The sequence below is a fragment of the Amborella trichopoda genome, chromosome 4, assembly GCF_054954075.1.
Source record: "Amborella trichopoda isolate Santa Cruz 75 chromosome 4, AtrichopodaSantaCruz75HAP2 v2.0, whole genome shotgun sequence".
In the NCBI taxonomy this organism is placed as follows: Eukaryota; Viridiplantae; Streptophyta; class Magnoliopsida; order Amborellales; family Amborellaceae; genus Amborella; species Amborella trichopoda.
In genome coordinates, this window is record NC_142339.1 from 24,408,039 (window position 1) to 24,696,396 (window position 288,358).

At 38.5% G+C, this 288,358-nt stretch overlaps 5 protein-coding genes and 2 long non-coding RNA genes across 32 annotated transcripts; 2 read left to right on the top strand and 5 right to left on the bottom strand.

Moving 5' to 3' along the window:
- Positions 1-27,998: 27,998 nt before the first annotated feature.
- LOC110006459 (uncharacterized) lies at positions 27,999-33,435 on the bottom strand. Of its 2 annotated transcripts, none has more exons than XR_016053407.1 (2): positions 32,310-32,752; positions 27,999-31,333 (listed from the first exon to the last, which is right to left on the bottom strand). XR_016053407.1 is itself a non-coding variant. In XM_020661976.2 (2 exons), the coding sequence occupies exons 1-2, from the start codon at positions 32,791-32,793 to the stop codon at positions 31,002-31,004; spliced, it is 363 nt and encodes a 120-aa protein (XP_020517635.1). In that variant the 5' UTR covers positions 32,794-33,435; the 3' UTR covers positions 27,999-31,001. The 2 variants fall into 2 exon arrangements, 1 of the variants encoding a protein (XP_020517635.1); XM_020661976.2 differs by lacking the exon at positions 32,310-32,752 and adding an exon at positions 32,763-33,435.
- A 56,491-nt stretch (positions 33,436-89,926) lies between these two features.
- Positions 89,927-90,496, bottom strand: LOC148782360 (uncharacterized). Its single transcript, XM_088864626.1, has one exon. The coding sequence runs from the start codon at positions 90,494-90,496 to the stop codon at positions 89,927-89,929; it is 570 nt and encodes a 189-aa protein (XP_088720752.1).
- Positions 90,497-91,305: 809 nt separating this feature from the next.
- Positions 91,306-92,115, bottom strand: LOC148782361 (uncharacterized). The gene has a single exon (XM_088864627.1). It carries the CDS (start codon positions 92,113-92,115, stop codon positions 91,306-91,308), a length of 810 nt encoding a protein of 269 aa, XP_088720753.1.
- A 13,976-nt stretch (positions 92,116-106,091) lies between these two features.
- LOC18425309 (Phosphoglycerate mutase family protein) lies at positions 106,092-184,218 on the top strand. 6 transcript variants are annotated; one of them, XM_011631009.3, is made up of 7 exons: positions 106,092-106,373; positions 115,380-115,497; positions 116,807-116,857; positions 116,946-117,056; positions 126,479-126,610; positions 139,336-139,411; positions 183,683-184,218. In XM_011631009.3, the coding sequence occupies exons 1-7, from the start codon at positions 106,108-106,110 to the stop codon at positions 183,919-183,921; spliced, it is 993 nt and encodes a 330-aa protein (XP_011629311.1). In that variant the 5' UTR covers positions 106,092-106,107; the 3' UTR covers positions 183,922-184,218. The 6 variants fall into 6 exon arrangements, with proteins under 6 accessions (XP_011629311.1, XP_006829936.1, XP_088720023.1 ...); XM_006829873.4 differs by having other exon boundaries at positions 183,695-184,218; XM_088863897.1 differs by lacking the exon at positions 183,683-184,218 and adding an exon at positions 165,941-166,295.
- A 125-nt stretch (positions 184,219-184,343) lies between these two features.
- On the top strand, positions 184,344-184,834 carry LOC148782362 (uncharacterized). The gene is made up of 2 exons (XR_016053408.1): positions 184,344-184,433; positions 184,679-184,834. It is a non-coding gene; the product is annotated as an uncharacterized LOC148782362 (long non-coding RNA).
- A 6,179-nt stretch (positions 184,835-191,013) lies between these two features.
- On the bottom strand, positions 191,014-233,794 carry LOC18425311 (zinc finger CCCH domain-containing protein 62). Of its 20 annotated transcripts, none has more exons than XR_016053417.1 (11): positions 233,273-233,794; positions 232,957-233,075; positions 230,862-230,979; positions 228,147-228,208; positions 227,025-227,076; positions 226,834-226,945; positions 226,654-226,745; positions 226,449-226,557; positions 218,496-218,676; positions 199,778-200,258; positions 199,334-199,683 (listed from the first exon to the last, which is right to left on the bottom strand). XR_016053417.1 is itself a non-coding variant. In XM_088863901.1 (10 exons), the coding sequence occupies exons 4-10, from the start codon at positions 230,885-230,887 to the stop codon at positions 204,559-204,561; spliced, it is 1,209 nt and encodes a 402-aa protein (XP_088720027.1). In that variant the 5' UTR covers positions 230,888-230,979; positions 232,580-232,750; positions 232,957-233,075; positions 233,273-233,518; the 3' UTR covers positions 204,234-204,558. The 20 variants fall into 20 exon arrangements, 6 of the variants coding, with proteins under 6 accessions (XP_088720028.1, XP_088720027.1, XP_006829938.1 ...); XR_016053415.1 differs by having other exon boundaries at positions 199,778-200,264; XR_002279461.2 differs by having other exon boundaries at positions 226,654-226,752.
- A 23,569-nt stretch (positions 233,795-257,363) lies between these two features.
- LOC148782363 (uncharacterized) lies at positions 257,364-258,145 on the bottom strand. Its single transcript, XR_016053420.1, has 2 exons — positions 258,029-258,145; positions 257,364-257,853 (listed from the first exon to the last, which is right to left on the bottom strand). It is a non-coding gene; the product is annotated as an uncharacterized LOC148782363 (long non-coding RNA).
- Between the last annotated feature and the right edge of the window lie 30,213 nt (positions 258,146-288,358).

The following is a 288,358-nucleotide window of genomic DNA, read 5'->3' on the forward strand; positions in this document are numbered from 1 at the left end:
GTGCATCGTGACTAACATTTGATGATAAGAGGCAATAAAAACATTCCAATTTGATACAAAACTCTAGGATACATATACTCTCATGGCCCATATTGAAAGAAAGACTTATGTGAACTTTTGTCCGGAAATACAAATTTTTTTTTTAATAATAATAATCCTTATGTTTTTGGCAAAAAGATCACTCACATATGGTCTTATTACAAAAAATAGATATTCCAAAATAAACAGCACATCAATAAAATAAATCTCAACTACTTGATGCCATTCATACAACCTAATACTGTGCTTGAGAATACAAAATAAAAGAATAAGCAAATAAACGAAAAAATGTTGGAGATTACCTCAACCGGGCTTTTTACACCCCACACCGAGTCACCACATTCAATGGCGCGGGATCTGTGGTCTAGTTTGAATTTCGAACCGAAAAAACTGATTTCGGCCAAACTAGGTAACCACCTTTAAAATCTCTACTACACCCTAACCCCCAAAATTAACTTAGACTTCCCTCTAATTTTTCAAACCCTTAGTTTCTTCTTATGTTTAGAGAGGAGAGAAAGAGTACTACCTAGGGTTGGGTATGCCCCTATGGGAGTTTTGGAGAGATAAGCTTAAAGAGAGAAATATAGAGGAGAGAGAGTGGAGCGTGCCCCTCTAAGAGAGAGAGAGATGAGAGAGAGTGATTATGGGAGAGAGAGAGGTTGTGTAGAGATGGGGAAGAGCACCCCTATTTATAGTGAAATTTAGGTTTAGGGTTTCTTAAGGTTTTTCCATAGTTTGTCTCTTTCATGAGATTGAATCTAGACCGTTGATCAAAGTGACTTATAGGGTGAGAGATTTGAGCCATCCATTCCATAGATGGGCCATCAACATTATGGAATGTGTTTGGACCATTATCCTTCTTTCCTTAAACCATTTTCCCATCAATATATTTAAATAAAATAAATATCATGCATTCCATAAAATTACATGATCCATCTCACATGTTCCATAAGGATATGTCAAATATTATCAAGCAAATAAATACTGCCAAATATAAATAAGATAAGGTCAATATTTACTATCTATTCAAATTGATCGTATCCCTTTAAAGCAAACTTGCAATAAAACAAAATAAGTCATGGTCAATATTTCCATTCCAAGATTTGACGGCATGCCACAAATCAAAGTTACCATAACTGAAAGACTTGAACACAAAGCAAATAACAAGAATCCAAAGGGTGGGGCGTGCCACCCCTATGTGGTACATGTGGGCCCATGTGCACTTTGGGCCTCCCATAGAATTTTGTTAATAGTTTTTAAAATTAAATAAAACAAATTAATATATATTTGGATTTTTACAATTTTGTAAAATCAATAACTGTATTTTCATAAGTCCAAAAAGCATAAATAAAATATTGAGAGATTCATAAAAATTCAAATAATAAAACTAAAATCATTTCAATAATAAAATGAATACAATTAAATTAATATGATGGGAAAAGGATCCATATAGTTTTTGGAATTCAATATGTAATTATGGGGTACTCCACCTTCAGCTATGGTCTACAGACCACACTAGCTTCATCGAACCGACCCAGTGTTTTTCATGAACCACAATCGAAGCAGGGGCTCATTAGCGAGTCACCAAAGCTAGGCCGATGAATCAAGGGGTTGCAATCCCAGTCTGTGGATTACAGGTCATTCCCCAGAGACGAGTCAAAGTCACCACGACCTGATGCGACCACAACTCTATGGCCCATAGGGGTATCTCTCGCACATGCATACGCTTCACCTAAAGGTGGATATCTGGCTTTCTTGAACGATCTATCGATATGCATGTTGTGTGATGGAACAGGGATGAGGTTTTGGCCCCTGTCTCAATAGGCTAACCATCATACACAAGGGTCACACAGTCCCTCAGCTCACTCATCTAGGCATAAGCTCCGACCTCATCAAGGGTTAACCCAAAACCCTCATCGGTTAATTATCTATGACCAGGTACCTTGGGTTTTTCAACCGACTGGCCTAGATCGATAAGCACAGTCCGGTATAAGCAAACATCAATCGCTTAGTATGGTCCTCAAGGGACCACACTCCCACTGAGTTTACGTTTCATTATAATAAAAGTATTTCAATACACACTCATAAGCCCTTTAAAGGCCACATAAACCCAACACATATATGCCTCTCCAAATGATACTGGAGGACTTTTGATGAGATGTGATATGTCTCTTCTAATCCGTCGTTGGTTAAGGATATAAGGCTTAACAGATGAGGCATAAGGGAACATCGCCATGTGATATCATAATGAAGTGAATCCTTGAAGATATAAACCATGAGGCCTTATATGCCTATAGGTTCAGGAAATATACAATTTGGGCAATATTCGGAGTTGCCTTAAACCCAATGTTCATATACATGGTGAGTCAAGACATGCTTTGATTGACACCCCAAAACTTTAATTTTTGGGATTGAGTTGAGACTCTTATGAAATTTTATTTAAGGCATGATATCCCTCACCCTAACATTTCGTATCATTCATGCTTGGCTTAACCCATCATCTGTATTCCCTGGCTTTTAAATCCTTAAAATCTTATGTGTTATCTGTATAGCTAGGATGACCCTCCGTCACCAAAATTGAGGTTTCTCTCTAAATATTAGGAATTTTCTCATGGAACCAGTTTTGTTGGATTCTTGATTCAAGCCCCTATCACCCTTAAAAGGTGTGACATTGTGTTAATCCTTGTGGAGTGAGAGATTTCATACGATATGTACTAGTTTTGTTGACGCAATTTTCAACAGAAACTGGTTAATTTGGATGGACGAGATCTCTCATATCTATGATTTACTTGAAGGAAGACTTGAACCATTGTGTTCGTCTTTGAGTCTTCTTTCATCTCTCCAAATTTTATGTTCAAATAATATACCATCAGGGAGTGGTTGATGAATTATGAAGATATATCAAAACGTGTTGCAAAAGTTCAACTGATGGTCAATAAAGAGCAGCATAATCCCTATTTTCTCTCGCATGATGTCCTTGCTGGATCTTGGATCTGCAAATTCGAAATTGAATATTGTGAAGATGAGCATTAACTGAAATATGTGATTATCACTAAAAGACACCTGTGCATGCAAACAAATCCATTTAAATCATGTAATTATCCAGTTAAAATAGGTGATTGTCGACGTTAAGATTAGCGTGAATATGAGGATGGATATTGATGTAAGGATTAGGGCATGAAGATGAAGATGCCAACTTTGTGGTTATCAATTGAATATTTCATGATTATCAGTTAGTGTAGATACCCCCCTCGAAATTTTGGTTAAGGGAACTCCTGAAAACCTCGATTATGAGCTCAAAAGACTTTAAAAAATTTAGTAAACCTGTCACGACCCCACCCCCGACCACCTTATCCTTGATGACGGAGGGCGACCGGGCGCGGGTTCGTGATCTCAACGTAGCGTTTGTTACTCGGGTAGGAGCAGACTCAACGCTTTATTCTCGGTAATCAAGCAAACCAAGAAAAGTCGACGCTTACAAGCCTAAAAGTTTAAAACTTAGCAAATTCATTCATAAGAAAAGATGTGTCATTACATTGCATTACACCCCAAAAGTAGTACAATAGAGTTCAGGGCTCCAAGGCCCAAAGTTACATAGTTAAAAGAAAGCAGTACAATTAGGGCATAGAGCCTAGCTACCTACAAGATCTAAAAATCCTTCTCCGAATGACCGCTTTGATCTTTAGCTGCAACCCACACTCCGAACTCTGAACCTCTCACTTTTAGTCTACAAGGAGGAAAAATAATGGAATGATCTTTGAAGCTCAGAAACCAGATCTAGTGTTATACGTTGGTAACAAGTCTACCCATGTACAATAAACAATTTGCTAGATCATAATCCGTGGCAGCGTAATAGTCACATATATTGATCATTGGATCAGTACATCAACTATAAACAGGATATCCAAGCAACAATGCATCAATTATAGACAATATCATGCAGTCATTACAACTACAGGAAATCACAGTCACAAGCCATTTGTTACACACTCACTCTCTAGTTCCCTACTCCTGTTAGTAGAAGCTCTATCCATCAGGTCAAGCCAAACTCGTTGCTTAGGACTTCTACTATCCCACAGGAGGGAGGGCAATGACAAGTGGGGTAATCCGCTTCATAATATCCTCAACTCAGACACATAGTCTCCTGCGTGCGTTATGGATTCGATAGGCCTTTGCCTTGCAAGGCATGAATCAATCATATATCTCATCTCATGAATCACAGGGAGCAACCCTCTTTTCTACCCTAACCAGTGCCTATCATTGTATAGGTTAGGGAACATGTTGGCATTACGGTCTCAGTACGTCAGTCTCCACTACCGATGGGTGACCCATCACGTAGTGGTCAGTATCCATAAACAATGGCCATTCTCACATTGATATAACATAACAGTGTTCATTACCAATGGGTGCCCCATTGGGTAGTGGTCATCATTATGGCCTCAGCTATTGTTCGAGCATTCTATTCATTCATGCCAATTCAACGCTTCATAACAGATAAATCACATTCTCATCATAGCAGTATGGCAATTAACACGAAACATTCATTACTTGAATCCTAGCATAACATTTACACATGGATATCTTCAATGGCATTTTGGCACTTACCATGAAACTTTCATCACGAAATAATCACATCAATATGGCGCTTATCACTTTCCACATAGCACATTATTGTGGAGCTTCAATCACATAACCTTGTGGCATATGCATGGCAATTATCATATAGCATTCATCCTTGCCACTTACCGAGGAAATTTTAATGCTTCAGTTAATAGCTAGATGAGAGAATTTCAATGTTTCACTTATTACAGAAATCAGACCTCATTAGTGTGGTCGAAAGTTAGTTCTAAACGAATAATAGTTGTTGAAAAACAGTGGGTAGTAACACCCTCACGCATTTTGGGGTATCACTCAAAATTTATGGGAAATTTCGAAAATCTCAAAACATGTAATTGTGTCTATTCACAGGGCTTTCCAACGGTGGCAATTTGAGGATGTTTGGATGTCGTTTTCCAGGCCAAAAGTGCGACCCAAAAAGAGTCACAGTTGCTGGAATTTACAGCGACTGTGAGCAATGACATGTCTCACGCTTTAGGCCATATCTTTTGGTCCATGTGACATTTTATCATGATACAAAAAACAAACTTTAACTAGACATGTATATCTTTCATTTAAAACCAATTTGGGCCCATTTAGGCACTGTTTGGTCATTGAAAAGCACAGGCCAGAAGCTTGCACAGTTGCTGGAAAAATCTCCTTCCCTCAAGCATTAACATGCCACCACCATATCATACACCATCTTATAGTTTGACTTAAGTCATAATTTAGTCTTAATCATATCAAGAAAACTTGTGAGTTTGGCAAGGAAATAACTCTATAGTTTTTTCTAAAATTCATTAGCCATGTTCAAGGATTATTCCACTTCATTTTTCGTCCACTCTACATTCGTTCATTCTATCGATCCTATCCCATTTAAGTGAATCTAGGGGAGGTATAACACTACATCCACTTACATAAAGGTCACAACGCCCCCTAAACTTCCTTGCGTAGGTCGCCTCATGCTGCAGTAGGTAGCCTCTCAACGGCAGCAGCACAAGGCCCTCTAGAAAGAGAGTTTGAGGGAAGGAGAGAGATACGTCGCTAAGGGTGAGGAGGGGTGCGATTTATAGGCGTGTGGGTAGGTGAGGTCAACTGTGGCTGACATCGCGGGGTAGTTGAGAAAAGAGCTGTGGCTGGCGTCACTCGCGCGACGCTGACAGGTACATCGTGGCGCTGACACCCCTCATGACTGCACACTTGACCAACCGTGCATGGCGTTACTTAAGGGGGCGACGCTTCTGACGGTAACACACTTGTGGAGATGCTCTAGACGACGATACGCTCGTGGTGATGCTCCAGACGGTGACACACTTGTGGTGATGCTCTAGACAACGATACACGCTCGCGGCGATGCTCTAGATGGTGGCACACGCTCGCAACGATGCTCCAGACGGTGATGTGGCGATGCTCCAAACAGCAATACACGCTCGTTGCGATGCTCCAGACGACGATACAGGCTCGTGACGATTGTCCAGACGGCGATGCATGCTTGCGGCGATGCTCGAGACGACGGTACATGCTTACGGCGATGCTTCAGACGATGATGCACGCTCGTGGCGATGCTCCAGACGGTGATGCATGCTTGAGGCAATGCCTCCATGTTACATGGACAACACTAGGCCAAATCACAAGGACGACGCTAGGCCAAATCACACTGATGATGCTATCCTTCGCCCTTAACGTCGGGCGTGCGCTCCTGCCTCTTTCGACTTCCTTCTATCTGCTACCGCGAGTTATCAGACTCAATTGAATTGTGGCCCTTGCATCATTTCCCCCTTAAAAAGGATTTCGTCCCCAAAATCATTAATCAAAGAGGTGGGGGTATTTTTCCCTAATTTCATCCTCCCATTCCCACGTTGATTCTTCCCTTGTGTGATATTGCCATTGCACCCGTACTAAGGGAATTTCTTTATTGCACAACACCTGTGCTCTTCAGTCCAATATCATAATTGGTCGTTCAGCGTAGGTTGGGTCTTCCTTGAGTGGGATTGGTTTGTATTCTAAAACATGGGATGGGTCAGGTCGATATTTCCTTAGCAGGCATACATGGAAGACATTGATATTGGCCAAATCAAGTGGCAGGGCAAGTCGGTATGCCACACTCCCAATTCTTTCCAAAATTTCAAAAGGCCTAATGAACCATGGGTTTAATTTTCCTTTCTTACCAAACCTCGTAACGCCCGTGGTCGGTGATACCTTAAGGAAGACCCGATCTCCTACCTCAAACTCGAGGTCTCTTTTGCGATTATCGGCATAACTCTTTTGCTGACTTTGGGCTATCCTGAGCTGTTCTTTAATTAAGGCAATCTTCTCAAAATTTATCTGGACAGTTTCGAGCCCCAGTAATTTCCTCTCACCTCATCCCAACAGATGGGTGATCTACACTTCCTTCCATATAGGGCCTCATACGGTGCCATTTGGATGCTGGTTTGGAAGCTAATGTTTACGAAAACTCTATCAGGGGCAGATGGTCCTCCCAGCTTCCTTTAAAATCAGTGATACACGCCCTTAGCATGTCTTCTAGTATTTGCGTGGTTCTTTTTGATTGGCCATCTGTATGGGGATGAAAGGCAGTGTTGAAGGTAAGTTCGTCCTCAAAGCTGATTGTAGGCTTGACCAAAATATAGAAGTGAACCTGGGGTCCCTGTCCGACACAATGCTAATAGGAATCCCATGAAGTCTCACAATTTCTCTAATGTACAGCAGGGCAGACTTGTCCAACGTATAGTTCGTGCTAACTGGTAAGAAGTGAGCAACCTTAGTTAGTCGGTTCACTATGACCTAGATACCATCATGCCCTGCCCTAAACCTGGGTAACCCAGAGATAAAGTCCATTGCGAGGTGTTCCTATTCCAACTCTGGTATAGGCAGGGGTTGTAATAGTCCAGCAGGTTTCTGATGTTCTGTTTTCACTTGTTGGCACATTAGACATTTAGCCACAAACTATGCCATGTCTCGCTTCATGTTGTTCCACCAGAAGGATCCTTTCAAATCCTGATACATCTTTGTACCCCTAGGGTGTATCGTGTAGTGAGAGTGGTGTGCTTCTTCCAGAATGGCCCTTTTGCACTTTCGTCATTGGGAACACATATGTGGCCCTTAAACCTTAACAGTCCATCATTGCCTATGGAGAAATGCTCTTTTCCCTCCATCTTCAATTCTTCAAGGATTTTCATCAGTTGGGGATCTTCTCTCTGAGCTGCTCCAACTTGTTGGAAAAGTTGGGGCTCCACCCTTAGACATGACAATACTTCAATCTCTTCACCAAGAGGTTGAGATGGGTGCCATTCCACTACATCCTCCAAAAAATTCATTTCTCGCACCATCAATCGTGCCATGGAGACCACAGTTTTTCGACTTAAGGCGTCGGCAACAATATTAGTCTTGCCTGGATGGTATTCGATTGTGCCGTCATAGTCGTTCAATAGGTCCATCCATCTCCTTTGCCTCATATTTAACTCTTTTTGGGAAACAAGTACTTGAGGCTCTTGTGGTCCGTGAACACCTTAAATTGGGCCCCATAGAGGTAGTGCCTCCAGATTTTTAATGCAAATACTATTGCCTCGAGTTTCCAATCATGAGTGGGTTAGTTATGCTCGTATGACCTTAATTGCCTAGAGGCATAAGCAATAACCTTACCTCTCTGTATTAGTAAAATCCCGAGCCCCTGATGGGATGCATCCGTATAAATCACGAAATCTTCATTTCCCTCGGGAAATTCCTGGATCGGCGCGGTGGTTAGTCTCTTCTTAAGTTCTTGGAAACTTCTTTCACAATCTTCTGACCACATAAATTTTACAGGGTCAGTCGAGTTAGGGAAAGCGTTATCTTTGAGAATCCCTTCACAAAGCGCCCATAGTACCCGGCTAGCCCCAAGAAACTACAAACTTCGGTCACATTTGCTGGTCTCTCCCATTTAAGTACGGCTTCAACCTTGGAGAGGTCGACCGTGATCCCATCCTTGGAAATAATGTGGCCTAGGAAGGTTACGCTGGGAAGCCAAAACTCACTCTTATTTAATTTGGCATACAACCTTTCTGACTTTAAAGTTTGCAAAACAGATCTTAGATGCTGCTCATGTAAGTCCCAGCTTTTCGAGTATACCAGAATATCATCAATAAAGACCACCACAAAGTTATCTAAAAAAGGTCGGAACACCCTATTCATTAGATCCATGAATGCAGCAGGGACATTGGTTAATCCGAACGGCATCACAAGGAACTTGTAATGATCATATCGAGTTCTCAAGGCTGTCTTCGGGCTGCTCCCTTCCTTCACTCTTAGATGGTGATACCCTGATCGGAGATCTATCTTTGAGAACACCTGGGCCCCTTGAAGTTGATCAAAGAGGTCATCGATTCTAGGTAGAGGATACTTATTGTTTACCGTTACTTGGTTCAACTGCCTATAGTCTATGCATAGCATCAGGGACTCATCTTTCTTCTTCACAAACAGGATGGGTGTACCCCAGGGTGACGCACTGGGTCGGATAAACCCCTTATCTAACAATTCTTTCAACTGCTCTTTCAATTCCTTCAACTCTGTTGGGGCCATCCTATATAGTGCTTTAGAGATGGGCACAGTGCCCGAGACTATATCTATTTTAAGTTCAATTTCCCTTACCAGAGGTAGGGATGACAGTTCTGGTAGAGAATATCTCAGGGTACTCCTTTACCACATGTATCACTTCTAGTTGGGACTAAACACCCCGATTTTCCACCACATAAGCCAGATACCCTTCACATTTCTTGGTCAAAAGGTGAGAGGCCTGGAGGGCAGAGACAAAGTGTAGTGGGGCAGCATCTTTAATACCCTCGAAGTGCAACTCCACTTGGTTAGGACGCCTAAAAGTCACGGTCTTTTCATGGTAGTTGACAATAGCATGGTGTGTATACATCCAGTCCATGCCCAGAATGACATCAAATTCTTGAATGTCTAGATAAATCAAGTCCACTGGCAGGTCATGCCCATCAATTGAAACCTTACACTTCATATACACTCTATCTGTTTCCATAGTGCCTCCCATTGGTGTGCATACTACCAGGGTGTAGTTAAGGTGTGCAGGTGCAACATTCAAATAGAAAGAAAATTGAGAGCGTACCTTGGATCCAGGGTCAATTAAGGCTCTAACGTTAGCATCACAACTTGAGAGCGTACCTTGGATCACTGAGGTGGACGCCTTGGCCTCTTGTTTCGTGAGGGCAAACAATCGTTCTTGAGTCTTCGGGCTGTCCTCGATCTTCATCATAGGGCAGTCCCTAGCCCAGTGAACAGGCTTGCCTCACCTTAGGTATACATTCTTCTTTCGGTAATAATCTTCGGCAGGGTGGTTGTCCTTCCCATAGTGAGTATAAGCTGGGCATCGATCATTGCTCGTGCTGCCCGAGAGATTCCTCTGGTTCTTGGGTTCACCTGGTATGGCCTCCTCCTCACATCTCTTCTTGGAACTTGCCAGGGTGTCTTCCCGAGCCTCCCCGATGACGTAGCCTTCATCCTTCCTTCCTTCCTCGATTGGTGGTCCTCGCAATCTCTCTCAATCTTTAGGGCGAGGTCTTCCAACAAAGCGTATGACTTTAGGTTGGTCGACACTCTACCCCTTATATCTGACCGTAGGCCCCTTTCAAATTTGGTTGCCTTTCGTGCCTCAGTGTTTATAATATGGGGCGCATGCCTAGAGAGTTTTGTGAACTTGGCGGCATATTGCTCCACAATCATGTTTCGCTGCTGGAGCTCAATAAAATCTACTTCTTTCCTTTCCTTGACCGAGACTTGGAAGTATTTCTCATCAAAGGCTGCCAAAAAGTTCTCCCAGGTGGGTTCGGTTCCTAACTTCCTTTAGGTTTTCTTTATTAAGTCCCACAAGTGCTAGCTTCTCCTTTTAGCATGAATGTCCCGAGTCCAAATTTTTGCTCATCTGAGCAATGCAATACTTCTAGAATCTTCTCTATCTGTCTCTTCCATCTTTCAGCCTTCTCTACCCCTCCTTGGCCAAAAAAGGTTAGGGGCGCCGACCTTCTAAACCTCTCTAAAAGGCTATTATCATTCTGTTCCTGGGTAGGGGTAGACTGGGTGAGCATCAACTCCTTCATCATCTGGGTCATAGCCCCCAGAGTCCTATGGAATTCACCGAGTGTCTCGATGTTCCGTTGCTGGAACTAGCATTTCGGGTATGAGCTCTCGGCATCTTCGACTTAACCACAAGAGCACCCAGTCACTTGTCTACCCCACAGTTATTCTAAAGACTCCTATCCTAACTCCTTAGGCTAAAGACCCTATCCTGGCTGCTCTGATACCATAACTGTCATAACCCCGCCCCGACCACCTTATCCTTGATGATGGAGAGTGACCAGCCGAGGGTTCATGAACCCAATATAGCGTTTGTTACTCGGGAAGGAGCAGACTCAACGATTTATTCTTGGTAATCAAGCAAACCAAGGAAAGTCGATGCTCACAAGCCTAAAAGTTTAAAACTTAGCAAATTCATTCATAAGAAAAGATGTTTCATGACATTACATTACACCCCAAAAGTAGTACAATACAGTTCAGGGCTCCAGGGTCCCAAATTACATAGTTCAAAGAAAGCAGTACAATTAGGGCTTAGAGCCCAGCTACCTACAGGATCTAAAAATCCTTCTCTGAATGGCCGCTTTGATCTTTAGCTGCAACCCGCACTCCCAACTCTAAACCTGTCACTTTCAGCCTACAAGGAGGAAAAATAATGGAATGAGTTTTGAAGCTCAGTAAGCAGATCTAGTGTTATACTTTGGGAACAAGTCTACCCATGTGCAATAAACAATTTATTAGATCATAATCTGTGGCAGTGCAGTAGTCACGTATATTGGTCATCAGATCAGTACATCAACTATAAACCGGATATCCGAGCAACAGTGCATCAATTATAGACAATATCATGCAGTGATTACAACTACAGGAAATCATAGTCACAATTCATTTGTTACACACTCACTCTCTAGTTCCCTACTCCTGTTGGTAGAAGTCCTATCCATCAGGCCAAGCTAAACCCGTTGCTTAGGACTTCTACCATCCCACAGGAGGGTGGGAAATGACAAGTGGGGTAATCCGCTTCGTAATACCCTCAACTCCCACACAGTCCCCCACGCACATTGGGGGTTCGACAGGTCTTTACCTTGCAAGGCATCAATCAATCACATATCTCATCTCATGAATCATAGAGAGTGACCCTCTTTTATCCCCTAACCAGTTCCTGTCATTGTACAGGTTAGGGAACATGCCAGCATTACTGTCTCAATGCATCAGTCTCCACTACGCGATGGGTGACCCATCGCGTAGTGGCCAGTATCCATTAACCATGGCCATTCTCACATTGATATAACAAAGCAGTTTTCACTACCAATGGGTCCCCCATTGCGTAGTGGTCATCATTAGGGCCTCATCTCTTGCTAGAGAATTCTATTCATTCATGCCATATCAATGCTTCATAACAGATAAATCACATTCTCATCATAACAATATGGCAATTAACACGAAACATTCATTACATGAATCGTAGCATAACATTTACACATGGATACCGTCAACGGAATTTTGGCACTTATTGTGAAACTTTCGTCATAAAATAATCACATCAATATGGGACTTATCAGTTTTCACATAGCACAATGTTGTGGAGCATCATACACATAACCTTGTGGCATATGCATGGCAATTATCATATAGCATTCACGCCCTCCACTTATCGAGGAAATTTTAATGCTTCAATTAATAGCTAGCTGAGAGAATTTCAATGTTTCACTTATCACGGAAATTGGACCTCATTAGTGTGGTCAAAAAGTTAGTTTTAAACGAATAATAGTTGTTGAAAAAAAGTGAGTAGTGACACCCTCACGCATTTAGGGGTATAACTCAAAATTTATGGAAAGTTTTTAAAATCTCAAAACATGTAACTGTAAGTCTATTCACAGGGCTTTCCAATGGTGGTAATTTGAGGACGTTTGGACGTCGTTTGCTAGGCCAAAAGTGCGGCCTAAAAAGAGTCACAATTGCTGGAATTTACAGCAACTGTGGGCAATGACATGTCTCACGCTTTAGGCCATATCTTTTGGTCCAGGTGACATTTTATCATGATACAAAAAGAAAACTTTAACTAGACATGTATACCTTTCATTTAAAACCTATTTGGACCCATTTAGGAGTCGTTTGGTCAGCGAAAAGCACAGGGCAAAAGCTCACACAGTTTCTGTAAAAATCTCCTTCACTCAAGCATTAACATTCCATCACCATATCATACACCCTCTTATAGTTTGACTTAAGTCATAATTTAGTCTTAATCATATCAAGAAACTTGTGAGTTTGGTAAGGAAATAACTCTATAATTTTTTCTAAAATTCATTGTCCATGTTCAAGCATTATTCCACTTCATTTTTCGTCCACTCTACATTTGTTCATTCTATAGGTCCTATCCCATTTAAATGAACCTAGGGAAGGTATAACACTAAATTCACTTACATAAAGGTCACGACGCCCCCTAAACTTCCTTACGTAGGTCGCCCCTTGCTCCCCTACTACAGCCTCACTCCTGGGCCTTCACGTACAGGTCACCCCGTGCTCCAGTAGGTAGCCTCCTAACGGCAGCAGCACAAGGCCCTCTAGAAAGAGAATGTTTGAGGGAAAGAGAGAGAAACAACGCTGTGGCTGGCATCACTCGCGCGACACTGACAGGCACGGCGTGGTGCTGACACCGCTCACGACTTCACACTTGACCAACCATGCATGGTGTTACTTCAGGCAGCGACGCTCTTGATGGAAACACTCTTGCGGCGATGTGCCAGACGACGATACACGCTCATGGCAATGCTGCAAATGGCGATACACTTGCAGCGATGCTCCAGCTGGCGACAAACACTCGCGGCGATGCTCCAGACGGCGATACATGCTCGTGATGATGCTCCAGACGGCGATACACGCTTGCTGCGATGCTCCAGACGGCGATACACACTCGTGGCGATGCTTCAAACAGCGATGCTCCAGAAGGTGATACATGCTCGCGGCGATGCTTCAAATGGCGTTACACGCTCGCAGCGATGCTCCAGATGGCGATGCACGCTCGCGGCGATGCCTCCATGTTACATGGATGACACTAGGCCAAATCACACGGACGACGCTATCCTTTGACCTTAGCACCGGTCATGCGCTCTTGCCTCCTTCGATTTCCTTCTTTCTACTGCCGCGAGTGATCAGACTTAATTGAATTGTGGCCCTTACAAGACCATATGCAACCTAGACCCTATATAAGTGTCCAAAACTACCTAAAGCCTGTCCTAAGTTTAAGGTCACTGTATTGTTCCAAGATTCGCTTGAATTAGACGTACAGATAAAAAGATATAAAAAATAACAATTTGGTCCCTGTAAGACCCAAGTGTCGGGCCTCGGGCCAGGCCGTAATACAGCCAGGAAGGCCCAGATGTGGCCTAATGATGCAGTAAAAATGTGTTTTCTTTATTGGATAAGCCAAATTGAATCTTATAAATACCCCCTCCGTCACCCAAAAATAGACGAAAAAAGAGATCAAGAAATACTTAGAAAATCCTAGAATTACAAAAATAGCAAAAACATTACCCGAAAATAGGAAAACCCTTTAGAAAATTCCTAAAAAAATCCAAGAAAAACCCCAAAATCCTAGTAAATCTGAAAATTCAGATTTAAGCTTAGGAGCCTCCAAAACCGAAAAACCCTCCTAAACTCTTAGAAAAGCCTAGGTAGACACTACAAAAAATTCCCTAGCTTTTCGCCCTACTTAGAAACCCTAGATTTAGGTAAAAAGACCTTGGATCTACTGATTTTCGACAAAAATAATCATCCAAAGGGAGATGATAACGCAGATCAAAAGAGCGGCCTGATCCAAGCCTAAAACTTTGTGTTCCGGGTCCCAGAAGGTAAGTTGCTTTTCAATCTTCAATTTTAGTTAATTTTTCCCATCTAATTTAGTTTTATTTTCTATATTTTTTGTTATTTATTAGTTTATAAAGTTTTTTTTCCCATTGTTAATGCAAAATACACAGATCTGGAAGCTTTCGCTGTCAGTGGACCTAAGAAAGGATAAGATCTGAATAGATCTGTATCATTCTTGTGCCCAAAATTTGAACGACCCCACTCTCTCTATCTTTAACAAATTTAACTCAAATTTTTGCTAAGATTTGCGTAGATCTCGTACTAGAGACCGACACATATTAGAGAGTAAACAGTTTCGCGCCCACCGTGGGGCATCTTAAGCTTCCCTATTTTTGTATTCTCTCACTAAAAAAAGTTTTTGAAAATTTTACAATCCCTGTTTTTGAAAAAACAGAGAAAACAAAGTCTAAAAATGATCACAAAAACACCAGAAAACATCATGAGACTTAGGAATTTCGATTCGGGGTACACTGCTTTTGTCTGACACACCTCGTGTCGTGCAACAAATGTACAGACTGCTCAAGACAATTTCCCCACTACTTTCGGTGATTTTGGCATGCTTAGTCTCCCTATTTGTGCCTTCTATAAAATCCAAAAAAAAATAATTAAGAAAATTCAAAAATATAAAAAATAGATTTCAAAAAGAGTTCTTTTCAAGGCTAGATTTTATCATCTCTATCTTTTTTAGATTTATTTTTATCTCTTTAGATTCATCTCTATATCTTTAGAGCATATTTATCTCTTTAGATTCATTTCAATTTCTCTTTAGAGCATACTATCTCTTTAGATTAATCTCCATATCTTTAGAGCATATTTACCTCTTTAGAGTCATTATCATCTTTTAGAACATGTTTTATCTCTTTAGATTGATCCGTATCTTTTTAGATTCATATTTATCTATTTAGATTATCATCATCTCCTTATAATCATATTTATTTATTTTTATACATCTCTCTCTAGATTTATCTTTATCATTTTTTTTAGATTCATCTTTATCTCTTGAGAGCCATCGTTTAAAAAAAAAAAATCATCGTTAGCTCTTTAATTTTCTTTATCTTCTCTTCTCAAATAGATAAAAAATTTTGAAAAACTTCTCTTTCTTTATCTTGGTAAATTAGAGTTTTTCTTCTTTGCTTTAATCTTGCTTGACTTTATCTACTAGTTTAGATTTCTTTTGATCATATCTTGATTTAAAACTAGATCTTTTTCATACTTTTCTTGCATTAGATTTTAGGTTGTCTTTTACATGTGTCTCTTTGATCACTCACATTGTTGCTTTTACACACGAATCACACACGCATCAAACATACCAAAATCTTCAAAGTTTCGAAAAACCCTACACCGATCAGGAGTCGTGTGGGAACCTAGCTTTGTATGTACGGCATTGGGGTGATCTAGCAATAAAGCAATGCACCTCTCTGGGGAAATCCGACCATGAATGCAAACCCACTTTTAAGTAAGGACAGCCCTCTCATAGTTACTGAAGCTGAACCTTGTGTGGGCAATCGTATAAGCCTAACTCATTGTAGCATTTTCTTTAGCTAGGAACACAAACTTTGCTTAACCTACCCATAGTAGATATTAGGTCAAAAAGACTCTTTCAAATCTATTTTGATTGCTTCTTATGTTGCATAGTCATGTCTGTAGTCCGTAGTGACTCGGATATCGAGTCCACCACCGTGTCTAGACCCCCTAGGATGACTTGACCCGAGGGACCTTATGGCTTAGTTCCCTGGGCCTACCTTGCTCTAGATCACTCTAGATCGAGTTCTATTGGGTCTATTGTCCCACACCCAGGGTTAAGCATAGCTAACCCAATCGTGAGTCAACCGAGCCGTGTAGTCCAGTAGGTCTGCATGGCTCTAGGCACCCTCAATAGCTAAGGTATTCGACCTGGGTCTAAAGAACAAGGGTTGAACCCACATTCATCTTCTAGGTCTACGTCTAGGGGAGATGATGCCCAATCAGTAGCTCAAACCCCTTTAGCTTCCAATTCTAAGGGAGATGCCACCCATCTAGGGTCGCATCACCCACAAATGATTGAGTCTAAGGGAAGTGCCACTAAACCGACGGGTCACCCCACACTTTCATCGAAATCTGAGTGATGATGTTCAAATAGGGCCACACCACCCATATATGTCTAGCTCTAAAGTTGATGCTGCCCAACTAGGGGTGCGCCCTCCACCTTTACAAAGTCCAAGTCTAAGGGAGGTGTTGCTGAAATTTACACTATCGGCAACACCCCAGCTCCCCCTAACCCACAAGGTCAAGTACACCTCAGTATACCTCCCCAAGGTGAGGGTCTTGTCCAATCAGGTCGGGATCCTCGAAAGACCCATTCTAGGGGCTCTAATAGTCAGAATTCGAGCCGTCATAGTTTACTCAATAGGGGCACTTACCCTGAGTTCCCTGATTTTGATCAAGAACTCCTCGAGTTCTATGACAACTTTTCATTTGAGAGGCTCGACAACTTGCTTTCAGTCAATACCTTCTTGAGGCGTGCTGGTCTTGTCAAGCTGTATGCCCCACCTAGGGCATCGAGTCGTCAGTCAAGTCAGATTCAAGGACCTCTTTAGCTTATGACCAACAAAGTCCTATGAGTTCTACCACGTTGGCAAGCCGGCACTGCTAATCGTCTCGTCCTCCAACTCCTATAAATTTGACTCGATCATGGGACCGTCCATCCCATAGCCAATCCAAACCTAACTCTCTATAGGTCATGTATAGTCATCCACCGGTGCAGCCTCTTTAGGCCTCCCCAGTTCCATACCATCAGTCACAGATGGTCTATTCTGCCCCTGTTCCAACTCAATATCCCACAAGTCAACCATACCAGTCATCTCCATACCCTTTTTTCGCAGTCTCTGCCTCTAGTCATCCTTACTCGGGATATCCATTGTAGCAGGCCCCGATTATCCATTTATAGGCCCCGACACCGGCTTATCAGCCTCTGGCTCCTCCAGTCCAGGTCCCTCCTCAAACCTACCTATACTGTCCTCTAGTTTAGGTCACTCCTCAGACCTACCCACACCATCCTCCAGCCTAGGCACCTCCACCAGTGCTAATCCAATATCAAGCTTCGGCCGCCCCGGCCCTAACACCTCTGCTAATGCCGGTCTCATGTTAGGTTCCGACCATATAGTCCGTTGGAGACTATAAACTGCTACCTATTCTTACATGTCTCCATGGAGTTACCGCATGACACCCTCCTACATATCCCCTACTACATCCTTCTTCACCACCACGTGTGTTCCCCCTTCACCGCCGCCGGTGTTTTCACTGACGCGAGTGTTCACTACCACGGGTGTTTTCACTACCGTGGGTTTTTCACTACCGCAAGTGTTCACCACCGCGGGTGTTTTCACTACCGTTAGTGTTTTTCGCAGCGAGTGTTTGCCGCCGCAAGTGTTCACTGCCACGATTGTTCACTTCCGCGAGTGTTTTCCATCGCCGCTAGTGTTTTTCATCGCCGCACGTGTTCCTTCTTCACTGCCGTGTGTGTTCCTTCATCGTCGAGCATGCTACCACCATGCGTGCTTCATCACCAAGCATGCTATTGCCGTGCGCATTCTCAAGACATGCTCTCCTACTGTCAAGCATTTCATCGTCGTGCACGTCCCATCATTATCCCCAGTAGGAATTACACTTGTGCCGCAACCCTTCATCCCTAGTGGAGCTAGGTGTATGTCAAGAAAAAAAGTCATGCTTACCTCTTCAATCCCTAGTGGGTCTAATCTGCACTAAGCTACCTTATCCCTAGGAAGTTAGGTCACCTTTCGTAAACCTACTCTCCATGGAGTCTCATCTTTCACCCCCAAAGATTCACACTTGCCCCCCTAATCCCCAATGAAGTATGCTTCCGTTTGCCACCCCTCCTTAGGCCACCATCTCCATCTGAGCCCTCTGCTTGTGTATAGCCTTAACTAGTTTATCCCCAGGGAGTCGACTGTCATCCATGCTTCTATTACCCATGGTGCTTCACTTACATGGCGACCCAAACCATGGTTCGTGCTGCATGACCTTAAACTGCATACCCATGGTCCGTGCTGCATGACCCTAAATTGTATAGCCATGGTCCGTGCTGCAAGACCTTAAACTACACAGCCATGGTCCGTACTGCATGACATTAAACTATACAGCCATGGTCCATGTTGCATGACCCTAAACTGCACAGCTATGGTCTGTGCTGCATGATCCTAAAGTACTCTGCTATGGTCCGTGTCGCATGACCCTAAAGTGCACAACTATGGTCTATGCTGCATGACCCTAAACTCCACAGCTATGGTCCGTGCTGCATGACCCTAAATTGCACAGTTATGGTCCGTGCTGCCGTGACCTCAAACTGCACAGCCATGGTCTGTGATGCATGACAATAAACTGCACAGCCATGATCTGTGCTGCATGACCTTAAACTGTACAGCTTTGGTCTAAGTGCATGACCCTAAATTGTATGGTCCAAACTATATGACCTTAGACTTTTGCGGAGAACTAGTTTCACAACCTTAAACTGCATGGCCTTAGATGCATGACCTTTAAATTTCGTAGCCACGGTCTAAGCTATGTGACCCTAAACCATAGTGCACATCCTGGCTGCATGACGTTAAAAGGCTTAGCACCCAGGGTCCAAACTATATGACCTTAAACTGTAGCGGAGATCTAGTTGTACAACCTTAAACTGCATGGTCCTAGTTGCATGACTCTAAAACCGCATAACCACGGTCCAAGCTATATGACCTTAAACCATAGGGCATGTCCTGGCCTCATGACGTTAAACTGCTTTGCACAGGTCGCAGAGGCATGACCTTAAATTCACCCCCATATACATGCACACACCCTTTACATGCATCTTCACGCAGGTCTTTCTTAACCGACCCATCCATGTGCGCACATCACCTTCCTCACCTCCCCAGTAAATCCATCTTCCTTCATTACCATTCATCATTCCTCAGTGAGTCTCACCTGTGCTCACAAAACGGTGAGCTATCCCACCACCCATACTCGTCGTCAGCTAGTGGGTGACCACTTTTCACCCTCCATTCGTACATGATCCATCTTTCATAGGTAGCCTCGTGCCATCTCCTCAAAGTGAGTCAAAACCACCCCATACTCACTCCATGGCCTCAACAGATTGCTACCCATCTCAACTACGGTCTATTTGTATGACCTTAAACTGTAGTGCATGTCCTGGCTACATGATGTTAAAAGGTTTTGCACAAGTCTCGAAGGCATGACCTTAAACTCGCCTTCACAAATAAAAATAAAAAAAATAACGGGCATGGTGTATACCTAAACACGAGAACGTCATGAGTAAAAATGACGGACGGGCATGGTCACAAAACCATGAGTAAAAGAGTTCCATGAAAATGCATTAGACGGGCCTGATTCTGACCAACGACGTCCGTACAAAATCCTTAACTGTCAGAATTACAAATAGCCCCTTGAGGGTGAAGACTTCGACAGGATCCCTCAAAAAAGTCTCTTCTCTTGCTAATGTCTCCACGGATGGACCTGTGCATTGCATCTAACCGTTTGAGCATCCTAGTTACAACATTGCATGGTTCTCCTCAGCGTTCACATGGTCCAGTGGATAGGAAGAAAAAAGTAATAAAGGCGAAGGAAATTTTCTGAATGTTGTCCTTCTCATTTCTCTCGAAGCACAACATTCGGTGGGGCAAACTATTTGAAGATATTTTTCAGCACCTTGAGCCCTCGATGCAGAATAAAAAGAGAAGCCGGTCAATAAACCTTGAATTACAGTGGAATTATGGTCAGTCTCATAATTTCCCCGAAACAAGTGGAAATGTTCATAAAGACTTTAAAATGCCACCTATCAAGTTTTTTCGTGATCCGACATGTCTAAGGCAATGCAGAAAAAGAGACAATTTCGAAAAAATCAGCCTCTAGCATCTTGAAATAGACCTCGTAACTAGAACTCTATCTTCGGTGCGTCAAATTGTTGTGGGACCACAGCCATTTGATCCAGCACGGTCAAAAACCTCTACAAGTCCAGCTTCGGTTTAATCGGGTACTCCAAGATAAATTTATGGGTAAAAGACTAAAAAGGGATAGGCTACACACTATTCCCATGTGCCCTCCCTGCACCGAATCACCATTAAAGGTAAATGTTTTTACAGCCACGAGCAGCGACTCTCGGGAGAAATATCTCACTCGTCTCAAATCGGATCACACTCAAATCTTGTAAGCGTGATCGTCTCGTCAAGACAAGCGTTTTGATATGTGGCACACCTCGTGATGACGCCTGAGCAGGGAGAAAAGCTAGAGATAGTCGATGATTTGTGAAGGAAGTTACAGGAAATTTAGAAGCGATACGCCTCGCTCGAGTTGCCAAATCAAGGTGCTCACATAGCGGATCGACGCAAAACTAGTTCCATTATGTGTGTAAGGCTCGAGGATACATCTGGTCCAAACCCCGCACGTGATGAACGGTTGGATTTTACAAGGGAAGCCGATGAAGTTGCTATAATTTTTGGCCGCCAAATTTCAAGATCTGGCTAAAAACCCGAGACGATGAAATCTTCGTCCGGGAACGGAATCGAGCTGCTTTTATTGCCACGCGATTGTGACGGCATGTTCAGTGCAATACGACAAAGAAATCATGAAAAAACATCAAGAAATGAGTACACTATCGATCGAAAGTTTTCATGATTTGCACGAATTTCAAGTCTCATGATCGTGGCTTAAAAACATTATTCGTGGCTCGAAATTGGAATCAAATCAATCTCCATGAGGAGCCCTACAAGAAAACAAATCTATCTTTTCAGCAAACGGGCACTGGAGCAACCCTAGATCATCCATGGAAGATCATACACATTCTAAAGCAGTAGCAGGGACTGTTTTGAAGTTCTATGTATTGTTAGGCAGGAGCAAAACAATTATTTTGCAGCCATTTTCAGAATTTCTTTTAGTTTAAAATCTTAATTTTCAGCAATTAAGGTTAATTTTGATCAATCCACCCATATTTGGGCAAAAGTCTATTTATATCACGTGATATCATTATACAAGGGACCCCACTTTGCTCAATAAAAATTTGGATCTTTCCTCATTGTTGGGTCACAATTTGGAAGGAGAGAGAGATGTTTGGGTCGGTACCCTTGGGCTTAACGTAAATCTCTTTCTCTCTCCTTGCTCTTTCTCTCTCTTCTCTTTCTCTCTCTTCTCTTTTTCTCTCTCTTCTCTCTCTTTCTCTCTCCTCTTTCACTAATGGTGAAACCCCATCGCCGTCCGTGTTTGACTTTTTCTCCCTCTCTTCTCTCTTTGCGGTCCCTCATGACCACCCTTCGCTTCTATCTCCTGGTGGTCCCTCAAGTCCACCTGCTCCCTGTGCACCCTCGAGTTTGCTTCCTCTTTCTTTTTCTGATAGTCCCTCATGTTCACCTCTCTTTTATCTTCTTTTTCTGTGTACCTTCACATCACCCCTTTTTGTGTACCCTCGTGTTCCATTTTTCCCTCTCACGAGCTGTGTTCCCGCATGACCACCATTCCAAAACCTTTCTTTCCTATTGCCATTTGCAACCATACTTCTTATCGCCGAGCGTGAAACATACCACAATGCCACCTGTGCTAACATACCTTACTGCCGCCTGTGTATCATACCCTATTGCCGTTCATGACAACAACCCAACCGCCACTCATGACTCAACCTCTACCCATTGCCGTCAGCCCCAACCTCACGTGAGCTACCTCTTGTACCCCTTAACCTCACACAGCAATAGTCGTCCCTCTCTCTGCCAATCTCGTTCCTCTCTCTCACCTCCATTCCTTCCAACCTTGCTATGCCACCTCTACCTCTTTCTCAGACTGCTACACCCTCTCCATCTCTGTGAGGACCCAAAAGAGAGCGCACGGCGAGGGAGCACGCGGTGATAGAGCACGCGGCGATAGAGCACGCGACAATAGAGCATGCGGAGACAGAGCGCACAAGAGAGCGCGCGGCATTAGGGTGTGAGGCGACGGCTCTGGTCTGGCGCGCAAGAGGGATGTCCGCCACCTGTTGTGTTCTAGATGCCACTTGTCCAGCCCTAGAATCAAGTGGACAACTACCCAACTTCTTGAGTATTTAAGCCTCTCCCTTACCCACGCCACTTATTCTTCCTTCATCTCTCTCTCTCTCTCTCTCTCTCTCTCTCTCTCTCTCTCTCTCTCTCTCTCTCTCTAAGGCAAAGGTTTGGGGAAGACTAGGTGGGCAGCCATTGTGGGAGTGGGCATGAGCTGTGAAAGAAGAGTTTTTGAGAAGGCACCACTACTGTTTATGTAAGTGGATCTATCACCGTTGTATTGTGGTCATAAGGATGCATAAAATATATATTTATTAGATGAGTAATAAAAGTGCATGTAGTGTGGCATTCTCTTATTCCTTGTTCATTGAAATTTGGGGTTTTTATTTTATGATAAATGTGGATGCTAAAAATGAATGTATAGCTCACAAATTTTGTAGGAAATGCATGTTTGTGTGTGTATGCTATGTAAGAACAGTTATTAGGATGTTTTCTCTAAAAAAAAACTGAAGGTTATGGATCATGTTTATAAAATATGTTATACTACTGTGAAATTCCAAGTGCATGTATGTTCTTGAAAGAGGCTTTGGAACAGTCAAATGAGGTCCGATTGACCTCAAATCACTGCCATTAGAGATATATGTAAGTCTCGTAAAGTGTTCGTGTTTGCCCTTTGCTGAAATTCTTTACAAAAAAATCAAGTTATATTCCAAAATGTATGAGCATGTCACTGTTGACTGTTTTCCTGGATTTTTTGCTGCCACTGCCGTTGCCATTGGTTTTAACTAATCAAATGAAGTCAATTTACTGTCAAACCACCACCATTTGAAATATCTTTGAGTGAGATAAAACTTGCATGAGAAAGTATTTTGAAATTCCTCTTAGATTGGAAGTTATGTATCCTTTTATGAAGCGATGTCACTGTGGACAGTTTTGATAAAGACCAGAACTATCATTTTTGTTGATACGGACTTTTGAACAACCAAATGGAGTCCAAATGCTTTCAAATTGGCATTGGTAGAAAGAGATATGTTTTGGCTTGAACTTTGATTTTTGGAAGTATCTCAAATTCTTCACGATTTAAGAGTTATAGCGATGCGAAGCAGGGTATCTCGTTGTTCCGTGTGCAAAGTAGGGTACCGTGATTAATCCTCATCCTCTTGAACTTTGAAGAGGGTCAATGAGGTCCAATTGTCTTCAAACCACCTTCATGCGAAGGATAGGTGTGTTTTGTTTTGGAACCATATTAAATTTTAATGGATGAGCACACGTCATTGCCAACAATTGTAGGAAATTGAACTGTAAAGCTTAAACTGGAATATCGTTAGTGCCACTATGATACTGTCCTTATGACACTGTTAAGATGTGATATTGCTATTGTCAGGTTGAGATACTGATACTGTCATAATGAAACATTGATACTACAATTCTGACACCTGCGCAATGGGGCATCCACTTGTAGCGGACACAGTTATATTGTTGCGATATGTGAATGGGCATCTACTGTGTTAATGATGGTGCCATTAATATGCTATTTATGTGATATGTGAAAGGATACCTAGTTTGTGAATGATGGTGCTGTTAATATACTATTTATGTGATATGTGAATGGGCACCTATTATGTGAATGATGGTGTCATTAATATGTTATTTATGTGATATGTGAATGGGCACCTACTGTGTGAATGATGGTGCCATTAATATGCTATTTATGTGATATGTGAATGGCCACCTACTGTGTAAATGATGGTGTCGGCAGCTGTCAACTTTCCCTAACTCCCCATGATAGGACGGGAGTTAGGATATGAATGTGAACATTTGGGTGGGTCGCCCCCCCACGCCCCCCCAAGTCCTTATGGGAACTACGCATTGGGTCACCCAATGGTAGTGTAACACTCTCTCATTAGAAGGGTAGAAGGAGAGGTCGTGTCTTACAAGGCCACTGCCTATTGAAAACCCCAAAGCACGTTGGGTGTGTGTGTGTGTGTGAGGACATTACGAAGTGACGCACCCACTTGTCATTGTCCTAACTCCTAAATGAGGGTAGAGGTTCCCAGCTACAAGATTGGCTTAGCCTGAGCGTTGGAACTTCTATTTCAAGAATAGGCCTCTCTAGCTCCTGCAACTGTGATTTGTTGTCCTTAATGTTCTGCTTAAAGGGAAGTGACTTCTAATTTATGCACTATGTATTAAACTGCTTCTCTTAGTATAGTGTTAGAATACTGAAAAACTTTCTAGAAGACTTTCTCTTGATGCTCTGTGAATTAGTGTCCACTGCGTACTGTATCACTATTTATATTGTTGGGATGCAATGGTGTAGATCTGCTTACTGAGCTTTCAGCTCACTCCTTATTTACATGATTGTAGAGTAAAGTGTGTTAGTATCCGTGTTGCAGGCAAGTAAGTCATCGTTGGGTAGCTGAAGCTCGAAGTCTGAGGAGGTGAACAACCATCATTTAAAGATTTTCATAGTATGTTTTGGGTGGACTTACCACTGTGATGTGAACTTTATTTTGTGTATTTTGAGTCAGTAGTGTATTGAAAAAAATGTAAGAACTTTTGGATATCAATGTGAATGGTTTGATCGTATTTTTGAATGTACTATTTGTCTTTATGTATAGATTTTAGTTTTTTTTCACGGTTTGCTCTTGATTCCACGTTTTCAAGAGATTGAATTACTCCCACTTGAGTGACGTTCGCCACCTCACTAACGTTGTAATCCCGTTGAGTGACGTTCGCCACCTCACTCACGTTGTAATCCCGCTCCCTGGTGTCACCGGATAGTACGGTTTAGGGCCTAGGGACGGGGTCGTAACAATCTTTCCCCATCGACAACTCTCTTAGCCCGTCTTCAACCTCTCTGTTAGCCCCTATCTTCCACCTCTCTCTTTGCTCCTCAGCCATCTCCAAGTCCCTAGCTACCTATGCCTTTTTCTTCCTCAGTCATCACCGCCAGTCTCTGTGTTCTTTCTAATTCCCTGCAATCAGCTACAACTCATTGTTCCACGACTCCTCTTCTCCTGTCGAACCACCATCTCAGCCCCTCTCTTCCTGCCAGCAACCTCCTGCTGCCCTCTCCATGACCTTGCTCTCCCTTCCTCTGCCAATTCTGTTCGTCTCCATCACTACGCCATCTTTGCTGCAGCCTACCTTGTTGCCCTCTCTCTCAGCTTGTTTTGCTCACTTTTCCCTGTTCCTGTCCTCTCCATCTCTCTACGACCCTCCTTTCCATCTTCACTCGCTGTCCTCTGCTCTCTGCAAATTCTCCCATCTTCCCTCCCTGTTTTCTCTCTCTAAAAACCCACAGGTAACCTATTCTCCTTTCCTCTCTTCTCGTTTCGTTCTTTTTCGTTTCGTTTTCTTGCGTCAGAGTTTCGTCCACTTCTTTTCACTCCGTCCAAGGTCAAGTCCCCTTTTCTCTCTTAAACAACTTTACCCTTTTTTTTCATTAGCTAACTTTATACCCACTTGTTCAAATAAAAAAAAACAATATCCTACCTCACTTTCTTTCTCTCACTTCAAGAATAATATGATAAACCAACAACCGCTTTCCTCTCTCTCTTAATTACGTTACTTCTTTTTCCTTAATCTTACTTTGTCTCATTACACTCAACCATAATCCATTACATTATCTTCAACACTTTTTTTTTTTTCCTCTTATTTTATTTTATTTATTTTACATTATCTCTTCCTTCCAGCTAAACCCAACAACCTCTCTCGCAATTAATTTTTTTAAAGTTACTTCATTTTACTCCTTCTACCTCCTCCCTTTCATTGTCATCCTCTTCTCTTCATTTTTTTTTTTTTTCCCCTTATTCTATCTTGTTACATATATTTCACTCATTTTCACCTATCTATTTTATTTTATTTGCTTCATTGATTTTATTCTATCTTCTTTTATCTCATCTTTTTTTATTTTCTTCCATCCCTTTTATTTCATTCCACTTCATTTTATTATCTCAGTTCACTTCATTCTATTTTAATTTATTTAATTCTAATTCTATTTTATTTTAATTCACCTCTTTCATTTTCCTTTCATCTCATTTTCCATCACTTTTATTTTCACTTTCGTCTCTCTCTTTCTCTCCATCGCTTATTTGACCAGAGGGTAGGCTGAGCCTTGTACTCTCGTGCTAGTCTTGTCGTCAAGCAATATTGCCGCCGTGTCGGTGTGAGTTACGCTGCCCGTCTTACTGCCACGACATACTAGCCATCATGTCAGGTTGGTCAGTGTTGGTTCTGTCGTCGAGTAGTATGGCCGCCGTGCCGGTCTGAGTTACCATGCCCATCTTGCTACCACGTCAAATCAATCACTGTACTGGTCTAGCCACTGTGCCAGCCTAGCCCGGTCAAACTTCTTCTCCACCCTGTAACAAGGTGGGGACCTATGCCCCACTCGTCTGTACTTCTAATGTGTATGTGTGTATTTGCAAGAAAGGAGAAACATGTCAAAGGAGGTGATTCCAAACCGGCCATAGTCCAGGGGGCATTCCAACGTGATCTAAGAGGGCACCCACGTGAGCCAGCCCGAGCGTGTCGCAGACCCACGTGAGGTAAATCCCACCTCACGACCTTAATTCCTCTCTTACAGGTTGGTTCTCTTACCCACGTCTTATTTACCTGGTTCCCGAGAGAGCGATCTCAGGTCCCGGGTCCATCTCGAACCCGAAACCACGCCACTAGGTCTACCCGACCCGGAGGGCGAGATCAAGGCACCTAACCAACTCGGTCTTGGTGGATGACCTTAAAACACACCAACTCTACGGTCCCGAAGGTGTGACCTTAAAAATTCCGTCACTCGGTCTTGGTGGATGACCTTAAAACACACCACTCTACGGTCTTGAAGGCGTGACCTTAAAAATTACTTCATTCGGTTTTAGTGGAAGATCTTTAATTACACCAAATCGACGGTCAAGATGGCATGGCCGTAAACTTACCTCCCCAGGGTCACAGTGGCGTGACCTTAAAAATTACCCCCTCAAAAGGACCGACATGGCGAAACCCGCAAGGGCATCATGGGCAAAAATATCAAAGAAAATAAAAGAAAAGATAAATGATGCACGATAAAAACCCGCAAGGGAAATTTTGAGTAAAAATATAAAACTGGCAGACATGGTGTAAAAATTATGGGCAAAAGCACCACAAAAAAAAAATACATACGGGGTCCTTGTGAATACCAAAAAAGGCACATATCCCAAGGATTTGGACAAAAACCCTAGAGGGCGTTCAAGTCATGCATGGAGGAGTTCAAATTCACTCCCAGGTTTCGAGGCTCATCCCTTATCACCTTTCTTGAGGAGATGAAACTCGGGTACAAAGAAGTAGAGAAGAGATGCAAACCATGGAAAAGAAGAAAGGTGCAAAAACATAATAGGGAGAAGCAAACCATCAAGCAAAGAGAGCATACAAGGCAAATAAGAAAAAGAATTATTCCATATATATGTCAAAGAATTACCACATTTATGATTACATTTCTTGCAAATGGAATAACAATGATAAAACAAGAAAAAGGGAGTCTATGAGCCCCAAGAACTTGCCAAGGGCTTCATGGATTTTTGCGTTCAGCTCCTCCACGTGCTCCAATGCAGTTTGCTTCTTCTCCCTGAGACGCGAAATCGTCTGAGTAATTTCACTCTGCAATACACCGACTGTAGCCATGTTAGATTCCAACCTCTCTGACTCTTAATGCTTCCTCAGGCCTTCTTCTTGTTGCTGACTCCTACGAGTCCTCAGTTGCACAATATGAGCTTGGAGGTTTGCTACTTCATCTTCAGCAACCCTTATCTCTTCTAAGAGCAGCAGGTCATCCTTCTTGAAATTGTTCTGATGAGAAACAAGATATGCCTTCCTCTTCTCATACTTCTTCATGAGAACCTGATGCTTGGCCAAAGTCTCCTCAAAAGAAGCCAGGCACACCTCATAGGACGCATGTTCTTCATACTCGCATTGAAGAGCTTCAACTCCCCAGCCCTCAAGGTTTTGCAACAGCCCCTCGAACTGGTCAAAGCTTTCCTTGTCATAATGCATGGCCCTTAAACCTGCTGCACAAACCTTAACAACTTCTATCTCCATGTTAAGATTAGAGAGGGCACACTCCTTTATCCCTTGGAGGCCTGATTGTAGAATTCTCCTCACTAGGAGTGTCTTAATATCTGGTGTGGATGGAGGAGGAACTGAGGGACCAGCTACAATGAGAGGAGGAGCTTCAATAGCTGGCTACCTGACAATAAGAGCCAGAGGAGCAGGAGGCTTGGATGAGGGCTCCTCAGCATGCACTTCTGAAGCTGGCACCTCTAGGACCAATTCTACCACCAATTCCAAGGAAGGAACGTCCAAGAGAGGCTCCACTTCTGACTCCACTTCTGAAGTAGCTGGAGCAGGCACTTCTGGAGCTATCTCCTCTACAGCTAAGGCTTCACTGATAGCCTCAATAATCCCCTCTTCGGTAATGGTACATAGGAAGTCTCCTATGCTCAGTGATGGGCAAACAAGAGACCCAACAAGTCTTGCAGTAGGAGGTGTCACTGCCTCCACTATTGGAGAAGGAGCCCTTATTGGCTCATGACTCAAACTGAAGGTGGTCAGGCTTGGCATTTCGAGCTGAGCCACATTAGTTTTTGGCTCCACTCTTAGAGCCGAAGTTGAAATCATGGGAGGTGCATTCATGACCATAGAAGCCTCTGCTCTTGCACGCTTGGCAGGTGGACGTGGTGGTGACGTGCCCGGAACTGATAAACTCTTCTTGCTCACATGAGCACCTCTTTTGAGGGCCATGGGGATGGGCTCAGGACTCTTTGTCCCCTTCCTTTTTCTTCCCCCTTTCTTCTCTTCCCTCTTTTCAGGGGTTCACTTCTCGGCTCTTCTCTGACAGAAGCCTTCTTGCCCCAGGCAGCAAGAGTAGAATGAAGCCCCCTCCCTATTAAAGCATTCAGGTCTTGAACAAGGTGACCTTCATGGCCTAGAACTACACGCCCTTTGGCCCACTCAAAGATGGAACAAAAATCATCGAGTCGATACGTAGTCTCACCTTTCAGAGCAAGATACTCAATACCCGTAAGGTATTTCTTCAAGAATTGGGGTTTGGCATGCTCTCTCTAGTCTAAAGGGTATCCAGCTTGCAAACTCTTGGGAAGGATGGAGGAGCAAAGTGTCTCTTAGCCCTGCTGTCTCGTTTGGCATTGTTGACAGCTTTCCATAGATGGTTTGATCGCCAATAGGAGCGATTGGTGATATTCCACCATCATCAGTAACCCTCTGTTGCATGGCCCACACAACAATAGTGGGGGACTAAACATTTTCTTAGACCTGTGAGGCCAAGACAGGTCTCTTAGGCCATCCTCATATTAACATCGATCCATGCTTCGCGACTGACACCTGGAGCCTCATGATCATGCTGTGCTCCCTTTTTCCCATACTTCTTCTAAAAAATTAGTGGGGCCACCTATAGGAAAAGGGCTCCAACTAGTGAAGAAGGAGATATCGGCCAACAACTGGCGAGCTTCTTCGGGTGTATCCTACAATTTTCAGCATATGAGGGCAGGCGCACCCTGCAAGGCTCCCATTGATCTCGTATGCTCCAGGAGTACATGGGTCAGTTCATCTCTCAGGAAAATATGCAGAGAGCCACCCGAAGACATAGTGGACTGGGAAGCTGGTCGTAAAGTGGCCATGGAAGGCCTCACCAAGAAGATTCTCTCTCTTGTTGTCTCTTAAATAGGCCTTACCGCATGCAATAGCCCCCAGCCTGTGGTAATGCTGCACAGGACTGGATGAGCCAAGACATACTCACACCCTTGAGCCAGTCTATAAGCCACAAATAAGCAGCTCGGCCAAATGATGTTGCTCCTTGATCCCAATAAGGCAAACTTGCATAAAAAGAGGACCATGTAGGCAGCTAAGTACACATGGTCCTTCTCCCCTCTTCTAGAAGGAGTAACTTGTCTCTTGGAAGCCTTGACTACTTATACTCTCTGTGCTTCATCCTCCCATATGGCACTAGAACTGGCATCCCCGCTGTCTTGGCGGTCCCTGTGGAAATAATCCCTCCAAGCATCAAAATGCACCCCTTTAGATGCAAGCTTAGAATATGAGTGTAGGATTTGGTAAATCTCAAACAACTCACGAAGACCAGGAGGGACTGGCTCGCCATTAATAGGCGGATTTCCAAAAATGACTTCGTTGCTTGGCACGAATTCTTCGTACATGTCCCCTAGCATGGGCAACCCACCAACGAAGTACGTATCAAGGAGGGTGATTTCCGCGTCACCTCCATCAAAATGCCAGTTATTGGTCTTATAGTACCATGTCTCCAACAGGGCTTTGATAGTGTTGGGACATCGATCGTAATAGCTAGCTGAGCACTGGTATGCTACAGCTAATTGACATGCCTTCAAAGCCTTTGAATGCAGGTTAAGGATGTCAAAAGTCCAAGTGCTGTACCTGATGCTCCCCCTCAAAACGGAGTCCATCAGGGGCCCAATGAAGACCAGGCTTCTCAAACATGCTCTTCCCCAGTATAGGAAGATTCTCACTGGAATCAATGTTCCTATGGAGTGCATCATAAAAGGGGACACCATCCCCTTGAACTATGGGTTCACCATTATCATCCTCATATTGGCAAAGCCGAGCTTCCTCTCCCATGTAAGTGATGCTCATGGGCCATTCTAGTGCCTGGATGGGTTCGAGGATACTAAGTGTGGTCCCCCTGACAAAAGAAGCACATGCATAGGAATCGGTTCCCAATTCCTCAACTGGTTCACGTCAAGAATTTTGACGATAAGCACAAAGAAAAAAAAGTATCAGCATATAGTTCATGGTTCCCAAATCATGGGTAAATGAACACACCAAATATGGTGATAATGTGCCAAATTGATGCGCAGGAGTTCAAGGCTTCAGGCCAAAGGGTAGAGCAATCATGGTGCATGCACGCACAAACTCAGGAACACACAAGATTCAAGAGTGGTCACAGTGCTCATAGCACGTGCACGGACAAGATTCAAGCTTGATCATAGTGCTCATAGCACGTGCACGCACAAGATTCAAGCGTGGTCACAGTGCTCATAGCGCGTGAACACATAAGATTCAAGCATGGTCACAGTGCTCATAGCGCGTGCACACACAAGATTCAAGTGTGGTCGTAGCATAGCGCGTGCACACACAAGATTCAAGTGTGGTCGTAGCGCTCATAGCGTTTGCATGCACAAGATTCAAGCGTGGTCACAGTGCTCATAGTGCATGCACACACAAGATTCAAGCGTGGTCACGGTGCTCATAGTGCGTGCATGCAACAGATTCAAGCATGATCACAGTACTCATGACGCATGCACGCACAGGATTCAAGCGTGGTCAAGGTGGTCATAGCGCATGCACGCACAAGATACAAGCATGGTCACAGTGCTCATAGCACGTGCACGCACAAGATTCAAGCATGGTCACAGTGCTCATAGCACGTGCACGCGCAATGGTCAAGCGTGGTCACAGCGCTCATAGCTCGTGCACGCACATGATTCAAGCATGGTCACAACGTACATAGCGTGTGCACACACAAGTTCAAGTTTGGCCATGGCGCACATAGCGCGTACACACGTAAGTTCAAGTTTGACCATGGCTCACATAGCGCGTACATGCGCAAAGCTCATAGGTTTTCTGATTTGTGCAAGCATAAACTCTGGAATGGCTAAACTCAGCAAGGCACATATGGTGCGTACGTGAACCCAAATGCCTCACCTAGGCATTCGCAGCTATGTACACCCAAGTTCATGCCAAATAAGACACCGTGCAAACGCACGAGCAAAGTTTTGATTGAATGCACATGACACTTGAGCATGTACAAGCTCACTCAAGCTCGACTAGCCTCACCGAGAGGCACAGGTGCATTCGCGCAGATAACACTGTGCCTAAATATTCATGACGCATGAGCATCATGCTTATGACCAAGTCAAGAGATCAAAGAAAAATGCATCAAGAGCTTGTGAAATGGTTCATAAAGCAGCAAGAACCATCAAACAAGACAAGTTCGTTTGAAAGACCTCCAAGTGCAACACAAATTGCGCAAAAATACTCGTTTGGACGTTAAATCAAAACACTTTGGTGTGCAGTAAAACGGTGAAATAAGAAAGTGAGGTAAGAAATGGTGAAAAAATGACATGGACGGTGAACAAAAAGAAAAGGGGGCTATACCTTGAGGAACAGCAGAACTCGTGCTAGCCATGGCTCTGAAAGACGTTCTTCTGTAATGATGAGATCTGCGGTTTTCACTATCTCTCGGAAAACAAATGGAGAAGGTGAGTTGAAGTGGTAAAAAGCCCAAATTACCCTAGGTTAAACTCTCTCTCCTTCTTGTACGTGCGTCTCTTTGTTCAGCAGTTACCCGCAGCTCCGTCACATGTCATTCGAGCTTCCTTCACTAAAATCCTACATCCGCCCAATCGAGCAGCCCCGTTACACAAGAAAAGCTCGAGCACACACTTTTTGCGTGGCCCCGTCAATATGCCTTCTTCTATAAATTCCAGGCACACACTTCTCGTGTAGCCCCGTCAAGATATCTTTTCTCTATGTCCTTTCATACAAACCTGGGCACACGGATGTCGTGTGGCCCCACCAAAGTGTCTTCCCGACCCTTCGTGCAAACCTGGGCACGCACCTTACGCACGGCCCCGTCCAAGTATCTTCTCCTCCCCTCTTTTCTCGGGCACACGGATGTTGCGCGGCTCCGTCAAAGAAACTCTTCTTTTCGCTCTTCACGCGTACGAGCATGTCTTTCTGCACAAACCGGCAGCTTCGTCATGCCTCCATCTTCATTATGCCCAGTTTCACGTCTAAACTCATAGGCATGCGAGCTCGCGCGGTCCCGTTGAATTGACTTCATGACCCCTCACCCTCACACAAATTTGGGCACGTGCATTTCATGCAACCCTGACAACACCTACTCCTCTTCCAAATTTTCATACAAATGTGGGCACGCATATATATGCAGCCCCATCTGGTTCATTCTTGTACCCCTGTCTCTTGAGTTTATTCAAACATTTGCAGACCCACACAAATGCCCGGCTTAGATAGGGGCTTAGCACGCACATGTGCACAATTACACTTAGTAGACAAATGGGCTATGCTCTTTGAACTACCTACACACGCTAGCCCCTCAGTGGGTAATCTTTGGTCCGAATGAAGCCCAAAACCTTGAGCGCATTAGCCCCCATTCTATACCCTTTTATTTTAAGCCATGGGCTCACTAATCGAGTACAACCCTGGATCAACCCAATCAATCTTCAGAGATCTTAAAAACAATTATTACATGCAAAACCATTATCCTCCTTAGGGAGGTAACTATTTCCTTACCTTCCAAACACATTTTCATCCCCTGTGGAGTTTTTTGCGTCAGCTAGCCACTGGACCATCTCAAACCCCATACCCAACAAACATGAACCATACACTACAGTGAAAAGGACTCAAAAATACCCAGTGCAGTTGACTTCCCTAAATAAAATCCTCACCTATGATGTTTATCACCCCATTGAGCCTTATCCAAACGTGACCCCTCTGTCATATGCCTTGTTAAGGAAAAAGGATCTCTGTAAAAAGAAAAAAAGTCGGGCATGATGAACATCTGATGAGAATTATCATGAGTAAAAATGAGAGCTTCAGGCGAACATAACCATGAAGCTGTAGGTAAAATAGCCAAAAATGAAAAGAATCAGACCAGGTGAAAACCACAAGGATGCCATGAGTAAAAATGAAAGGCAGGCATGGCCACAAGGCCATGAGTAAGAGCATATTGAAAATAAAAAAACAGGGCATGGTGAAAACTCGAAAGGGCACCATGAATAAAAATGGAAATAGAATGTGGACGTGTCCTCAAAGTCACGGGTAAAAGAGCCTCGATAGAAAGAAGAATTCGGTGAAAATCATTTTTATGATGCCACTTCTATCTAGTTCAGGTGAAGACTCAAAAGGGCGCATCGACTAATAAACAGGTTGATGCGGCTCTTGATCAAAGACAACTTCAACCAGCTACAGCAAAATATTGGGCCCTCAGTTCCCACACCACTAAGATCAAGTCCAACAAGGACCCTCAGTTATTGCAAATTCAGCCTTTGATGTGGGAGCAAGCCCTTAAGCAAGGCACTCAGTCAAAGCCGAGAAGATTGGAAGATGCTAACTAAAACCCAGATGAGCCCTTCCCCACCAAATAGATTGGGAGGAAAGCCTACCAAGGGCACCCACTAGCCGGCCTCAGATCCAAAATGAAGTTTTTGCTCCACTAGGATCAAGTCCACCAAGGACCCTCAGTTGTTATAAATTCAGCCTTTGATGTGGGAGCAAGCCCTTAAGCAAGGCACTCACTCAAAGCCGATAAGATTGGAAGATGCTAACATAAACTCAAATCAGCCCTTCCCCACCAACTAGATTTGGAAGTAAAGCCTACCGAGGGTACCCACTAGCCGGCCTCAGAGCCAAAATGAAGTTTCTGCGCCACAGGGATCACGTCCACCAAGGACCCTCAGTTTTTGCAAATTCATCCTTTGATGCGAGAGAAATCCCTTAAGAAAGGCACTCACTCAAAGCGAAGAATACTACAAGATGCTGACAAAAACCCAGATCAGCCCTTCCCCACCAACTAGATTGGGAGTAAAGCCTACCAAGGGCACCCACTAGACGGCCTCAGAGCCAAAATGAAGCTCCTGCACCACTGGGATCAAGTCCACCGAGGACCCTCAATTGGTGAAAGTATTTTCCCCTAAAACCAAAAAAAGAAAAAAGAAATTACCTATATGTTATAAGTGTGGAAAAGTTGGACATTATAAAAGAAATTACAAAGTGAAACGAAAAATAGATGCTATAATATTAGATGAAATTATTAGAAATAAAATCTATGATGTAATACAAATCTATGATTCAAATAGTAATTCTACTGAAGACACAAATGAAAGTGATAGCTCATTAATAGGTCATATTGAAGATGAAAATCTAGTATGGAGTAGTTCTGAAAATCAATCAGATAATGAAAAAATGGAAGAATGTTCTTGCAATACTCTAACTAATGAAGAAAACTTCATATTAGATCTAATAGAAAAGATTGCAAACCCTAATGAAAAACGAGAAGTAATAACTCAATATTTAAAAATAGCTAAATTAAAAAATAAATCACCACCACTAATAAAATCAGCAGATGGATATAGTTTTTCAAAAATCATAAAAAGAATAAATAAAAGGGATATAATGAATAAAGAATCTACAATATCTAATTTAAAAAAGAGAAGTAAATGAGGTCAAAGAAGAAGTACAACAACTAAAAAATAAAATTAAAATATTAGAACTTCATAATGAAGTATCAGGAGAATTATCTGACACAGATGAATTAGAATTTAATCAACTAGTAGATATTCATAATAAATCCATAATAGAAACTCCTGAACCTTCTGAGACCAATATTGAAAACAATTTGAATCTAATAAATAGAATAATTATACAAAAATAGTTTACTCTGATAAGATTTATAGTAAAAAATGATTATAGTTTTCAATCTTTAGCATTAATAGACTCTGGAGCTGATCTAAACTGTATCAATGAAGGTCTTGTCCCTACCAAATATTTTGATAAAACAAAACAAGCTCTGAATACTGCAGATGAAAGCAGATTAATAATTAAATATAAGTTGTCTAATACAGTTGTTTGTAATAATAGTAATTGTATAACAACACCTTTTATCATGGTTAAAGGTTTAAGTCAGGCTGTAATATTAGGAACACCTTTTTTAAGCCTACTTTATCCTTTAACTATAGATACTACTGGTATAGAAACAACAATAGATGGTCATAAAATCAAATTGGAATTCATAGATAAGCCAAAAATTAAAGAGATTAATAATGTAAAACATCATATAGAAAATAAAGAAAAATTCCTCTGCTATTTTAAAACATAAATAAAATATAAACAAGTAGAAGAAGATCTATCTCTTCCTGAAACCCAGGAAAAAATTATTTTAAGAAAGACCCAAATTGAAAAAGAAATATGTAGTGATTTACCTAATGCTTTTTGAGAAAGAAAGAAGCATATGGTTAGCCTACCATATGAACCAGATTTTACTGAAAATAAAATAACTACTAAAGCAAGGCCAATACAAATGGATGCAAAATTACTAGAATTTTGTAAAAAAGAAATAGATGACTTAATTAATAAAGGTCTGATTAGAAAAAGTGTATCCCCTTGGAGTTGTGCTGCATTTTATGTGAATAAGAATGCAGAAAAAGAAAGAGGAGTTCCAAGATTAGTAATAAATTATAAACCATTATATAAAGCACTCCAATGGATAAGGTATCCTATACCAAATAAAAAGGATCTATTAGATAGACTAATAAATACTTGTATTTTTTGAAAATTTGATTTAAAATTAGGATATTGGCAAATTCAAATAAAAGAAGAAGATAGATATAAAACTGTATTTAATGTACCCTTTAGACAATTTGAGTGGAATGTTATGCCATTTGATCTAAAAAATGCTCCATCAGAATTTCAGAAAATAATGAATGATGTATTTAATCCTTATTTAAAATTTATGATCGTATATATAGATGATGTTTTAATTTTCTCAGAAATATACCTCAACATATTAAACATATAAATGTTTTTATTAATGCTGTAAAGCATGCAGAATTGGTTGCCTCTGCAAAAAAGAAAAGTTTATTTCAAACTAAAATAAGATATTTAGGACATAATATTTATCAAGGTACAATTGTACCTATAGATAGAGCAATCCAATTTGCTGATAAATTTCCTCATATAATATTAGATAAAAAAGAATTACAAAGATCCTTAGGATGTCTAAATTATATATCTAATTTTTATGAAAATCTTACTATAGAAGCAAAACCATTATATGATAGATTATGAAAAAACCCTCTTAAATAGACAGAAGAACATACCATAGCAGTCAAAAGATTAAAACTTAAAGCAAAAGAGTTACCATGTTTAGCTTTACCAGATCCACATGCATATAAGATTATAGAATGTGATGCCTCTGAATTAGGCTTAGGAGGAATATTAAAACAACAAAAAAGAAGTGTTGAACAATTAGTTCGATTTACTTCTAAATAGTGGAAGCCCATTGAAAAGAATTATTCCACTATTAAAAAGGAAATATTAGCTATAGTACATTGTGTTACTAAATTTCAGAGTGACGTCCTTAATACTACTTTTCTCATCAGAACTGATTGCAAAGCAGCCAAAGATATTTTACTTAAAGATGTGCAAAATTTAATTTCTAAACAGATCTTTGCTAGGTGGCAAGCTATCCTTTCTTCCTTAGATTTTACTATTGAACTTCTAAAAGGTACTGCTAATCATCTTCCTGGTTTTCTAACACGAGAATTTTTGCAAGGGGGGCAGATTGACCCACAAGACCAATCATTAGCTCTAATACTCTTTATTGAAAATAAACATATGGATAGCCCGAAAGGCAAAGGTAAAATACCAATGGATATAGTTCCAGCCTCTTTCGAATCACCCATAGCAAGACTTTCACCTTATTCACCCAGCAGCCCAAATAGTCCAACGAATCTTTACCTTGAAACTTCCCTAAATCAAACTCCAGTGTTTCTGCAATCACCTATCCCAAATAAGAAATCTTCTACTGGAAAATCTCAATATGAAGACACTATTTTTATTGTTGATTCTGTAATAGAAGACAAACATCTGATGGACAACCCAAATACAATTGCGGCCATGTATTTGCTCAATAATCTTAATCCATCCAATGGGATTAAGACCAGAGAATGGTATGAGGCCATTCTCCTAGAAACCAATTCAGCTTCGATTACTCATTATTATCAGAAGAATACAAAAATAATACAATATTCAAAATTGCAGATTTGGAAAATATTATCTTTCAATGAATGGGATGCAAATCCATCCAAGTCAAAACTATTGAAATCTCCAGACTTCCCAAATAAATATTATAGACATTCAGAATATGTTGATGCATGGCATAAGGTTTTATACCTCCAAAATCCTTATAATTCCCATACTTGGTTTCTACAGTTCAAAATGCCAGTTAATGAACCTTTTCCAAATTGGTTCCGAAATTGGTTTTCAATATGGGGATCGGGATCCCAAATATTACCTGAGTCATTGCAATTATCTCAAGCCAGATTCATTGAATATAATGGTAAAGACCTAATATAGATTACCATCTATATTTTATGCCTCTTTATCAAATTCCTTGGATATTAAAGTGGAAATTTGCAATATCGGAGAATATAATAATTATGAATATATTCTATGCATTGAAAAACAAGTTGCAATCAAATGGTGGGATATCTTTGCATATCATAACCTAGAACCTACCTATATAAAAATGAAGCCAATACCCACTAATTTAGGATCATATTCTTATGAGGACCCAAATAAACTTTCTGAATACATACGAATGATGAGAAAGAAAACTCCAATAACCACAAAAGAAGAACTGGAGAAACAATTGTTAAAAATAATCGAAGAAGAAGTAGAATTAGCAATAGATGAAGAAGGAAATCTCATGATCGAACCAGAAGAAGACCAATCTGCCCATGGTTGCTCCAAAAAACATACCCTATATTAAGCCTGACCCGGCCCATACTTTACAAGCATCTTAAGTCATTATCAGCAATAGTTACTGAATAGACAGCAATAGTAGAAAGATTCCTTACCCATAAAAGAAGACAAAGCTGCCGACAGAAATGACAAAGTTGTCGACAGATTCCTCCTCCATTATCCAATAAACGACAAAACTGCCGACAGATTCCTTCCCCATTATCCAATAAAGACAAAAGCTGCCACCCACTACCTGCTACAGAAAGATTCCATAGCCCTAATCTTTTTCCATCTGGAAGATTGTAGTCCACCTGTTCTCTAAATCAACCGTCCACCTGTAAAGACCAGAAGAGATCTGCAAAAACAAATAAGCTGATTAGAAGAAGCATTTGAAATCCGCCTCTATATAAGAACGAAGCATTGAATGAAGGAAGCAGGCTTCAAATAGACTTGAAATCAGAAGCCCAGAATTTTAGAGTTCATCTTTCTTCCTCCCCTCTTTCTCTATTTTCTCCTCTTCTTTAGAGAGTGAATGTGTGATTGTAATCAAGACAGTTTACCTAGTTATTGTCCGTCTGAGTGGAGAGCTTTTTGCAGTTACTGTATATGTAAGTTGTAAGAATCTTTTCCTTTTTTATTGTTTCCTTTTATGAAGTAGTCAGGTGTATTGTAAGGAAGTTTGAGTAATTTGTAATTTTAAGTTTGAGTGATCTGTAATTTGTATGTTTGAAGCTTGAGTGATCCGTAATCTGTATCTGTAATTTTAAGTTATCTATAATCTGTCTCTGTGAAATCTTAATATGCAATTGAAAGCTGTTTTTAGCATCAAGTTTCTTCAGTCTACTTACACCACTTGGATTGTGCTCCATTTTCTATTCTTGTAATATTAGTTCTGTTAATTTACCTAGGATATGTTAGAATGATAGTATAGAATTCATTAGAAAGAATTTATAGATCTTGGTATATATATATATATATATATATATACACATAATCCTTTTACTCCTAGACTTCAATCTTGGACTTCAGGAACTCCACCGTCCATGGTAGTTCAATGCAACTCTTTTCTCAAAAACTTTCATTGCAAGTCCATTTCTTTAAGGTGGACCATTTGGTCCACCATCTTCTACGTCACGTTTTTACATGACATGTCATTTATTAACACTTTCGTGACAACTTTCCATCCCACTTTATTGTTTTTAAGGCACCCTGCAATGAGGTGTACTCTTTTTGAGACTCTCTCTCTCTTCTATTTAATCTTCTTTCTCTGTAATAGTAATATACTCAACCTTCTCTCTTTTTTTGCATGCATTTTGAAACCATCCCACTGAGAATCTACAGCCCGTGTATTTGGAAGATTGGCTAAGAAACTGCCTCTCTCTCTCTCTCTCATCCCCCATTACATCATCAGATATATTGGTCACACATGGTCTCACTGTTTGAAGACATTTTTCAGCACCTTGGTCCCTAATGCAAAATAAAAGAGGAAGTCAGTCAATAAAGCCTTGACATATAGTGAAATTCCCAACAGTCTTAGAATTATCCTAGAACGGGTCATAATCTTCCTAAGCACTCCAAAAGGCCACTTGCTAAGTTTCATCGCAATCCAACATATTTAAGGCAGTGCAGACAAAGAAACAATTTCGAAAAAATTAGCCTCTAGCACCCTAAAATGGACCCCGTAATTAGAACTATATTCTCGACATGTCAAACAGCTGTGGACTACCTCCATTAGATCCGACATGGTCAGAAACCCCTATGGGTCAAGTTTTGGCTTAATCTGACATCCCAGTACAAAGTTATCGGTAAAATATTAAAAAGGGGTAGTCCACATGCTATTCCCGTGCGGCCTCCCTACACCAATCTCCAATAAAGGAGGTTGGTGTGTACAGTCCCAAGCAGTAACTTCAAAGATCTACATCTCACTCGTTCTGAGTCGGATTGCTCTCAAAATTTGTGAGCGTGTTCGTCTTATCAAGACGAGTGTTTTGATATATGGCACACCCCGTGACGATACTCGAGCAGGGAGAAAAACTATAGACAAGTTGATGATTTGTGAAGAAAAACCAATTGCATTATGTGCGTAAGGTCTGAGGCTATCTCTAGTTCGAACCCCGCATACGATGAACAGTTGGATTTCACACACGGAAGCATCGAAGCGGCTGTAAATTTCGACCGCCGAATATCTAGATTCTGACCAAAAACTCAAGACCACGAAATCTTCGTCTTGACACGAAATCGAGCTGCGTTTGTTGCAATATGATCGTGACGGCATGCTCAGTTTGATTCAGCGAAGAAACCAAAGAAAAACATCAAGAAAGAAGCACACTATTGATCCGAAGTTTTCGAGATCTATGCAAATTTTGAGTCGCATGATCGTGGCCCAAAAATGCGATCCGTGGCTCGAAGTTGGTATCAAATCGATCTTCATGTCGACCCCAACAAGAAAGCAATCATCTTTCAACCAAACGTACGTTGGAGCAACCCCGAATAATCCATGGAAGATCACGTAAGTTCTAGGGCAGTGGTAGGGATTGTTTTGAAATTTCTTGTAATGTCGGGCAGGGGCAAAATAGTCCTTTTGTACCCAATTTTAGAATTTCTTTTATTTCAATTAACTTGTAATTATTATCAATTTAGGTAGTTTTTACGCGTACACCCATTTTTGGGCCCAATTCTATAAGTACATGTTAAACACAATTGTCAAAGGACCCTTGATTCTTTTAGACTCTTCAATCAAATTTGAGAGTTTTTTCACGTTCAAATTGTGGGTACATCTTGGAGAGAGAGAGAGGAGAGAGAAGAAAAGAGTTGGTACCCTTCAATAAGGTAATTTTTGCTCTCCTCCTCTCATCTCTCTGTTTCTCTCTCCTCTTCTCATCTCTCTCTCTCCTCTTCTCATCTCTCTCTTTCTCTCTCCTCCTCTCATCTCTCTCTTTCTCTCTCCGCTCATCTATATCTTTCTTTCTTATTTCTTCTCTGAGATTCTTTATCTACTTTCCTTCTTTTTCTTTATCTTTCCTTTCTCTTTCTTCTCTTTCCTACTCTCTCTGTTCTCTTCCTTCCTCTCTGTTCATGCATGACAGAGTCAATCGCCTAACACTATGCCTTATTGCTTCAGGGACACGAACAGTGAGCCGGGCCTTAACCCGAGTGGCGGGATGGGTATCTGTCAAAGTCTCCTTGTCTTCCCTTCTGTCATGGATGGTGGAAGCACATCGCCGTCGATATTCTCTCTCTTTTCTGTATTCTATAGCATGGACGGTGGAAGCACATCACCGCCCATGTTTTCTCTCTCCTCCTAATCTTCTATCATGGACAGTAGAAGCACATCACCGCCAATATTTTCTTTCTCCTTTTAATCTTATGTCCTATACGACGGAAGCACATCGCCGTCCATGTTTTCTTTCTCCTCTTTATCGTTTGTCATGGACGGCAGAAGCACATCATCGCCATATTTTCTCTCTCCTTTTAATCTTTTATCATGGATGGTGGAAGCACATCGCCGCCAATGTTTTCTCTCTCCTCTCATTCTTGCGTCATGGACGGCAGAAGCTCATCGTCATCCATGTCTTCTCTCTTCTCTCATTCTTCTGTCATGGATGGCGATGCTCATCGTCGTCCCCGTTCTCTCTTTCTCATTAATCATCTGTCATGGACAGCGGAAGATCCTCACTGTCCACGTCTTTTCTCTCTTTTCTCATTCCTCTGTCATGGATGGCAGAAGCTCATTGATGTCCATATTTTCTCTCTTTTTACCCTTCTGTCATGGACGGCAGGAGCTCATCGCCATCTGTGTTCTTTCCTATCTTTTCTCTCATCGCCACCCATATTTCCTTGCTCTCTTCTCTCTCTTTCTTCTTCATTATTTTCCTTCTCTTTCCTCTCTCCCTTTTTCCTTTTCTCCCTCATTGCTCTTCTCATCTTCTTCTCACATGTGCAACATTGGTAGTACTGTGCATGTCTCTCTTTCTCTCTCTTCATTCTTCTCTCTCTCTTGATTGACCAAGAGAGGCTGAGACAACATTGCCATGGTTGTCTTATCGTCTTACAATATTGTTGCTGAGCCGGTCTTAATTATCGTGCCTGCCTTACTGCCACGATAGGTTAACGATTGTGTCAGGCTGGCTGATGATCGTTTTGGTGTTTAGTAGTCTTTTTGTTGTGCCAGTCTAGTTACCGTGCCTATCTTACTACCACCTCTGGTCAATCACTAGCTGATTTAACTTCTATGTTAGTCTTGCCACCTAGTCAAAATTCCTTTGGTCTACCCCTTTCTTCTTCTCTGACTTATCATCTTACCCTCTCTCCTTTTGGATGTGCACTTCCGTGTACATTCGCTCAAAGACAAGGTGGGGTCTCTTTCGACCCACTTGTCTCGTAAAATTAACCATGTGTATATCATTGCAGAAAAGGAGAATACAGGCTAAGGGAGGCGATTCCGAACCAGTGCTACGACTGGAGGGCTTTCTTCATGATCTAAGAAAGCGCTTATGCGAGTCAGTCCCAGTAAGTCCCAAATCCACCTTAAATTCTTCTCTCATCGGTTAGTATACTTGCCCTCGCTCCGGAGCGAGGTTCTCGAGAGAGCGATCTCAAAGTCCTGTATTCCTCTGAAACCTGAGATACGTGCCGCCCAATCATCTAGATCCTGAGGGCGAGATCGAGGCACCTAACTAGCTTGGCGACTCCACTAGGAACTTATTACCCCTTTGTCGGGTCGTTCTTGTTTGTCTAGTTTTCTTTCCTTCGTTTTTATGTTTTCACACATCACATGGCTGCTGGGTTTCTTAACATGTTTATTCGAATCAAGGATTTTCTGATCCCCATATTCGCAAGCGTTCCCCAGGAACAAGTTCCTCAAACTTCATTCCCAACCTTCATTTTGAGAAAGAACCCAGTGTCTAGCTCCCACGTCTTGACCTGGATTGGCATGAGAAGGGACTTAAAGGTCCCTAACTCCCCATCGCCATGCCCTGGTGAAACTTCCACCAAGGCGCCTTGCACTGATAGCACATCTGCTGCCACTCATAACATGCACCCTGTCACCGGCAAGTCAATTGTCGATCGCATTGCCGAGGTAAGCCGGAAGGCTGCCCAATCCCTTTCTGCAAAAGGCAAGCAAGTTATCGTTGCTTCAGTGGGTCGCCGCATGGTTACTCCCCACATTCTTGCACCACCATGAGTCTCTACCCTTAGAGCCCCGACACATCAAGGCAGAGACCCTGGGGCCTCCACCTCTCGCATACACCCTAAGGCTCGTAGGTCATCCACTCGAGCCACACCGCGAGGCAACCCTTACATTACCTCGAGTCAACGTCCAGGATCAGTCATCTCAAGGCTAGGTCTTGCACACGTTGTGCATATTCATCCCACCACTCGAGGCAACGCCATTGCTGCATCAACCCGAGTACACGGAAGACAACCCCCTCGTCCTCGTACTCAGCACACACTAGCACAGCTGTAAGGGACAAGCTTCCACTTATTCTCTTACAAACACCTGCTCCAGGTCCTCGACTCCTTTAAGGCCAGACCACTTGTTCGAGCTCAGGTTGACCCCCAAGTCACCCGTGATCCTTCTTCAAGGAGTGCACATGCGTCGTCGTCACATACAGCCCCTAACTCCTGACTCGAGCGTTTTCATGAGTCAACCCTTCTCCTGCCTGCCCCTCCTCCTTTGAGCAAGCACCTTCAGCTTTGGTACTCGAAGACCTTCCCCAAGTGTACCATCTTGAACCAGCTCCATCATCTTGGTCATGCCTCTAGAGTTCACGAGAGAGTTCGAGGCAAAGACTCGATGAAAGATCAAGTCCTTCATCCTCCGCGACCCCGGATGGCCCCAGTTCTTGGCCCACATCCGTTGCTTCACCTAATGAAAATAACTCTTTCTTGCACAAGAAGGGCCGACCAGCCGCAGTCTCAATCGCAGTTCTGGCATGAGGTCCATCAAAACCTCAGAGCTAAACGTGATAGGGGTCTGAAAAATTCTGACTAAGAAAGCAACCAAGATGGTCAGAGCAACCGGCTCTGATGACCCTCTTCATCTGAACCCCTTCTACCCTCTTCAAATGACAAGGCCTGAAGAAGTAGTCCATGAACCCTGCACTGTGGTTAGTGTTGTAGAAGATGACCCAACCACTCAACAGTCACGTTCCCAAGACTGTTAAGAATTGGTCCTCATGCGATCATCATACAAGACTCAAGTCCAGTTGAGGCATGCTGACCCCGTGCTGACCGATCTACCACGTGCGACCCATCAAGCTCGGAAGCCCCCAACTGCAGTTAACACTGACCTCCCTGGAGAAACAGTCAGCATAATGGTTGTAAATGAGCCTGGCGACTCTCTAGAAGAGCGCATGAATAATTTCGAGGACATGGTGAGCGCAATGATGGAGAAGATTGATCGCATAGATGCCGCAAGACAATCGACCAACCATGCGGTCAATTCCCATCATTTAGTTGATGCTCCTTCAAGGCAACCTCTTCCCTCTGCCTCACAGGTCAATTCTTTCCCTCACCCCATCTCACAGGCAGACATCGATGCTATGGTGACCCATAGCTTAAAGAACAGACAAATTCTGAGAATATAGGGTGCAACGCCTTATCAAAAGCCGTATCCTTCATACATTGACCAAGTGTCATTTCCCTCAAATTACAAGAAAGGAAAGTTTCCCCTATTCAATGGAACCACATCCCCGATCCAACATATCGCCCACTTCCAAGTAGCATGTCGAGAGACAGCGGCTGATAGTAAACTCCTTCTCCGTCAGTTTGTTGAAACCCTTGATGGCCCGGCATCCCAGTGGTACGCTCAGCTTCCCCCAAACGCAGTACATACTTGGGGGAAAATGGAGAAACTGTTCCCCCAATGTTTCTATGAGGTCAAGAGAGAGGTTCAAACCATCGAGCTTCTCACCTTGACCCAAGATCCCGATGAGCTTGTGGATCAATTCATGTCAAGGTGGAGAGACTTGGCTGCTCACCATCCCAATCCCATGCCTGAGAAGGAAACGGTTCAAACCTTGTCTGAAACATGCAACCTAAAATTGCTCTACATGTTGAGGCCTCCAATCCAACCTCCATGTCAGAGTTGATCTCCAAGTCAAATTGCATAGAAAGTCTGTCACGCCACCACAGCGGGTCACGACAACAATCTGCAAGCTCAAGGAACAATCGGGGCAATGGTAGCTCTCAGACTAATACCCATGGCAACCAACGAAAAGGAGTGATCAATGCAGCCATCACGGTTAGCGATCCAAAGAAGGCTTCCGCTCCCAAACTTTGGACCTCTGCAAAGGGGTAAATACAACGAAAGCGCCTCAGGCAGGCAAGTAACAACAGTCGTACAACCGAGCACCCCCACCAGCGAACCTTAATCGAGATGATTATTGGACTAGCCATAGGAACAAGGTCTACCCCTTTGAAAAGGAATGGGTCCCTACACTACTCCGACTACTACTGGAACAGAACGTGATCGAGCTCCCAGAAACCATGTTCCCTGACTAAGCCGGACTCGATACAAATGCAAATCATTATACTTATCATCGGAGGATAAACCACCCCACAGAGGACTACTACAAGTTAAAATAATTTATCGAAGCCCTAGTCCATAAGGGTCAGATAAAACTTAAAGAGCTGAAGGAGGCATTCGGGGCAATAGAGGCCTCCCACGCAATGACAGTCCAAGAGGAAGATGAAGCCCCTGATCTCCTTCGTGCCCTGTTCGTTATGATGCTTCAAGAAGGTCTCATCAAACCAAAACCAGCACGGCATCCTCAATGCCTTGCTCAGGGAACTGAGAACCATTGGTTTCTGTACCATTAGATATGGGGCCACGACCTGAGAGAATGCTCCAATTTCCATGATATAGTCGCAAAGGAAATACAGGGATGTCAAGAGTCTTACAACATTCTAGAAAGAGATCCCCAAACCACTGCTCCATCGATACGAGAGGACCTCCCAACACAAGTCCTGAGTAATGATGATTCAGATCCTGCTGAACCCTCGACCTCCTAGCCATGGATAGTTCATCACGGCAACGCAGACTCAAGTCCTTAAAGCGAGAAGTAGTTTGCTAAGCTAAGGCTGTTCATAAGCCTAGCGACACGAATCAAGTACTTCCAATAAAAACCAGGAGAAGGCGGGCTCCAAGGGATGCTTGCAGGAGAAACAAGATGGCTCAACCATCAGTTGAGCAGGAATTTCTCAGGCCTCTTCCCCTACTGCCAACTTTACTAGACTTTATCCCTAGTGTGATCATCCTTCCTTCCTCATCCCATCAAGAAGATGTCCCTCGTGCCATCCTCTCCTCATAACACGTCCAATGAGAGTGACGACGTTAAAAGCACTCCCCCACAATCTGAGCAAGGGAAAGACCTAAAAGACTTCCTACATACGTCCAACTCTGATGATGATATAAAAAGCTACCCAAATCGATCCGATGAGGGGAACGACCTTAAAATTCCCTCACCTACTGACCTTTATCCTCCCCCTGCTTCTTCTTCTTCTTCTTCTTCTTAATAGTTGTTGATGCTCTGACAGCTAGAGCCAAGGCAAAGCCATCTTCTTCAAAGAAACACAAGATGTCAAAACCAAAGAAACCCCAGTGGCCCCCTTAGCCTAACTTTGAGCAGAGATAGAGAGAATCAAGAGGTTAGAACTTCTATTCTGAAGTTCATCCACATGGTAGAAGTCTATGAAGTATCATCCAACTTGGGTAAACACTGCAGATACCCATGCAACGACTGTGTGATTCATACGAGGGTGTTTCTCGTCCCACAATCACTAAATCTCAACTTCCCTGTAACCTTCAAATTAAACTCCCACAGTTGGATACGACGTCCATATTCAAAGCCGATCCTTTTGTGCCTCAGTTCGAGAAAGATGCAAAAATCATGACCTACCATGGGGCTCTATTAGAGGCGGAGATGCCAGGATCATGGGTCTCTGCACTTGAGATTAATGAGAAGACCTCTGGAGCCAATGATGAGGAGTTGTAGGAGGCCCTAGAGGAATGGGAAGAAGGGGGACAAGCCACAGCTGACAAGCTTGAGGAGATAAATCTAAAAGATGAAGCTAACCCCATTCCACTTTCATCTCTGCAAATATGTCCTCAGAAGAGAAGGAGAACTTTACTGCCTTCTTGCAAGCAAACCGAGATGTCTTCACCTGACATTACTATGAAATGCCTGGTTTAGACCCTCAAGTCGTTGTTCACTGTCTCGGCATCGATCCGACTATCAAACCTGTTAAGTAGAAATCAAGGAGGTTTAGGCCTGACCTCGAAATGTAGATAGATGCTGAGGTGACCAAACTATGACAAGTAACTTCATTCCCGAAGTCAAATACCCAAAGTGCTAGCGAATGTTGTTCCAGTTAAGAAGAAGAATGACCAATTCAAGGTTTGCATCGACTTCCATGACCTGAATACTGCTTGTCCCAAGGATGACTTCCCATTATTTCTATTCACCGAGATGCTCATTGATTCTACGGCTCACTACCAAATATTTTCCTTCATGGATGAATACTTCGGGTATAATCAGATACGGATGGTAGCTAAAGATGAGGAAGCCACCGCGTTCTTAACTCCATAAGGGATCTTCTGCTACACAATGATGCCTTTTGGATTGAAGAATGTTGATGCCACATATCAGAGAGCAATGACGACCATTTTCAAAGACATGATGCACAAAGAGGTGGAATGTTACATGGATGACTTGGTGGTAAAATCCGAAGAGAAAGACGCTCACATGAGGAACCTTGAAAAGGTGTTCGAGCAATTATGCGTTCATCAACTCAAAATGAATCCGTTAAAGTGTGCTTTTGGTGTGCGTTCAGGAAAGTTCTTGGGGTTCATTGTTAGACACCGAGGATTGGAACTTGAGCCGGTCAAGATCAAGGCGATTCAGGAAATGCTGCCACCAACTACAATTGCGAGAGCTGCGATCCCTTTAAGGACAGCTAGCTTATATCGGCAGGTTTATCTCAAACCTCTCAGGTCGCTGTAAACCCTTTACGCACCTGTTAAAGAAGGAAGCATGTCATGTAGCCCTTGATGACATCAAGAATTATTTACTCAATCCTCCAGTGCTCTCAACATTAGTGTTAGGAAAACCCTTCATCTTGTATGCGACCGCCCTCGACAAATCGCTTGGGGCATTGTTGGCGTAGAACAATGACAAAGGGAAAGAAACCGCACTATACTATCTCAGCCGCAGGATGCAAGGGGCCGAGAAGAATTATCCCCCTGTAGAGAAGATGTGCTTGGCCCTAATCTTCACAGTACAAAAGCTCCGCCACTACTTGCTCGATCATGAAGTAAAACTTTTATCGAAGGCAGATCCCATAAAGTTTCTCATGACACGCCCATGCCTATCAGGACAACTTGCTAAGTGGGCATTATTGTTGATGGAATTTGACTTCACATATGTCCCACAAAAGGCCATCAAGGGCTAAGCCTCTGCTGATTTTCTTGCAACAAACCCTGGACCGACGGAATCCCCTTTATCAAGTGACCTCCCCAATGAATAAGTATTATGTGCAAAGCTTGCTTATGCATGGGAGATGTATTTCGACGGAGCCTTCCATTTTGATCGTGGAGGCACCGGAGTGGTATTCCTAACTCTGAAAGGAGGAGTATTGCCACTTTCTTTCTCTCTCGTCATGGCCGGTTCTCATAACGAGGCAGAGTATCAGGCCCTTATAATTGGATTAGAGATAGCTTTTGATCTAGACTTGGAGCAGCTCAAGATCTATGGCGACTCTGAGTTGGTCATTCGCTAGCTTACAAGGATCTATGATGTAAGAAAGGACACTCTAAAGCCCCATCACGATACTGCAAAATCGTATATGGCCCAGCTTGAGGATGTATCCTTGAGCCACATCCCTATGAGGCTAAACTTTCAGGCTGATGCACTCGCAAAGCTTGGAGCTACAATTCAATTATACTCGTCAGGGCCCACGCCTGTCTGGGTGGTAGAGTGGAGACATATTGAACTAAAAACCGAGGTAGATGTGGATGATGAGAGAAATCTCTTCCCCGAGTGCCCTCCTTATCCATTCAGAGCACTTCTATCAGCTAAAGAAGTTATCAAGACTGAATGCGAAATGGCACGAGGTTAGGGAGCTAAGTTTCAAGACCAAGAACCAGAGTTCTTCGACCCAATATGCGCAGAAGTCAAGCAGGTAGAAGATTGGAAAGAGCTCATCACTAATTTTCTAAGACATGGTAGACTCTCGAAGGATCGTGCCTAGCACAACAGTGTACGTCGAATGTCTACCAAGTATACCCTCCTTGAAGGAGATGCTCTCTTCAAACGATCATTTGACGGTATTATTCTTAGATGTGTGGACGTGCAAGAAGCATATAAGGCCCTGGAAGAAGTACACTCAGGCATATGTGGATTACATCAGTCCGGTCCCAAGCTTTATGAACGGATACGCAGATTGGGGTACTAATGGCCTTCGATGATTGTTGATTCCTTAAACTATGCTAAGAAGTGTCAGGTGTGTCAAATACATTCAAGCCTTGTTCATCAGCCTTTAGAGCCTTTACACCCAACAGTGGCATCATGGCCCTTCTCACAATGGGGTATGGATATTGTAGGATTGACCTCCTTCGGCAATGGATCATGTCTTTATTCTAGCTACAACAGATTACTTCTCCTAGTGGGCTGAAGCGGTCCCCTTTAAGCAAGTGGCTGGGACCATAATGGCTAATTTCGTTCGACATCATATCATATACTGGTTTGGAGTTCCTAACCGAATTATATTTGACAACGACTCTCAGTTCAGAATCACTACATCAATCACTTGGTTAACCAATTTGGTTTCGAGTGGAAGTATTTGACTATGTACCACCCTCGAACCAACGGATTAGCTGAAGCTTTCAATAAGACCCTGTACAACGTTTTAAGGAAATCGGTATCGAAAATGAAGAAGAACTAGCATGAGAAGCTTCATGAAGCCTTGTTGGTCTATCGCACTACCACACAAAATGCCATCGATTCCACTCCTTATTCCCTAGTCTATGGGAGTGAAGCAGTTTTACCTCTTGAAATTCATATCCCTTCATTACACGTAGTTGTTCACCAAGGACTAACCGAAGATGACAGGGTCAAACTTCGATATCAAGAGTTGGATGCGCTTGATGAAAAGAGGTTGGAAGCTCAACAGAACCTCAAACTCAAACATGGGAGAATGAAGAGAGTCTTTGAAAAATCAATCAAAGTCCACTCATTCGCCCGTGGGGATCTGGTTCTAGCTGTCAAGAGGCCGATTGTTATGCATGGTCGAGGCAAAGGGAAGTTTTAACCCAAGTGGGAGGGTCCCTTTATAGTAAAAAAAGTCTCATCAAATGGAGCTTACATACTTGCACATCTTGATGGAGAGGAGGAATGCCCCCTATCAATGGGCGATACTTAAAGAAATACTACCCATGATGCATAGTCAAAGTGACACAATGCGCACCAACAAAGAGTTAAAACGATATTAAAAACAAAACAAAAAACACAAGCAAGACAATTCAAACAAGGTTTACTTCTTTTATTTCATTAGAAAGAGTTACAAGCCAAAAAAACCCATTATTAGGGAGGTTACAAATCTCTTACATCTGAGGAAAAGAGGACAATTGATACCAAAGCGTTGCTCTTGCATCTGAGGATAAAGAGGACGATTTCGAGCCAAAACCCGCAATGCTGCTCTTGCATCTAAGGATAAGAGGATGGTTACAAGCCAAAAAGAGACGCCCTCATCATGAAGAAGAAGCAAAACCACTTGCAAGTCAACTTCAATTCATCTACCGGGTGTTTCAACCATTTTTGAGTCAGCCTCAATTCATCTGACGAGTATATCAAACATACAAAGCAAACTTCTCTGGCAAGAAACTGGCCTATGACGGAGAGCATACCCTGCTCATGGTGAGTGCCCTTCCACAAAACAACATGGACTTCACTATTGTGTTGGAAGACTTGGCTTCCAACAGGCTGCATAGGTCCCACCTTACCATTGGTCACCGCCCTTTGCTAACCCCAGTCATCGTCGTGCATGATCATACCAGAACACGATTCATCACCGTTCATTAAAGGGTCGAGAAAGCAATAGCCACGCATGACTAACTCCCAGCACATCATGCCCCTAGCCACGTGCGACCAAGGCACTAGCGTCGCGCAAGATTAGCACCGACTGTGTTTCAGAGACCCGGCATCGATTGCGTATCCTAAAGCTAGCGCTTGCTATGTTTCTAAGACCCAGCGCCGATTTTGTATCCTCAACCTAGCGTCGACTATGTTTCTGAGGCCCAACGCCAGCTGCGTATCCTAAGGCTAGTGCCGGTTATGTTTTCAAGGCCCCTCGTCACTGCGACTGTTCACCTCCAGTTGACCATTCGTTTCTCTGCGCTTCCTCTGCTCCCATGACCCTTCGATTGCCCAAGACTCTTCGTCTCCCCGATGACTGTTCGTATCCCAAGACCCCTCATTTTCCTGCAGTGACCCTTCATCTCCAGGTTATTGTTCGTATCCCGCAACCCCTTTGTTCTCGACCAAAAATTCCCCTCTTCCTCTAGAACTCTTAGAAAACCACTGTAAGGCCTTTCCCCTTCCGGTACACTGCCGAAAAACTACCAGAAACACGACAGAAGTCCTCAAAAGAACCAACGCCTGCTGTGTTCTCCAATGTACCCAGCGCCGGCTGTGTTCTCAAGTTTGCCGCCACATGTGTTGACGCCGCTTGTGTTGCCTCCGCCCATGCTAAACATCGTGTACGTGTCAACGCTTCTACTTCTCAAACCTACTGCCGTGTGTGTTACACGCCTCATGCTAGCGTTATGCATGTTCTAGCACCGCGCGCGCCAGAACTTGGTCATCACTGTGTGTGTCCTACCACTATCCCTATTGGAGTTGCATCCAAGCTGTTCCATCTAAGCTACGACTGGTCATCCCTAATAGAAGGCCACTGTCCCTCATCCCCAGTAGGAATTATACCCATAGTGCAGCCCATTGATACCAGCGGAGTTAGGGCCATGCTTACCCATTTAATCCCCTATGGGTCAGTCTCACACCAAGCTATCCTACCCCTAGAAGTTGGGTTACCTTTCATGAGCCTATTCTCCATGGAGTTCCATTCTCCACCTTAGGGAGTCATACTTGTCCCCTAATCCTCAGTGAAGTATGCTTCCCATCTCAAACCCCTACTATCAATTTATACCCAGGGAGTCAAATTACTATCCACAGAGCTATTCTTTATGGCGCTTCGCCTACATGGCGACCTACACCATGGTCCATGCTTCAAGACCTTAAACTGCACAGCCTTGGTCAAGGTACACGATCCTAAACTGCATGGTCCAAACTATATGACCTTAAACTATAGAGGAGGTCTAGTTGCACAACCTTAAACTGCATGGTCTTAGCTGCAGGACTTTAAACTACGCAGCCCTAGTCCAAACCTAAACTATAGTCTACATTCTAGTTGCATGACATTAAAAGGATTAGTACCATGATCCAAACTATATGACCTTAAAACTGTAGCAGAGGTCTAGTTTAACGACCTTTAACTGCATGGTCCTAGTTGCATGACTCTAAACTGTATAACCACGGTCCAAGCTATATGACCTTAAACCATAGTGCACGTCCTAGCCACATGACGTTAAACTGCTTTGCACAGGTCCTAGAGGCACGACCTTAAACTTACCCCCACAATATGTGTACACGCCCTTTACCTGCATCTTCATGCACACCATCCCCAATCGACCCATTTGTGTGCGCACCATCTTCATTACCTCCCCAGTAAATCCTTTCAGTACCATTTATCACTCCCCAGTGAGTTTCACTCTTGCTCACAAAATGGTGAGTCATCCCTCCATCCATATTCACCGTCAGTTAGTGGGTCACCACTTTTCCACCCACTATTCATACATTATCCATCTTTCATAGGTAACCTCGTGCCATCTCCCCAAAGTGAGCTAAAACCACCACCACACTCACTCAAAGGCCTCCACAGACTGCCATCCATTACCGTCATGGTCCAGCTGTATGACCTTAAACTAAAGTGCACATCCTAGCCTCATGACCTTAAAAGGTTTCACACATGTCCCTAAAGCATGACCTTAAACACATCTTCACAAAAAAATAAAATAATAAAAAATAAAAAATTACGGGCATGGTGTATACCTGAACAAAGGAACACCATGAGTAAAAATGACGGACGAGCATGGTCATGAAACCATGAATAAGAGAATTTCATGAAAATAAAACCCGGGCTCGGTGAAAATTTGAAAGGGCACCGTGAGTGAAAATGGAAAAATAAGGGTGGACATGGCCAAAAGGTCATGGGTAAAAGAACTCCAAATAAAAGAAAGATGATGAAAACCATCTCCACGACGCCGCTTCCCAAGTTCAAGTGAAAATTCGCAAAGGACGCTTGAACCAATAAACAGGTTGATGCATCGTTCACCTCAACAAGCAGCTTTAGCCCAAACTCAAAGAGATTATCCCCTGGTGTCACAATACAAGGACCAAAAAATATGAGCTTCAAGGAAAAGATTCCGACAGCCTAAGTCCATTCGCAAAAAGGACTCAAAGGACAGAAAAATCGCCAAAAAGGCAAAGACAAGTCTCATGAAAAAGAGCACTATTCCCACAAGGTCGCTAACACACTCCAATGATGTTGAAGAAGCCCCAAGAAAGCCATGACTTTGGACCTGTTATGCAGCAAGTAGGATTGAATCCTCAAGGGTCACCTCAGACAAAGAAGAGAGGTATCTTAATTATTGAAACTGCTAGCAGTGGGCAGGGGTTATACCCAAAGACGGTCACCTCGATAAACTGAGGTACCCTGCCTGTTAAGGAATATCTGGTGCACAATGCAGACAAACGCTAACCAAAGGCCCTCCAACATACCATCCAGAACAAACAAAACAAAATCCTTGAAACGTAGCTCAACACTAAAGGAATACAGAATCCCAGACCAAATGGGAAAAATTCCCTTCAGCATGGCACTCGACTGCTAGACAGGCCTAACTCTAACCAACAAGGTCCGTACAAAATCCTTAGCTGCCAGAATCATAAACAGTCCACACGAGGGTGAGGACTTTGATAGAATCCTTCAAAATAGTCTCTTCTCCCCCTAAAGTTTCCACGGATGGACCAGTACATTGCATCCAACGTCTGAGCATCTATGTTACAGCATTGCGTGGATCTCCTCGGCGTTCACGTGGTTCTGCGGCTAGGAAGAAAAAAGTAATAAAGATAAAGGAAATTTTTTGAATGTTGTCCTTTTCGCTTCTCTTTAAGCACAACATTCGATGGGGCAAGCTGTTTGAAGATATTTTTCACACCTTAGTCCCTGATGCGGAATAAAAGAGGAAGTCAGTCAATAAAGCCATGACGTACAGTGAAATTCCCAATAAACCTAGAATTTCCTCAGAACGGGTCATAACCTTCATTAGCACTCCAAAAGGACACTTGCTAAGTTTCGTCGCCATCTGATATGTCTAAGGCAGTGCAAACAAAGAAATAATTTCAAAAAAATCAGCCTTTAACACCCTGAAACGGATCCCGTAATTAGAACTATATTCTCGATATGTCAAACAGCTGTGGGACTACAGCCATTGGATCCGGCACTGTCGGAAACCCCTATGGGTCAAGTTTCGGCTTAATCAGATATCCCAATCCAAAGTTATGGGTCAAACATTAAAAAAGGGTAGGTCGCATACTATTCCCGTCCGGCCTGCCTGCACCAATCTACATTAAACGAGGCTAGTGTGCACAGTCCCAAGCAGCAACTTCAAATATCCATATCTCACTCGTTCTAAGTCGGATCGCTCTCAAAATTTGTGAATTTACTCATCTTATCAAAACGAGCGTTTTGATATATGGCACACTCCATGACGATACTCGAACAGGGAGAAAACCTAGAGAGAAGTTAATGATTCATGAAGATAGTTGCAAAAATTCAACAGTAGCATGCCTCACTTGAGCGGCCAAATCATGGCGCTCGCGTACCTGATCGACGCAAAACCAATTGTATTATGTCTGTAAGGTCTGAGGCTATCTCTGGTCCAAACCCCGCATACGATGAATGGTTAGATTTCACACACAAAGGTGTCATAGCTGCTATAAATTCTGGTTGCTGGATTACCAGATTCTGGTCAAAAACTCCTAACGACGAAATCTTCATCCGGATACAAAATCGAGCTACGTTTGTTGCAATGTGATCGTGACGGCATGCTCAGTGTGATTCAGCAAAGAAATCAAGGAAAAAATTAAGAAACAAAGACACGATTGATCTGAAGTTTTCGAAATCTATGCAAATTTTGAGTCGCATGATCATGGCACAAAAATGCGATCCATGGCTCAAAGTTGGTATCAAATCGATCATCATGCCGAGCCCGACACGAAATTTATCATCTTTCGGCCAAACATAAGCCGGAGCAACCCCGAATCATCCATGGAAGATCACGCAAATCCTAGGGTAGCAGTAGTGACTGTTTTGGAATTTCATGTATTGTTGGGCAGGGGTAAAATAGTCCTTTTACACCCAATTTTAGAATTTCTTTCAATTCAATTAAATTGTAATTATCATCAATTTAGGAAGTTTTTTAGCATACACCCATGTTTGGGCCCAAATTTATAAGTACATGTTAAACACAATTGTCAAAAGACCCTTGATTCTTTTAGCTCATCAAAAAAATTTGAGAGTTTTTTCATCTTCAAATTGTGGGTACGTCTTGCAGAGAGAGAGAGAGGAGAGAGAAAAAAAGGTCTAGAACCTTTCAATAAGGTAATTCTCTATCTTCTCCTCTCATCTCTCTCTTTCTCTCCTCTTCTCATCTCTCTCTTTCTCTCCTCTTCTCATCTCTCTCTTTCTCTTTCCTTTTCTCATCTCTCTCTTTCTATCTCCTCTCGTCTATATCTTTCTTTCCTATTTCTTCTTTGAGCTTCTTTATCCACTTTCCTTCTTTTTCTTTATCTTTCCTTTCTCTTTCATCTCTTTCCTACTCTCTCTCTGTTCTCTCTCCTTCCTCTCTGTTCATGTATGGCGGAGTCCATCGCCTACCATGATGCCTTCTTGCTTCAGGGACACAAACAGTGCGTCGGGCCTTAACTCGAGTGGCAGGCCTGGCATCTGTCAAAGTCTCATTGTCTTCCCTTTTGTCATGGATGGTGAAAGCACATCACTGTCCATATTCTCTCTTTTTTCTTTATTCTCTTTCATGGACGATGGAAGCACATCACCCCCCATATTTTCTCTCTCCTCTTAATCATCTGTGATGGACGGCGAAAGCACATCGCTGTCCATATTTTCTCTCTCCTCTTAATCCTTTATCATAGACAGCGGAAGCACATCGCCTCTCATATTTTCCCTCTCCTATTAATCTTCTGTGATCGAAGGTGAAATCACATTGTCGCCCATATTTTCTCTCTCCTCTTAATCTTCTATCATAGACGGTGGAAGCACATCGCCGCCCATATTTTCTCTCTCCTCTCATTCTTATGTCATGGACGGTGGATGCTCATCGCCATCCATGTCTTTTCTCTCTTCTCTCATTCTTCTTTCATGGATGGCCATCCATGTTCTCTCTTTCTCATTAATCATCTGTGATGGACGACGGAAGCTCAACGCCATCCACGTTTTCTCTCATTCCTCTTTCATGGTCGGCGGAGGCTCATTGCCGCCCATGTTAATTAACTCACACATGGGTCATGCATGGCATGTGTGAAGTTAAATTAATTTATTTATTTCAAATTTGAGTTGAAAAATATCTTCACACACATGTGTGAAGGGGACATTATATTTAAATTGATTGGTTTGAAATTTTAGATCTACGAAGTAATTGGCTTTGATAAAGAAGAATATCTCCACATGTGTGAGCTTTTCCAATTACTTCTTGCCCTTTAGCCTTTGTGGTTATCTACTCTAATACATTATTAAAAACAACTAAAGGTATTTTTGTAAAGCCATATTGGATACAATTGGAACAAAAACATGGGTCAAGGACAAAATGGTAAAGTCGCATAACTTAGGGTTAGGGTAAGTGATAATGGTATGAAATCACTTCCCTTCATCATAGTGGTTGGATGGAGATGTGTGGCTAGGTACATTAGCCTCTCATGTGCCTTTGGATTAGTGCATCAAGGGTGTTGATTGAATCCAAAGTTATACTCATGTTATAAAAGTACATCATGAAATCTCAAACCCTAACTATCTCAACTCTTGAACCATTTAGAAAAATTGTTGCTCCCCTCCTCCTTCTAAATTTTTGTGAGAGAAAATTGAAGAGAGAGAGGTTTTAGAGTTCCATTAATGGTGATCTTGATGGTGGTCCTCATTTCTCATGCTTAAGTCCATAGTGTGCATTTATCAAGGTAAACTCCATTGAATTTTCTTTTCTCATAAGATTATATCCTTGTCATCTATAGTTGCTGGAGTTTTAAATTTAGAAAAGTTTTATTGATCTTAAAATCCCCATTTGATCATCTTTTTCATCATGCTTATTCACAGTATGGTCCTTCATGAGTTATAGCCCTTATGCATGAGAATCCATGATCATGCATAGTATCTATTTATTACTTTGCTTCAAACTCATCAAATAATTTAGTCTCAGAGTGTTACTCTATTTTTCTAACTTTTTCATCACGTTTTTACCTATGGGGATTCATAATCTTTCCATACAAGACTGTTTTGGTGGTCCGAGGGACCACCGTGTGTAGTTTGACCATAACTCTCTTGTTCTTTATCTGATTCGATTCAAACCTTTTGCATTATATTTTGGATGACAATGCCAGTGTGTTGAGATCTTAATAAGTGATTTTAAGGTGTGTAATTTCTTCCTATTTGGATTAGACACTCTTGTGAGATTGAACCACTTTTGTACAATCCGAACGGACGAAATTAAGTCCTTATAAGGCCCGATTGCGTGGCCCCGGCACAAGGGGTTCGAAACATGGCTTCTCTATTTTAATTCGACATTCTAATTCCCTATTTAGTTGATTTTATTATTTATAATTTTGTTTATATTAGTTGCATGATGTATTTAAGCTTTGGGACATAGTTTATGTAATTTGTGTTATGAAAGTGTAATTCATAAGCTAGTCATGCTTTATATGTAATTGCCCCATAAGAGGTTGGTATTTGAGTTTATTTACAGTAGTTATACAATGCTAGAAATGATTGTAATTGGTATATAAAAGGATTGTAACTTATTCACTTAGCTTAGTTTTTAGTAAGTGGCTTGTTAAAGGTGTCCATTTTGCCTTATTTTCGGCTTGGAAATTTGCTCTAGTCTTTTGTCACACCCCGAGATGTGACAGACAAAACATATATACATCTATTGATAGGAAAAATTTACAGTGGCGAGGCCTTACAAAGTAACAAAAAAAAAGTTTAAGCAAAACTACAATATCTTCCCAAAGTTGATCTTGACGAGGACACAAATGAAACCGCAGTTATCCTGAAAAATGTTTACCATAGTTTGATGAGTTTGGCTACTCAGTAAGTGATCATCATAATCCTAAAAATAATCATGGTTGAAAGATATCAATATTTTCAAAAAGAAGATCTATTAACAGAAATGCATCAACAGTTTCACTTTCAATAAATGCATAATTAAGTATAATCCGAATAATTGAAATGCACATAACACTTTAACGCATCAATGCATAATTCAAAAGATTTCACAAAATACCCTACTGGCGTCCCAAGTAGGTCACCTATATACCCCATCAGCGTCCTGATAGGTCCACTTAATCCCTATCGGCGTCCCAGATAGGTCCACTTAATCCCTGCAGGTCCACTTATACCTCACCGGCGTACCGGATGAGTCCACTTAATCCCTACCGGCGTCCCGGATAGGTCCACTTATACCTCACCGGCGAACCAGATGAGTCCACTTGCATACTTAAATTATTTCTAAATCTCTTTAAACATTCGAAAGCAGCAATATCATGTACTCAACATATCACTGAAACCATTAATATGAATTTCACTTGAACCATTAATAACAGTCACTCTCTATAATATTTCAAAAATAACCAATCAAATATTTTGGGCTCAAATTTAGAAAGGTAGCAGTTTGTAAAGGCATTCTAGCATAATTGCCAATTTAATATGTATAGAAAAACTCTTATAAAAATTCAAGAATACGGAATTATCACAATTTATGGGATGTTAATTTGCAAATAAACATTTCACAACAATACTATAATCAATTGCAAAAATGTCAATTTTTAAATAATAAGGCAGTCATTTGCACAGGAATTTTACAATGTCTAAATATTCAAAACAGTAGAAAGAAATATCACAATTTTACTATAAGCAAAAATATCACATTTATTTCTAACAATAGACAAGAAAAATAAATAAATTTATTTTTCTAATTTACAGCATTCAAAATTTCTAACATAGATAAAATATCACAATTTTTATTAAAAAGATTATTTTTCAAGATAATGAGGTCACGTGCGCATAAAATTTATCGCGCCTAAAATTCATGATAATAAGCAGAAATAATTATTTCATTTTATTTTTAAAAAGAATGGATTATTTTTCGAGACAATGAGGTCACTTACACACAAAACTGATAAAATAAAGATCCTAGACGGAAATATCACTATTTATTAAAAATAGACTATTTTTCAGAAAGACGATGTCACTTACCCACAATTATTTGAGAGGGAGCTTCCGATAAAAATTTTCAGTTCGAGAGAGAAGTTCACTGTGTTTCGACCAGAGAGAGATCTCAAAGTTTTGTTTTAGGGTGGGAGTGCTCACATCCCCTATTTAAATTCTTATAACGTATTATTATATTATTTTCTTACGCTCTACCTCATACCTGAGGTGTCGCGTTAAAAGCAAACGTTTATCGTACGAAAACCACGTCCGCTAAAGGACGCTGCCAACTGCAAGCAGCAGGAGGCAAAAGCGGAGAAAGGAAAAAAAGTAAAGGCAAAGCAAAAGTTAATTCAAAGCAAAAGTTTTTTAATACAGTGATGGCCCTCAAGGACCATCATATTCAAACAGAACATCACCTATTTAAAAGCATATTTTCTCCTTTTTTTTTTTTTTTTTTTTTTTTTTGAAACTTTAGGATTGTTACATCTTTGCATCCACTTTCAGTTGTAACGTGATTGTGATGGCATGCTTAGTATGTTTCAATGAAGAAACAAAAGAAAAGCATCGAAGATCGAGCACACTATCGATGCAAAGTTTTTAAGATTCATCCAAAATTTAAGTCACATGATCATGGCTCAAAAGCATGATTCAGGCTCGAACTTTGTATTAAATCGATCGCCATGCCGAGCCCTACAAGAAAAAAATTTTATTTTGATCAAATGGGCATCAAAGAAACCCTGGATCAATCATGGAAGATCACACAAGTTCTCGGGCTGTAGTAAGGATTGTTCTAAACTTCCACACATTGTTAGGTAGGGGCAAAACAGTCATTTTACACCCATTTTGGAATTTCTTTTAATTCAATTAAATTATAATTATCTTCAATTTTAGGTAGTTTTTGGGTGTCCACCCATGTTTGGGCCCAATTTTATATAAACATGCAAAGATTCATTGTAAAACTGGCTTCGGTTCATTCTTCAATATTCAATAAAGACTTCAATTTTGGCTTGAGTTTGTGGGGGCGTCTTGGAGAGTAAGAGAGAAGAGAGAAGAAAAGGGTTGATATCCCTTGGTAAGGTAACTTTCTCTCTCCTCTTTCTCTTTGCCTCTCCGCTTTCTCTTTCTCTCCTTCCCCTCTTTCTCTCTCTTCATTCTCTTTCTATCTCCTCCCCTCTTTTTCTCTCCTCCCCACATTTTTTCTCTTCTTCTCATCTCTATCTCTTTTTCTCTCTCTTCTTCTCATCTATATCTCTCTCTCCTTCTCATCTCTATCTCTCTCTTCTCATCTTTATCTATCTTTCTCTCTCCTCTCTCCCTAACGTAGTCAGGATGCTCGATGCCACCTGTATCCTTCTCTCTCCTCTCTTCCTAATGCAGCCAGTGCAGCTTAGCATCACCTATGTCCTCTCTCTCCTCTTCTTAACATAGTCGGTGATGCTTAGCGCCGTCTGTGTCCTCTCTTCTTTGTTTAACATAGTCGGCGATGCTTAGCGTTGTCTGTGTCTTCTCTCTCTTATTTGTCTAACACAACCGGTGATGCGCAGCACCACCTATATCCTTCTCCCTCCTCTCTTCTTAACGCAGCCAGCGAAGCTCAGTGCCGCATGTGTCCTCTCTCTCTCTCTCTTCTTAACACAGCCGACGATGCTTAGCTCCGTCTGTGTTCTCTCTCTCTTCTTTGTCTAACATAGACGGTGACGCTTAGCGCTGCCTCTGTCTTATATCTCCTCTTCTTCTAACACAGCCGATGATGATTAGCGTCGTCTGTGTCATCTTTTTCTTCTTTGTTTGACACAGCCGGTGAAGCTCAGCACTGTCTGCATCTTATCATGCCTCTTCCCCCGCCACAACCGGTGAAGGTCAAGCGTCGTTTGTGTTTCCTTCTTTCTCTCTCTTTTGTCACATTGGCAGGAGAAAATTGTTGCATGTGCCTTCACCTTCTTCTCCATACTCGTCATAGTCGGCAAAGACATATCGCAGACTAAGATTTCTTTCTCCTCCTCTTGTTGCCGTCTGTATCTTTACTCCTTCCTTCTCTCTTCTATCATGCTTTTCCCCTTCTATCTTTCTCTTTCTCTCCTTTTTTTTTTTTTTTTCTGTTCTCTTATTCTTCTCTTACCCTATTCCTTATTCTTTCTCTATGATCTTCATTCTTTCTGTTATTCTTTCGTTTGATTAAGAGGGGTTGAGATTAGCCTTCCATGATAGTCTTGTTGTCTAGCCATAATATTAATGTGCCAGAATTACTGGGCCCACTTTGCCACGACAGATTAACCATCATGTCTAGTTAGTCAGTATCGGTATTGACATCTAGTAGCCAGTCTGAGTTACCGAGCCCGTTTTACTACCACGTCAGGCCAATTATCTACTAGCCTAGTCATTGTGTTGATCCCCCTACCTGAACAAATTCTTCTCTCCCCCATCTTCCTTCTCTCATTATTCTCTTCTTCTTATTGAATATACACGCTTGTGTACGTTCACTCGAAGGCAAGGTGAGGTCTGTTGACCCATCTGTCTTATAATATTTGCCATATATGTTTGATTGCAAAAAAACATGAGAATACAAGCTAAGGGAGGCAATTTCGAACCAGTTTTACAACTGGGGGCTTCTTCGTGATCTAAGAGGGCACCCACGCAAGCCAGCCTGAGTACGTCCCGAACCCACCTTAAATTCCTCTCTCATCGGTTGATAATACTTGCCTTAATCTCGAACGACGTTTCTGAGAGAGCAATCTCAAAGTATCGGGTCTCCCTGAAACCCGAGACGCATGCAGCCCGATCATTCTGATCTGGAGGGCGAGATCGAGACACCTACCCAGCTTGACGACTCCACTGGGGACATACTACCCCTTAGTCAGATCGTACTTGTTTGGCTAAGTTTCTCTTTTTATTTTCTATGTCTACACTTATTGCTGCTAGGTTCTGTAACCCATTCATCTTAATCGGAGATTTTCTTATCCCCACATTCATGAGTGTCCCTAGGGAACAAGTTCCTCTAACTTCATTCCCAACCCTTTTTTTGAGCAAAGACCTCAGGTTTAGCTCCTTGGTCTTAACCTGGATTAGAGTGAGGAGCCTCTACCAAGGCGCATTGCATTGGCAACACATTTATTGCCACACACAGCATCCACCTTGCCACCAGCAAGCCACTTGTCATTCATATTGCTGAGGTACGCTGGAAGGCTGCCCCGTCCCTCTCTGCAAAAGACAAATAAGTTGTCATTGCTCCTGTGGGTCACCACAAGGCTACCCCCCACATTCTTGCACCACCACGAGTCTATATCCCTAGAGGCTCAACACATCAACGCGGAGACCCTACGGCCTCCACCCCTCGCACACAACATAAGGCTCGCGAGTCACCCACTCGAGTCACACCTCGGGGCAACCCTTACATTACCTCGAGTCAGTGGCCAGGATCAGACCTCCCAAGGCCAAGTCCTGCATATGCTGCTCATATGCATCCCACTGCTCGGGGCAACGCCATCAGTGCGTCAACCCGAGTACGCAGGAGACGATCTTCTCATCCTCCTACTCAGCACACACAAGCACACCCTGTAAGGGGCAGGCCTCCACCTGTTCTCTTACAGCCACTTGCTCATAGTTCTCGGCCTCCTAAGGCAAGACCATTTGCTCGAGCCCGGGCTGACCCCCAGGTCACTCGTGAGTCTTCTTCAAGGTGCACACATGCGTTGCCGTTTCAAATAGCCCCTCGCCCTCGACTCAGGCGTTCTCATGGGTCAACCATGCTCTTGCCTTCTCCTCCTTCTTCGAGCAAGCACCTTTTGCCATAGTACTTGAAGACCTTCCCCAAGAGCACTATCCTAAACCAACCTCGTCACTTCAGTCGCGTCTCCAGAGCTCACAAGAGAGCTCGGGGCAAAGACCTTATAGAAGATCAAGTCCTTCATCCTCCCAGGCCCAACATGACTCCAGTCCCTAGCCCTCATCCTTTGTCGCACTTGATGGAGACAGTTCTCTCTTGTGCAAGAAGAGCTGACCAACCGCAGGCCTGATCACAATTTTGGCGTGAGGCCCATCAAAACCTCAAAGCTAAATGCGATAGGGGTTTGCGAATTCTCACCAAGCAAGTGACCAAGGCGGTCGGGGTAACTAGCTCTGAGGACCCTCTTTGCCTGAACCCCTTCTACCCTCTTCAGATGACGAAGCTTGAAGAAAAGCTCCATGAGCCCTGCACTGTGGTTAGCGTCATAGAAGACGACCCAGCCCCTTAGCAGCCACGGTCCCAAGACCATCGAGAACCGTTCCTCACGCGATCGTCATACAAAAGTTGAGTTCAGTCAGGGCATGTTGGCCCCCTACTGACCTATCTATCACATGCGACCTGTCAAGTTCGCAAGCCCTCAACCGTAACTAAGGCTGACCTCCCTGGAGAAATAGTCAGTGTGATGGTTATAGACGAACCTGACTTGCAAGAAGATGGCATGAACAATTTTAAAGATATGGTGCGTGCAAGGACGGAGAAGATTGATCTCATAGAGGCCGCGTGGCAATTAGCTAACCATGAGGTCAATTCCCACTACTCAGATGGTGCACCTCCAAGGCAGTCCCTTCCCTCTGCCTCACATGATAATTTTGTTCCTCACCCCGTCTCGCAAGCAGACATTGATGCTATGGTAACCCATAGCTTAAAGAACAGACAAATTTTGGGGATACAGGGTACAACACCTTATCAAAGGTCGTACCCTTCATACATTGACAATGTCTCGTTTCCCTTAGAGGACAAGAAAGGGAAGTTTCCCCTATTCAATGGAACCACATCCCCAAATCAGCATATCGTCCACTTCCAAGCAGCATGTCGAGAAACAATGACCGTTTGGAGACTCCTTCTCTGTCAGTTGTTGAAACCCTTAACGGGCCAATTTTTTAGTGGTATGCTCGACGTCCCCCAAAATTTGTTCATACTTGGGAGGAAATGGAGAAGTTGTTCCACCAGTGTTTCTATGAGGTCAAGAGAGAAGTTCAAACCATCGAGCTTCTCACCCTGACTCAAGACCTCGATGAGCCCGTGGGCCAGTTCATATCAAGATGGAGAAATTTAGCTGCTCGTCGTCCCAATCCCATGCTTGAGAAGGAAGCAGTCCAAACTTATGTGCGGAACATGCGATCTGAAATTGCTCTACATGTCGAGGCCTCTAATCCGACTTCCATGTCAATGTTGATTTCTAAATCAGTCCGCATAGAAAGTCTATCAGGCCACCATGGTGGGTCACGACAACTGCCTGCAAGCTCGGGGAACAACTGGGGCAATGGCAGCACTCGGACTAACACCCAGGGTAGCCAACAAATAGGAGTGATCAGTGCAGTCGTCCCGGTCACTGACCCAAAGAAGGCTCTCTCCCAAACTTTGGACCTCTCCAAAGGGGTGAGCACAATAAAGATAACTCCTCAGACATGCAAGCAACAACAAGCGTACAACGAAGTACCCCCGCTGGCAAATCTTAATCGGGATGATTATTTCACCAAGCATAGGAACAAGGTCTACCCCTTAGAGAAGGAATGGGTCCCTTTACTGTTCCGGTTATTATTGGAACAGAATATGATCGAGCTTCCAGAATCCATGTTCCCTGAGCAAGCTGGACTCAATTCTCTGGCAAATTATTGTGCTTATCATCGAAGGATCAATCATCCTACAGATGACTGCTTCACGCTAAAAGATATCATTGAGGCCCTAATTCAGAAGGGTCAGATAAAGCTTGAGAACTTAAAAAAGGCATTTGGGGCTGCAGAAGCCTCCCATGCAGTAACCATCCAAAAGGAAGATAAAGCCCCTGGTATCCTTCACGCTTTCTTTGTTATAATGCTTCAGGAAGGTCTAATCCCACCGAAACAGGCAAGCCAACCATGACGCCTTGCTCAGAGGACTGAGGACCGTTGGTGCCCGTATCACCAAGTATGGGGCCACCTGTGGGAATGCACAATTTTCCGTGATATATTCACAAAGAAAATACGAGAATGCCAAGAGTTTTACAATTTGCAGTAAGTGATCCCGAAACCACTACTCCACCGGTGCAAGAGGATCTCCCAACACAATACCTTCCTAATAATGATTCAGACTCTGCTGAACCCTCAACTTCTCAACCATGGATAGTCCACCATGGGCGAAATAAACTCAAGTCCTTAAGATGAGAATTAGTCCGTCAAGATAGGGTTGTTCACAAGCCCAGTGAGACAAATTAAACACCACCTCAGAAAACCAGAAGGAGACGAGCACCAAGAGCTACTCGCCGAAGAAACAAGACTACTCAACCTCCAGTAGAGCAGGAATTTCTCAGACCACTTCCCCTATTGCCAACCTTACTGGACTTCATCCTTGGCAGGATCCTTCTTCCTTCTCCATCCCATCAAGAAGACATCCCTGAGTCATCTTCTCCTCAGAGCACGTCTAATGAGGGCGACAACGTTAAAAGCACTCTCCAATGGTTTAAGCAAGGGAAAGACCTAAAAGACCAGCTACACACGTCCAACTCCGGAGATGGCATAAAAAGCTGCCCAGATCGATCTGATGAGGGGAACGACCTTAAAATTCCCTCACTTTCTAACCCTTCTCCTTCTTCTTCTTCTTCTGCTTCTCATCCTTCCTCTTTTATGTCTCATGCAGGTACAACCTTGAAATGTCCAGACTTCGAAGCTCTTAACAAAGAATTTGAAGGAATCAACATAAGCAGAACGCAATGGAAGCGATTGAAAAAGACCCTGGCTCAGGCAGCCGGATTCTTAACAGTTGCTGATGCCTTGATAGCTAAAGCCAAAGCAGAGCCATCTTCTTCAAATAAGCATAAAAAGACAAAGTCGAAAAAAAACCTCAGTGGCCCCCCAAACCTGACTTCGAGCAAAGACTAAGAGAATCAAGAGGGCAAAGCTTCTACTCTCAGGAAGCTTACCACATGGTACAAGTTTATGAAGTACCATCCAGCATGGGGAAAATGCTGCAGTTACCCTTACAACCGTGTGATTCGTACGAGGACACTTGTCGCCCTATAATCGTTGAATCTCAAATGCCCTGCAAACTCCAAGTCGAACTCCTGCAGCCTGAGATGCAGTCCATGTTTACGGAAGATCCTGATGTTCCTCAATTTGGTAAAGGTACAGAAACTATGTTCTACCCTGGAGCTCTATCGGAGGAGGAGATGTTAGGGTCATGGGCCTTTGCACTTGAGGTCGATCAAAAGACCTCTGAAAACAACAATGAAGAGTTACAAGAGGCTCTAAAAGAATGGGAAGAAGGCAATCAACCTACTGCTGACAAACTCAAAAAAATAAATCTCGGGGATGAAGCCGACCCTAGGCCTACTTTCATCTTAAAAAATGTCTCCAAAAGAAAAAGAAAATTTCACTACTTTCTTACGAGAAAACTGATATGTCTTTGCTTGGCATTACCATGAGATGCATGGTTTAGACCCTCAAGTCGTCGTTCACCATCTCGACATCAATTTGATTGTCAAAATTGTTAAGAAGAAGTCAAGGATGTTCAGGTCTGACCTTGAAATGCAGATAGGCGTCAAAGTTACCAAACTCAGACAAGCAGGCTTCATTCATGAAGTCAAGTACCCGAAATGGCTAGTAAATGTTGTTCCAGTCAATAAGAAGGATGGCCAAATCAAGATTTGCATTGATTTATGCAGCCTCAATACTGCCTGTCCCAAAGATGACTTCCCGTTACCATTCACTGAGATGCTCATCTACTCTACGGCCCACTGCCGGATCTTCTCCTTCATTGATGGATAATCCGATTATAATCAGATACGAATGATGCCTGAAGATGAGGAAGCCACTATGTTCTTGACTCCAAAAGGGGTCTTCTGTTAAACAATAATGCCTTTTGGATTAAAGAATACTGGTGCCACATACCAGAGAGCAATGATGACCATCTTCAAAGATATGATGCACAAGGAGGTGGAGTGTTATGTAGATGACTTGGTGGTAAAATATGAGGAGAAAGACGCTCACATGAGAGACCTTGAAAAGGTATTCGAGCGACTACGTCTTCATCAACTTAAAATGAACCCATTGAAATGCGCTTTTGGTGTGTGTACGTGAAAGTTTTTGGGGTTCATTGTCAGACAACGAGGGCTTGAAGTTGAGCCAATCAAGATTAAGGCGATCCAAGAAATGTTGTCACCAACTACACTGCGAGAACTGCCTTCTCTTCAAGGACAGCTAGCATACATCCGCAGGTTCATCTCAAATCTCTCAGGTCACTGGAAACCCTTTACACACCTGTTAAAGGAGGATACTCCATTCATTTGGGATGAAGCATGTCAAGCAGCCCTTGATGACATCAAGTAGTATTTGTTCAATCCTCCAGTACTTTCTACACTAGTGTTGGAAAAACCTCTCATCCTATACGTGACTGCTCTAGATGAGTCACTCGGAGCTTTGTTAGCACAAAACAATGACTAGGGAAAAAAAACGACTCTTTATTATCTCAACCACAGGATGCAAGTGGCCGAGAAGAATTATCCCCCAATAGAGAAGATGTGCTTGGCCCTAATCTTCACAGTACAAAAACTCTGCCATTACTTGCTTGGTCATGAAGTGAAACTCATATCAAAAGCAGATTTTGTAAAGTTTCTCATGACACGCCCCTGCTTGTCAGGGTGCCTTTCTAAATGGGCATTACTGATGATGGAATTCAATATCACGTATGTCGTACAAAAGGGCATCAAGGGCCAGGCCTTGGCTGATTTTCTTGCAGTGCACCCCATACCAGTAGAATCTCCATTGTTGAGCGACCTCCCTGACAAAGAAGTGTTCTGTGCTGACCTTGCTCATGCGTGGGAATTGTACTTTGACAGAGCCTTCCAATCAGATCGAGGTTGCACCGGAGTATTCTTGACTCCGAAAGGAGGAATGTTGCCACTTTCTTGCTCTCTCGCTCAGGCTAGTTCTCATAATGAGGCAGAATCTCAAGCCCTTATAATCGGGTTGGAGATAGCTTTCGACATCGACTTGGAGCAGCTCAAGATCTATAGTGACTCTGAGCTGGTTATCCGATAGCTCAAAGGGATCTATGACGTGAGGAAAGACACTATCAAGCCGTATCTATATGGCCCAGTTTGAGGACGTATCCTTGAGTCACATCCCCAGGAGGCTAAACTCGCAGGCTGATGCACTTGCAAAACTCGGGGCTACAATTCAATTATCGTCATCAAGACCCACGCTTGTCTGAGTAGCAGAATGGAGACAAATTGAACTAAGAACCAAGGTAGATGCAGATGATGAGAGAAATATCTTCCTCGAGTGGCGTCCTCATCCATTCAGAGCACTTGTATGAACTAAAGAAGTAATCAAGACTGAACATGAAATGGCACGGAGTCAAGGAGCTAAGGTTCAAAACCAGCAACCGGAGTTCTTCGACCCAATATGCACGAAAATTGAATAGGTAGAAGATTGGAGAGAGCCCATCACTAGTTTTCTAAAACATGGTAGACTCTCAAAAGATAGTGCCGAGCACAACAGTGTACATCGAATGTCTATCAAGTATACTCTCCTTGAAGGAGATGCTCTCTTCAGACGGTCTTTTGATGGTATTATTCTTAGATGTGTGGACGTGCAAGAAGCAAATAAGGTGTTAGAAGAGGTACACTCAAGCATTTGGGGACTACATCAGTACAGTCCTAAGCTCTATGAACAGATACGCAGATTGGCGTATTATTGGCCTTCCATGATCGCTGATTCCTTAAACTATGCTAAAACGTTCCAGGTATGCGAAATGCATTCAAGCCTTGTTCATCAACCTCTAGAGCCCTTACACCCTACAGTGGCGTAATGGACCTTCTCACAATGGGGTATGGACATTGTAGGGCCTATTAACCCTCCTTCGACGATGGGTCATGTCTTTATTCTAGCTGCAACAGATTATTTCTCTAAGTGATATGAGGCGGTCCCCCTTAAGCAAGTTTATGGGACAATAGTGGCCAACTTCGTCCAACATCACATTATATATCGGTTTTGGGTACCTGACCGAATTATCTAGAACAATGGCCCCCAATTTCGAAGTCATCATATTGATCGTCTGGTTAACCAGTTTGGTTTTGAATGGAGATACTCAACTATGTACCACCCTCAAGCGAATGGCCTGGTTGAGGCCTTCAATAAGACTCTGTGCAACGTTTTACGAAAATCGGTATTAAAGACGAAGAAGAACTGGCACGAGAAGCTTCCCGAAGCACTATGGGCTTATCATACTATTACATGAAATGCTATTGATTCCACTCCTTACTCTTTGGTCCATGGGGGTGAAGTAGTTTTACCTCTCAAAATTCAAATCCCTTCATTACGTGTCGTTGTACATCAAGGACTAACCGAAGATGAGAGAGTCAAACTTTGATATCAAGAATTGGATGCACTCGATGGAAAGAGGTTAGATGCTTAACAGAACCTCGAACTCAACCAAGGGAGAATGAAGAGGGCTTTTGACAAGTCAATCAAAGTCTGCTCGTTCGCCCTTAGGGATCTAGTTCTAGCCGTTAAGAGGCCAATAGTTATGCATGGCCGGCGTAAAAGAAAGTGTGAACCCAACTAGGAACGTCCCTTTATAGTAAAAAAGGTCACGCCAAATGGAGCTTACATACTATCACATCCTGATGAAGAGGAGGCAATACCCCCTATCAATGGGCGATACCTAAAGAAATACTATCCATGATGCATATTCAAGAAAAGCAATGCAAAGCAATCAAGACAGTCCAAACAAAGTTTAAACTATTTTTATTGCATTAAAAAGGAGTTACAAGTTATAAGCCAAAAAAAGCCCATTATTTGGGAGGTTACAAGTCTCTTGCATCTGAGGATAAGAGGATGGTCACAAATCCAAACCCATAGTGTTGCTCTTGCACCTGAGGATAAGAGGACAATTACAAGACTAAAAGAATTACTCTCCTAGAAGAAGCAAACCCACGAAAGAATTGCTCTCCTAGAAGAAGCAACCCAAAGAATCACCCTCATCATGAAGAAGAAGCAAAACCACTTGGAGAGTCAGCTTCAGTTCATCTGACGAATATATCAAACATACAAAGCGAACTTCTCTGGCAAGGAACTAGGCTATAATGGAGAGCATACCCTATTCACAGTGGATGACCTTCCACAGAACAACATGGACTTCACTGTTGTGCTGGAGGACTTGGTTTCCAACAGGCATCATAAGCCAAGCCCTACCGCCCGTCAGCACCCTTTCCCTTCCCAAGTCAGTGCCATGCTTGATAATCACCGCACATGGCTCACTGTTGTGCACGACAGTTCCCACATGCGACTCATTGCCACACGTGAACAACACCATGTGCACCATGACGCTGACCATGCACTGATAAGTGTCGTTTGAGGTCAGCGCCGGCTGTGTCTCCAAAGGCTAGCACCAGTTGTGCTGCTAACTCCCAGTGTCGGTTGCCTTTCTCGAGGACCAGCGCCTACTGTGTTTTTAAGAGGTCAGCGCCGGGTGTGTTTTTAATGCCCATCGCCAGTCACGTACTTAAAGGCTAGAGTTGGCTATCTTCCTTGGGCCCTGCGCCGGCTTCATCTCCAGAGTCAGCGTCAGTCGTGTTTTAAGGCCTCCTGCAGCCATGCCTATTCACCTCCTGGTCGCTTTTTGTTTTCCATGCGTCTCCTCGATTTCTGAGACCCCTCGTTTTCTGGCCAAAGTCCCTTCACCTCCCTAACAGTCGCACGATTTCTAAGGGCAACCGTCCACCTCCTCATTGGACACACGTCCTCACATGTGTGGATGACAACCGTTAGCCTCCCTGATGGTTGCACACCTTCCAAATGAAACCGTCTAGCTTCAGCAACGGTTCGTCTGCCCCTGCCCTTCGGTTTCTCATCGAAACTCCCCTTCCACTGTCAGAAAACTTCTGCAACTTTCCCAAATTTACCGAGAAACCACGTGCACCTGTCAAAAAACTGCCAAGCAGCAGAAAAGCTTGGCCAACACTCTGCTCTAGCCTCCCGCCCTTTTCCTTGTCCCTGGAATTCCTGAAAGTTGACTGTAAGAATTTTGGTAGACTCCAGCAAACCCCTTCTTTTTCCCCCTACCTTTGCCGATAAAGTACCCTTCCCTTGCGAAAGGCCCTGTGCTCCCTGCCGATGCCCTCTTCTCGTAGCACGAACCTCCTCCCTGTGTGCTTTTGGCCAACTTTGCCGAAATCTCCTGTGTGAGCAACGAAGCCCACACTGGAGAAATCCCCTTCTCACTGTTTAAACTTTTTACCTTAAGTTTATTTACCTTCGGTGAGAAGCGGTGAAATGGGGTTTTACCCCTTTATAAAGCCAACATTTTCCCCAAATGCCCCTAGTAAAATTGGGAATCCCAGCTGTGTCCTAGAAAGCCAAACGACGATGAGCCGGGTCAGGCTTTGACCTAGGGCCCGAGGCAAGTCTCATCGCCGCTTATAAAATCCTATCCCAATAGAGGCTAGGACCTGGTCAGGGCTCGAATACTAATCTACTCCCAGCACCGTTCGTGTTGTTAAAACTACCCAGCGTCGCCTATATCCCCAGTAATTTCAACGCCACCTACATTCTCAATGACTCAACGTTGATTGTGCTCAAGAGATAGCACGGGTTGTCCTCAGCGTCGGCTATGATCAAAAGATAGCAGGGGTTGTCCCCAGTGAAATCGGCCTTCTCATTTGAGTCCTATCATAGGCAGCAACTAAGATGTTTAAAGCCACAATGTTTATTTGTGATAACCCTACACTTAGAATAGTTTTCAAGGGACAGATGTTCGAAGATGCCCCATTGTCAACCATCACTCTCATGATTTCGTAATCGCTCATGAAAATGATGATATAAATTGGATGGGTGCGAAAATGATCGAACCCACCCCAAAGGTATATCATCATCAATAAATGTAATGGGGGTCGATGTCGTTAAAAGGTTGATCATATTGCTCAGCTCTTTGGGTCTAGTATGGGTTAGGACATGAGTCCTTTCCAATGCTTCCTCAATTTGGACCTGATAAATGGGCAAGTTCTTCATTAGATCCATGATAGAAATGGATCTTGGAAATTTACTAAGATGAGCTAGCAAGTTGTACTGTGTGATAAGCTCAATAGTGCTTGTTTCTTGTTCCCTTAATGTTTCATTGGGCATGCTGGGATTTTGATCAACTTTGGAAAGATTCCCGAGGCCTTCTTTCATAGTGTATCTTTGTGATTGTGCACTTTAAAGTCTCCCATGAATGACTTATCTTCAATCATCATAATGACAACTGAATCGGCCTCATTGGGGTTTCAATTTCAACTTTCTTACCATTATTCAGGAGTGGATTAGCAAATATTCCCATCTTCTAATTAGAGGCCTCCACCGGTGCATCGGTGGTAGTGTGGTTAATAACACCATTATCTAGGAGTTCCCAGATATTGCGGTTTAAGTTATAATAGCCTTCAGTGGTATGGGTATGATTTCTATGGTATCTACACCATTTGGATTTGTCTTTAACCTCAAAATTTGATTGAACAGGTTCTGGAAGAATAATGAGCCCCGCTTGCAGGATTTACTTAATATCGCAGAGAAAGGTTCCTGCAGTGGTGGAAGTTTAACTTCTGAAAAGGGCTTCCTATATCCAGTGTTTGCGTTATTATTGAAGTTGAAGTTATTGATCCTACCGGTGCCCTTGAGCTGATTATTTATCTTTTGAGCTTGGGGTGGAACCGGTGCCACAACAATCTAGCTTACCTGGGTAGTAGTATTGTTCTTTTTGTGTTGTCGTTATAATTGTCCTTTACTTTAGCTTGTGATGGTACGACCACTGTTAGGTTATCAAACTTTGCATTAGCGGCGGCGACCTTTAGCCTTTCATAAAAAGTAAATTGATCTATCATCTATTGAAATGAGAAAGGTTGCAACCCGTGACCAAAGATATTCATGTATTCTGGTAGGGAATTCTCTAAGCACATGCTCATCTAAGGGGTCTCGAGAAGTGCAATCAATGACCTTTGATGAGAATTCCTTAAATCGATTGCAAATTCAGGGAACGACTCACCAACATTTTGTTTGGTCGCAACCATCTCCCCGAAGGTCATTGGTTGTTGCTTGGTCCCTTGGTGTTGTTATTTGCCTTTTATACAATGTAGTCATAATTATGGACAACCATCCGATGTGAAATTTAATAGTTTGGGTGTGTCACAAAGTTCAAAAAAATTTCCTCTGAAGTTTGAGCTTAGTCAATGGAATAAATGCAGGTATCTAATTTTATATCAAATTGTCAAGATTAATTGTGACCATCTTGTACCAAAGATAAATGGTCTCACTACATATTTTTCAATAAATAAATAAATATATATATATATATATATGGAAAATTCTTCCCAACGCCTATAGGTGAAAGTCTTCCCAATGCCTATAGGCGAAAATGAACAGTAATTTTGCCTGCCTCAACACTGTCCAAAGTTCATCGCATGATCACGATTGTCTGGTAGTGTTTCATTTTTCATTTTTTTTCTACAAATTGAAATGGTCTAAAATTTGGAGCATGTGTACATCTTAGTGAGGCACACTAATAAAAATATAAACAACAAATTCATAAAAAAAAAATTAATAAAAATACCCCTGAAGCGTATCAGGGGTATTTTGGTCAATTATTTTATGTAAAATATTTTTTTGATATTTTTGTAGATTCACCTATTTTTTAGCACATGCTCTAAATTTTAGGTCATTCTTATTTGTAGAAAAAAATTAAAAATGAAACACTACAGGACAATTGTGACCGTGCGATGAACTTTAGATAATAATAAGGATAGGCCTATTCATTTTTGCCTATAGGCATTTTGTAGTATCTTCATATATATATATCTATATATATATATATGAGTAGCGATCTAATGCAAGGGTTGTATCATAGTATAATGCAACCACACTTCTAGAAAACCATGTTTGTGGTATTTGTATGACCCAAAATTTTGCATACACACTCTTTTCATCTCAATATTCAGTCCCAAAAAAAAAAAGTTGGATTTCAATGCTAGATATGATCAAAATGAGGCCCCTCCAACAATGAATCTAAACCATTCAATTTGTGAATTTCAAGTTCTTAGTCTTTACAAACTCAAAATCATTTTTTTCTTTTTTAACATTATTCATCTAATGATAATAAAGTCATCTAAAAAAATTGGACAAGAAAAATCCTCCTAAGGCCTAGATCTAAGCTTCTTATCAAAATGAATAGTCTATGTTAATTGGGCTAAAAAACTACTTTCGAGGTTGCGTTTTCAATTTTTTATTGTTTGCTATTGTTCATTAGAATGAAAAGAGTGTATATATTCTAGAATTTGGATCAAACAAATGACCCTAACATGGTTTTTGAAAATGGTTGCATTATATTACAATACAATTATTACATTATATATATATATATACTAGGTCAGCCCACCAGCTGATGGAATAGTATATATATATACTAGGGTAAACCTACCAACTGATGGAATAGTATTTTAAAAAACTATATATATATATATATATATATATATATATACTAGGGTCAGCCCACCAACTGATGAAATAGTATATATATATATATACTAGGGTAAACCTACCAACTGACGGAATAGTGTTTTAAAAAATAACGAGTCAGGAACGGACTCGTTCGAGTCGACAAACGAATCGAAACGGACAAGGGCATTGATACCCCGTGTTGATTCTACTTAAATACACAATGTAGCCCAGTTTTAAAGAACTACCGAAGTTGCTACAGTGAACCATCGAGTCGTTTTGGGGCTTAACATCAGCGCGCCCACTTTCATACGCATTTTCTTACATCAGCATGTACAACCTATGTACGCGTGGCCATACAACAACAACATCGAAATGGAAGGGCAGGTTTGATTCTTTTATAGTACTCGGTCTTCCACATGGCTTCCATGTGGGATATATGAGGCAAAAAATCAGCCCGATGGTGTACGTGGTTGGGACCAGTGGTTTTAAAGAAACAATCAAAACCAGCCCAACAAATTGGAATGCATGGTGTATGCGCGACGGTGTATGCCCATCAAGAGTAAGAAAGATGCACGCCCGATGGTACAAATTAAATTAGACGATAAAAAAAGGAAAAAAGTTATTAAAATAATAAATGGGTGCCCATCACCCTTATCTTTCACCAAAAAAAACTTTAAAATTTAGTTACTAAAAATAAATAAAAAACTCTATAAGGCTATTATCTCATGGAATTATTTCATTATATGATTAATAATTAATTAATTAATTAGGATTAAAAAATTTGTACTAGCTCATAGGATATTAAAAAAAGAAAAAAAATAATACTAATTCTAGTTTAGTGAATATTAAAAAAAAATCGTTTGGAGGATATTTTAAGAGAGAAAAATAACACTAACTCATACCACTTTAGAATTTATTTCAAGTTATTTTATCAATTATCCAACATTGAAAATATGAATATTTTTAATTTATTAATAACCAAATATTATTTATTATTTATTAATTTGTTTATATTATAAATTTTGTAATGTATTATTTTTTTTTATAATTGTAAACAAGAGTTTTTAAATTAGATGATATTATAAGGCATTTTATATTTTTATTAGTATAGTAAAATAATTATAAAATATAAAGTTATAGACCAACAGCTTCAATTTTAATATATATTTTGTAATAATTTTGGAAGAGTAAAGCGAATTAATAAATGTTTGATAATTTGATATGATACTAATTTATGTGAGAAATTATTTATTTTAATCTTATAATATAGAAGGGTTTATAACTAGTTACGTCACGTTGCATGTATGAATTTATTTATTTATTTTTTAATTTTATTAAAAATATTATTGTAAATTTATATTTCTAAATTCTATATTTCTATCCACACTAATTATTATATATTAGATTTATTTATTTGTGAGTGTCATACCCTTGTTTTTTTAATCACATTTATTATATTATTGTAATTAATAATTATACTAATTACAATGATGACCAAGTCTCATATTTTATTTGTTAATTTATTTATTTTAATTATACAGACATCCAGATAGAAAAACAACATCTCGGTAATCAACTATTTTTACAAAGTAATGAAAATACGTAATGCACCACTCCTAAATTCTTTTAGAAATGAAAATAACGCTATTTTTAGAGATTTTGAGTGGTTTTTTAAAGATGTTTTGGGACAAAAATTGCCGATTCCTCCCGATTCCGGATCCGAAACGCCGATTCACAGTTCCGGATGGGTTTTCGGGGTGCCTGATCCGGGGCACCGATCCGTTGTTTAAACCACTTGTATAAGCCCAACGATATAGATTGAATCTAGGCCGATTTGACAATCAAGACTGTATTTTGGTAACATAATTTTAATATTTTTTATATAAATTTAAATAATATGAAATTTAGATAATCAACTCTTCTCATCAAGGTGCACCTAATAAAAATATAAAAAAAAAAAAAATTGCATAAAATAAATTGACAAAAATAACCCTGAAACATTTTAGGGGTATTTTGTTTAATGTATTTTATACAAATTATTTTTTTGATATTTTTATTAGATTTCAATATTGTTGAAGAATAGATGTTTTAAATTTCAATTGATTTGAATTTTAAGAAAAAAAAATTTAAAATTCAACTACAAAATACAACCGTGATCATTGGATCGACTCAGATTCAATCTGAGACGTTGAGCTTATACTGTTCAGTCTATGGGCTGACAGGAACTTTTATATATGTGTGTATGTGTATGTGTGTGTGTGCAAGCGTGTCTTATGAATGAAGAAAGGGACTTAAGAAATGTGATGCATTTTAACATAAGTTGTCCACAACATAATAAGAAATAAAAGAAAAATATCACAACTTAATTAACCGATATCTGAAAATAATTTATTCTCGATAAGCGTTGGCAGACAAATTCAATAGAAATTAAGATGGGTGAAATCACCATCACAAAAGAAGAATTAAAAAAAAAAAATTGCCCATCACCGATGAACAATAATAAGAACAAAGGGAAATTTTGTTGGTTCTCAAAGCAAAGAAGAAATTTTTTTTTATGAAAAATCCTACCCAAATATTGACAATAAATATAAGAAGCCTAGATTAAACAAATTTCACTCAAGAAGACCAAAGAAAATGGAAAAAAAAAATTGCAGCATAAGAGAGAGATACATGCGCACCAAAAATGCAATGAGGGCGATGGTCTCCATAAGAAATAGAGAGTGAAACAGATTTTCTAGGTATTAAAGAAAAAAGAAAAAAGTCAGATTCGAGGACATAAGAAATTACAAATCCATAGAACCAAAATTATAGCCTATGAGATTTGGGGATTTCTGTACAGTTAGGAAATCTTCAATGAATTTTGTTGCTTCTCAAACCAAAAATAAAGTTTCATTTAAAAAAGGCATACATGAAATTCTACATAAATATACACAACATACGTGGAAACCGTAGGATAAATATCGCAAAAAAATGATTAGAAAAAAGGAAGAAAGACATTGTGCATCACTCGTAAGCAATAACAACAACATAGAGAAATTTTGTTTGTTCTGAAAGCAAATGACAAATTCTTTTTTATAAGGAAATCTTACACAAAACTCTACAAAGATATAGACCATAAACATGACTGAGAGATGCATACCAAAAATGCGATGAGGGCGATGGTATCATTGACAGATAGAAAGCGAATAAGATGGTCTACATATTAAAAAAGCAAAGAATATATCAAATTGGTGCACATCAAAAATTATATTCATGCAACTAGAATTCCAGCCTGTGAGATTTGGGGATTTCTGTAAGATTAGGAAATCTTTGTTACAAATTTTTACCTGTCAAAGCGAACAAAGAAATATAATTTTTTTAATAAAACCTTACATAAGACTCTACATAAATATACACAACACATGAAAACGTTAAGACTAAAGATTCTTCGTTGACAATGACAGAAAAATTTTGGAAACGAAATTTTCAGATTGCAGCATAAGAGAGAAAGAAAGATGCTTACCAAGAATGCGATGAGAGCGATACTGTCGTTGAGAGAGAACTCAATAGAAGCTGTAAATAGAGCGGTTTGTGCTAACAAAATCTTACACAAGACAGTACAAAAATATATACAACAAACATAGGAACTGTAGAAAAAGAAATTTTCATTTACAATAAACTAAAAAAAAAAAAAGGAAAAATTCAGATGGGAGTAGATAAAGATATTCAGGTTACTATTAACTCTGTTTTTATCCAAAGAAAAGTTAGTAACAAAATGTTAGGCGTTTATTACTTGCTAGATAGAGAGGGAAAAACCATAGGTTTACAAAATTTCATTCACAATGACTAAATAAAGGACGAAAAAAAGAATTCCAGATTATACCATAAGAGAACGATAAATGCGCACTGAGGTTATAATGAAGCTGATATAGGAAGCCAAACATATTCTACAGATGCCAAAAAAAAAAAAAAAGATTCAGATTGGAGAACATAAAGAAATTATATCTTCTGAGATTTCTAGAAGGTTATCAAATCTTTGTTAAATTCTGGTGGTTTTCAAAACAAAAGGCCAAATTATTTTTTACAAGGAAACCTTACACACATTTTTACATAAATATACACAACATAGATAAAAATCTTAAACCAAAGAAATTTCATCCTCAATGACAAAAATAAAAAGAAAAAAAGAAAAAAAACCAAGATGAACAACAAAATCTTAGAGGCCTATTACTAGTTATTAGAGGACAAAAATTAGGGTTTTATCATAAATTGCATGAAAGAAGATGAAATTTTATAAAATATATAATTTCATAGAGATATTTTAGAAATTTTAGAAATTTTAGAATTATTTGATTCTCCCTGAGAAACACTATCAGAAAGATTGTAAAACAAAATCTTAGAAAAACCCTAAATCGATTATATAACCTACACCGAATATAAGTTGCACCTTATATAAACTACACCATTTTCATTAAATAACTTCAAATGTAAATTGAATAGGTTATATTTGATGACAGTACGATACAACTTCCAATTTCGATTAAATTTATATCACAATTTTTGTTGCATTTTGTTTTGAAGAAATCTTACAACAAATTCTACACAAATATATAAAACAAACATAGAAACCCTAGATCCAGAAATTTTCATTAACAATGACCAAAAAATATTATTTCAGATTACAACATAAGAAAGAGATCGGTTCCCACCGAGATTGTGATGAGGCTAATGGTCTCCTTGAGAGATAGAGGGCGAAACAGATTTTATATATACCAAAACAAAATCAGATTGGAGCACATAAAGAAATAATATATCCATAGAACCAAAATTACAGCTCTGAGGTTTGTTTTTATCAAATACCACTTTAGTAAAAAAAATCTTGAAGGCTTATTACTAATTATGAGAGAACAACAATTAGAGTTTTAACATAAATTTCAAAAAAAAAAAGAGGAAGAAGTGTCTTTGTATGATTTCAAAGGAAAATCCGATATTTTTTAGAGCTATTATGTTTTCCTTAAGAAACCCTATTAGAAAAATAGTAAAACCAAATCTCAGAGGGAGAACCTAATTCGAATTCAAATAAATACCTCAAATACTATAAGATAGGTTATTTCTTAATAGAAACGGTATAAATTTATGCTGAAAATTCTACAATAGTAAGTCAAAGTGAACCCTAAGACTGACATAAATAATGAGAGCTTCCTTTTGTGGAATCCTAATTTCGAAAGAAACCATAATTTATATAGAGAATATAAAAATAGTACTGGCCTGGAAATAATGCACTAAGAGTCAGTTAACAGTTTAAAAGATATATATGCAATCTTATGATACCACTAATAGAATTTCAATAACGCTAAAGCTTCACATGACTCATGCCCATAAGATGACGTCACATAAGATACACTCACATGCCATAAATCATATGTGTATAATAATTTTTAAATCAAATTAATTCTCAAAAATCCATGACTTCACACATGCCAAAAAATTGGCACATGTGAGCAAAATAGAATTGTGACTTACATCAAACTTAAGTCATAACAATATATAACACTTTAAATAACAAGATAACATGTTATAACATAATACCAACAAAAGAACCAATGACAAATAGGCCCCACATGGATGACATCAAGAGGATGTCATCCATGAGTGGGGAGGTGAGATGTCACGTGGCATCCCTATAGGATGTCTTTGTTTGGTATTTATATCAAACAAATTTGAAAAATACATTTTTTATGATTTTAACTTTTCAAAAAGTTCTATAAAAATAAAAAATTTCTCTAAATTATTTTTAAACATTATTACACATTTTTTCATCAATATAAAATATTTTTTCATCAATTTTAAATTAATTTGGGCTAAAGGTAAATGAGATCTCTAGACTTATAACACTAGTCAGAGTCTTTCATTGGGTTGATCTGAATGATGTTCCACCGGTGTTTCAAATCGATCCAAATGACCTTTTCTCCATAGTTTATGGAATGGACACATAATTAGTCACATCAAATCGTTGAGCCAGAACTTCCCATCATCAATTTTCACAATGGATTACTGGTGCATCCTGGTTAGGTGCCTCGATCTCGCCTCCCCAACTCTATGTGATCGGGTGACAATGTCTCGGATTCGGAAGACCCAAGACTTGAGATCGCTCTCTCGGGAACTTTGTTCAAGAACAAGGCAGGTATTCAACTAGTGAGAGAGGAATTTTGGATGTGAGTTGGGGACCAACCTCACCTGGGTCTGTGACTTATTCGGGCTGATTGGTGTAGGCGCCCTCTTAGATCACGTCAGAAAGCCCCCCAGCGGCTTAGCTGGTTTGGAATCGCCACCCTTGACCTGCAATCTCCTTGTTTTCTGCACAACATTACTACGGTTAATTTGCAAGACAAGTAAACTGAGGGGCCCACCCTTGTCTTTAGGCAATGCACATTCGTGTAGCTAAGAATGTTAAAAGTTAGGGGGATGAAGTGGAAGGTTCGAACAAAGGTCAAAAAGAGGAGAATGCTTGACGAAGGGACAAGACTAGCATGATAGTTGGGCAGTGACCGACTCGGAGTGGTAGCAAGATAGGTATGGCACTCAGGACCAGCATGACGACATTACTACTCGAAACAGAGGCCGATTGACACTAGGTGAACCCTCAATCAAGTAAGAAGAGGAGAGAATGAAGAGAAGGCACGAGATGGCAAAGAGATAGGCGCTAGACGTTGCCACCCATGACCGTGGAGTAGCAGTATCGTGGCCCTTGGACGACGCTAGACACTACTACTCACGGCTTGCGAGAGAACAGGGAACTATGAACGGCGCTAGGTATCGTCGTTGGCACATGAAGGCAGCGCGCCCCTGCGCGGGCGGCGATAGCCTCTCATGAAGCATGCAACGATAGTCCTTTGCGAAGCACGTGATGATAATTCTCATGAGGCGCACGACGATAGGCGTAGGAAGCGGGAGGAACGAGGACTAGCACCAAATGCATGAAGGAGACTCATGGATGGCGATGGGCATTGAGCACGCAAAGGAAGCTTGCGGTCGGCGATAGGTACTGCGAGCGTGAAAAAAGCTCGCAGACGACGATAGGTGTTGCCAAGACCTCTCGCGGGCAGTGATAGGCATCACCATCTGCGATAGGCGCACGACAGGAGGAGACCCCTGCGGGCAGCAACAAGTTTCACCATTTGTGTTCTTCACTGAGACGTCGAGGCTATGCCTACGGAAGGTGATGAGCAGCGCCATTTGCAAGCCTCAATGGGAGATAGAGATAGACGAATATAAGAAGAAAGAAACTCGTGCATGGCACTGCCATTGCCATGCGCGACCTGTGAGACCACATGAGAGGCATGCATGGCACCACCACTGTCATGCATGGCCTTTGATACGAACTCAGACAGAGAAGAGGAAGAGGAAAGAGAGGAAGAGTGAGAGGAAGAAAAGAAGAAGGAAGAGAGAGAAGATTTACTTGGAGCTTAGGGGTATTGGTTAAAAAAATCCTCTCACCTCACTCTCTCTCAAAACGTGATAACAATGAGAAGAAAGAGAAACTCTATTTAGTAAAAACTGTCTCTTTTACAAAGGGTTGAGTCCTCCTGCATACAATGATGGTACATGGTATATATAGAATTTGCCCCAAATATGGGTGGATGATCAAAAGTAACCCTAATTGCTGGAAATTTGGATTAAAATGAATAAAAGAAATTAGAAGAAGGATGCAAAATGACAGATTTACCCCTTCCTAACAATCTGTGGAATTCCAAGACAGTCCATGTGTTGCCCTAGAGCGTGTGTGATTTTCATGGATGATCAGTGGTTGTTCTGATGCCCGGTTGATCGAAAGATGATTGTTTTTTGTAGGGTTAGGCATGACGATCGATTTGATACCAACTTTGAGCCATGGATCATGTTTTTAGGGCATGATCATGTGACTTGAAATTTGAATGAATCTTGAAACTTTTGATCGATGGTGTGCTCGTTCCTTGATGTTTTTCTGTGATTTCTTCGATGGATCACACTAAGCATGCCATCACGATTGCAGGGCAATAAACGTAACTCGATTCTGTGCTAGAATAAAGATTTTGCAACTTTGGAATTTTTGCCAGAATCTAGAATTCCAGCGACGAAATTTGCAGTCACTTCATCGGCTTCGTATGCGGAATCCAACTGTTCATCATGTGCGAGGTTCGGGTCAGAGATAGCTCGAGACCTTATGCAGGCGGTGGAATTAGTTTCACGTCGATCGGGTTCACGAGCGGCGTGATTTGGCTGCTTGTACGAGGTACGATTTTGTTGAATTTTTTGTACTTTCTTCACAAATCAACAACTTCTCTCTAGATTTTCTTCGCGCTCGAGATCGTCGTGGGGCATGCCTCATGTCGAAACGCTCGTCTCGATGAGACGAACAGGCTCACCAATTTGAGCACGATCCGATGTCGAACAAGGGAGATATAAGCGTTGAAAGTTATTGTTCATAAATGCCCCTTCAATGGAGTCGAGTTGCAGGGTGGCCGCACGGAAATAGCGTGCGGCTTATCTTGTTTTGCTCTTTCGCCTATAACTCTTTCTTGGAGTGCCCGTTTAAGCTGTTTGACCCTTGGGGGTTTTCAATTGTTTTGGATCCAGTGGAAATGGTCCCACAGTAAATTGAGACACCAAAAATATAACTCTAGTTATAGGGGTCCGATTTAGGGTGCTAGAGGCTGATTCTGTCGGAACTGTTTCTCAGTCTACACTACCTTAGACATGTCGAAATGTGACGAAACTTGGCAAGAGACTTTTGATAATCTTTATTAAGATCTTGACCAGTTCTTGGGCTATTATGAGACTATTGAAATTTCCACTGTTTTGCTAGGCTTTATTGAGCAGGGCCCCATGATGATGAAAAATATCTTCCAACAGCATGCCCCGCCAAATGTTGTGCTTCAAGAGAATCAAGAAGTGCAATCATTTGGGACATTTCTCCTGGCTGTCCAAGGATTACGCGAACGTTGAGGAGGTCCATGCAACGTCGTGACTAGCATGCTCGGACGTTTGGACGCAATGTACGGGTCCATCCGTGGAGGCTTTGGGGAGAGGAGACTTTTGAGGGATCCTGTCGAAGTCCTCACCCTCGAGGGACTATTTGTGATTCCAACAACTTGAGGATTTTATAGGGACCTCATTGGTCAGAATCTGGCCTATTTTGCAGAGTGCTATGAACCTTTGGTCGGCATTGTTCGCTGCTACACCAAGTTTTCTTTTGATGATCAGGGTATCTCTGTAGGTCATGTCTAGTGGAGTCCAGTCGGGGGCTTCTGACCTATCCCGAAAGTCTGGGCCTGTCGGCTAGGGAATTTTAGCTAAGCGGCCTCATGGGTTCCTTCTTGTGGGACCTAGTTGGGGGCATGTCTCGATGCTCTGGACCTGTCGGCTTAGGAAGGTTTTAGGCGAGGCGATCGCATGGCGATGAATAACCCTGAAGTATCTGGCAGGTTAGGCCTTGGCTTCATCAGTTTCTTGCCTTTTAGCATTTTAGAGGGATCTTTTGGTCATCTTCATCACCCTCAAGGACTCTTGTTGTTTGTTGGTGTTGAAGTGTGGGAGATCTTATGCGGCTCTCACTCCTAGGTGAGCCATTTTGTGTTGTGGTAGAGAAGTGTTTAGGAGGTCTTATAGAGCTCTTACTCCCTGATGAGCCATCTTGTATTATGATTGGACGCTGGCAGTTGAGGACTTTGTGTAGACCTCATTAGCCAGGGTTATGATTGTTTGGCAATTGGATGTTGGCTAAGGCTATGATGCCGTCCACCTATTTTGTGGGTTCAAGCGCCCTTTTGTGGGTTTTCACTTGAACTGGGGAAGTGGCACCGTAAAGACGGTTTCACCAACTTCTTTTGTTTTTTGGGCTCTTTTACCCATGACTTGGTGGTCATGTCTACCCTTTTCGTCCATTTTTGCTCACGGTGCCCTTTTGGGGTTTTCCCCATGCCTAGGCTTTTATTTTCACGAAACTCTTTTACTCATGGTTTGGTGACTATGTCCGTCAGTCATTTTTACTCATGGCATTCCCTTGTCTAAGTGTACACCATGCCCGTTTTTTTTTGTGCAAAGGCATGTTTAGAGTCATGCCTTCGAGACCTGTGCAAAGCCTTTTAACGTCATGCAGCCAGGATGTACACTATACTTTAGGGTCATACAGCTGGACTGTGGTGGTGATGAATGGCAGTATGTGGAGGCCATGGAGTGAGCATGGTGGTAGTTTGACTCACTTGGGGAAAGTGGCATGAGGCTACTTATGAAGGGTGGATGATGCATGAATGGTAGATGAGAAGTGGCAACCCACTAGCTGGCGACGAGTATGCATTGTGGAATGGCTCGTCGTTTTGTGAGCATGGGTAAGACTCATAGGGAATGGTAGAAAATGAAGTAAATGAATTCACTGGGGAATGATAAATGATGGTAATGAAGGTGGTGCACGCACACGAACGAGTCGGTTAGGGAAGGTGTGTGTGAAGATGCATGTAATGCGCGTGTATGGGGGCATCTTTAAGGTCGTACCTCCTGGACCTGAGCAAAGCAGTTTAATGTCATGCGACCAAGACAAGCACTATGGTTTAAGGTCGTATAGCTTGGACCGTGGTTACGCAGTTTAAAGTCATGAAACTAGAACCATGCAGTTTAAGGTCGTGCAACTTAACCTTCGCTATAGTTTAAGATCATATAGTTTGGACCATGGATGTGCAGTTTAAGGTCATGCAGCACGGACCAGGGCTGTGTAGTCTAAGGTCATATAGCACAGACTAGGGTTGTGCAATTTAAGGTCATGCAGTACAAACCAGGGCTGCGTAGTTTAAGGTCATGCTGCACAGACCGGGGCTGTGCAGTTTTAAGGTCATGCAGAACGGACCGAGCTGTGGGTCGCCATGTAGGTGAAGCGGCATGAGGGAACATGTTTGTGGGTAGCAATTTGACTCCCAGGGGATAAAGATAGTTAAGGATGTACACAAGCAGAGAGCTTTTAGATGAATATGGTGGCCCTACGATGAATGACAAGCAGAAACAGACTTCACTGGGGATTATGAGGGCCAGTGTGACTCCACGGGGATAATAAATAATGGTATGCATGCAACTCCATTGAGGATGACAGGCTGGAGCACAGGTGTAACCCCACTGGGGTTGAGAAGATGAAAATGACCCTAACTCCCTAAGGATAGTGGGTCACAATAAGATGTGTCTCTCACTGGGATGTTGGTGCGAAACAGATGCATCGAGGATTGACGAGGTAGGCACGATCGCCTTCATCTAATTCCAATGGGGATGTTGGTGAAATACACATGGTGAAGAGGTGGTCCATCTCACAGTTAAGGTTATGTGTTTGGCCTATTTGTCGCGCCGTGCGTTATAGTTTTAATGTCTTGTAACACGGACCATGGCTATGTGGTTTAAAGTCCAACAGCTAGGACAATGCAGTTTAAGGTCACCTCCACTACAGTTTAAGGTCATGTAGTTTGGACCATGCAGTTTAGGGTGTGCACCTGGACCGTGGTTGTGCAGTTTAAGGTCATGCAGAATGGACCGTTGTGTAGTGGAGGAACGCGACTCCATGGGGAACAGAGCCATCACTGGAGACTGAACCCTCTAAGGAGTGAGACTGTGGTGCAGGGAATGAACTTCTTGAGGAGGCAGGACAATGGTTCGAATGGGAGGTCGTGGCATATGCACGAGACTAGAGGTTGGATGGCGCACACGACATTAGGCCTATATGCAGCTCACACGGCGTTATGCCCCTTGGTGAGGCACACAACGATAGCCCTTTGACTAAGAGCTCGGAAATAGCCTTTGAAAGAAGCATGCGGCGGTAGCTCCCTAACTATTCACGTGGCGATAGCTCCCTTTCGAAGCACACGACAATAGCTCCCTGACGAAGCATGCGTCGATAGCCCTATTGAAGCACGCGATGATAGCCTTTTCGGGTCTCGAGCTTGACTCGCCCTGGCCTATACTTATTACCGTCAGGAGCTGGGGCCTGGAGCATCATTTCAAACTTGTGAGGGGCAGTTTTTGGCACTGCTGAGTCTAAAAGGGGAAAAACCCCATTTTACCGTTTTACCGAAGGGTAAAGTAACTAAAGAGTTTCTAGAGAGAGAGAGAGACTGAGCTTTTGAGAAGGGACTTCCGGCGAGAGTTTCCCAGCTGAAGTTTGCAGCGGACAAGCCTTTAGACGCTTTTCAAGAGAGCTTGAACAGGTTGTGGGGATCCGTACTGTGATTGCGGATAGTTTTGGAAAGCATCAAGGCTTTCTGAGCAAGGAACGAGGTTTCTCGGGGCCTTAGCAAGCTTTGTAGAGGTGCTCCATCGGAGTTTGAGCGTTCTTCTGATAGCCCCGTGACTAAAGGGAAGTTGCAGAGAGGTTAGAGGGTTCTGATGGTCTTCTGGTTGTCGGAAGAGAGGAAGGAGGAGCAGCAGTGGGCTCACTAGAAACTCAGTGGAATTTCGGTGAGTTTGTGGCGAACTGTTGAGGCATGAAAACAGGGAGAAGGGAGACCCGCAGAGTCGCAGGGGAACTTTCTTGGGACTTTCGATGGTTTTCCACTAACTCTGGTTACAAGTGGAGGGTGAGGAAGGGCTTTCTAGTAATCATGTGGTCACTGGCAAGTTGCAGAGGCCTTCGAGGGGGACAAAGACTGCTGGTATTCACCCAGAGTTTTCCAATTATCTCCCGATATCTCAGCGATTACTGTGAGGGAGAAGGGGGCCCGAATGGTGGTTCAGCTAGAAGCTCTACAATTCCCCAGCGAGTGGAGGAATGCGAGAAGGGAGAAGGAAGCCCACAGTGTCATAGGAGAGCTTCTATAGGGACTACGGTGATTTCTTGATGTCCCCGACCATTGGGAAGGGGACAGAACAGGGTCAGACAGGGATTCTCGGTGGTCAGAGGAGCATTCACGGCGAAACCCGAAGGGCTGCAAGGGAGGTGAAAGGTTGTGGGAAGGTGGCCCATCAACAAGGAGCGACGGTTGGGGATATCGAAGAGGCATGAGGGTTAATGCCCTCTGGGAACTGAGGATGATGGGAGCCGGAGCATGATGAGGGCATGCATCGCTACCTTCGCTCGACATTAAGCTTCATGTGACAATTACTATGCTTGGTAGCATGCCCCTCGTGACGATAGTCGTGCGTGGCGTTGGCCTGGTCATGGTGATGGTGGGACGCAGCATTGAGTTGCGTGCGACGATGGTTGCACATGACATCAGGTTTCACACGGCAATAACCGTGGAAGACGATGTCTCCTGGGGGCCAAGAGTGATGGCAAAGAGAAAGTCTGCTGCATGTTGTCTCGTGGGAAGCTAAGTTCTCTAACACAATATTTTGGAGGAAGGGAATCCATCAAGTGTCAGCTCCTTGAAGCCGACTCCCAAGTAGTTTGGCTTCTTCTTCATGAGGAAGGCGTTTCTTTGGTGGTTTTGCTTCTTCTTCATGAGGAGAGCATTTCTTTTTGTCCTGTGACCGTCCTGCAAGAGTAATACTTTATTAGGAAAGTACTCATCGGCTGACTCGAGAGTGGTTGATCTTGCTCTTAAGCAAGAACAACAGTTTAAGATTATAGTTGTAACCTCCCTGATAATGGGCTTTTGATGATTTACTTGTAACCTTTTCTAATGCAATAAAAGAGATGAATTTCTTTTGAGTTGACTTGCCATTTTTTCTTTTCCATTTCTTTCTTTTTTACTGCATGCACCACATTTCGAGAGCACATCAGGGATAGTACTTTTTCAGGTACCGCCCTTTGATAGGGGGCATTGCCTCTTCTCCATCAGCGTTTGCATATATGCCCCATTTGTTGTGTCCTTTTTTACTAGGAAGGGACCTTCCCACTTTGGCTCGAATTTTCCTCTACGACACCCATGCATGACAATTGGCCTCTTGATTGCTAGAACTAGGTCCCCGCGAGCGAATAAGCGAACCTTGACAGAATTGTCGAAGGCTCTTTTCATTCTTCCCTGGTTGACCTCAAGGTTTTGCTGAGCCTCTAATCTTTTCTCATCGAGGGCATCCACCTCTTGATAACGGTGCTTAACCCACTCATCTTCAGTCAATCCGTGATGTACAGCGACACGGAGTGAAGGTAGTTGAACTTCAAGGGGTAAGACAACCTCACCTCCATAGACCAGGGAATAAAGAGTAGAGCATGTAGCATTCCGAGTGGTGGTGTGGTAAGCCCATAGTGCTTCAGGCAGCTTTTCATGCCAGTTCTTCCTTGACTTTGAGACTGACTTCCGGAGCACTCCGCATAGGGTCTTATTGAATGCCTCAGCTAACCCATTGGCTCGAGGGTGGTACATGGTTGCGTACTTCCACTCAAAACCAAACTAGTTCACTAGGCGATTAATGTGATGGCTTCTTAATTGAGGTCCATTATCAGAGATGATCCGATCTGGGATTTCGAACCGATATAATATGATGATGCACAAAATTGCCCATTGTGGCTCCTAGAACCTGCTTGAGAGAGACCGCTTCAACCCATTTGGAGAAGTAATCTGTCACTCCTAAGATGAAGGCATGACCCAGGGCAGAAGAAGGGTGTCCAAACCCCACTAGGAAAAGGGCCATGATGCCATTGTAGGATAGAGAGGCTCTGAAGGCTAATGATGAGGCTTGAGTGCATTTGACACACCTGGCATCTTTTAGCATAGTTTTGGGCGTCAGCAACCATTGAAGGCCAATAGTACCTGAGCCTGCATACACGTTCATAGAGTTTGAGGCCGGATTGATGCAGCCCGTAGATACCTAAATGCATTTCTTCCAGTACTTTATTTGCTTCTTATGTGCCGACACATATGAGGAGAATTTTGTCAAATGACAAGCAAAAGATGACATCCTTTTCAAGAAGGGTATACTTGGTAGACATTTGTCGTATACCGTTGCGTTTCGCCTGATCTTCAGGTAGCCTTCCATGCTTTATGAAGTCCATGATAGGTTCCCTCCAGTCTTCCACTTGTTCAACTTCTGTGCACATCGGGTCCAAGAACTCAGGCTCCCGCCTCTCAGCCTTGGATTCTTTTCCTCGGGACATTTCCTGCTCTGCCTTAATGACATCATTGGCTGCAAGGAGTGCTCCAAATGGGTAAGGCGGGTATTCAGAGAAGATATCTCACTCTTCATCTGCATCAATTTCGGTTCGCAAATCAATATGTCTCCATTCTGTCACCCAGACATGCATGGGCCCAGGTGAAGATAATTGAATGGTGGCCCTGAGCTTTACGAGCGCATCAGCTTGGGAGTTTAATCTTCTAAGAACATGACTTAGGGAGAATTCGTCGAGTTGGGCCATATAGGATTTGGCCGTGTCATGATAACGCTTGAGAGTGTCCTTCCTTAGGTCATAAATTCCCTTAACCTGTTGGATGACGAGTTCAAAGTCACCAAAGATATTCAGCTGCTCTAGGTCTAACTCTTGGGCGATCTCCAATTCGATTATGAGGGATTGATATTCAGCTTCATTACGAGAAAATGCATCTGCGAGTGAGAAGGATACAGGAATTACTCCACCATTAGGAGTCAGGAATACATTTCCAGCACCTCCTCTATTAGACTGGAATGCTCTGCCGAAATACATCTCCCACGGCTGAGTTAGCACCGTACAAAAAACTTCTTCATCTGTGAGGTCACTCGATAGGGGGGATTCTGCAGGGACTGGGTGAGTCGCGAGAAAGTCTGCTAGGGCCTGACCTTTGACGGCCTTTTGTGGCATATACGTAATGTCAAACTCCATCAGTAATAATGCCAACTTGGCCAGGCATCCTGATAGGCATGGCCTGGTCATAAGGAACTTGACCGGGTCTGCTTTTGAGATTAGCTTGACCTCATGACCAAGCAGGTAGTGGCGGAGCTTCTGTACCGCGAAAATCAAGGCTAGGCACATATTCTCGATGGGAGGATAATTCTTCTCAGCCCCCTGCATCCTACAGCTGAGATAGTAGAGTGTTGTTTCTTTTTCGCCATCGTTGTTTTGTGCTAGGAGCGCCTCAAGTGACTCATCCAAAGCGGTTACATATAGAATGAGGGGCCTACCTAACACCGGTGTAGAGAGTACCGAAGGGTTCAGCAAGTACTACTTGATATCATCAAGTGCAGCTTGGCACGCCTCGTCCCATATGAAGGGGGTGCCCTTCTTCAGGAGGTGTGAAAAGGGCATGCATCGTCCTGAGAGGTCTGAGATAAACCTTCAAATGTAGGTCAGTTGTCCTTGGAGGGACTGAAGCTCGCGCAGTGTCATATGCGATGGCATATTTTAGATTGCCTTGATTTTGACTGGCTCAATTTCCAACCCCCGATACCTCATGATGAACCCTAAGAACTTTCCTAAGCGTACGCCAAAGGCGCATTTCAAGGGGTTCATCTTGAGTTGGTGACACTGCAGCCACTCGCCTTTCAAAGTCCTTCATATGAGTGTCTTTCGCTTCAGACTTCACCACCAAGTCGTTCACATAACATTCGACCTCCTTGTGCATCATGTCCCTGAAGATGGTCGTCATAGCTCACTGATACGTGGCACCGGCGTTCTTTAATTCAAAGGGCATCACAGTGTAGCAAAAGACACTTTTTGGGGTCAAGAACGCAGTGGCCTCTTCATCTTCAGGGCCATCCTGATTTGGTTGTAACCAAAATACCCGTCCATGAAAGAGAAGATTTGGTAGTAAGTAGTAAAGTCAATGAGCAACTCGATGAACGGCAAAGGAAAGTCATCCTTTAGGGCGGTGTTTAGATCACGAAAGTCAATACAGACCCTGATTTGGCTGTTCTTCTTCTGGACTGGGACGATGTTCGGCAGCCACTTTGGGTATTTGACTTCACGTATGAATCTGGCTTGCCTTAGCTTATTCACCTTGGCGTCGATCTGCTTCTCGAGGTCAGGCCTAATCCTTTTAGGATGTTTCGCATGCTTGATGGATGGATCAATGCTGAGACAATGGACAGTGATTTGAGGGTCTAGACCGGGCATCTCATGGTAATGTCAGGCGAAGACATCTCTGTTGGCTTGGAGGAAGGCGGTATAATTTTCGTTCTCTTCTGGGGACATTTTTGCTAAGATGAAAGTTGATGTTGGATCAGCCTTGTCTCCTAAGTTTATCTCTTCGAGCTCGTCGACTGTAACCTGACCACCTTCTTCTCACTCTTCCGGAGCTTCTTGCAACTCCTCATCAGGGGACTCACAAGCCTTTTCATTAATCTCAAGTGCAGAGACCCGTGATCCTGACACTTCGGCCTCCAGGAGGACCCCAGTGTGGAGGATGATTTCAGGTCCCTGGCCGGACCAATCAAGGAAAGGGTCTACCTCTAACATGGTGTCCATGGCATCGCACTTTAGGTCTCTCAATACTTGCCCTGAGCTGGGAGACACCTCATGAATCTGAATCATGTGCCAGGCCTCATGGGAAGGAGAGCATGAGGAGGGGTTGGTTTTGGCTTGGTCTGCCAGGGCGTCGGTGACTGTTGGGAAGCCAACTGCCTGAGCAAGCATCTCTCTTAGGTGCATTTGTTGTGCCTTGTTAAGGCTAGTGCCTTTGAATTTTTTATTCAGGGCGTCGAAATCTAGGCACTGTCGGGCTGCACCTGTGAAAAAAATGGAAGAGGAGGGAGGATAGGAAGAAGAAGTGGAGTTAGGTTTTGGGAATCTTTTTACATCGTCACTAGAATTGGACGTGTGCAGGGGGGATTTTAGGTCTTGCCCAGGCTTTGACCGTTGGGGGATGCTTTTAATGTTATCACCCGTATTGGATATGCCCCGAGCAGTTGAAGACTCAGGGACATCCTCTTGATTGGACGGAGAGATAAGGCAAGCTGCGCTTGGGATAAAGTCCTGCAACGTTGAGAGTGGAGGAAGGGGTCTGTGGAATTCTTCCTCAACTGGCGGTTGAGAGACGTGATTCCTTTGGTGAACGGACCTGGGCACTCGTCTCCTTCTGGATCCTTGAGGAGGGTCCGGTCTGTCCTATCGAGCCAGTGAGTGGTCCTAGCTTGGTGGACTGCCTCACGTTTCATGGACTTGAGCCTGCTTCGTCCATGATAGACCTCCTAGGGCTGAGAAGTCAAGGGCTTTGAAGGGTCCAGTGCATGCTCATAGGGAGCCTGTAATGGGGTCTATTCTTGGACAGGAGAGGTGGCTTGGAAGCGTTATGAGAGACCGGCACAAACAATGTGGCCTTCCTGCACCTTCTGAGTGACCGTGGCTTTTAACCCATAGCATTCTTTTAGTTCATGACCCCATACTTGGTGATATGGGCACTAGAGATTTTTCGTACCCTGGGCAAGACACCGAGGCTGTCTGACGGGCTTGGGGGTGATGAGACCCTATTGGAGCATTTCCTCTAAGAGGGCCTACAGAGGGTCTAGGTCAGCGCTTCTCGGGGCTTGTGCTAGGAGTTCTTCTTGCACTGGTGGAAGAGGGACTTGAGGATGTCCTTCTAGGTTATCATGAGCTTCTTGACATTGCTGCATCTTTTTTGCCAAGAGCTCATGAAAGCCCGTGCATTCGCTCAAGTCATGGCCTCATATCAAGTGATACAAGCACTAGAGGTTTCAGTTCCTGGAAGTAGGAACTTGGGCTGCCTTGTTGGCTTTTACGTGATGTGTCCCTCTTCGAGCATTGTGGAGAATAGTGCATGGAGGATGGCGGGTGCTCCATGCTCCTCTTTGATAGTCACTATGTGAGAAGCCTCCGTTGCCCCGAACGATTTCTTTAACTCTTCGAGCTTTATCTGACCCTTGTTAATAAGGGCTTCGATAGTGTCTTTGAGTTTATAGCAGTTGTCAGTGGGGTGGCCTACTTTCCTGTGATAAGCGTAATACCTCTCACGTGTCTCCTGTCCAGCTTGTTTTTGAGTGCTGACCTCTGGCAACTGGATCATATTTTGCTCCAATAGTAGTCGAAGCAAGGCAGGAACCCACTCCTTGTCGAAGGGGTAAACCTTATTCTGGTGCTAAATCCAAAAGTCGCTTCGATTAATGTTTTTAGTGAGCAGGACCCTCTTGTAGGACTGCTGCTTGCCTCTGGCATGAGGCGTTTGTGCCTTGGAGAGATCGAGGGTTTGAGGGGCGGCTTTGTTAGTGTCAGTCAATGTGACTGCCGCACTAATCATTACCTTTTGCTGGTTGCCCCGATTGTTGGAGCGAGAATTCGAACCAGAGGATTGCTGACGAGATCCGCCATGGTGCTTAAACTGACCCTCAATACGAACTGCTTTAGAGATGAGCTCTGACATGGAGGGTGGATTAGAGGCCTCGACATGCAAGGCGATCTCGAGAAGCATGTTCCATATGCAGGTCTAGACAGCTTCTTTTTTAGTCATGGGAGTGGCATGGAAGGTTGCCAGCTCTCTCCATGGGGCTATAAACTTGTCAACTAGCTCGCCAAGGTCTTGAATCAGCGTGAGGAGCTCGATGGTTTCCACATTCCTTTAGACCTCATTGAAGCGTTGATAAAACAACTGCTCCATTTCCTGCCAGGTGTATACTGAGTTTGGAGGCAGCCCAGCATACCACTGGAAGGCTGGCCCTTTGAGAGTTTCGACCAATTGACGGAGGAGAAGACGTCTGTCAGTTGCTGTCTCTCGACAGGCCGCTTGGAAGTGAGCAGTATGCTGGTGCAGAGACGCAGTACCATTGAATAGGGGAAGCTTCCCCTTTTGATAATTTGGGGGAAACGACACCTAGTCAATGTACGAAGGGTACGGCTTCTGATAGAGCGGGGCCTCTTGCATGCCTTGGACCTTGTTTTTGAGGTTATGGGCTACCATGGCATCTATGTCGGTTTAGGAGATGCTGCGGGAGGTAGAGCTATCTTGGGAAGCCGGTAGGGGAGTTTGCCTAGGAACTTTGTCCTCACCGGTCAAGGAATCGGTCTCATGGTGAGAAGAAGGGGACTTGGAGGTTTCTAGGCATTTCATCTTTTCAAGGATGGATTGCATCATTACCTCGAACCCGTTCATCCGCTCTTCTTGGGCGTCATCTGGATCATTGATCATCATGACACTGACCGTTTCTTCTGGAAGGTTGAAACCAGGTGGCGCAGTGGACTACCGAGGTTGGTGAGTCATGCGTGGTAAGTCAGTCTACAGGGGTTCAACTTGCCCCAACTGGACTTGAGTCTTGTATGCCGATCTGGTGAGGAGAGGTTCTCATCGGTCTTGGGACCGCAGCTTCTGGGCAGTAATCGCCAAGCAATATTCTTGGACCTACTCAAGTTCTGGAGTTTGGAGAGAGAAAAGAGGATTACGAGGCAGAAGGTCACCAATGGTAGTGACCTCGCCTGCCTTGGAGGCTCCTTTGGTCAGGATTTGAAGGCCTCTTTTCTTGTTAATCATGAGGCTGCTATGGACTTCATTCCAGAACCTGGACTGCCCCGCCTTCTTTGAACATGCAAAAGCCATGTCTATGAGCTGGAGTAGGGAGTGAGGTCCATGAACAGAAGGCAGCATGGGTTTCTGTCTTGGGGGCTGGAGGGCTCTGTCTAACATTAGGTCGCTGCCCCGAATCCCTTTGTGAGGCCCGGGTGCACAGCTGACCTGAGGCTAGCTCAAGATGGTACTCTTAGGGAAGACCTTTGAGTACCAGATCTAGAGGTGCTTGACCGGTGGATGGAGAGTAACAGAAGAAGGAGCTGTTTCATGACTCTGACTGAGTCAGGAGCGAGGAGAAACCTACAAACCTGGTGCATGTGCACCTTTGGGGTTAGCCGTCATGGTGACTTGGGGGTGGGCTCGGTTAGCTGGTTTGACCTCAGGAAGCCGAGACATGTGAGCTTGTGTCAGTGAGGGACCGGGTGGGACCCTACCTCTCACAGGGTGAATCTGTGTGTGATGAGATGGAGGATGAGGTGGCCGACCCTCATGTACTCGAGCTGGTAGAACTAGTGGTGCATGGCGCACATGGGGTTCAGCTCGAGAAGGCCTAGCCTTGAACGAGCGTGGGGTTCGGCTCGAGAAGACCACGAGCCTTTGGGTGTGTGCGAGGGGTGGAGACCATAGGGTCTCTACCTCTATGTGTCGAGCCTCCAGGTGTAGGGGTTCGAGGTAGTGAAAGAATATAGGGGTTGCTTTACGGCGAACCTCAAGAGCGATGACAATCTGCTTGGCTTTCGCAAGAATGGAAGGGCAACCTTTTGGCTTACCCCAATAGTATGACTGACAAGGGTCTTGCCAATAGCAGGATGCATGCTGTGCACGCTAACATATGTGCTACCAATGTGAGAAGCCTTGTTGGAGGGTCCACAAGGGCGAGGAAGCTGGGAGGTGGGAACCTTTAAGTCCTCTCTTGCACCAACCCAGGAAAGAACCTGGGAACTGGACTATGAGTCACGACTCAAAAGGAGAGTAGGGAAAGAAGCTTGAGCAGTTTGCTTCCTTGGGACAGTCTCGAGTGCAGAGATAAGGAAGTCCCCAACTCGGATAAATGGGTTGAATACCCCAGATGCCATATAAAGTAATGCAGAAAGTAAAAGAAGATATTGATCAAACAAGAGCGAATCAACGAAAGGGTAATAAGTCCCCAGTAGAGTCGCCAAGCTAGTTAGGTGCCTCGATCTCGCCTCCCCGGCTCTAGGTGATCGGGTGACAATGTCTCAGGTTCGGAAGACCCAGGACTTGAGATCACTCTCCCAGGAACCTTGTTCAAGAATAAGGGCAGGTATTCAATTAGTGAGAGAGGAATTTTGGGTGTCAGGTAGAGATCAACCTCACCTGAGTCCGTAACTTATTCGGGCTGACTCACGTGGTTGCCCTCTTAGATCATGTCGGAAAGCCCCCAGCTATTTAGCTGGTTCGAAATCGCTTCCCTTGACCTACAATCTCCTTGTTTTCTGCACAAGATTACCACGGTTAATTTGCAAGACAAGTGGACCGAGGGGCCCACCCTTGTCTTAGAGCAATGCACATTCGTGTGGCAAAGAATGTGAGAAGTTAGGGGGATGAAGTGGAAAGTTCGAACAAAAGTCGAAAAGAGGAGAATGCTTGACGAAGGGACGAGACTAGCATAATTGCCTGGCATTGACCGACTCGGAGTGGTAGCAAGATAGGCATGGTACTCATGACTAGCACGATGGCAATACTACTCGAAACCGAGGCCGATATGGCGATACTAGGCTAGGTCAACCCTCAATCAAGTGAGAAGAGGAGAGAATGAAGAGAACGTACGAGATGACTGAGAAATGGGGTCCCGATGACACTAGATGTTGCCACCCATGACTGTGGAGTAGCAGTGTTGCGGCCCTTGAACGGTGCTAGACACTACTGCTCACGGCTTGCGGGAGAATAAGGAACTACGGATGGCGCTAGGCTTCACCATTGGAAACACAAGAAGGCAGCGTGCCCCTGCACGGGTGGCGATAGCTTCTCGTGAAATGCTCAACGATAGTCCTTCGCGAAGCGCACGACAATAATTCTCATGAGGCTCACGACGATAGGCATGGGACACGGGAGGAACGGGGACTAGCACCAAATGCACGAAGGAGATGCACGGACGACAATGGGCACAGAGCACGTGAAGGAAGCTCGCGGTCAATGATAGGCACCGCGCGTAAGAAGGAAGCTCGCGGACGACGATAGGTGTTGTCGAGACCTCTCGCGGGCGGCGATATGCGCACTACAGGAGGAGACCCCTGCGGGCGGCAACGAGTTTCACCATCTGTGTTCTTCACTGAGACGTTGAGGCTATGCCTGTGGACGGTGATGAGCAGCGCAGTTTGCAAGCCTCGCTGGGAGATAGAGATAAACGAACATAAGAAGAAAGAAACTCGCGCATGGTGCTGCCATTGCCATGCGTGACCTGTGAGACCACAGAAGAGGCATGCATGGCACCGCCACTGCCGTACATGGCCTCTAGGATGAACTCAGACAGAGAAGAGGAAGCAGAAAGAGAGGAAGAGAGAGACGAAAAAAAGAAGAAGGAAGAGAGAGATGAAGAAAAGAAGGAAGAGAGAGAAGATTTACCTAGAGCCTAGGGATACCGGACCAAAATGTTCTCTCACCTTACTCTCTCTCTCCAAACGTGATAACAATGAGAAGAAAGAGAAACTTTATTCAGTAAAAACTCTCTCTTTTACAAAGGGTTGAGTCCTCTTATGTACAATGATGGTACGTGGTATATAAAGAATTTGCCCCAAACATGGGTGAATGATCAAAAGTAACTCTAATTGCTAGAAATTAAGATTAAAATGAATTAAAAGAAATTAGAAAATAGGGTGCAAAATGACAGATATGCCCCTTCCTAACAATCTGTGGAATTTCAAGACAGTCTCTGTGTTGCCCTAAAACGTACGTGATTTTTCATGAATGATCCGGGGTTGTTCTGATGCCCGGTTCATCGAAAGATGATTGTTTTCTTGTAGGGCTCGGCATGGCGATCGATTTGATATAAACTTTGAGCCATGGATTGTGTTTTTAGGGCACGATCATGTGACTTGAAATTTGAGTGAATCTTGAAACTTCGGATCGATGGTGTGTTCGTTCCTTGATGTTTTTCTGTGATTTCTTTACTGGATCACACTAAGCATGCCGCCATGATCGTGGGGCAACAAACGTAGCTCGATTCCGTGCCTGAATGAAGAATTTGTAACTTTAGAATTTTGGCCGGAATTTGGAATTTCGGCGACGAAATTTGCAGTCACTTCATCGGCTCCGTGTACGGAATCCGACCGTTCATCATGTGCGAGGTTCGGGTCAAAGATAGCCCGAGACCTTATGCAAGCAGTGGAGTTTGTTTCACATCGATCGGGTTCGCGAGCGACGTTATTTGGCTGCTCGAGTGAGGTACGATGTTGCTGAATTTCCTGCACTTTCTTTACGGATCAGCAACTTCTCTCTAGCTTTTCTTCGCGCTCGGGCATCGTCGCGTGGCCTGCCTCATATCAAAACGCTCGTCTCGACGAGACGAACAGGCTCACCATGCTTGAACATGATCCGATCTCAGACAAGGGAGATATAAGCGTCGAAACTCACTGTTCGTGGCTACCCCTTCAATGGAGTTGAGTTGCAAGGTGGCCGCACGAAAATAGCGTGCGAGACCTCCTATTTTTCTCTTTGACCTATAACTCTTTCCTAGAGTGTCCGTTTAATCTGAAATTTGACCCCTAAGGCACCATGATGGATCTAATGGTAGTCGTTCCATAACAAATTGAGACACTGAAAATATATATCTAGTTATAGGGGTCCATTTCAAGGTGATAGAGGCTGATTCTGCCAGAACTATTTCTCAGTTTGCACTGCCTTAGACATGTTAGAATGTGACTAAACTTCGTAGGAGACTTTTGAGAATATTCATGAGATCTTGACCAATTTTGGGGCTATTATGAGACTGTCGAAATTTCCACTGTTTGCTAGGCTTTATTGAGCGAGGGCCCCATAATCATGAAAAATATCTTCCAAAACACCCCTATGGGACATATTGCTACTCTAATATAAGATTTATCTCAAATCATATGTGCACTTGCTCTTCTAAGTTAGATAATATTATAGAAGAGTAGCTTCCCCATACGACATATGTGCACAGGTCATGAAACGATCTTGTGTTAGGATACAGGCTCATGTCCCCTAAGCCATGACCATTCTATACGTAGAAAATTCTATATTAAACACTTGGGTTTTATTACACTTGATTGAAATTTCCAAGCCCTAGCTTATCGTATTAACTATGATGCATTCCAATTAATATAGTCCTGACTCGGAGGTGATCCTCAAACCTCCCCGAGAAATCACTCTCTCGAAATGCATGCTCTCAATGCCTCATAAAACTTGGGCTATATGAATCTGGGCCTCAGTGAGCCAAGCACCCAAATTTAGTCACTATCTAACTCCCACTGAGCGAATAACTCTTGGCTTTAAGGCATTAAAAAGAACACATAGTCAACAAGTTTTGTGGGTCATCCCTTGATGAGGTCGGAGTTGCCCAAGGGTGTGAGCCGAGGGATTGTGTGACCCTTATGTGTGATGGTTGACCTTTAGAGATGAAGGCCAAAGCCTCTTCACTGAACCATCACAGGACATGTACATATGATAGCCGTATTGGGAAAACGAATCACCTTTGAGGGTGAAGCTTGTATATGTGCTAGAGATTACTCATATGCAGGGTTTAAAAAAATGCCGAGTCGAGCCGGACTCGCCCGGTTTGACTCGGAAATCGCCACAGAACGAGCCGGTTCCACACATAAAACGGGAACCGCCTGTGTTTAAAGAGAACCGGGCGATTTTAAACAGTAAACCGCCCGATGACATCATCAACCGTCGGTTCTGACATCACCACTCCGACACGGACATGCGAACATGTGTAACAATCGGACACGTGTGACAAGCGGACACGTGTGACAAAAGCACGTGCCACATATCACGTGTGAAGTTGCCCAATGTTTCAACACGTATACCTTACTTCATATTACATAAGTATTTGTATAGCAAAGTTGAATACTCATCCTTTGATGTGGGATAATTCCCAAACATCATAAAATGAAAAAGCAATGTAAATATATTCTATTAATCAGCAACTAATAATCACATTCAGTGAGACGACGTGATGGTTATGACTTCTATTTTTGGCTTTGATATCCCAAGGTCGAATCCCCTTGTGCGTTACAGTTTGTAGTTTTTGGCTTTGATATCCCAAGGTCGAATCCCCTTGTGCGTTACAGTTTGTAGTTTTTGTTGTATAGTAGTTTTTGTTGTATATATGTTGTATAGTAGCTTTTTGTTGTATATAGTGGTATAAATATTTTTGTAAATAATATAAAAGGCATAAAAAAATGAAAAAAAAAGGGTTAATTTTTTGTATAACGGTTAATTTTTGTTGTATATAGTGGTATAATTATTTTTGTAAATAATATGAAAGGCATAAAAAAATAAAAAATAAAAAGTTTATTCTATTTGAAATCTCCCTCTTTCTACTAACAATCTCTTTCACTAAATTTATTAAAAAAACCTAAAAAAGTAAATTTTTGAAAAATTGAAGTGTTATTTCCAAAATTTGTACGTATTTTATTAATTTTTACATTGATAACCAAATCTTTTATTTTATTTATTAATTTTTCTATTATATATTATGTAATGTACTGTTTTTCTTACAGTTGTCGATAATACATTTTAAATTAGATAATATTATAAAATACTTTTAATTTGTTATTATTTGTCTAATAAAATCATTATAAAATGTAAACTAATAATTATAATTTCATTATATAATATTATAATTAGTTAAGTTGTAATAATTATGGATTATAGTTAGTTTGGCTGTAATAATTTGGGTGTTTTTAGCTGATTAAGGTTTTTCGTCAAAACGAGATTTTAATGGCCATTCTTTCATTGATTTAGTCTACTCTTTATTATAATCTATGTATAATTATATATTTTATTCATGATAATTCTATGATTTATCTTTTATGTGATGCAAATTTAATACTTAAGTTTATATAGGGAAAGAGCATCTTAATATTCACAAATCGATGAAAAAAATGAAAGTTAATAATGTAGTACCCTCATTTCTTATTGGATTCTTAAAAAACAACATTTATAATGAATTTTAATAAATTTTTCGGATTTTTTTGAAGCTTTAATCAAACAGATTCAGTCGATTCCCGATCCAGATCGCCGATTCGCCGATTCGGATCAGTTTTGGAGGTGCTCGATCTGGGTCACCGATCCACTTTTTAAACCATTGCTCATATGCGTCATAGAGCTGTGGTTGCATCTGATCAAGATGACATTGGGTTTGTCTCTAGGGAAGAACTTGTAGTCCATAGATTGGGATTGTGTTCCCATATCTATTGGCTGACTTTAATAGCTTAATCATGAACACTTGCAATGGTCAGTGGGTCATAAGAACTACTGAGTCAATTGAGAAAACAAGTGTGGATTATAGTCCACAATAGAAGATGGAGTGCTTCAATGATTATAATTCATTGATCTAGACAAATTCGATTCCTATCAAAATTATTTAGTTTTAATTATTTTGATGTTATATGATTTTTAAATTGATTATTTGAATTTTTATGAGTCTCTTGATATTTTATTTTGGTAAAATGAATTTATAAATGGATAGATATGCAATTTCAGTATTTAAATATTTAGAGAGAAAATTTCTTTGTTTGTAATATTCTAAAAATCTTTTTAATAATTTTATAATTCATAAATATTTGAGAGGGCCCATGGGGGCCTATCAAGTCCACCATTGTGATGTTCGTGGGGCCCACATAAGGGCCCTATGTGTGGAATACCCCACTTCATTGGGGTACTTTCTTATTTTCTAGCCTTGTGAATCAAGGCAATCAATCAAGTTGAAAATTTATGGAAAATGTTTTGTAAAGATTTTCATGGAAACATGAATGAGCAAATAACTTTTGACTATTCAATTTTGATATGATTTGAAATTTAAGACAGATTGATTTTAATCAAAATATTATATAAAAATATTATAAAAAAATACACTATGATTGATAATATTTTCTATATTACAATATTTGATGTGATAAGGTTTAGGAAGCTAGTAGATAAGGTTCTAGCACCTTCATTTGAATCATGATGGTTGATATAAGGAATTGATGACTCAAATCGTTCAATCCACAGGTGTCTTATGGTCAATGGTTTGAATCTAATCTCCATAAAGATGACTAACGTTAAGGAAACCCTAACCCCTGGAAACTCTGTAAATGGGAGCGATCTCTCCCATAAATCTCTACACCTCTCATCTCTCCTTTCTCTCTAAGATCTCTCTCTCCTTTAGAAAAATATTTATTGAGATAGAAATAAGGGGCAAGCCCCACACATACAAGGTATTGAGGCCTTGTGGTTTATGTGATGTTTCATGTTGCTCTCATACTAATTAAGGGTTGTAGCCAATGTTTTTCCATGCTTTAAAGATCTGAGATAGACTATTGATCCTGTACGTCATTGGAGGAAGAGACTCGGTGTTGGGTGTACTAAGTCCGGTTGAGGTAATATTCAAGTATCTTGCTTTATAATTTGTAGTATTTTATTGTTTTCTTATTCTTATAAGCGTTGTGTTGTTTTCATTAATTGAATAAAAGAAATTGTAAGAGTAGTAGTACGTGATAACCACTTTTGATTATTTAATTGTTTATCTTGAGTTGAATTTAGGAAAAATTACAAAAAAACTCCAAGACTACACTATGTATGCAACTTACCCCCAACCTAACTTTTTCCCTCACTTTTTCCCCCAAAAGACACTTTCTATGCAAATACCCCCCAACCAAAAAATAAATAAAAAAATGCCTAAACTACCATCCCTTACTTTTACCTTACTTACGACTCTCTCATCTATCCCACCAAAATACGGGCTTCGGCACTGTGTAAATGTGGTTCTAGTGCTTTGGTACTGTATAAAGTGTGGTCCGACAGTAGAGCTCCGACATTGTGTAAAGTGCTTGGGCTTTGACATTCTATAAAGTGCAGTTTGATAATTGAAAAGGGCGGTCCAGTAGTTGCAAGGGGCGGTCCGGCAGTAGATGTTAGTGGATTCGAGGGGTCCGACGCTATGTAAAGGGCAGTTCCCTAGTACTCAGTTTCGGTCCGGTAGTTGTCTTAGGGCGGTCCGGCACTTGCACTCCGGCAATGTGATAGTGTGCTTCGGCAATATGCTTCTGGGGTCCAAAAGTCAACGTCAAATCTGGCCAAAATGATTTTTGTATACATGAAGGGTAGTTCCGTCTAAAAATATTGAACTTTTTCCATTGGGGGTATTTGAACAGAAATTTTGTTTTGGGAAAAAAAATGAGAGAAAAAAATTTGGTTGGAGGTAAGTTGTATAGAAAGTGTGGTCTTTGTGGTTTTTTATAGTTTTCTATTGATATTATTATACTTGGACATTTATAAGTGTTCTAATCAGTGAGAAAAAAAAATTAAAAACTATTTACACTGTATTAGATCACCTTGTACAACTTTCAATAAGACCTTAAATAATTCAATCATAATTGTAATCTCAGATTACTTCTAGTGAGTAATGTATCTAATTTCCCAATCAACAAGGGAATGTCCAAGAACGACGTAAAATTTGGAGAGAGAGTGATGGTCTGGACTTCTTTTGGAGAGGGCGATAACATCAGCATCCCCTGGGAGACTCGATCCACACTGACCATTCTCGAGATGCGTCATGAAACTGAACGACGTTAAGTTTTCCTGCTTCATCGTGCTACTGCTTTTCTTCAATGTGCACCACCTCGAAAACAAATGGTTGATGGTCTTATGTATATAGATGGTAGCAACTTTTAACTTCTGTTTTGATATTTCATTCGTAGAAGTCACTTTTTGTGTATTAAACGTCCATTATGATGGCTCGTGACATACCATGGATGTCGAGAAATATTTTTTGGACTTTGAGCTCAGTCACTTACACACTCTTAGCCACATGATTTTTACATCGAAGGGCCAAAGATTGTTGTGGTTTCCTTATGCTAAAAATAAAAGAAAAAACTAATATAAATTCGCAACCTTAAAGTGTAGAATTAAAGATGCACTTCAAAAGTCTATGATAAAAGATTGTTTATAGGTTGGAAAACCTTCTAATCGGTCATCTTGATATCAAGATGTATAAATATGCAAAATAAATTTTTTTTTTGAATCCACAAAATGGTGTACCTTACAACACATTATTTGGTTTGTTCTTTTCAAGATTTTCATGTGGTTATATATCCACTTGATTTGAACTATTTTTAGAATTTAAAATTTTATAATTAGAAAAAATAGATTATCAAGCCACCTTAATAATTTTTGATATCAAAATTACATTTATAATAAAATTTTTGAAATCAAAATTATAAAATTTAGAGGAGCGCCCTCAATTGCATAGTTTAAGGTGCAACCTTATGCAAACCACACCCAAATAAAATGGTCTTACAGATGCGTTCCCGAGGATAAAACCATTTCCTTGGTTTCCGTTTCTCTTGGAAGAGGAAGGGGGAATGATCGGTCTCTCGACTTCTTTCAAATCCCATCCATTATTGTTATTCAATATAACCTCTTCTCCTTCCAAGTCCAATGTTACTGTCATTAATAACGATTTCCTTGCCCCTAAATCCAATAATCCCGGTCTCCTCATCTCATTTCCCAGGTTAGGAATTGGAAGAAGAAAAAGCAGCAGCTGTCGAGAATTCCTCCCCCTCCTCACTCCAGGAAGCAGAGGCAGAATAATGACCGATTCGATCAACCAAACCTCTGCTTCTTCCACGTAAGTACACATCCGTGTTCCTTTCTTCTTCTCTCTCTGCATTTGGGCTTAACATCTTACTGTTTTGGCGACTAGGGGTTTTCAATTTTCATGGTTAAATTGTGTTCCTTGTATCCATTACAGAAGAAAGGGAAATAAGAGGTAATTAGTGTCTTAGGTTAATGAGTTGAAGTTGATATATGCCACTGTCGTCTATTTGTTCATGTTTTTCTTAATACTGAATGTTAAGAATAAATGCTATGAATTTTGACAATCTAGATTTGGCATGAAAAGGTGTACTGTGTCTTCTGATCTCTGGATTCTGATGTAGGAAACCCAGATTCCATTTTGCTTGTAAGCTTATCTTCTAAGCTGCCATTCCTAGCCTTTCTTTTGATATTATTGAGATAGATCTCCCTATTGAAAACTAAGTTATTGGGTTTTATCTGTGAGAAAATCTCTCTTTTTTCTGTATTAAACCTGTGGGAGGAATCCCATATATGTATACTGGTTACATTGTACAACCTGTGTGATACACAGAAAAGGAAAGAATACGTCCTGAATGATCATGGAAAGATCATCCTATCTAGTAAAAAGAATAAAGTAAATATACACAATTTCATACTCCCCCTCAAAGTCGTGATGGTTGGAAGCGAACCATTGAGAGTTTGGAAGCAAGGCTTGAGAAATGAGGAGCATTAGGGATTTCATAAAGAAGTCAGTAAGTTGTGTAGAAGATGAGATATATATGGAAGAGAGATTGTCCCCGCTAGATTTTCCTGTCGAACAAAATAACAATCTACTTCAATATGCTTGGTGCGCTCATGGAACTCTGGGGTCTTTGGAATATAAATTGTACTTTTGTTATCACAATATATTTAAGAAAACTCCACACTTAAGTCAATTACTAACCAACAAAGCCTGACAATCTCAGCCATTGTTTGGGCCATTGCTTGATACTTAGCTTCAACTGTTGACTGAAAATATGTTTCTGCTTTTTGCTCTTCCAAAAAAGAAAGGAGTCACAAAAAAAAATTACAAAAACCTATAGTAGAGTTTTGATCAGTAGTATTGCCTGCAAAATCATAGTAGAGTTCTGATCAGTAGTATCCCCTGCAAAATCAGAGTCAATGTAGGCACGAAGCTCAAGAGTGGAAGAAGAAAGCAATTGAGCATGATCAAAATTGTCTCGAATCTAACAAATGATACGTAAAACAACTGCCACGTGAGCAAAACGAGGGGCAGTCATGAATTAACTGACAAGATGAACAACATAAGCAATGACTGACCGAGAGATAATCAAATAAATCAAACTTCCAAAAAAAGTGCCTATAAAGTGTAGGATCAGAAAGAGGTTCACCATCTATAGAGCGAAGTTTGACATTAAGGTCAGTAGGTGTGGCAATGTGCTTTGTTTCATCCGTTAGATGAGCTTGAGAAATAACATATGTGGCATACTTGAATTGTGAGAGCAAATACCCATGAGGAGAATAAGCAACTTCTAGGCCCAAAAAAATATTTTAAGAATCCCAAATCTTTATCTTGAAAAGCTGACTAAGTTTATACTTGATTAGACGTATAGTAGCCTCATCATCACCAGAAATGATCATATCAGCAACATAGAGTAGGAGAATTGCATGACCTCTGAGTGTGATTGAGACAAACTTAGCCAGGTCATGATGGCTTTGTTGAAAACCCTTGTATAGACAACTGTAGAACTGAAATTTTCAAACCAAGCAGAAGGATCTTGTTTGAACCCATAGAGTGCGTGTCGTAGTCGACAAACTCTATTGGCAGAATCAGAAACCCCAGGAGGTACCTGCATAGATACTTCTTCTGCAAGTTCGCCATTAAGAAATGCATTGTTTACATCAAGCTGATATAGAGGCCATTGGTGAATAACAACTACATAAATCAAGGTGCAAACTATAGTCATGTGGGCAACAGGAGCAAAGGTTTCAGCAAAATCAATCCCAAATTGTTGATTATAACCTTTAACCGCAAGTTGTGCCTTATAGCTCTCGATACTGCCATCAACTTTAGTTTTGATTTTGTACACCCACCGGCACCCGATGTTTATTTTATCTTTGGGAAGAGGAACAAGATCCCAAGCATGCATTTTGTCGAGGGCAGTCAACTCTTTTGCCATGGAATGTTGCCACTCAGCCTGTTTGACAGTTTCTTCATAAGTCTGCAACTCAAAGTAAGAATGAACAAAGGCAAGAAATGCTCGGTACTTAGTTAAAAAGGTTTCATAATCAACAAAAGGTGCATGCAAAACCAAAACGTATAGGTAAAACAGGGACACGAGCACCACAACAGGTGTCTGTACAGGAGCAGTAGGTGCAGGTGCCTGAAGTGGTGCATCAGCAATAGTTGAGTGCTCTACGATTGGATCATCCATAGGAGGCATGTGCGAGGTTGCAGACACAATAGAAATATCATCAGAGAAAGGAGCAAGCAAAGAAGTGTAAGAAGAGTCAGCAGGTGGATAGGAATGAAAAGGAATATGTTCAGAAAATACTACATGTCGGGACATTAGAAGTTTCCTAGTCATAGGGTCATAACATCAATAACCCTTTTAGTGGTTAGGATAACCTAGGAAACAACATTTAATTATTTGGTAGACAGTTTGTCTTGTTCAGATACTGGCAACAGGACAAAGCATGTGTAATAAAAAATACGAAGAATTGAATAGTCTAGGGGTTGAGTAAACAATCATTCAAAAGGGGAACATCCAGACAAGACAATATAAGGTATAATATTAATCAAATAAAAACGGCTGTGCGAACAACTTCTGCCCAGATGCCTTTGCAACTGAGGTTGCTGAGAGTGGCTCATGCCGTTTCTAAAATGTGGAGATTTTTGCGTTCAACCATACCATTTTTTTCAGGAGTATAAGGACAAGATTTTTAGTGTTGAATTATTTTGTCAGAAATAAAATTTTGAAACATCCCACTAATATACTTCCCTCCAGAATCTGATCGTAAGACATTTTTTTGGTAGAAATTGAGTTTCACTGTATAAATAAAACCAGACAAAGATGTCATATATTTCAATGCGGTTATTCACAAAGAAAACCCAAGTATATTTGGTGTGATCATCAATAAAAATGACATAATACCGTGACCCCCTCTTTGATGCAAAAGGAGCTGGTCCTTAGAAATCAGTATGCACTAGATTAAACATAGAAGCAAAAATTGAATTGCTGCGAATGAATGGTAATTCATGCATTTTTTAAAGTTTGCGCGACTTGCAATCTTTAACGGTAGAGAGACTTTTTGAAGAAATAGAATAAATAATATTCAAGGCACTTATCCAAGAAGCCAATGCTAAAATCGATTGGGAAAAGGCTTATGATCATGTCGATTGGTCTCTTTTAGACGAACGTTGGCCAGGATGGGATTTGGTAACCGCTGGAGAAAATGGATGCAAGGCTGCATCACCAAGCCCCATTTCTCCATCCTCATAAATGGGAGCCCGAAAGGTTTCTTTCCTTCCTCGAGGGGCCTTCGCCAAGGGGACCCTCTGTCCCCCTTTCTCTTTGTTGTAGTCGCAGAGGTCTTCAGTAGGTCCATCTCTCGCCTCTACCAGGACGGCCTCCTTTCAGCCTTCCATTGTAGCACACGAGGTCCCTCGGTGTCTCATCTGCAATATGTAGATGATACACTTGTCTTCCTTGACGCCTCCCCACAGGAGATCGATAACCTGAGGCTGTTTCTCATTTGCTTCGAGACTGGCACAGGATTCAAAGTTAATTATGGACAAATCTAAGATGATGGGGGTGGGTCTCACGAGTCAAGAAATCAGAGCCCTTATTCCTTCTTGGGATTGCAAAGTAGAGGACCTTCCCACCACCTACTTGGGCATTCCTTTGGGCTTGGGGAAGCCCAAAAAAAGACAATGGGCTCAAATTATTGACAGGGTGGATAGGCGTCTGACCGGCTGGAAAGGGAGGTTTCTTTCCCTGGCAGGCCGATCCACGCTCGTCAAAGCCACTTTGGCCAATGCCCCGATCTACCTAATGTCCATTTTCCACATGCTAGCCTCGGTAGCTAAAAGGCTGGACCAGCTTATGAGAAACTTCCTCTGGTCTGGCCAAGGGGAAAAAACCAGACACCAGCTAATCTCTTGGGATACTGTCCGACTACCCAAATCCCAAGGAGGGCTCGGTATCAAGGATCTTAGGAAACATAACCTGGCTCTGCTAGGTAAATGGTGGTGGAGATTGGTAACTCAACCTATCTCCCTCTGGGCACAGGTCATTCGCTACAAATACAGAATCCCCACTCACAAGTGGGTGCCTGACAGGACTTCTCGCAGAAGGACCTCTGGTGCCTGGAAGTCCCTTGCTTCTTCTCTTGCTCTTTTCAACCATTCCATCTGTTTCCACCCCAAAGAAGGCTCGAGAGTACCTTTTTTGTCCGACCTTTGGATAGGACATACCCCTCTTAGGGATCTTTTCCCCTCTCTCTTTCATCTCTCTGTCAACAAAGAATCAACCATTACTGAAGAGATGGTCCTTTTAGGTGGCAGAAGGTCTTGGAACCGCTCCTTTAGAGGGAACCTAACCGAGGAAGAGGCTACACTGTTCATCTCTTTGTCCGCAACCTTATACCCCATCTTCTAATCTCCCTCTGGAATTGATTCACTGGTTTGGACTCTCTCTCCCTCAGGGAACTTCTCAGTAGCATCTTTCTACAACAAACTTATCCAACCCTCTACATACCCCCCACTGCTGTCCAATCCAAAGTCTGGTCAACCATTGCTCCTCCAAAAGTCTAAACCTTCAATTGGATAGCTTGCTGCCAACGGGCTCTCACCGTCGACCACCTTCAGCGAAGAGGACTTTCACTTCCAAATAGATGCACTTGGTGCCTACACGAGGAAGAGACTAACCCTCACCTTTTCCTACATTGCATCCTGGCTTTTGAACTCTGGATCTGTGTCCTTCAGCTGTTTAACTTTCAATGGGTTCTCCCATCCTCAGTCAAGGCTCTCATCTCTTCCTACTCCGGCCACCATTGGCCTAAGGCTGCCAGAACTTTGTGGAAGGCAGCTATCGCTGCAACCATTTGGGTAATTTGGATAGAGAGGAATGAGAGGATTTTCCAAGGCCACAAAAGAGATGTCCTTGCGTTGTTCCAGAAAGTTACATCCTTGGTAATTTTTTGGGCCTTTATTCACAAGGACTTTGTAGGGATTCCTCCTAACACGTTTCTCAGCCAGTGGGAGAATATTTTGAACCTTCAACCTCACAAGAAGCAAAGACCTCACAACTGGTTGGCCCCTCCAGTCAATGCCATCAAACTCAACTTTGATGGTTGTTCACTGGGAAACTCAGGGCCATTAGGGGTAGGAGGGGTTTTCCGTGATCACATCTGCAATATTCTTCTCACCTACTCGGAAAACGTGGGACATGGAGATTCCCAGTTTGCCGAAGCAATGGCTCTCTTGCTGGGTCTCAAAAGATTCAACTCCTCTTGGGGTCAACATTTGGTGGTGGAAAGAGACGCCCAAAACATCATCTCTTGGGCAGCAGGCACCTCCCCTTCTCCTTGGTACCTCTCCACGATTTTTGATGAAATCAACTATATATGCAGGGATATGCACGTCTTATGGTGGCATACTTGGCGGACGTCAAACGAGCTCGCTGATCTTCTTACTAAAGAAGGGGCACAGGCAAGTGTTGAAGACCCTGACCGGTCCATCTCCTTTTTTGCTCTGGACCATAGAGGCTTCCCTAGACTATAATTACCTTTTATTTTTACTGTACTTGTGCGTCTCTTATAAGCCCCTATTTTTCCTACTCTCTAACTTTTGTAGTTAGGCAGGACAGGGCCAATTTTTTGTATAGGGTCTACAAACCTATTTTTAGACCAAGGTACCCGCCTCGGGGGTACTCGAGGTCCTCTCTTCCCCTTTTCACTTGTACTCTCTCTCACAGATATACAAAGTTAACTTTATCAAAAAAAAAAAAAACTCCGAGAAAGCAAAAATTCTAATCAAGAAGTAGAAATATGACCCAAACGTTGATGCCACAGAGATCTTTTGTCAAGTATTTCAGCTCTGGCAGAAGTTTCAGAAGGAGTTTCCAAATGAAGATGATCCAGAAAGTAGAGGCCACCATCTTTATGCCCAGTCCCAATTAGTTTCCCTGACTGTGGTGACTGCTGATCGTACACATGACATCCAGAGGGAGTGAAAACAACATTACAATTGGAACGGGTAATCTGACCAACAGAAAGCAAGTTCAGAGCAATGGAGGGCACATGATAAACACTAGAAACATTCAATTTGCCAGAAGGATTAGGGGATGTAATAATTGAGCCCACCTTAAAAACTTTCATAGTGGTACCATTAGCAATACAAATGGTTTCAAAACAGGTTTGCAATCAACAAGAATAGACTCATATGATGAGAAGCGCCAGAGTCTATTAACCAAGAAGCTGAAGCAGTTTTACTTGAAAAAGTAGATGTAGTCCCTTTGGACGAACGAGATTGTGAGAGCAATGATTGCAATTGCTCTAGTGTGTGTCTCACTATTGTTGAGCCAATGCTAGCAAAAGATTCTAATTGCTCCATTGCAACAGGTAAAAAACTATCACAAAATTACCTTATGCATCCGGATCAGGCTTTGGTTGGACTGGAAACAACATGAACTACCTATTAAACAATAGGGACAAGGAACCCTTTTTTTGGGAGAAAAATTGGTCCGTCACAATTTACAAATGTAGTCCGCCACATATAAATGTGGTGCAACGCCAACGTTCCAAAGAAATAGTTGTCACTTATTCAAAAGGGTCGTGCAAAACAGCCCGTCAATGTTCAAAAGAAATAGTTGTCACTTATTCAATAGGGCTGTCACATGTACACAGAGGTACACTGTCACTTTTGTAAAGAGGTTCATGAAAAATGCTTGCAACAAAATGGTTCCAAAATTGGACTATTCAAAGAGTATTCAACCAATTAAAAAAATGCAAGGGAACCTATTGACTAGTGAACTGATTGAAAAAGGAAAGCAAGGGAATGAGCAAAGAACAATTTTTAGAGAGAAAAACAAAGAACGAATGAGCAAGAACAGGATGAGGTGCTACACAATATGCAATAGAAGCTTGATGAGCTATGTGGAAGGAAGAAAGTAACAATTTTACACTATCCAATTAGATTGTCTATAGAATTTTGAAAGTAACTGGTTGTTGGGCTGTCTGTTTCATATGTACTTTTACTACCGAGGATTGTAAAGTCCAATTGAAAGATTGAGCCATATGATTTATCCAAAAAAAAACAAGTATGATAAAATTATATAAGAAAGAAAAATCGAAGATCAAAGTGAGTCATTGGAGTTTCTCTCGAGGGCTTTGTAGTGAGATTAGTTAAATAATTGAATGAGAACAAAACATGTTCAGAGGCAAAAAAAATAAAATAAAAAAGGGAGGATATTCTATCTCGATTTGTGATGGCCATGTATCATGTATTGCATGTCCAAGAAACATGCATTTAACTTAGTTTGCTTAATGACTCTCTCTTTCAATGGAAGGGAGAAAAACGAAATATGCTCCGTAAAAAGCCGTAAGTGGGGCTGATAGGGATTCCTTTGATATAATTTTTTAAAATTGAAACTTGTTTTTCAAATCAGGTGTAGCCATGTCGATAATCGATTGATTAGGTAATTGATATCATGGGTTTCTTGCTCTGCCCTTGGAGGCTGGCCCACTTTTTTGGTGAGATATTTGACATTATGAGCCATGTTTGCGTATTGTGGACCCACATTTGGCGAGAAGCTAATTCTTTGGCTGATACCCTCGCATAAGAGGGAGCGGCATTGCCTTCTGGGAGTGGATCCCATTGGCTTTTTTGTACACAGTGGTTTCCTCGATCATAATATCACTACGAGGATGTATAGGATTTTTTGTATCTAACTCACCATCTTGGTGATATACGGCCCCATTAAAGGGTTATTTTTGTATACTTATTATTATCTGTTAATACAAGTTAATGCTTCTCAAATAAAAACTTCAGCCCAAAGTGATTTTAGAGAATGAGATCCTAGGAGTAATGACTAAGTATTTTATGTTACATGTCCGTTCAGTGATGAAAAAGTCGGCTACCTGGCTGCCTAAATGGCCTCACAGACAAACCGCCTAGGTCTGGGTGCCCACGTAGTGACACCCCTTTAATAAAATAAATAAATAAATAAATCAAATCCACCTAGACAAAAATTCAGTTATGTGTAATCTCTCTCTCTCTCTCTCTCTCTCTCTGTCTTTCTCTCTTTCTCTCTATCTCATCCAAAAGGAAAAAAAAAAAGAGAATGATCTTTAAGAATTTCATGCGAGGCCTTACGCACACGCATATGTGCGCATGCACACATACAGACACATACATTCACAGAATAAATACACGAAACACCGTATGCCCCCCACCCCAAGCCCTGCCCTTAGGGCTGCCTAAGTGTCTAGATGTGGCCGCCTGGGCGGTCAAGGCCACTAGTTGCCTAGAGGGCCACCTTTGACTTTTTGAACGTTGTATCCGTTCTTTGTGCTATACATTTGTTTCAAATCCAAGGACAAGGATGGGATGAATCTCGTCACAATTTGGATTTCATTTCATTGTCACCCAGATACTTTTGAAATTTTGTTTAATAACTATTCCTGCACAAGTGTTACCTCGCCAGACACCCTTGGAGGGGATCCTATGTAAGCCTTGCATATTTGTTTCCTTCTTAGATCAAGGATTCCTTTGAATCTCAAAATCCTATTTTTTGATTTTGATATCTTGATTATTGTGCACTTATTTTCCATGCTGCTTTTTGCATCTTCCCACCATCAAACGTGGTTTGCCCTAGCGAAAGCACTGGTTGTTGCTAATGAACTGATAACATGTAGGGGAGCCATAATTTTCTGTTTGTTGATCATGTTTGTAATTATAAGAGTATCAAGCACCAAGATTGTCTGGTATGCATAATTCTTTTAAGATATTGGAATCTTCAATACCTAATGATAGTATTTTTGTCTAATGGTGCAGATGCTTATGCACAAATACCAATTCTAGTTCTGAAATAGGAACACTACCACCTGATGTAACAGAGATTGTTGTAGTGCGCCATGGAGAGACGACATGGAATGCATCTGGAAGAATTCAGGTGGCCATTTATTCTTGATGGACAAAACAGAAAGTGTTGTATAAATTCTTGTGTGATTGGGATTGGGCCTGATGTTCTGTTTGTATGCATCAACGATGAATTTTATTTGAAGTGTGTTGCTGCTAGAGTTAAATATCTGATTTATGGGGGATCTGAGTAGGATAGTAATCAATGGGGAATCTGATTAGGATAGTAATCAATACCTAATGTATTGACTGAAAATAAATTTGGAAACTAGCAACATGAGCTTGATTGGGCTTGATGTTCTGCTTGTATGTAACTTTATTTGAAGTTTGTTGAACTGCTAGAGTTAAATATCTGATTTATGGGGAATCTGATTAGGATAGTAATCAATACCTAATATATCGACTTAAAATAAATTTGGAAAATAGCAACATAAGCTTTAGTGGCTCTCATGAATTCTTCTCAAATTCCTTAGATAGTCAATTCTAAATAATAGTCAACTCTACTTCTAAATCCTTTACACGAAGTTCTATTTATAATAAAAGACCTACTTAGAACTTAAGAAATCCTAATTCTTATTTGCAATTAAAAATCAAGGGTTTGACATACAATGTGAAAAGAAGAAAAACCCCAGTTTTGTGTACATGCTCTCTGAGACTGAGTAGAGGGTTTCACATTGCTTCCCACTTGCTGAGATTCAAGAAAAACTTAGACCCCGTGCTCCAGCAGTGGAGGTGACCCTGTGTGGGGTCTATGAAGTTCTTGGGGATAACCTGAGGCATGGGTATTTGGTAATTCTTATGGCTCCCTGTTTCTTGATTCTTCATGCATTGTATTTTTGTTTTTATTGCAAAGAATTGTAATGGCTTGTAAGAGAAGATCTTAGATTGCATTAAGTTTATTTCTATAAATTAAAGTTGTATTTTTGGACATATGTAAGTGATCTAGCCGGTATTGCAATAGAAAGAATGCAAAATTTGAAACTATACAAACTGTGCTTGATCACATTGCCCTTCTTTCAAGATGGTCCAGGCTATAATTGATGCTGGTCTACATGACCTCTAAGCGTCCTGCTTGATGAAGATTGAATGCTAGTCTTAAAGTTGAATAATGTCTTTTCTTGGATGTAGAGTAATTTACTACAGAACTTCATTAGCTGTTGTCATTATGTTTGTGTTCTTGGATTAAATATCAATGGAAATGTTAGAAAATGATGTTTGCAACTTTGCATGCTTATAAATACATCATCAAAGCATGTTCTGGACTATGATCCCCTTTCATAGAAAGTTCTGTTACACGGCTATGTTCGATGCCCTCCCTGACTTTTAAGCAATTTGTTTATAAGGGTCATTTGGATGTAGAGCTTAATGAGGTTGGACTACAACAAGCAATTGCAGTAAGTAGCAAATCATAAACATTATGGCTAGTGTAATAATTCAATTGTTTTTCATTTTTATGATGAAATTTGATTGGATATCTTCAAGGTTGCTGAACGCCTATCAAAGGAATCTGAAATTGCAGCTGTATACTCATCTGACTTGAAGCGAGCGTTCGACACTGCAAAGATAATTGCAGAAAAATGCAAATTAGCAGAGGTATTATGAATATGATTATACTTTCCACAGTTTGTACTTCTTATGTCACTTATTTAAGGAATTTCGGAGTAACATGGGAGGTAAGTGCTTGATTTACTTTTTGGATCCAAGGCTTCATGTAAACATGCTTGTTGAATCCTTCATTTACTTTTTGAATGCTTTATTTCCTCCACATGGAGAGCTTTGCGTGTGTTACCTTTTGAGTATCGTATTGAGGTCACCTGTATATAGCAAGCTCTTGAGAGTTCCTTAAATTTCAGTCCTTGTATCACACAAACTTATTTAACATAATAATACAATGGCCGCGCAAACTCCTTGCTGAATTAATGAAGATAAATAAATTGTATGTATATCTCGTTGACTTCATGAAGGCGTTGCAATGCCATGTCTTAAGTATTCATTTTCTTTGTCTCTAAGTAATCTCGTGGTTCGCGGTTCACCTAATATTTGTGACCGCAAAATTAGCCTTTTCAATTATTCTGAGCATCATACCTATAGAAAGTTTCTGACGCAAACCTAGTAGCTTGGAGCTAGGGTTTGGCAAAGAAGAAGCTAGGGAGATCCAAAATTAAAGAAAGATTGCAAAAATCAGAGATAGAAGAAGGAGCACTAACTGCTCTAGGGTTTTGAATAAAGTCCATAACAAGATGTTTCATTATGCTTGAGTACATCCCTTATATAAGAAAACCTTAAACAAAACCTAATCTTGGCCATCCATTGAATCTAATCATAGTCACTCATTATAAAAGACTTTAAGTGAATATAAGTAAATAAGAGACTGTTGAAATACTTCTTATGCCCCCTGAGTAAATAAAATAACTCAATAAATAAATAAAAGACATAAAAGGACAGTTTCGATGACTTTTTTTTCCCTTCTGTGATTGCTCTTGTAAACTTTAAGCTTGTCTGTCTTATCTAGATACTTGAGAGCAATATTCTGGACTGCATCAGTTTCATTGTTAGTTTTCTACCATTTTTATTATCCAAATTTGATAAATTTCTTTTTTTGGGCATCAAAACCTGTTGTTATCCATCACTGTGTACTTATCATATCTGTGACTGGGGAATGCTAGAAATTTAATTTCTCTCATAACCTGGGTAGATGGTTATATGGAGAAGATGTGGTCATCATCATCTAAGCCTTACCTCAATTATTTGGGGTTTGCTACATAAATCTTGTTCCTCCATTTTTCTCTATGAAGGAAGCATGGAGAGGATGGGATCATGAAGGAAATATTCTTTTTCTATAGTCCTTAAAATTCTCATTGATATGCCCTCGTAATTTGGAATGAAAGTTTTTTTGCAGATAAAAGAGCTAGGCCTTGTTGGACTGCATTGGAGATTTATCTAATCAGAACCATTAGAAAACATTGTCCAAATGATTACTTTATATAGCATGAAATAAAAATGGGAGAAGGATAAGGTTGGTGCCAGTGTTCTCCACATTTACTAAATAGAAGGCTACGGAACAAAAATGGGAAAGATAAATCCTAGAAGGGTTGCATGAACCAACAGACTATGGAAACCGTAAATGTCAGCCCAAAGACCTCATAAATCTTTTGAAAAATGGATTTATGTTGAAGGCGGAATAATATAAGTTGTTATGATCTAGCAATGGGTGAGATTTATGCAAATATAGGTTGTGCTAGACAGTTCACTTCTCAACAGGAACACGAAAACATATGGAACTTGATGCTTGAAATTGAAGTTGAGCAGTTCAAGAAATGGAAGTGAAACTTCCTAGGAAGAAAATTCCTCAAAGGAAAGCCCTTTCTAAAATCCAACTCTTAAGAAACTTTTAAATAAGGTGTACTGACTAACATAGAAGAAAAGAAAAGGAAAAATAATTCTTTGAGCAGAAGCTGGTCGAAATGCTATAAAATAGCCCATGTATGGGGGAAATATTATTTTGGATTCATACCCGCCAAGAAAAACAATGTCTTTGCTTGAGATTCCGCTTCCTATCTTTGTCAAACCAATAAGTTTGCACTTTGCTATTTTGTGATATCAATTGCTGGCTCTCAAATCATGTTAGAAAAACCTTCATGTATTGGTAATTGAAGGGCAATGAACAGATTGCGGAAAGCCCTTAAAAATTTGAGTGGCCCAAGCGAATGGCTCCTACTTGGAGAATAACTTCACTAATCAGATTGAATGTGGCACTTGTGAACTTTATATGCAGCAAATTATTGGAAGAATGACCTCAGCCAATAACATGATGACTTATGAGGCTACATGCGTTATAATGTCCGACAATGCAACAATATAAATAACACGGGAGAAGCATGTGAAAAAATGAATTACATGTGGATGCGCCATTTTTTTCATTGTTTATAATCTTTATATTTATTTTTTCCTGTCCTAAATTTCAGCTTCTGTGTCTTATAATATTTTTAAATAATATAATATTTTTGAATTTTTTCATGTCGTGGCCACTTTTCTTAAGGAATTCTCATTCCTAACCAAATTGAAATTGGTGCTGAAGTGAATTTCAATAGTTTATGCCATGCACACATTTCAAACGATTATGTGGGACACATCTACTACAGCTGAAATTGAAATGAAGACATGTTCCAAAGCGTGACTGAATTTCTCATTCCCCTTTAATTGACTAGAATTGCCCTTTAAAGAGTTGCCATTCTAACAGAAGTATTTCAACCTCCAGCTGCAAGGTTTTGGCACCAAAATATCTTTGAAAGCAAGAAATTCCTTACATCATTACTATACGTGAAGAATCTTATCTCCGACTATCTATACACTTCTAACTTGCATCAACTTTAGATCTATAGTGTTCCGGAACAAAAATAGTAATTTTTCTCTTTTGTCAAGGTCCGTCATTTCCTGATGCCTCCATGGTTTTCCTCCCTCCGTTTTTCTCCTTTTTGTTATTTTTCCTCGTTTACCTTGTGGAGATGTCATTATTTTCAATATTATTTTGCCTCATTGTTTTCCTTGTCTGGTCCCCACATTCCCTCCTCAATTCTTTGAATATTATTAATTTTGACCTTCCTCTTTTAAGTTTCCCTATTCATACCTTTTGTTTGGAAAATCACCAGAGACCCCACATGTCTAAGTCCAACCTTGTTTCAACCTTTGGGCCAAACCTTGATGTAGAAACCTCAACTCAGGACCGCAATGAGACCATGCCAAGGATCCTGTGCAGCCTTATTTGATTAACAGATTGATTCATGCACCCTAGTGTAAGATTGACACGAACTGATTGGTGCAAACAACAAAAGAAATTACGAGGGCCAGGCTTTAGAGGAGCCTCAAAGAACCTAAAGTTGCAACTTGTTTGCTAACAAAACAAGCCGAAATTTCTGCTGTAGTAAATGAGAAAGTACTATATAATGTAGTTAAAGAATATTTCTCAATCATCACTAGTAGCACCTTGATGCACTGAACAATCCTTCAATCGGTCAAGACAATTCTCTGCATTTTGACCCAATCAAACCACCTGTTGACGACCGCCTTTATGATGATCCACATCCCAAGGTCGCGATAAGATCTGGGAGGGGAAGGCAGATTTTTTGAGGTAGTTTATTTTTAGTTTGTTGCTGTTTTTACATTTTATTGATTTCCAGTGTTTTATTTGAAGTTAGGGACCTTTTATGTTTTATTTTAAGTGAAGCGATTTATAGGGTATTTTTATAATGTTTTAACTTAGGTGTGGGTAGTTTTGGTCTTCGTTATTAATAAATAATAAAAGGGCCTGGGCTGGTTGCTGAAACTTTTAGGGTTTGAACGGTAAAAATGGGTGTGAACACTAAAACCAGGCCCTATCTAGGGTTTCGGGTCTCTTCTTTGTGCAAGGAAAGCTAGGTCCACTGAAATTTGGCTTGTTATGATGGTTTATTGAATTTATTTTGCTGCTTTTTTTTTTCTTGCATCAATTGGTAAGGTTTTCTTTAATAACAAAGTTGGGTACCTACAACGGAGTTTAGGATTTGCTGATTTTAGGCTTAATTTTGCCAAATCAGTCTAGTACTTGCTGATTTCAACTAGGGTTTGTCGGTTCTCTTCCTAGGTTTTGTGATTTTGGTGAACTTATGGCACCAAGAAGAAATCAAGGTAGAGATATTCATATGGATCCACCTCGTGATGAGCGAGATCGGTAGATAGAGGATCCAAGTTGACAAGTTCAGGAACTTACAAGGTGGCTTGCAGGCATCGATCGTGGGCAAGATGAAGTTTTGCTTAGGGTTGGCAATGGACCTGGGGCCCGATGAGTCAGATCTGGATATGGGGCGGGTCAGGTCCGGGTCCAAATATTAGATCCAAACATTATTTGGGTCCGGGTTTGGGTCCATGGGACCCGACCCAAATAGTGTTATTATATAAATAATAACTTTTTTTGAGAGAATATAACTTGTATTAAGAGTAAGGAAAGAGTATACAAAGAGGACCATAATTACAGGGTCAGTCGGTCAGATGTGTACATGAAAGAAAATTAGATACAAAATTCTGTGCGAGATAATTTGCATCCTCAATCTGAGAAATCGAGAATGTAACAGTGTACAAAAAAGGTTTTCGATTCCAATCTCAGTGGGAGTTGCTGCTTCATCTTTGGCGAGGGAATCAACCAGTGACTTTGCTTCACGACATATATGAGTCCAAAAAACTTCAATTGAGCTGATAGTGTCGTGGAATTCATCGAAGATATGAGCTAGTCTCCAAGGAGGATCAGCTGAGCCCGAGGCCCAAGCAATGATGGATTTGGAGTCACCTTCAATGGCAATGTGATTATCCCTCTCAGGTCTAAACAACCTTATGCATTCAAGCAATGCAGTAGCCTCTGCTGTTGTGTTGTCATTGAAACCAATGTTTTTGGAGAGGGAGCAGAAGGTGTGACCGGAGTGGTCCTTGAATAGGCCTCCAACCCCGACAAGTCCTGGATTTCCTAGGGAACATTCATCGAAATTAAGTTTGATCCAACCTGGTTGGGGGGGTCTCCATAGTGAGGTTAGATGGCACAACTGGAGCCAATTAAGCCAGAAATCTGAGGTCGAAAAAGCTCTAAAGTGCTTGAGGTTCTTGGTCCAGAAAATGACCAAGGCTAACACTTTCTCCTTAAGGCTGGCTGCTGAGATACTTTCATCTCTAAAGATTCTATGGTTTCTTTCGATCCAAATGGACCATAAAGTGGCGGAGACCATGGCCTTCCATAAAATGGTTCCAGCTTTGGGCCATGGGAGAGATTGAGAGAGGATGAAGAGGCCAGGGATAGACTGAGGGGTGACTCAAACCCAGCCAAAGAGTGGAAGAATTTGCCCCCAAATAATATTTAATATATATTAATTATAATATTTGAAAAATACATGTATGCATTCGGCATACATTTAAATATATTTAAATATATATTCTTTTTATTTTTAGGTCCAATTAGGTCGGGTCCGGGTCTGGGTCCGGCCGGACCCCGACATGTTGCCACCCCTAGTTTTTCCCGTCCAAGATGATATTGAGTACAACCCTCTTCAGGATTGTGCTTCGCGAGATGAGTCGAGTGAAGGGAAATATGATCGGAGGAATAGGCAGGTCTCGAAATCCATAGATCTAAAGTAAATATTCTTGATTTTGAAGGAAAGTCTTAGGTAGATGACTTTATAGACTGATTAAAAAAAGTAGAGATGGTCTTTGATTATAAGGATGCAACAAAGAATGAAAAAGTCAAAATTATTGCCATTAAATTGAAGGAAAGTACTTCGGCATGGTGGGAACTGCTGAGAGCAAGGCGAGAAAAAAAGGGAAAAACATAAAATTGTGTCATGGGAGAAGATGAGGCAAACAATGAAGGAAAAATAACTTCTTGAAAATTATTTACAGTCTTTATATTTAAAGATACATGTGTTGTGTTAAGGATCTAGGTCGGCGGATAAATACACATATGAGTTTCACCTTTTGACTGCCCGTAGCGATGTGATCGAGCAGAGGAGTAGTCCATTTCCAGGTATGTGAATAGACCGTGCCAATTAATTCAAGATGTCATAGTTTTGCAGCAGTATTGGACCCTTGATGAGATTTATAACCTTGCAAAGAGGGTTGAAACTTAGAAGTAACGACCCTCAAACAGGTCGTGTGCGGGTCCGAGTGATAGGAAAAATAGGATAGAAACCATGGTGGTGCTTTCGGAAGAGAAGGCAGTGTGACGGGTGCTGGTTTGACAGCTCACACTATTGGAACAACCACCAGCAAGGCGCCCTAGACCAAAAAGTGGTTGTTTAGGGATTCAAGCAACCAGAAAGGGGCATCAAGTGCTACAAGTGTTCGTGCATCGGGCATGTCTCATCACAGTGCTTAATCGGAAGTTTGTTAACCTTTATGCAGAGTTTTATGATGAGGAAAATAAGCACTCTTTTGAAGGTAATCCAATCTACGATGACTGTTTGTTGAAGGGGACCCTAAAGTGACCTATAGTGATCATGGAAGGCATTGGTGTTCAGGAATAACATGATTACGCCATGGATTGTGGAGGAAACTGACTAGTTGCTCAAAAAATATTTCATACACATTGTACTGCATATGGGAAAGTGGGTAATCTAATCATTGATGAGGAAGTTCAATGATGCCATACTGGATGAGTTTCCAGGGGATTTCCAATATCACATCGACCTCATCGTTGGTTTGAGTCTCCCAAATAAAGTGACCTATAGAATGAGCCCTAAGGAGCATTAGGAGTTACAGAGGCAAGTTTCAAAGTTGCTGCAGAAAGGATTTATTAGCGAGGGTATGTGCCAATGTGCAGCGCCAGCATTGTTGTTGCTCAAGAACGATGGTTCCTGGCATATGTGTGTGGACAACAGGGTGATTAATAAAATTACCATAGAACACCACTTCCCGATACCACGCTTAGATGATATGTTGGACAATTGGTAGGAGGTATAATTTTTTCTTTTTCTTTAAAATAGACTTGAGAAGTGGTTACTATCAAATCAGAATTAGGCTGGGTGATGAATGGAGGACAGCATTTAAGACACGAGGGGGATTGTATGAGTGACTGTTTATGCCATTCGGGTTATCAAATGCACCTAGCACCTTTATGAGGCTCATGAGTCAAGTCTTTAACCAGGTGTAGGAAAGTTTGTGGTGGTATTCTTTGATGATATCCTCATATCATCAAACAACACTAGTGAAGGGCAACATCTGGACCATCTAAGGCTTGTGTTGGAGCTGTTACGAGGGGAGAAGCTGTATACAAATTTGAAGAAGTGTGAATTCATGACTAGAATTTGATTTTCTTGGGTTTCATGGTTTCCACTAAGGGAATCTAATTTGACGAGGGGAAGGTGGCAGCATTAAGAGAATGGCTCACCCCTACAATAGTCCATGATGTGTGCAGTTTCCATGGGCCGGCCACTTTTTATCAACGGTTCATTAGAGGATTCAACACCATCATAGCAACATTCGCTGGCTGTTTGGGCTGATTTTGGGCGAAAACCATCAATTGTTGGAGTCTTAAGTATTATTGGCCAAACTTAGGCGAGATGTGTTGAGACATGTGGAGGGGTGTAGAGTGTGGCAAATTGCAATGTCAAAACACAGGTTTAGATACTGCACACTTCCCATTCCCAATGCACAACAACATTATATTTGTTATGGTTGACATGTTATTAAAGATGTCCCACTTCATTGCTGGTGAGAAAACTCTAGATGTAACTCATGTGGCGAACTTATATTTCTGTGAGGTGATGAAACTTCATGGGATTCCCAAAACGATTACATCGGATAGGGATACCAAGTTTCTTAGCTACTTTTGGAGAACTTTATGGCACAAGATTGGTACCAAGCTACAGTTCAGTGGTGCTTATCATCCACAGATTGATGGTCAAACTGAGGTGGTTAAGCGAATCCTTGGTAACCTACTTTGGAGTATAGTAGATGATGGGAAGAGACAGTGGGACATGGCTTTGCCATAAGCTGAGTTTGCTTACAATAGTTCCCACATAGGTCAACCAGTAAGAGCCCATTCGAGGTCGTGTTGGGCATATGATGTACTAGACTCCTTTACAAGCTAATGGAGGAGAACACTTAGATGCTGACAGTATGATCATGCACATGAAGGATGTCCACAACCGAGTTAGAGCTAATTTGGAGATTGCCACTATCAAGTACAAGAAAGCTGTAGATAAACATAGGCTATTTTGGTGATGGTTAATCTACACAAAGATAAGCTTCCTGTGGGCAAACACAACAAGCTGAATAACAGGAAGATCGGACCATTTCGGGTGTTGAGGAATATGAAAATAATGCCCATAAGATTGACCTTCTAGTTGAGATTGAGACCTCTAATGTATTACAATGTTGTTGATCTTTTTGAGTACCAAGGACCCGATGTAGCAAAGATAAAGAGCTGAACTCGTGTTTGAGTTCTTCCCAACCAGCAGATATGATGCATCAGACAGTCCTTTGACCGATCAAAATAGTTCTCATTGGCCTTTGGACTTAATCAATCCATCCTTTGACGACCCCATTTATGATGATTCACATCCCAAGGTCACAAGGAGATCTAGGAAGGGAAGGCTGATTTTTTGGAGGAGTTTATTTTTTAGTTTTGTTGCTATTTTTACAGTCTCTTAGTGTTTTGCACTGTTCTAATTAAAGTTAGAGGCAATTGAGGGATCTTTTATGTTTCAATTCAAGTGAAGGGACTTATGGGGTTATTTTATAATAATTTAAATTAAGTGGGTGTAATTTTGTTTTTTTTTAGTAATGTAATAGAAGGGCTTGGGGTGTTAGGGTTGTTGACATTTTTGGGGTGTAAGCAATAAAAACAGGGCATGAAAGTAAAACCATACCCTATCTAGGTTTTTGGGTTTTCTTCTTTGTGCAAGAAAAGCCAGGTCCACTCAAATCTGGCCTGTTTTGATGTGTTATTGAATTGTTTTTTCCCCTCTTCTCTATTTTCCTACATCACTCCTGTCAGAAACCTTGGTTTTGGATGTTGGTTTGTGGTCCCTAGTGTTCTAACTGCCAAGCCTTAGCTTAAACCCATCAAGTGGCAGTTTTGATATTGGCAATTAAATGGTACACGGTGTTTTACATGCTGGTATATCATTCTTACAATACCTTGAATAGTTTTAGCAGGAGAGAAACTGTTTAAGAATCTGCGGCTTGGTTATAATTACTCAATGAAATCGTATATTGGATGCGAAATTTATCAAAATATGTCTTACTCTTCAACTATTTTATATTATCATATTGCCCATTTTCAACTATTCCTTATGATCATCTGTATTTTGAAGTGGCTTTTGAAATTAAATCAAAAGATATGAGTAAAATGTTAAATAATTCATTCTTATGTGTATTTTGTTAAATCTCTATATGATAAATAATTAGATCTTCATATGTATTTTGTGTTTTTCCAAGCCTTGGGCTTGCTTTTGCGCACATTTGCATGGGCTAATCTATAAGAATTTCTTTCTTAGGTAATTTTGGACCCAATGTTTAGGGAACGGCATCTTGGAGATCTTCAAGGCGTGGTATGGCGTGAAGCTGCAAAAATTAACCCCAAGGCTTATCAGGCATTGGTGTCTTCTAAAACTGACCAAGAAATACCTGTGAGTTCACTGTCAGCACTAATATGAGGCTGCCCTTTCTACAGAATCTCTTTTAACTTCTTGCATTAGATTGTGCATCAAATGCATAGGAAAAGAATTTTGCACTTAATTGACATTGACTAAACTTTTAAGCTAGTTGAACATTAGGTTATTAGAGTATGTGTGGGAGTGCGGAGTAATAATATTTAGTGGAAATATCTCATGAGGAGCTTTATATCCAAAGCAGAACTGGGCTTCTTGTTTTTGAAGATAATGAGTAAATGTTGATGTATGGGTTAGGCAATGGGTGTTTTATGGAGAAAGTCCTATATCGTTCTCATATATGTGATTTGCATTTCGGTCTTCCTTCCCCACACAGAACTACAGAAGATCCATTTTTGGTAAATGTGAATTTCTTGTGGCTCCCTAATTTTCCCATGCTAACCTTATTTGCGTTGGCACTCCTTTTTCTGCAAATCCCAATGACTTCAAGCTTCACCCATTTTACTTGGAGTGGAAGAGTAACTGGTTATGAAGAGATTGCACCTTAAATGCCTAATTTGAGGATCCCACCACCCTTCTTTCTTGTCTTTTAGCCCATTTGCTTTCCTCCTATTCCTTTCTTTCAATCATTTTTATGCACTTCCACCTATTTCAACCCACTTTTCTTCCTTGATCTAGTTTCTCTATATGCATCTGTATGTGTTTTCAATTGTTGCCACTTGATATGTGCCTCTCATTAATGAATTTCTGTGATCCATAAAAAATAGTCCTAATAAACTATAGTTTAAAAAGAAATATGGACTCCTTTCTGAAAGGTGGCAATTTAGATCACGCATGGTATATGTTTTTAAAAATTGTTAGCAACTATACTGGCAAGTCTACTTGCATAAGCCACTTATAGTTGCAATAACAATAAAATAAGGCTACTATAATTTAAGGACCTCATTTGTTGCCACTTAACAAACATCTTTCATTCATAAAAATTTAAAAAATTACTATAACAAAGTGAATTAAGAACAATGAGAAGCGTTTTTTATTGGAAGAAGTTGCCTCGGATCACCTCTAAGGACTTTTATATACCCCACTCTAGATCACCTAGCTCGACAACGCACTGATCTAAATCGCTGTTGAATCTCCTTTAGATGGGAAAGCTTGATGGCAACCTTAAAATTCTGGATGGGGTAGTAGAGAGCATAACCAAGAAAGTCACTCTATATCAAAGTAGAAAGGCTTATGTGTTGTCTAGGCTAGGCTTAGGTGCGGCGCTCCATCTTAGGCTTTCTTAGGTGGACCATGCCGCCCAGAGGGCTAGAGAGAGAGAGAGAGAGAGAGAGAGAGAGAGAGGCTTCTCTGATTTGCACAAATCATGGGGTAGGAACCCCTATTTATAGTCATGTCATGCCTAGGGTTATGCCATCTTATTTGAGATTCAATCCAGATTGTTGATCCCTTGTAATATGTGGGGTGAAAAGAGGCTTTTAGTCATAGCCCTCTGTTGCCTAAATCTTACATCATGATGTAGGAAGGATCTAGAACTCTTATCCCTTAGTTTCCTTGACCTATTCTCTAAGATACTTATCCAAAATGTTTTTTGTTTCATCCTTATCACAAATCATCTAGAAGCTTTCAAATCTTCTAGAACACTTATCCAAGCTTTCCTAACTTTCTCAAACTTTCTCCAAAATAATTATTAAATTAATCTAGTCAAAAGAAATTAGGAAAGAGAGGGGCGTGTGGGCCTGGAGCCCTAGTGGGCCCCTTGTCCACCCCTAATGGGCGCTCCCAAGTGTGGGCCCTTGACCACTAGGCCCCACGTGGGTCATAGATATTTTTGTTAGCCCAAAACAAAATTTTAAATCGTTATTAGTAGTTTTAATAATAATCATTATCATCATAGTCTTTTCCAAATTAATTAGGGTCGGCTACACGAATCTTGGTCGGCCATTCTTCTCTATTTAAGGCCCATACCCTCAGTGAGGCCATAATTCTCTATATCTTTTTGGACTACTTCCAACCACGTCCTTTTGGGTCTACCCTTGCCCTTTTCAATCCTTCCATTTGAACTAACTCGTACCTCTTAATAGGTGTTGTACTGGGTCGATGTTACACATGGCCGGCCCACCTAAGTCTACTCTCTCTTATCTTATCGCCTAGTGGTGCAATACCTAAGCTTTCTTGAATAGATTCATTTCAAATTCTATCCCTTCTCGTCTTGCCACTCTTTCATCTCAACATCCTCATACCGCTACACTCATTTTATGGGTATATTGTTTTTTGTCTGCCCAATATTTTGCCCTATAAAGTAAAGTTGGTCTCACAACTGTCTTATATAACTTACCCTTCAACTTCATTGGTATGCGGCGATCATATAAAATTCTAGTTGCACATCTCCACTTCCCCCACCCAGCTCAAATTCTATGTGCGACATCTTTTTCAATCTCTCCATTTTCTTGGATAATCGACCCAAGGTATCGAAAGTGTGGTCTTTTTTAGACTTCCTCGTCTCTACTCCTATTACTATTTAACTTGCAGTCCATATACTCTGTCTTAGTCTGACTAATTTTAAAACATTTGGATTCTAAGCATCCCTCCAAAGTTCTAACTTTGTGTTGACTCCGTTTTAGGTCCCGTTGATCAAAACTGTCATCTGCGAACAACATGCTCCACAGTATCTCATCTTACTGGTGCCTAGTTAAGTAGTTTGTAACTAAGACAAAAAGGTACAGGCTCAATGCTGACTCTTGATGTAGACCTATTGTCATTGAAAACACACTCGTCTCTCCATCAATTTTTTGTACGTTAGTTAGCTCTCCATCGTATATATCTCTCATCAGGTTGATGTAGTGTTTGGAGACTCCTTTCTTTTCCAGCACCTTCCAAATCAAATCTCAAGGTACTCTATCATAAGTTTTCTGTAGGTCAATAAAGACTATGTGGAAGTTTTTTTTCGTTCGCCCTAAACTTCTCAATCAGTTACCTAAGTCGGAAAATAGCCTCGTTTGTTGACCTTCTTGGCATAAAACGAAAATGGTTTTCAGATACACTCGTTTCATGCCTTATTCGATGCTCAATCACTCTCTCCCAGAGCTTCATAGAATGGCTCATAAGCTTGATCCCTCGATAGTTCGCACAATTCTGTATGTCTTATTTATTCTTGTAAATAGGTACAACAATACTTTTTCTCCATTTGTCTGACATTTTCTTTGTTATCAACACCTTGTTGAATAGCTTCGTCAGCTAGTCAATGCCAATCTCTTCCATGCACTTCCAAACCTCTATCGGGATATCATCTGGTCCTAAAGCCTTTCCTATCTTCATTCTTTTCAAAGCTTCTTTCACTTCTTACATCCTAATCCTACAAATGTATCTATGACCTCCGCCTTCATTTATACCAACAGTTATTATTATCGCTATGTTCCCACTATGCTCGTCATTTTATAATTTTTTTAAAATAAACTTTCCACCTTTCGTTGACCTCGTCATCCTTCACTAAGACCCTTTGATCTTCATTCTTAATGCATTTAATATGGTTTAGATCCCTACACTTTTTCTCTTTTATTTTTGCTAATTTGAAGACATCTTTTTCACCTTATCTTGTTTCCAGTTTATGTTATAGATTATAATATGCTTTAATTTTCGCTTTACTTACTATTTGTTTAGCGTTTTTCTTAGCATTTTTATTTTCTTCTAAGTTTTGTTTCTATTACACTGCCAAGTTTTATAACATGATCGTTTTTCGTTAATGGCCTTCTGGACCTCATCACTCAACCTCCAAGTTTCCTTGTCGGGATTTCTTTTTGCTCTAGATTATGCCTAAAACTTATGTTGCCACTTTCTTGATACGGTCAGCCATCTCATTCCAAATTACATTGACATCATGTTTAGAGTTCCATTTTCCTTCGTCAACTAATTTATTTTTAAATAAGTCTATTTTCTCATTTTTTAAATTCCACCACCTAGTTCTTGGACACCTATTACTTTCAACCCATCTCTTCCGTAGATGTCCATAACCATGAGCTTATGTTGGGTAGTCAAACTCTTTCTTGGGATAACCATTCAGTCTCTACATGATGGTCAATTTACCTTCTTAACTAGGATAAGTCTATTTGGTTATTATGTGATCCACTTTTATAGATTATTAGATGTTCATCTCGCTTTTTAAAGTAAGTGTTTGCTATTGTTAGGTCGTAGGCAATAGCAAAGTCTAGAATAGTCTAACCCATCTCATTAGTAGTTTTAACGTGTTTGAATGTTTTGATGCTAAAAAATACATTTATTTTGGATTAAAAATTCATGATGCAAAAAATATAATGCACTTTAAAAATTCATTGGTGTAATTTACAAATTTTCTAAAATATAAACAAACATGATTAGAAAGGCATTGGATCCATCTAGTCATCAATATGCAAAAGTACTAAGGCCCTATTTTATTACTTTTTCCTACTTTCTCTTAGAAATCCTGAGAATCCTGGAAATTTGGGAAGATATGAAAAATTGGGGGAACCACTTTCTTTTGTTTGATAATCTGACTGGACAATTGGTGCAGTGAGTTTCCCACCTTTAATAGCCTATTTGAAAAATTTTAGTCAATTTCCCACCTATGGAAACTGTGTTTTAACCATCCATTACGCAGTTTTACCTTTTTGAATGAGATATTTGGCTCTAACTCATCCATGGCCTTTCTTAAAATATAGTTGCTTCACATCACAGTTTCTTACAAAATTATAACACACTCTCTCATTGGTGGTTTTCTATGGATAGGTCTTCTTTTGTATAAACCATACTGCAAAAGTTACCATAAGTTGATAATGTCAGATATAAGAGTTTCTTTTTCTGATTTTCTCCTAGTCATGAGATAGCATTCCTAAATTCATACTGTCTCATCCAAAATGAGGACTACCTGACCTAGCTCTTTTGATCATTGAATTCCATTTTGAACCATTTCTCATTCATTCTAATTTATTAGAAAACAAAAGAGCCCATTTCTTAGCCAATTTGGCACACATAGACTTAAAAATCCTAGGTCAATCAGCAAATCAATTTGTTGATGGATAGTTGGATGACATTCTTATGTCATTATTTGTATGTAGACCAATAAAGAGGAAAATTAAAAATCACAAAAACAAAGAAAAGCTTAACCTGGATACAAGACAAATGCCCAAAGACTTGGACCAATTAAGGTAAGACCAAATTGTTCTAGCCCACTAAAATATCAATCAATTCAAAGTAGATATCTTTTCCATATATTTTCTAAAGCATTACACTTTCATTCACTAGCACTTAAAAAGGCCTTCTCATTCACCAACACTCAGTTCAGAAAAAACCCTAATCCTTCGCTTTTTTATTTTTATTTTTATTGTTATCCTTCTCTTTCTTTATTGGTAAAGAAACCCCATACATGGTCCCATATCAAAGCAGCCCACCAGCTTAGGACCCTGCATAGGCATATCCTGCAGAGGAAAAAATTGTAGATCATTTCCAAATTATCCATTTCCACATTGGATAACCAATCGTTCAAATCTATTAATCAATGAACAAAAGAAACCCCAAAATTTCAGAGGCTTATTCCTGCCTGCTATTGAAGAGAGAGAAAGGCTTTGGTGGCTTCATAAGAAAATGGAGAGATTTCTTTGGGGTAGAGAGAAAGATAAATGCTTAGGGTTTTGTCGGGAGAGACCAAGATTGGATAGAGAGAGAGGATGAATAAGAGATAGAGATAGCTAGGGTTTCAGTGCAAAAAGGGAGCTCCCTTGGGTAGAGTGAGAGAGTACTTGTTGTCGGTGATACAAACAAATGCTGGTGTAAGGCTCTCTTGGGTAGATAGAGACATGCTTGTTGTTGGTGCCGCGAGAGATGTAAGGCTCTCTTGGGTAGAGAGAGATATGCTTCTTGTTGTTGGTGAGAGAGAGAGAGAGAGAGAGAGAGAGAGAGAGAGAGCTATGCTTGCTGTTGCACGAGAGACGGTTGAGTGAGTTTATATTTTTTATATTTAGGGCAAAGAAGTGAAAAGGAAACATTCCTTGACTTCCTGGAAAGCCGCATACCACCCTTTAGAGCGATCTGTGGCTTTCCGTGTCTTTCTTGATGACGGGGAAAGATGGGGAAATTTTAAAGCATGATTTCACTCAAACAAAGGGGTGAAAGCTGTATAAACAGTGAAAAGTGGGGGAAATTCATAGTTTTCCTCGTTTTTGCAGTCATCAAATGCGGCCTAAGGCACTCCACCTATGCTAGTTCCTATGGTCCATAATCTATCTTTTCAAACCAACCCAATAGAACCCACAATTAATCACAGAGACTCATTCTTAGCCTATCAAAGTTAGCCAATAAATAGAGTGAGTGTAGGTTGAATATATAGTTTACAGCTTCCCCTTTAAGGACAAGTCATGTCTCACATTGACATGTGTACATTATCACAATGGTACATAGGGCCTTTTTCTAGCATATGTACACGTATTACCCTAACAGGTGGCTTCCCATAGATGTGACTATTATATGTATATGCTATGTGGCGGAGATGTTGAGGATTTTGATTTTTGACCTCACCAGCCACCGACCACACACAAGAGATTGGCCACTTCCTGGCTAATCCACTTGTGTATAAATATTACTGCAATCATAAGTTTTTACATGCTCTCAAGGCCTTTGAATGCCACATACAGGGGAATGTGGGCCCACATGGGTGGCACCCTCTTGTGGGGTTGGATCCTTGGTCCCCAAATGTGCTAATCAAGTTCTGAAAATTTCAGAAATTATCCTTTTAATGTAATTTATGGCAGAAATAATATTTTAAAATTTTGAAAAATTTTTAAAAATCAAAGAAACATTTATAATACTAAACTAAAATATACTAGGAGTGGACTGGTACCAATGGGTCAATATTAACGATATTAAGGGCATTTTACTGACCTTAGAAACCATGATCAGTACTGTTTTCACTCCTTCACCTTTCGACCCCTATCCACCTTTCTAAGATCTTTCTGCCCCCGCCCCTCAGAGTTCACTTAATATCTGAGCTCCGCTCTCTCCCTCTTCTCCAAGCCTCACCTCCTTCCCTTTTGCCCCCTCTGTCGACTCTACTTTTGTCGATGCCATGGATCGGGTCCAAGGAGACCATGACCAGGTGATGCGAGTGATCGGGTTCATGTTCAATGGCTCAAAAGAAGACATCAAAGCCTTCTTCAAATCCGATGCACAAACTAGGTTTAAAGTAAGTTCGAAGATTCATTCCCCATGAAATAGCAAACCTTGCATGTGGCATTAATTACGATTGGGGGTCTGCCCGCTCGCATTCTAATCCCCCCTCCCCCAATCGGCCTAGTTCTTGTCCTCTTCTAGACACTATTCTAGGAGATCCCACTCTCTTCCCTTACTATGAAGATTCTCATCTGGAATATCAGGGGCCTCGGCTCATCTCAGAAATCGCAAGCTGCGGACGATAATTGTTCCAAACACTCCCCTTCTTTTTTGTCTCCCACTGAAACCAAGCTACCTTCACCCACTCTCTTGCAAGTCCACAAGATTTAAGACCGTAGACCTTGCCAATGGTTGGCCCTTGAGGCTATAAGGGCATCAAGTGGGATTTGGGTCTTCTGGGATCCCTCCACTTCGCCTTGAGCAACTCATAGTGTGGCATTTACTCCGTTATGCTCTCAGTTACCAGAGTATCAGATGGCCTACTCCTCAAATTCTCAGCGGTTTATAGATCTAACTTCGACCTAGCTAGACATGTGCTTTGGCAAGAGCTCGACGATGGAGCTTCATGCTCTCCGTCGTGCTAGTGCATTGGAGGCAACTTCAATGTAAAAAGATGGTCTCACAAGCGAAATTCTTCTGCCTGGGTCACCTCGGCCAATCTAGATTTCGCCGACTTCATGAGTCGCAACGAGTTGGTGGACATCCCTATCCTTGGTACTAGGTTCACCTAGTCTAATCACTTCTCCCCCCTCCTTTCCAAGTTGGACTGCTTCCTCTGCTCCAACAACTGGGATGCCGCTTTCCTTGGTACCTTTTCTCTGGCCCTGCCCAAAACTACCTTGGACCACAAACCCATCTTACTCGATCCAATTACATCCCTAGGGCCCAAACCCTTCCGATTCAAACTCTCTTGGGTCGAAGAAGCTAGCCTCCTTGATAACTTGCCGCACTGCTGGAGATCCTATTTTTCCTCGGCTCTCGGATGGGCAAGTTTCAAATTCCATAAAAAGCTGTCTCTTCTCAAGCTCTCTTAAAACCTGGAGCGAACAACTCCCTCGGAACGTCTCTAACCAAAAAACCGCCTTTCTCAACTCCATTTTGGCCCTGGACCTTATTGAGGACTCTCACCCTCTATCCTTCATTGAATCCAGCCGTCGCTTCGAGCTCAAAAATGATTATCAAGTTCTACTCAGGAAGGAGGATACATTCTGAGCTCAAAGGTCCCAGGTTAAATGGTTTACCCATGGAGACCTCAACACTAGTTTTTTCCATAGGATAGCCAATTGTCGGAGAAGGGACAACTCTATCTCCTCTATTTCTCATTAGGTTACCCTTATTGACAACCCTTTGTCTAGTGAAAGCACTATCATTGATCATTTCCAGAATCTGTTCACGACCCCTTTGAGACCTTGGCCTGTCATGGGCGACCTCTCTTCATCACTCTTTCCCCTGACCAAGTTGAGAATCTCGACAGACCTTTGATGAGACTGAAATCCTTCTAGACATTCCTCTCTTGGTCAGGACCGTGCCTCTGGCCTTGAGGGATTCCTTGTAGCCATTCTCTCACTTTTGGGACATTATGCACCTAGACATCTTTGCTTTTTCCTCTGAATTCCACGAGCGTGATATCATCCATAAGGGTATGAAAGCGACTTTTATAGCCCTCATTCCCAAAATAGGAGGAGTTGTTGAACGTAAAGATTTCAGACCTATTAGTCTCATAAACAGCTCATACAAAATACTAGTCAAGGTTCTTGCCTTTAGACTCAAGACCATTCTCACCTTCGTCATCTCACCTAATCAAAGTGCGTTTGTCAAAAATAGTGTTCGCAAAACCGAGCGATCTAACCGCTAGCCGCCCGGTTAGATTGGAATCGGCACTGGCCGGTTCCGGTTTTGGCCGATTTTGGTGATCAACCGGTATTTAAAAAAAAATTAAAAATAATGTATATAAATTCTCAAAAATAATGAATTTTCTTTGAAATGCATTTATTAATATTCTTTACATTATGGTAAAGATTAAAATTTGGTTTGATCATTAATACTCACTTTTATATTTTCCCATCTTTTTTAAAAAAACTTTAAAAATACCCCTAGGCACAAATCGATTCGTTAAAATCCTTTTTTTTAATTAATTTTCAACTTCATTTGAATGTGTTTTGTTTTAATCATGATTTATATGTTGTTCATATTTTAGTAGATTTTTTTTGTATATTTTTTTTTTTCAACACCTTTTTGACCGCCTTGGACTTGACCGGTTAGAGCCGTTGAATTGGCCGTTTTATCAGTTAGGCCGGTTAAACCGCTTCTTGGCCCATGTCTAGTTAACCGTTCCGGTTCGATTTTGGGAACATTTATCAAAGATCGCGAAATCTTGGATGGAGCACTTGTAGCCCATGAGTGTATCCATTCAAGGAAAGCCTCGAAGTCCGTAAAGGTTGACTGGGAAAAACCTTACGATCATGTCAACTGGGACGTGCTTTAGGAAACCAAAGTAAGAATGAGATTTGGAACCCGCTGGAGAAAATGGATAAAGGGCTGCATCCAAGGCCCATTTTTCTATATCTTGATTAATGGAAGACCCAAAGGTTTCTTTCATCATCCCGAGGCAACCCCCTGTTCCCCTTCCTCTTTGCCATTGCAACAGAGGTTTTCAGTAGAGCCATTTTCAGATTATACTAAGCGGGCCTCGTAAAGGGTTTTACTTTGGGGACCCAGGGCCCCACTGTCTCACACCTCCAATATGCGGACGACACATTACTTTCTGTCTGAAGTTCAGATAACAAACGTTCTTCTATTCCGTATCTGTTGCAACTTTGCCACAGGTTTCAAGGTCAACCTAGAAAAGTCCAAAATGATTGGGATTGGCATGGATCCCATAACCCTCCAACAACTGGCAGATAGTTGGGGATGTAGACCATCTGCCCTCCACTTACCTTGGTTTACTCCTCTGTCATGGGAAACCCAACAAAGCTCAGTGGGGTCATCTCATTGACAAATTCAAAAGGAAGCTGGCTACCTGGAAAGGAAGATTTCTCTCCCCCGCAGGTAGACTAACCCTCATCAACATGGCTCTCTCTGGGATTCCCATATTCCAAATGTCACTATTTCACCTGCCTTCCTCGGTTGCCTCCCGCCTAGAGAAACTCATGGGCAATTTGCTCAGGTGACGATACCTCTAAAAAATACCACCTAATAGCTTGGACGTCGGCCTGCCAACCCAAAGCAGTCGAGGGACTAGGCATTCAAAATCTTCGCAAGAACAATCTTGCCCTCTTGTGCAAATGGTGGTGGAGGCTAGCAACTTGGGACGGCCATCTTTGGCACGATATTTTATCTCACAAGTACTGCCTATCCCCCTCATAGTGGTTCATGCCCAGCTCATCTATGCAAATCTTTTTCAGGCTTTTGGATGTCCAACTCCCACTCCCTCCATATGTTCAAGGACTCCATTCGGTTCCACCCTTTGTGTGGTGTCGGGGTAGGTTTTTGGCTTCATTGGTGGCCGGGTTCCATAACCCTTGCTTCTCGCTTCCCTCTCCTGTTTCAGCTGGCTAGACAATACGAGGAACCCGGATCTTTGCAGATCCTTGCGGAAAAATGAATTCTTGGTCTTCCTTGACCTCTCCACCCTTCCCTCCTCTTGCCACTTTCCCTCTCTTGGTGCTCACCAGATCATCTGGGAACCTTGTCCCTCCGGTTTCTCCTCGGTGGCCTCCCTCTTTTCTAAACTTTCCTCTCCCCCCTTTGGGAATGTGTTGTCCCATCCCGTGGTCCCCAAAGCCTGTAACCCATTCTAACCACTGAGAATCCATGTATTCTCTTGGATTGTGTTGTGGGGTAGAATCCTAACGGTAGACAAACTTTAGATTAGAGGTGTCCAAATTCTAATTGATGTGTTATGTGTCTCTCCCATGAAGAGACCAATGCTCACCTATTCTTATACTGCCCATTGGCAGCCAACGTCTGGCAAGATAACCCGCAACTCTTCGGGTGGGGTCACACAACTCTTCTAGCTCTCGGCCATCTTGAAAGAGCGCAACAACCGCATTTTTCAAGGGACTTATGCCCCTATTTCCAAAATTCTTGAATCCATTAGGGCTATGGTTATCTTTTGAGCTACTAACCATAGAAGGTTCAGTCATTTCACCACATCGGACTTCATTCTCAATTGGGATTCTATCCTCCATCACTGGCCTACTGAGATCCCTTGCTCTGCTTTATGGAGACCATCTGACGAGGGTTGGAATATCGATGGATCCTCTTTGGGCAATCCGGGGCCTGCCGGAGTTGGAGGACTTTTTAAAGACCAGGAGGGGATCACATTCTTATCATACTCCCCCTCCATCGGTGTCTCGGACTCCACAGAGGCCGAAGCAAGAGCCCTTTTACCTGGCCTCAGGCTTTTCGACCAATCTTGAGGCCACCTCCTTTCCTTAGAAGGTGATTCCAAGAATGTCATCAGCTGGGCTTCCCAGACACTTTGGCAAATCTTTGACAACATTCACAATCTTTGCAGGCATATGCAGGTCCCTTGGATGCATATCTAGAGGGGAGGCCAGCACGTGGCGGACACCCTTGCTAAACAAGGAGCCACCTTGCAATAGCTTTTACCTGTTTTCCTAGCATCATTATACCCTTTTCCTTTTTTCACACTTGGTTGCCACAGTTGTACTAAATTTGGTAATCATTTGTTAGGTTTCCAAGTTTTTTGGTCACCCCTCTCGGTGATTTTGCCCCTCGGGGAACTATGTAATTTTCTTACCGTCAATACAATGTTAACAGTATTAAAAAAGACCCATGACCCACAATCTCTAAATAGAGGCTCATGATTGACTTGTCAAAGTTGAACGATTAACAGTGGGACCATGATCCTAGAATGTGTAGTTTAGTTCTCCTTTTTAAGAGCAAGTTTAGCATTTGTCACCACAGTGCAAAGGGGACTCTCTCTATCCACATGTACACGTGTCCTTTTATAAGGCTGCTTCCTAGTAATGTGGTTATTATGTGTACATGTCGTGCAGAAGTTTGTTGAGGCTTTGGCCTTTGCTTTCACAGGCCTACAATTCAACACATGAGACCACACAGTTCTCTTGGTTTACAAACATAATCCCTAGACATCTCTCCGACCTCAATAAGGGATGACCCACTGCAAACCCTTATCGGTAGTGCCACATACCCAAGGCCAAGGGTTTTGGACACGACTAGGGCCATAAACCGCTCAACCCTTAGTCAGTCGACACACACACTCCCACTGAAGTACATATTCTATTATAAGATATCATTTTTTACAAGCTTTCTAGGCTTTTAAAGGCCGCAAAACCCAACACTTAATCATGTCATATATTTGCTTTATTGTTTTACTATTTTGGGCAACCTGATTTATGACACTCAGATATTTATTCATTTTATGTGGTCAACATGTACCTAGTGTTTTATTTGCTGGATACTTAAATTGGCTATTCATGTATTGACTTGTTGTTGAAATATACAGTTGTTTGCAGAATTATTGTTCCCTCACATTAGTTTCTATTGTGTGAGATTAGGGCGGTGGCGAAAGTCTTGATCAACTGTTCAAACGATGTACATCTTGTTTAGAAAGACTTTCCAACGAGCATAAAGGTATCAAAAGCACTATGCAATGGAGATTAACTTTGGCATTTCTACCTTCATTTCACATTCAAAATGAAATATTCTGTTATTGCTAAATAGCGCTTGCTAGTTTTTAATTATTTTTAGTTACAATATTGATTTTTGTCCAATGGATGTATATATATACATGATCTAAGAAGGGTGAGGACTTTAAACTATACCTTAACCCGTCCCAAGCCTGGGTAAAGGAGGTGGTTGTGTAACTTGTGTTAGATAGGCAGCCAACGCAAAACTTTGCCAAAACTTTCCATGAATCCTTAATCTCTATGTTATTGGCTTCACTGAGGATATGACCCTTGATAGAGCATAATGGTGAACTAAGATTTGTATAGCCAACCCCAAATAGTTGGAAAAAGGCACTGATTTGATGGATGTATAAATAGGATTCTTGTGCTCAAAACTTACAATAAGTGCTAAAGAATAAAAACAATTGATGTCATCATATGATATATATATATATATATATATAGGTATAATCTAAACTTCACAACCCTTCAAATTACAAAGGTTAAAGACAGAGATAGTTGTGAAGGGTGGATTTACTAATTTTATAGTTTATTTTTTTAAAGGTTACTTTTTGTGATATCTTCATTATTAAGTAAGGGCAATTTTGTAAATATTACTACAAGACAAAAGGTATTTTTGTCATCTTCATAAAGGGTAAAGTTGAAATTTTTACTAAAAGACAAGGGCATTCTACAAATAAAATTTCAAGACATTAACTTCCAAAATTCCATTGTACTTTTGTAAAAATTTCAAATTTTTCATTACTTAATGGTTAAGTTACCTATTAAAATAATTTTTTCAACAAAAAGTAATGACCTTTTTGATAAATACACCTATCACAACCCCTTCGAACTTTAACCTTTGTATTTTGAGGGGTTGTTAACTCTAGACAAACCCATAAATATATATAGGAAAAGTCTTCCTAACGCGTATAGGCGAAAATGAACAGTGATTTTGCCTACCCTCATCACCGTCCTAAGTTCATCGCACGGTCACAATTGTCCGGTAGTGTTTCATTTTTCATGTTTTTTCTACAAATCGGAATGATCTGAAATTTGGAGCATATGTACATCATAATGAGGCGCACTTAATAAAAATATAAAAAAACTAATTTGAAAATTTTTTTTGACAAAAATACCCCTGAAACTTTTCGGGGGTAATTTAGTCTTTTTTTCACGTAAAATATGTTTTTGATATTTTTTGTGGATTCGCCTATTTTTGATGAACACACGCTCTAAATTTCAGATTATTCCGATTTGTAGAAAAAAAATGAAAATTGAAACACCACCGGACAACTATGATTGTATGATGAAGTTTGTACGGTGATGAGGGTAGGTGAAATCACTGTTCATTTTCGCTGATAAGCGTTTTGTTTTCGCTTATAAGCGTTTTGTGGTATCATATATATATATATATATATATATATATATATATATATATATATATATATCGGTCAATGATTTCATGCAACGGTTGTATAGTAATATGACGCAACAACCTTCAAAAATCATGTTATGGCCATTTGTTTTTCCAAATTTTGAAATATACACTCTTTTCATTCTAATAAACAATCACAAAAAAGAAAAATTTGAAAACACAACCTAGAAAATATTATTTTAGCTCAATTAACATGGGCCGTTCATTTTGGTGAGGTGTTTAGATCTAGGTCATTGAAGGATTGTTTCATTTTCAATTTTTTTGGATGGATTTATTATCATTAGATGAGCAATGTTAAAAAAGAAAAAGATGATTTTGAGATTATAAAGGCTAAGATCTTGAAATTCACCAATTGAATGGTCTATATTCGTTTTTAGGAGGGACTCATTTTGACCATATCAAAGGTTCAAATTGAATCTTTTTTTTTTTTTTGGGATTGATTATTGAGATGCAGAGAGTGTGTGCACAAAATATTGGGTCATACAAATACCACAAACATGGTGTTTTAGAAGTGTCGTTGCATTATACTATGATACAACTGTTGCATGCAATCACTGCCCATATATATATATACAAAGACTAGATTCAATTATTCCTAGAAGGGCTTCTGAAAATTTATTATGGCGGCTATCTCTCAGGCATAATAATATAGAATTACTTAAACCTAGTCAGGTTAAAGGTTTTATTGCTATTTGTATATCCTATATGTAAATATTTATATTCTTTAGATTTATGGTTCTGAATCATTCGTTCAGATAAAAGTTGGAAACTTTCCTGTTCGTTTGTAATAGATATACTTTGTTCTACAGTTTTAATAACATAACTAGACTTGAACTCAAATGTTCCTCTTTTATAGATATCAGTTATAGGAACTTTTGGTATATTCCAATTTTGTATTTGCTTTTCAATATTATCTATAATTATCTCTTCTTTATTTTTTACTCGTAATGTACTGTTAGATGACGAGGATGTTCTATTGGATAAACTCCTAATAAAATTTGCCATTTCAAGATAACCGTTGAATACTTGAGTCAGTCGGAAACAGTCCTTGTGCCTTTTCAGCGGCTCTTCTTGGCCTTTTTCGGCAGTACGGGTCACGAAGACTTTTAGTTTCAATTCTCGGACTTATCTTGAATGATAAATTGTATTAAGCTTTTAGCCTTTAGAATAGTATTTTCAGCTACAGTTCACCACTGTAAAATCTATTGGCTCTGATACCAAAAAGACGCCAAGATTAATTTTAAACTATGACCGACTATTATGAGTAAAATATCATGAATAACTATTAATCTACCTATCAATAATCAGTACACAAATTTTATGAGTACAAAAATAACTAAACAAATAAGAAATAAAAAGGGAGATATGTCAATGATAAACCAATTAACATAAGTAGTAGTCCTAGTCCTTAAACAAAATATTACCTTTGCTTGCATAAGATCAATTGAAAATACTTACATAACACACTTGTAATAAGTTGAAAATAATTTCCACTCCTCTGGGCAGTAACTTGGCAGAGTGCTTAAATTACAATCATACATATATTTTTTCTCACACGTACAGTCTCGGTGTGGCTAGATACACCACCCGATATACAGTGTAGAAAGAAAGAGAGAAAAGGTAACAGTAATTATAAACAGGAGAGAGAGAGTGAGAAAGGAATAGTACGAGTAGTAGACAGAGAGTGAGAAAGGAATAGTAAGAGTAGTTAACAGAGTACGGAGTGTAGCAGTATAGGTTTTGCAGAGTGACGGCATGGTTATAGAAGGAGTAATGATAGTTAAACAAGGAGATGGCTTGAGGTTACTGAGAGTAGCTAAGAGCACAGAGTGGCTAAGAGATGGATGAGAGTGTGGCTGAGAAACAGATTAGAGTGTGACTGAGAAGTAGATGAGAGTGTGACTGAGAACACAGCGAGTGGCTAGGTGGCTAAGAGCGCAAAGAGTGGCACAAAATGTTTTAAGAACAAAGAAGTAGAAGGAGTAGGGCTTCGAGGAGAGTGAAGAGAGAATAGAAGAGAGCTCTGATGAGCAGAGCAGAGAGAGAAGAGAGCTCTGAGGAGCAGAGAGTCCTAAGAGAAAGTAGAGTGGAGAAGAGAAAGCTTAGAAGAATAGAGAAAGAAAGTAGAGAGCTTTGAGAGAGAGTAGAGTGGAGAGGAGAGAGAAAGGCTACTGGGGGAGAGCACTCTGATGCTTTGCTTCTATCCATCCTCCTCCTTTTATTAGCCGCGGACTTGAAGGCTTATTCATTCTTCTTCATAATCACGGACGACAGCACAAAAGGTGAACAACGACTTGAGGTGACGAAAAGCAACAGCACAGTAACTTGAGGTGACGAAAAACAACAGCACAGTAACTTGAGGTGACGAAAAGCAGCAGCATAGTGACTTGAGGTGACGAAAGGCAGCATTATATTGTTGATGGCATAGTGAAAGGTGTGTCGGTAGCATTATTTTGTCGGTGGCATAGTGAAAGGTGTGTCGGCAGCCGATCCTGGCCCGTCTCTGTATTGGCCCGGTTTAGGGTTGAGGTTGGCTGAGCCCACCGTCTTCATTTTCTTGAGCATAATCTTCTTCATTCTGTGTAGACGTGGACATGGCTTCTTCTTCTTCATCAAATAATTGTAACAGTTTTTTCTTCAGTTCTTCCCTGGTGGCCATTGGATTTTGTTGTCTCATTCTATTTATATAGTCAGTCATATCATTAACTTCTGCCCCTGGTGTTGGGATTGGAATTTTCTTCATTTTTATATTATCTGGTTCAAGGTCCTTATTCTCGTATACATCCCACAACTTTATGTATACTTGTTTTCCTAGTTTAGGTATATATTCCCAATTATTTGTATAATTATCTGATACCAAGAAGACACCAAGATCTAATTTTGAACTATGAGCGACTATTATGAGTAAAATATCATGAATAACTATTAATCTATCTATCAATAATCAGTACACAAATTTTATGAGTACAAAAATAACTAAACAAATAAGAAATAAAAAGGGAGATATATCAATGATAAACATAAGTAGTAGTCCTAGTCTTTAAACAAAATATTACTTTTGCTTGCATAAGATCAATTGAAAATACTTACATAACACACTTGCAATAACTTGAAAATAATTTCCACTCCTCTGGGCAGTAACTCGGCAGAGTGCTTAAATTACAATCACACATATTTTTTCTCACAAGTACAGACTCGGTGTGGCTAGATACACCACCCGATATACAATGTTGAAAGAAAGAGAGAAAAGGTAACAGTAATAATAAACAGTAGCGAGATAGTGAGAAACAGTAACAATAAACAGTAGAGAGAGAGTGAGAAAGGCATAGGAAGAGTAAGTAACAGAGTACGGAGTGCAGCAGTATAGGTTTTGCAGAGTGACGGCAGGGTTATAGAAGGAGTAATGATAGTTAAACAAGGAGATGCCTCGAGGTTACTGAGAGTAGCTACGAGCACAGAGTGGCTAAGAGATGGATGAGAAACAGATTAGAGTGTGACTGAGAAGTAGATGAGAGTGTGACTGAGAACATAGCGAATGGCTAGGTGGCTAAGAGTGCAAAGAGTGGCACAAAATGTTTTAAGAACAGAGAAGTAGAAGGAGTAGGGCTTCGAGGAGAGTGAAGAGAGAATAAAGAGCTTCAGAGAGTGAAGAGAGAATAGAAGAGAGCTCTGATGAGCAGAGCAGAGAGAGAAGAGAGCTCTGAGGAGCAGAGAGTTCTAAGAGAAAGTAGAGTGGAGAAGAGAAAGCTTAGAAGAATAGAGAAAGAAAGCAGAGAGCATTGAGAGAGAGTAGAGAGGAGAGGAGAGAGAAAGGCTAGTGGGGGAGAGCACTCAGATGCTTTGCTTCTATCCATCCTCCTCCTTTTATAAGTCGCGGACTTGAAGGCTTATTCATTCTTCTTCATAATCACGGACGCCAGCGCAAAAGGTGAACAGCGGCTTGAGGTGACGAAAAGCAGCAGCACAGTAACTTGAGGTGACGAAAAGCAGCAGCAAAGTAACTTGAGGTGATGAAAAGCAGCAGCACAGTGAAAAGCAGCAGCATAGTGACTTGAGGTGACGAAAAGCAGCATTATATTGTCGGTGGCATAGTGAAATTTGTCGGTGGCATAGTGAAAGGTGTGTCAGCAGCAGATCTCCTAGCCTGTCTCTGTATTGGCTCGGTTTAGGGTAGAGGTTGGCTGAGCCCACCGTCTTCATTTTCTTGAATATAATCCGCTTCCTTCTGTGTAGATGTGGACATGGCTTCTTCTTCATCAAATAATTGTAACAGTTTTTTCTTCAGTTCTTCCCTGGTGGCCATTGGATTTTGTTGTCTCATTCTATTTATATAGTCAGTCATATCATTAACTTTTGCCCCTGGTGTTGGGATTGGAATTTTCTTGATTTTTATATTATCTGGTTCAAGGGCCTTATTCTCGTATACGTCCCACCACTTTATGTATACCTGTTTTCTTAGTTTAGGTATATATTCCCAATTATTTGTGTAATTATCTGATATGTCATAGGACCATTTCATGATCCACGGTATTTGTTACAATGCCATGAAATAAATATGAAGGTCTCTTTTTGTATTATTATTGTTGTATTCAGCAAACTTCCTCTGAGAGGTTTGTATTATTGGTGGAAGAATCTCGGTTCCAGATCCCCATATTTGGAACCAATTTTTAAACCAATTGGGGAATTCTTCTATTACTGGAATCTTTATTTGTAGGAACCAAGTATGAGAACTATTGATATTTTGGAAGGCAAATATTTTGTGCCTTGCATCAACATATTCTGCATATCGAAAGTACTTATTATTAAATCCTTATGTTTGTAATTTCCTTGTTTTCACTGGATCCATACCCCAATCCTTATATGATATTATTTTTCAGATCCGAAATTTGGAGTATGCAATCATATCTGTTTTGACACAAGATTTTTGACATCTTTATTCAGAATATTCTTTGCGACTTTGCAATCAGTTCGAATGAGAAATTTCTTGTTTAAAAGATCACTTTGGAACTTGGTAACACAATGTACAATTGCTTAAACTTCCTTTTTAACCGTAGAATAATTTTGTTGTGTTTGGTTCCAAGCTCGTGAGGTAAAACGAACTAATTGTTCTTTTTCTGAAATCTTTTGTTTTAAAATTCTATCTCAGAAGCTTCACATTGAATTATCTTAAATGCATTAGGATTAGAGAGTGTAAGGCAAGGTAACTCCTTAGGCTTAACTTTTATTTTTTTCACAGCCAAGGTATGCTCATTCGTCCACTTTGGTGGATTCTTTTTCAACCTTTGAAATAAAGGTTTAGCATCAATGGCCAGATTTTTATAAAAATCAGCAATATAATTAAGGCATCCCAAAAATCTTTGTAGTTCAGTTTTGTCTAAAATAATATCTGTGAATATATCGGTAAATTCAATTGCCCCATCAATGGGGACTATACTGCCTTGGAAGATATTATGTCCTAAAAATCTTATCTTTGTTTGGCAGAGGTTAATTTTTCTAGCCGATACCACCAGTCCTGCAGCTTTTATAGAACATTTATATGTTTGAAATGTTGTTCAATGTTTTCAGAGAATATTAGGACATCATCTATATAAACAATCATAAACTTCATATAAGGATTAAAAATATCGTTCATAATATTTTGAAATTCCGAAGGAGCATTTTTTAGTCCAAAAGGCATAACATTCCATTCATATTGTCCAAAAGGAACATTAAATGCAGTTTTATATCTATCTTGTTCAGCAATCTGGATCTGCCAGTATCCTGATTTTAAATCGAATTTGAAAAAACTACAAGCATTGACAAGCCTGTCTAGCAAATCCTTTTTATTGGGGATAGGATATCTTATCCATTTAAGAACCTTATTGAGGGGTTTATAATTTATTACCAATCGAGGAGCCCCTCTTTCTTTTTCAGAGGCCTTTTCGACGTAGAATGCTAAGCAGCTCCATGGAGAAGAACTTTTTCGGATAAGCTGTTTTTGTAACAAATCATCAATTTCTTTTTTGCATATCTCTAGCAGTCGAGGATTCATTTGTATTAGTCTTGCTTTTGTAGGTTTTTTATTTTCATGGAAACCTTCTTCATATGGTAATCTTACAATATGTCTTTTTCTATTCCAAAAGGCACTTGGTAAATCCTCACAAATTTCGCTTTCTATTTTTCTTCTAATTTCTTCAATAATCTTTTTATCCTCAGGTATAGAAAGCTTTTCTTCGATTGTTTTTTATTTTAATTCTTCTTTTAAATAACACAAAAATTTTTCTTTATTGGATATGGTTTGTTTCATACTATTCACTTCTAGGATTCTTGGTTTATCCACAAATTCAAATTTTACATTGTGGCCTTCTATATTGGCTTCAATCCCTGAACTAACTTTTTTTCAGAAATGGAGTTCGAAGGATTACAGACTGACTTTATCCTTTTACCATAATGAATGGCATTTCAAAACAATTCTCATTATTACAAACTGCAGTATTGGATAATTTATAATTTATAATTAATCTACTTCCATCTGCTGTGTTTAATATTTGCGTTGTTTTACTAAAATATTTTGTAAGGACTAATCCCTCATTTATGCAATTTAGGTATGCTCTTGAATCTATTAATGCTAAGGTTTGAAAACTGTATTCTTTATGAACTATTATTCTTACTAATGTAAACCATTTCTGTGTGATTATTTTATCGAGTAGGTTTATATGATTATCAGACTGTATAATACTAGAGGATTCCGGTATTTCATTTACAGGGGATAGAGGCCTTTTATAATTATTTATAATATTATCAAATTCTAATTCTTCGTCCGTATTTTCAGGAGTATTTTGCAGGTTAGATGCTAATTCTAAAACATGTATCCTGTTTTTTAGGGTTGTTAATTCATTTTGGATTTCATTTATTTCATGTTTTAAGTCAGCGATAGATGGTTCCTTTTGATTATTATTTTTGCTATCGATTCTCTTCAAAATTTTCGCAAAACTATAATCCTCTTTAGTTCTAACAAGAGGAGGGGTTTTTTTATTTGTCTTAGTTATCTGAATGTATTGGATTAAGGCTTCCTTCTTTGCTTCTGGACCTGTTATTTTGTCGATTATTTCTATGATCAAATTCTCTTCTTTAGAGAGTGTATTGCAGAAGCAGTCATTGTTTTCTTCTTCAAAATCAAAACTACTGAATATTAGGTTTTCATTTTCTATTTCACCAACAAGTGGTTCTGTATTAGAACTAGAAGAACTTTCATCAGATTCTTCTTCTATTTGTAATATTTGATGTAGTTGATTTCTGATGTTCTCTTCTATTTGCAAGGCATGAATTTTCTTTTTTATTTGGCACTTATTTTTATAATGCCGTATTTTACCACAGTTATAACAAACAGGTATCTTTCTTTTTCCTTTGGATTTTTTAAAATTTTTTTTAGGAACAAATTTTCTAGTAAACTTTTCTTTGGTACTCCTTGTATGGCTAGATTTATATTTCTTATTTTTATACTTCTTTTTATCAGTTTTGTTGGACATTGACAGAGTGTTATATCCAAACTGTTCACAGAAGTCACTTAATTCTTTCTTGCCTGTCATTCTTTGTTTGTCCAATTGTTTCTTTAATTTCAGATCTGTGCATAGACTAAGTCCTTCAGCACATATTTCAGCAGATAGTTCCCCTAATGTATAAAGGGAATATTGGATTATTCTTCCATTTTTATTTTTCAATCTTGTTTTTGCCTTCTCGACAAAGAGATGAGGCAATCCAGCAATAAATTTTTCTTTCCAATGGTCAGATTTACTATCTTCTCTGGAAAAGAGCCGAAAAAAGAATACGTATTTATACCATTTATAATGGGACAGTGTTGGACACCTTAGGTTGGATAAAAGATCTTCTGATCTTGCATCAAGCAAAGAAGTACTTCTTACGAAATGGAGAGTTATTGTATATATTAGGGTATTTACTGCATCACTTTCACTATTAGGCACATCTTGTCCAAATTTATTTTTAATGTCCATTGTCTCGAAGCAGTTAATATTTCTTTTTTGGTGATTTCAGCTATATGGAAGTCCCACCATCCTCTTAGCCATCCAGTAAAACCACATATAATGGCTTTAGCTATTTGTTGATCATGATTCCCACTTATCTTGCATGCTGTCGCGTACATAGTCATATGTTTCATCGTATCTAGTATTTGGTGATCAGACATTCCATCTATATTCCAATTAACTATTGTTCTACCTGAGTAGGATACGGTACTCGAAATTAAGTCTTCTTCAAACTGGCTGTCTACAGGGGTTGGTCTTGAGTGATACATCTTGGTTTGAGAAGTTGGCCTAAATTTTCTCCCATAATCTATTCTATTAATTTCAAGGCTTTCTTCTTTGAAGGCTTCCTCCATCTCTTGGATTTCATTATTGGTTAGATCCTCTTCTTGTAAAACCATCGCTTCTTGTTCTATGACAACTCCTTTTCCTTTTATACTTAGCTTGGCTAGCTTTTTTACTAACTCGTCAATTAAATCTTTATTTTCTTCTTTCTTTTTTATTCCATCCAAGCTAAACTGATCCTTGTTGAGTTTTGGAGGAGGTTTAAATAAGACAGCCTTCTTCTTATCAGTATCAGTTGCCTTGTCTCTAGGTATATTGTGGGATTTATTTACTATATTTTCCATCCTACTAGTTTGTTTTCCTGTAGTTTGAAGTTAGAGATTAGTATAATTATTTTGTTCAATTATGTGTGGTATAACATCTATTTTATGAGTATGATGATCATTTTCTTTAGGGATTATTTTATATGGAGAGGCTTCGGTCTCGGGTTTTTCTTTTAATGTACCTTTTAACTGCAGACTTCTCTCTGGAGGGTGGATACTATGTATTTCTTCTCCCTCAGTAGTATGGAAGGTTTGATATTGATTTTCGATGGCATTAAGACCGAAATTGAGAACCGGGATATCTTTTTCTCTTAAAGTAGGTCTCAGCCAATCAAAAAATCCTATATTTTGTTTATTTTTCTTTATAAACTTATTAAATCTTTTGTGGAGAGCATCTAGCAATTCTTGAGGGAATTCTGCTAGACACCAATCACGTATTTCTTTATTTTTATCAGATAGATAATCATTCTCAAGTGCTTTTATATCGATTTTAAATCTTTCTTTCTGAAGGGTGAAAATATTAAAATCCAAATCTGAAGGTGTAGGTTCATTATCGGATGAACTGGGTTCATATATTTTATGAATTGGTTTATGAATATTACTATTTGTTCTAGTCAATCCATCTAATATGGGTCTTTGAGGTATAGATGAGGTAGAGTGCCTAGAAGGCATAGAAATTCTAGATGGGGTATGTATAGAGTCTTCTGAAAGGTTTATTCTGGTTCGCCTGTTGGAATTAAATTGTATCTCTATGTCTCCGTCAGGATATTCAATGATTTGATCTGGCTCTCTATTGATTGGATTTTTGGATTGTTGGTTTTCACCATATAAGTACCAGTTTTCAAGAAGACTTATTTGGGACCAACTGATGGATTTGGGTATGACTGTATTAGATTTTTCCATATTGGTTTGGAAAAATATTGTTTGTCCTTTTGTATCCATTTGAAGGGCATTTGGACATAAGGTATTCATGACCTTATAAGTATTGCAAGTGTGTTATGTAAGTATTTTCAATTGATCTTATGCAAGCAAAAGTAATATTTTGTTTAAAGACTAGGACTACTACTTATGTTAATTGGTTTATCATTGATATATCTCCCTTTCTATTTCTTATATATATATATATATATATATATATAGATATATATATATAAATTCATCTATGTTTTGGATTGTTAATATTTCGAAATCAAAATCAAATTCAGATAGGGTTGGTTCTTCAAGTTCAGTTTGGGAAGAACCGGGAGTGTCAATCTTATATATTGGATGTTGGACTTGATTTAGAGCCTTTTTAAGTCCTTCAAGAACTATTCTCTCATTATGGGCCTTTTCATAATCAGATTGAGGAATAGAGGAGGTTGAGGTTCTAGGTGTATTTCTAGGAAGTGTATTTGAAATACTGAGCCTAGTCCTTTTAGAGGATGGGAATTGTATTTCTATCTCTCCATCCGGATAGTCAATTATTTGTTCAGGTTCTCTATTTTCAAGGATCTTGGTCTAAGTCTCAGACTGGAGAGACCATTTTATGGTAATTTAACCTGTTTCCAAGATACAGATTTTGGTATTACTAAATTAGATTTATCCCTATTAGTCTGAAAGAAAATAATCTGACCCTTCGTATCCATTTGCCTAGCATTAGGGCACAAAGTGTTCATTACTTTATAACAGATCCTATAAACAAAAGCTAAGTTTTGAGATCCAGGGTCCATATCAAAACCTTGAGTTTTTAGGTTTAAAGTTATAAGTTTTAATAGATTAGGATCTGATAAGGCTACAGAAAAATTTGGAAAGCATTTAAAATAAATAGGTCCATTGCGAAGGTTGACTCGACAATTCCTAATAAAGAATCGGTAAATCTTCTATGTCTGTTATCCCTTAAGCAAAGCAAAACAGAGTTTTTTAACACTGTCTTTGTTAGGGATTTAATGGCTATTTGGACAAGACCAATATGTAGGTAGTTGAAGTCTTTCTTTTTATGTTCTTCAACCATCCTTGATGATAGGAGTTGGACACTATCCTGAGTTTCCATGATAGAAATAGTTTTCTCAATAGTTTTTATTGAAAAACTACTTCTAAAATCAAAAGTCCCTTTTTTATAAACATATGTTGTAGGTATTTTTGGGATGTTCCAATTTTGGATTTGTTTTTCAATATTATCAATAATAATTTCTTCTTTATTATTAACACGTAGTGTATTGGTAGAAGTAGTTCTATTCGATAATGTTCTGAATAAATTTGCTATTTTGATTTTTGTCTTAATTTGAGTCAACTGGAAACAGTCCCTACACCTTTTCTGCCCTTCTGGCTTGACGGTGATCTTTGGGTTACTGCAAATTTAGATTTTTTGACAAAAATCTAAATATGCAAAGTTTTTCAGTTCACAACTGAATATAACTTGGCTTTGATTCCATAACAGTGAAATGATAGCGGAATTAAGATGATCAGATATATAACAATGAGACTAAAGATCAATAATAACATAACACCTTCAATTAAATAACAATAGCAACAAATATCTTAACTAATAATAGAACACCTTCAATTAAATAACAATAGCAACAAATATCTTAAACTAAACAATAGGAAGCTTACATGGTAGGCTTGATACAGATCGGGTAAGCTTGATGCACCAACGGGGTATGGTTTACTTCTGCTCAAACCATGCGCTCAGACAGACTCAAAGCAAGCACTCAGACATACTCTTACAAACAAACACTCAAACAAACATTCAAGCAAACGAAGCACTCAAGAAAACTCTCTGCCTGTTTTCGGATGCCTTCGTCTTCTTTTCTGCTTCTCTTATATAGGGGAAGGAGTCGGGCTTCAAACTATTTTAAGTCTGCACCGACATCTTTTTGGGAAAAAGCAAGATTCCCTACAGTGAACCTGACACCTTTTGGGAAAAGCAAGATTCCCTACAGTAAATAGTTTTGTCGGTAGCAATAATGCTCTTCTTTTTGCTGGAAATTCATCAGTAGTACTAATGCTCTTATCTTTCGCTGCTAGCTTTAGGGACACGTGTCTTTGGTGAATTTGGAGTCGTACTATCTCTATTAATTTTTCTTTTAATTCATCGGGGAAAAATTTATCCCTGCACAGTCATCACCATTGAGTGGACTGTAATCTTCGGTTTCTTCTTCTTTTGTTGGTGTGGCTTGTATATCCACATCTTCTTCCAGTGCTAAAAACAGCTTTCCTTTAAGCTCGGCTTTTGATAATTTGGGATTCTTATGTTGCATTATTGTGACTATTCTGTTATATCGATGTTTGAACTTGGCAAGGAGGATGATATTATCTTCATATAAATTTTTTCTGGGTCCAGGGAGTTATTTTTGTAACTATCCCACCATTTTATTGATATTTGTCAGCGTAATTCCGGGATAGAATCCCACCGGTCCATATCATCTTCGCAGAGTTGATATGTCCATTTTAGTATCCAAGCGACCTGATATAAGGTCATGAAGTATAAATGATATTCTCTTTTTAGACAATGTTTATTATAATTAGAGAATTTTCTGTGATAACTGCATTTTTTGAGGAAGTATTTGGCTGCATGATCTCCATAACAGGAACCAACTTTTTAACCAGTTAGGGAATTTCATGAGTTCAGTTATTTCAAACTGTACATACCAACTATGCAAAATTTTGGTATTTTGGTAGGCAAAGACTTCATCCCAAGCCTTGATATATTCAAAATAATGGTAGGATTTAATTTAAATCCTCCAGTGTTTAACATCCTTGGTTTTAAAGGATCTAATCCCCAATCTCTATAGGATATGATTTTATGAATTTGAAATTGAGTATGCAGTCTCTGTGTCATTATTTGGTGTACTATTGTCACAGATCCTGTTTCCATGAGTATGGCTTCATACCATTCTCTATATTTTTCTCTCATATTGGGATGAAGGTGATTTCGTAAATATATTGCTACTATTTCGGTAGGGTCTTTTCTGCTGTGATCATTCTCAACAATTATGAGTGGTATATATGTTGTTTCCAGAAACAGAGTTTTATTAGCACTCGGGTTATTAGTGCTTAAAAGGGATTGTTGGGGAGATATATCAATCTCTTGCTTTCTTATTAAATCTCTTGGAGTTGATGGTGAAGCCAAGCCTTTTCCTGAGCTGAGAACTATATTCGTTGGATAACTATGCGAAGCCAGGCTTTGACCCGGGCTGAGAACTATATTCGTCGGATGATTTTTTCTTTTCTTGTCCTCCCTGTAAAAATTCTTGGGTCAAAAAGTCAGGGAGATGGTTATTTTTACCATTAATGTGTTCAATTGTAAATTTAAACGATGAATGGATACCTTGCCATTGGGCAAAAATTTGTTTTGAGACGAGATTTTTTACGTCTTTTTCAAGAATATCTTTGGCTGCCTTACAATCAGTACGAATAAGAAAATTTTGGTTTAGTAAGTCACTCTAGAATTTAGTCACACAATGAAGATAGCCAATATTTCTTTTTTAACCGTGGAATAGTTCTGTTGGGCAAGATTCCAGGTTTTGGAAGTAGAACGCGCCAATTGTTCTTGCCCCTGAAATTTTTGTTCGAGTATGCCACCTAGTCCTTGTTCTGAAGCGTCAGTTTCAACAATTTTAAACGCTGTAGGATTAGATAATGCTAAGCAAGGCAGTTCTTTGGTTTTCAATTTGAATTTTTTGACTGCTATGGTATGCTCGTTAGTCCAATCAGGAGGGTTCTTTTTTAACCTTTGAAATAAAGCCTTAGCGTCTAAAGCAAGGTTTTTATAAAAAATCAGCGATATAATTCAAGCAACTAAGAAATCGTTGAAGTTCGGTTTTATCTTTAATAATATTTGGGAATTTTGATGCAAATTCAATCGCCCTATCAATAGGAATTATTCCCCCTTGATAAATATTATGTCCAAGAAACCTTATTTTTATTTTAAAAAGATTTATCTTTTTTGCTGATACAACTAACCCAACATTTTTAACAGCTTTAAAAAATGTGTTTAGATGTTTCTAGTGTTGATCTATAGTTTCGGAATAAATAAGAATATCATCAATGTATACAATCATAAATTTGGTATAAGAATTAAATGTCATTCATGATGTTTTGAAATTCAGAAGGAGCATTTTTTAAACCAAAAGGCATAACATTCCATTCATAATGTTCGAAGGGAACATTGAAGGCGGTTTTATATATGTCCGTTTCTATTATTTGTATTTGCCAATATCCAGATTTTAAATCAAATTTTGAGAATATGCATGCATTAAGCAATCTATCTAAGAGGTCTCTTTTGTTTGGAATGGGATATCGAATCCATCTTAAAACCTTATTTAAAGGTTTGTGGTTTAATTTCAAGGAGCCTACTATTCATTTGAATAGTCCTAGCTTTTGTAGGAATTTTTTGCTCATCAAACCCTGGTTCGTAAGGAAGTTCAACAATATGTTGTTTCCTATTCCAGAAGGCGTTAGGGACATCAGAGCATATTTCTTTTTCGAGAATAGTTTTGGAACTATTAATTTTACTTTGTATTTGAGGAGATAGTATTTTTTCCCCAATGGTTTTAAATTTGATTTCTTCTTTAAGATGAAAAAGGAATTTTTCCTTGGTAGAGATTTTATCTTTGATATTATTTATTTCATGAACTCTGGGTTTATCTATGAAGGTAAACTTTACCTCATGTCCCTCTATGTTAGCATCAATACCAGTATTATCAATTTTTATAGGGTAAAGCATATTTAGGAAAGGAGTTCCAAGAATAACCGGTTGACTTAATCCTTTAACCATGATAAAAGGAAATTTGAAGCGAGTGTCGTTATTGCAAACAGCCGCATCAGAAAGCTTGTAGTTTATTATCATCTTACTTCCATCAGCGTTATTTAGAACCTGTGTAGTTTTATTAAAATATTTTGTTGAGACTAAGCCTTCATTTATACAGTTCAAATCAGCTCCTAAATTAATGAGGTCGTGGTTTCGAAAGTATATTTTTTTTTGACAACGATTTTGACGATAGTAAACCATCTTTGAATTATGACTTTGTCCAACAGATTAATATATTCACAGTTTTAGATTTTCTCTAACATATTACATTTGGTTGAGTTTTCAGGGTCATTATTTTCTAAAACCCTTGGCATGGTGTCTTCAATTTCAGGAGGTAGAAGATTATGGCTATAATCTTTTATCAAGTTACTGAATTCTTCTTCAGTATTTTCATCATTGTTTCCTTCTTTTTTGAAAGTAGTATCAACCATTTCTAGGATTTGTACTCTATTTTTTAAATTTATTAGTTCATTGCGAACTTCATAATTTCACCTTTTAGCTCAGGAATCGAAGGTTCCCTATTAGTTTGAGTTTTGTTTTGAACTCTTTTAAGAATGTCGTGAAAACTATAATCTTTTCTTGAAGGTATGAGAGAAGGTTTAGGAGTAGTGGGTCTAGAAGGCTCTTTAGCCATGTTGATGATATATTGCATTAAGGCTTTTTTTTTAGCCTCAGGGTCACTAATTTTATCAATCAGTTCTATGATAAGATTTCCTTCTTTTGTCAAAGTATTTATATTTAAACCATTGATATCATTGATGGCCATTAAAAAATTACATTGGCAGTTATCTTCAGGAGCATTCTCGGAGTCTGAGTCAGAGTCCGAGCTAGTGAAGATCAAATCCTCGTCATTAGTTTCTCCAATTAATATTTCATTATCAGAGTTAGAAGATTCGTCTGAGTCATTTCTTTTTATTAATAGAATATCAAGTAATTGTTTCTTGATATCTAGGTCTATTTCGAGTGCATTTTAACTCTGCATTTATTTTTGTAATGACCCACCTTTCTGTAGTTGTAGCAAACTGGTATCTTTCTTTTTCCCCTTTGTTTGAAAGACTGATCTTGTAAAAAAATTTTGGAAAAAGTATTTTCCTTTTCATGTGAATGTTTAGATTTTGATTTCCGCAATTTTTTGTATTTTTCTAGTTGTCTTTGCAGTTTTAGGTCTGTGCATAAGGCAAGTCTTTCAACTCAGATTTCCGCTGATAGTTCACAATGGGCATAAAGGAATAGGGAATAATTCCACCATCTTTATTTTTAAGTCTTGTTTTGACTTTTTCAGCAAAAAGATGGAGAAGTCCAGCTATAAATTTTTCTTTCCAGTGATCATCCGAACTATCTTCTCTAGATAATAATCTGGAATAAAAAACATCTTTATACCATTTAAAGTGAGTGAGAGTTGGACAACATAAATTTGAAAGCAGGTCCTCAGATCTAGCTGATAAGAGAGTCATACTTACGTCCCGCGAAGTGGAGTGTGATTGTATAGATTAGTGTATTATATGTATATACATGTTTGAGTTCTCTATTGCAATTGTCATTTTTTTGTGCTTGTGGAAGTAGATATCAAAATAGTGTGCATTTGGAAGTGTAATGCCAACCACAATGGTTCTAACTATAAACACCATCTTCCATGGGAGAGGTTCTTCCATCTTGTATATATGAATCAACCTAATTTCTGCCTGCTTAAGATGTCACACCCCAAGTTTTATGACACTAACATTCCAGAGGTGTGACAGTCTATTCCTAAAGTATAAATAGCACAAATTTAGGAATTTCTACTATATATTGCACAAAACTGAAATTTCTTGCATATATTGCACAAGACTGTTTGATTTTCCATTAAAATTTTTTCAAATTTGTACGAGTCTACTCAGAACTTCTATTAACATGAAGCTCTCTATATATACAATTTTGATAGAGCAAAAGTTACAAATGCGAATTTAAACATGACTACAGACTCCTTTCAAGCTACTCCTGTTGTACATACGAACAATAAAGCTGCAATTATTTTGAAAAGAATTCAAAATAGTTTGATGGGTTTGGCTACTCAGTAAGTGACCATCATAATCCTTAAAAATAATCATGATTGGCAAATGTAAATATTTTCTAAAAGAATGCATATTGGAATAATATGAGGAAGAGCATACATGGAGAACTGTTTCAAATTCTTTAACAGAAATAAACAATTTAACATAATCCAAAAGATTTGAAGGCATATTGAAACAATATAAGGAAGTGCATATATAAATCATGTAACAGAAATGCATAGTTTAATATAATTCAAAAGATTTCACAAAGTACGCTACTGGACCCCACTAGCGTCTTGGATGGGTCACCTATATACCCTACTAGAGTCTTGAATGGGTCCACTTAATCCCTATCGGCGTACCAGGTACGTCCACTCATACCTCATCGGCATACTGGATGAGTCCATTTAATCCCTACCGGCGTGCCGGATAGGTCCGCTTATACCTCACCAGTGTTTTGGATAAGTCCACTTAATCCTTGCCGTCATATCGGATAGGTCCACTTATACCTTACTGGCATACCGGATGAGTCCACTTTATCCCTACCGGATAGGTCCATTTATATACTTCAAGTATCTCTGAAACTTTTTGAACATCAGGAACAAACAATATTGTATATTCACAATATACTTGAAATTATTAGCATGAATTCACATGAAGCAATCTATAACAATCATTTCCACTGATATTTCTATAAATAACCAGTCAAATATTTTGGCCTCAATTTTTTAAATATAGTTTAAAAAAGGTAACAGTTTGAGAGACATTCGTAAAAATTAAAATTTTACATGATAAGCAGTCTATTGACAATAGAAGAATTCTTTTGGAAATCCTGAATTAAATTCAAAATTTTCAACTATAAATTTTTTTTAATGATAGATGAAAATATTACAATTTGATTAAATGCAGAAATACCAGCTTTCATAATGTCACATATAAAATTTTTAGTGTCAAAAATTTATAACAATAGACAAAACTATTACAATTTTATTTTACAAGGACATAAGGTCACTTACACATAAAACTTACGGTATCTAAAATTCATAACAATAGACGGAAATATCACAATTTTATTAAAAGCGGAAGTATCAGTTTTCAAATAACTATTTTACAGAAAAATGAGGTCACTTATACATACGTCACTTTGAGATGGATGTTTTGCTACCGCTGCCCGAGTAAGACCGGGATTACTGACGTTCAGCTAAAGGTATGGGAAGATAGAGACCAAATGAGTTTATGTATGGGGAGAGGGAGTATAAAAAAAAATGTTCCTATTACAGGGAAGAGAAAAATATTATATTCTTATGAGAGAGAGACAATATATTATTATTTTATGAGAACCTTATGAGAGAAAATCATTTGTTATTATGAGAACATCATTCTGAGAATAATACTATTTTTATGAAAACATTATGAATATAATATTATCTTTATGAGAATTTTATGCGACAAAAATCATTTGTTATGATAGAACCATCATGAGACATCATTATGAGAATAATACTATTTTTATGAAAATATTATAAGGATAATCTTATCTTTATGAGAGTACTAAAGAAAAATCATTTGTTATGAGAGAAACATCATGAGAATATCATTATGAGAATAATACTTTTTTATGAAAACATTATGAGAATAGAATCATCATGAGAACATCATTATGAGAATAATACTATTTTTATGAAAACATTATGAGAATAATATTATCCTTATTAGAATATTATGAGAGAAAAAAATCAGTTTTTATGAGAGAAAAACTATTTATTATGAGAGGACATTAGAGAGAGAGCATGAAGAGAGAAAAATTTTCATTATGAGAGATAAAGGACTTACAAGAAGGGAGAGAGAAGACCAACATGATTGGGTATGATAAGCCTATGAAAGGTAGAAAGGGTATTTGAAGTGGAGAGAGCACTTTTGTGATGATCCTAAATTTTTGGAACTGAATAATAATAATAATAATAATACTAAATACCTATATAAATGAATAATTTTGAATGATTGTCCATTGTGTTATGAAAAACACCATAGGGCCATCTTTTTTAAAAAACTTTCATTTACACATTTTTTTACACCAAAAAGATTAATAAATTAAAGATAATTATAAGTATGAGGTGATGTGTCAATCATGATGTATTCATTTTGATGAGGTGTCATCAGGTGGCACATACAATTAAGGAATTAACAAAAATAAAAAGACACGTAATCAAACATGTGCCACATAGAGAAAGACTCTCTCTCACTTTAAATACCCCTCATAAGCTCATCATACCCAATCATGTGGGTCTTCTTTCTTCGTGTAAGTTCTTTCTCTCTCATATCGAATTTTTATTCTCTCTCTTTGTGCTCTCTCCCTCTCCCTCTCATAATGTTCCCATAATGAAAAGTTTTTCTCTAATATTATTTTCTCATAACATTGTTCGTATAATATTCTCATGAAGATAGTATTATTTTCATAAAGATAGTATTGTTCTCATAATGATAGTAAAATAATATTGATAATATCATTATTCTCATAATGATAGTATCATTATTCTCATAATGATAATGTTTTCATAAAAATAGTATTTTTCCGTCTCTAACAATATTATCATGAAGATAGTATTATTATCCTAGTGATAGTAAAATAATATTCTCGTTATGATAGGATCATTACTCTCATATTGATAATGTTCTCATAAAAATAGTATTTTTCGCTCTCTCATAATATTCTCATGAAGATAGTATTATTCTCATAATGATAGTAAAATAATAATCACATAATGATAATGTTCTCATAAAAATAATATTTTTCTCTTTCATAATATTCTCATGAGGATAGTATTATTCTCATAATGATTGTATTATTCTCATAATGATAATGTTCTTATAAAAATACTATTTTCTCTATCTCATTCTCATAAAAATAATAATATTGTTCTCATAATAATGTATTCTCATAATGTTCCTTTCTCTTTCATAATATATTCTCTCTTTCTCATAATGTTCTCATTAAAACAATTATATAAAATTTTTCTCTCATAACGGTTCTTCTCTCTCTCATAGGTATATAATATTTCTCTCTCTCTCTCTCTCTCTCTCTCTCTCTCTCTCCCTCTCTTATATGAACATATTTTTATATAAACTCATTTGGTCTCTCTTCCCATACTTATAGCTGAGCGCCATTAATCCCAGTCTTACTTTGACGACAGTAGCAACATACCCTTCTCGTGACATATAAAATTAAGTGATCTCATTTTCCTGTAAAATAATTATATAAAAAAACTGCGATTTCTAAATTTAATTGTAATATTTCCATCTATCAGTATGAATTTTAGATATTGTAAGTGTTATGTGCAAGTGGCTTTATTTTTCTGTAAAACAGTTATTTAAAAATTTGTATTTCTGCGTTTAATTTAATTGCAATATTTTCATCTGTAAATTTAGGCGCTATAAGTTTTGCGAGTTCTTGTAACATTATTATTTGAAAATTTCCGTATCTAATAAATTTGTGATATTTTCGTCTATTGTTAAGGATTTTAAATAGTTGAAAATTCAGTATTTAACTCTGGATTTCCATAAGAGTTCTTCTATTGTCAATAGACTGCTTATGATGTTAAATTTCAAGAATGTCTCTCAGAACTACTACTTGTATGAAACTGTAGCCTAAAATATTTGACTAGTTGTTTATGGAAATATCAGTTAAAGTTATTGATATAAATTGCTTCATGTGAATTCATGTTAATGATTTCAAGGATATTTTGAATATACGAAAGTATTGTTTCCTGATATTTAGTGATAATGAGTTTCAAAGATATTTTAAGTATAGAAGTGGACTGGTACACCGGTAGGGATCAAGTGGACACGTCCAGTAGGTGAGTTGTAAGTGGACATATCCGGTATGTCGGTAGAGATTAAGTGGACTCATCTAGTACGTCGATGTGATAGTGGACCTATACGGTACGACGGTAGGGATTAAGTGGACCCATCTAGGACGTTAGTGTGGTATATAGGTGATCTACTTGAGACGCGGGTAGGATATTTTTGACATCTTCTGAATCATGTTAAATTGTGTATTTCTGCCTTTCCTCATATGGTTTAAAATGCATTCAAAGCTTTTGAATTATGTTAAACTGTATGAGAATTTTGAATAGTTATCCATGTATGCTCTTCCTCATACTGTTTCAATATGCATTCTTTTGAAAAATATTTACATTTTCCAACTATGATTTTTAAGGATTATGACGATCACTTACTGAGTAGTCAAACTCATCAACTATTGTGAATTTTTTTCATTGTAATTGTAATGTTATTGTTCGTATGTACAGCAGGAGTGGCTTGGACGAAGTTTGTAGTCATGATTAAAATTCGCCTTTGTAACTTTTGTTTTATCAAAATTGTATATACATATAGACCTTCATGTTTATACAAGATGTAAGTAAACTTTGTACAAATTTGAAAAATTTTTAATGGAAAAATCGGTTTTGGTACAGTATAAGTGGAAATTCTGAATTTGTTCTATCTATAGTTTAAGTATAGGCTGTCTCAAGAATGTTAGTGTTATAAAACTTTGGGTGTGACAACTTCTCTATTTGACACATGTTTACTTATGTGTTTTTTATTATTGTTAAGTCCTTTGTGTGAAACATCACTGTAAATCTCGAATCCCCCACTTCCCGCAGGAATAGTTAAAATAGGTGCCGAAGTCAATCGAGCTTTTAATTCTTAAAAACTCTCCTCACATTCCTTTGTCCATTCAAATTTGACATTTTTCAATGTCAATCGTGTCAATGGAATCACAATTCGAGAGAATCCTTCTACAAATCTTATGTAGTATCCTGCCAGTCCCAAAAAGCTTTGGACTTTAGTCACATTACTTGGTTGCTTCCAATTAATCACAGTTTTAACCTTTGAAGGATCAACAGATAAACCTTCCTTTGATATGACATGACTTAAAAATGTCACTTGTTCTAACCAAAATTCACATTTACTTAGTTTGGCATACGACTCCTTTTCTCTTAATATTTGCAAAACCATTCTTACATGTTGCTCATGCTCTTGCCGATTCTTGGAATAAATTAGAATGTCATCAATGAATACTATAATAAACTTATCCAAAAAGGGCTTAAAGACTCAATTCATTAAATCTATAAATGTAGCTGGCGCATTGGTAAATCCGAAAGGCATAACTAAGAATTCATAATTTTAAGCTGATGGTACCCAGATCTGAGATTAATTTTTAAAAATACTTGTGATCCTTGTAATTGATAAAATAAATCATCGATTATAGGTAGTGGATACTTGTTCTTCACAGTCATCTGGTTTAATTGTCTATAGTCAATACACAATCTCATGGACCTATCTTTCTTTTTAACGAATAATAGGAGCACCCCAAGGTGACACACTAGGTTGGATGAAACCTTTATCTAATAATTCTTGCAATTGCTGTTTATGTTCCTTAAGGTCCACAGGTGCCATTCGGTAAGGGGCTTTAGAGATTGGGGCTGTCTCGGGGAGCAACTCAATGGAGAATTTAATTTCCTTGTCAGGTGGTAAACCTGGCAATTCTTCAGGAAACACATCAGGAAATTGTCGAACAACCGAAATGTTGTCCAAGTTCATCTTTTGTTTCTATCCTCTTTATCATAGGCAAGAAAGCCTTGACACCCTCTTTGAAGGAGTCAGTTAACCCGGATGGAAGAGATTAAATATGGTGGGGAGGCTTCCTTGACACCCTCTAATAAAATATCGGTTGATTCAGAATGCAATAGGTAACTATTTTCTTGTAGCAATAAATACTTGTATGGTAGGAAAAGAGCCAATCCATGCTTGAGATTACGTCAAAATCTTGAATTTCTAAAAGTATTAAATCCACCAACTATTCCTCTTCTTCTATCACTATTACACAAGATATGTATACTAGATTGGTAATAACTGAATTTCCGATAGGTTTGGCTACCTCTTAAATGTATTCCAATTGTTCCGTTTCTACTTTTAAGTGGAATGTAAAGTGTGGTGACATAAATGAATGAGTAGATCCAGGATCAATTAAAACTTGAGCTATATCTTGAAAGATAGTAAGAGTACCTTGAATCACTGATTTTGAAGCTTGGGCATCTTACGGGGTGATTGCAAATACTCTTCCTTTCATTTGGTGTTTTTGAGCTGCCTCACCATGCTTTGAATGCTGTTGCATTTGCATAATAGGACAATCTTTGATCTTGTGCCCCAGCTTCCCACATTTGAAAACAGACTCCAGTCTCCCAATAACAGGGCGTTACTCGATGCTTCTTCTTACATTTCTTACAAGGCTCTGGCGAGGTTGGAAATGATGCAAGCCTTGGCCTTTTGTTCGCCCTTTCTGATTGTTGCCAATTAGATTGTATGGGTCTAACCTGACTTTTCTGATTTTTCGTCTTTTGGTAATCTTCGCGGTCTTTTTCAACAATTTTGGCTCGATCCACAATCTCGGCATAAGTTCTTAATTTTAGGGCTAATATTCAGCCTCTGATGGCTAGTTTGAGGCCTCTTTCAAATTTTTTTCACCTTTCTTGTCTCATCGGTGACCATATGTGAGGCAAACCTGGCCAATTCGGTAAACTTGACCTCATACTGTGCTACCGTCCTGTTCCCTTGGACTAATTCCAGAAATTTCATTTCTTTATGATCTCAAATAAAATCTGGGAAGTACTTTTCATTGAATGTTTCTCGAAATGCTTCCCAAGTCAAATGTTTGTTTTCTAGGATCAGTACTCTTTTTGCGATGTGTCACCAATCTTGTGCTTCACCTTCCAATATCAAAATTGCCAAGGTGACCTTCTTATCATCAGGACATTCCATTACTTCAAATATTTTCTCTAATTGCATAATCCATCCATCGGCTTCTAGTGGATCTGTAGCCTGTAGCACCCTTAAAGGCAAGTGGATTTAATTTCTTAAATTGTTTGATATTACACCCATTATTTTTCGTAATTGACTGCCTAGGTGGATTGTTTTTCTCTATTTGATGCTGCATAATAGCAACCATATTCTCTAAGGCTTTTTGAATTCCCTCCATGCTAGCTCCAGTCATACGGGATCTTGACATCGCATTTGTCGGCTTATACAATAAGTATGAGTTAGAGTATATTCCTATTCAGATTTCCTAAGAATCCTAAACCTATTGCACTGATACCAAAAATTATCACACCCCAAGTTTTATGACACCAACATTTCTGACGTGTGATAGTCTATTCTTAAAGTATAAATAGAACAAATTCGGAATTTCTACTATATACTGCACAAAACTAAAATTTCTTCTTATATATTGCACAAGAGTATCAGATTTTCCATTTTGAAATTTTCAAATTTATATAAGTCTACTCACGACTTATATTAACATGAAGGCCTATATATATGCAATTTTGATTGAACAAAAGTTACAAAAAAAAATTTAACCATGACTACAGACTTCTTCTACTCTTGCTGTACATACGAACAATAAGGCTGCAATTATTTTGAAAAGAATTCACAGTAGTTTGATGAGTTTGGCTACTCAGTAAGTGACCATCATAATCATTAAAAATAATGATGGTTGGCAAATGTAAATATTTTCTAAAAGAATGCATATTGGAACAATATGAGGAAGAACATACATGGAGAACTGTTTCAAATTCTTTAATAGAAATACATAATTTAACATAATCCAAAAGATTTGATTGCATATTGAAACAATATGAGGAAGTGCATATATAAATCATTTAACAGGAATATATAGTTTAACATAATTTAAAGGATTTCACAAAGTACCCTACTGTGTCCCAAGTAGGTCACCTATATACCCCACCAGCGTCTTGGATGGGTCTACTTAAGCCCTACTGGCATACCAGATAGGTCCACTCATACCACACCGGTGTACTGGATGAGTCCACTTAATCCCTACTGGCGTACCGGATAGGTCCTCTTATACTTCACCAATATCCTGGATGAGTCTATTTAATCCCGACCAGCATACCGGATAGGTATATTTATACCTCACCGGGGTATTGGATGAGTCCATTTAATCCCTACTGGTGTACCGGATAGGTCCACTTATATACTTAAAGTATCTCTGAAACTTTTTAAACAGTAGGAAACAACAATGTCGCATGTTCACAATATCCTTAAAATTATTAACATGAATTCACATGAAGCAATCTATAGCAATCACTTTCACTGATATTTCTATAAATAACCAGTCAAATATTTTGGGCTCAATTTCTTAAATATAGTTTCAGAAAGGTAGTAGTTCTGAGAGACATTATTAAAAATTGAAATTTAACATGATAAGTAGTCTATTGACAATAGAAGAATTCTTATGGAAATCCAGAGTTAAATACTAAATATTCAACTATAAAAAATTCTTAATGATAGATAGAATTATTACAATTTGATTAAATGCAGAAATACCAGTTTTCATAATGTTACTTGTATGTAAAATTTATAGTGTCTAAAATTCATAACAATAAACATAACTATTACAATTTTATTTTACAGGGAAATAAGGTCACTTACACATAAAACTTACGGTATCTAAAATTCATAACAATAGACGAAAATATCACAATTTTATTAAAAGCGGAAATACCAATTTTCAAATAATGATTTTACAGGAAAATGAGATCACTTACACGTACGTCACTTTGAGAGGGATGTGTTGCTACTGTTGCCAGAGTAAGACCAAGATTACTGATGTTCAGCTAAAGGTATGGGAAGAGAGAGACCAAATGAGTTTATGTATGAGAAGAGGGAGCATAAAAAAAATGTTCATATTACAGGAAAGAGAAAAATATTATATTCTTATGAGAGAGAAATAATATATAATTATTTTATGACAACCATATGAGAGTGAGAGTCATTTGTTATTATGAGAACATCATTATGAGAATAATACTATTTTTATTAAAACATTATGAGAATAATATTCTCTTTATGAGAATTTTATGAGAGAAAAATCATTTGTTATGATAGAATCATCATGAGACATCATTATGAGAATAATACTATTTTTATGAAAACATTATGAGAATAATATTTTCTTTATGAGAATATTAAAGAAAAACCATTTATTATGAGAGAATCATCATGAGAACATCATTATGAGAATAGTACTATTTTTATGAAAACATTATGAGAATAATATTATCTTTATGAGAATATTAAAGAAAAATCATTTGTTATGAAAGAATTATGATGAGAACATCATTATGAGAATAATATTATCTTTATGAGAATATTATGAGAGAAAGAAAAATCATTTGTTATGAGAGATGAGAACATCATTATGAGAATAATATTATCTTTATGATGAGAAAGAAAAAAAAATCATTTGTTATGAGAGAGAAAAACTATTTATTATCAGAGGACAGTATGAGAGAGAGAGAACATAAAGAGAGAAAAAATTTTGTTGAGAGAGAGAGATAGGACTTACAAGAGAGAGAGAAGACCAACATGATTGGGTATGATGAGCTTATGAGGGGGAGAAAAGGTATTTGAAGTGAGAGAGAGCACTTCTCTAGTTGACACATGTTTACCTATGTGTCTTTTATTTTTGTTAATTCTTTAATTATATATGCCACCTCATGACACATCATCAAAATGATCGCTTCAAGATTGACACATTACTTCTTGCTTATAATTATCTTAATTAATTAATCTCTTTGGTTTAAAGATGTGGAAATGAAAAGTTTTTTAAAAGGATGGTCCCATGGTGTATTCATAACACAATGGACTTCCATTCAAAATTATTCCTTTATATAGGTATTTTGTATTAATTTTATTTTATTATTATTATTATCATTATCATTATGATTATTATTATTATTATTATTTTTCAGTTCTAAAAATTTAGGGTCATCACAGAAGATATCAACATTAACTCATTTGGGGGGCAGACAATACATATTTTAATGCCAAAATATTTATCTCTTAGAATATGTTCACTGTATTATATATTCATAATAAGGATTTACAATTGTTTTAAACCCCAGTTAACAAGATGCTGGGCAGTTGCTGTTTTGTACGAAATTCTGGTGCCTAATGTAATAAATGGCAAAAAGCCTAACGCAGGAGAGTGATTAGTTATAAAATTGATTCGTAGTGCAATCGTTAGCCAGGGAATGCGCCACTGCATTAAGACTCTCTCCAAGGGTGTCTAAAGGTGACTTCTAGGGAGCTGCAAATGTTGGCTATATGAGTCTACATTCCAAGGAAATGCCTCTAGTTTAGAAACCAAACACCTTCACTGATAAGTGAGGATCCCCATCTTATATCAGATGGTTTGAGCCCTTCTGGAAGGGATTTTTCCTCTATTGCTGTGGAGGAGGCAAACCCTATAGGCTTAGGGAAGGCTAGCAGTGAAGTGGCTAAGGGATCTCTGAATTTGCCTCATGTGCTGGTTCCCAGTTGCCATTAAATTCAATTTACTGGAGCTGCATCTGGGGTTAATCATTGGTCGAAGCAAGGTAATGTCACAGTGGTGGCTTGAGAGAGCTTTCCTATAAAGTGCACAACAGATATAGGTCAATGACTTCAGCTCTTAGCGATGACTAGCCTTCTGATATGTGACATTCTAATCTTTGCATTCCAAACATATGGTCCATAGCAAGGCCATCATGGAAGCCTGCAAAAGGAAGATGGGGTGATGCAAGCAAGGGAGTCGAGAAATGGGCCACAATCAGTTGGATCAACTCAGGTGTCACCCGACACTTGTCAAACAAGTTGAGGATGCGTAATTAACCTTCTCTCAAAACAAAAAAAAACAAAAGCAAGTTGAGGAATCATGATCGCACTTGCCTGGCAAAGGGCCTGTGTCGTTAAATATGCTCTATTGACTATGCATTCTCTTTGCACACGACGCCAGTTCATTAGGAGGATGCCTCTGAATGTTTTTGACAATGAACACCTTTTTGCTAATGTTGAACCTGGTAATAGCCTGAATATTTGAGGGAACCAGGACTGACCATGCCTTATTGGACATTGGTTGTGGCTCATTGCTAAACTGCAACTGGTTGTAAAAAGATGTCACTAAAGGGGATGGTTCTCGACCTTGTTGGGGTATGGATTGGCATACTTCCAACACTGATGTCTTTACTTCCTTCAGGCTCCTAAATCTCGCTTAGCATACCAGATGACCAGCAATGATTTGCTTAGATTGGCAAACAATGACCCTTGATCTGTTAATAGTGAAAGGAGGTTCCGAATCGAGCATCTGGTGAGCAGTCACCCCACCATCTATTCTTCCACATTCTAGCCTGAGATCCTGATTTATCCAAGAATCTGAGTCAGCTGAGAAAGCTTAGTTAGGTTGACCAGATTCCTTTCCACGCCCTTGATCATCGAGATATTAGCGACCCCTTGGGCAGCAAACTTGAGTCGTCGAGTCCCATATTTTTGTCCTATGACTTCCTTAACATGTTCACCTAAATGCCAAATCGCCCACCCCATTTTGCTAATGGTGCTGAGTTCATATCTTTTTTTCTCGTAATGCCCATGTCTCCCTATTTTTTGCCCTTGCAAGTTGTCTGCCAATTAACACAATGGAATTTGTGAGACGCACGCATCCTAGCCCATATGAAGTTCCTCATGAGACATTGGATTCTTTTTACAATGGTCATGGGCATTCTAAAAGAGACATATAATAGACAACGTTATTTGATAGGGTTGCTTTAGGGTTAGCCTGCCTCCGATGGATAATGTCCCTCTTTTCTAAGTTATCTCCTTTCTACCTATACAAAACACTATCCCATTGGGACGTGTAGACTTCTTGGCAAAGACAAAGACCAAGGTACTTATGGGGCTTGAGTCCACATGAAACCCCATTCTTTTTGCGAGGTAAGTATGGCACGATCCACACCCATTCTCATAAGTTTGGTCTTGCGAATATTTATTTTCATACTCCTATACTATTCAATCTTAAGAATAGCCACAGTTTGTCTGCATGCTAAGGAATTGGACATGGGAGATGTTTGGGCTTCTTTCAGAGCTTTGAAACCCTTGGACTTGGTTAGGGCTATCTGACGCAGTATAAAATTTACCAACAAACAACACTGATAAAAATAACCGTGTTTAAGAGAAAAAAAAAAATCGTGAAGGAAATCACAAAGGAAGAAAGAACAAAACATCTGAATACGAGTATTCCGGCACGGGCTGCCCATAAGCAAAGAAGGCAAAAAACACTCACAAAGGGCTCTCTCTCTCACTTTACACGATCTCAAAGATCACTTTTTTTCATTCATAAAATTCATCTCCTCAGTACATCATATGATCTTTCTTTTATAACTGCCACACCTTACAAAATACGTCCCTAGGAAAAAGCGAACTCCATAATCTTCAAGTGCAAAGGTGCAAAAGATAAGCACTATCCTAAAAGACTCATATCTAATATCCTATGAACTTCAACTCTATCAACTAGTCACGCACCAACGATTACCATTGTACTTGCAACTAATAACTTATCCAATCCATAAAAGAAAACTCCTATTTAAAACCCATAAGGATAACTAAAGATGACCTTCCTTTCCTACACGTCCAAACCCACAAGATAACTTTCCTAGAACTTTTCTAAAGAGAACCATCTAACCATCATATTCTTATTTCTAAAAAAAGAATAAATCTAATAGAAAATAAAAAGTCTACCCACATCTCGAGAATTAAAATTAATTAAAATATAAAAAAAAATTGTAGCAACCAGATTTTGAACTGCATTATTATCCTGGTTCACGATGGACCTGTTAAAAACCTCAGCTACTCTCTTGCAAACAAAAAAGGGAGCAGTGGGCCCCCTTGATGTAAGCCACTTGTGGTTTGGAAGAAACCTTGGGCGCTCGCTTAACCAGCAGCAAGAACTTCTGTTGAAATGCAGCCTTTGATCCAGGTTTGCCATTTCAAACTGAATCCCATGAGGTGTTGGACTTGACCCAAAATGTCCCAATCCACATGGTCATTTATTTAGGTTAAATACCGGGCTTTTTTAGGATGCTTGGTGGATATGCATTTATTTGCATTGAGTGTCCATCTGGAATTTGTCCATCTTTTGAGGAAATCCTACTATTGTGGACAAGCCTGAGCAGAGCGGCATGCACCTTTGAGAGGATTTCATAGGAGATATTCAACAAGTTGATGGACCTGAAGGCTCTCAGCTCTACTGCTGCTTCCGCTTTCAGAACTAAGGCAGTGATTGTTGAATTTATTCCCTATGAATGGTCCCTTCATGATAGAACTTTGAGAATATGGCTAGTATATCTGGGCTAGGATGTCCCAGAACCTATTGAATAGGACAACCATGAACCTTGTTGAGTTGTGGCCTCTCAAGGCCTTGACCTTAGCATTTTATAGCTCTTATTCATAGTGGAAGTGAGCGAAGAGCGATGTGATTCTATGATCTTGGTAATTGGGGACCAAGAGTGAGAAACCCCGTGTCATGAGGCTTGAGAATGAGAAGCGAGAGGGTTGAGGGTTACTTCTAATCAAGGTCTGATTGTTTTATGCGTCATAACAATGTCATGACCAGAGCCATAAGAAATCTGTGGATTTTATGATAAGAGCTTGAGTAATTATGAGAAATGACTATGTATAAGAAGGTTAGGCTTGTAGAGGACATAAGCCCAAATTCCTGATCTCGAACCTTCTCATGGCATGTGCCTACATAGTTGCAAATGGGAAGCCACTTTTTTATAGTTGATCCACTTAGAAGAGAAATACACATGTTCTGAGAGAGGACCCCTTCATCCACTAGAGTAGATTTTTTCTTAGGTGCACCTGTAATCCATTGGACCCTGAGAGTCCAGACCATGTATTGGGTAGACTTTGATAAGCCAAGCATGGGCTCCATAGACTGTGGGTGGGTCATTATGAGAAAGTGACTTTGGATTCCCGGTCTAGCCAAGTGGAGTGGTCTGTTACCTAATACATCTCATCCTAATTTCCCTTATTAATATTCTTATATGATGCCAAACTGAGTAAAAACGATGAGTAAGATTTGGGGCATTTTGAAGAATTTTTCTGGAGTAAAAATTAAGATTTGGAATTTGTTTTCGAGAAATGACACATGCGGACACACCCCTTATGGCCCATACGTGGCACCGAAGTGGCTAATGGGTTCCATGTGGCTACATGGTCCCACATCACCACTCTATAGGCATGACGTGGAGGTGACGTCAATGCCCTATGGTGGCCTATTTTGTCATTTGTGATTGTTCTTTAAAATGAGCTTTTAATATAAAACAATTTTGAGTAAATGGAGAGTTGAATTTCAGCACATGTTAAATGTGGGCACATGGTGTGATCCTCTAGAAGGGGTATAGGTTTTGATTGATATTATCGTTGAAACTCTAAGCCCTTTTGGAATAAGCTCATAATCAACTATCCTATGTAGCATCATGCGATTGGTTGCACATGCACACCTTGATGACTTGGATTTGGAGGGAAATTTCAAATTCAAATTGTTTCTACAAGGAAATCCTAATTCCATGAGGGGCAGGCCTCTACCTAGATTTCTCATGCTATTTAGTTGAGTTAGCATGGGTAATTATGGAAAACAAGTTGAATTTGATGTGAATTTGTGTTTCAAGTTTAGTGATGGAAATTTTGGAGTGACTTTAGGATTTATTGGGAGGATTAATCCCATCTACCCATCAAGATGGCATGATGAGCGATGAGTGGCTAGAATCAAGTCTTCTCTCATGCCATGGATGACTTGTGTCAAAGGCCTAGATTAACTCATCTAGAATCATCTACTAGACAAGCCTATAAATACTCTCCTTGATCACCCATTTGAGCACCTATTAATCCATAGTGTGGCATGCCCCCCTTAGGCCTCTCTCTCTCTCTCTCTCTCTCTCTCTCTCTCTCTCTCTCTCTCTCTCTTCATGTGAGTGAGTTTTTAGAGTAAAATAAGGAGTAGAGTATGATAATCAAGTAAGCGAAAGTGAGATTGCAGATCCATTAAAGCTTCATCTCAATCGTGGAGGTGAAACCCTTGCCCTATAGTGACTCAATTTTGGAGAATTCTTCTTTAAGTCATGCACCTATGGAGTCTTTCATTGCTGTAACTCCTCATTTGTAGCAAGGTATCATAGCCTATTACTTTCATATTTCATGAGAATTTGAGTTCAAATTGATACTACAGTATGAGTCTTTGATTCCTAGTTCTTTGATCACATTTTGGACATAATTTGACTGAGTTTTCTTATGTCTATCTGTGCACGGAAGGAATGAGGGGCTCCACTTAGAGTTTGAGGGGACCTCCATTCCGAAGCCAGTTTTGCCACGGTGTGCCCAACAACATCTAGCGGTCTCCCCTCTTGACTATACCCGCCAACAAAGGGATTGATTTCTCCGCAACTTTTGGATCCAAATCGGTCAATTAATTCACCTCCTAGATGTTTTAATTAGGTGAAATTCTAATGGGAAATTATGCGAAAATTTTCCTACACCTATACTACATATTTCATCACCAAATTTATGAGTAATTGGATACATTTCTCCCATGTTTTTCATTAGTATCTCTTGAGACTCTCCCTTGATGACAAGCGGCAAAAAATGTAGATAGCTTCGCATAGGATGATATTAAACTTGGCCAAGATCTTGGTGTTATTTGCCTAGTCATTCCATGGAATGCAACTATGTCCTTGTAAACCTGGCTCGAACTGTGACTTCCCATGATTACGATCTATTAAGCACTTGAGTATCATTGTGTTTGTATGTGAGATTGAGTTTTATGGAGTATATGTAATTTGGAATTGATGTACAATTTTGCGTTGTTTATATAGTGCTGAATTTTATAGCACTTGAGTTTTATGTGGATTGCACTCAATCTCTCTGTAGTTTTGTCTTTGTTAAGGGACCTAAATGAAGTTGTAATCCTTGGATAAAGTGTACGGATGTCCATAAGTGGCTGTAATTCTTGTGTCTATATGTTGTAATTGAGTTGTAACTTGAGTTTTTGAAGTTCATTCTAAGTGAAAATTTTAAGTCTTGTAACTTGGACTTGATTCCATACACTGTCAAATGCATCCGACCCAGGCTGGCTCAAGTCCACCACAACATTTTGAGTTTTCCGTTTTGGTAAAGGGTTTCTTTGCCATAGAGTTTGTTTGCTAGAGAGAAAACTAAAGATCACTCCAAGTTCTGCTCCAGGAAGGCTACTACAGAGGTGAACTTCCTTCGCAGATTATCCAAAAGTCTGCCGAAGCCTAGTGTAACTGGGTAAACCGTTATGGTAGGACAATTTGGCTAGGATTCTATGCCAAGTTCTCCCCTTGGCAAGACCTATTTCCCTGAACACTGCAAATTATGCATGCCTGGTTTCTAAGAGTGACCAAATTTCTGGCTAATGGCTCTGGTTATAGCTTAGAATTGCAATTTCTCTGGTCTCCTAGACAACTTGAGTTCCAACATACCCTCATGGGGGAGAGTTTTAAGGGGGAGGATGGGAGCACCTTCGGGAGTTTCTTTTGAGCTGTAAGACCTCAAGTTGGAAGCTGGCTTGAGAAGAGTGTTCTGGGTTCTCACATGTTGTGTTTGTCGAGATCCTCTTACTCTACCCTCTCGAGAGATTGGGTTATGAATTTGACGTTCAAGATATGATAAGTGTCCTTGAGAAAGTGGGGTTCATGCTTAACTCCAACATTTTAAAAATTGTGTTTTCCTGTTTCTAGAATTTCGTCTATTAGCGAATTACGTGTTGAGAGTTAATGTCCTCGTCTTCCCCTCTATTGCGTCTATGAATCATTGACACAATGCAAACTCCCTAACTCAATATGGAGTTGTTGACTCAATGTCGCTTCAGGAGACGTTCATTACGCACTTATGCTGCTTTGAGGCATGCTATATATGCAATTGAGATTATTTTGATAACGATGGTTCAAAGAATGCTAGCGATCAATACTGGGCATAAGCCATATTGGGTATACGCCACTTAAAACATGAGCTATTTGTGAAAGCATGAGTCATAGAAGGCATTAGCCACATAAGACAAGTACATAATATTGACCCTTCACCCTTGCAATCTTGAACTTCAGTTTAGTATCATTCCTTTAATAACATTGGACAAACATTTCACTCAGTGGTTTTTGGTGAAATAGACAGTATAGGTTTCATCGATGTTCATGAGCTATGTGATGATTAAACCCCCTTTTGGTCAGCTATACAGAGTTAACTACCCATAAGAATCTCACAGATGCTTCTACGGCACATAGTCGAGCAATTAGGCTAAGACGACCATGGTATCGGATGCCACATTAGTGACTTAGTTATTATGTATTAAGGACTAATTAGTCATTTCTCATTATACGCTACGATGGTGATGGAATATGCAAGCTAACTTGCATTAAGCCCAATTGATGCATGTCACCCCTCAAGGTGGCATTTCCAGTGCTACAATAAATTGTTTCCACAACAGAAAATTGCCGTGTATGGCATATTTGAGCATACAATCAAGACATATCTGTTGATGTTAAAGCATAATTTTTTGGGATCTCCAATCCCACCTGGCGATCCCCGCTCCTAAATCTCGCTCCAGCCCACAGGGATAGGGATCTTGAGATTTTAGAATTTTTGGATCAGAATCCCCACTATTAAGGATTTTGATCCCCGTGTTAAAGACCATACAACTAAACTGATGATTCTCTGTATTTATAGCCCACTAGCAATGTATTGTACTTTTAATGTAGTTGCATTGCTAGCTGCCCACAAATACAAAGTTGTTATTACTTTAAAGAATATATATGGTCCCGGAAAATATACTCTTAAGGTTGGGAGCAAGATCTCTAAATGGCTGGGATCTCAATCCCTGACATGCATTATACAGATGATGCTTCCTACCAAAGGGATCTCCTAGCCTTACAAGATCCTCTGCCTCCAATCCCTATCTTGCTCCTAATCTCATTCCGATCCTGCCAAACTATGGAAAGTGATACAAAAACCTCCCAGACACCCTTCAAATTTTCTCTAGGACCAACTACTCTCCAATTTACTTTGGTGAAACCACCACAGAGATCGCCTATTTCTTTGAATACTTCCATATTGCAGCCTTGAAGAGGGGTGGCTGAAGCTGTAATAACATGTTTTGTGAGAGTTTAGAGATCCTGAGGATCGCTGCCATTGATTCATGTGCACAGTAGCTTTGAAGAAAGTGGGGCTAGGGGAGTTCAGAGCACAGGCTAAATCTTCTCTGGATGTGATGGAGAAAAGATGGCTGTCTTTATGGGCCAAATGAGTGTGCAGACTTCCTTGAGACCGTATTTCTTAGCCCATTCATTGATTCTGTAAATGCCCTTTTGTGGAGGATGAAAGATACCCACAAGAGTCATCTTTCACAATGACTCTCTCTCTCCCCTATCATTTCCTCCTTTTGAAGGAGCAAGTCCGTGGTTTCATAGTACAGTAATCTGGATCTACTAGGGTTGGGGGTGCTGTATCTGTGATGGAGTTCCATACTATGTGATTTGCTAAGGAAAGAAGGGGGTATCAATGTTGGATAGAAAACATTGTCCTGGGAGGTTGTAATGGTCGGTGGTTTTTCGCCAACAGATGGTTTAGGTTGGATGAATTTGCCATATGGGTAAAGGTGGGAAGATTGGGTTGATGTCGGTTAGGGAAGATTTGGAACTTTGGAGAGGGGGCCTGGAATTTAGGAAGGGGGTTGAAGGTGTGGATGATGGAGCGTAGATGGGAGGGTTGAAGGTGTGGATGATGGAGCGTAGATGGGATGTCCATCCTGAGCTTTCTTCCTCATAAAGGGGGGGCGGAGAGGAGGGGGGGCAGAGAGGGGGGGAGGGCGGGGTGGGAGTTGATGGGTTTCTAGCCCGCAATTCACTTTTCTGTTGGCATCCTCTGACAAACACCACCTCTCTATGAAAATCATGCTTTTTCTTTTTAACTGGAATGATGAAAGTACCTATGTCCTCTTGAAAGATTACTTCTCCAAGATTTTAATATAGGATGAGTGGTTCATTAATAAGTTGTCACCATCCTTGATGTCTTTATTGTCCACCATGCTTTATTGTCCACCATGTGATCTTTCACATTGATATGGTGAGTGTCATCCACGTAAATTCATTAATCCTCAGATACTGTCAGCATTTGTGACTCCTCTCCACAAAGAATACATATCTGTTACGTCGACTCTCTGATGACTTTGTTTTTGGTATTTTGCACATTTGGCCAATATTACCATGCTGGCACTTTTTTTCTTTGATGATAGTTTGAATTGCTTTTATCTTCCTAGGGTTGAAATCAGTTACTTTTGGAGTAATTTTAATATAAAATCTTATTCTTTAAAATGCAATCAATTTCCAAAAACCTATATTCAGCTGTAAATTAGTCATGATGTTACATTTATACCATGAAAAATACTAGTTTGCAATGAGTCATTCGTTTAATTCAGAATTTCCAAATTTATTTCATTTAGCTATACAAAGATTAATTTTCCTTTGCATGTTATGAATCTTTTGCATATTCAAATGTCTCAGATATGACTTGCACCTTATCTAAAAGAATAACTATTCCTTTACAGCTCTCCATATGAAAGCATGATTAATCCATTAAGTATATGCTCTTGTTACAAGGGTGTTATTGGTAGGATAATCAAGCCTTTCTTCTTGAACCAGAAAAGAACGAATATTTATTTCATATAGAGAAGCTAAATTTACTTAATTTGTTGGTTTTAATAATTTTCCCATAATTATTTTCTGTTTGCGCCTATGGTTTTTAAAATAGTTATTTCCTTGAACCAGCTTTGACACCCCCCGTAGTAATTGAAAAGGATGTAAATACAAATGTATCCTATGTTATAATTAACCTTCATCTGACAATGCCGTATCTAGATTTTGTCCAAAAGTGTCGACATTCTTCTCGCAAAATGTTGAAACTTAATGTTATTCAAATTCATCATGGGATGAGCTCGCCGCAAGCCATATAGTTAACTCATCACATAGATCATTGAACTAGTTCTTCACTGCCTTCATTGTTTTCGCATTTCATCTCTTAGAATTTTCAGTTCACATGAAGTGCTTATGACACCGATCTTTCTTTAATTGGTACTGGTCCTAGGGTGACCCTTTGGAAGTATTTAATTATTATTTGTATGTGGAGCGGTTTATTTACTTTAATGTAGGATTTTACTTTCAGAAGGCACTCATAGGGCCACTTTAGATGCTTCCTTTATTCATGAATAAGAGAAAAATAGGTTTTTGTTTTGAGTGGAGGAGAGAGATTCTCCGTTTTTCCAAATAATTGGGGTAGAGAAACAAGACTTACACATGAAACGTGGACAGTATCAAAACCTATTTTTTTTACTGTTCATGAAAGATGGGACTAAAGAACGAGATTACTCAACATAACCGCTACAAAAGTACAAAACTACCACATAGGTTTGTGTAAATGGGGATTAGTGATGATAGATCTCAACCCAATAGGTCGTCCATTTTGGGTAAACCTTCTGTTTTTGGTTTTCTGGGTTTTCTGGTTGGTTGAGAAGTTAAGACTTTCGTATTTGACCATCTGAAATGAAGAACTTTTTTGCATCCAGTATTTTTGAATTTCAGAAGTGCACCAATAACTGGTTTGTATTTACAGCACAATTCATGAATTCCTATCCACTAGACAAATATTATTATATTTTTGACTGATTTTCCAAAGTCTGGGATTGATGTCACATGGGAATGAGGTCACAATGTGGTTGTATTAAGTAATCTGGCATGGTTTGTACCATTGTTCAAAAAAGCGGACCGCTCAGCGCCTAGGTGGTCCAAAAAGCCTGGGTGAGCCTAGGCGGTTCAAAAGGCTTGGGTGAGCCTGGGCGGCCAAACTAGGCGGCAGTCCCTAGGCGGTACAGAACCCGCCTAAGAGGACTCCTAGGCCGCCTAGGGCCTATGCCCCACCTAGGGCGGAAATAAGCGTTTTTTTTTTTTTGTTCTATCGAGTTTTTTTGAAACATAAAGGTGTTTAAGGATGTGTTTTAGGTTCATTTGAAACCTAAACCCACAAGAACCCATTTTAGAGAGAGAAACTTCAAAGAAACTAAATTTTGTGATTTTCATTGGATCGCAGTGTTTCTCAAAGATGCGGAAAATGGATCCAAGCATCACCCAGGTAGATTAGTTTTAGTTTTTTAGTTTTTTAATCCTATTAGAGGGTGTTTTTTTATTATTTTAGCACCAGAAAACATCTCAGAGGTGGGCGTTTGGAGTTCGAGCAATCAAAATAAGTGCAAAACTTTATTTTTTAGATTGCTTGTTTTATTTTGAGATGTCTTCTTCAAGATCTAGTCAAAGTGGAGATCCGGGTTGGAAATATGGATATAACCCGAATCCAAATGACAAATTGTATTAGATGTAATTTTTGTGAAAAAGATACTAAAGGGGCATAAACCGGTTTAAGAAACATCTTTTCAGTATTAAGGGGGATGTTGCCCTTTGTAAAAATATTTTTGAAGCTATCAGAGAGGAGATTAAGGAATATATGAGTTATGTGAAACAAAAGCATGAACAAAATCCTTGTCATTTAAATAGATCTATTTCTGGTTCTTCTGGAAGAAGTGATCCGGGTTGGAAGTATGGTTATAACTCAAAACTAAAAGATAAAAATTGTACAAGGTGTAATTTTTGTGAAAAATATACCAATAGGGGTATTAATCAATTCAAGAAACATCTTGCCTTTATTAAAAGGAATGTTGCTTCTTGTAAAAAGGTTCTTGAAGCTATTTGGCATGAGATTAGACAATTTCTGAATTTAAAAGAATCAGAAAGGATGAAAATGAGCCTTGTTCTATGGAAATATCTTCTCTAGGTTCTTTTAGAAGTGGTGATTCGGGTTGGAATTACGGTTATAACCCGAATCCAAATGACAAAATTGTATTAAATGTTATTATTGTGGAAAGGATACTAATGGGGGCATTTACCGGTTTAAAAACACCTTGTCGATATTAAGGGGGATGTTGCCCCGTGTAAAAATATTCCTGAGGCTACCAAGGAGGAGGTTATGCAATATTTGAGTTCAAGGAAGCACAAAAAGATAAAAAACGTTAGAGAAGCCAAGACTCCTAGAGCCTCATCTGCACATACTAGTAAGAGGGAGGTAGAAGAAGAGGAGTAAGAAGATGCAGATTCAGAAGAAACAAAGGAGGACGAACGTCATATTGAAGAGGAAGATGACTTTGATGATGATGGCCTCGAATCTGATGCATATGATGAGGCTAACCCTATTCCTTTTGATGATGATGAGGATGACTAAAGAATGAAGAGTTGAAGAGCTTGACTCTTGGTGTTGACTGTTAACTGTTGACTGTTAAGTATTGAGTATTGTGTCCTAGACTGTATATTTTCTGAATTTCTGTATATATATATATATATATATATATATTTATATATTTAGTTTCTACTTTGTAGTTTCTACTATCCAACTTTTGTGTGTACAGTCTATAGTGTATCTAACTATCAGTGTATGCTTATATGATTTTACTGTTTTAGCATTGTATGAGAATATGGATTATTATCTTATGGATTATTAAAATTCTCTTCTCGATTTCTATCTTCTTTTTCCCAACTGGGCCGCCTAGGTTTTGGGCGCTCGGCTAGGCGCTAGGCGGCCTGGACCCCTACGGCCGCCTAGGTGCCGCCTAGCACTTTATAACCCGAATCCAAATGACAAAAATCGTATTAAATGTAATTATTGTGGAAAGGATACTAATGGGGGCATTTACCGGTTTAAAAACACCTTGTCGATATTAAGGGGGATGTTTCCCCGTGTAAAAATATTCCTGAGGCTACCAAGGAGGAGATTATGCAATATTTGAGTTCAGGGAAGCACAAAAAGATAAAAAAGGTTAGAGAAGCCAAGACTTCTAGGGCCTCATCTGCACATACTAGTAAGAGGGAGGTAGAAGAAGAGGAGTAAGAAGATGCAGATTCAGAAGAAACAAAGGAGGACGAGCGTTATATTGAAGAGGAAGATGACTTTGATGATGATGGCCTCGAATCTGATGCATATGATGAGGCTCACCCTATTCCTTCTGATGATGATGAGGATGACTAAAGAATGAAGAGTTGAAGAGCTTGACTCTTGGTATTGACTGTTAAGTGTTGACTGTTAAGTATTGACTATTGTGTCCTAGACTGTATATTTTCTAAATTTCTATATATATATATATATATATATTTAGTTTCTACTTTGTAGTTTCTACTATCCAACTTTTGTGTGTACAGTCTATAGTGTATCTGACTATCAGTGTATGCTTATATGATTTTACTGTTTTAGCATTGTATGAGAATATGGATTATTGCCTTATGGATTATCAAAATTCTCTTCTCGATTTCTATCTTCTTTTTCCCAGCTGGGCCGCTTAGGTTTTGGGCGCCCGCCTAGGTGCTAGGCGGCCTGGATCCCTACGGCCGCCTAAGTGCCGCCTAGCACTTTATAACCCGAATCCAAATGACAAAAATCGTATTAAATGTAATTATTGTGGAAAGGATACTAATGGGGGCATTTACCGGTTTAAAAACACCTTGTCGATATTAAGGGGGATGTTGTCCCGTGTAAAAATATTCCTGAGGCTACCAAGGAGGAGATTATGCAATATTTGAGTTCAGGGAAGCACAAAAAGATAAAAAAGGTTAGAGAAGCCAAGACTCCTAGAGCCTCATCTGCACATACTAGTAAGAGGGAGGTAGAAGAAGAGGAGTAAGAAGATGCAGATTCAGAAGAAACAAAGGAGGACGAACGTCATATTGAAGAGGAAGATGACTTTGATGATGATGGCCTCGAATCTGATGCATATGATGAGGCTAACCCTATTCCTTTTGATGATGATGAGGATGACTAAAGAATGAAGAGTTGAAGAGCTTGACTCTTGGTGTTGACTGTTAACTGTTGACTGTTAAGTATTGAGTATTTTGTCCTAGACTGTATATTTTCTGAATTTCTGTATATATATATATATATATATATATATTTATATATTTAGTTTCTACTTTGTAGTTTCTACTATCCAACTTTTGTGTGTACAGTCTATAGTGTATCTAACTATCAGTGTATGCTTATATGATTTTACTGTTTTAGCATTGTATGAGAATATGGATTATTATCTTATGGATTATTAAAATTCTCTTCTCGATTTCTATCTTCTTTTTCCCAACTGGGCCGCCTAGGTTTTGGGCACTCGGCTAGGCGCTAGGCGGCCTGGACCCCTACGGCCGCCTAGGTGCCGCCTAGCACTTTATAACCCGAATCCAAATGACAAAAATCGTATTAAATGCAATTATTGTGGAAAGGATACTAATGGGGGCATTTACCGGTTTAAAAACACCTTGTCGATATTAAGGGGGATGTTTCCCCGTGTAAAAATATTCCTGAGGCTACCAAGGAGGAGATTATGCAATATTTGAGTTCAGGGAAGCACAAAAAGATAAAAAAGGTTAGAGAAGCCAAGACTTCTAGGGCCTCATCTGCACATACTAGTAAGAGGGAGGTAGAAGAAGAGGAGTAAGAAGATGCAGATTCAGAAGAAACAAAGGAGGACGAGCGTTATATTGAAGAGGAAGATGACTTTGATGATGATGGCCTCGAATCTGATGCATATGATGAGGCTAACCCTATTCCTTCTGATGATGATGAGGATGACTAAAGAATGAAGAGTTGAAGAGCTTGACTCTTGGTGTTGACTGTTAAGTGTTGACTGTTAAGTATTGACTATTGTGTCCTAGACTGTATATTTTCTAAATTTCTGTATATATATATATATATATATATATATATATATATATATTTAGTTTCTACTTTGTAGTTTCTACTATCCAACTTTTGTGTGTACAGTCTATAGTGTATCTGACTATCAGTGTATGCTTATATGATTTTACTATTTTAGCATTGTATGAGAATATGGATTATTGCCTTATGGATTATCAAAATTCTCTTCTCGATTTCTATCTTCTTTTTCCCAGCTGGGCCGCTTAGGTTTTGGGCGCCCGCCTAGGTGCTAGGCGGCCTGGATCCCTACGGCCGCCTAAGTGCCGCCTAGCACTTTATAACCCGAATCCAAATGACAAAAATCGTATTAAATGTAATTATTGTGGAAAGGATACTAATGGGGGCATTTACCGGTTTAAAAACACCTTGTCGATATTAAGGGGGATGTTGTCCCGTGTAAAAATATTCCTGAGGCTACCAAGGAGGAGATTATGCAATATTTGAGTTCAGGGAAGCACAAAAAGATAAAAAAGGTTAGAGAAGCCAAGACTCCTAGGGCCTCATCTGCACATACTAGTAAGAGGGAGGTAGAAGAAGAGGAGTAAGAAGATGCAGATTCAGAAGAAACAAAGGAGGACGAGCGTTATATTGAAGAGGAAGATGACTTTGATGATGATGGCCTCGAATCTGATGCATATGATGAGGCTAACCCTATTCTTTCTGATGATGATGAGGATGACTAAAGAATGAATAGTTGAAGAGATTGACTCTTGGTGTTGACTGTTAAGTATTGACTATTGTGTCCTAGACTGTATATTTTCTGAATTCTGTATATATATATATATATATATATATATATATATATATATATATATATATATTTAGTTTCTACTTTGTAGTTTCTACTATCCAACTTTTGTGTGTACAGTCTATAGTGTATCTGACTATCAGTGTATGCTTATATGATTTTACTGTTTTAGCATTGTATGAGAATATGGATAATTGTCTTATGGATTATCAAAATTCTCTTCTCGATTTCTATCTTCTTTTTCCCAATTGGGCCGCCTAGGTTTTGGGCGCCTGCCTAGGCGTTAGGCGGCTTGGACCCCTACGGCCGCCTAGGTGCCGCCTAGCACTTTTTGAAACACTGGTTTGTACAAATGCACAAGGAATGGCTTTTGTGTCTTTTGCTGGTCAACTTGCATATGAGTTAGTGTCTGGTAGTTCACTTTTATGAACAAACAAGAAGCAGTGAGTCTCAATCACTGTCATTGATAATCAGAAGCTGTTGTTGTTATTTGGTGTATGTGGAGGAATAAATCGCATCCAAGCTTTTTTCTTCGAGGTCTCGAGAAACATTGTCATAAAAATTGTGATTTAAAACTTATGTTAATCTAGTGATTGTGACCTAAAATCTTGGAGTCAGAAGCAATCTGATGTAACTTGACGAAACAAACTGCATGGTAGTTCATTCATGTAAAATTGGACCAAACATGAGACACAATTTCTATTACTATGAATTAATTATCAAATTGAACTCATGTTTGAGTAATACTTATTTGTTGATAGTAAGTGATTGGTTTCTCCATTTTACTTGGAAAAAATAATGATTGACTTATAATTCATCCATTTTACTTGGAAAAGATAATGATTGACTTATCATTCATCAGTGCCTGCTGCAGGAAAGCGGGTGGTGGTTGTCACTCATGGTGGTGTCATCCGAGCTCTGCACAAGCGCGCAGGCCCATCTCGAGTACCTCAACCGGGGAAGATCATGAATGCATCCATAAACATATTTCATCTGTCCTGTGACTATGAGTGGATCATCAAATCTTGGGGTGATGTGAGTCACCTCCGGGGAACTGGTTTCCTAACCAGTGCCTTTGGTGGTGATAAAAATTCCGGTTAACAAATTCTTCAATGGGAACTATTATGCAGCCTGTGGTCTCTTCCTGAGTTTGTAGGAGCCCATATTCTAGTATTTGAATCTTTTGGGCTCGCATTCATTATTGATGTGCAATTTCTATATAGAGTATTTTCATGCTCGGCTCAGCTGTGAATTTTCTTACCATAGTTCTATTCTCCAACTCTCACCTTGCTGCGTCTTATGACCTTATATGGTGGTCATCATGTGACTTGCTCATTATGTATTGTATGTTACTGTTCCACCACATAAAAATATGGCGATTTCTTGTTGAGCTCCCAATGGGTCTTAGTGCCGTCAAGTCACGTTTACAGTCTCGCCGCATCCCTCTTTATGGCCGCTCTCTCTCAACATAGCATGAATTTTCTAGTGTAAGTGATTCAAACTTCAATGAGATGATGTCCTTGATATAATTCGTACCAGCATGATGAGCAGTTGGGATCCCCATGGCAATTCACAGTCAAACAAAACGTAGGCTGCCAGTTTTCCCATTTCAGGTAGGCATAATAACATAAGCTTGTTGCTTTGCACACCATAAAATTCAGAACAAAGCTCTTAAGTGATGGTGTATGGTGCTGCTTGGAAAGATGCTTCTTTGTGTGAAAGGATTGCAGGATCATCTTTATAGTAGTTTCTTTTGAGTTTTACCAGTAGGAAAAGCAAAAATAGGGAGTGATTGGTGCCCTAGCAAAGTATACTGTTACCATTTGTGAGAGATTTAACAAATGTTGTTGGATTTCAGGCGTGTCAAATGTATCCGAGGGAGTAATGAACATTCTAGTCCTGCAGGAGTAGAGTATCTTTTGGCATTTGATGAGCTTGTATAGTATGCTCCCTCAGGACCATAGTTTACCTGTATTCCTTTGGTCAGAAGATCAACTTGGGAGGATTTTTTCAATCTGAAAGTTTGGAAACTACTTTGAGAATTACCAGATGAATATTTCCCAAAAAAATGAAAATGAAATTTGAGTTTTTTAATACTTAGATCTCATTGTTAAAAAATTGAATGGTCTCAATTCAATCTTGAGACATTAAGTTTTTCAAGTGATGTGCTGCTTGATTATGTTGGGATTATGTCAGTTGTGCAAGCAAGCACAGTTCACGACGAGATCTTTTTGGGGGATCAGAATGCATCCCAACAAACTGATGTGTCTTTGCTGAATTCCACTAGGTTTTATAAACTTTGGTTTCGAAAATAGTCATGCCAATGTGTTCAACTAGTCTTTTCCCTGTCTTCATTTTAAATGTGCCGCTCTTATGGGTTATGTGGGTCCCTAGATACGTAAATAAGTCTGGTTATGCAAATACCAGTCTATGTAAAACTTGATTGTTTGGCAAAATGTTGTTTGGGTAGCTGTTGGAAGAACCCAATATATAACAAATCCCTTGTTTGGCTCCATTAAGTTGAAAACTAGATTTTGGTTGGTTGCTATTAAATCAGTTTAACCAATCATTTCATTAGTGTGATTCCATGATATTATATTATCAATAATGCGAAACAAGATATCGATAATGTGGCAAACAAATTTGATGGTTCAGATCATTTTTTTTTTATCATTTTAAGGTGGGATTTTGATTCAATCTCTCTCTCTATATGTTGTCGACGATTTTCAAAAGAACGAACCATAAAATTGCATTCACAAATTTTCAAAAGAAGAACCATAAAATTGCATTCACAATTTACAAAGGATGAAACACTTAGCTTCTCTCTCTCTCACTCTCAACAGTTTTTTTTTTTTTGTTTGTTTTGGGTAAGTCAATGAAGGAAAAGGCTCCTTACCCGATTTTCATTAATAATGGTGGAATTACATATCATAATTTTATAGCCTTAAAATAAGGAAGTTGTACAACATCATCAAGTAATGCAAGAGAAAGAAAATCCAGCGATCTAGATCGCCAAATAGTGATATCTAAGAAAGTGGTGGCTTTCTTAGCAAATAAATCGGCTATCATTTTAGCCTCACGATAAATTTAGGTAACGGACTAAACATGACCAAAGAGTTTATATCAACAGTTAGTAATAACAACATGCAACGCCCATGGAGTTGCATCGATCACATATTGCATTAACTGATAATAAAGAGTCGCTCTCGATTTGTTGAGAGAAACATTTGAGTTGGATGGTCAAGTCAATGCCAGCTTACAAGGCTAGAAACTTTGCATGGTTATTTGATACTATATCAAGGAAATTGTCAAATGCTGCAATAAAAGATCCATCATCACTTCTAATTATGTCTCCTCTACCTGCCAGCCCAAGGTTTTGAAGTGAAGTACCATTAACATTTAATTTGAAATTATTAGGACTAAGACAGGACTGTGCAATAGGTATGTGCTGCTTGATTTGATGTTGTCTCTTGTGATTTGGAAGTTATCAACGATTTCTTTTTTTGATAATCATCCGCCAAATCGCTAACATGAGAGGCAATCCTCCTAAGCAAGTGCTCCCGTCGAGAAACCTTCTCCTAAGAAAGTTGATAATTTTGTACCTCCCACAACATGGGAAAAAATAGGGATAGTCAGACATTCAAAAGACCTTCTCACTTGAATTTGAAAGCAATCCAAGTCCTGGGCAAGTTTGGAACAGATGTGTTTGAGATAATTATTTTACCGCACCTCTATGCAACAAATCTCCAAATACCCTACGAGAAAACACACATGGAAAAGCAAATAGCAAATATTATCATCATTAGAACAGCAAAAGGGGCACATGGAATCTGTAGATATCTCTCTTTGCTATAAAAGAGAGAAGGTGGGGGAAGTCGATGATGAATAGCTAGCCAAGAAAACCATTTGGTCCTGTGATTGTACTTCGAAGGCCACAAAGCTTTGAAAATTGGTTCAATAGAGCCTATATTCCGAATAAACTTCCAATAAAAGTCCATGCCTCCTTAATAGAGAATGATCTATTAGAAGAATGGTTCCATATTAAGAAATCTCGTTGTGGTTGTAACGGAATCACAAAGTCTTCGATCTCCTTCCAAATTAATCAAAGGACCAAAAGTAGGAGAAGGGAGCGACCATGTCTGAGTGGAACTGTATAAAGAATCAACTACTTTAGGTTCAACAACAACTTCAAGATCTTCATGAACCTTGGCACCATAAGATTACTTCTCTGATAACCACGGATCCGCCTTAAGTCCACTATCTAGCCGTCCCCAATAATCCACCAGACATTCTGTCTGAGAAAAGATAATACCATTTGAATCCCTTTCCTGATGTAAGAGCAATATTTATTTTTGGAATCCCATATAGATGAACATCTAAAATACCCATGCTTGAAAAAACAAAAAATAAGAGTAGTGGGATTTGCAACCATTCTCCAATCCAGTTTGATCGTACATGCAATATTGAATTCTAAGATATTCTGAATACCCAATCCACCCTCTTATGTGGGTTGATATACTGTCTTCCACTTCACCAAGTGAATTTCTTTTTTTTTCAGCAGTACTTGCCTATGGGAAATTTCGTTGTAGCCTTTCTACCATATGACATTTGCGCTTAGGAAGAACAAAAGGTAATAGCTTCTTGGTCAAAGAAAAAACAAAAGATAATAGCCAAAAGATTGCCGAACAGAGCAGAACATACTTCAATAATTGAAGACGACCTGCATATGATAAAGATATTGTCTGCCAAGTCCCAATCTACTAATCATTTTACCCACCAAGGAATGACAGTAACGATCTTCCAACCTCCATGAAAAAGAGGCTGCCCCAAATAGCATACCGGAAGGGATCCTTCACCAAACCCCAGTTCCGTTAGAATCAAATGCTTAAAACCTCGTAATGTCCCATAAAAGAAAACTTTGTTTTTCCTCACATTAAGTTTTTGAGAATTATTAGATGGGCACGTTTTCTATACTTCTCCTACAACATAAAAGTTATATACTTTCCCTTATCCAACTGTCCATTTTGAATAGACGGTTATGATTGCCCCAATCTCAATGTCACGTCTTTGCACTATTTTATTTTTTATTTTTTCTATAAATTATTTTGACACTAAATTTTGGACATCCAATCCTCTATTAAACTTTCACTAGTGAAAAATATAAAAAACATATTTTCAATAAAATAAAATGACCAAAATACCCCTAAAAGTTTCAAGGGGTATTTTGGTCATTATATTATAGGTGTGCCTCAATGAGAAGATGACACGTACAAAATTTCATATTCATACAATTTGTATAACAAAAACTAAAAATAAAATACTTTGAAATGTCAAATCTAAGATTAAATGGTGAGTAGCTTTCTTGATCAAAATTGGACAGCTGGATGATAGGGGAAGCATAAATCTTCGTGAGGAAAGTATAGCAACCTTTCCCTAGCATACCATAGATACATATTCAGAAATTACAGAACATGAGACACTTCAGTTGAAAGTCCACCGTCTATCCGTATTGGGAACCCATGCTCTAAGTTATTCCTAAATTACATTATAACCACAATATAATACATTTCATTAGAGAGAGTAAAATTGACACGATCCAAAAGTACATTTCGTATAGGTTCATTGCCAGCCTTGCTATCATAATAAAATTAAACCTATTGCAAGGTTATGCTATTCTATGTGATCCAAGGTTTACAAAAATAGATTGGTAATCCGGATCGGCCACCTTAAAAATCGTGTTGGATCGGTGGATCGGCATTCTAGATCAGAGAATCGGCCGGATCGGTTGTTTTGGCTACAAAAAAATACTAAAAATCTCTAGAAATACTTTTTTTTAGTTTTAAAAAATGGGGATGTACATTATGTAGTTTCATTATTTGCAAATATACGTGAATATGGATACACTATTTCCCAATTTAGATGTTTGTATAATTATTAATTATAATATAATATTATAATATTACATTAAAATGATTAAAAAATATTAAAAAAAACTTCCATATTATAAGATTAAAAAAAATAATACCCCATATAAAGTGAAATTGGTATCACATCAAAATTTTATTAATTCTCTTTACTCATCCAAAATTATCACAACTTTCCTAACTATAATATTATACATTGAAATTGTAATTATTTAAAATTTATCTTATAATATCATCTAATTTAAAAATATAATTTACAACTATAACAAAAAAATAATACCTTATATAATTTATAATGTAAATAAATTAATATAAATATAAGATTTGATTATTAATGTATATTTATTAATTAAAATATTAAAGATGATTAAAAAATATTAGAAAATACATCCATCTCATATAATTAAAAATAAAAATAAAACTCCATATAATTTTCAATGTAATGACATTAAAAAACTATTTTCCCTAAAAAATAGAAAATAATGATATCCAAATTCAAAAAAAAATAAAAAATTGAACCACATATCATAGGCATCGTATAGTTTATATTGCAAAGTGATAATGTATTTTCATCCTACTGAGTTAGTATTTGCTAACAGTAAGATTTTCTTTTTTTAACATGTTACATGTAGTTCATTAGGCCAATTCTTTTTTTTTTTTATTTCACCAGGCTAAGGAGTTGTATATTTAAATATACGCTCTATATTTGACCTTATGTGCTGTAAACTAATGTCTATACTCTTCACGGATGATAGATGATATTTCTCTCCATGCCTTGTTTGACAACCTCGTAGCACTCACTTCCACCGTGCCCTCAAACATAGTTTTGTCCTGTTCGGTAACCCATTGGTGGTACCTCTTCATGCACAAAACACAAAATACAAGCAAGGGAAAAAAATCGTATGTAGTGAGAGAAGAGCTCCTCTGAGGCACGCCTACAGTTAGATTACAAAAGCATACAAAAAAATAAATAACATAATGTTCATTTTAAGAACTCTATGTTATTCATATTCTATCTGCATTTTAAGAACCCATGGATTCAAAATTAACAACCACATAAAAAAATCAGCCAATAAACCCAGTAGCCTATCTGCATTCCAACCGACTAAACAGGTGGGACAGGTACAAAAGGAGGCTAAAAATCATATTGGCAAAATTGCTTAAAATCCCAAAATGGATTTTCTAATCAATTTACCCTCAACCTAACTTTTTTTAGCAACATTTCCCCTAAAAACCATGTTTTGTAGCAAATACTCCCCCAATACAAAAAATTCATGTTTTTTTTTACGAAAATACCCTCTTTTTATATAACAAATCATTTTCGCTGGAGAGGGGTTTAGAAGAGGCGGTCCGGCGTTTCATTGTGGCAGTCCGGGATTATGCTATTGGAGAAATGGGCAGTGGCGTTTTGAAAGAGCAGTTTGGCATTTTGAAGGGGCAGTCCGATGTTTTGAAGTGGCAGCACGGCATTTTTAAGGGGGCAGTCCGGCATTTTAAAGTGGCGGTCCATTGTTTTGAAGGAGCAGTCCGGCGTTTTAAAGTGGCGGTCCAATGTTTTGAAATGAGCAGTCTGGCGTTGTAGTGCGGTTCGACATTTCCTTTTATTGGGATCCGAAAATGATTTGTTATGTATGGGAAAGGTATTTTTGTAAAAACAAAACAAAACTTTTTGTACTTGGAGTATTTTCTAGGAAACATAGTTTTTAGGGAGGAAGTTGCCCAAAAAAATTAGGTGGGGTACATTGATTAGAAAGTCCGTTTCGGAGGGTTTTATGCAATTTCCCCAATCATATAAATGTTTTTCATCACTGCCCATAAAAAGAGAAAAACTTGGGAATAAATTAAAGGGACAAAAGAGACCTCCAAACTCGACAAAGAATGGAATGACATTGAACGAGCATCATCTAAAAAAATTCACAATACAATTATATTCTCAAGGATTGATGATGAAAATCTGTATAAAAAAAGAAATATAACAAAATACAAAGTTCCATTTTTAACATAAAACTGCAACAAAACACAATTAAGTAAATGTACCTAGAAAAATAAAACCCCAATAAAGCACAATTAAGTAATCAACAACCAGATTGCAACAAAGAAAAAAAAGTAATAATCTTCAAATTGTTTTGTGCATAAAAACAATCACTACATGATAATGAACCATCATCATTATTATCATCAAGGTCTTTTCCCAAGTACTTAGATCAATTACGCGAAGTATGGTACACACTTATGATTTATCAGGGGCCTTACTCTCAATGAGGCCATAATTGTTTTTTTTTTTTTTTTTTAACATTACCAAAAAATTTCCATTAAAAGAAAAAAAATTACATGATATAAACGAAGTCATTGGAAGGAAGTAATTACCAACGAAAATTGGTGTCCTCCTTCTTCAGCAAGATAATCTGCTTCAGCATTAACCTCCCGGTAGTCATGGCGGATTTTAGTAGTTATAGTTTTAAAAATATCTCACATCTCATGAAAAATTATAGTCAGCCTCTATGGAACATTAGCTTCGCCTTTATGCAAAGCTACAATGTTTGTTGAATCTCCTTCTATAATCTTCGCTCCCCCAAATCTCGACAAGAGTTTAATGCCTTCCAAAAGCCCCCCAGCTTCAGTGTCATTAACTGTAGTAACACCACAAAGGCCAGAACAAATAGCATGTCCCATATGGTCTCTTATCAATCCACCAGAACCAGTTGTGCCTGGGTTTCCAAAAAAACTTCAATAAACAATCAGTTTGTATGCATTAGCAATTGGTGGTGTCCAAACAACCTCCATTCGATTTGATCTAGGAGAAGATAAAGTAGCCACAACCCTAGGATTTACAATGATTTGACTTTTTGGGATGAATTTAGCATCTTTATGTATAGAAAACCAATCTGCTGCCAATGCCAAGACATTGGATTTCAACATCGAAGTATCAATGCTCAAACCTTTAAATACCCTTTTGTTTCTTTCTTTCCATGTACCCCAAAGAATTCTAACCCAGATTGATCTCTACAATATTACGCTCATCTTTGAAATACCCGGAGTAAGCGATTGGTGCATAAGCTTACTAGTATTTTCTGGTATATATTCTAACAGGTTTAGGCACTGACGAACCCAATCCTATATATTCATCACAAAAGGGCAATCAAGGAAAATGTGTTGGGTCGTCTCATCATCAGCTTTACAAAAAATACAAACATTGGTTATAATGAAACCCTTTTCGTAAGTTATCAATGGTTTATCTTCGCACCAAATCTACAAGAATAATGGAACTTTTAAAGGCACATGAAGCTTTTTAATCTTGAAGAGACCAGCATTTAACTGTCTAATACGATCACAAAAGAGGAGATCATAGGCTGAGTTAATTGAAAAGACCCCCGAGTAATTAAGATCCCAAATAATTTTATCTTCTTTGTTAGGTGAGATATAAATGATTTGAAGCATTTCCAAAAAGGTTTGGTATCTATACTACATTATTAAGCAAGAGTTAAAGAGTGAACACATGTCGCAAGAATAAGAAGGGACCCTAATGCTATATAGATTATAGGATAAGTGACCATATTGTATAAGTCACATTCCCTATATTTAGGGAAAGAGAGAGATTGTGTACTCATCTTTTAGAGAGAGAGAGATAAGTACGTAGACTCCTTTATGGAATTGGATTGTCTTGACATTTTTTAAGCAAAGAAATCACACAAAAGGGTAGACAATTGAGATATTTTAAGAGAAAGATGAGAGGGAGACTCACATATGGAATAGTAAGAGAGACTCATAAAAATATCTAACATTATCCTAGAGAAAAATTAAGGGGATTTGACCGTTGATAGAAATTGAGAAATTTTAGAAATAAATTTGATTTATCTTTCTTATAAACTCCTCTCTCTCTTCTTGCCCTCAATCCCATGACATCCTCTCTGTTTCTATATCTTCTCTACGACCTCTCTCTCTGTCACGACCTCCTCTCTCTCCATGACTTCATCTCTCACTCCACCTTTTTTTTTTATCTCTCTTTTTCTTTTTAACTTATTTATTTGTTTATTCCTATAGGATTTTATATTTTTGATTTATGATTTTTGGTTGATGAGTGGTGTTCAACTTATTATAGATATTTGAACATATGAGGTAAATTGAGCAAGAAGCCAACAAGTTATATTTGTAACTACCCAAGAACAAGAGAAAGAAACAAGGTATATTCCAACTCCATGAGCATGCTTTATGTTAATGTTCGTTATTTTTCTTTTTTAGTTTTCAATTTCAAGGTTCTAGCAATATTAATAATAATAATAAGTATGATTATAGAATTATTATCATAATATTTTGTTCCTTGTGAGGGTATCATGGATTCTTTGGAGATGGTGGGGCAAAATTAAAAGACAATGGTACTTGATGCACAATTAAAAAAAAAATTTGTTAAAGGATATCAATGGCAGTTATTAAGTTCTATTTTGTAAGGTCTTGAAGATTTTCATAATTATGCGATTCAAAAATATAGGAAATCAGATAATGGGTGACAAATTATGAGAAGAATAAACAATGACTATATATGCCCCTCTAATTTATTTTATATATAACACTTAATTATATTTAAAAAATACATAATAATAAAAATATAATATCTATAAGATTATTACAAAAATTATAATATAATTCATAATATTATTGTATATATTATTACAATATTGTATTAATAATATATATGCCACTTTGTTTTAATTTATATAATACTTATTGTGTTTAATGAATAAAGAATAATATATAATAAATATTTATAATATTATTAAAAACATTTATATTATTATATTGTAGTACTTATAATAATAAAATACTACATAATTAATATTTCTATAGTTATATCATATGGTTATTGTTATTAATTTATATTTGTAATATTATTATTTTATAATATATATATATATATATATATATATATATATATATATATATATATATATATATATATATATATATATATATATATATGCCCCTCTAATTTCTTTTATATATAACACTTAATTATATTTTAAAATATAGAATAATAAAATATAATATCTATAAGATTATTACAAAAATTATAATATAATTTATAATAATATTATATGAGTAATCATACTATGAGAGCCTCCCACACCATGTGAGTAGGACCCTAAAGGATCACCATTAAATTTTGATACATATCTCTACAAAAGTTATCAATAAACCCATTCACTCAAATCCCACACCCATGTCATAACTTTTCTAGAGATCTGTGTCAAAATTTAATGGTGATCCTTTGAGGTCCTACTCACATGTGTGTGGGAGGGTCTCATAGTGTCATTACTCATATTATATATTATTACAATATTGTATTAATAATATATATGCCCTTTTGTTTTATTTTATATAATACTTATTTTGTTTAATGAATAAAGAATAGTAATATAATAAATAATTTAAAAAATTATTAAAAAAGTTATAGCATAATTTATAATAATGTTATATTATAATACTCATAATAATAATAATAATATACTACATAATTAATTTTACTATAATATTAATTACATTATATTATATGGTTATTGTTATTAATACAATATTTCTAATATTATTATGTTATAATATATATTATATATAATATATTGATATAAATTATTATGGTTACATATTATTTTAATAATATAATATATTATAATGTTAATATATTTCAATATTATTTTATATTATGCTTTATTTTTTATATTATTATTATGTAGTAATATCATAGTTTTATAATTATATATTATCAGTGGTTTTAATTACTTTTATAGTGGTTTATATCATTATCATAGATAAGGTTTTTTCGTGGTGAAGTTTGTTTAGGGTTTGTATAAAAATAAAATATCGGTTTGACTATTTTGTAGATCAAAATGATTGTTTTTTTTTCTTTTTATTTTATCAATAACAATTCATAATTCTACTAAAAATGTCATGAGTAATTATGTTGTCACTTTGTTTTTTAATAGCTTCTCAACTATTGAAAATCAAGGAGCCCCAGCATTTCCTCTCCACACCTCTCGCTCCATAATTTCTCGATTACAGAAGCAAAAAACAATCATTATTTGCTCTCTACAGGTATGAGGCAGTAGTAGTAGTAATAAATTAATAAATTACAATTTTTATTTTTATTTTGTCATTGTTTGCCATAATATTCAATAAAATTGTTGATAAAACCATTGAACAATTACTTATTTATGATCGTCTATGTATGCACCCATAAAAACTACCACTAAATCAATGGAATTTTCCGCATGCATGTATACTATACTTTTCTTTTTCATCACGCATGCTATACCTTCGTGAAATCAAATAACGTATGTTCATTTTTATGTAGTGCATGCATATTATGTTCTTTTTTTTAATCATCATGTGTGCTATATTTCTATGAAATCAAATAAGATACGTTCACTATTATGTAGTGCAATATTTATCTAGGACAATATGTTTTTTCTGTATTTGAAGAAATGTTAAAAGTTTTCATCTTAGTGTAGACAATTATTATTCTAAGAGTTATATCTGTATTCATGTAAATACCTGTCAAAATATACTAAGCCTCGAGAGATATTGTATTTGTCGCATACATTACCCAAATAATTTTCAGCATGTGTTTAACATTTTGTAGTGATATTACGTAATAACATGAGATAGATCATAATCTGGAAACCACTGATATATTACTTGTTGTATGATTTAATTAGTGTTCAATGTATATTCAAAATTTGTAGTAATACTATGCAATAATAGGAAATGGGTCTTAGCCCTAGAAACCACTCAATTTGTACGTGACCAACCACAATCCATCGCCGTGCACCACTTCCAGCTGCCTCACTGTCCCATTTCAGGCACCCTGCTCTTTGCCTGTTATCGTCCCACACCTCCACCAATCTCATTCCTCTCTCCTCATCTGCAACTACTCCAACTATCTACACTGCTCGCCAACAACCAGCAGTCATGGCCACCATCTCTATCCTCTGCAACATCTGCCTCCGCCAATCCCACCTTTGCTGCCATCCACCTACAAACCAGGCACCACCACCAACCTGCAATATCCGCCACCTCTGCTGCCATCTCTTATGCAGTCATATCCACCATCCACTCTGCTGCTTTCCCTCTCTAAAGTCCCTGCTACCACTACAATCGCAGCCACAACCACCCCCTACGCAGCAATCTCCGCCTTCCTCTTCCACCACTACCGTCTCAGCCTGCAACCATCACCACTCTGCCACTGCCTCTTCCATGCTGTCGTAACCCATTTTCTCTCTTTAAAATCCCCAATCTGTCACTCTGCTGCCCCTCTCTCAATCTCTGCCATTGTTCTCAGTCTCTCCAAAACCAGTCGCGGCCCAGTCTCCATTCCCGCCATCTCCGTCTCTTTCACTCCCATCTCAACCTTCAATTCACCCGCCTGAACCAGGCGACAGCATATCTGCCATTGTTGTCCTCTTTCTCCACCTCCTTCCTCTCAGCCTGCTGTTTCAGGCAGCAGCGGAATCACTATCTCCGCCACTTGCAGCCAAAGCTTTCCCCTCCCCTTCTCCTCCACTTGCAGCCAAAGCTCTTCCATCTTCTTCTCCGCCATCTGCAACCAAATTGCAAGCCCCTCTATCCCCTCTCATCCACTCGCGAGCTTCTCGCTACAACCTCTCGCTCTCTGAAGACCAAAAGAAGACTTCCTTCATCACATAATGGGGGACATACTGTTATAGAGTCATGCATTTCGGTCTCAAAAATGCTGGGGTAACCTATCAGAAGGCCACGACTGCTATGTTCCATGACTTGATGTAAGACAACATGAAACACTATGCGAACGACATCTTAAGTCAAATCCAAAACTAGGGATGCCCACCTCACCAATTTTATATTTGACCAACTCCGAGAGCACCAGCTAAAACTGAATCTTCCAAAGTGTGCCTTTAGTGTTGAGTCTGGAAAGCTGCTTGGCTTTATTGTGAAGCAAAGAGGCAAAGAAGTAGACCCAATGAAAATCCGATCTATCTCATAAATGCCAACTCCAAAAAATATACAAGAAATTCATGTGTTGCAAGGTAAGATTCAAGCTATCTGGAGATTCATCTCCTAGATAGCTGAGAAATGTGCACTATTCAATCGCCTGCTAAAGAATGACACCCCATTTATCTAGGAAGATGCATGTCAACAAGCTTTTGATCATATAAGGGAGTACATCTCTAACCCACCAATCTAGAGTCCATTTGATCCCAAAAAACCCATGGTCATTTACCTTCTTGTTACTGACAAGACAATAGGGGCGATGCTAGGGCATTACGACAATCAAGAAAAAGAGAAGACCATCTATTATATATGTAAAAACAGTACTCTGATATGGAAAAACAGTGTCTAACCTTGGTGTGGACAACTCAAAAGCTAAAGCATTACGTGATCTCTCATACCATCAAGCTCATATCCAAGATGAATCCACTCAAGTACTTGCTAGAGAGACATGTTCTCTATGGGAAGCTAGCCGTGGAGGATGCTCCTAAATGAATTTGACATTGAATATGTCACTCAAAAATCAATCAAGGGGCAAGCAATTGTTGATTACTTAGTCGAGCATGCCTGACCTGATTGCATGCCCATCAAAACATATCTCCCTGATGAGGACCTCTTTATCATTGAGGATCCTACTTGGGAGCTATACTTTGATAGGGCTAGGAATGAATATGGCACTGCTGTCGAAGTCATCCTATGCTCTCCAGAGAAAATAATAATTTCAACCGCTAAAAAGCTTAATTTTCTCTACACCAACAACATTGCAAAATATGAAATCTTAATTGCTGGTCTCAAAAACGCCCATGAACTCCGAATTGAACAATTACGGGTCATAGGCGATTATCTTCTTGTAACAAATCAAACCAATGGAGAATAGAAGGTTAGAGACAAAAAGCTCCAACTCTACTAGGACTAAGTTAAAAAGCTATCAAAATGCTTTACAGGAGTAACCTTTCAGCATGTGACTAGAGAAAACAATTGGTTCGTCGAATCATTCTACATCAGACACAAAAGTGATCTTTCTCTTCCCAAGACAGAGCCAGAACATGAAGATCAAGAACTAGGAAGGGAAGAAGAAGTATTCACCTTTAGGTCCAACCAGATAGTCAAAGCCAAGCCCTGATATCATGATGTATCAATCCTCGTAAAAGATGGAACTTGTCCTGAAAGTGCCTCAAAGAGAGATAGGGATGCCCTAAGAAGATTCTCAATCAACTTCTTGATCAAATACGACATCCTCTACAAGAAGTCCTTCGAAGGAATCTGCTTACCAGATATCGATATTGTGCTCAAAGAACTACACGATGAAGGAGGGCATGCAAGGGCAGCACTCCTAGCTCAAAAGTTTAGAAGATACGGATAATATTGGACTACCATGGCCAAAGATTGCTGGAAATATGTAAAGCGATGTCCTAAATGCCAAGTTTATGAAGACTTCATACACGCTCCTTCCATGCTGCTCAACTCAACACCTCCAGTCTGGGCATTCTCCATGTGGGCCCTAGACATAATTGGAATGACAGTGCCAAGAGATTTTAATGGACGCAGGTTTATTCTCACTGCTACTGAATATTTCACAAAATTGGTTGAAGCTAGCTCATTCACAAAAATAGAAGGGCAACATGTGGTAAGATTCATTACCAACAACATCGTCTATAGCTTCGGAATCCCCAAAATGATCATCATTGAGATTGGGACCAACTTCAAAAATGAAAAAGTAGCAAGGATGTGCAAAAGATTTGGGATATAAAAAAAATTCACTTCACCGTATTAACCCCAAGGAAATGTTCAAGCAAAAGCGACTAACAAGACTTTTTTGAAGATTATCGATCGAACTATAAAAGGTGGAAGGATTGGCACGAAAAGCTACAAGTTGCATTGTGGTCCAATTGAACCACTGAGAAAACAGCCTTAAGGATGACTTACTACTCATTGATCTATGACATGAAGGCAGTACATCCAATTGAGGTTGAGATACCTTCTCTTTAGATATTTGCTCACAAGGAATCTAATTACAAGCAACAGGCAGAAGCCCTATTAGCCACCCTTGAAACACTGAATGTGAGACGACTCCAACCAATTGAGAAAATGATATTCTACCATCATAGAATTGACCGAGCATACCAAAAGAAGGTGATATCAAGAGAACTCAGAATTGGGGATCTAGTCCTAAAGAAAATCTTTCATTCGATAGTGAATCCTCACCCATTAGGAAAATTCAAACCTAAATGGGAATGACCACATGTCGTGATCCAAACTCATCCAGGTAATGCCTACAAACTCAGAAACCTTGAAGGACAGGAACTGAACGATCCAATTAATGCTACGTACCTCAAGAAATACTACTCTTGAGAAAAGAAAAAAAAATAAATATGAGTTGATCCCATGTCAAAAAAAAAAGGGAATACATACATATATATATATATATATATATATATATATATATATATATATATATATAAGGGATCCGGGGATCCGGCCCCAAGTGTGCTTAGGGCCCTAAAATAAAATTCTCAAAAAAAAGAAAAAAAAATGAAGAAAAGAGATCTTGATCCCAGGAATGCTTAGTGGTAGAAACCAAGAAAATTTTATATTTCTAAAGGTTTTTTGTGCATCATAAACAAAAAAAAAAAAAGTATGTATGAAAGATATAAAGAAGAGACTCAATCCCCATCTCTCGAATGGACTGAAAGTCACTCGAGGCCTCCTACTCGCTCGCTCTAGAGCATACTCTACGCTCATTGCTGCCTCTCGAAGCCATAGGAGAAGTAGGAACCGGTGGCCTCTGAACTTTCCTCTGGCCTCGAGTTACCCGTGCCGGGTCATCACCAGCCTGCTCCAATGCCAAAGTCATCAATGCAAGCTAGCGAGTCATCACGATCTACTCCAATTGAAACTTCTCTAGCTGCCGCTTATATGCATCCTGGTAAAGAAGAAAAGAGACAAAATCCAAATTCACTGGAAAGAATGTGACGATTAGAAAGTAAAGAAATCAAGCAAAACAGAAGAGTACATACCCGCTCGCCTCTCACCCGCATGAGACTCACATGCAATGGGTCCATCTCTTGCCTTGCAGCATGGGAAGGTCCCACGCCTGAAGAATAGGTCTGGCTCTGGGTAATCCACAGTAGCTCTAGCTCAAGCTGAGCCCAATCTTTCTCATAGTTCAGTAAGAAACGCTCCTCTCTCTCTCCACCTCTACTCTATGAAGTGTAGTTGCCATGGCCTCAAGCTGAGCCCGCACCTATGCACACTGCCTCATAGCTTGGTCCTTAGAGCGTGTCATCTCCTGCAATCGACCTCTCAGATGCACTGCCTCATGGCTGATTGGCTCGCCTGCGCCACCCATTCCCAGCGTCTCCATGATTTCCAGAGCATGCGTAGACATGTACATGATCTCCTTCATAGAAGCCCGGTATCTCTCTCCATACATCACAAGAGGCACCAGGGAGTCCTCCTCACTCAGCTCATATATGAGAGCATGCATGTCCTCCCATTCTGCTTCTGACAAATACACCACCTCAGAATAAACTTTGATCACAAGAGGCACCCATCTGGGAGTGAAAAGGTAAGGACCAATAACAGGTCGAAATTGTCACAATACGCGATAGGGGTTGTAAGCCTCTACCACATCCATACAAATCAAATAAGCGTGCGTAAGGAAAACATGTGTTGAGTCCTCGTAGACATTAGCCCTATCCTCTATATGCACAATCCAAGTATTTGAAAGAACAGAAACATGTGGTAAAGGGATCAGGAGAATTTCTCAAAGAAAAAAAGAAAAGGAAAATCAAAAGAAATTTAACTAACCTCACTTGGAAAGAGTGTCTAAGAGTAGGAAGAAGAAGGACCGGAGTAAATGGAGTTGGTCTGTCATAAATCCAAAAACCATATGTGGACGTGTGGGAACCGCTCAATGAACTCGCCCAGATAAGGACGAGGGACAACCATAGGCTCCAGAGAGAGATCTAAGGAAAAAAGAAAAAGAAGAAGAGAAGAAAAAAATAGAGAAAAAAGAAATAAAAAAGAAAAGAAAATAAAAGACTCAGAAAAACAAGAGCAGAGGCAAATTTGTCCATGGACCCAGAAATGAGAAAAAAATCATGAAAAAGAAGAAGTCAAAGATCTGACATTCAAAAGAGAGTGAAATATGTCTGGAGCAATCAGAGCAAGTCCTCCACTGCGACCGATACATCAAAGGTTCTCATACATCTTTTTAATCACCTTTGAAGTCATAAAACTCCAAAGTGACATGAGTTGAAATGGCTCACCAAATCCAGTTGAAAACGTCTATCTTGTGAGACATAAAACAATCGAGAACCCAATCACAACTCAGTCAACAGACATCCAACCTGTACGACGTGAAACAGTCATGAAATCTAAAAAACAAAAACAAAATGTTAAACTCGTGCAACATAAAAGAGCCATGACATTCAAAAAGTCAAACCCGTGGGACGTAAAAGAGTAGAGGCAGTCAAAATGTCAAACTCGTACGACGTAAAAGAGTCGAGACAGTCAAAGCATCAAACTTGTGCGATGGAAAAGAGCCAAGTTAGGAAGATGTCTAAACCGTATGACGATAAAAAGACCGGGTACCCAATCTCAAGCAATGTCAAATCCATCCGACATAAAAGAGTTGGAGCAGGTACAAAAACGTCCATCACTGCATGATCTAAGACCACTCAGAGGGCTCCATGGTAGCAAGAGCCCAAACTTCTTACCAAACTTGTTTTTAAAAATTTTGTATCCATCTTCAAAAATTTTCTTGTGTTTAAAGTTTCATATCCATCTTCAAAAATTTTCCGGTGTTTCATGAGTTTTTCAAAAACCTTAATTTATTTGGTTAAAAAAGTAGCTCAGAACTCTATTCTATTTCAAAATTCTATCTATCTTCGAAATTTCTAAAATGTTTTTTAAAAAACAGAGTTTCATGAAGGATTGGATATGATGTGTCTACTACCACCAAATCCTGGATTGTCATGCTTACAAACCCTTAGGAAAATAGAGACCAACCAATAGGTTCCCAAACCAAAAGGCCTGAACTTGTGGACCCCAAGAATTAAAATCGAAGGCGAACCAAAATTCAATTAATCAGGAATTAATCATTCAATCATTTTTTCTAACCAAACTCTCATTCAATTAGAGAACCAGACCCCAAAAAAAAAGTCTAAAGATGACTACGTTAGCAGCACCCCGGTAGCATTGGGGTGACTACGACAAGGAGTGTCACCGGCTCAAAGATAGCACGGTTCTTGTTGACTGTCACTTTGGATCCCACTTGTCGAAGACCTCTCAACTGCATTGATTCTAAAATAGTAGTGTCAGTTTGATGTCTTACATATCAAAAGCATCTATCGGCATATCGCCTATCCACAGGGTATTGGTCACTCAAAAGAATGATCCCTAGGAAAAATTTTCCTCCCCATTGTGTCTTAGGTGTCTACGTCTTTGCCATTCACTTGGTGCCCCAGGTGAATGTCAAAGAGGGGTGACTGTAGATACCCCTTTTGAAATTCTAGCAAAGGGAACTCCAAAAACATCGATTATGAGCCCAAAGGGCCACAAAAGCCCTAGTAGACCATAGGCAACCTAGACTCAATATATTTGTCCCAAAACTACCCAAATCTATCCCAAAATCAAAGTAAACCTCAAGGGCTTTCCAATGGTTCAAGAATCACCCAATCGGACCTACGGTTAAAAATATACAAAAATGACATTTTAGACCCTACTTAATGGGCTTAGGGTAACCCGCCCAACATGCTGCATATCGCACGGGTTGCCAAAGCCCGTGACAGGCCCAATCTGGCCTAATGATGAAATAAAACGCGTTTTTAAATTAGATAAAGCCAAAAATTCAAGATAAATTTGAAACAAAAAAAAAAATCTGACAAAAAATTCAAACAAATCAAGAAAAACTGCCAATTGAATTCTATAAATGCCCTTCTCCATAACCCAAAAAAGGAGAGGAGAAGTGATAAAAAAAATCCCTTAGAAATTCCTGAAATTAGGAAAGCAGCCCAAAAATAGTCCAAAAATACCCAAAAATAAGAAAGATCTCTAGAAAATTCCTAAAAAATTAGCAAAACTCCCAATAAATCCAAAAATTCGGATTTAATCTTAAGAGTCCCCAAAACCTTAAAAAACTAAGGAAAATCTATCTTAAACATTCAAAAAAGCCAAGATAAACACTACTTAAATAATTTCTTTTTTTCCCCCTACCTTTGGAGCCCTAAATCTAGGTAAAAGTACATTAGATCTACTGATTTTAGCAAGCATAGGCATCCAAAAGGAGACAGTGACGCAAATCAGAAAAACAACCTAATCGAAACCCAAAACTCCAATTTTTGAGTTCCCAGCGGTAAATACCCTTCCTTATTTAATTTTAGCTAATTTTAATCTTTAATTTAGTTTTGTTTTCTGTATTTTGTCGTTATTTCTTAGTTTATAATGTTTTAAAATATGTTTTAATGCAAAACACACAGAACTTGGAGCTGGTGCTGCCCGTAGACCCAATAAAAGATCAAATCTGAATAGATGTGTCATTCTTAGGCTCATAATTCGACGACCTTACTTTCTCTGTTTTCCACAAATTTAACGAAGTTTTACTAAGATTTGAGCAGATCTCATCCCAAAGATCGGTAAGGATCGGAATGTAAACAATTGTTTCTTTACTACCCAACATTCTGCCAATAAAGCAAAGTTGGTCTCACAATTGTCTTCTAAAAATTCCCCTTCAGCTTCATAGGTACATGGCAAGTACATAAAACTCCAATTGCACATCTCCACTTTGCTCACCCAACTCTAATTCTATACACATCTTCCTCAATCTCTATATTTTTATGAATGATCAATCCAAAATTTCAAAAGTGCTCTCTTTTTTGTATGTCTTGGCCATCAATCTTAACTATTTCCTCATCTTTACTCCTATTATTACTAAAATTGCATTCCATATACTCTGCCTTAGCCCGGTTGCTTTTAAAATCATTAGATTCTAGAGTATGCCCCCGAAGTTCTGACTTAATGTTGATGTCGCTTCGGGTCTCATCAATCAAAACTATGTCAAACAACATACACCACAATACCTCATCTTGAATGTGTTTAGTTAAGTCATCCATAACTAAAACAGTGGTATGGAAATAATAATGAACCATAAGATCCCCAAAACCCTAATATCATAATCAACATCCTAAATGTCCCAACATCGCTTCTAGTAATTCTTCCTCTTAACATATTTCCATTAAAAAAAAAAAAAATACCAGGCCCTTAGCAAGAATAGAAAATGCAAAAAAGAACAGATGCCTACCGAAATCCATGATGAATCAAGAACTCTCTGCTGATATGGAGATCACAAGCCTCAAACCGCAATGATCGATAATGGAGGGGTTTCTCTGTAGAGGACATAGTCAATACGGTGTACTAATTAAATCTCAAAAAAAAAAATCCATAGCACGTAGGAGTCACAATTCCTTTCTGTTTTTCTTTAAGCAAAAAGAGATCCATCCTAGAAATTATCAAATCATCGGAGTCCACATTCACAGCGTAGTGTGCAGTTTACAGTTGAGATCAATTCCAGACATCCAGATTATCCAACTCAGATTCTTAATATCCAAATTATTCAAATCAGATTCCCATATCAACAGCACAGAACCAAAGCAATGGTCGTTTCCCAAATCTAAAAATCACAACATGTTGACATGGGAGGTCCCATAGGCAATCTACAAAGAGCTAACACAACAAAAGGAAAGACAATGTATACAATGCAAACTAAAGGAGTGAGAACACTTGGAGGAAGTAATCTCTAAGGCCCCTGGTGCACCCCGCATTTTCTTCCCACACTCCCGCAGCATTCAGCACATCCAAAGATAACACAGGTTTCCACCGCCACACCTCGACACCCGGGGGTTGAGCAAGAAAAGACACCCATAACTGGATCACGCATTCTTCTGTTTTTTGGCCTTTTGCCAGCGTTTAGGTAACAGCCTGCATTGTAGCTTCTTGGATCATTGTAGCTTCGAAACCTTTGAAGAAAATCAGGCTGTCCCTTTGGGGTCCAATTTGAAGTCGAACCTTCATAATGATTATTGCTGATTGGTGCATAAAGCGCAAACTTCCCATGCACCCTGTAATTATCATAGCTTGGAAAACCAGATAAGCATCTGGTTCTCAGAGGATGATTATTTACATAAGTGGTAGGTGATTGTGCTGTTGGTCTTGATTTTCGCAAAGTTTGAGCAGCACTCATCTTCCTTTTGTGGGCTGATTCTACAGTATATGTTTTTCCTCCTCTGTTATTTACAATTGCTGGTACAGGAGCCTTTCCCCGAGGATTATTATTTACATAAGTGGTAGGTGCTTGTGCTGTTGGTCTTGATTTTCCCAAAGTTTGAGCAGCACTCATCTTCCTTTTGTGGGCTGATTCTACGGTATCTGTTTTCCCTACAATTACTGATACAGGAGCCTCTCCCGGATTGATAGGCCGCCGAGTGGCTTCATTCTCTCTCAAAGGAGGTGGCTTCCGTAGCTGGGGTTTTCTAGGTTGTCGGAAACCTGAAAAGCAAGGCCATAAGCAAGAGAGATGGGTAAATGATCTGCAATTCTCTAGAGGGGCATTGGAAAATTGACATTCACTCGTAGGACCATTGCTGAAGAAAGGGAGCATTCTTCAATTAATCATGCATTTATCAGACCATGCACATGAATGTATACATAAAGGTATGCATGTGTTGGTAGTAAGATGCATGGTATATAAAAATGCAGTATCTCCAATTATGGTTGCACCATTCAATGACAGTTAGTGAATTACAGAGCCAGCAGGGAATGACAGCAACAGCATACACTCCAAGATGCATTTCATCTAGCATGGCTGAAGGTCAAGGACAACAAGAAAAACAATTTAAATTTCTGGGAAATTGAACCAATGCCCCTCCCCCTTGGTTAAAAACTTTCCACCCATATCTGAACCAACTTTATAACCGGAATTCCTTCTCCCCAATTTGTTTTTTTTCACTCACAAACATCACCCTTGAGCAGTGCTTGTGCACCCTTCAACGGTCAAGACAAAATCTAGGTCTATCCAAGGGCCACAAATTTTTTATTTTCTAATTTTGTTTTACAAATTCTTTTTACATGAAAATTGGGGCATTAATACATCGTAGAGGGCGCATGCAATAAAAAAAAAATTCAAATAAAAAAATAAACAAAAAAACCCTCAATGTTTCAGGGGTAGTTTGGTCTTTTTTATTCCATAAATATGCACGTATGCACAAATTTTCATGTGAAATGAATTTACAATAAAATAAAAAATAAAAAAAATAATTTGTGGTCATATTGGCCCAGACTCAATCTGGACCGTTGGAAGTGTGCTTATGCCACCTTTCAAGGGTCCAGATGATATGGACTTTGTACTTTCCAAAATGCAGAACTCTTCAATTTTTCTTTTGGGTTCTTCTCCACTTCCCTAAGGATCATTTATTTACGGTTTATGGTTAATTTGGCGATTTAGAGGAATTTCAGGCAAATAAGGGTGGTTCTAGAAAAATCTAGCAGAATACTTATCCTCAATCTCAGTTTTCTGACTTTCAACAAGATCTTCTGGCCAAAACTGGGGTTTTCCAGCAAACCACAAAACTGGTCTTTAAGATTGTGGATCAACGAGTTTACCTCTATGAAACCACAAAACATGTTTTCATTTTCAAAACATGGAGCTACTAAAATCTAGAATATTTTTTAAGTTAACTTGACATGTCTCAACCCCAGCCCCTGAGCGGGAATGACATCTACAACCTATATCCTTTACCCGTCCTCCCGTTAAGCCCTCTCGCTCTGGGCTTTCCCTCCCATCTATCCTTCTCCTTCTTCTCTTACAATCCATCCCCTTCTTCTTCCTCTGTAACCCAGTCGACTCCAGCTGGGGTTCATCCCTTCGTTTCTTCCCTCTTTCTCTCGTTCGTCGTTCAATCCATCCCGGAGGAAGTCACGGCGAACAGGAGGAAGCTTTAGGCGTCGCTGGTTGGGAAGTTCCATCCTGCTAGGGATGACATACGCGAAATCGAAAAATGGGCTAAAAGTACCTTCAAGAAGGACAACGTGACCTGCAGATGTCTGCTGAGAGGAGAAATCCTTTTCACTTTCCTTCTCCAAAGGCAGCCCAGTTCGCCTTACAAGCAGGAGCCAACCTATCTTTCAAAGGGGCGGCATGCTCTCTCCGATTGTGGTCGTCGAAGGAGGGGTCATTCAAGAAACAAAGAGTCTGGCGAACGTCCCCCTCCATGCTTGGTCTCCTGAGACTTTCAGGAAAATCGCTGCTGCCTGTGGCTCTATGATTTCCATTCATTGGATCTCACTTGAGACTCTTCCTCTGGGTTCAATTCGAAAGCGGTTGGAAATCCTTGACACTAGCCAGATCCCTCAAACCATCTGGTTAGAGGTCGAGGGCTTGTTCTATCCTGTCAATACATCGTGGGAGCAGGCCTCTCCCCACCCTCTGCTCATTTCTTGTCCGTCCTGGCCCGTGATCCTTCACCGGAAAACCCATCCCAACATGGGACTGAGGTAATTAGGAAAAATCGACATCGCAAGAGGCGTCGCCGATGTCCGCCCGACCCGGCCCATCCCATGGTCATCCAGGCACTAGTTTGAGGTGGTACCCTTGGGCCACTCCTCTTTCTCCTTCTAAGCCTTGTTCTACTAGCCGACCTGCTGACCCGATTTTAGCTGATCAACCCCTTCCCTACATCGGCCCGGTAAGGAGGTCTACGTTGACGTATCACCCTCCCCTTCTTTCTCGGGCTGCATTGTCGGTTCCGGCCCATCATCATCGTCCTTCCCTCAACCTGCGCCCAGCTCTTCCTTTCCCGCCACGGGTCCTGCCAGTTCTCCCCTCGGGCAAGGAGCGCATCCCACCCTTCAACACGTGTCTTCGTCCCCCAGTACAGCGTCCCCTCGAGCCTACGCCTCCCTTAAATGCAACGTATCTGTCGCCCTCTCCTGCCGTCCACCTGTCGAGCGATCCCACCCTCGGTATCAAGTCAAGGCCACCTATCTCCCCGTCGCCGTCGCTGCCTCTGCCGTCCTCCCAGTTGTCCCTACCTAATCCCCATCAGTCGCAATCAGCCTCGACTGTTCCTGCCCGGCCGCCTTCCCCCTCTAATGGACAAGTCTTCCAGCCACCTGAGGCGGGGTCTTCCCTCTCGACCTTCCGCTGCTTTCACCCCCCTTTGCAGTCGGCGCCTCCTCTTCCTCTGCAGATCCTCTCTCTGTGCACTTTTTTCCTTTTTCCCTGGGTTCTGCCTCCTCTCACAGCCCAACCACCCCCCCCCCTTGCCTCGGACTGTCCTTCCTCTCCTCTTGGCTTTGTCGTTGTCCACTCCATGGACCAACCACCTCCCAACCTTCATCCTTAGCCCACCTTCTTACCCCCACCTGGTTCAGATCGACAGCGTGCACAACTTTCAAGTGGCCGGGCCCCCTTTTTCTCCTGTCCTGCGGTATTCCCACTCCTCCATCCAGACCTATCATTATTTCGCCTATTTACCCTCTGGATTTTACGAGACATCTGCCTTCAATCTCCCCGCTCCCGGGACTTCTTTGGTCCCTTATGTCTCTCCCCTCAATCGACTACCCCCTCTTTCTTTTACCCTACTTTGAGGCCTTCAGCACCCTCGCACGTGGCCCCTCCCTCTCTCACCCTAGACCTCCATCCTACGTTCTCCCCTCCCCCCTCTATATTTGGATGACGAAACGCCCCCCAATTCTTGATATCCCAATCTCCCCCCCTCAGGACCTCGAGGCAGCAGAGGTGGTCGACGGGGATGGGACTGACAGTGAAGCTATTGCAACCCTCATCTCTCCCCCTTTGCCTTTTGAGGGCCCCTTTAAGCCCGCAACTCCCATCTCTCCCCATCTGGATCTAGTGGCAACAGAAGCGGTCGACGGGGATGGGACAAATAGTGGAGCTCTAGCACCTCTCATCTCTCCCCCTCCGGCTCTTCAGGTGACAGAGGGCGTCGACGAGGATGAGACGAACCGTGTAGACACTGCAACTCCCATTTCTCCCCCTCTGCTTTCCGAAGAAACAGAGGAGGTCGACGGGGATGGAACAAATAGGGTTGACGCCAGAATGCTCGAGATGTACAGAGTCATGGGTTTTGCCTATGATGGACCCGAAGGACCAACCCATAGATTCCTTACAGCGAACGCTCAAAGCAGGATGCAAGTGAATTTTAGAGGACAGAGAGAACTCTGTAATCTCTTTTCTTCTATTCCTTTTGAGGGTCAGCCCGCTGTTAGTCTTTTACTAAACTCCAACCCTACTACCGTGAGGAGGTTCCCTAGATTGGCCCCCTCTCCTCCATCCAATGTCAATAGATGAAGTTGTTAGTTTGGAATGTAAGAGGCCTTGGAAGTCGTTCCAAGAAGGATGCGGTCAAGGATCTCACTTCTAAACACTCACCTTCCATTCTTGCTCTTGCTGAAACCAAACAACCACATCTTGATCTTCAACTTATTCGCCAGGTTTGGGGTAGGAGACCAAGCCAGTGGGTTTCCTTAGCGGCAAATGGGGAGTCAGGAGGCATTTGGGTAGTTTGGAACCCTTCTGACCACACCCTCAGCTCCTCTTATATCGGGGAATTCTCTGTCACCGTCCTCTTAACTAGCACGTCCGATGGAATACCATGAAAATTCTCTACTATATATGGTCCTAATTCCTCTTCTTTCAGAGATACGTTCTGAAAAGAATTGGACCTGGTAGCTTCTCTGCCGCATCCTATCTGGTGCTTAGGCGGTAACTTCAACGACACCAGATGGGCCCATGAGAGAAACTCCTCCTCTTCTAGATCCCAGGGTATGAGGGATTTCTCTGATTTTATTAGTCGGAATGAGCTCTTGGACATTCCCCTCCAAGGCAGTAAGTTTACGTGGTCCAACCACGTTTCTAATCATAACCTCTCTAAACTCGATAGGTTTATTTTTTTCTCCACATTGGGAAGAACGTTTTCCGAGATCCTTAGCCCAGGCTCAACCCAAACCTACCTCGGATCACTGTCCGATCCTTCTTGACACCATGGCTGTTAAGAGGGGCCCAAGACCTTTCAGATTTGAACTCCTCCGGCTGCAAGAGGAGTCGCTTCATTCCCTCATTCCAACCTGGTGGTCTTCACTCCTCGCTCGTCTCTGGAAGAGCAAGATTCATCCTGCAGTCAAAACTTCAACTTCTCAAAGTCTCGCTCAAGTCTTGGAGCAAGTCTATCCCTAATAACTTCTCTCAAATCAAAACATCTCAGCTGGCTACAATTCAATCTTTTGACCGTCTAGAGGAGGAAAGACCACTGACTGATACAGAACTTGAACTCAAGAAAAAGACCAAACTGGAATATCTCTCTTCCCTCCACAAAGAAGAGATATATTGGTTCCAAAGATCAAGAATCAAATGGCTAAAAGCAGGGGATCTCAACACTGCTTTCTTCCACCGGATAGACAACTGTCATAGGAAAGATAACTCTATCTCAATGATCAAGAATCACAACTGCACCTATACCCAACCAGATGAGATAGAATCTGCAATTGTAGACTTTTTTAAGTCTCTTTACACGGCTCCCCATGGGCCTAGACCCAGAATGTCCTCTCTTGATTTTTTGAGCCTCTCTGACGAGAGGGCATAGTGGTTAGAAAGACCTTTCACAAAAGAAGAGACCCTGCTAGGAAATGATGCTCTAGCTAAGGATAAAGCCCTCGACCCAGACGGGTTTCCAATAGCACCAGTTAAGGCGTTTTGGGACATTTTTAGTCCTGACTTTAAATTCTTCTTTGATGAGTTCTTCCTTCGGGGTATACTGCACAAAGCAATTAACGCTACATTCATTGCTTTAGTTCCCAAAGTGGAAGGAGCAGAGGAAATTAAGGATTTCCGCGCCATCAGCCTGTTGAATTCATCCTACAAAATACTTGCCAAAGTCCTTGCAACTAGACTCCAACAGGTCCTCCCGTCCATCATCTCCTCATTCCAAACTGCTTTTATAAAAGACATACAGATTCTGGATGCCTTAGTGGCTTACAAGTGCATTCACTCAAGACACCTCGACAAGATTCCCGGTCTGATCTTCAAAATCGACTGGGAAAAAGCTTACGACCACGTCGACTGGTCCATCTTGGAAGAGACGATGTTCAGATTGGGTTTCCGAAACCGTAGGAGGAAGTGGATGCGAGGTTGCTAGTCGCACCCACATTTTTCTATCCTTATCAACGGGTCCCCAAGAGGGTTCTTCTCTTCTACAAGAGGTCTCTGCCAAGGAGACCCCCTCTCACCCTTTCTGTTTACTATAGCTGCCGAAGTCTTCAGTCGCTCCTTATCCGGGGTGTTTCAGGCTGGACAATTCTCCGGCTTCAGAAGGAGTAGACATGGCCCAAAGTGACTCATCTGCAATACCTAGATGATACTCTGGTGTTCCTAGAAGCCTCCCCTAGGAAAGTGGATATCCTGTATCTGTTCCTCAATTGCTTCCAAAAAGCAACTGCCTTCAAAGTTAATTTCGAAAAATAAAAAATGATGGTGGTAGGCAGGTAAGACTACCCTTATTAAAGCTACGTTATCTAACTCTCATGTCTACCTTATGTCTCTCTTCTATATGCCTGCTCTCGTGGCTAATCGATTGGACCAGCTAATGCGAAGCTTCCTTTGGTCGGGGCAAGCTCAGAAGACTAAATTCCATCTTGTTGGTTGGGATAATATCTGCCTTTCGAAAAACCACAGTGGTCTAAGTATCAGGATTCTCAGAAAAAATAACCTTGCTCTTTTAGGCAAGCGGTGGTGGCGTCTTGCTACCCAGCTTGACTCCCTTTGGGCTCAAGTTCTCAGACACAAGTATAGGATACCTGAAGGAGCCTGGGTGCCAGATAATTCCCATAGGCATAACTTGGAAGTCCTTCTCCTCGACCCTCTCTCTCTTCAAAAACAATTAAGGTTTCATCCAAGAGAGGGATCCCGTGTGAGATTCTGGTCAGATCTATGGCTGGGCTTCCCACCACTGAGGGAGGCATTCCCAGCTCTCTATTCGTTGGCGGTCAACCAAGAAGCAACAATGGAGGACGAAGTGGGCCTTACAGGTGCAAGGAGAACCTGGAACCCCTCCTTTAGGAGGAACCTTACCGAAGAGGAGTTCACCCAATTCCAACTTCTTCTGTCAGGCCTTCACTCTCACTTTATTCCAACCTAGGGAGAGATCTTATAGTTTGGACGCCAACTCCCTCAGGTGAGTTTTCTGTGGCTTCTTTCTATAAAATATTTTCTCAACCCCCTACCTTTCCGGCCAACCCCACCTTTATTGCCTCGAAAGTGCAGGCTACTCTTGCGCAACTAAGGTCAAAACGTTCAACTGGCTAACCTGCTCTCATAAAGCCCTTACTATTGATCATCTTCAGAAACAAGGGATTCCTAGTCCCAACAGATGCGCCTTATGCGAAGATGATGAGAAGTCTAACCCTCACCTTTTCCTACACTATGACTTCTCTTTTGAACTTTGGGGAAAGATCTTGTAATTCTTTGACATCGAATGGGTCACACCACCTACGGTTAAGTCTCTCATCTTTTATGAGCTGCATACCCCTTGGCCAAAGGCTGGCAAAGCCCTTTGGAAGGCCACCTTAGCGGCTACCATGTGGATTATTTGGCTGGAAAGAAATAATCGTATTTTTCGAAGCTTGAAATTACAAACTTCAGCTCTCATGCACAAGACAATATCCTTGGTAACTTTCTAGGCCGCGAACCGCAAACTGAACTCGGGGATTCCAAGGACCCAGTTATTTCCCCAATGGCAAAATATTATCTTCCACCACCGAAGACAACCACAAAGATCCAGCTTTTGGCAGTCACCCCCAAAAGGAACCATCAAGTTAATTTTGATGGGTGCTCCTTTGGGAACCCCAGTCAGGTAGGGGCTGGGGGGTCCTTTAGAGACTACCAAGGCAACGTATCCTTTCTTTCTCAAAGCACCTTGGTTCCATGGAAGCTCAAATTGCAAAAGCCTTGGCCCTCCTTCTAGGCATGAAAAAGTTTAACCATTCTTGGGGTCTACACCTCATTGTAGAAGGAGACTCAAACAATGTTATCTCATGGGCTAGTAAGACGTCTCCCCCGCCTTGGTACCTCATCACTACATTTGAGGAAATTGAACATCTTTGCAGGGATATGGACGTCTCATGGCGGCATTCGTGGAGGACATCCAACGAATTCGTGGATCATCTAGCAAAAGAGGGTGCTAATAGGCAACTTCACGACCACGCTGGGGTCGTCTCCTTTTTTGCACAAGACCTCCGGCTCGGCTCAGCACGCCTCCATAGCCCCTCACATGCTTTATATAGCCCCCCTCTCCCATTTTTTGGATTTTTTGTAAGCTTCATGTAAACTTTACTTTGGGCGGTCTTCTAAACCTTTTTTGTACATGATACATTCCAGTCCCACCCCTAGGGGGTGAACTTGGCCCTCTCTCTCATGTACACTTCTTACTCAGAAATACAATGTTAACCTTCTTCAAAAAAAACCACAAAACTTGTTTTCCGTCAAAAAAATCTAACCACCCCATCATCTGGTTATGCCGGCAAATTCTAGTCGTAAGTTTTTCAGACCCATTTTCAGCAAAAGAAAATCAGTTTTGCATACTGCTTTCTGGTTTCTTTGTTCTTAAGATGCCCCACCAAGAAACTACCGATTCTCAGGCCAAAAAGGTATTTCCCATTGTTTAGGTTATTACTGAGTAATTTGGGGAAAACCAAGCTTCATCTCGAATTGAGAGTTCAACCTTCAATTGCAGAGAGTTATGTGTTTTAGAGAGTGGTGAGGTTTGTATAAGGTGTCAACCTTGTCCTATTGAAGTAAAGTGCGCCTCAAAACTATGCCAAAAATGCAATTTCGCTACCACAAAGCCTTGCAATGATATGAAATTCCAATGTTGGCCCCAATTATGAAATTTAAAATTCCATAAATGGTGACAATCAAGCAGATCTATAAACGCTTGAAAATCTTTGAACATGGACGGTCCAAATAATGTGTTAGAAGATGAACTTTTTTTAAGATTTTTTGGTGCACCTTACCCGTACAGTATAAGGTTGAGACCTGATATAAACTTTCCCTTTAGAGAGAGAGAGAGTGTGCGTGTGAGAGAGGCATTCACACAAGAAGAGTTGTCCTGGTATCAGCACTCTAGGATTAAATGGTCAAAGGAAGTGGATTGGAATATGTCCTTCAATTAGGTAGCAATGCAAAAAGAGATCTAACGCTATCCCTCAAGTTTCAGACGGGACTCGGACCTATTTAGATCCAGCAAGAGTTAGTAGTACTATTACCAGCATTTTTGAGAAGCTTTTCATTGCACAGAACTAATCCAACCATGGGTTAGACAACTTGAACTGCAAAACTGTCTGGAACACGAGCCGCATCTTAAGAAAGGCCTTTCGCAGAGTTGAAGATCTGAAAAGCAATTGCTGAGTTCGGCATGACACACTTCCTAGCACAAATGGGGTCCCCTGTATGGGTGTAAACAGGTTGAACTGTGGCCATGGTGATCCCGACCCAGACCCGACCCAAATAGGTCCTATTTAGTTAGTCTCGGGACAGAGGGGCCGAGTCAATTCAATACCGAGCCGACCAGCTAGGTTAGACTACAAGTCGAGCATAAAACGATATTTAATTACCAACCAGCTAGGTTGGACTAAGTCTAGACTAAAATATTATTTAATATTATATATAATATTAAATATAAGAAAACACTTAAAAATAGGGAAATTATTGCTAATATACCTATATTTTAAAAAAGTTAGAAAAAAAACCCCAACTTTTCAAAACCTCGCCCACACCATTTTTTCCCATTTTTGCGATTTTTCGGACAAAAATGCCCTTTACGGTAATCTTTGTACTGTAATGTCATGATAGAATTACAGTAATTATAGAACAGTAATACATTAAACAAATACTACGATACTTGGAGTATCGGAATACATTGTTGGAACAATGAACTACGGTACTTAGTGCACCGTAATAAAGAGAAAAACAATTACGGTACCTATAGTAACGTAATTTCTTAAAAACAAATAACGGTAGGCGTTGTACCGTATAACCTTAATAAGATAGTACGGTACCGGTAGTACCGTAATACTTCGTATCCCCTTTTCACCTTATAACCCCCAAACCCTAACGGTAGAGAAGAGGCTACCCCTTTTACGGTCTTCATTGTGCCGTATCAACGCCCCTTTTACGGTCTTTATTGTGCCGTATCAACATTGCTGGTGTTCAATCTCAATCTCTCTCCCTCATATACCTTTTTCAAGTAAGATTTAATTACATATATTTTATTTTAGAGATTTTCGATTAGTTTGGAGTTCTTTGAGCAATAAATAGAAAATCCGCCAAACATCTTTGTTCTTATTTTTTACCATAAAATAGATTGGTTGTTGGCTTATTTTTGATAAATTGGAATCATCTACAAAAATCCATGTCCTGACTCGCAAATCGATCAAGTTTGATGACCATCGAAATTGTTTGATCTTGGGGTTATTCGAGCGAAAAATATATTGTGCACATGAATGATGGTTTATGTTTGTCTATTTGTACAACAATTCAAGTATTGAACACCACTTATTATTTGAAGTTCACATGGTTTTGACAATCCATGTCTATTTGTACAACAATTCAAGTATTGAACACTACACTTAGTATTTGTGCTCCCACATGGTTTTGATTGCTTTATTTTGGATTCGAAATTAGTTCATTCTAATGTAAGCTGTTTCATTTGATAGTGCACTTTTCTGTAATAATATCAGCTTTATATTGAATCTGCTGCACCTTTGTGTGTGTGTGTGTGGGGGGGCGGGGGGGGGGCAGGGGGGTTTACAAACATTTAAACCTTGTATTTGTTAATATGATGTCAAATTGGAGCTTTCATGGCTGATTTCTTTGGATTTGTAAACCATGTTCCATGTAAATAGTTTTTTGGTCAGTACTGTTTCAAAAAAGAGTGTTATTTGGTTGATATGTTTTTGCATTTTGTTCCGTATCACGTCAAACTATTTCAATTTTGGATCTTGCATTTCTAGGGAAGTGTGATTTTCATGGAGGTAGTAGGCATCTGAAGCATGTTATTTAACCATAAATTTGTCTTTGAGTGCCTTTTATTTATGGAATGTGCTTAGTATCTTGGTGGAATTTTTTTTCTATTTGTGACATTTCTTATGTTAAATTTGGTATAGTAGTAGTAAGTATTTGCGCTTTTCAGGTTTTGTAATAAAGTCTATGACATTTGGTGAGAGCATTAGATTTGTTGTCATACTTGGGGAATGGGGTATGGCTTGAGGGGATTGGGGTATGGCTTGAGGGGATTGGGGTATGGCTTGAGGAGATTGGGGTATGGCTTGTGATATCAATGTACACTAAGTTAGGATTTTTTAAATAGAATTGGCATAAATGACACCAAGTTATGCATGGTTTTAAGTAGAATTATCTTTACATGTCATGCATTCAACTTTTATGACATGAGTTCTTTGATGGCATGAGTTATTGTTTGGATTAGAGTGTAAGTTTCAGATATACTGGTTTTAAATATAGGTACCAAATTCATCAGGGATTTAAATAATACTTGGTAGGACATTTGAATATCATAATATTCTGTCATTTACTATGAAAATGTTTATTAATGAATACTTTTTTGCTTTTTGATGTACAATGATTTTTTATGTATGATGGCTTTTTGAACAGTGATCATGGCAGAAGATGCACCCTTCCTTGAAGGTCCTGAGATTTCTTCATTGCTCACTAGACAAAGAGAACATATATCACAGAGGATATGGGAAGGAGATGTAAGTAGAAATATTTAAAATTATATTCTTTGTCTATCATGTCAGTTAATCAATATATTTTTTTAAGTATTTGAAATGACAAATTCTATTTCAGGATCGGAAAAATACCCTTAGGATTGATGAGAAGCCTAATGCAAATGTTGCATGGCCGTTAACAAACAACGACTGAATTGATTTGGTCAGGAGATCAGGATTGTATCCTCTGACTATAGTATCGATGAATCAGCATGACTGCGTCACATTATCTACAATCATCGAGAGGTCGCGCTCTGAGACGAACACGGGGCACTTCAATGTAGACATCGGAGAGATGATGCCTACACTTGAAGATACATGGAAAATTTTTCAGTTAAAGGTGACCGGTGTAGCTATAACCGTAAGGAGAGTGGAGAACTACGAGGAACATATAGTCTGCATGATAGGAGAGGTGCCACCTGGTCGTAGTAATTCCTTTATCCAACTGACATGGTTGAGGAACACGTTTAATCAGATACCAAAGAACTATAACCGCACTACTCTTCTACGATACACCCGTGCCTACCTCTTATATCTAGTCGGGCGCACAATATTTGCGGATTCCACAAATCGTACAGTTCCTACAATCTACTTACAACTTTTTGAGGATATCGACGTAGTTGGTCAGTATGCATGGGGTGTAGCTGCGTTAGCATTTTTGTTTCGAGCCTTGTCAAAAGTTGTTCATGTTGATCATCAACACTTAAGTGGATCAACCACTATTTTGCTGGTAATTGTAGTATATTAATGTTTTGATACTTTTTTATAAAGTTCGATAGATATTTCCTGTTCTAATTCTACTTTTTTTATACATGTATTTCAGTGTTGGGCGCACGAGCATTTCAAATTGTTGTGCCCCATTCCAAAAGAAATAAGGTCAGGGCAACCTAGATCCCTCAGGTGGGTCCCTCCTAGAGAATGGTATAACACTCAAAACTTCAATCTGGTGGTGCGACAAGAGCTTGATAATGCGCAAATAAATGATGTTAGTATAGTATAGTTATAATTTGTTTTGTTTATTCGTAATTTAATTAATTTTAGGTGATGTTAGTATAGATAAATTTGTGATGTTATATAATTGTGATGTTAATATAGATAAATTTGTAATGTTATATGGACCCCACAAGACGATTTGTTATAATTTGTGATGTTTATAATTAAATTTGTTTATTTATGTGTCATAGGTCATATGGACGCCATACGAAGTTTATCTTGATATAGGAGAGGAAAGTGCAGATGATAGAGATTATGGGCTTCGTGTCCGTGAGACTGTTTTGTGTCGTACATACCTTATATGTGGACACATCTGTGAGGGGTATATGTTGGATCGTGTGCTCTGGCAATTTGGACGTTACCAAAGGATACCAACAGATCCCTTGCAATGGGAGAGGAGGGAGAGAAGGGAGAAGAAGTATGAAAACTAGGGAGATGAGCTTAAAGATGAAATCGATATGTGGACGAACCGCTTAGATTATTTTTGTCAGGCAGATGAAGATATGTATAATGAGAAGCCGACACGAGAATACATCGAGTCGTACAAACAAAGGACTAGGCCCTTGATCCACAATCCATTTAGAAAAAGTCCCTCCAAATATGCACCTCGAGGTTATAACGATGAAGATAGAATGGTAATAATTTATTTTCATATAACTTAATGCAATTTAGAAGTCTCAATAATCTAATTTCATATTTGATATGACTTGATGCAGCCTAGAGACATTAACCACGCAACTAAACTTCTACGTGAAGGTTGTGATTCAAGAAATTGGGACCTAGTTGAGGAAGCATTATAAATACTTAAAATATATAACCCAGAAGTTGCAGGGGAAGAAGTATCTGAGGAATTGGAGCAAGATGATGAGATGGATGACAACGTACCAATATGGCATCCTTCTCGACCAGATGAGGGGCCAAGTAATACACAACCCATCCCCACACCGATTCAACCAGAGGAGCCCAGATGGCAATTGCGTCCTGTGTTGCAAGACGGGAGGAGTGCAACTCACAGCAGCAGAGCAGCTCTAATACAGAGTTGCATTTACCATTGTGGATCGAGAAGCTGCCAACACAACGAAAGCGTTAATGATGTGTACATAGCTTGACGTATGGTTTTATTTGTTGTAATGAGGCCAGTAGTGCTTAATCTGTGTAAAGAGGCCATTAGTGCCTATACTATTTTATATGAGAAGTTTTGTATGAAAGGTTTTATTTGTATGTGAATTGCTTTTAGGTCCAATGGTCTTAATCTGTGTAAAGAGGCCATTAGTGCCTATACTATTTTATAGGAGAAGTTTTGTATGAAAGGTTTTATTGGTATGTGAATTGCTTTCAGGGTCCAATGGTCTTAAAGGGTACAACGCAGAGTACAAATGGTTTATAAGTATAAATACAACTCAGGGTTCAAATATTGATTAGGTACATCACACTACAGTACTCTTAGTACTTAATTTATGTTTATATATATATATATATATATATATATATATATATATATATATATATATATATATATATATATATATATATATATATATATATATATATATATATATATATACATACGCACACTATTCAACAATTACAAGTCATGTAACTACAAAACTTATGATGTGGTGCCCCTCCCCTACGCAAAGAGATCATCCATTTAAAAATGGTCAAGCAATGTAAGGTGGAGATTACATGGAAGTGACAAATTATAAACATCATTTGTGATGTATATACCCAGACCTGGATTTGTAAGGTGGAGATCATCCATTTGTGATGTATATACCCAGACCTGGATTTGCGTCGACCCAATCTGTTTGCCACCCCTAGTTCCCTATAGCCCCTCTTCAACCAAATCTAGGACATTCCAGCCTCATATATACTAGCCTTCTTTTATGGGTTTTGTCATAGAGGATTTATTCATAAGGAGATGAACTCATGTCCATCGCGGTAGTTCGATTTCAGGCCCATTAGTTTGTTAACCAGTATGTACTAGATACTGTCCAAGCAAATCCTCAATGAGGCTTTAATTACACTCGGATGACTTCACTACAGACACTAGTCAAAGGCCCCTTGGTGTTGAAACTAGAATGGGAGAAAGCCTTTGACCATGTCAACTTGCTTGTCTAGATAAGGTTCTCCAGCTTATGGCCTTCAGAAATAAGTGGAGAACCTTGTTTTGTTGCTACATATCATCATCAGCCTTTTCCATCCTGATCAATTGAAGTCCTCAAGGTTTTTTCCCAGCCTTGAGGTTTTTCTATTCTGATAGCATGGAGGCCCCTATCCCACTTTCTGTTCACAGTCATGGCTAATGTATTTAGCAAATCCACTTCAAATATATTCTAACAAAAGTTCACCCAGATGATGCAGTCAGCTTTCAAAGAACGTAACTTTTCACCAAGAGGTCTCTTATAGGGTTAATCAAAGGTTAAATTGAAGATCACCTGGGGATCTAAAATCAATCTCTATAGGTTTCCCATAACATGGATATTTCAGGCTTCAAATCGTGGTTGAAAGCCTGTAGGGAAAATTAGTCATGAAATTTTTCCTCGAGATGTAAGGTCCCTTTCTATTCATTATTTAGTCCTAGTTGTGATTAGGTTTAGTTTCCAAGGTTCGTACGTTTCCAGAAACTAAGGTTCTAGTCCACGTTGGATTGGAAACTTTGGGCACGTTTGTTTCTCATAAAATTGCTCTTCAAAGGCCCTAGGAAAGTTCAGTCACTGAGAGAGCTTTGCCATCAGCCTGAAAGACCTTTCACCTAGATAGAGATGAAGCCCCTTCCTCACAAAAATACACAGAGCATTAGCAAAGGTTTGAAAGTGGATTCCAGTTGCTAAAGTAACTACAGCGTTCACAAGAAACAAACATGGGAAAACTGGTAATCCAGTGGGTAAGCACTTCCAATAGAGTACGCTCCCATAGAGCAAATATGTCCTTTAAGTTTTCTAGTTTCCTAGAATCTATTGGAGTTAGTTTTCTATATTTTCAACAGTCCAAGTAGGGAGTCTATAGAACATGGAACTCCCTATAAATACTCATGTAGGCATGTAGCTAATTCACATTCAAGTTGAGAAATAAGATCTGAATTTCCAATTGTGGTGAAAGGCCACATTTAGAGGAGAGATTCCTCAATTCTCTATGTAGAGAGAGGATTCTACGAGTCTAGCTTAAGATTGGGAGTGTCTTCCCAACAAGTTAAGAGCTTATTTCTTTCCCTCTTGTTAGCACACCACTGTTTAAATTTCTTGAAACCAAATTTGTTACCCATTGGAACCCTTCCATAAATCACAGCCATATATCTCCCCTCAGCCCTGAAACCAAGATTAACCCTAGATTTCCTTTGCAGCCATCATGGCATTTTGCTGGACTACTAATTTACAGCAAGTTATTTTATGTTCCTACCCTAAAACCCTTAAATCCTAGCTAATATCAAACCCTTCCCATCATGTTAGCTTTGTCTTAATCTATTAAGATCTCATATTCCTCAATCCTATCCAAATTTGTAGACCACGATAATGCCCCAACCCTGTTGTCCTAAACTTTTTTAGGAAGCCTAAACCTACTAGGATTCTCATTTCTCCACCCCAAACTCTTTTTAACACTGTGCAGGAGCCAATTCCCCTTGGTCCTACATCAGTTTTGGTATGAAAGCAAGCTGTTCCTTGGGAGCTTGCTTTGAGATTATATCAATCCAAATGGGTCGAACCTATGGCTCTCATCTCACCAAAACCCGAAGGGATTAGCTTTTGTTGCAATTAAGGGACGATATGAATCCAAGCATCGAGTTATCAATGCCATTGTTTGGAAGATAACTGGCACTCCACTATTAAAAACTTCACATGATTGAAATGGAAGAAATGCTGCTTATAGGTTGCAAAGAAAAAGCTCACTATAGTGTCTCCGCCTCCCAAAAGTACGATCGACTCTATTCAATCCTACAGTTACCAATACAATCCCTCCAAAGAATGGACATCTTCAAGTAGGTGACAGTGTAAGTGCTCTAATAAACCTAATCCAGCCACTTCAAAACATGAAAAGCTCGTCAAATTCTGCTCCATCCACTTACAAGAAAAATGCTTCGATCACTTCTGAGGGACATGACACTATAAGACACTAAAGGAAGAGGCATTGTAAGTGACCACACTAAAATGGGCTGCAATCCTAAGAAAGAAGACCTAGTCTTAATTATATTATATAGGGTAGTAGTCAAGATTTGTGCTGTGCAAAGGTCTCAACTAAAACTCAACTCAGGCGAACTACTTATTAAGTGAAGGCAAGGTGTTGGCCATGCTAAAAGCAACGATTAATAGACATGAACAGAAACTCCCTTGGAAGTTGGAGAAAATGGACTGATTTGAAACCGTTCCTTCTCAATTGCATCACTGAATTTCTGGAACTGGGAGCTTGCTTAATCAAGTACTTCACTTGCGGAGGACTGGGTTGAGTCACCTTTCATTGTCCAATCAGGTTTTAAACTCGGTGGATGATGCTTCCAAAGACAAGGGTAATTACTTAGGATAAGAAACAGTCATTGAACTTATACAGGTAAACTCCTTATACTCCAACCTATATTCTCTCTTCACAAAGATGCGCCTGCGGACTGCAGAAAAACTAATATCTTTCAGACAAGGGTCAAGTTTGATGGAAAGATATACAACCTCATTATTGATGGGGGGAAGCATAATCAACAATGCATCCCAAAAGCTTGTTGACAAGTTAAATTTGAAGATTGAGAAGCACCCACAACAATATAAGTTGCCTACATGAATTACATCACCAAGTTTGTGTTATCACCCCGTCTTGCAGCAATCTGGATGAGTGGTTCAAATAAGGCTTAATTTGACTTTGTTCCCACGACCGTTTGCCCTATCATATGAGATGGCTATGCTTTTTAAATAACAAGGTCCAGCATGATAAGAAGGTCAATGCTTTGTCTTCCAAGGTCAAGAATAAAAACACGGGTGCAGTTTATATAAGGTTGTAGCACTAAACAATCAAAGTAAAGTCTACCTCTAAATAGTGTCAAAAAATGATTTTTCAGTAGCAAAACTCTTTGTAATGGCCTGAAAATTTATTTTCATCTCTAGTTATAAAATTTAAAGCCACAAAAATAGTGTAGATCGAGCACATCTATAAATACTTGAAAATATTGAAAACTGACAGCTGGAAAATGCATTACAAGATGCACTACCCAGACTTGAAATCCAATTTTTTTCACGTCTATACATCTAGAGGTCAAGATGATCGCCTTGAGGGACCTCTTCTAGTAAATTTTTGAGATGTGCCTTAATTTGATTGTTTAGGACCTCAACATTATATAAACTTTTTCCTAAAAGCATTATTCTAAAAACTCCAAGAGAAGCAAAGCCTCCTAAGAAGACAAAAATAGTCAATCCAGAGAATGTTTTAACTATCAAGCCTCTTTAGAAGAATGTCAAAAGAATAGGATAATTAAAGTGCTTCTTGACAAAGATGTCAAGCCCAACCAGCAGCAGGCTAAAGATGAGTACTCCCAGAAGTCCAAAAAATTTACCCAGGTCTTCTCAAATTTGGCCCCACCCCATGAGAGATATTCAACATCAGGTCGATCTCCTTCCTAAATCTACTCTCCCGATCCTGCCCACATACCACATGTGTCCTACAGGAGTTGAAAAGTTTCACCAGCAAGTGGGGTTTGCTTATGAGAGCATGAGCATGTTTGCAGTATATGCCCTAAGCCCAACCAATAAAGATTAAATGTGACGCATGTGCATAGACACATTGGAAAACAGAATGACATGGATGTTTTCATCTTAATTCCTCAAAAATAAAAATAAAAGTCAAGATAAATTGCTCTTTTTCTTGAGGAGTTTGCAGAAGAGGTAAGGTGTCTAGAAAAAGATGTACCACCAAAACTTTTAGGAACACCAAAGTTTTCGTGCATGGACGCAAAGGAATGGAGAAGACAATGGATTTAATGAGAGACACACTCAAGCTAACTTCCAAACTCAGCGACAAGCTTTCAGCAACCAGGGTAGGACAATGTATCCAAAAATTGAACCAAATGTTCTCTTCAAGATCTATGACCACATACCTATGTGTTTTTACATGTTTTGGATGTTTCGGGCTTCAAATCATGGTTGAAAGCCTGCCAGAAAAATTAGTCAAGATTTTTTTCCTTGGTATGTTAGTTTTTCCTCCCCCTGCCCCCCTCCCCAAACGAAAACAAAAAACAAAAAAAAAAAATTCATTGAGTACATCTTGTAATTGTGCATGGTTTCCTTAAGTCACTAGGTTTCTAAAAAACTGAGATCCCAATCCTAATTGGATTAAGATAGTTTCCTAGAATCCTTAGGAGTGAAGTTCTTTGTGCTTTCAAGATTCCAAGTACAGGGCAAATGGTATTATTTATCCATTCCTACTCTTTTTACACCAATGTCGGTGATTGGAGATAACTCTCTTCAATTATTCTTGGGAAGGAACGGAGTGGATCCATTTAGTATTTGTTAATTCATTTCTAGTCCATACAAATTCTGGCAGACAAAGCCACTAAATCTATAGATACCCATGTAAGCATTTCATATTCAAGTTGAGAAATGAAACGAGTTTTTAATTATGGTGAAAGGCCACCTCTAGAGGAGAGATTCCTTAAAGCTTCTTGCATAGAGAGAAATTCTACAACTCTAGCTTAAAATTGGTAGAGTCTACAGAAGAAGTTATTTTTATTTTCATACGTGTTGTGGGTTTATGGTTACAGGCACATAACGCCTGGTTAAAGCCTCCATCTATTTTTATTTAGAATATCCATGAAGTTAATTAACATACTGGAGAGGCTCATGGCAGGAGGCACTCAAAAAATTGCATCCAGTCAACTGGGCCATAGTCTGTAAACGCAAGAAAGCTTGGGGAGTTGGGTATCAAGACCTTAGAGACTATGAACATTGTCTCTTGGGAGAATGGGTGTGGAATTTTGCAGCACAAGAGAGTCAGAAGAGACCTCAATGGTGGTGAATCACCAATCTTGGAGCTACTGCTTTCTTCACTTCATGCTTACTTCCTCCAGGTCATGGAACGGACATATTACTATGTAGTATGTACCTCAGCAAAGTCATGCCTATTCTCAGTGACATCCTTCTACAAAGAGAACAGTAAAGACTCCAAGATACAGGCAGTCACTGGCAGGGCCAGGTTCACCCCTTCCCCTCCGAAAGTCCAACCATTCAGTCAATTGGCCCTATACAAAAAGGATTCTGATCGTAGACCAGCTAAAATGTGAATCTCCCAGAGGCCTAATTGACCCATCCATGTTAGTAGAGTGAAGAAACAGCTTAACATCTCTTTCTTCACTGTCCAAGAGTGGGGCATATTCAGAGCTACCTCTTTAAAATGTTAAGGGGCAAGTGGTTGGTTCCGAAAACTACACAGCAGTTGTTTCCAGCCTACTTCTCACCCCCTTTCCAAGGTCAGGACTTATCCGTCGGAGGATATTAATCCTCACTCTATAGTGGAACATCTGGCTGGAACTCATAGAAGGATCTTTGAAGGCAAAGCAAAACCTCTTGAAGCCATCAAGGATAATACCAAGACAGCAGTAATCGAATGGGGAGACAATTGGAAGATTTCAAAGAGCACGCAACATCAAGACTTCATGATCAATTGGGACACTATAGCAAGGTCTAACAGAAGGTCCTCCACAAGATCCTCACATTGAGTAGACATAGAGCCTGGCACCATTAAACTCAATTTTAATAGGAATTCACTCAGAAACCGACCTGAAACAGCTGCTGGGGGTGTCTTAAGGAACTTGGTTGCCATGGTTTTGTCCTTCTCAGGGCCCATCGATACCACCTCAATCATGGCCGAAGCCCTCATGCTGCTCTAGGGTCTCAAACTGTTCAATTGTAGGTTGAGCTCTATGGTACTACTCAAAGGGGACTGTTAAGAATCATTATAAATTGGGCCAACTGTACTTCCAATCTGTCCATTGAGATTCACTCAGGTATTTGAACAAATATTTGTGATGGGTGGCATGTTCAATGCCTCCCTCTATCACATTTGGTAAGAGGAGCACAGCTTAGAGGTCAGCCTCCTCGTGATCAACCACTTCTAGAAGGCCAGGTCAACCAGAGTTTTGTACTGCACACTCTATGTCGGCCATTTTGTTAGATCTGAGAATCCTTCTCGGACCTTTTTGTTGGGCCTGAGAACTCTCATTCTCACAGTCATGTGAGAAATCTAAAATGTACTTTACTTGCATTAATACCATACAGTCAACTTTATCAAAACAAAACAGAGATAGGCTTGTTTTAAGAGAAATGAAGAGAGTAAGAGAGAGCAGAGCAGAGAGAGAGAGAGAGAGAGAGCTGCATCTATAAGAGCGATAAAGTCATCTACTAGAGTTTTTTTTTTTTTTTGGAGCCTCTCTTTTACATGCATACAGGGAGTTAATAAAAAGGGAAATTTATCAAAATACACCTAAAAGATCAGTACTTAATATTTTCCCATTCTCAACTATTCCAACTCATGATCATGTGTTTTTCGATGGAATTTTTTTAAATGCAGAATAAAAAGGGAAATTTATCAAAATACACTAAAAGATCAACTGCTTAACATTTTCCCATTCTCAACTATTCCAACTCATGATCATGTGTTTTTTGATGGAATTTTCTAAATTAAAACAAAAGAAATGGGTAAAAGGTTAAATATTTTATCTCTTAGGTGCATTTTGATAAATTTCCTAAAAGGTTGTGGGGTTGTGTCAGGTTGTCAAGTTTTGGGTGGGAATTGGGTAGGATGTTTTTAATGTGGGAAGTTTTAGTCATCTTGATAAGTCATCTATAAATAAAGCATCCATTCCCAAACCTCCATTTCTGAACTGAGCCTTCATATTTGCTCTGCTGCGCCTTGCCTCTGCACCCCTCACATGCTTCTCAGCCAGAACTTTCTCTCTCTCCACTTCATCAGGCCATCTCTAAATTTGCAAAAAAACATATTGCAACACTCAAGACAGACACAGACAAGCATAAATAGAAGATAACACTACCACATCTAAAATGTTAAAGCATGCCTGTCGAAAGGTTTTCAATCTGTAAAGGTTACGGCCCTTGACAAGTAATGGAAACAATGGCGGCAATCTCTTTAATCCAGTGCTCCAAAGTACTTCAACCTTATCAATCACATAAAATGAATTATTACTGGCATATTTTAGGTATAGGAAACACACTTGGATCTGTGAACTTAAACTTACAGTGAACGTGTGCTGTTGTTTGTGTGCACCGTAGCTCTCCTTCACCACTCTTCCAGCAACCGTTCGGTGGCCAATAGGTCGCTCAGCCCCACCGCTTCTAATTTTGTCAAACCTGATTTGTAAGCCCAGCTAATACTTAGCACCTTATAAAAGTTGCATTACCAAAGGAGCAGGTCAAAAAATGCGAGTACTTCTCATAGATTCTCTGTGTGAAAAGAACTACATCACCAGTGCAAACATCACCTGCAAGGTGAAAACAACCTTTAAGATTTTCATTGTCAATAGATAGCAGCAGAACAACTCTCAAGTCCAACTCAAGAACTTCATGCATGCAGAAGGCAATATATGTTATCAGAACCACAGGAAATGTCACAGGTTTCAAAAGGAAAAACAGTGTCACTAGTTGTAAATCAGTCTAAAAGAAATCTTCTACGCTTTCATTTCACAATAGATAACAGCAGGACAACTTTCAAGCCTAACACAAGAACTTTATGCATGCAGAAGGCCGTATATATAACTCGAACTACAGGAAATGTCACTGATTTCAATCCCAAAAAAAAGACCACCAGTTGTTAGTCGGTTCTGAAACTACCACCAGTTTCTCTCAAAATGAAGTAGCCACCATAAAAGAGAAGTTAAAAGAAAAAAAAGCAAATAACCCCAGCCTCCAAACCTTATTGTCTTTTTTTCTAAGGAAGGAGAGTTACCATGTCAGTAGCAGGCGGCAAGCATCTCTCTCTCTCTCTCTCTCTCTCTCTCTCTCTCTCTCTCTCTCTCTCTCTCTCTCTCTCTCTCTCTCTCTCTCTCTCTCTCTCACACACACACACACACACACGCACACACATATGGTGTGCACGCACACAAATGCACAAGCGCATGCACACACTACCTGCCTGCACAGACACGCACATGGACATGCACCCGCTCGCACACATGCACACTCATGCACGCACGCACTTGCACACACACATTCAAAAAAGAAACGAAAATAAATCTCATTCTATGTGAATCACAGTGTCTTTATATTTTTGGTGCGTGACAAAAATCCATATTTACCTTCAGCTTAGCATTTTGCAGGATCAGGTGAGTTTTGCCATTGCCTTAAAAAAATGGGGCATTTTCATAATATCATTCAGTATATCTAGGTATATGTTTTCATATTTTCACAGTGATAATTTGAGATCTTTCAGAGACTAGGAGCCTTCTGATTACCAAGTTTCAAAATGGAGGCATGTCTGAGTTTCCTGAAAATTGCGTTTCTGAGTGAATTAATACAACAAAGCTCACATTATTTGCACCAGATCTGGTCTCACCTCTACAATTGATCACAAATGATGATCTTGGATACAGTTCCTGACCATTTCCATCTTTGATCCTGGTAATTACAAGAAAATAAATGATAACATTTCAACAAACAAGAGAGAGATGAAAGTCTACAGACACCCTACCATCTTGAGTGGATATTCTCATAAAAATACAACCTGAATAGCCTTTGTGATGCTTGTAATTGTGCATTTTACATAATTTGATGTATTATGCATTATTCTGCAGCCTTCTTGATGCATGAACCCACCATTGCAAATAAAACATGTATAGTGTGTCCTTGCTGCAGACTGGGATCAATCCATAACTGAAGCTCCCTGCCTTAGGAGCGCTTTTCAAGGAGTAGCTTGATGTATGTATCAGATGTATTAGCGCCTATACACACACACACACACACACACACACATATCTATATGGGAGTGCTTCGGAAGTGATTTCATATCACCCTTCCAAAGTAATACAATAAAATGCATTTTCAAAAACCATATAAGGGAAAAAAATATACCTCAGTTTTGAAACATACACTTTTTTTTATTCTGGTGAACCATAGCTTCATTCTGGTGAACCATAGTTGCTAGGATCAACCTAAGTGGCGGTACCACCTCGCGCTCAAGGGATTTAGATTTGTAAATTTTGGGATCTCGATTTCCACTATAAGGGATCTCATCCTCACCTTAAAGGCCAAGATAACAACCAACCTGGTATTTTCTTTATTTATCGCCAGCTAGCAATGCAGCCATATTTTTAAAATATATTTTTGTTGGCTATAAATAAAGATCCCTACTTTATAGAGCTTATATAGTCCTAGACTATACATAATCTTTGTGGTTGGGATTGAAATCCCCAACATATGTGAACCTCGATTTGAACCATTGGGAGACAATCCCATTCCCAGTCCTAATCCCACTCCCGATCCGAACAATTTCAATACATTACGTCTTGAAAAGGCACACTAAAAGATGTTGTTTTAACCCAATTAATATAGCCTGTCCATTTATTGGATAAAAATTTTTTTATCCCAAATTTGGTAGAGATGACCTTGCCATCATTAGATGAAGAAGTTAGAGACCTAGATCTAAATGTCCACGAAATGGACTGTCTGGATACAATGTATCAAGACTTATTTCAACCTTTACTAGACTGAAAATTCAACTATTTCTCCTTGCAATTGATTTTTTTAATGAAGATAGTACATGTGCAACATTTGGGGTCAATATAAATGCCACAAGCATGTTTTTAGAAGAGTGATTTCATTATATTAAATGAAATGATGACATGAACACACTCACCTATATAAATGTAAAATCCAGGCTTCTAGCATCATCTATGCAAACATATAAGAAGATCGTTATACAATGGAAGTCCCATAAAAATTTGTAAAAATGATACATAGCACCATGATAAGAATAGAGTTTAGGTCATCCAAGTCCCTCAAGTGAAAACAGATCCACTACAGTGAACTGCTCGGTTCTAGACAACCTAGGAAATTCCCTAGTTTGGACCTATACAGGACTAGGGATCTCCTCGGGTCCAAGCAACTCGAGTGATTCCAAGTCAGCTCGCCAATTTTCAACTGCTGATGCAAATCATGACCATGAAAATGGAAAACATGAGCAAGAAATCAAAGAAATTGGGTTCAAAACTCGAGCACTTATGAAACTCCCTCTGGAATAGAGATTCCTCCAAACCAAGATCATGCCCCAACTTGTAGTGGAATTTTAATCCCCTTTTCGTACGAATGAAGATCACATTTTGTTCAAGGATTGTATCTCCATAGGACATGGATCGAGATCTCTTGATGAGTGGACGCATGCTCTACTAGAATTCTAGCTCTAGGACTGCCAGAGCAAGATTTTGAGGGGTCATCACTACCCCCACCCAAGCTCCCTGCATCCTGGTGTGCTTGACGTTTCAAAAAACAGATGATGAAAAATGAGAGCTCAGAGCAGAAATCCTTTTGCATGCCATATATTAGGATGCCATCCAAATCAGTTTTGAAAAAAGATGATGATGATTCGCATATTATGTCAAAGAAGATTTTGTTTGAAGGGAAAAGTGAATTCTAGATTGGACTAGAAAGGATATGTAAGAGAGCCACAAGGCTAACATGAGACAGAGAGAGATTGAAAGAGAGAGAGAGAGAGAGAGATGTGATTTTAGGGAACAAAGGCATGTTGAGTACTAATGCATTCTATGCCTTTATAACTTTTTCTATAAAGGCTATGCAGTAGTTCAGTTTCATACAAACCATCAAAAAAAAAAATAGAGTTTGATATCAAACTTACATTGTTTAACAAGGGCAGCAAAAACATTAAATCGTCAAAGGACGACAAGTTAAATGTGTGTGTGTGTTTTACATTCACCAAATTTGCAATGGCTGGCATAATGCATTTAGTATCTTTCATGAAAATATGATAGAACAATTCATTTGAAATCAATCTTGTCACTTGATACACACGATATATCACAAATTAATATTCCATTATGTATGATTATAAAAGTCATTTGTGCTGGGAAGATGATATTGCAACTGCAAACATCATATGGTGCAAACATTGTGATTGCATTTAAGTAATCTTTTCACATCCATGTGGAAGGGGTGGAGTTCAATATTGGATGACAAATTATCATAAAATACATTTAGTTATACCATTATCCACTTAGTTGGCTAATCAAGATAAAAATGGTATCGTAAAATAACCAACCTCCAATGCTCTAAGATTCTCTCCATGCAAACAGCTTTTGTCCCTGTCAAACGCAGCCCATGCTTACGTAGATAAGCTTTGCATTCTTCAAGTTTCAATACATCTAAATCCTGCCCACCTAAAGATCAATCAGGGAAATAATTATATCACCCAAGGCATTTTTTTTTCCCCGCCAATTGTATCTACAATTTCCTCCACAGAAAGAGAAACATTGTACTTAGTCAGACACGAACAACCATCATAAGCGCATTTCTAAAAAACCAAATGGATAACAAGTACAACTAGAAAATAAACACCAATGGAAGCACGAAAATGTCAAATTTTGGATAATCAAAATTTTCTAATATGCTATCAAGATAGCGTCGAGGGTATCCTCCCAAAATACATACCAATGTAGAGACACCGCTCAAAGAAAGGCATTTAAGGCTATTCAGCATATTTAGGGTTTCATTCTTCCCAAGGTTTCAAAAAACGCTAGGCGACCCCGAGGCGGCCTGCCTAGCGCCTAGCGCCTAGGCGGGCGCCCTGTAGTTTTTTCACTTTGGGGGTTTTCATATATTGAGGGTTTCTTTTTTTTCCACTGTAGGGGTTAAAATTAAACCCCATAATGTTTTTTTACAACCTTGGGGGTCAAAATGACCCCCTTTGCCCTTTTGGGCAATATTAAAAAAAGTAAAAGGCCTTACTGCCTTGGGCGCCCGCCTAGGTACATCCGCCCGTGTAGGGCCGCTTGGGTCTAGGCGTCCGGATTTTTGGTCCAGACCGCCTAGGCATGCGCCAGGCAAACCCTTTTTTAAAACCTTGATTCATCCAATTGAATATCCAAAAGGATTGCTTCATGTTGTGCTACAGTTGCAAGAGAATATGTGCTTTTTAAGGAAAAATTCCTTCGAATGTAAGGGATATGATAGAAGTGATAAGTAGCATACCATATAGAGCTAGGATACATATCTTAGGGCACGTTTGGTAGGCGTGAAAATAATTTCGTGAAAGGATTTTCTCATAAAAGAACTCCCCTATGTGATTAGGTGTGGGAGTTTATTCACACCAATTGGTCCCAACGCATTTTTTCATACCAATCAATGGCCAATTGGGGTGAAAAGACTCCCAAACCTAATCACATGGAGGAGTTCTTTCATGTGAAAATACTTTCATGAAAACATTTTCACGCATAACAATCATGCCTTTAGTGTGTGCTATAAAAATACAATGTGTTCCATCCCTTTGACATCAGTTTCTGAGTCGACTCTACAAACCTTACAACTCAGCCAAATTTCTTTAAATAATGTAACTAGAGAAAATGGCTCCAGATATATAGATTGTAGTATATGCTTAAATTACTAGGGTCAACATGACGGGAAACAATACTGAAAGTGATACTCTTGGGATAATTGTCGATATAAATTGATTTTAAAATAAATCAATGAATAAAACATGAAATTATTGATTATGATATTGAATGGATATGTATCAATGTGTTAGATACATATACTATATGTACCATATGAAATATAACATACAAGTCAATACATTAGATACGATACTTGTGTCTGTATCCATGTCCTAGATTCGAGGAACACTGATTAGTTTCTCATAAACCTGTCTGTAACTAGGAAGAATCCACAGGGAAAGACAATGCTGATGATGACGAGAAAGCCCTTGACATGATAATGCAAAATGTTGTGAGACATTGTTTTATGCACATAATATCAGCTTACAAGAAAGTATTCCCACAATAATGCTTTATAAGAGCCACCCGTTTATGCCGCTGAAGCTTTCCACTTCTTAGCCATGCTTAAGCTCTCAATCCAGTTGGCCCTGGAAGGGCAACTCGAGCAGAAAGATCCCCCACCACAAAAATAGTCGAAGGATAGAATGATCACCTTTTGCTAGAATTCGTGGATTGAAAGGTCACTATAACTAGATTAGAAATCAAACAATATTAAGAACATGATAAAAATACGAAGCAAGAAGATGGGGAAGTAGAAAGGGTTTTAAGCAAAGAAAAGTTGAACATTGACTACAACATTTCCTTGTAGTCAATGAGAATGATTATAGGCAAGAGAAAGAAAGAGAAAATGAGATAACATCATACTTGCAAGTAGCTTGATAATTTTCTGGTAATGAACCTCCTCTTCAGATTGTGCCTCAAAATCATCGTCCAACGATCCATCATCAGCCTCAGCATCATCGCTCAGTTCATACTCATCGTCACTACAAACGTAACAAAAAGTTTTCTTTTTTCAAAATAAATTATTGTATAATGATTTTCATACTCATTGCTCAATAACAAAAAAAGCTACAAAAAAGAGAACATTGAAAACACAACACAACACTACGAAGACCCAGAAAGTTATCTACAAGAGTAGGGATTAATCCAGAAATTAGGGTTTGTGCAGGTGATTGATTACCTGGAGGGAATGCAAATCAAATCCTCCTCCTCTTCATCGCTAGGAAGACGATAGTCAGAAGCCTCATCGGAAGAATAAGAATCAGAAGGAGAATAGAGGGGAAGAGGTGAATGGGCCATAAAACAGAATTTCGAATGAAGAGTTTGAAACTGAAACAGAAAAGCCAGGCTTTCTTTAGATTAGGGTGTATATGTAACGTGTAGCAGCAGTTTTCGCGAATGGAGATTTGTTACCACATAATTATCCAATTCATCATCTTCACCTCCATATACATATATACATGGATATAAAAGAAAAAGTAAATTTCAAACTCTAAAAATTATTACAATTTGTAACACATTATTTAGACCATTTATTTTTGAAAATTTTTGAGAGCTCATGGATCGGATAGATTTGTGCCATTTTCGGAGCTTTTAATTTCATATTAGGTGAAAAATAGACTTTTAGGTCATGATAAGTGTTTCGATACCAAAAATACGTCTTTTGATGAGATTTTGAGTTGTACCATGATTGTTCAAGGTTGATACCTTATACAAACCTCACCCTTCTATCAATCTATCCCAGCTTTTGTTTTATTTTTTATTTTTTATTTTTTATTTTTTGGATAACCTCATATCCCAACTTTTTTTTTTTATTTTTTATTTCTATCAATCATATTTCAAGTGTACGCTATGTGGTTATGGACCTACTCGCCAGATGAATATTCTGCAGTCGTTCCATTTTGAGTTCCTGGATCTCACTGCCAAAGAGTTTTGGCAGTCTGTTGAACATGGGTCCATTCTTCCATGAGCGGACATATTATGCTCCCATGGGAGCATATATTATGTGTTTACTCCCTCAATCGAAAGACCTATGCTTTTTTTAGTCTTAAATTTGGGGAACCTAAGAATTACTAAACGAGAAAAAAAAATTGAACTTTGAGTTTTTTTGACACTCACCCTTCAAAATGTGGACGGCATATTCAATCTTGAGATATTAATATGTTTTAGTATATAGAGAATTCGATTTTGATTTATTATTTTTTTATAGGAAAAGTTTATATAGAACCGAGGCTCTAAACAATTAAATTGGAGCCTACATCAAAAAGTTCACTAGAAGTGATTGTTTGATGCACAAATATCCTCAAATTGATCATCTCGACATCCAGATATATGGATATGACAAAAAAATGGATTTCAAGTTTTGAAAATAGTGTATTTTGTGATAAATTATTTGACCATCAATTTTCAATATTTTCAAGTTTTTATAGATATGTCGATCTACACTATTTTTTAAGCTTTAAATTTTATAAATAAAGATAAAAATATATTTTAAGGCTATCACAAATATTTCCAGTATTGAAACTATATTTCTCGACACTATTTGAATGTAGGGTCTAATTTGATTCTTTAGAGCCTAGGCTCTTTACAAACCACACCCTTTTTTTATTAAGGTTAGTCTATGGGTTGAAGAGATTACAAAATTTGGGATCCTTAAATTATTCCTATATCGAGTTTCACCCTAGGGAATAAATAAATAGTATACTCTCTTCGCAGTATAAAATCATATATTGACTCTCACCAGCATAAAATCAGGGGAATAAATGGATAGTATACTCTCTTAGGAGCACAAAATCATATATTGAGTTTCACCGTAGGGAATAAATGGGTAGTATACTCTCTTTAGAGCATAAAATCAATGGAAAATTAGGTATGGACTAGGAAACTTTTGTGGTGTTATGTAATGATCCATATTTTTTGGATAATTTATACTAGCTCTTTGTTTTCTTTTTCTTTTTTTTGCATATTTTTTTTTGATTTTTTGAACTTCTTCCTCGGTCCGATGTTTCCAACATCAAATCAATTTTTCTTTTTCTTTTTTATTTTCTTCAAATGTCGGGTATGACACTTTACCCTCATAATGCGGTTTGTTGTATGTAACATCGTACCATCATAATTTTGTCTGAATATCAGGTCCACCTTGTCCGAAGCACTTAGGGGGATGTCAAGTGGTCCGATGATGCATATCAATGTTCGCAAAATCGAATCGGAACGGTTAACTAGACATGGGCCTGGAAGCGGTTTAACTGACCTAACCGGTAAACCGGCAGATTTAACCGTTCTAACCGGCAAGTTTCGGTGGTCAAAAAAGTATTAAAAAATAAAAAAGATACAAAAAAAATCGATTAAAATATGAAAAGCATATAAATAATGACTAAAACAAAACACATTCAAATGAAGTTGAAAATTAATGAAAAAAATAGATTTTAACGAATCTATTTTTGAATTAAGTGAATATTAATGACAAAAACAATTTTTAATCTTTACCATAATGTGAAGAATATTAAAAAAATGCATTACAAACCAAATTCATTATTTTTGAAAATTTTTATTTTGTTTTTTGATTTTTTTTTAACAGTGTAGGTCGATCACCAAAACCGCCCAAAACCGGAATCGGTCGGTTCCGATCTAACCGGGCGGTTAGAAATTAGATCGTCCGATATTTCTAACAATGATGTATATATCATACATGCCACTGGACTCAGTCTAGTGAGCAGTCTAATGTCTACAACATCAGACCCCTAGTATGTAACTACAACATTGAGAAAATATCGGTCTGATGACCCAAACATAAGACCACATGTTGACTGTATGATATTTGTAATATCAGACCAGCGCTTAAGATACCTTTAAACAACGCTATCGCCCTATATTTGATGAAAATAAATATTAAAAAATAAAAATTAAATCAATGCAATGTTAGAAACATCGGACCAAATGCAAAGTTGAAAAAAGAAAACAAAAAAATTGAAGCTGGGATTACCCCAAAAATTGGATCTTTATGAAATAACCAAAATATTTTCCGCTCTATACCTAAATTTTTCTTATATTTCAATAAGAAGAATTCTTGGGGGTCTCATTTCTGTTCATTATCTGCAGTGGCATTACATCAAAATATATTTCTTTCGAACAACCTTGTGTTTAGAAGCGTGTGGGATTCCACTCGTGGTGCTGCATATAGCCATACACTCGCTGAGCTCGCACGTCACCATTTATTGTATTTGTTTTTGGAAGCGTGTAGGACTTCACTCGTGGTGCTGCATATAGCCATACACTTACTGAGCTCGCACGTCACCATTTATTGTATTTGTGTTTTTTTGGGGTTGAAAATATAGAGCGCCCCATATGATACCAAAATGCTTTCCTTCGCCCTATGGTGTTAAGATGACAATATAACATTTAGCATTACTTGTACTAAACATTTGTTAACAAATAAAAAAAATGGTTTGATAGGGCTGCATCCTTATCAAAGTAAGTAAAGCCTCACCTCATAACTCATCTAAAATTACAATTCGAGCATTGAAAAACCTTTACATCGAGCATCTTGACTTGAAAATTATAGTTGTCAAAACAAAAGAAAAAAAGATTTCAAGATCTAAAAATAGGGTATATCATTAACAAATTATCTACCCCGACTATTTCTCCCTAAAAATAAGTGTTCACAAATCTACAAGATTTGTACCTTTTTTTAGTTTCAAATTTTATTAGTGTTGAAAATTGATTTTAGAGCCATCATAGAAATTGCTTTTGCCAACAGTGCTTTCTAACGGACGATATGAAGTGAGGCCTTTTGTTTTTATAAAGCCTCAGTCTTATAGAAACCTCATCCACGAATAAATCAATTTACTTCCCCTCTTATTTAGATGTACAAAAGGAATAGTTTGCTCGACTCTCTTATTCAAAGATTGGTAGATTTGTTTTTTAAGAAGATTTATGGTCCCATAATAATTTTACTATTTAAATAAAGTCTCTTATATTTTTATTGAAAAAAATCCCTTTATTGTAGATACCCTACGGTGCTTAAGGGCCTGTTTCATTTTCTGGATTCAGATTTTTGGGTGTTACATTTCAAGAAAGCTGTCAAAAAATCATTTTTGGATGCACTTTGACGAAAGGATTCAGATTTCCACGAGAATTCACTTTTTCACCTTTTAAGCCTACCGAAATAAGTAAAATTTATATTCTCTTAAAATGATGACTTTAAATTTTTGTAGTAAGTTGTAATGAACAACTTGCTTTGGGGTCCTCCTACACGGGAAACGAAATGACCCACCTTTGCCGATTGCCCCTGCGTGAAACCCTCTTGCTCGCCCCCACATGAAATCCTAGCTTGCTCGCCCCTGCATGAATCAATTTCATGTGAAATTTAAGGTATGACCTTTCTCCCTCTTCATATCTTTTCTTTCTCTGCAAGTTCTAGATTTCCAAAAACCTTATTTTTATAGAGGGTGGTGGCTTCTGTTAACTGCTCTTCACTTCCATCTCCAGAGCCTGAACTAGAAAGAAAAACTTCTTCGCTCACTCTCTCTACCTACCAATGGAGCACTAGGCTTAGTGTTCTAGGATTTCTGAAGACTGGGCACTTGACCTATGTGAAGCTTTTCAATGGAGATACTTTCTGTCCAGTGGGTGGTGGTTGGTGTGGGGATGTACTCAACAACAATTATGTTATTATTTTTAGTAGGTTTATTGTCCACTCTCTCTCTTCCATTTTGTTCATTTTTTTCTTACTTGTGTTTCTCTCTCTTAATTCTATTTCAAGTGCGCATTTGTATCAGAGAGATATTGTAGGGGCTGATACATTGCTTTTTAATATTGTTGAAAATATTGTCAAATTTGCTTCACTTTGGCCAAAGAGGCTGGGGCCTTTGGATTTTAGGCCTAGACCGAAGCGAAACAAAGCTTGTTGGCGCTGCTTCGGGCAAATTCGGGTTTGCTTCAAGCCGAAGCTTCCGCCTCTTCAGCCAAAGCAAAGAAATATATATATATATATATATAAGATACTACCAAATGCCTATAGGCGAAAATGAATAGTGATTTAGCTTACCCGCATCACCGTCCAAAGTTCAGTACACGGTCACGATTGTCCAGTAGTGTTTTATTTTTCATTTTTTTTTCTACAAATCGGAATGATATGAAATTTAGAGCGTGTGTTCATAAAAATAGACGAATATATGAAAATATCAAAAACCTATTTTACATGAAAAAAATTGATCAAAACACCTCCAAAACTTTTAAGGGGTATTTTGGTCAATTTTTTCATAAATTATTTTTTTTATATGTTTATTAGGTGCGCCTCACTAAGATGTACACATACACATCAAATTTTAGATGATTTCGATTTATAAAAATAAATAAAAAATAAAATACTACCAGACAATCGTGATCGTGCGACATAACTTTGGACGGTGATAGGGGTAGGCGAAATCACTGTTCATTTTCACATATAGGCATTGAGAAGACTTTACTTATATATATATATATATATATATATATATATATATATATATATATATTGGTCAATTTATTGTGAATTATTTTTTAAATAGTTTTATTATGTGCACCTTTATGAGAAGAATGGACGTTTAAGATTTCAACTTATTTGGATGTGTATAAAAAATATTAAATTTCAAACACGAAATGAGGTCGTGACCGTCAGATCGGTTCAGATTCAATCTGGGCTGTTGCGCTCATATGTTCATATGAGTTAGTGGGCCAATCTCACCATTTTTCATATATATATATTTATATATACATACATACATACATACATACATACATACATACATATGAGCCAAAAGACATATGTATATGTATATGTATGTGTATGTGTATGTGTATGTGTATGTGTATGTGTATATGTACATGTACATGTATATGCATATACATGTATATGTATATGTACATATACATATGTATATATATATGTATATGTATATAGAATACATATACATATACGCTCTTAAACATATGTATATACATATACATATATGTATATGTATATACATATACGTATACATATGTATTATATATACATATATGTATATGTTTAAGAATACGCTCTTAAATAATACATATACACTCTTATGTATATACATATACGTATATACATATATGTATGTATATATATATACATATACAATGTATATGTATATACGTCTATATTGAAAAAGCATTATTGTATATGTTTAAGAATATAGATGGCATTATTGTATACATATGCTTTTTCAATGTACACACAATTCCATACACACAATTTCATACACACACAAATTCCATACACACAATTCCATATATGGAAATTCCATACACACAATTCCATATATGAAAATTCCATATACACAATTCCATTATGTGTATAGAAATTCCATATATATGGAATTCTATTTATGAAATTCCATATACAATATTGTATACAAATTTATAAACAAATATTCTATACAAATACTGTATACAATATTTGTATATTGTATACAATATTTGTATACAATATGTATATATATATATATATATATATATATATATATATATATATACAATATTCTATATGTACAAATATTTGTATACAATATGTATATATAATATATATACAATATATTTGTATACAAATATTTGTATATATACAATATATTGTATATTTGTATATACACAAATATATACGTATATACTAATATTTGTAAATAAACAAATATACAATATATTTATATATACAATATATTGTATATTCTTAAATATAAATATACTTGTATATAAAAAAATAAATATATATATATATATACAAACATATTTGTATATATTCGTATATATACTAATATACAAATATTTGTATATACAAATTTACAAAACTTGCACAAGTACTTGTATTTATATAAGTCAAAAACGAGTTGATAGCTCTAAAATCAAGGGTGCAAATCTTAAAATTAGCTTAGAATCCTATCAACGAAGCAATTGAAAAAGAAAATATAGAAAGTGAATTTGATAATATGGCTACTGAGTATAATGCTCCTTTACCACCTGAGGTTGAAGATACTCTTCCTAAACCTGAAACCTCCAAAGTTGGTATGAATATAATAGAAAATATCCAAAATTGTAAATAAGTAAATCTAATAGACAAAATTATAACCCAAAAATATTTCACCAATATCAAAATCATAGTTAAAAAAGAATACAGCTTCCAAACTATTGCCCTGATAGATTCATGAGCGGACCTAGATTATATCAATGAAGATTAGTTCCAACTAAATACTTCAGCAAGACTACCCAAATCCTTAATACTGCAGATGGTAGCAAAATGCTTATAAACTATAAACTATCAGATACTGCAGTATGCAATAATGGTGCTTGTTTCAATTTTCCATTTATAATGGTAAAGATCATAGGGTGTTGGTTGTTGTTCTTCTATTTCAGAAGAACCTGAAGTCTCTACTCTATAGACTGATTGTTGAACCCGATTTGGAGTTCTATTAAGTCTTTCAATAATAATTCTCCTATGATTGAATGATCTTTCATATTCTGACTGTGGAATTGAAGAGGTAGAACTTTTGGGAGGATTCCTGATGCTAGGTTCAGCAATTCTTAATGTAGTTCTTCTGGAGGATGGAAAACTAATTTCTATTTCTCCATCTGAATATTCTATTATTTGTTCAGGGTCTTTATTCTCAGGGTTTTTAATTTGGGATTCAGTTTGTAAAGACTATCTCTCAAGTAATTTTACTTGAGACCATGCTACAAACTTGGGTATGATCAGATTTGATTTTTCCATATTTGTCTGGAAAAATATTGTTTATCCTTTTGAATCCATTTGCCTAGCATTTGGACATAAGGTGTTCATTACCTTATAACATATTCGGTAAATAAATGCTAAATTTTGAGAACCTGGGTCCATGTCAAAAGCTGAATTTTTAAGGTTTAGGGTTTATACAAGTATTTGTATTTGTACTAGTACCTGCACTTGTACAAATACAAGTATGTACTTGTACTTGTATATACTTGTATATATATTTGTATATATATATTTACAACTATATATAAATGTATATATATACATTTACTTGTAAATATATATACAAGTTAATGTATATACATTTACTTGTATATATATATATATATATATATATATATATATATATATATATATATATATATATATATATATATATATACATATATATATATACATATATATATATATATATATATATACATATATATATATACATATATATATATATATATACATATATATATATATATATATATATATATATATATATATATATATACATATATATATATATATATATAATGAAATTCTCCATTATTAGGTTGCGGATGAGTGCTCTTAGCTATCTCTTACGTCTTTTTGGCCTCAGCGGCTCTCCTGGCCTTAACGGTCTTTTGACTGGATGCTTTCTAGCCTCAACTCTCGGACCAACTTTATCTAATGAAGGAATTTAATTAGGTTTCTCTCTCCTAAAGTATTACTTTTAGTAGCAGTATTCTTTGGATACTATTTAAAGAAGACTATGGTGTGGCTCTGATAGCAATTCTAACCAAGATCTACCAGTTGATCTAGAAGGATTAGCCCTATGCACAAACATGAAATTAAAGAAACAATTAGATAAACAAAAAATGACTGGTAAAAAAGAATTAAGAGATTTCTGCGAACAATTTGAATATCATATAGAAAAAACTAGAGATAAATTTCATAAAAAGAAAAGGTATAAGACAGAGAAAAAAGAACAAAAATCTTATAAAACACATAAAAAAGAAAAATTTATAAAATTGAATTACAAAGAAAAAATCTAATAAGAATAAGTGCATCTCCTTGGAGCTGTGCTGCTTTTTATGTCAATATATAATGAGATAGGGTTGGACATCTTAAATTAGATAACAAATCTTCAGATCTGGCTTCAAGTAAGGCTGTACTCCCCACAAAATGAAGTGTGATGGTGTAAATGAGAGTATTAACAGCATCACTTTCGAAATATAGAACATCTTGATTATTTTCATTTTTAATAGTCCATTGGCGAGTATTATTCAAAATTTGTTGTTTTGTATTTTCAGGTTAGTGGAAATCCCACCAACCTCGAAGCCATCCCGTGAAACCACAGACAATGGCTTTGGCGACCTCTTGATCATGGTTGCCTACCATTTTGCATGCAGAGGCATACATGGTCATATGTTTCATAGTGTCTAATATTTGTTGTTCAGATAATCCATCTATATTCCAATTTACTATTGATCTTCCTGAATAGGAAACATTCTGGGCTACCAAATCTTCTTCGAATTGTATATCAACAGGGTAGGTCTACGATGATAGGGTCTAGCTGTTAAAGGTTTCCATGATTTTCCATATACTATTATTTGAATATTATTATTATCTTGTTCATGACTATTTTCCGTAAAAGCTTCTTCCATATTTTCTATTGTGTTAGCAATTATGGGTGTCTCTTCTTGTAAGGTTAATGTAGATGATTCAGGGATTTATGTAGTAATTTTTTCTTTTTCTTTGTCCTGAATTTTTAAAGTTTTTTCTTTAATTTCTAATTTAGATAATTTTGATATTAATTGGTCCATTAGGGTTTTATTATCTTCTCCAAAATTAAATCTTTCTTTATCAAGTGATGGAGGTGGTTTAAATAAAACATTTTTGGTTTCTTTTATAGGTACAGGTCTTAACATATTTTCAATTCTGAATGCCTACCTTCCTAAAGATTGCATATATAAATTTGTATAGTTATTTTGTTCTATTACATGTGGAATTAATTCAGCTTTATGTACTATTTCTCCTGTAGTCATTTTATATGGTGTAACTTTTGTTTCTAATTTTAATTCTGGTTTTGATCCTTTTATAACAACACTTTTCTCAGGAGGGTGAATACTTGTCATTGTATTTCCATCGACTTTGTATTGTATTTATTTCAAAATTAGGAATATGTATTTTTCTTTCTCTGCATATTTCTTTTAACCATACAAAAAATCCTTTATTATATTGTTCTCTTTTTGGTGCCTTATTGTACTTTATATGAAATAATTCTACTAATCTAGGTTGAAAATGTTTTTTATACCAAGTTCTTATTTCCTTATTTTCTTCAGATAAGTAATCTTGTTCTATAAATTGTTTACTAAGTCGTTTTTTTTCTGTAAGAGTTAAGACTTGAAAATCCATTTCTGAGTCAGTTATTTCTGGTTCAGATTTTTGTATTGACCTATATTGTGGGATGACTATATTTTCTCTTGTCCTATATAGACTTTCTAATTTTGGATTTGTAGAAGAAGTAGAACTTCTTGGTAATTCTATTATAGGTCTCGTAGATGACTTTATTTCAGAATCATCTTTACTGTTATATCTTCTATTGTTGGTAAATTGAATTTCTATTTTACCGTCAGGATTTTTTAATATTCTTTCTGGAATATTGTTTATTGTTGGGGCTTGGTATTGCTGATTTTCATTGTAGATTGATCATGACTCAGGTAGGGTAATTTCTGACCATTCTATGGTTTTTGATATGATAGTATTAGATTTTTCAATATTGGTTTGGAAAATTATTGTTTTTCCTCTTGTATCATGTTGTAAAACATTGAGGCATAATGTGGTCATAACTTTGTAATATATTCTATATACTATGGCTAAATTCTGAGATCCTGGGATCATATCGAATCCTTGGGTTTTCAAGTTTAGGGTTAATACCTTAAGAATATTTGGATCTTTTAATGATATAGAATAATTTGGGAAGCAATTAAAGTATACTGGACCACTACATAGACTATATTCTACCATGCCTAATAAGGAATCATTAAACTTATTATGTCTAGTATCTCTTAAACATACTAATATTGAATTATTAAGTCCTAACCTAGTTAATGGTTTAATAGCTACTTGTATTAAACCTATATGAAGATAATTGTAACTTTTATCATTATGAGATTGTATTATTTTATTAGTTAATAACTGAAAGTCTTCCTGGGTACTTGTTACTGATAAAGTTTGTTCTACAATTTTTATAGCATAACCTACTTTGAAGTTGAAAGATCCTTTCTTCTATATGTCACTTATAGGGACTTTAGGTATATTCCAGTTCTGTATCTGTTTTTCGATATTGTCTATCACTATCTCTTCTTTATTTTTGATCCATAGAGTATTACTAGTTTGAGGTAATGCTTTATTTGATAGATTCCTAATGAAATTCTCCATTATTAGGTTGCGGAAGAGTGCTCTTAGCTATCTCTTACGTCTTTTTGACCTCAGCAGCTCTTCTGGCCTTAACGGTCTTTTGACTGTATGCTTTCTAGCCTCAACTCTCGGACCAACTTTCTCTAATGAAGGAATTTAATTAGGCTTCTCTCTCCTAAAGTATTACTCTTAGTAGCAGTATTCTTTGGATACTATTTAAAGAAGACTATGGTGTGGCTCTGATACCAATTATATATATATATATATATATATATATATATATATATATATATATATATATATATATATATATATATATATATATATATATATATATACTTATATTTGTATACAAGTATATATATTTGTATATATACTTGTATATATACTTATGTGTATATAATATATACAAATATATATATACTTGTATAAATATATTTGCATATACTTGTAATTATAATTGTACACAAATTTGTATACAATATTAGTATGTACAAATATACAATATATTGTATACATAAATATATTATATATTTGCATATATAAATATTTGTATACAAATATATTTGCACATTTATATACTTATAAGTATATTTTTATATTTATATTTGTATATTTGTATATATACATGTATACAAGTATATATACAAGTGTATATGTACACTTGTATGAAAGTATATGTATACACTTGTATATATATTTGTATATGTATACAAGTATATATATACTTGTATATATATACAAGTGTATATACACTTACGTATATGCTTATGTGTATATACAATTGTGTATACACAAGTGTATATACACAATTGTGTATATACCATCTCTTGTGTGTGTATACAAATTGTGTATATATACATTTTGTGTATATACTTTATATATATACACATTGTATATATGGAAATTGTGTATATACTTTGTATATATACAAATTTTGTGTATATACAATTGTGTATACAGACACAATTTGTATACACAATTGTGTATATATATACATACACAATTTGTATATACAAATTGTGTATATATGCACAATTTTCATGTATGTACACAATTTCCATATATACAATTTTCATATACACAATTTCCATATATGGAAATTGTGTATATATGGAAATTATGTATATATATACACAATATATACAAACACTCAATTTCCATATACATATATTGTGTATGCATTGAAATTTCCATATATATATATATGGAAATTGTGTGTATGGAAATTACCATCAATATATTGTGTGTACCATTTGTATATATGTATATACAAATACACAATTTCATACATGTATATGAAATTATGTGTATGGAATTGTGTGTGTATATATACACAATATATGTATATGAAATTTGTATATATATATATATATATATATATATATATATATATATATATATATATATATATATATATATAATATTACGAATTATTATAAAAATCTGACGGTTGATTGTAAACCCCTTTTCCAAAAACTTCGAAAAAATCCACCAGATTGGGGGGAGCAGCATACTCTCACAGTTTGACACATTAAAGCAAAAGCCAAACAACTGCCTTGTTTAGTATTTGCACATAAAGCTTTTAAAATTATTGAAATTGATGCTTCAGAGCTAGGATATGGAGGAATCCTAAAACAAAGGTTTCAACCTACTAACAAAGAAAAATTTGTAAGGTACACTTCAGGGGTTTGGAATCTAACACAACAAAATTATTCAACTATAAAAAAGAAAATACTTTCAATATTAAAATATGTCACAAAATTTGAAAGTGATATTCTGAATCAAGAATCCTTGATAAGGGTAGACTGTAAGGCTGCCAAAGATATCCTGGAAAAAGATGTTAAAAATATAGCCTCTAAGCAGATCTTTGCCAGATGGCAAGCTATCTTCTCTCACTTTGATTTTACCATAGTATACATAAAAGGGGAGTCAAACTCTCTACCTGACTTTTTAACTCGTGAGTTTTTGCAAGGATACTCGAAGAAAGATGGAAGCCAATACCCCCAATAGTAACATCTTTAATGGACCTCATTCTCCTAAAAATAAAGAGGTAAATGAAAAACCCAAAAGTTCTAAAAATAGAACACCCTATATTGAAAAAGCATTATTATCAATAATAATTGTTGAAAAAGAATATGCTCTAAAAGGGCCAAATCAAGTGGCAGAAGCTTATCTTATAGATAACATGCACCTTGAAATAGGGTACAAAACTCGAGAATATTATGAAAAAATATTGACTGAAATTGAGTTAATAAGACTCTTCCATTACAATCGGAATAGTCAAATTATTGGATATTCAAAATTTCAGATCTTAAAGGTTATTACATTTGAACAATGGTGTCTTGATCCCTGGAAGCATAAATCTCTATAAGGAGCATTAAAAGTCGAGGCTTATAATTACTATGACTGCATAGACGCTTGGGATGTAATCCTATTATTCCAAAATTCTATGAGAACACATAGCTGGTTTCTACAATTTAAATTAAAAATAAGTGTATTTCCCTAATGGTTTAAAAGGTAGTTATTAATGTGGGGGCCATACTTCAGATATCTACTCGGAGAACCTAATAGAATCATATGAGCTTTTCAAGGCCTCTAATAGAGGAATAAATGAGGTGGATTTATGCATGCACTTTACAACAATTTATGAAATCCCCTGGATCTTGAGATGGGAATATCTCATAACCCTTAATAATAATGAATGGAATTATCTTCCTTATTTGGAAATGAGAGTTATGATAAAATGGTGGGATTCTTTCAATGATGATTATCTCCAACCACAGAATATAGCAATGGAAAAGCTTAAACAAGCTAATAGGGAAATCCCACATCCTAATAAAATTGAAGAATACTTCAAGCTCTTAAAACAACATAATCCAAAATTATCCAATAAAGAAATCAAAAGACAAATATTATTAGCTTTAAACAATGAAGAGCTAGATGACATGTCCATATCCTTCTCAAAAGACAAGGAGGAAGAGGAAGACCATGATGAGGATCACGCTGAAGACAATGGAGATGACTCCTATGGAGTACTCACTCCCATAAGAAGAAATTAATGAGCCGACCCGACTCCAAAATAATCCAGGACACGAAGGCCCAATGAGAATGACATAAGCATGACGATATTCTCCACCGACAGGGGCAAAACTGTAGCAAACACTGTAGTAGACATCACAAATCATTGTAGTGTTGGCAGGATGAGACAAAAATCACTGTAGCAAGGACAATAATTGCAGCCACATCATCCTCGGACTCCAAAATAAAATTTTGAAGTCCGATCTTTTGTCTATAAAAAGGGAGGAAAGCTTTATTCTCAGGCATCGAAAATTTTAGGAAGTTTTCTTCTATAAGTTTGCTATTAGTCTACATTTCTAAGTTTCTGAGTCCATTATCCTATCTGTTTCCTAGTAAGAAAAGCCTTGTAAATCAAGAATTATACATGTGTGATTGCTTTTGGAAGGAAGTTCCATACTATATTTCGGAACAACTGAAGTTATTTACTAGCTTCTGCATCTGTGAAATGTAAGTATTTGATTATGCAAGTAAAGATTGTGGTTTGTATTAGAACTTTAAGAGTTTCTTATGTGATATGGTTAATTTTTAATTTGTCTATCTCATTACTGTCTTGTTGCATGATTATTGTCATATTGTTACTTTTAATAATTCTATCAATTTAGAAATTTAAACTCCGTAACGATCCATGAATCAAAATGGTATCAGAGCCAAGTTACAATGTCTAGTTTTATTACTTAAATTTTTATCTTTCCAAAATAAGTAACATATTAAAGTCGTAAGTGACAGTACGCCTTATCCTGTGGAACCCTAAGTCGTGGTTGAGCACGTACACGTAGGGAGTAAGTCGTCAGTGCTATTTTTTCTCATTGACTGTGAAACAGGAAAAAGGTAACTGCGTTATTGACTCAATGGCTAGCTTATTTAGGAATAGATCTCAAAATTCAAGCAATAATGCTAGCTCTTCAGGCTTTCATATAAGCAGTATAAAGAATACTGAAGAAATAATTATATCTAATATAGAAAAAACAAAACTGGAATATTCCCAAAGTTCCTACTTGCGAAATTTATAGAAAAGGTTCTTTCCAATTTAAAAATGATTATGCTATAAAAACTGTTGAAAATACTGTATCTATTCTTGAATCTCAAAATACAATATCGCTTCTATCTTAAGATAAAATAGGAGAACATATAAAGAAGGGATATAATCATTTACACATAGGGTTGGTCCAGATTGCAGTAAAACCTCTAATTAGTATTGGACTCAATAATTCAGTCTTTCTCTTTTTAAGGGACGCTAGACATAGAAATTTTTTCGATTCCTTATTAGGGATCATTGAATCCAGCCTTTGTGAATGCCCTATATACTTTAATTGCTATCCAAATTTTTCAGTTTCCTTAACCGACCCTAATCTTCTAAAGGTTTTAATCTTAAACCTCAAAACTGATGGGTCTGATATGGAAACTGGTTCCCAAAATGTTGCAGTCGTATATAAAATTTGCTATAAGGTTATGAATATTATATGCCTAAATGTGAAGAAGATGGATAAAAGGGGACAAACATTGTATTTCCAAACTAACGTAGAAAAATCAAATTTGATAGGTCCCAAGACTATGACATGGAATCAGGTAACTTTACCAGCTCAATGGAACCTACAAAATGAGACCCCTTCGAGACCCGTTCAGAATTCTAATGTTAATTCTATAATAGAGTTCCTTAGTGGGGAAGCCCAAATACAATTTAATACTTGAAGGAGTGCTAGAATTCATATTTGCTTCCCAAAGTCCTAGAATTCCGGTAAGGAGTTCTACCTCATATATTTCTTATACAAAATGCGAGAATCAGCATATAAATGCTATACTACATGAGTTAAAAAGAGTTGGAGAAGTTCAACAACCTGTCTATAATGTCGAAACCCCTAGAACAGCTAACTCCAGACCAGAATCACCAGGACCAACATTTTCTGATGTCGAATATGATCCCCAAAGCGTTGAGGATAAAACATTTCTTATAAATTATGAGAAAATAGAAGCCGATTTTAATTTTGATCATAATAAAGAAATTAGAGAATGGTTCCTAAATAAAGGAACTGAGAGATCAAGACAATACATTAAAGAAAAATATATTGAAGCCATGGAAGAAATTCAAGGAAACATGTTCTTCTTTAGGTGGTTTGGAGAAAGGTTTGTCAAAAAGCATAAGTTAACCTTTCCATTTGAATACATACACAAAAAATACGTTAAAAAGCTCCTGATGTTAACACACTGAATACTTTGTATAATACTTACAAGACATCAAAAGGAGAGATAAAATCAAGACATCATCCAGAAGACATTATTCTAGACGTCAAAGGGTCGATTGCAGCCCCTTATAGAAGAACTTATGATAACCCTAATATGGAAGGTTTTAAATCCATTATAGAACAAAATAATTACATTAATCTCTATCTTAAATCCCTAGGAGAACAAGTCGATAGGATAGAAAATCTAGTATCTAAAAATGATAATTTTGAAACTCTAGAAAATCTAGTATCTAAAAAAGATAATTTTGAAGACAAACCCTTATTATCTAAACCTACACCAACCCAGATTAAGACTACTGCCCCCTTAATATTTAAACCCTCACTTGAATTACCTAAGAATAGGTTTAAATTGCAACCTGTGAGCTCAAAATTTCTGGATGAAGTTATATCTAGGCTAAGAAATCTAAAAATAGATGAAAAGGGAAAAACCCTTGAGAAGATTCCTGAGACTTCTAATAACATGATTGAAGATATTACTGATAACTGCTCTGAACAAGACATTGAGAGTTTAGAACAAGTCTTTAAGCGAGCTATGGATAAGCTTGCTGAGATCAATAAAATTGGTTACGGGGTCAAAACCAGACCAATGGCCCCTACAAAAATGTATTACCCGAGGCCGTCTCCTGTTGACATACAACATGAAGAAGATATTTTAATGGGATCAGCAATGTATGATGGAAAGGCAATAGTATAATGGAATATTGATACCCTAAGTGAATATCAAATACTTACCCTGCTTAGACACATGATGATGTATGCTACTGCTAGCATAAATAATGGAAATCAAGATCCAAATGTAGCTAAAGCAATCATAGTAGGTTTTACAGGACAATTAAGAGGTTGGTGGGATAATTATCTCACTGAGTCAGAGAAAAATTACATCCTGACTGCTAAAAATCAGTACACCATAATCAGAGCTATACAGCCAGATCAAATACAAACTGTCCAAATTACTGAAGATGAATGTGTTAATACTCTTATTTATACCATTGATCTACATTTTATAGGAAAAACCAGTATTCTGACTCAAAGACAGTAAGACCTTTTACAAAATCTTAGATGTCCTACCCTTTTCCATTATAAATGGTATAAGGATACATTTGCTTCTAGGCTTCTGACAGTTGAAGACGATAGAGCTGGATATTGGAAGCATCAATTTATTGCTGGCCTTCCAAGATTATTTGCTGAAAAGGTAAAAAATAAGTTGAAAGCTAAAAATAATGGAGAATTAAACTACGACCTCTATACTCTTAGAGAATTATCTGGTGAAGTTTGTGCTACAGGTTTAGAAATATGTACTGACCTTTAGCTCAGAAAACAATTAGAAAAACAAAATCTAACTAGGAGAAAAGTGCTAGGAGATTTTTGTGCACAATTTGGGTTTGAATCCATAAAATTAAAACCTGGAAAACCCCAAACTAATAAAAGATCTTTTAAAACATACAGGAAAAAATGTAATAAGTTTAAAAGAAATTTTCTAAAAAAGAAAAAGCTTGTCACAGAATTAGAAAGAGATAGATCCCCTAGGTTTAAAAGAAAACCTATTATTTGTAGAAAGTACGACAAATTTGACCATTTGGCTAATAAATGCATAACTAAAAAGAAAATAAATAACCTAAACATTGATGAAGGCCTCAAAATACAACTTTGTCAGGTCCTTTTAAATTATGATGAAGAGCCAGACTCATTTTCTGAGGAATCTATAAATATTATAGATGACTCTAACTACTCTAGTGATGAAGAATTGGATAATAACACTGAATGCCATTGTGATTATTATAAATCAATTTGTCTTATGAACGGGTTAGAAATAAACACTTTAACCTAAAAAGAAAATATGATTCTGGATTTTATTGACAAAATAGAGGATCTTGCTGCTAAAAGATAAGCTTTACTTACCTATATGTCTAAGTTAAAACTCAATGATGAAAAAATAGAACGAAAGGATTCTTATACGAAACCTACCTATGATTTTAAAAATATCATTAGTATGATGAAACAAAAGGAAAAGTCTAGAGGAACCTCCAGAGATACTACCATGGAAGAATTGAAATATGAAGTTAATAACATTAAAGAGGAAATAAACAGCTTAAAACTAGAATTGAACAATTAGAGACTCCTCTTATAGAAGAAAGAGAGCCCAATATCCCACTTGTGAATGAATTTGAAGATTTAAACATTCCCTCAACTAAAAATAATCAAATTATTAATAAAAATCTTGGGACTTTAACTTATGTTAACCTGGTTGACAAGGTGATATCACAAAAATGGCATACTTATGTTACAATCATAGTTAATAAAGAATTCGACTTTCAGACTGTCGCCCTATAGATTCAGGTACTGATTTAAATTGTATTAATGAAGGCCTTATCCCTTCTAAATATTTTGACAAAGCCATACAAATTTTGAATACCGCTGATAGTAAAAGAATGATCATTAATTATAAACTCTCTGATGCAGCTGTTTGTAATAATGGAATTTGTTTTATATTACCATTCATAATGGTAAAAGGATTATCACAAGCTTTTATCATTGGAACACTATTTTTGAACCTCCTATATCCAATAAAATTATTAGATCACACAGGTATAGAATCTGAAATTGATGATCATAAGGTAAAATTTGAATTTATTGATAAACCAAAATTAAAAGAAATCAATCAGATTCAAAATCAATTAAAAAATAAGATAAATTTCTATTCTCTTTAAAAGAGGAAATAAACTATAAAAAAATTGAGAAAAGATTACAATCCCAGCATATTCAAAAAGAAATAAAAACATTTCAAGAAAAGTTAGAAAAAGAAGTTTGTGCTGAAATCCCAAATGCCTTCTGGAACAGGCAACACGTGGTAGAATTATCTTATGAACCAGAATTTAACGAGAGATTAATTCCAACAAAATCTAGACATATTTAGATGAATAGTAGATTATTGGAAATTTGTAAGAAAGAGATACAAGATTTATTAAATAAGAAACTTATCAGAAAATCATACTCCCCATGGAGTTGTCCAGCCTTTTATATAGAAAAAATAGCTGAAATAGAAAGAGGAGTTCCTAGAAATCAATTATAAACCATTAAATAAATCCTTAAGGTGGATTCGATATCCAATCCCTAATAAGAGGTATTTACTGAATAGATTGTTTAAAGCAACTGTATTGTAAAAATTTGATATATAATCAAGATAGTGGCAAATACAAATAGCGGAAAAGGATAAATATAAAACTGTTTTTACTATACCATTTGGGCATTATGAATGGAATGTCATGCCATTTCAACTAAAAAATGCCCCATCTGAAATTCATGTATATGTATATGTATATGTATATGTATAGGTATATGTACATATATACATATACATATTGAAAAAATATATATGTATATACATATACATATACATGTATTGTATATGTATAGAAAAAGAATACGCTCTTAATGTTTAAGAGCATATATGTTTAAGAGCGTATTCTTAAACATATACAATACATATATATTTAAGAGCATATATGTATATGTATATACAATACATATTGTGCCATCTGTATATGTCTATATATATACAATGTATATGTATATGTATATACATATAGATGGCCACGTATATTCTTAAACATAAACAATAATGCCATGTATACAAATACAATTATTGCCATTTAAATGTATATACATTAATGTTCAATATACAATGTATATACAATTTCAATATAAATACAATTTCAATATACATATACATATACATATACATTCCAACTCAAGAACTTCATGCATGCAAAAGGCAATATATGTTATCAGAACCACAGGAAATGTCACAGGTTTCAAAAGGAAAAACAGTGTCACTAGTTGTAAATCAGTCTAAAAGAAATCTTCTACGCTTTCATTTCACAATAGATAACAGCAGGACAACTTTCAAGCCTAACACAAGAACTTTATGCATGCAAAAGGGCGTATATATAACTCGAACTACAGGAAATGTCACTGATTTCAAACCAAAAAAAGAAAAGAAAAAGACCACCAGCTGTTAGTCAGTTTTGAAACTACCACCAGTTTCTCTCAAAATGAAGTAGCCATCATAAAAGAGACGTTAAAAGAAAAAAAAGCAAATAACCCTAGCCTCCAAACCTTATTGTCTTTTTTTCTAAGGAAGGAGAGTTACTCATGTCAGTAGCAGGCGGCAAGCATCTCTCTCTCTCTCTCTCTCTCTCTCTCTCTCTCTCACACACACACACACACACATGGTGTGCACGCACACAAATGCACAAGCGCATGCACACACTACCTGCCTGCACAGACACGCACATGCACATGCACCCACTCACACATATGCACACTCATGCACGCATGCACTTGCACACACACACATATATTTTTGTTGGCTATAAATTAAGATCCCTACTTTATAGAGCTTATATAGTCCTAGACTATACATAATCTTTGTGGTTGGGATTGAAATCCCCAACATATGTGGACCTCGATTCGAACCATTGGGAGATGATTCCATTCCCAGTCCTAATCCCACTCCCGATCCGAACAATTTCAATACAATAAGTCTTGAAAAGGCACACTAAAAGATGTTGTTTTAACCCAATTAATATAGCCCGTCCATTTATTGGATAAAATTTTTTTTATCCCAAATTTGGTAGAGATGACCTTGCCATCATTAGATGAAGAAGTTAAAAGAGAAAGTGTTGATTTGAGTTCTTAAAGACCTAGATCTAAATGTCCACCAAATGGACTGTCCGGATACAATGTATCAAGACTTATTTCAACCTTTATTAGACTGAAAATTCAACTATTTCTTTTTGCAATTGATTTTTTTTAATGAAGAGAGTACATGTGCAAAATTTGGAATCAACATAAATGCCACAAGCATGTTTTTAGGAGAGTGATTTCATTGTATTAAATGAAATGATGACATGAACACACTCACCTATATAAATGTAAAATCCAGGCTTCTAGCATCATCTATGCAAACATATAAGAAGATCGTTATACAATGGAAGTCCCATAAAAATTTGTAAAAATGATATATAGCACCATGATAAGAATAGAGTTTAGGTCATCCAAGTCCCTCAAGTGAAAACAGATCCACTACAGTGAACTGCTCGGTTCTAGACAATCTAGGAAATTCCCTTGTTTGGACCTATACAGGACTAGGGATCTCCTCGGGTCCAAGCAACTCGAGTGATTCCAAGTCAGCTCGCCAATTTTCAACTGCTGATGCAAATCATGACCATGAAAATGGAAAACATGAGAATGAAATCAAAGAAATTGGGTTCAAAACTCGAGCACTTCTGAAACTCCCTTTGGAATAGAGATTCCTCCAAACCAAGATCATGCCCCAACTTGTAGTGGAATTGTAATCCCCTTTTCGTACGAATGAAGATCACTTTTTGTTCAAGGATTTTATCTCCATAGGATATGGATCGAGATCTCTTGATGAGTGGATGCATGCTCTACTAGAATTCTGGCTCTAGGACTGCCAGAGCAAGATTTTGAGGGGTCATCACGACCCCCACCCAAGCTCCCTGCATCCTGGTGTGCTTGACGTTTCAAAAAACAGATAATGAAATATGAGAGCTCAGAGCAAAAATCCTTTTGCATGCCATATATTAGGATGCCATCCAAATCAGTTTTGAAAAAAGATGATGACGATTCACATATTATGTCAAAGAAGATTTTGTTTGAAGGGAAAAGTGAATTCTAGATTGGAGTAGAAAGGATATGTAAGAGAGCCAAAAGGTTAACATGAGACAGAGAGAGATTGAGAGAGAGAGAGAGCGAGATGTGATTTTAGGCAACAAAGGTATGTTGAGTACTAATGCATTCTATCCCTTTCTAACTTTTTCTATAAAGGCTATGCAGTAGGTCAGTTTCATACAAACCATAAAAACAAAAAAGAGTTTGGTATCAAACTTACATTGTTTAACAAGGGCAGGGAAACATTAAATCGTCAAAGGACGACAAGTTAAATGTGTGTGTCTTACATTCACCAAATTTGCAACGGCTGGCATGATGCATTTAGTATCTTTCATGAAAATATGATAGAACAATTCATTTGAAATCAATCTTGTCACATGATACACACGATATATCATAATGCATAATAGATGCAAATTAATATTCCATTATGTACGATTATAAAAGTCATATGTGCTGAGAAGATGATATTGCAACTGCAAACATCATATGGTGCAACATTTGTGATTGCATTTAAGTAATCTTTTCACATCCATGTGGAAGGGGTGGAGTTCAATATTGGATGACAAATTATCGTAAAATACATTTAGTTATACCATTATACACTTAGTTGGCTAATCAAGATAAAAATGGTATCGTCAAATAACCAACCTCCAATGCTCTAAGATTCTCTCCATGCAAACAGCTTTTGTCCCTGTCAAACGCAGCCCATGCTTACGTAGATATGCTTTGCATTCTTCAAGTTTCAATACATCTACATCCTGCCCACCTAAAGATCAATCAGGGAAATAATTATATCACCCAAGGCCTTTTTTTTTCCCCGCCAATTGTATCTACAATTTCCTCCATAGAAAGAGAAACATTGTACTTAGTGAGACACGAACAACCATCATAAGCGCATTTCTAAAAAACCAAATAGATAACAAGTACAACTAGCAAATAAACACCCATGGAAGCACGAAATCGACAAATTTTGGATAATCAAAATTTTCTAGTATGCTATAAAGATAGCGTCGAGGGTATCCTCCCAAAATACATACCAATGTAGAGACACCGCTCAAAGAAAGGCATTTAAGGCTATTCAGCATATTTAGGGTTTCCTTCGTCCCAAGGTTTCAAAAAACGCTAAGCGGCCCCGAGGCGGCCTGCCTGGCGCCTAGCGCCTAGGCGAGCGCCCTGTAGTTTTTTCACTTTGGGGGTTTTCATGTATTGAGGGTTTCTTTTTTTTTCACTGTAGGGGTTAAAATTAAACCCCATAGCGTTTTTCTACAACCTTGGGGGTCAAAATGACCCCTTTAGCCCCTTTGGGCGATATTAAAAAATGTAAAAGGCCTTACGGCCCTGGGCGCCCGCCCAGGTACATCCGCCCGTGTAGGGCCGCTTGAGTCTAGGCGTCCGGATTTTTGATCCAGACCGCCTAGGCATGCGCCATGCAAACCCTTTTTTAAAACATTGATTCATCCAATTGAATATCCAAAAGGATTGCTTCATGTTGTGCTACAGTTGCAAGAGAATATGTGCTTTTTAAGGAAAAATTCCTTCGAATGTAAGGGATATGATAGAAGTGATAAGTAGCATACCACATAGAGCTATGATACACATCTTAGGGTACGTTTGGTAGGCGTGAAAATAATTTCGTGAAAGGATTTTCTCGTAAAAGAACTCCCCTATGTGATTAGGTGTGAGAGTTTATTCACACCAATTGGTCCTAACGCATTTTTTCATACCAATCAATAGCCAATTTGGGTGAAAAGACTTCCAAACCTAATCACATGGAGGAGTTATTTCATGTAAAAATACTTTCACGAAAACATTTTCACGCATAACAATCATGCCTTTAGTGTGTGCTATAAAAATACAATGTGTTCCATCCCTTTGACATCAGTTTCTGAGTCGACTCTACAAACCTTACAACTCAGCCAAATTTCTTTAAATAATGCAACTAGAGAAAATGGCTCCAGATATATAGATTGTAGTATATGCTTAAATTACTAGGGTCAACATGACGGGAAACAATACTGAAAGTGATACTCTTGGGATAATTGTCGATATAAATTGATTTTAATATAAATCAATGAATAAAACACGAAATTATTGATTATGATATTGAATGGATATGTATCAATGTGTTAGATACATATACTATATGTACCATATGAAATATAACATACACGTCAATACATTAGATACGATACTTGTGTCTGTATCCATATCCTAGATTCGAGGAACACTGATTAGTTTCTCATAAACCTGTCTGTAACTAGGAAGAATCCACAGGGAAAGACAATGCTGATGATGACGAGAAAGCCCTTGACATGATAATGCAAAATGTTGTGAGACATTGTTTTATGCACGTAGTATCGGCTTACAAGAAAGTATTCCCACAATAATGCTTTATAAGAGCCACCTGTTCATGCCGCTGAAGCTTTCCACTTCTTAGCCTTGCATAAGCTCTCAATCCAATTGGCCCAGGAAGGGCAACTCGAGCAGAAAGATCCCCCACCACAAAAATAGTCGAAAGATAGAATGATCACTTTTTGCTAGAATTCGTGGATTGAAAGGTCACTATAACTAGATTAGAAATCAAACAATAATTAAGAACATGATAAAAATACGAAGCAAGAAGATGGAGAAGTAGAAAGGGTTTTAAGCAAAGAAAAGTTGAACATTGACTACAACATTCCTTGTAGTCAATGAGAATGATTATACGCAAGAGAAAGAAAGAGAAAATGGGATAACATCATACTTGCAAGTTGCTATAATTTTTTGCTAATGAACCTCCTCTTCAGATTGTGCCTCAAAATCATCGTCCAACGATCCATCATCAGCCTCAGCATCATCGCTCAGTTCATACTCCTCGTCACTACAAACGTAACAAAAAGTTTTCTTTTTTCAAAATAAATTATTGTATAATGATTTTCATACTCATTACTCAATAACAAAACAAGCTACAAAAAAGAGAACACTGAAAACACAACACAACACTACGAATACCCAGAAAGTAATCTACAAGAGTAGGGATTAATCCAGAAATTAGGGTTTGTGCTGGTGATTGATTACCTGGAGGGAATGCAAATCATATCCTCCTCTTCATCGCTAGGAAGACGATAGTCAGAAGCCTCATCTGAAGAATAAGAATCAGAAGGAGAATAGAGGGGAAGAGGTGAATGGGCCATAAAACAGAATTTCGAAGGAAGAGTTTGAAACTGAAACAGAAAAGCCAGGCTTTCTTTAGATTAGGGTGTATATGTAACGTGTAGCAGCAGTTTTCGTGAATGGAGAGGGGAATCGCAAGGTGTAAAGGGGATGCAAATGAAGAAGCCAACGTGTTGAGATTTTGATAATGCCATTCTATCGAGGAACGAGTTTATATAAGGTACCACCCTTATGCCGTAGAAGTAAGGTTCACCTCAAAACCTACCTAAAAAGGTTGCTTTGTTACCACATAATTATCCAATTCATCATCTTCACCTCCATATACATATATAAATGGATGTAAAAGAAAAAATAAATTTCAAATTCTAAAAATTATTACATTTTGTAACACATTATTATTTAGACCATCTATTTTCAAAATTTTTGAGTGCTCATGGATCTGGTAGATTTGTGCCATTTTCAGAGCTTTTAATACATATTAGGTGAAAAAAAGACTTTTAGGTCATGATAAGTGTTTTGATACCAAAAATACGTCTTTTGATGAGATTTTGAGTTGTACCACTTATACAAACCTCACCCTTCTATCAATCTATCCCAGCCTTTGTTTTATTTTTTATTTTTTATTTTTTGGGTGACCTCATATCCCAACTTTTTTTTCTATTTTTTTTTCTATCAATCATATTGCAAGTGTACTCTATTGGGTTATGGAACTACTCGCCAGATGAATATTCTGCTGCCAATCCATTTTGAGTTCCTGGATCTCACTGCCCAAGAGTTTTGGCAGTCTGTTGAACATGGGTCCATTCTTCCATGAGCGGATATATTATGCTCCCACGGGAGCATATATTATGTGTTTACTCCCTCAATCCAAAGACCTATGCTTTTTTTAGTCTTAAATTTGGGGAACCTAAGAATTAATAAATGAGAAAAAAAAATTGAACTTCGAGTTTTTTCTTACTCTCACCCTTCAAAATGTGGACGGCATATTCAATCTTGAGATATTAATATGTTTAGTATATAGAGAGTTCGATTTTGATTTATTATTTTTTTATAGGAAAAGTTTATATAGAACCGAGGCTCTAAACAATTAAATTAGAGCCTACATCAAAAATTTCACTAGAAGTGATTGTTTGATGCCCAAATATCCTCAAATTGATCATCTCGACATCCAGATATATGGATATGACAAAAAAATTGATTTCAAGTTTTGAAAATAGTGTATTTTGTAATAAGTTATTTGATCGTCAATTTTCAATATTTTCAAGTTTTCATAGATCTGTCGATCTACACTATTTTTTAAGCTTTAAATTTTATAAATAAAGATAAAAATATATTTTAAGGCTATCAAAAATATTTCCCGTATTGAAACCATATTTCTCGACACTATTTGAATGTAGGCTCTAATTTGATTGTTTAGAGCCTAGGCTCTTTACAAACCACACCCTTTTTTTTATTAAGGTTAGTCTATGAGTTGAAGGGATTACAAAATTTGGGGTCCATAAATTGTTCCTATATCGAGTTTCACCCTAGGGAATAAATGGATAGTATACGCTCTTCGCAATATAAAATCATATATTGACTCTCACTAGCATAAAATCGGGGGAATAAATGGATAGTATACTCTCTTAGGAGCATAAAATCATATATTGAGTTTCACCCTAGGGAATAAATGGATAGTATACTCTCTTTAGAGCATAAACATAATGGAAAATTATGTATGGACTAGGAAACATTTGTGGTGTTATGTAATGATCCATATTTTTGGGATAGCTCTAAAATCAATGGAAAATTATATATGGACAAGGAAACTTTTGTGGTGTTATGTAATGATCCATCCATATTTTTTGGATAATTTATGCTAGCTCTTTTTTTCTTTTTCTTTTTTTTGCTTTTTTTGCCTTTGATTTTTTGAGCTTCTTCCTCGGTCCGATGTTTCCATCATCAAACCAATTTTTCTTTTTCTTTTTTATTTTCTTCAAATGTAGGGTATGACACTTTACCCTCATAATGCGGTTTGTTGTATGTAACATCGTACCATCATAATTTTGTCTGAATATCAGGTCCACCTTGTCCGAAGCACTTAGCGGGATGTCAAGTGGTCGGATGATGCATATCAGTGTTCGCAAAATCGAATCGGAACGGTTAACTAAACATGGGCCTGGAAGCGGTTTAACCGCCCTAACCGGTAAACCGACTGATTTAACCTTTCTAACCGGCAAGTTTCGGGTGGTCAAAAAAGTATTAAAAAATAAAAAAGATACAAAAAAAATCTACTAAAATATGAAAAGCATATAAAGAATGATTAAAACAAAACACATTCAAATGAAGTTGAAAATTAATGAAAAAAATAGATTTTAACGAATCTATTTTTGAATTAAGTGAGTAATAATGACAAAAACAATTTTTAATCTTTACCATAATGTGAAGAATATTAAAAAAATGCATTACAACCCAAATTCATTATTTTTGAAAATTTTTATTTTGTTTTTGAATTTTTTTTAAAAGTGTCGGTCGATCACCAAAACCGCCCAAAACCGGAACCGACCGGTTTCGATCTAACCGGGCGGTTAGCAATTAGATCGCCCGATTTTTCTAACAATGATGCATATATCATACATGCCACTGGACTCAGTCTAGTGAGCAGTCTAATGTCTACAGCATCAGACCCCTAGTCTGTAACTACAACATTGAGAAAATATCGGTCCGATGACCCAAACATAAGACCACATGTTGACTGTTTGCAACATCGGACCAGCCCTTAAGATACCCTTAAACAACTCTATCGCCCTATATTTGATGAAAATAAATATTAAAAAATAAAAATTAAATCAATGCAATGTTAGAAACATCGGACCAAATGCAAAGTTGAAAAAAGAAAACAAAAAAATTAAAGCAAGGATTACCCCAAAAATTGGATCTTTATGTAATAACCGAAATATTTTCCGCTCTGTACCTAAATTTTTCTCATATTTCAATAAGAAGACATCTTGGGGGTCTCATTTCTGTTCATTATCTACAGTGGCATTGACAGCAAAATATATTTCTTTTGAAACAACCTTGTGTTTAGAAGCAAGTGGGATTCCACTCGTGGTGCTGCATATAGCCATACACTCGCTGAGCTCGCACGTCACCATTTATCGTATTTGTTTTTGGAAGCGTGTTGGATTCCACTCGTGGTGCTGCATATAGCCATACACTTGCTGAGCTCGCACTCACCATTTATTGTATTTGTTTTTTTTTTGGGTTGAAAGTATAGAGCTCCCCATATGATGCCAAAATGCTTTCCTTCGCCCTATGGTGTTAAGATGACAATATAACATTTAGCATTACTTGTACGAATCATTTGTTAACAAATAAAAAAAATGGTTTGAAAGGGCTGCATCCTTATCAAAGTAAGTAAAGCCTCACCTCATAACTCATATAAAATTACAATTCAAGCATTGAAAAACCTTTACATCGAGCATCTTGACTTGAAAATTATAGTTGTCAAAAAAAAAGAAAAAAAGATTTCAAGATCTAAAAAATAGGGTATATTATTAACAAATTATCTAGATTGACTATTTCTCCCTAAAAATAAGTGTTCACAGATCTGCAAGATTTGTACCTTTTTTTAGTTTCAAATTTTATTATTAGTGTTGAAAATTGATTTTAGAGCCATCATAGAAATTGTTTTTGCCAACAGTGCTTTCTAAAGGACGATTTGAAGTGAGGCCTTTTATTTTTATAAAGCCTCAGTCTTATAGAAACCTCATCCATGAATAAATCAATTTACTTCCCCGCTTATTTAGATGTACAAAAGGAAATAGTTTGCTCGACTCTCTTACTCAAAGATTGGTATATTTGTGTTTTAAGAAGATTTATGGTCCCATAATAATTTTACTATTTAAATAAAGTCTCTTATATTTTTATTGAAAAACATCCCTTTATTGTAGGTACCCTACGGTGCCTAAGGGCCTGTTTTGTTTTCTGGATTCAGATTTTTGGGTGTTCCATTTCAAGAAAGCTGTCAAAAAATCATTTTTGGATGCACTTTGACGAAAGGATTTAGATTTCCACGAGAAATCACTTTTTCACCTTTTAAGCCTACCGAAATAAGTAAAATTTATATTCTCTTAAAATGATGACTTTAAATTTTTGTAGTATGTTGTAATGAATAACTTGCTTTGGGGTCCTCCTAAACGAGAAACGAAATGACCCACCTTTGTCGAGTGCCCCTGCGTGAAACCCTCTTGCTCGCCTCCACATGAAATCCTAGTTTGCTCGCCCCTGCATGGATCAATTTCATGTAAAATTTAAGGTATGACCTTTCTCCCTCTTCATATCTTTTCTTTCTCTGCAAGTTCTAGATTTCCAAAAACCTTATTTTTATAGAGGGTGGTGGCTTCTGTTAACGGCTCTTCACTTCCATCTCCAAAGCCTAAACTAGAAAGAAAAACTTCTTCGCTCTCTCTCTCTCTACCTACAAATGGAGCACTAGGCTTAGTGTTCTAGGATTTCTGAAGACTGGGCACTTGACCTATGTGAAGCTTATCAATGGAGATACTTTCTGTCCAGTGGGTGGTGGTGGGTGTGGGGATGTGCTCAACAACTATATATATATATTCAAACATCTATACTTATATTTTTATACAAGTGTATATATACTTGTATATATACTTATATTTGTATATAAGTATATACAAATATATATATACTTGTATATATATATTTGTATATACTTGTAAATATAATTATATACATATTTGTATACAATATGTATATATAATGTATGTACTATATATTTGTACAATATTTCTATGTACAAATATATAATATATTGTATATATAAATATATTGTATATTTGTATATATAATTATTTGTATATATACAAATATTTGTATACAGTATTGTATACAAATTTGTATATTTGTATATACAAATATATACAATAATATATATTTGTATATACAAATATAAGTATATTTGTATACAAATATATATCTGTATATAAGTATATAAATGTATACTTATAAGTATACAAATATAATGTATACTTATAAGTATACAAATATTTGTATACTTATATTTGTATACAAATATATTTGCATATTTATATACTTATAAGCATATTTTTATATTTATATTTGTATATTTGTATATATACATGTATACAAGTATTTATACAAGTGTATATGTACAATCCCTAATAAGAGGGATTTACTGAATGGATTGTTTAAGGCAACTGTATTCTCAAAATTTGATATGAAATCAGGATATTGGCAAATACAAATAGCTGAAAAGGATAAATATAAAATTGCTTTTACTATACCATTTGGGCATTATGAATGGAATGTCATACCATTTAGACTAAAAAATGCCCCATCTGAATTTCATGTACATGTATATGTATATGTATAGGTACGTATATACATACATATATACATATACATATTGAAAAAGATGTATATGTATATACATATACATGTATTATATATGTATTGAAAAAGAATACGCTCTTAATGTTTAAGAGCATATATGTTTAAGAGCGTATTCTTAAACATATACAATACATATATAGTTAAGAGCATATATGTATATGTATATACAATACATATTGTGCCACCTGTATATGTCTATATATATACAATGTATATGTATATGTATATACATATAGATGGCCACGTATATTCTTAAACATAAACAATAATGCCATGTATACATATACAATTATTGCCATGTATATGTATATACATTAATGTTCAATATACAATGAATATACAATTTCAATATATGTTCAATTTCAATATACATATACATATACATTACAATGGCCATAATTTATATACAATTTCAATATACAACGTACATATAAAATTTCAATATACGATGTATATACAATTTCAATATATAATTTCCATAAATGTCTATGGAAATTTCCATATATGTAGGGAATTTCATATATATGGAAATTCCATATACATACAATATATATACATACAATATATATATATGTATGTATGAAATTCCATATATATTGAATTCTATTTACATACAATTGTACATATATGGAAATTTCATGTATGGAAATTCCATACATGGAATTTACATAAATGTATGGAAATTTTCGTACATACAATTGTATGGAATTTTCATGTATGAATTGTGTGTATGAAAATTCCATGTATGGAATTGTGTATATGGAATTCCTTATATATGGAATTCCATACACACAATTCCATACATGAAATTCCATATTTGGAATTGTGCGTACGGAATTCCATATATGGAATTCCATACACATACAATTCCATACACACACAATTCCATATACAAATTTTCATTTATGGAAATTCCATACACACATTTGTATGGAAATTCCATATATAGAACTCTATATATATGGAATTTCCATATATATACATATGGAATTTCCATATATATATATATGGAATTTCATATATATGGAATTCCTATACATACAATATATATATATATATGGAATTTCATATATATGGAATTCCTATACATACAATATATATATATATATATGGAATTTCCATATATATGGAATTCTATACATACAATTTTCATATATGAAAATTCCATATATGGAATTTCAATATACATACAATATGTATATAGAAATTTCATATATACAATTTCCATATTGAATTTCCATATACATATATTGAAATTGTATATACAATTTCCATATACATATATGGAATTGTATATGTATATATGTATGAAATTGTGTATGGAATTTCATATATTGTATATGGAATTGTGTATGAAATTGTGTATATATTGAAATTCCATATATAGATTGTGTATATATTGAAATTCCATATATATATTGTTTATATATTGAAATTTCCATACACATATATTGAAATTTCCATATATGAAAGTTTCTATATACACAATATATGTATATACAATATATGCATATATATGTATATGTATAAACAATATATATATACACAAATTGTGTATATATGGAAATTGTGTATATGTGGAAATTGTGTATGTGGAAATTGTATATACATAATTGTGTATATATACAATTGTGTATACACAATTTGTATATATATACATACAATTTGTATGTACAATTGTATACACAATTTGTATATATACACAAATACAAATTGTATATATTTGTGTATATATACACATTTATATATACAAATGTGTATATATACACAATTGTGTATATATACAAGTACATACTTGTACTTGTATATACAAGTATAAGTACAAGTACAAAGACACAAGTACAAGTATACAAGTACTTGTATATATATATGTACTTTTATATATAAGTATACAGAAGTATATATACTTGTACTTGTATATACTTATATATGCACAAATATATACTTGTACAAGTGTATTCTTGTATACTTATACAAGTATATTAGTATACAAGTATATAAGTATAAAAGTAGAAAAATATACAAATACTTATATACTTGTATATAAGTATATATACTTATATACATATATATGTATATACATAAATACTTATATACTTGTATATATTTATAAATATACTTGTATATGTATATACTTATATACAAGTATACTTGTATGTACTGTACTTGTATATATATATACAAGTATAATTGTATACAAGTATACTTGTATACAAATATATTCAAGTATAAATTTTGTATATACAAGTATACAAATATATATATTTGTATACTTGTAAATTTACAAATATACAAGTAAATGTATATATATAAATATATATACATTTATATATACATTTACTTGTATATTTACAAATGTAAATGTCTATATACAAGTAAATGTATATACAAGTATATATATATATATATATATATATATATATATATATATATATATATATATATATATATATATATATTTACTTGTATACAACTATATATCTTTACTTGTATATATATATATATATATTTACTTGTATATATATATACTTGTATACAAATACTTATATTTATACTTGTATATATAATTGTATGTATACACTAAAGTGTATACATAAGCGTACACTTGTATATACACTTATGTAAACAATTATATATACTTGTGTATACACAAGTATGTACAATTGTATATACACAATTGTGCACACTTGTGCGTATACACAATGTGTATATATACAAAGTATATACACAAATTGTATATATACACAATTGTATACATCCACAAATGTATATATACAAATTGTGTATATATATATAAATTGTATATATACAGTTTGTATAATTTGTATATACACAATTTGTATATATACAAATTGTATATATACGCAATTGTATATATATACAAGTACATACTTGTACTTGTATACAAGTACAAATACACAAGTACTTGTGTATATACTTGTACTTGTATATACAAGTATACAGAAGTATATATACTTGCACTTGTATATACACAAGTATATACTTGTACCAGTGTATACTTGTATATATGTATTTATACAAGTATATACTTATATACTTATACAAAATAACAGAAGAGGGATAAAATATATTCATAATGAATAAAGAGTAGCATTCATACATAATAACATTGATTTCTAAATAAAGAGTAGCATTCATACATAATAACATTGATTTCTAAAAATAGAAACATAGGTGCAAGATTTACAGAAGCAGAACAGAGATAGGCACTTACATGAAAGCTCGAAGCAGAGGTGAGTGGTACAAAATAGACTTGAAGTACTCACAATAATTACTCAAAACTTACAAAAATAACTCAGAAAGTAATCACTCAAGCTTACAACAATAACTCAGAAAGCACTTACTTACAAAGTATTAAAACCCTAGCTATAATATTCAGAAGGGAAATCCCAAGCTGCTTACTTCTGAGGCCTGGTCCTCCTTTTATAGAAGAGGGGAGTGTAGACTCCAAACGTTCTTATGTCCGCACTGACAAGGTAAGATGCCTTTTCTTCCACATAAAAGTAAAAGGTAGGGTAAAAGCAAAGGTAAGGGAAAGATGCTTGTCGGCTTTTTACTGTAGCAACAATGTTTTTTTGTCGGCAATAATGCTTCTTTTACTGTAGCAAAAGTGATTGTTATATTGACAGTCTTCTTTTACTGTCATCTTTGGGACACGTGTCCTGAATGATGATGGAGTCGTACCGTCCCTGATATTTTGTCTAATTTATTTGAAAAAATATTCCTGTACAATCATCTTCGTTTGGAGGATCCAAATCTTCGGTTTCTGTATCATTTGAGGAAGTTGTTATTTTAACTTCTACTTCTTCTTCCAGGGTAAAGAATAATTTTTTCCTGAGCTCGGCTTTTGATAGAGTGGGGTTTTTCTGTTGCATCAGAGCAATGTAGTCGGAAAACCCCATGTCTAATTTTGGTGAGGAATACAAAATTGTCTTCATATAATTTTTATCGGGATCTAGAGAATCATTCTTATAATTGTCCCACCATTTAATTGAAATTTGTCTTTGTAGTTCTGGAACACAATCCCACTGGTCTAAATCATCTTCAGAAATTTGGTAGGACCATTTTAAAATCTAGGGAATCTGATATAAAGCCATGAAATATATGTGATAGTCTTGTTTTAGACTAGCTTTATTATATTCAGAGAATTTTTTCTATGATATTTGAAATTTTTATGGAAGTATTTGACTTAATGATCCCTATAACAGGAACCAACTTTTAAACCAATTTGGAAATTCTGTTGGCTCAGTTCTTTTAAACTGCACATACCAGCTGTGTGTATTTTTTGCATTCTGGTAGGCAAAGATTTCGTCTCATGCCTTGATATATTCAAAATAATGATAGGATTTGATTTTAAATCATTTGGTAATTAATGCCCTTGGTTTGAAGGGATTCAAGCCCTAGTCATTATAAGAGATAATTTTATGTATTTGGAATTTTGAGTTTGCTATTTTTGAGTCATTGTTTCTATAGTACTGTACTATTGACATCGACCCGGTTTCCATTAAAATAGCTTCATACCATTCTCTACATCTTTCTCCCATATTAGGATGTAGATGATGGCACAGATATATGACGGCTAATTCAACAGGGTCTTTTTCCCTATGTTCATTTTTTATTATGATCAACGGGATATAAGCTGTATCAAGAATTGGCGGTCTATCAGGGTTTGGACTATTAGAGCTCAAAGGGGACTGTTGGGGAGATAATTGGATCTCTTGAGCTTGCTTTCTTATTAAAGCATTTGGATTTGATGAGAAAAGTAGGGATTTTCCTGGGCTAGAACTATTTGTAGCTAGGTGTTTTCCTGGGCTTATTATATAAAGTCAGGCCTTTTTTTGAGCTAGGGACTATATCCATTCGCTGTATTCTCGTTTATTGCTTCTCCTTCCCTCCCTGCAAATATTCCCTTGTCAAAAAGTCATGAAGATGATTATTTTTCCATTGAATATGTTCAATATCAAAATAAAAAACGGAAAGAATACCTTGCTATCGAGCGAAAATTTGCTTGGCGACGAGATTTTTGACATATTTTTCTAAAATGTCTTTGGTTGATTTACAATTAGTCCGAATGAGGAATTTTTTGTTAAGCAGGTCACTTTGAAATTTCGTGACACAATGTATTATTGCAAAGACCTCCTTTTTAACAGTAAAATATTTCTGTTGTGCCAGATTCTAGGCTTTAGAGGTAAATCGTATAAGTTGTTCCTCCTCTAGGATTTTTTGTGTAAGAATACCTCCTAATCCAATTTCAGAAGCATCGGTTTTTATAATTTTAAAAGCTGTAGGATTGGATAGAGCTAAAAAAGGTAATTCTTTGCCCTTCTGTTTTCATTTCTAACTGTCATGGTATGCTCATTAGTCCAATATGGAGGATTCTTTTTTAGTCTATGGAATAAAAGTTTAGCATTTGAAGCTAAATCTTTATAAAAATTTGAAATATAATTTCGATATCCTAAAAATCTTTGTAATTCGTTTTTATCTTTTATGATGTCAGGGAATCTGGAAGCAAATTCAATTGCTCTATCAATAGGAATTATCCTTCATTGAAAGATATTATGCCCAAGGAATCTAATTTTTGTTTTAAAAAGGTTGATTTTTTTAGCAGAAACAATCAGATCGACATTTTGACAGCTTTAAAAAATATATTTAAATGTTTCCAATGTTGGTTAATATTTTCAGAATATATGAGGACATCTTCAATATCGACAAGAATGAACTTAGTATATGGATTAAAAATATCATTCATAATATTCTGAAATTTCAAAAGGGCATTACATTCCATTCACAATTCCCAAAAGGAACATTAAATGTTGTTTTATATTTATCTTTTTTCAATATTTGAATTTGCCAATATCTTGATTTTAAATCAAACTTTGAGAACATACAGGTATTGACTAATCTATCAAGGAGATCCCTTTTATTTGGAATAGGGTAGCGAATTCATATCAAAAGTTTACTCAGGGGTTTATAATTTACAACAAGGTGTGGCGCTCCCCTTTTATTCTCCGAAGTTTTTTCTACATAAAAAGCTACACAGCTTTAGGGTGAAGAACTTTTCATAATTAGTTTTTTGTCAAGAAGTTCTTGTATTCAGTTTTACAAATTTCTAGGAGCCTGCTATTCATTTGTATTGGTCTGATTTTAGTTGGAATTTTCTGTTCGTTAAAACCTGATTCATAAAGATGTTCCACAATGTATTGCTTTCTATTCCAAAAAGCGTTAGGGATTTCTACACAAACTTCTTTTTCAAGTATCGTTTTGAAGGTATTAATTTTAATTTGTCTTTGTGGTGACGTTAATTTTTCATCAATAGTCTTATACTTAACCTCTTCTTTTAAATAAAAGAGAAATCTTTCTTTCTTAGAAATCTTATTTTTTATGCTATTTATTTCATGAATTATTGGTTTATCAATGAAGTCAAATTTTACTTCATATCCTTTAATATCAGCTTTTATCCCAGTATTATCAATTCTAATGGGGTAAAGCATGTTTAAGAAGGGAGTTCGAAGTATCACAGGCTGGCTTAATCCTTTAACCATTATAAAAAGAAATTTAAAGCATGCACCACTATTGCAAACTGCTGCATCAGATAGTTTATATTTTATTATCATTTTACTACCATCAGCAGTGTTCAAAACCTGTGTCGTTTTGCTAAAAGATTTGGTTGGAACTAGTTATTCATTTATACAGTTTAGATCGGCTCTTGAATCTATAAGAGCAGTAATTTGAAAAGTAAACTCTCTTTGTACCACTATTTTTATAATGATAAACCATCTTTGGGTTATTACTTTATCTAGGAGGTTGACATATTATAATTTTGTATTTTTCTCAACATATTACAGTTATTGAAAGTTTGTGGATCGTCTACTACTTTTGATAGTGTATCTTCCATTTCGTGTGGTAACATATTTTGATTATAATCACGCATTAGATTATTAAATTCTTCTTCATGACTTTCTTCCTCATTTCCACTTTCATTTTTAGTGATTGCTATTTCGAGAATTTGTACTCTAGTTTTTAGAGTTATCAATTCATTTCAGACCTTATTTATTTCATTTTTTAGATCATGAATTGTAGGTTCTTTATGGTTTTTTGTTTTATTTTGAACTCTTTTCAAAATATCACTAAAGCTATAATCTTCATTAGTAGGAACAAGAGTTCGTTTAGGAGTAAGAGAACTTGAAGGTTCTTTGGCCATGTTGATATAATGAATTAAGGCTTCTCTTTTAGCTTCAGGGTCACTTATTTTATCAATTAGGTCAATTATGAGATTTTCTTCCTTGGTCAAAGTATTTAAGTTTAAGCCTTTCAAGAAATTACACTGACAATTAATATCTTCAGAATTTGTTTCAAAATCTGAATTAGAGAAAATCGATTCTTCATTATTTATCTCTCCGATGAGCATTTTTTCATCAGAGTCAAAAGATTCTTCATAATCATCTCTTTTAATTAAGACAATATCAAATAATTGCTTTTTTATTTCAAGGTCTATTTCTAAAGCATTTATTTCCTTTTTCATACGACATTTATTTTTATAGTGTCCTACTTTCCCACAGTTATAGCAAACTGGTATTTTTCTTTTTCCCTTTTGTTTAAAGAAATAATCTTGTAAAATTTTTTTAGGAAAGGTATTTTTCTTTCTTTTTGAATATCTAGACTTTGTCTTTCTATAATCTCTAGAGTCTCTATATTTTTGTTTGTGAGAGGGCTTGGAAGTAGGTATTGTGTTAAAGCCGAATTGCTCACAAAAATCTCCTAATTCCTTTTATCCGTCATTCTTTGTTTCTCCAATTATCTTTTCAATTTTAAGCCTGTGCATAAAGCAAGACCTTCAGCACAAATTTTTGCTGATAATTCTCTAAGAGTACACAAAGAATAAAGAAGGATTATACAATCTTTCTAAGGGATTGCAAAATAATATATAAGTATACAAGTATATAAGTATATAAGTATAAAAGTATAAAAGTATACAAATATTTATATACTTGTATATAAGTATATATACTTATATATATACTTATATACATATATAAGTATATATTTATATACATATATATGTATACTTGCATACAAGTATACATATACAAGTATACCGGTATGTACTTATAAATATACTTGTATATGTATAAACTTATATACAAGTATACTTGTATATACTGTACTTGTATATAAGTATATAGAAGTATACTTGTATATACTTATATACAAATATATACAAGTATACAAATATATATATTTGTAGATTTACAAATATACAAGTAAATGTATATATATAAATATATATACATTTATATATACATTTACTTGTATACAAGTAAATATATACTTGTATACAAGCATAGATATTTACTTGTATACTTGTATATATATTTACTTGTATATATATATACTTGTATACAAATACTTATATTTATACTTGTATGTATACACTTGTGTATACACAAGTGTAGTGTATACACAAGTGTACACTTATGTATACAATTATATACAATTGTATACACTTGCATATACAATTGTGCATATACAAGTGTATACACAATTGTACACACTTGTTTATATACAATTGTGTATACACAAGTGTGTATATACAAGTGTGTATATACACTATAGTATACACAATGTGTGTATTGTGTATATACACAATGTGGATATATCCAAATTATATATATGCACAATTTGTATAGACACAATCGTGTATATATATACAATTGTATACATACACAAATTGTATATATACAAATTGTGTACATATATACAATTGTGTATGTATACACAATTGTATACATACACAAGTGTGTATATATATACAATTGTATACATATACAAATTGTATATATACAAATTGTGTACATATATACAATTGTGTATGTATACACAATTGTATACATACAAATTGTATATATAAAATTTATGTATATGTATACAAATTGTATATATATACAAATTTGTATATATGTATATATACAAATTTATATATATACACAATTTGTATGTATACATTCGTATATATACAAATTGTGTATATATACACAATTGTATATACAATGGTATATACACAAATTGTATATATACAAATTATATAAATACAATTTGTATATATACAAATTATGTATATACATAAATTGTATATACAATTCGTATATATACACAATTTGTATATTTACATAATTGTATATATAAAATTTGTATATATACACAATTTGTATATATGGAAATTGTATATGCAATTTGTGTATACATGGAAATTGTGTATATACATGAAAATTGTGTATATACACAATTGCGTATGTATGGAAATTATGGATATACACAATTTTCGTATACACAATTTCCATATACACAATTTTCATATATATACACAATTTCCATATATACACAATTGTGTATATATATACACAAATTCCATATACACACTATATACATAAATTGTGTATATATAGAAATTTCAATATATACACAATATATATATATACACAATATATATATTGAAATTTCAATATATACACACCATATACATATATTGAAATTTCCATATGCATATACGAAAATTTCCATACATATATATTCAATATGTAAATTGTATATACAATTTACATATACATATACATATACAATGTCAATACGCATATACAATTTCAATATACAATATATATACAATTTCAACATACATATACAATTATTACCATGTGTATGTAATTGTATATACATATACATATCTGAATTTCAATATGTATATACATAAACATATATGTATACATATATAATTATTGCCATATATATGTATATACATCTATATTGAAAAAGCATTATTACCAATAATGTATATATATATACAATACGTATACGTATGTATATACAATACATATACATAAGCATATACGTATATGTATATACAATACATATGTATAAATATACATATACATAAACATATATGTATTTGTATATGTATATACAATACATGTGCAATACATATACACTCTCTTAAACATATATGTATATACAATACATATATGTTTAAGAGCGTATATATATATATATATATAAAAGAAAAGTCTTCCCAAAGCCTATAGGCGAAAATGAATAGTGATTTTGCCTACCCTCATCATCGTCTAAAGTTCATCGTATGGTCATGATTGTGTGGTAGTATTTCATATTTCATATATCTGAAACATTTTGGGGGTAATTTGGTCAATTTATTTCATGTAAAATGTTTTTTTGATATTTTTTCGAATACTTAACTATTTTTTATAAACATACTTTTAAAATTTTAAGTGATTTGGATTTTATAGAAAAAAATTTAAAATTTAAATACTACCAGACATCCATGATCATCACATCGGTCCAGATTCAATCTGGGCCATTGGGCTCATATGTTCATATGAGCTTGTGGGCTAATCCCAACTTACGTACTGCTACAGTAAACGCCCACAGCCCAGATTGAATCTAGACCGATCTGAGGCTCATAGATATCCGATGATATTTTAATTTTTTTTTCTATAGATCCAAATCACTTGAAATTTTAAATCTGTATTCTTCTCATCAAGGCACACCTAATAAAAATATAAAAAATAAATTCGTGAAAAATAAATTGACTAAAATACCCCTAAAAACTTTTCAGGGGTATTTTGGTCAATTTATTTCATTTAAAATTTGTTTTTTATATTTTTCGTAGATATATCTATTTTTGAAGAACGCACGCCTAAAATTTCAAGTGATTTATGCTTGTAGAAAAAAAACTTAAAATTTGAATACTATCGGACATCCGTGAGCGTCAGATCATACAACAGTGATTCCCATATATATATTTATAGGAAAGTGATCATTGGAGTCAGTGGGCTCACAAGAAAAAATGAGCCCAACGGCCCTGATTGAATCTAGATCGATCTGACGATCATGGATGCCCGCTAGTATTTGAATTTGAATTTTTAATCTACAAATCCAAATCACTTGAAATTTTAAGCCTATATTCATAAAAAATGGTTGAATCTTCAAAAAATATTTTACATGAAAAAAATTGATCAGAATAGCCTTGTAAATTTTTAGGGGTATTTTGGTCAATTATATTTTTGGGGATTATTTTTTTTATATTTTGATTAGATGCGGCTTGATGAGAAGAATACACTCCTAAAATTTCAAATGATTTAGATTTGTAAAAAAATAATTAAAATTCAAATACTACCGGACATTCATGATCATCAAATCGACCTAGATTTAATATGGGCCGTTGGGCTCATTTTTTCTTGTGAGTCCATTGTTTCATAGGATTATATATATATATGGAAAAAGCTTGGGTGAGCTCAATAGCTCACAAGAAAAAATGAGCCCAATGACCCAGATTGAATTGGGCTGATTTGACGATCACATATGTCCGGTAGTGTTTGAATTTTTTTTTTCTACAAATCCAAATCACTTTAAATTTTAGATGCGTGTTCGTCTCACCAAGCTGCACCTAATAAAAATATAAAAAATATAATTTGTGAAAAAAATTGACAAAAATACCTCCAAAATATTTTGGGGGTATTTTGGTCAATTTATTTTATGTAAAATATTTTTTTGATATTTTTTGAAGATTCATCTATTTTTGATGTACATACACTCCAAATTTCAAATGATTTGGATTTGTAGAAAAACACTACCAGACATCCGTGATCGTCAGATCGGCCCAGATTCAATCTGGGCTGTTGGGCTCATTTTTTCCTGTGAGCTAGTGGGCTCACCCAAATTTTTCTATATATATATATATATATATATATATATATATATATATATATATATATATATATATATAAGGGAGTGGATTCTATACGCCCACTCACTGACCGCTATAGTAAACCTCAATGGCTCAGATTAAATTTGGGCCGATCTGACAGTCACGACCTCATTTTGCGTTTGAATTTTAATTTTTTTCCTATAAATCCAAATCACTTAAAATTTTAGGCATGTGTTCGCACCTATTAAAAATATAAAAAAATAATTCTTGAAAAAAATTGATGAAAATACCCCCAAAACGTTTTGGCAGTATTTTGGTCAATTTATTTTATGTAAAATATTTTTTTGATATTTTTTCGTTGATTTGCCTATTTTTGAAGAACATAGGCCTAAAATTTCAAGTGATTTAGATTTATAAAAAAAAAAATTAAAATTCAAACACTACCGGACATCCGTGATCATTAGATCGGCCCAGATTCAATTTGGGTTGTGGGCATTTACTGTAGCAGTATTCCCATGGGCGTACATAATCTTTTTCCTATATATATATATATATATTGATTTATTTTTATATATATTGATTTATTTACATTAAATTTTTTTTTAAAAAAAGTCCGAAATCTTCTCTTTTATTGGCCGAAGCACCAAATTACTTCATTTTTTTCACCAAACTGAAGAAGACTTTGAAGCAAATCTGACAACATTGATTGAAACCAATGGCGTGGATTCCATGCCTTGCACTGAACAAAACCTGTCTTATTCCTCCAAAACTGGTCTTGGGTCTTCTTTGTCGTTAGGTTCTAAATTTTGGGTACTCAAAGAGGAGGATAAGAGAACCTTCTTTTTACCTTAAGATATGGTATTTGAGTGTTGAGAACATTGCCTAAAAGGAAAAAGAATATTATTAAGGAGAATAATCTCAGAAGAGAGATTGCACTAGCTTAGTTTGATATTCGATAATTGAAGATGATATTCCTTAGGTTCTTCATATTCTTAAATACAATAAAAGATACTTGACTTGGCTACGATACCTCATACTAAATATCCATGATCTACTAACAACAACTGGCCTCCTATTAAATAGCCATGATCCACTAATATCAGACTTCCTACTAAATAACCATGATCTACTAACAACAATTGACACTAACTTAACCTTAGACTCCAAGGTTACATTGACTTATTTAATTAAACTATCTATTCCTACTTACTAGGAACTGACTACATCCCACATTAAATATGTCTTGAATACGTAGGAAACAAAAATAAATAAATTATCATATCAATCCTCCCCACTTTGACGAACCTTGTCCACAAGGTTAGCTTCTGGAAATTTTTAGTGGATTTTTATAAGTAGCTCGCATGTTGTCCCTTGCCATTGTACCGATATCTCTGTGGCTGCTACATTCTAATGTTTAATCATTCTCCTATATAAAATCGCTTTAGGATATCGATGCAAAGACCCTTCTTCGATTAAAAGAGGCAATGTAGGATATGAATGCACATTTTGACTGATCTTCTTTTTCAGTTTAGAAACATGAAACGCTGATGTAGTTTGCTTCCTGTAGGTAACTCCAATTTGAATACTATTGTCCCCACCTTCTGCAGAATTTTCAAATGACCATAATATCTCATAGAGAGTTTCTGAGACTTTCAAACTGTTTGAACACATTTTTCAGCACCTTGGGTCCTCGATGCGAGATAAAGAGGAAGCCGGCTAATAAAGCCTTGACATACAGTGGAATTTTTGATAGTATCAGAATTTCCAAATATGGGCGAAAATCTTCCTAAGCACTTCAAAAAGCCACCTGCTAAGTTTCGTCGCAATCCGACATGTCAAAGGAAGTGAACACAAAGAACAATTTCAAAAAAATCAGCCTCTAGCACCTTGAAACAGACCCTGTAACTAGAACTCTATTTTCGGTGCGTCAAATTGCTGTGGGATCACCACTATTGGATCCGACACGGTTGAAAATCCCTACGCGCAAAATTTCGACTTAATCGGGGGCTCCAGGACAAAGTTACGGGCAAAAGACTAAAAAGGGGTAGGCTGCACGCTATTCCCGTGCGACCTCCTTGCACCAAGTCACCATTAATGGTGACTATTTTCACAGTTTCGGTAGTAACTTTCAGATGTTATATCTCCCTCGTCCGGAGTTGGATCGCACTCAAATTTTGCGAGCATGTTCATCTCGTCAAGACGAGCATTTCGATATGTGGCACGCCCCGGGACAATGCCTGAGCAAGAAGAAAAACTAAAGAGAAGTTGCCGATGCGTAAAGGAGGTTACAGGAAAATCAGCAGTGACACGCCTCGCTCGAGCAGCCAAATCACGACGCTCGCGCATCGGATTGACGCGAGACCAGTTCCATCGCGTAAGGTGTGATGCTACGTCTGGCCGAACCTTGTACGTGATGAATTGTTGGATTTCACGTACGAAGTGGATAAAATTGCTGTAAATTTCGGCCGTCAGATTTTAGATTCCGGCCAAAAACCCAATATGACAAAATATTCGTTCGGGCACGAAATTTAGTTGCATTTTTTGCAACGCGATTGTGACGATATGCTTAGTGTGATCCAAGGAAGAAATAGACGATCCGAAGTTTCCAAGATTTGTGCAAATTTCGAGTCGCATGATCGTGGCTTAAAAACACGATCAGTTATTCGAAGTTGATACCAAATTGATCGTTATGTCGAGCCCAATAATAAAGCAATTATCTTTTTACCAAAAAGGTGCCAGAACTACCCCAAATCAGTCATGGTAGATCACGCACATGCTAGGGTAGCAGCAGGGACTGTTTTGAAATTTTATGAATTGTTGGGCAGGGGCAAAATCGTTATTTTGCCCCTATTTTTAGAATTTTTTTAATTTAGTTTAATTCTAATTTTCATCTTTATATATATATGACATGATACCTGTACAAGGGACCTACTTTGCTTAATCAAATTTGGATCTTTTTTCATTGTTGAGTCACGTTTTGAGAGAGAGAGGAAGGCGAGAAATTTTGGAGGCAGTACCTCTGGGCTTAACGTAAATCTCTTTCTTTCTCTCTCTTTATCTCTCTTCTCTTTGTCTCTCTTTATCTCTCTTCTCTTTGTCTCTCTTTTCCTCTCTCTTTCTCTCTCCTCTTTCACATATGGTGGAACCTATTGCCGTCGTGTTTCACTCTTTTTCTCTTCGTCCCTCTTTCCTTCCTTTGTGGTCTCACATGATAACGACCCTCATCTTTTCCCTTCTTTGTGGTTCTTCACTACCACAACTTTTTCCCCACTTTCCTTGTGGTCCAGGATGACTACCATTTCTTTCTTTTCTTATTCTTTTATTATTTGCACGTCCACCTGCTCCATGTACACCCTTGGGTCCACCTCCTCCTCCTTTTTCTGGTAGTCCCTCATGTCTACATCCCTTTATCTTCTTTTTCTGTGATCCCTCACACCACCTCCTGTGATCCCTCACACTACCTCTATTATGCACCCTCGTATTCCATTTTCCCTCTCACAGTCCGTTGTCCCGCATGACCACCATCTCCCAAAACCATCCTTCCTATGGCCGTCTAGAAACCATCGTTCTCATCGAAACCATCCTTCCTACTGCCATCTGTGAAACCATCGTTCTCATCGAAACCATCCTTCCTACTGCCATCTGTGAAACCATCGTTCTCATCGAAACCATCCTTCCTATTGCCACATCCTTCTTATTGCCGTATGTGAAACCGTCCTTCCTATCGCCGCCTGTGCAACCCACCGTACCGCTGTCAAAACCTTATCGCCATGCGGGTAATAAACCCTATTGCCGCACGTGAACCAACCCTTATCGTCAGCTGTGCGTAACTTCTACCACCCGGCTGAGCCCTCTTCCTCTCTCCCCAACCTGGCTGTTGCCCTCACGTGGTGATGCACCGAAGATTAGTCTCGATCCCTATCAACAGTCAGTAGCCCCTTGTGACTTCCATTAGCATCATTAAGACCTCGTCTCGTATCCCTGCCATTCCCAACTACTCCACTTCTTTCTCTCTCTAACTTCCTGCAGCCATGAGGCAACCTCGGAAGCCACGACCTTTCTCTCTCCATCACACCACAGCTGCACCCCAGATCACCACCTTCTCTCTAATCCTCTGCCACCATTCCCAATTCACTGCTGCCTCTATCCTACCATCTCTCTTCCCTCCAGCTACCACCACACCTTCTTCCTCAAACCACCCATGATTAACCCGAGCACTCCCACTTTCTTTCTCCTTCTGCTCCTCTCTTCTTCATTTCACTGTCACCCATGACCAGGCCCCGATCTTGCCTACCGCATGAAATTGCCGCTGCAGCAGCCACCCCTTTCATTCACTGCTTTCTCTCCGCCACTTGCAGCTCGCCATCTCCACCCACCTAATCCTCTGCTGCTCAACTAGCTCCGCTACTTGCCCTCAGCTGTCTCCCTCAGCCTTCTCCTCCAATTCCTGTCACTGCCATCCTCCTTTCTCCCCATCTTCTTCGCTGTGGCCAACCTCACTCGCTTAACTGCGACCATCACCACCAGCCTGCTCCTCTCTTCTTCACTTCCACTCATCTGCAACCAAACCGCTCCCTCTTTTTGCAATCTGCGTCCACCTTCTGCTCTCCGCTCTCTGCAACTTCCCATTTTCTCTCTCTAAGTCCCCCGAACATAACCCAATCTCCCCTTTCAAGTTCTTTCTTTTCGTTTTAGTTTTCATTAGTTTTCGTTTCGTTTCATCTCCTCCATACCCATTATTTTGTCCTTATCTAACCTTCCCACCATTAACCGAACAACCCAACAAAAGGTGCTCGCTCTCTCTCTCTCTCTAAACTAATCGATACCCAAATAACCTAATAAACGAGCCCTCCCCTTCTCTTGACTAACTTAACATCTTTTCTTTATTATTTTCATTATTATTTTATTTTATGTAATCTCACTTATTTTATTTATTTCACTTTAATTTATTTCATGCCAGTTTCGTTTATGCCATCTTCGCCTATCTTATTTTATTTACTTCATTCATCTTTTTATTTATTTATTTATCTTAATTAATCTTTATTTTATTTATTTTATTTACATCATTTATTTTATTTTATTTCATTTTATCCCTTTTATTTTATCTTCCTTTACTTCATTTCATTTTAATTTATTCATTTTATTTTTATTTCAATCGAAGTCCATCTTTTAATCTTATTGTATTTTAATTCATCTCTCTCATTTTCATTTTTCATCATACTTATTCCATCATCACTTTTATTTTACCTTCGTCTTTTCTAGAAGACCTCGTGAGAGTTAATCTAGTCTTTACCTCTCTTTTTCATATTCTTTGCTTTTTGACCAGAGGCTAGCTGAGTCTTGTGCTGTGGTGCTAGTTTTGTTGTTGAGCAGTATTACCACCGTGCCGGTCTGAGTTACCGTGCCCGTCTTGCTACCACGTCAGACTCACCATCGCGCCAGACTGGTCGGTGTTGGTTTGGCCTTCGAGTAGTATTGCCGCCGTGCCCGGTCTGACGTACCGTGCCCGTCTTGCTACCACCTCAAGTCAGTCACCGTACTAGTCTAGCCACTGAGCTAGCCTAGCCGCCCGATCAAACTTCTTCTCTCACTTTCACTTCACCCCGTAACAAGGTAGGGGACCTGTGCCCCACTTGTTTGTACTTCTAATGTGTGTGTGCGTGTGTGTGTGTATGTGTGTGTGTATGTTTGTAAGAAAAGAGAAATAGATCAAAGGAGGTGATTCCAAATCGGACTTAAGCCAGGGGCCATTCCAACGTGATTTAAGAGGGCGCCCATGCGAGCTAGACCGAGCATGTCACGAACCCCCACAAGGTAAGTCCCGCCTCGCAATCCTAATTCCTCTCTCATCAGTTGGTACGCCTGCCCATGTCTTCTTTACGTGGTTCTCGAGAGAGCGATCTCAGGTCCCGAGTCTATCTTGTACCCGGAACCATGCCACCAGGTCAACCGGACGAAAGGGCGAGATCGAGGCACCTAACCAGCTTGGTGACTCCACTGGGGATACACTACCCCATCGTTGGATCGTTCTTATTTGACTTTCCTTTCTTTTTATTCCTGCTCACCATACACACACCTATCTTTGGGGTTGCTCAACCCCTTCATCCGAGTCGGGGGTTTCGTAATCCCCACACTTGTGAGTCTTCATCGGGAACAGGTTCGGCAAACCTCGTTCCCGAACTTTCTCTTGAGCCTGTGTCACGCTCCCATGTCATCACCTGGAAAGAGGTGAGGATGGATCTAAAAGTCCCTCGCTCCCTACTTTCTTGCGATGGTGGACCCTCCACCAACGCATCCTGCATTGGTGGCACACATGCCACCACACACAACACGCACCCTACTACTTGTAACTCACTTCCCGGTCCCACTGCTCGGGGCAGCCCCTCCCTCTCCCTCAACCGGTAGTTCATTTGCTGTTGCCCCTATGGGTTGCCGCGAGTCTACCCCTCATTCTCTATCGCCATGGGCACCTGTAACAGGATGCTTGATACCAGGAGGCGGCTCTGAAGCCACCACCTCACACACACCTATCAAAGCTAGTGGACCATCCATTCTAGCTGCACCTCAGGGCAACCTGCAGGTTATCTTGGGACACTGTCAGGGTTTAGGTCTTCTTGGACTTGGCCCTACACCTCTTTTGTATGCACACTCCACCACTCGGGGCAACCCTCAAGTGTCCTCGGGATACTGCCAGGGTTCAGGTCTTCTTTGACTTGGCCCTGCACCTCTTTTGCATGAACACTGCACCACTTGGGGCAACTCTCAGGTTACCTTGGAACACTGTCCGAGTTCAGGTCTTCTTGGACTTGGCCCTGCACATCCTTTGCATGCACACTGCACTACTCGGGGCAACCCTCAGGTTTCCTCGGGACACTGTTAGGGTTCGGGTATTCTTGGACTTGACCCTACACATCCTTGGGGCAACCCTCAGGTTACCTCGGAACACTGTCAGGGTTCAGCTCTTCTTGGACTTGGCCCTGCACATCCCTCGCATATGCACTGCACTACTCGGGGCAGCTTTATTGCTGCGCCTGCCCGAGAATACGAAGGGGAATCTCCTAGTCCACGTTCCCAGCACCTGCTTGTTCACTCTATGAGGGATGGTCATATGGGCATTCCGTCAGACACATTTGCTCATGGCACTGGGCCTCTTAAGGCCGTACATATTGCTTGAGCCTGGGTTGACCACCAGGTCACCCAAAGTCCTTCTGTAGAGGGTGCACAAGCGCCAATCCTCCCACCCTCTTAGAGCACAACCGTGCAATGTGCACACATGCACAGATCCAAAACTTCCCCTAGTTCTGAGGGCGAAGAAGAGGACACCATGGAAGACTTCACTGCCGAAGACGAAAGCCCTTTCTTTCCCCTAACTCCCCTTGATGCGGATGATGTTGGAAAAACATGGGATAAGGAGAATACCAAAACGGTTACGTGGGGTATGATGAAGCTAGTTATCTATGAAGATCCAAGTCCCACTCGGGGCAAGGACGAATCTACGAGCAGGGCAAAGAGCCAGTCTGACCCTAGTGACCCCATCAATCTTGAGCCAATTGTACAATTAGACAACCGAACCCATTTCGGGTCAGGGCACTGAGAGCAATGGCTTCTTCGAGCAGACTGTGCTTGGGGTAGCTCGTGGGTCTGAATTAATTTCCCTAGACTCATTTTAAGCCCGAAGGCACTGCTCCGAGGCAGCCCCAGTTCTTCAAGTGAAATGGAAGCCGAACCCACCGAGGGTGTTGCCCATGATCCCTTGGTGGTGAAAAGTTTGAACCATGAAGAGATAGGTTCACTTCCCATAATGTAAAAGAATAATCCATCAGCTCCCCTCAAAGTTTGCCTTGACATCCCGGCTCCTCAAGATGAAGTTGAAGAAAAAACTGATACTGTTGAGCCGCGGCAAGGGCTTGAAAAACCCATTGTTGAGATCGACCTTCAGAATAAGAAGGGACCCTGCCATTGGCCACTTTCCTTCCGTCTTTCCAGGGATTCATCACTTAATCTTGGACACGTGATGAACGGCCATCTACTCTCGTTAGCCCTAATGATGCTACTTCCCTTGACATTCTTACCTTTGATGAGAACTCGTCACTCTCATCCAAGGAAAGCTCCTCCCCAGTACAGAATGGAACGAGCTTTGCCTCCCCTAATGCCTAGCTCTATTCAAGTGGATCCTCCATGCCCTAAGAATGCCACGGCTCCCTGCAAAGCCAATTGTCTGCTCTCCTCATGTCATGAATGCCTCATGTATCCTCTCGAGGATGATGATGGAGGCTTGCCGTCCTATGAGAAGTTTGGGTTCTCTTTTAATTGTAAGGAGTCCTCAAGTATAGCTAGAATTGAAGCCGTCGTGATCAGTGAAGTACCATAAGCTTATGAAGATGAAATTGCCAAGCTTAAGGCAGTTACATACCGAGATGAGGTCGAAAGATGAAATGATAGAAACCTTGCGTCAAGCAGTACAGAAGCCTCATAAGCTTGAGCGTATCCCCTCGGGGCACCAAGCCCTATTTACCGTCTTCCAAGCGCCGCTCCCGGACATCGAAACAAGGCCATCAAGTGATGAACTACTCCCACCCTCACGTCCCTCATTGCCAGTCCCGTCTCCATCTTTTCTTTAGATTGGGAACAGAGGACTAGTAAAAAGCATGGTGGCCAAAGCATCAAAAGGATGCGATGCCTCAGTGACAGGAAAGCTGAATCACTACTAGAAATCTCCCCCAGCTTATGATGATCAGAATCTATTGCCACAAGAAGAACCAAGACTCGATGTCCACAAGAACAAAATTAAGCATTTCCCAATAAAAAGCCGACACAAGAGTTATTCATTTGAAAAGTGCATGATCCTCAAGTTGTTTGAAACTCTCTTATCAAAGGGGGTGATTGAACTACCTGCGTCGAAAAGATCGGATGAAGTCGGGAGGGATGACGAGCCCAATTATTGCCAATATCATAGGAGACTTGGTCATAGCACTTTGGGGTGTTGTGCCGTCGGGACATCATCAAGAACTTCATAGACATGGGAAAATTGAACTTGGGGTCTGATTCCACGCGTGATCCCGTGCCACACAACAGTCTAAATGCACGGTCCTAAACTGCATGGTCCAAACTATACGACCTTAAACTGTAGAGGAGGTCTAGTTGCATGATCTTAAACTGCATGGTCCTAGCTGTATGACTTTAAACTGCATAGCCACGGTCCAAGCTATAAGACTCTAAACTATAGCACACGTCCTAGTGGCACGACATTAAACTGCATATCATATATGGTCTCGGAGGCAAGACCTTAAACATGCCCTTAGGTCTAGGTGGATGACCTTAAAATACATCAAATTGATGGTCATGGTGGCATGACCTTAAAAACGATTCTGCAAAAAGAGACATGACGAAAACCCACAAGGGCGTAATGGGAAAAAATGTCAAGAAAAATGATGGCGGACACGGTGTGCACCCCAAAGGCCACCATGAGTAAAATATGTCAAGAAAAAAGAAGAGAAAGAAAAGATGGGCATAGTGAAAACCCGCAAGGGCACTATGGGCAAAAGTGTAGAAATAAAAGGGATGTGGTGAAAACCCTTTGGGGCATTCCCTCTCAAATGACGGGTGTGCTGATCTTGCCTTATGGGATCATACAAGTAAAAATGTCTCACGTCCATGTAGCAAGATGTTAAACTGCATGACATATAGTCCATTCGCACGACTATAAACAACTTCCCTTTCCTACATGTCTCGATGGGGTTACCGCATGACACCCTCCTACATATCCCCTACTACATCCTTTTTCACCGCCACGAGTGTTCACCGCTGCGCGTGTTCCCCCTTCACCGCCGAGGGTGTTTTCACTGACGCGAGTGTTCACCGCCGTGGGTGTTTTCACTATCGCAGGTGTTTTCATTACCGCGGGTGTTTTCACTACTGTGAATGTTCACTGTCACGGGTGTTTTCACTACCGCGAGTGTTTGCCGCCGTGAGTGTTCCTCACTGCCGCCATTGTTCACTACCGCGAGTCTTTTCCATCGCCGCACGTGTTCCTTGTTCACCTCCGTGTGTGTTCCTTCATCGCCGAGCATGCTACTGCCATGCGTGCTTCATCATCGAGCATGCTATTGTCGTGCGCAATCTCAAGACATGCTCTCCTACTGTCGAGCATGTCATCGATGTACACGTCCCATCATTATCCCCAGTAGGAATTACACCTGTGCCGCAGCCCATCATCCCCAGTGGAGTTAGGTGTATGTCAATAAAAAAGTCATGCTTACCTCTTCAATCCCCAGTAGGTCTGTTCTGCACTAAGCTATCTTATCCTCAGGGAGTCGGGTCACCTTTCATAAACCTATTCTCCATGGAGTCTCATCTTTCACCCCGAGAGATGGAGTCTCATCTTTCTCCCCTAGAGATTCACACTTGCCCCCCTAATCCCCAGTGAAGTCTGCTTCCGTTTGCCACGCCTCGTTGGACCACCATCTCCATTTGAGCCCTCTGGTTTTGTATGGCCTTAACCAATTTATCCTCAGGGAGTCGGATTGCCATCCACAGACCTATTCCCCATGGAGCTCCACCTACATGGCGATCCACACAATGGTCTAGATGCACAACCTTAAACTGCATGGTCCAAATTATATGACCTTAAACTGTAGTGGAGGTCTAGTTGCACGACCCTAAACTACATGATCTTAGCTGCATGACTTTAAACTGCATAACCATGGTCCAGCTATATGACCTTAAAATTATAATACACGTCCTAGCCGCATGACGTTAAACTACTTTGCATAGGTCTCGGAGGCATGACCTTAAACACGCCCTCACAAAAGAAAAGAGAAAAGAATAATGGGCATGGTGTATACCTAAACAAGGGAACGCTGTGAGTAAAAATAACTGACGGGCATGGTCACGAAAACATGAGTAAAAGAGTTCCGTGAAAATGAAAACCTGGGCACAGTGAGAACCAGGAAAGGCACCGTGAGTAAAAATGGAAGATTAAGGGTGGACATGGCCGTAAGATCATGGGTAAAAAGAACCCCGAATAAAAGGAGGTTGGTGAAAACCGTCTCTACGGGACCACTTCCCAAGTCCAAGTGAAAACCCGTAAAGGGCGCTTGGACCAAGAAAGCAGGTTGATGCAGCGCCCGCTTCAACAGACGGCCTCAGCTTGCACTCCCTTCATCATCAAGACGTCCACCAGGGTGCAGACGTTAAAATCATCCCTCAATATCCACAACAGGCAAGAAACTGTCATACCAGGCACCTTACAAACCTGGTTTGGCTATCAACAACGCCGCCAAGACGTCCAACATGGTGTAGACATTAAAATCGTCTCTCAACATTTTTCTCTCTTCGCTTCTCTCGCTTGACATGCGTGGCAGTGGCAGTGCCGTACATGCCCTTCTTTCTCTCTTTCCTTTCTTCTTCTCATATGCACGACATCGGTAGTATTGTGCATGCTTCTCTTTATCTCTTCTTCTCATTTCTCTCCTGACATGCGTGGTGGTGACAACACCGTATGTGTCCATCTTTCTCAATTTCCTTTCTTCTTCTCACATGCATGACATCGATAGTACTGTGCATGTTCCTCTTTCTCCTTCTCTGTCCTTCTCTGCTTCTCTCTCATAACATGTGTGGCGGTGACAGCACCGTACGTGTCCCTCTCTCTCTTGCCTTTCTTCTCTTCTTCTCTCTCTCTACATGCATAACATCGATAGTATTGTGCATGCCTATCTTCTCCTTCATCTCTTTCTCCCTTCTTCAAGGCTGGGTGACAATGTAGCCCAGTCATCATCCCTTCTTCAAGGCTGGGTGACAACGTAGCCCAATCATCTTCCCTTCTTCAAAGCTAGGTGACAATGTAGCCCAATCATCTCTTCTTCAAGGCTGGGTGACAACATAGCCCAGTCATTATCACGTCGAACAAGGTGAGGACTTAAAATACTAATCCCTCCAAATCACAAACAAGGCTGTCACATACCGTTTGACAGGGTGAGAACTTAAAATACTAATCCCTCCAAAATAGTCCACACGAGGCTGAGGACTTTGATAGGATTCCTCAAAAGTCTCTTCTCCTCCTAAAGCCTCCGCAGATGGACCTGCACATTGCATCCAAACGTCTGAGCATCCCAGTTACAGCGTTACGTGGATATCTCATCGGCGTTCATGTGGTCTTATGGCTAGGAAGAAAAAAAGTAATAAAGCCGAAGGAATTTTTTGAATGTTGTCCTTCTCGCTTCTCTTGAAGCATAAAATTAGGCGGGGCAAGCTGTTTGAACACATTTTTCAGCACCTTGGGTCCCTGATGCGGACTAAAGAGGAAGCCGGTCAGTAAAGCCCTGACATACAGTGGGAATTTGCGACAGTCTCATAATTGCCCTAGAACGGGTGGAAATCTTCCTAAGAACTTCAAAGGCCACATGCCAAGTTTCGTCACAATCCGACATGTCTAAAGTAGTGAACGCAAAGAAAAAGTTTCGAAAAAATCAGCCTCTAGCACCCTAAAACAGACCCCGTAATTAGAACTCTATTTTCGGTGCGTCAAATTGCTGTGGAACCACTGCCATTGGATCCAGCACGGTAAAAAAATCCTATGGGTCAAGTTTCGGCTTAATCGGGCACTTCATGACAAAGTTATAGGCAAAAGACTAAAAAGGGGTAGGCCGAACGCTTCACCCGTGCGGCCTCTCTACACCAAGTCACCATTAATGGTGACTGTTGTCATAGTTTTAGGCAGTGACTTGCAGACGCTATATCTCCCTCGTCTCGACCTGGGTCACACTCAAA

Excerpts from the sequence above, each read along its gene's own strand:
- LOC18425309 (XM_011631009.3), top strand. The coding sequence starts at position 106,108 with ATGATCGGTCTCTCGACTTCTTTCAAATCCCATCCATTATTGTTATTC. Across the intron at positions 115,498-116,806 it reads ATGCATCTGGAAGAATTCAG|GGTCATTTGGATGTAGAGCT; the intron begins GTGGCCATTTAT and ends TTTGTTTATAAG. Across the intron at positions 139,412-183,682 it reads ACTTTCCAACGAGCATAAAG|TGCCTGCTGCAGGAAAGCGG; the intron begins GTATCAAAAGCA and ends ATCATTCATCAG.
- LOC18425311 (XM_006829875.4), bottom strand. The coding sequence starts at position 233,391 with ATGGCCCATTCACCTCTTCCCCTCTATTCTCCTTCTGATTCTTATTCT. Across the intron at positions 233,076-233,272 it reads TTGATTTGCATTCCCTCCAG|TGACGATGAGTATGAACTGA; the intron begins GTAATCAATCAC and ends TTACGTTTGTAG. Across the intron at positions 228,209-230,861 it reads AGAATCTTAGAGCATTGGAG|GATCAAAGATGGAAATGGTC; the intron begins GTTGGTTATTTT and ends TGTAATTACCAG.
- LOC110006459 (XM_020661976.2), bottom strand. The coding sequence starts at position 32,793 with ATGGCTAGCACGAGTTCTGCTGTTCCTCAAG. Across the intron at positions 31,334-32,762 it reads GAGTTCTGCTGTTCCTCAAG|TTGAGGAATTGGGAACCGAT; the intron begins GTATAGCCCCCT and ends GACGTGAACCAG.
- LOC148782360 (XM_088864626.1), bottom strand. The coding sequence starts at position 90,496 with ATGTACCACCCTCGAGCCAATGGGTTAGCTGAGGCATTCAATAAGACC.
- LOC148782361 (XM_088864627.1), bottom strand. The coding sequence starts at position 92,115 with ATGCAGGGGGCTGAGAAGAATTATCCTCCCATCGAGAATATGTGCCTA.